The 288,358-nt window shown below is 33.1% G+C and overlaps 4 protein-coding genes, 1 long non-coding RNA gene and 1 pseudogene across 5 annotated transcripts; 2 read left to right on the forward strand and 4 right to left on the reverse strand.

Annotated features, from left to right (window-relative positions):
- Positions 1-7,337: 7,337 nt before the first annotated feature.
- LOC130903830 (endocuticle structural glycoprotein SgAbd-8-like) lies at positions 7,338-18,235 on the reverse strand. Its single transcript, XM_057816169.1, has 4 exons — positions 18,221-18,235; positions 17,201-17,445; positions 7,721-7,934; positions 7,338-7,577 (listed from the first exon to the last, which is right to left on the reverse strand). Exons 1-4 carry the CDS (start codon positions 18,233-18,235, stop codon positions 7,422-7,424), a joined length of 630 nt encoding a protein of 209 aa, XP_057672152.1. The 3' UTR covers positions 7,338-7,421.
- Positions 18,236-22,018: 3,783 nt separating this feature from the next.
- LOC130903099 (synaptic vesicular amine transporter) lies at positions 22,019-185,390 on the reverse strand. Its single transcript, XM_057815361.1, has 11 exons — positions 185,191-185,390; positions 113,003-113,168; positions 61,477-61,644; positions 60,768-60,918; positions 56,555-56,613; positions 43,261-43,527; positions 42,949-43,050; positions 40,930-41,156; positions 40,000-40,183; positions 33,012-33,145; positions 22,019-23,920 (listed from the first exon to the last, which is right to left on the reverse strand). The coding sequence occupies exons 2-11, from the start codon at positions 113,136-113,138 to the stop codon at positions 23,852-23,854; spliced, it is 1,497 nt and encodes a 498-aa protein (XP_057671344.1). The 5' UTR covers positions 113,139-113,168; positions 185,191-185,390; the 3' UTR covers positions 22,019-23,851.
- LOC130903845 (uncharacterized) lies at positions 154,675-162,416 on the forward strand (the record flags this gene model as incomplete). Its single annotated transcript, XM_057816190.1, has 4 exons — positions 154,675-154,740; positions 155,877-156,062; positions 161,881-161,976; positions 162,138-162,416. Coding segments are annotated over exons 1-4 (627 nt in total), but the record flags the coding sequence as incomplete, so codon positions are not given.
- On the forward strand, positions 170,082-170,969 carry LOC130903106 (uncharacterized). The gene is made up of 2 exons (XR_009060535.1): positions 170,082-170,344; positions 170,414-170,969. It is a non-coding gene; the product is annotated as an uncharacterized LOC130903106 (long non-coding RNA).
- A 70,821-nt stretch (positions 185,391-256,211) lies between the features above and the next one.
- Positions 256,212-256,930, reverse strand: LOC130903852 (40S ribosomal protein S2-like; annotated as a pseudogene).
- Positions 256,931-256,938: 8 nt separating this feature from the next.
- Positions 256,939-267,389, reverse strand: LOC130903854 (uncharacterized). Its single transcript, XM_057816202.1, has 4 exons — positions 267,322-267,389; positions 266,139-266,247; positions 260,923-261,107; positions 256,939-256,996 (listed from the first exon to the last, which is right to left on the reverse strand). The coding sequence occupies exons 1-4, from the start codon at positions 267,330-267,332 to the stop codon at positions 256,939-256,941; spliced, it is 363 nt and encodes a 120-aa protein (XP_057672185.1). The 5' UTR covers positions 267,333-267,389.
- Between the last annotated feature and the right edge of the window lie 20,969 nt (positions 267,390-288,358).

A 288,358-nucleotide genomic window follows, 5' to 3' on the forward strand; every position in this document is an offset into this window, starting at 1 on the left:
TATCTACGAATTAAGTCATGGCGACCGTTTATTGGAATATAGGCATTACGTTTCCCATTAAATATTTTTAAACGTTAAAAAAAATAATGACTAATAATATGACAATTTATTAGATAGATTCAATGGGGATTTCATATAAAATGCGCATTCGGTAAAAAAAGAGGTGGATAAAACTAATAATATAGAAGAAGAAGGTAGAAGGAGAAGAGGAAGGCCTAGATGATCAAAGTAGTTGAAGGAAGTAGAGGACGACTTCAATAGAAGAGAATCAAGCGATGGAAAGAAAATATTAAATATATAACGTATATTCGTTTTGAATTTGTTTCAGCTTGAAATTATACATGTATTTGTAATAGTCAAATTTCTGCAAGATTAAAACTTTCCCACCTTATATAAGGAATGCACTTGATCTATAGGTACTAATTTCTCCTATACGTCACATTACAATTTTATCAGTGTTGTGAATAGAATCGATTTTTATTTTAACCATAAAATATGTAGACAAATTTAGAAAGTTTATTTTGAACTAATACAAATTCCAAAAAACATTTTGTTATGCTCCAATTAACACGAATATATTTTGCAAATTTTAGTAATTCGTAAGACAATGTGTTTTGAGGTTAATTTATTATTATGTACAAGACGATATGCATGCAGGACACGAACAAGTGGAAATAATCTTAATTTTTTTTCTACGTCCGTTAACGTTTTTTTTTCATCCATTTGCATTCATAAAGAGTGTAAGCGGTTAAAAGGCGTGAAAAAAAGTACCGTAACGATTAGGTTAGGTGAGGTTCGGATTACTCGTGTTCTGACAAGCAAGACTTAAGTGTATAGTTATTTATAAAACAAATGCGCTAAACTACTTCACACACGAGTATCATACAATATTTTATCTACGACTACATTAAAAATTATATATCACGTATCGTCGGCTTAATTCTAGCAACTCACTACCCACAAATAGAAAATTTTACAGAAGAGCCAAAAAAATTATATAAAACTGATTCTGAAAAGGACATTATGTGAATAAAATAGTTGAACTGAAAGAGAAGAACGTAATTTGTTGAAAGCAGATTTATAAACATATATTTGGGACAAAATTCTACAACTGAAGTTATATAATCTAACATAAAAACTGATTTCAATTACTCAAATTAATATTTACAGTGAAATTTGAGTTTTTGTTTATGATCTCTTCAGGTTTTTTTTTCATTCACTTACATTCATGAAGAATGTAATTTCTGAATCGGTAAAATGCTTTTGCGTTACAAAAAGTGCTGTAATGTGTCATTTTTTAACGTAATTATAGAATTGTTTTATCAAAATAGTGGACTGTAAACTTTTTCTTTCATTCTCATGTCAATTCGTTTCTCCGATAAACTCTCACACTTTTTTGTGACTAATTAAAAGGAGTTATTAATGATTGAAACTAAAAGTGAAGAAAATTCAACCTTCAACCGCTACCTAGCATCTCATACCGCGAGTGTTGAATTTCCTGCCTTAATTTTTGAAATGAATTTTTGCTGACCTTAAGACTCTAAGGACCTTTTCAAGTTTACGTTGATGCGTACATTAGTAGCGTGCTGGCGGTCAGTGAAATAACACGTGTAAGTTAGGAGCGATTTTTTGAGACATACCGGGGCGTAACGTAAGTGCTGGAATTTTTGTTATTGTCTTTTTTATTTCCCGTTTGTTTAGGGCTTTTCTTTTATAAAAATGTCACAGAGTCGATGCATCCGGATGATCCAAAATTTTAGGAATGGTGCTTGAATCATCTAGAAGAAGACGAATAAATGAAAGTGAGCATGATATAGAATCGGTACAATCGGAAAATGAAGAAGAACATGAGGAAGTAAACAATAAACTCGGAAAAAATCTAAGAAGACAAGATTTTCTTTACGGGCGTGAGAAATGGTCAAAACAACCGCCTCCCGCTAATTCTAGAACATCTAGTCACAACTTAGTGAAGAGTTTACCTGGGTTACGAGGTCCAGCAAAAGCATTGGGAGAAAAGAGAAGTATGGGAACTACTATTTAGCGCAGATATGCTGCATGAAGTTGAGCATTAGACAAATCGTGACCTTTCTCAAATTCGGATATAGTACAAGAACCAAGACCATTCACCATTGAAAGATGTAGATGCTGCTGAGATGAGAACTTGTTTGGGGTTGCTTACATACACAGATGTTTTTAAGGCAGGAAGTGAGTTTAGAGGGTTTGTTTGCTACTGATGGCACTGGAAGAGATGTATTTAGGTGTACAATGTCAAGAAGAAGGCTTGAAATTATATTAGTCGCACTGAGATTTGATAATGACACGGATAGAGCATGTCCTTGGGGACATTTCTTTGCGTGGATGAGAGCCTAGTGGATTTTAAAGGCCGATGCGGATTCGTAATGTACATGCCAAAAAAAGAATACAAAATATGGCATAAAGATTATGTGCCTCACAGATGCCAGAAATAATTATTTGTATAATGCTTACATTTATTATGGAAAAGGTTCGGAGAGTCATGGATTATCAGCAAAAGAAAAAAATTGCAGGTTCCCACTCAGTCTTTGGTAAGGTTAGTAAAGTCCATAGAAAACCAATGGAAACGTGACAGCAGATAATTGGTTTAGCAGTTTACAACTTGTGACAGAATTACAAAACAGAGGACTAACATTTTTGGGTACATTAAAAAGGAACAAGCCGATGATTCTTGCCTCTTTTTTGCCAGAATAAAAAAAAGAAGTCTGCTTTCTCATGTTCCTAAGAAAAGAGAGCTGTAGCTATATTGCTAATATCTTCAATGCACCATTATCTAAAAGACGATAGGAAGATGTTGAATCGACAATTGCAGCGACTATGAATCTTCTCTCTGAGAAATCCTTCCTTCTTAACGTGCCGTATCAAGTCCCCTAGACGTTGGCAAAACTCTCTCTTTCTTGAGCTAATCTAAATAACTGTCCTGATTCTCTCATCCCAGTCCATTCTCTAGTATTCTTCAACCAAAAGACTTGTTTCCTCTCAATTCCTCTACGACCTTCAACTTTACCTATCATAATCAACTGGAGGATACCAAACCGGCTACCACGCATTATGTGTCCCAAATAAGCTTCTCTGTTAAATATTACGTTAAATATTGCATCGTTTGTTTGCATAGCTGTCCACTGTATCTTGAGCATACGTCTATTTAACCACATTTTAAAAGCCTCTAAGCGATTAATGGTAGATATTTCCAAAGTCTATGCTTCGACACCATATAAAAGAACTGACCATAAGTAAATTAGATCATCCGTTTCCAGAAATGAAATTTCAGATTATCGTTAGAGAAGAGTGATCTCATTTTAAAAAATGTTGTACGAGCTACATCAATTCTACATTTTATTTCTGATGTTATTATATCAAAACACGAAGTATTGTCTAACTTTTTAATGGAAAAAAGCTGGCAAAGGTGCCATGTATATTTTATATATGCAACGATCCGCCGACATTTTTTCTCAGAACTTAATATCTATGTTCCGCGCATGAGGAGGTCATTGTTGCGTGGCGCCATCTACAAACCACGGTCCACACCCAACCACCTCAGCCACTACAAAATAATCTTATTAATAGGATGGAATCTGTTTTTCTTGTAACAAGTTCCTTATCAGGATCCAGTTGTTCAGTAAGATATTTGAAACTGGACACTCTTTGAATCGTTTGTCCGTTTAGCTGTAGCTGCGTCTAATGATATGGCAAACGAATAACAGTTAATGTTTAGACCCATTGCTCTTCCCACTGGCATTGCAGTCCATTCAAGTCGTCACACAGTACAACTGTATCATCTGCATATCTGGTTGTATTTATAAGTTTACCGTTAATTTTTACTTCATATGATAAGTTATGTCTAGCTTGCTTAAAGATCTTATCTGAATACAACTTAAACAGAAGTGGTAAGAGTGTGCAACCTTGTCTGACTCCTCTCACGATTTTGCATTCTTCTGTCGATTTTCCGTTGATTCGAACGCCCGCTCTTTTCGTAATCGATAAAGACTGCAAATACATCTTTCCGTTGGGCCCGGCATTTTTGTAGTAATATATTCAGTGCAAAGAGTCCAATAAGTATTAATACAACTATAGAAGATGTTATTTCTTTAAACTCGTTAAATGTTGCCAATTAAAGTACCAACTTCTTCTTCACTTCAAATTAATAATGCTCACAGTTGTACTATTAATTATACTATTGCAAAATAAAAGTTTTGCCGAATTTTTTCAAGTCTATGTACGTAGAAAAAAATTTGTATGAAACTCGTGAGTAAAGTAACTTTTTTCCACTCGTAGGAATTGTCAAACCATCTTACTCGTGAAAAAAGTATTACTTTACTCACTTGTGCATAAATGTGGGTACTAATATCAATGGCGGCAATCTCCCAACTTGACAATTTTGAGAAATTATAGAAAAACTGTTGTGACTTTCTGGAATCATTATCTCAGATACTAAAAATACCATAGAATAGGTATTTCCATTACAAAAGCTCTCTTACAATAGATTTGCCTGAATATTTTGCAAAAAATTAAAATAAGTAGCATAAATTATGGAGATTTCCGTGTTTGTTTCTCATAGCTGGAGAATGATAGTTTTGTTACCAAAGCAGCATATAAAAACTAAAAGCCATTTGAAATGATGAATGGAACAAATTATAATTGAATTACAGTTGTTTTAAATCAGAAGGTATTCAGGGTAAATATTCTTATCAAAACAGTTATAGTTATAGTTAATCTGAAACAGAAGGTATTTCGGGTACATAATATTCACAAGAAGTCTCTGCTTGGTCTGCATCACCTTCTATGGGTTCTGGATCTGTTTCAGTGGAAATAGCTTCATTATAAAAACTCAAGTCACTTAAGGTTCTCCAATTTTTTCCGAAGTGTTTGCCTAGTAGCATGTCGACATTTTTCAGCTTCAGTTCGTTCACGACGTGACTTTTCTTGATTAGCTCCACACTAATCATTCAAGGAAGTTTCCCTTTTCTGTTATGCTTTTGAAACAGCCCTAATCAATCTTGTAATGCAGTTCCCCTCGCATTAGAATATTTCCAGAGCGACATCTCTTTAGAAAAAATCTTTTGGAATTGTTCAACTGAAAATGCCAAGATCCTGGCAGCTTAAGGACTTCTTTAATGGCACTTTTCCAATCAGATACTTCACAATCTTCACCCAAATGCAAAGTTGCTGCTTATTCTGAAATTAAGTCCAAGTACTCGTTTGGTTTAGTAATGGCTTCTAGTTTCTTGATTTTTTGTTCCAAGTGACCAAAAACCCTGTCGGCTGGGAGAAATGAATGCCCAACGACTGGAAATACTAGCTCCAAGCCTTCAACATTTTTTGGAGCATCCTCAGAGAGCCACCTACAACACATGCCAATGAAGGTGCCTTTTTTTTATTTTGTCCGCTGCATCCATCGGCCATCAATTGTACTGTTTTTGGGCTAGTACCGAAATCAGTTCTCTGAAGCTGGTGGTAGAAAGCCGAGGCAATTTCATTTGATCCCTTTCCATACTCATTTTCCAGCCAATAATAAGAGAATACATTATCTTTGGTCAATGTTGACTTAGAAGTTCCTTGAACGATAGTGAAATTGTATAAATATAACTGCCATGAGTAATACGCAGCTTGGTCAGGAACCTTTGGCAGCACTAAATTTTTTTGACAATCGAATGATAATAATATTGAATATTCACTTAAAAGGTCAAACAATGCACCTGCTCTGAGCTTATGTATTTTTTTCTCAGTTGCTAATTCATTTCTATCTTCTTCAGTAGATGCATTTTTTAGTTTCTCACCGATTTCTAAACAGGTGGAACAAACATCAGTACGAGGTGTCTTGAGGTTCAAGTTGGATTCGGTAGTAAAAACAAATCTAAAATAGGACCTCTTAACTTGTAACTCCTGATCTACTGCATTGTTGTACAATTTGTGCATTTTATTTATTGATAGATCAGATGGTAGATACATTCTCCTTGTGACTGAACGACAATAGTGAGATTCTATGCACTTGAAACGTTTTATGTAGCTCTCAATGGCATTTTGCTTTTCGAGAAACATAGGTGTCTTACGGTCGCCTCCCCTTTTCTCTACAGGTGTTTTTCCGGTCTTTGAAAAATGTTTTATAATATTGTAATGTAATATTGTGTAATATTGTTTAGTCTACAATACAAAGAATCACAAAGCAGTAACAGAAATTGGCTTTACAGATACATAAATAATTTGGTTTAAGCTTAGTCTCTTAGCCATATTACACTTCCATTTTTCTTTTCTCTACAGCATCTGGTGTGACGACAACTGGAGCTACTTCCATTGTAATCACTATTTTACATAACAATAAATGTATATATTGTATATTGAATTGGCCCTTTGTCCCTATTTAAGCTACTCTTACATCTAGCAATTTCAATGCTTTCAAATGCATCCAACAATTTATTATTGGATACATTTTTTAACAAATTTACATTCACAATTTCACAGCTATGTGCTCTTTAAACCGGGCAATAACGAATCTCTCAGTCTGCCCAATATACTTCCCGTCTTAATCACCACGGCTAATTTCACACTGCTAAATATTCCATACAATCTTTTTGTATAAAGAGTATTGAAAAGTATCAGAGCAAATTTTTCTTGTTTTCCATTTTGTGTTTGGAAAAATTGATTTATTTCACATAGAGATTTCTTGAAACTATGACGATTGATTAACCTATTTACAATCCTTTCATCATAACTATGATAGAATACTTGTTCATTTTAGGATAACCGTTGAATATCGCTAGACTCGTACAATCAACCATTAAATATTATAGGGTTTCCACGTTTTCTCTAGTATAGACAGAACCACCTCACTGATTGCTGAGGAGTCTTAGAACCCTAGAACATGTAATAAGATTCGCATTTTCCTTTCTTTCTGATGTGGAGAACATTAAAAATTATGATGGTTAGATTGCTCAAGCCCCATTTAATTTGCAAAGTATTGAATACAATAGTTTTCATGAAACTGATTTTTGAAAGAAGTTGTATTGTGGTATTGTGTAGTTGGTATCTTCAATCGTGAAGTTAATTGATGTGAATCAAAATATAAAAACATTTTTCTGAACCTAGATTTTTCTCCATAAACTGATCAATTGTCCCTGTGATCTACTTTCTGTTAAGACCTTCTATATGTCTGTAGTTCCATCTGTTAGTGCACTATTTGCCAATTTTCACTCATGATAATTCAATCGAGATTGTATGAACAGAACTGGATTCAAAATAGTGACGCACTTATTAAAAATAGGTAGAATTCTGGACAATTCGAATATATAAAAAACAATTTTCTTAAATAATGAAATTTAATCAAACATTCCCCACACAACAAACATTTTACAAGTAATTTTTTATGTATATACTATTGATTTTTATCTAGTCTATCCTCCAAATTCGAATATATAACCGCTTCCGAAACTGTGAGGTTTACCGGGTTCGTCAAAATATTCTTTTTCTTGCAACGCATCAGAACTTGGGGCCGATTTAGCTGATAATGGAACCGGATACGATGATCTGGTATATGGAGCTGAGTGAATCTGCAAACCAGTGCATTTCGTGAGTTGATCATAAATATGAAAAATAAAAATTACTCAGACATGAAGCTCGAATATATTTACGAAATTGTAGCAATACACAATATATTAGCTTCGTTCACACGATGTTATAATACTAAATTTACCTCTTGTTGAGGTCGTTCGTAAACTTCAGGTCTGTATTGACCATCATCTTCTGGTTGATTTACACTGTATTGAGGTTGATACGCAGGCTGTTGAATTGGTAAAGGTGCTATAGGTTGTGGGGCTTTTGGTAAATGGTCAGCTTCTAATATACGGAATCCTTCTTTGCCCGCTGTGTATTTTACCGATATCTTTTTCCCATTTGGATCAATATAACTACAAAATATAAATTGTATAAATTGTCGTGATGTCAAAATCGTGAGAAATGTATATCATTTAATTAATCACTAGAAAATGTCAAAATTCTTGAATCACACAAATACTGTGACTATTCAAAATGAATAAAAAAATTGAATAAAAAACATCCTCAAAGAACAAATTTAACCCCTTAAGTAGCCTAAACGTAATTAAAGTTTGTGTAACTTGCTTGAGCAAGAAAAAATCATAAAATATTTTATCCACGACTGCTATACAAGGTATCCATTGTACGTCTGCTAGCTCGACCTTAATAATACCCATTAATGACGGCATTGATTAATGAATCATTAATCACTGCTTGCAGATGATTTCTTCATTTCATATTATATTGTTTTGTTACAAAAAATCAGTTTTTATAGTTCTGTCATGTGTAACACTACTAAATATTTTCAATTTAGTTCTGTACACGTAAAAAAATTAGGAAATTAAATTTTCCTAAACCAGATTCGAAACCAGGACCTCCGTGAAGGCTTTCAGTTTCTTTAATTTTTTGATATTAATGTAAGAGTTTGAAAAAAAAATAAAACTGATAATTGATTTCATATAAAAGCATTTATCTAAAAGTTAGATTAATTAAGAAATAACTAAAAGCTTTTTCGGTGTTCAACGAAGAAATAAAGCAAAAGAAGCCTATTTTTGAAGATGTTCAAGTCGCTTTTCAAATATTAGAAGTTAGATATTTTGAGCTGGATGCATTGAATACTAAAATTTGTGAAGCTGTGGTAGGATTAACGGCTGAAAAAGAAGATCATGAGAAAATAATGGAAGATGAATATGAGGTAGCAGCTGAATATACAAGTAAATATTTACGTGCAAAAATTGAGGTTCTGCAATGATTCTGCAATGCATTGCAGAATCAGAAGACGACCTACAAAGAATGTTAAACGCCTTTAGCAAACGCGCAGAAAATTTAAATGTGAAAATTTTAACAAGCAAGACAAAATGCATGACCATAGCTAAGGAACCTCTGCGCTGCAAATTAACAATAGACAACACCACTATAGACCAAATCATGTATTTCGAATACTTAAGATGCAAAATAACAAGCACAGGATTCCTTGAAGACCTTGAAGATGAAGTGAGGAGACAAGTGAACAAAGCAGCTACAGTATCGGGACATCTTAAGCAACCAATTTGGAGAAATAAACACCTCAGTGTACCATGCAACTCCAGAATCTCCAAAACATGTGTGCGACCAATTATGGCATATGGGGCAGAAACAAGAGCAGAAACGTCGGTAACAAAGAGGATACTAAGAACAACAGAAATGAAAACGCTAAGAACTATAACGGGTTACACACTAAATGACAGACAAAGAAATATCGACATAAGGGAAAAATGCGAAAAAGACGACATTGTCAGATGGGTGAGAAAAAAAGAAGAGAATGGAACCAGCATGTCAACAGAATGACCACAGCTAGAATAGCAAAAATCGTACGTAACAACATCCCACACGGAAAAAGACCTGTTGGACGACCACCAAAACGATGGCGGGACAGTTGGCAATCAATCTCACAGGAGCTACTGCAGAGAAACCGGAACTGAACAGGCGCTACGTCTTCTACACGATGATGATGATGATGATGATGATGATGATGAATTGAGGTTATTGAATTAAATAAACAACAAAATCAAACGGAGCAACGACAACAAATTTTCCCAGAATGCTCCGACCTCTGATATTGTATCTAAAAAAAGATATAAGTTACCAAAAATTGGTGGTGATTTGAAAGACTTGTTGTAATTTTGGAGTCAATTTAAAAACATTCATGATGATAAGAGTAATACTAAAGAAGATAAGTTCCAGTGTTTGACTCAAGCAATGATTCCGAATTCAACAGCAGCTGATTTAGTAAACAGTTACCTACCAACAAATGATAATTATGATAAAGTTATTGATAGTTTAAAAAGTCAATAGTCAAAAAATTCAATAAACAAAATAACAAAAGACATTATTTTCTTCATTTTCAAATAGCGAGATTCTCGGCATCATCCTCCAACCTTTGAGTTAATTTTTAACTCAAAAAATTAATATTTCAATACAAACACAAGCAAAATAATTTTTTTTTGTTTGATAAACAGTTTCAGTTTATTGAATATTTTGACATTGATGTAAGACTTTTAAAAAAAATAAAACTGATAATTGATTTCATATAAAAGTATTTATCTAAAAGTTTGATTAATTAAGAAATAACTAATTATTAATATTTTTCAATCTATTCATAATAATACCCAATATTTGTCAATATCATACGTAGATTTTTGAGTTGATTATTATGGAGATATTATACAATTATCATAGTTTTCGATAACTATGTACTATGTTCAAATTAACTATTATATATTTCAAGTATTTGTTAGAATAAAATAATTTATTATTATGTACATTCTTACTAAATTTAGAAGTTCACAGGAATAAAGAACATCTATCAAAATATATTCAAATACAAAATTCTAATGCAAAAAAGGTAATTTCAAAATACTTTTTCAAATTACAAATATTTTTGTCTTCAAATTCTCCATATTTTTATTCCTCACACGTTTTAACAATACCTTTTATTCAAATACATCACTCATTTTCCTTCCTCATTAAGATTCCGCCGTATTAAAAACATTCTCATCCGCATTTCTCTTTCTTTCTGATGTGTGTCTGAGTTCTCCGTTTCTAATAAAGGTAATATTCCTTGCATTCAGGATGCCGGCATCCTGAATAGATCATATTATCATATAAGTCCTAAACACGACATAAGCATGATGCTCGAATTATCAACATAGCCATACACAACTGTCTGCAATAATTACTGTTAAATTCGCTATTTAAACGAAAGATTATAATCATTATGCTATAGAGAACGTAAGTATAAATGAAAGAAATAATTTAATTTAAGAGAAAAGAGAAAATAAGACTGAACAGATCATTTCAAATGAGGTAGAGAGGCGTTTAAAATCATTTTTTGTAATGCAATTACATTGTAACGATCATACCTTCGTATTAAAAATACTTGATACAAGTAGACATTTCCCAGAACATCTATCTGAATAAAACATCACTGGGTGCTTGATACCTGATCCAGGGAATTCCACGTAACCTTTTTTAAGAAATCCTTTCATTTATAACCTTCTTATTATCCTTATATCATGCAATTAACTTAATCCTGTCCTATATACGAAGTTCACGTTTTAGGAGAAATCAACACACCTGAATCCAGGCGAGAAGTTTTGAATCGAAGACGAGCTAATTCTGTCTCGGGTTAGCGCATGGAACAAGTCTCGAATGTCTAGATCCGCTGCTTTTATTATTGTGCTACCTCTTCGGAATTCTCGACACTAAGGCATTGGACAATAGTGTATTGGCCTTACTCTATACATCTTGGAATTTATGAATTGTACAAAGATTCACATATCAGCAACAAAAAGAGTTTTATATCACCATTCACGTATAACAGAGTTTTTTGTATATCGTTCTTCAAACCAAAGGAAGATCAATGTATCCTATGTGTTGAAGAAGTTAATTTTATTTAAAAATCAGAAGAATTTTTTTTACATAAAACTAAGTTAATGGAGATTAAGATTCAAACAAACATAGAGCAACATAGAGGTACTTCTCTCGCTAACTATGTGCATAAATTTTAGCAATTCATGAAGTAGGTCCTCTAAATAAATTATTTGTTATTCTTGGTACAACTTTATTGAAGTAAGGTTCGTTGGGGTAAATGCGCGATAGGGGTAACTGCGTCACCCAGTCCCCAAATTTTCAAAAAGGTGTTTTTAAAGTTGCATATGCCACAGGTTCTTAACTTCAATATGCACTGATTGATTTCAAGTGATATGGCAACCTTGTAATGTGCAAAAAAGTGATAGCTGATTTCTGAACCTAACCTAATCGTGTGGGTTGATAAGTATTTATTGAAAATCAATATTTTTATTTTTGTACGTCAATATTTGAACTTTTATGTGTTACTGTGAGATAATAATAGTTAAAACGAGTATATGAAACAAATAGAAGAATATCATGGCAACATTTGTAAAAATTAAAACTAGTGCCGCACTTACCCCAAATTTGTAGCCTCTAGGCTAAGCGCGTCATTCAAGTGACGCTCTTACCTAATTTTAGTTTCTGACGAACTAAGTAAAGCAAGCAACTACACCAAAGAAGACTTGCAGTCAGCACTAGAGGTCATCCAAAATGGAACAATCAATATTAAGCGAGTCAGTCAATTATATAAAATACCCTGATCAACTTTGAGCGATCATATTAACGGCATTCGAAAAAATAATGCTGTTAATATCGAAGCAAAATAAAAATACACAAGTTGCGTCTAAACCAAAGAACAAGTTGCAAGCGGTGCCGAAGTAACAACTAGAAACGAAGTAATCGAAAGGCTGCAAGGAATAGAAGAGAGAAACTCAAAGAAAATGAGAACTGAAAATAAAAAAGACAAGAAAACTGAAGACAATATCACAAAGAAAAAACCAAAGAAAAAATCCCAACAAAAGTTTTTGGCGGAGTCAGAGACTGATGAAGATGAAGCAATCGATAATATGTGTGAAGATGAATCTGATGCGTCTCTAAGTGGAATCATTGACGAAATGGAAAAAGAATCTGAGGAAGCTCGAGAAATAGATCGGCTAATGGCAGAAAGAGAAGGTGATTTGGTGCCGGTGAAATTTCTAGGAAAAAAAATCGTAAAGCATTATATTGGTCAGGTTTTGCCCAAAGATCTTGAGACTCAAGAGGACGAAACAAGAATAAAGTTTGCCAGAAAAAAAGTTTCTAGGCTAAGATCTGCTTTTATATTTCCATTAGTTAATGATATCGGCCATATCTTAAAAACCGACATTATTAAGCTACTTCCAGAACCTAAGATCTGTAGGCGTGGTGAAATAACCTTTTCAGGTTATGCTATTCAATAAGCTTTTTATTTAAAATATAAATGGGTTTGTAACTTTTTTAGAATAAATATTTTTCAATTTTGTAAGTAACGTTCTGAAGTTTTATTTAATATGAATAATGGTCTTACTCCAATATAAAGGTATTACAATATAATAGAAAATATTCACCTTGTGCCGCACTTTCCCCAACACCCCGGGCAAGTGCGGCATTTTGTCATAAAAAAAATTATGATGAGATTTAAAAAAATTATTTAATCGCTTTTGTTGCATATTTATGTATATCTTTCACAGTGGTGACAAATCATTAATTCGAATGAATATAAAAAATATGCGCCACGGTAAAGTTGAACTAGTCATTTTTGTGTAGCAGTTACGCCAACTTACCTTAGTTCAAAACTTTACCTGATAGTGTCACTCCTAAGCGACACAGATGACGTTAACAAATAAATTACAGTTCATCCTTTGTTCATAGGCAACCAGTTACCAACATGGGGCTGTTTTGATACATACTTCCATTGAAAGTACAAAAAAATTTTTCTGTGTATCGTCTTAATGATTGGGAAACATTAAACAAGATCCAAGAAAGGCATAAATAGAACGTTATACAGCATATGATAAACGGAACTTAGTAAATCTATACTACATAATACAATTCGGGATGAAGAGGAAGAGACATTTGAATGGTTAATGATCAAACAGTTACATACGAAAAATAGAAAAAAAAATATATGATGAAAAATACAAAATGTTTAATGTTTAAAGTAAAGTAAAGTAAAGTAAAATGATTGCACAGTAATATTCCAAATAAAAAAAATAGTTGGTACTGCAACAAAACAAGTGATAATTTCTTGACAGACAGGTGTCTCAAATTATCAGACAATGAGTACTAATGCAGACATATGAAGTTGAAACTAGTTTCTAATCTAGTATTTATTCAAGTATATCGTTTTTTTTTAAATTCTTAATCATAAAAATAATTTTAAACTAGCCTGACTCAAAATAATTAATTTTTAAATCAGAAGCAAATATTCCAATACTAATAACTCAAACGAAGGTTTCGTTTGAATATACTACACAATAAACGATTATTTGCTTAGTTGAAAATCGCCAGTGTCATTAAATGAGTGAAAAACCACGAATAATCGTTTTTTACTAATATTTTGTGCTATTCTCTTGTTGAAGGATTGATACGAAATATTGGAGAATATCACAATATTCAACAGAATTATTTTTGTATATTTTGCGACATACTTTGTCTAGTTACGTATCATTGAATTTACATAATATTGATATTTTGTAAAATTGAGTAATAAATTAATTATGACATTCACTCATTTCAAAAAATTTACCAAAAACCGCTTGGAAAATCAACACGTTAGCTGTGGTTTCATCCTTGGCAAAATAACAGTAATTCCTAGATCGTTTTTATTTATTTTTTTAAATGTAATTTATTTATTTGCTTCGTTATTTCTTTGGGTCAATATTTCAAATTCCTTTGAAACGTAAAACACTCAAAATGGTTGAATTTGTTGGCTCTTAATATATAATTTTAGTTAAAAAATCTCACTATAGCCACAATGATTAATTAAAATGTAAATAAATGACATTTTAACACAATTCCTTGTAGAAAATATTGAAAAAATTCAGGTAGTGTAGTATAAATATAAACTCTGCACTTTGAGTCGCTCGACAAAAAATTTTATAGGAATAAAATCGTGCCATCTAGGTGGCTATAACCTCTACGGTCTATCTATTGTCCAGAAAAATAAGCGCCATGGTGTTGAAAAAGTTGATATTCATGGGGGTTTAAATAATCTTCTAGTGTTTGTAATTATAAAAAACAATAAGGTCTTCCAGAAAGAAGTGCAGCTATATGGCTTCACGATGTGGTTGATCAGAATGCCTTCCCAAACATTTAACCGATTATTAAAATTTTCGAAATACTCTAAATGAATTGGATCATACGAGGGTTGTCTGAGGAGTTTTCAATTTATCAATATAAAAATTTTGGTCAGGTGATATAATCGAAAATGGTACTTAACGGCCGTCAGATTGAGGTTAGAAAGATAAGACCATAGGCATATCAAAAGAACACATTTGCCATGTAATAAATGGTAAATTATGCCAAAAGCGCTTTTAAATGAACATTTTTGGTTTGAATAAATCCTGCTACGAAGACGACAAAGGTTTCATTGGCCAAAAAAGTGACCAATTTTTTTTTATATTGTGATCTTTGACAGTGTTCAATGAGGTAAAACTATGACATAGAGTATGACGAAGATAAAAGGAAAAATCGCAAAAATTTGAGGGAAAACAACTGTTCTCCATCAGGAGAACGCATTTTCTCACACTATGATGAAGGACAAGGCTAAAATTGACAAATTTCAATACGAATTGGTTGATATGAATTTTTGAATAACTCTGTTATATCTCCAGCATTTATTGTGAATCTATTACATTTGAAATTTTTACTGTTTTTCGCCCAATTATTTGTTTATTTTTTTCTCTGATACTATTGATTTTGGAAAAAAAATTAAAAAAAAACAAGGATATCAAATTATAGTTTCATTTCATGAAATTTTATCTTGAAAAAAAGTTTTGATATGAAATAAAGTAAAGGCTGTAAATTTAACCCTCGTATAATGTAACAGGAATATTACTCCTTTGCAAATGCACGGAAATTACAGAATTTTAAGTTTCTAGCTTCACTGAAATTTTAGAAAAAAATTAGGCGGAGGAAATGTCCTAAATTTTGTCGTATGAATTTAGAAACATTTTTTGTTACATAGAAAACAAAAAAAAACAATTTAATTGAAAAAATCAGTTATTATTCTTCGAGGTTTTGATTGAAGAGATTGAAGAACTATGATATTATCTATGCTATGTAGAGATGAAAAATATTATCACTAATTTTTTCTGATCTCTCTAAATATGATCTCAATGTATAAGGGCAAGTTTCGCGTCATAATTTGTCAAAGAGTGTAGTCGAAATGTAAAAACATACGTACGTATATTAATTTTTATTCTCATTTTTGCTTTCATTTATCTCTTTTTTTCGTTCTAAAGCATAACATTCTAAGTGTGTCCATTAGTTTTACAGAGTTATTCTTTTTATTTTTCTATGTTTGTCTTTCTGCATCTTTATTTAATTCTAAATTGTTTGATTCTGTACTTGTTGATGGCAAGTTCCTCATAATTGATTATTTGTATGAGTCTTTCCATCAACATTTTGTGAGTTGGACAATCTTTTAGTTCTTTAGCACATTTCTTTTCTCGTCTGGTACAAGGTATACAGACTGGGTAAATCTGCTTTTTGACAATCTTTCCTGTCATGGCTTTCGCCACAGTGGCTGCAACTGTTTTCTGTCTTCGGAAAATGTTTGCTAACATGTCCAAGATCTTGACATTTCAAACACTTTGGTTTTTTCCGTAGGAATGGAGATACTTCCACCACAAAGTGGACCGTTTGTTTGCCTCTAGGGCCTGTTATGAATTTTATGTTTCAATGATTTCTAGTATTGATTTTCCTCTATTTCATTAATGAGGTTTTGTTTGTAAATAGAGTCTTTTACTTCTTCATCATTCATGTACCTCTAGAGGATTTCTTTTTTTGACAGTTCACAAATGAATTCCTTTTTGATTTTGTCATTGCAAATGATTTTTTCCATGTCTTCTTTTTGTGTCATTTTTATAATAAGTGCCTTTCTTCTTGTAGTCCAAGAGCCAGGGCCAAAAAAAGTCTCCGAATTTACAACGCCTAGAATTTTCATGGTGTGTTATAGTGTACACAAATATATTGCGGTCAGTCAAGTGAAACTGGGAACAGGTGTCTCATGTGCGCTATCGATAAATACCTTTACATTTTCGCATTTCGAGTTGCAGAGGCTTATGATCGGCGCTTCGGGTTATAGAGGCTATTAGGGCTAAATATTGAAAACTAAAGGACTTTGTTGGTCGATCAGACTTTGAGTTACTGAGGTTGTGATTTTACATTGATTGTTTTCGAGTTAGAGAGGATTTCACATTGGACAAAAATTGTTTTCGAGTTGGAGAGGTTTTCGAGTTTAGGAGGTTCGAGTTAGAGAGGTTTCACTGTATTGTATTCATGGCAAAAATCCCACAAATCCAATGAGTTTTGTTTTCAAGGGGTTTTTCTAGGCGTGAGAGGAATGAAAAAAAAGTTTCTAAATTGAATGACACAACGAAATTAAATTGAGTTGAATTTTCTGATAAAAGTATTGATATCTAATCAAATTTCTTAGATATCACTATATTGAACTAGAAATTAGGTAAAAATTAGACTAACAAAGAAAATTAAACTAAATTTTTACCTATATCCTCCGTTTCTGGATCCATCTGGAGATATGCTTTCACCTTGGGCTAATCCATTATCTGACGTAAATACATATTTGAAGTTTCCGTCATGGTTAAGAGCTTGTTTATGGGATAATATTTGAGGTGGAGGAGGAGTATTTTGGAGGTTGTATGCATTTTCTTGAGAATACTCCGGACTTTGTTGTTGATATTGTCGTTGACATTGACAACTAAGTATCAAACTAAGTGCCAAAACTATCACCTGCGTGTATACAAAAATGTTATAGAAACGTTTCCCAAAAATGTTATAAAATCAATTCAATACATCTCTCGTAAACAAATCAGTATCGCCGTAGCCAAAAAGAATACAGAAAAGTTAGCATGGAACGGTTCTAGGGATTGAGAGAGAGAGAGGTATGTCTTGGAGAAAACCAATGCAATACATCTCCCGTAAACAAATCAGTATAGCCGTAAAGCAGTAGCCGTTAATATCACGTAATCCTTAAAGAATCGCAACAAAACTCCGTTTCTAATATTACATCATTATTACAAATACTAGTATTGTGAATAACCAAAAACCAAAGTAATGTAGATTTTATCAGAGAACTAGATAAATACCATCTTGTTGTAAATAGAGCTTGTTTGTCAGCTACATTAACAAAATTTTGATTAAAATGCACCTACTCTGTAAATTTTTCAAAAATTTACTAAAAGATGATTGAAGAATTAATTAATGATTAATTCGTTTCGAACTCTTTCTCTTAATGCAATCACTAACTTTTTACTACTAGAATTCATATATTTTAAAAAATCTGCAAATAGAATGAGTCTGTATGGAGAGTTTTGGTAATGAAAGCAACTATTGAAATTAATAAATATTCTCCAGAACTAGAGAATCTCCTATTTCATCAATTTGTTCATAACGCAAATTGACTTTATTATTTATGAATATTATTTTTGAAGAAAATTTGATTTTTGAGTATTGGAAACTAATCCTCAAGAACAAAGAGAGCAAATTATTACTATATCCTACTTACCGGTGAATAGTTCATATTACACTATTATATCCTTTGAAGCACCACAATTCACAATGAGTATTCCCAATACACTGAGTATATTTAAAATACTGCACATTAATTTATAGACAGGTCAGTAAGTTTAGTGACCAATGTCCGTGTAATATATTTGTAAATATAAGAGTGAAAGTGTCTCAGTGTGCTACGAATTTTTCATACGTTTCGTATTATGTAAAACTAGATTTACTTTCTTGTGCATTTCGCGTATTCTGGCTCATATTGATAATGTCATAACTTAATACATTGTGATTGAATACTCGAAAAGGTTTTTTTTTATTGTCTGTCACAACCTGTTGATCAAGTTAAAAAAAATGTGTAATTATTGCTGAAAGCCGAAAGTAATCACGTAGAACCTGAAGTTGAATAATAATATGTAAAAAGAAAAATATTATATAAACTTCCATTAAGTAGCAGAATAAGCAAAATAAGAATCAGTTTCAAATATGTTGTATTATAGGTATAATCGAAGTGGTTTGAAAAGTTTCTGACCTAAAAAACTGACATACTTTTCTGTTATAATTTTTTTTCTACGTCCGTTATAATTTTCACGTTTTTTTTCATTTATTTGCATTTATAAAGAATGTAATTTTGAATCGGTGAAAAAAAGTACCGTAGCGCAGAAGTGTCAAATTCAATTTTGCAGAGAGTATGTATTAAATTTTGAATTCGTAGGTGGGGCAGATTGCAAATAAAAAAAATGAAGTGAACATTTTATTTATCAAATTATATAAGTATATAATATACGGTTGTTAAAAATCATATCAAAGTTATAAAAGATGGTAGATTATGTTGAACTCGAGGATCCAGATACCTGACATCTCTTATTTTTGACAAGCTCATTGATGTCAGGTATCATATTCGTTGTAGTTATTTTAGAAATTGATTGGAGATGTTCATTCGTAAGTCTTATTTATTTTCATGACATCTGCTTACTTAAATAGGTGCTAGGAAGCTTCAAAATTAAATGGATTGTTAAAAACTGGGAATTTCATTCCATTCATTTTGTGAAAGTCTTCAAAACGATTGTTGATTTCCGTAATAAAATTTTGCAGATGAAAATATTCATCCAATTTTTTTTGGTTCACTGTGCAAAATTATTTTGACTGAGGAAAATGGTCCAAAGTTTGATTTTTTTCCTGAATTTCCCACAGCCTCAACTTTGTTTCAAATGCTTGAATATATGAATACATTTGAGTGACAGATTTTTACCCTGTAACTTTATATTGAGATCAGTTGAGTGTTTATACATATAAACCAAAAAGGCACAATCAATCCACCAGTCATTGTCGTAATCAATTGGTTTGCCTTTTTCTAACATGAAAGCTTGAATAGGGTCACGTAATGCAAAAAATCTTGAAAATTATTTGAAATATCACATTTAATTGTCCAAATTTTTTAATGCAAACTATTATTGTTATCCTCCTAGATTCTAGGAAAGAAGAAGCGCAAAGAAGAAATTTGCAAGCTTTGAAAAGATGTTAGCATAGGTAGAATCAAAATATAGCATATTTAGATGGATTAATAGAAGCAGTTGAGGCTAGGAGTGTTGGCGGAGATAAACTAGCAAAAATAAGAGTATTTGTACCCCAGAAGATTACTTCTGAATTTTGAAACGTGGATAACTGGAAAACTATGAGAAATACGAAGAAAAGTACTGTGAGAAAAAATGTAGAGTATGAAAGTTTCTACAAAAAAGTATACTAGGTATTTATTCCTAACCTCGAAATTTTCACATTAAAATGGTTTATACACTCAGAATATTTTGATTCACGAATACCTAGAAAGCTACGAGTAATTTCGGAGAAAAGTATTAAAGCAAAAATCGTAATGTACAAAATTCTCTACAGATTGGTCAGTAAGCATTTTTACCTAACCTCAAAAGTTTCACCGGAAAAAGGGGTCTTGTACTAAAAAATATTTTGAATTGCGGTAACTCGAAAACTATAAGGATTCCGACACAAACTGCCGAGACAAAAAATGTGGAGCACAAAATTCTGTACAAAAAAGTTTCCAATTGTTTCCTAACATCAAAATTTTCATTATAAAATCAGTTTAAAACTCAAAAATATTTTGAATTGCGAATAACTCGAAAACTACGAGGAATTCGAAAAAAAAAATGCTTCAGCAAAAATCGTACAGCACAAAATTCTCTACAGATTGATCGGTAGGCATCTCTTCCTAACCTTAAAATTTTCACCAGAAAAGGGGTCATGTATTCAAAAACATTTTGAATTGCGGTAACTCGAAAACTACGAGTATTCCGACACAAACTAGCGGGACAAAAAATGGAGCACAGTATTCTTGACAAAAAAGATTTCAATTTGTTCCTAACTTCAAAACTTCCATTATAAAATGGGATTGACTGGTCACAAATATTTTGAATCACGAACGTTTGTAGAAATCGAAAAAAATTGCCGGAGTCAAAACTGTAGACCACATTTTTATAAAAGAGAAATTATAAAAAAGTCTGTGAATGTTGAAATAATAATGATTTCGTTTTTTAAAACTCAGTTCTTTCTAAACCAAGAAATACTTCATGTGTGTTATATACATGAAAATATCAATAATAACAGGAACGATACATCTCTTGTTCGATTTGCTTGTTTATATACTGGCGGGAATTCGGAGAGGATTATCCGGCTTTCGGCGTTAAGAGAGATTTACTCAGAAATAGTAGCTCCTATGAAAAAATGCCTGAATACCTTTTTTGAAGAAAATTTTGTACATTTTTTGTTGAAGCAGTTTTTCTCGAATTCTACATAGTTTTCGAGTTATTCGCGTTTCAATTTTTTTCTTAATTTCAAGTTATTTATTGAGAGTTATGATGTTTATTCAATAACCCAAAACATCTGAGAGTCTATAAAATCAGAAGCGCCCAATTTAATTTCGGGTTCAATCCTATTTTACCTGTACTATAATTATAGTAAGAAAGTAATAAAAAAAAATAAAAGTGAAGGACTTTGATTTATGCCGCAATGAGAATGAAGTTGCCATCAATTCTTTTAAAATGAAACAGAAACCGATGAAAATAATTGTATTTCCATTGCAGCATTGTATACAGAATTTTGGATATATGGAGCGATTATATTTAAAAACTGCTGTTAGTTAATTACCGAAATTCAGAGTTTAGCAAGTTTCTTAGAAGGTTAGATAAACCTCTCCTAATTAATTATGTTTTGAAAGGATGTATTTCACAAAAAGATTTTATAAGAATGAAATAAATCTAATTAAGCAAAAATAAATCGAATTAGTGGCGGATATACAGGAAAAAATCTGAAAAATTCGACTCGGACAAATGACAATAGATGTTTTGTACGAGGTAAAAGAAAAAGGGTAGTGAAAACACAAAATTTCGAAACGGTGGTAATCACCTCAATTGGACTACCAGTACATTCACCATCATTGTCTGTTTAAACTCAGAAACAAATAACACATGGTTCTTTTTCATGGAGCCGATTATGTTTCATTAAGAAGCAATGATAAATCAACACAATTGAATTTATTGATTTGATTATAATAAAAGTAGCTTCACTTGAATGGTTGTCACATAGTCTTTTGAAAGCTGGTACTTCATAATCGTCATATGGATTTGACGATGGCAGCGCAATCTGTGTATCAGTTAGTCAGTCACTTATTGAGTGATGTGATAAAATCAGAAAAAGAGTTAAAGCTTCACATTTTTGAAATGAATATTACGTTCTTCCAAGTGAAACAAGACTGATTTGAATTCGAAGTTATTGTTGGATAGAAAATAAAAACTTTTATATGGTTTTAAAAATTACTTTTTTTATTATTGCACCACATATTGTTTATAAACATCAAACACTTATAACATTTCAATACGTATTTCTCTAATAAACTATCTAACATGCAACAGCGAGCTATACGATCTAAACCAGGCACCATTAAATTCTGGTTTTGCGGTTTAGAACAAATAGTGACAAAAAGGCAGTCTCGCCTTTTGTTCGGACCCTCACCAGCTTCTAAACAAAAATTCTTTTGTTATATAGGTTGGTCAGAGATTATTGTCTATTAGCAATAATCTTTCTCTGAAGTTTACAATAGATTTTTAAATCGTTTCATACAATCAAACACAAATAGCCGAGTGGTTATAAGGTTACAAGCGACATACAATTCTTAGGTCCCCTTACTGCGTACTGGAAATTAGCCCAATATAGATTTTTGATTGGCTCAGCAATTCTCGTAGAATGATTGTTTATTTTCTCTACCGATATCATGTTTACTTCTCATTTTTTGGATTATACTGAATTAAGATATTTTTCAGAATTATTCTGAATATACACCTTTCAATTTAAGTTATCACTAGCACTAACCTTCGATTTTTAAGTGAAAACGTGGCCCAAATGAATGAATCATTTTGATTTTAAAATTATAAGAAAAACGTGAATAAATTTTTCTATAGTTTAGAATTTTGAAGTTAGAATAAGTTGAGGACTATTAATGAGTGTATTTGTGAATCATATTCCCTCTTATTCTCCGTGTCGTGGTGTTTTAAAATTAAAACATCAAGAAAATCCTGCAATGATAGAAGTCGAAATATAAGTCACCTCTTTTCGTATTGGTGGTCCCATACTGGAACCATTTTCAGGCTTGTACCTTTGAATCATATTCGTTTTAGCAGTTACGCTGTTTTTTTCTACTTAGAAATAATTAGATCAGCATATAAATGTGATTTATTTCGCTTAATTAATATTTGAAAATGGTCACGTTTGGTACCACTAGAAGTGTAATTTCAGAAGCGAAATTAGTAAACCTAAAATCAGAAAAACATTTGACACGTTATGATATTGGCGAATGACTCTTGAAGGTAAACTGAATTCGTAATCAAAGGTTACATACCTTATTTGATTTTAGAAGAATATCCATAATTCCTAACTCGGAACTTTTTTCTTAAACTTTTTCAATTCAAAATATTTTATAGACTAGAAACTATTCAAATTAGAATTGGAGAAATATATGTAATTTTTATTACATATAAATTAAAAAATCGAAGTTATTGCATGCGCTGGATAAATAGATACTACACTCTTTGAATAATTCGGGAAAATTCCTTAAGGATACACTACTTATTATTAATACACATTTGTCTTATATTCTTTGGCAATCATTATTCGGGCTAACGATAGGAGAACTGATCGGTATATAATTTTTATACTTTAGTCTAAAAGTGAAGGGTATCTTATTGCCCTATTTCCTCACTAACTAGGAAAGGATTACATGCAGCCATTCACATAATCCACAATAGGGACCCTTGCAAAATAGTTATGCAAAGAAAACGGTATAGTCTATCACCATTTTAAAATTTTCAAGTATACCATTTTCGTTTGCGCAGCTGCTAAAAATTTCGAAAAAATTGTGCGTTGCTCCTATCTTGTTGATAAAATAACATATAAATTCATATTTGAGACGACATTGCATCCCATTTTGTCTAAATATTCCATTAAATATTTCTATCCTCTAGAGTATTTTTGTACAATCAAATTCTAATGATATATTTTTTCTATAGTTATATCTTTTTTTTACAATACATATCTACTCTTCATAGAAATATTTTTTTCATTTATTTTGAAGCTATTCGTCATCTTCTTCATTCTGGTATGTGACATATCGCACTGAAGATTTCTCTTCCATCAATAATGACTGCGAATAAAAACAAAGTTTAAATTAATAAAAAATCATTTGAATTAATCTGTTTCAATCCAAAGGGGTTTATGCAGTACTTGTAGTATTTTCCTCTCAATGACTACATTAATAGACATGGAATATTATCGATCAAAATTTTTTGTTTTACTTATTTTCAAAGTACGTAGTGCGATCCATGAGTACTGGCCTCATATAGTGAATGAGTGCGTCTCTACAAACTTTACACTTAGTTTTAACAACTCGAACGACCGCTCAGTTAAATTGTTCTAAAAAAGTTTCAAACTCAGTTTGCGCTGTTTTTACTAAAGAAGTGTTAACACCAATACGAATAAAAAACGGAATAGAGGCTGTTAAAAAGCACTAGAAAAGTGATGGTTACAATATTTTGGGACTTCGATGTTATCTTTTTGATTGACTTCAATCTCACTTACTAAGGCAGTTGCGTGAAAAAATAGACGCGGAAAAATTATCCGAGGTATACGGTTTTTTCATTGCAATCCTCTAGGCCACATTACTTCGATTTCCAAAGCTACCGTATAGCCCTGATTGAGTACTGTTATCCTTTTTTTGGTCGCAAAGCTGAAAGCCGAGTTAATGGGTGGAAGATTTTTCCGCGACGATGAAATTGAACAGACGGTGTACAAATATTTCGAATTTAAAAATGCAAGTTACGTTAACGAATGTTGTTGATTAAGCTTTTCTGGAAAACGCCAACAAGGCACACTCCTTGAAATATTCTCAATCTACAAATAGTTACCTAGAAATCCCGTCTACCGTTAGTGAAATCAAAATTCAAAAATTAGAAACTGACCATTGGATTGTAATTACCGCAAACACAAACTGCAACAAAGCATTACAAACTTTCCTGTGAACAGAAGTTGTCTAGTAGAACTCAATAACGAATGTGACATTTTAATAGACAATTTTGATCTAAAAGCTTTCAAATCTCTAGTGCCCTGAATATAAGAACATTGATTTACCAAAATTGACTATTCCTACAAGAAATTTTACCTTACATAGTATTGAACGTGTGCATTTAGATACAATCAATCTTAACGAAATAAACAATGTCATGGGTGCTGTTCAAATAAAATAATCACAGTTTTTTTTCAATTTATGACCTTTTTTTATGTTAGGCTGAGAGCCCTGGACCGCACTACGTAATCTGAATGGCTTGAATAATTTTGCTCAAAATAATCGTTGGGTCACAAGTGAAATTATTCTTGCAAAATAGAAAGTGTCTTTATTAAATAATGTATACTAGAAGTTAGCTCAAATTATTTGTATAAATTACTACAGTAGGATATTTAACCAAGCACTCGAGGACAGTATTGCCTACTCATATCGGTTTTTAGACATTTTTTTAAAGTTAAAAGTCCCTCAATGTTTCTAATGCGTACGTGTAGAAATGTTTGAACTTAACAGGTAGCAAATATGTTAAAAATATCACCCCTTTCTTTTCAAACAATTGAATTCTCACTGATCATTAGAAACCACGTTATCCATTTAAGTTGAAATTACTGAAACTATTGGTGAAATTCATTGTGCACAAATTGCCTTGGTTAGAATACACCAACCCTCACAATTACATTGTCTGGTTGAAGGTTCACCTTCAGTCTGTAGATGATAACTTGATTATTGAAACGACCTTCAGATAGTTTAATTGTAGGTTTGGGTATACTAGTAACAATACGCCATCCGTTGCCAGACACTCTTCAAGACATGTTTCAATTCTAAAATAATCAAAAATCAGGTGACTAGAAAAAAGAGTTGGGAAACAACAGAAATGCGTTGTGAGATCTAAGATTCACTGATGAAAATGCACGTGTGATTCATTACCATTACCACTCTTTTCTTGAACTTTTCAGAGACATTTTTATAAAACGCTTAAGTGATAGTTTGTTCAAAACAAATTTTATGCGGATCGAAAAGTCGTGTAAAAATCAGCTCTCGTCGATTAATCATTTTACAAGTGTAAATATAGTTATTTAGTGAAAAACTACAACCATTATCGCAATCATCACCCCCATATATATCATCTCAAAGTAAGCAAATTTAAAATCTTCATAACGAATTTAACATTTGAATGCTAACAATCAAACACGATTGTTGTTAGTCAAGGTACAAAACCTGTTGCCGCTTATCAGCAAAACAACATTTAGAAACCAGTACCGGTTTAAGTACTAATATGTTAATTAGATTCAAAGAAGATGGATGAAAACAGCACAAACAATTTTACTTTTGCCCTACCTAATAACCCTCCACAATCTTATTCATCCATTACAAGCCAACAAAAAACAATTTTTCCAACGAAACAACAAGCAATAGTAATTAGCTCACTAAATGGAGTAAAATTAGAAGAATACCTGATAGCCGTAGGCACTATTATCAATCCCAGCAAAATTACATTTTCATCAAGAATAACCAATAATAGAATATGCATATATCTATCTAAAAAAGAAGACGTGGACGAATTTTTAACAAAATGCAATGGAAAAATCAAGTGAATAACGAAATTCTTTCTGTAAGTCGACTTATAACACCTAGTGAAAGATTACTACTATCGAACGTCTGTCCAACTATACCTCATCAAATTATCGAAAAGGAACTCAGACAATTGGGCCTCCATCTGTCGTCTTCCATAACATTCCTCAAAATCGGTACTTCTAACCCAAACTTTAAACACATTCTAAGCTTTCGCCGTATTGTTTACATATCTCCCACACAAATTACAATACCTACCTCGATGCTTATTAATTTTGAAGATACTACATACCGAATCTTCTTAACGCATGATAGCCATTTGTGTTCTTTATGCAACGGATCAGGACATAACTCTAATAATTGTCAGAACACATCAATAAGCACTACATCCGACAATACATCATTACCAATGGACACTAATACAACAAGATCAACAAACATTGTCAATCAAATCTACAACAAACCTTCAGTTTCGAACTCGACCACAACAAACCTAACAAATGTGAATAATCAAACAGAAGACATACCATCACATATAGCTCCTACCAACCTCAAACATACCACTCAATCCACAAGCGATAGCAGAAATTCTAAAAAACTAACCATATCAGCAGAAATACACATGGATACAGATACAACGAATACAAAACGCACCTTATCTGAGATCACAACTCCACCTTCACCTACACCACAAACAAAGGATACATTTAATAAACCAAACGAACAAACAATTAAGAAAGCGAAAAAGATAGCAAACAACAAATCAAATACACAAACAAGTACTTTCTACAAATTAATGGAGTCAGCACAACAAATATTTGAAGACGAAAGCCAAATTTTAACTTTCGCGGAAGCCGTTGATTTCTTCGAAAATGCAATAGGAACAAAAGATCCATTGAGTATATCAAAAATATATACAGAAGATATAAAAAGCTTCTTAAAACTACTCGCACACATGCATCCACATTTTACAATCAAAAAAATGAAAAGCATCAGTACAAGAATCAGGAAAAAAATCATGGGACAACTAAATTTACAGCCGTCAACTATCGCACAAGAAATAGAAGACTACTCTGAATCATCAATTGAATCATCGCAGGAATAATGACTAATAATAACTCAATTTTACAGTGGAATCTAAGAGGATTCTACAGAAGATTCGAAATGCTTAAAAACCTACTCTCCGAACTATCACCAAACATAATATGCTTACAAGAAACCAATTTTAAAAATCAAGATTATTACAACTTGAAAAACTACACCTGCTTCTACAAAAATAGAACGTACAATGGAAAAGCATCTGGAGGTGTAGCAATATACGTCCACAATAAATATAACACACAACAAATCATTTCCGTAGCAAACAATATTGAATTAATAACTGTAGCAGTTGATATACCACAAAGAATATATATATATATATATATATATATATATATATATATATATATATATATATATATCCTCTCTATACATACCCCCAGACCAAAATATCGATACATCAGAACTTGAACAAGTTCTAAAAACTATTCCAAGTCCTCTATTGATTTTAGGTGATTTTAACGCTCACAATACACTATGGGGATCAAACTATATCACAGCCCGAGGCAAAACAATTGACAACATGATAAATTCCCTAAATCTTAACATCTTAAATGACGGAAGACCAACAAGAGTTGACATACACACAGGAACATGCTCAGCCATTGATATTACCCTGTGTGAACCAGTCCTGACTCCCACATTAACTTGGGATGTAATACCATATTTATTTGGAAGCGACCATTATCCTATAAGGATTTCATATACATCAAAACTCTCTGAGAATAATAGCTTACCAAACCCAAAATGGAATCTAAAAAATGCTAATTGGGAAAAATTTAGCGAAACAGTTGAAACGAAGATTAACATTACAAAAGACCAGCCAATTTTAAATGTAGAAAATCTCGTAGAAACCTTCACATCTATAATCGTAGATGCTGCCAAAACACACATAGGATATACTAAAATATTATTAAACCATAAACCACTACCTTGGTGGAACAAAGACTGTCAAAACGCAATCAGAATTTATAAGTCCTCTTTTAACAAGTTTAAACGGAAGAATACTGTAGAAAATTTAGTTGAATATAAAAAACAAAGAGCCCGAGCGAGATATATTATGAAGAAGAGTAGACAGGAGTCATGGATTAAATTCGTATCTACAATAACATCCTCAACTCCACCATCCTTAGTTTGGCAAAATATTCGGAAGATGTCTGGAATAAAACAATCCCCAAGAATTCCATTTTTAGTTAAAAATAACACCCTGATCACAAATTCAAGTGAAATAGCGGAAGCATTAGCTTCACAATACGAATATAACTCTAATGATTCAAACTATGATGCAAAGTTCATAAAGAATATAAAAAATATCGAAGAAGAAATTTTGGAAGATTTTAGTGAAGAACAATCAAATCCTATTAACTGCGCGTTCAGCCAAATAGAACTTTATGAAGCTTTGAAATCACAAAAACATACTGCCCCTGGTCCAGATCAAATACCAGTAGTATTCCTACAAAAACTTTCAGATAGCACCAAAAACTACCTATTAAAACTGTATAACTACATTTGGACTAATAAAGTCTTCCCTTCAAGCTGGCGCGAAGCTGTGATAATCCCACTTTTGAAACCTGACAAAATAAGAACAAAACCAGAGTCTTACCGGCCAATATCCTTAACGAACGTCCTATGCAAGATTATGGTGAAAATGGTTAATCTTAGACTACTCTGGGTACTAGAACAAAATAATTTGTTGGCACCAGAACAAAGCGGATTTCGCCAAAATAGGTGCACAGCTGATAACCTAATAGACCTAGAATCCGAAATAAGTGAAGGTTTTGCCAATAAACAAGAATGTATAGCCGTATTTATGGATATCACCAAGGCATATGACATGGTTTGGAAACACAATATAACCTCAAAACTACAAAAGTGGGGTCTAGGAGGGAACATTCTACACTTCATAAAAAATTTCCTGACAGACAGATACTTCCAAGTGAGAGTAGACAGAAGCCTATCAGCTAAAAAACTACAGAAGAATGGGATCCCACAAGGGTCTACGATAAGTACCACTCTATTCCTGATTGCTATCACCGATATTCTTGACAAATGCTCTCCGCTAGTCAAAGGAAGATTATACGCCGATGATCTAGTACTATTTGCAAAAGGGAAAAATATAACCACTATCCAAATGCATTTACAAACCGTACTCGATAACCTAAGCAACTGGTCTAACACCAACGGATTGAAATTCTCGGAAACTAAAACAAAATGTATTCTCTTCTCCAGAAAGTACAAACAAGAAAAACCTATATTAATCTTGAATGGTCAAAATTTAGAGTTCATAGAATATATAACATTTTTGGGCATAACTTTTGATAAAAAACTCACCTGGAAACAACATATTGACTACCTTAAGAAAGTCTGTCAAAATGGTCTGAATCTATTGAAAACAATTGCCAGCCATAAATGGGGCGCGAATTCCACCTGTCTGATAAATCTATATAAGGCTCTTATAAGATCAAGGATCGACTATGGCTCCATAGTTTATGCATCATGCGAGAAAACACACCTCAAGCAACTTGACGTATTAGAAAACACTGCACTAAGAATCGCCACCGGCGCATTTCGAACAACACAGATAGAGAGTCTCCACTGTCTAACTGGAGAACCACCCCTTCGACTGCGAAGAATTCAACTTAGCATAACCTACGCAACATCAGTATTATCAAATAGAAATAACCCAGTTAATTACAACATCAAAACAGACCGCTTTAAAAATTTATTCGGAAACAAACAAACAACGATTCCCTTCTACGAAAGAATTCGCCAATACACAAACATCTTGACAATTGAACTACCAGTTTTCTTTCCAATCAATATAAAAACTCCTCCCCCTTGGATAATCCCTATTCCTACCATCAACGTTAATTTGAGTTACTACAAAAAAGAGGAAACAAACCACCCCCTGATAGTTCAATCATTTCACACCCTCGTTGAAGAAAACCTCAAAGAATACCATCTTATGTACACTGACGCATCCAAAACACCTATTGGCATAGGAGCAGCAGTTATACTAGCAAACGAAAATTTTACATTTAAGCTATCTCCTCACAATAGCGTCCACACTGGCGAACTTTATGCCATATTTCAGGCATTAACAATCGCCAGTAGATATGAATATAAAAAAATTGCAGTAATTACTGATTCTATGAGCTCCATCAACACCATTAAACAACTCTTTCCCAAACACCCACTAGGTTCCCTCATTAAAACCGAACTATAACTCCTCTACCAATCCAAAGCGTGCGTCCAATTATCTGGGTCCCATCGCACACCAATATCCCAGGAAATGAAAAAGCGGATCAATACGCCAGAGAAGCAGCAGAAAACAACAAAGCAACAATTGTGCGCGAAGTGATGGTCAGTGATTTCAAAGCGGTAATAAAAGCGAAAGCTCAGTGTAAGTGGCAAAGTGAGTGGAACAGATCGCAGTCAATATTGAAAACTATCAAACCATACGTTAAACCATGGAAAGGTAGCCCAAAAATAAAAATCGATCGCTTAAGGCTGGATCACACTAAAGCAACACACTCCCATCTATTTAATAGAGAAAACCCACCGATATGTGAAATTTGTAACGAGAACCTTAATGTTGAACATTTATTGTTAAACTGTCGAAAGTACAGAAATGAAAGAATACTTAACAATTTTCCAGACAATATAACCACCTTACTCAATGAAAATTGTAATAACGCAAACATAATTAAGTATTTGAAAGACACCAAATTATATCACAAACTATAATTGACATGTCGCTAATAACCTTTGTAGTTGATGCGACAATAAATTTATAAAAAAAAAAATTTTAAGCGATAACCTCAATGTAAAGAACTTAGGATGTCACTCGTCGTTTTGCCGTTTTGTCTTAAAAGTATACTCAAATAACTCGGGTCTATCACATGTGATTCATGTAGATCAACTGAAATTTTGCACCCACAACGATGGGATATAGGAAAATGCTTCTTTAGGAACAAATTCACAGAATAAGGAGAAATCTGTGTTTCCGAACTGGTATTTGACTATCAACAAAGACAAACTCTATATGAGCTTACTTACATTAGAAGGGACTAACTCCTCAGAAAGTCTGATGAGAATGGGGGCAAAAGAAACTTCCGTGGAGTTGGGGAAGAAGCTGCGGTTTGTTTGAAAGGTACTAGAAAGCCTCACTCTCTTAACCATGACATAAATCAGACACGGATCTAACCTTATGAAAGAATCTTAGAGATAGCAGCTCTGGTAGAGGGTTTAAAGTACCTAAAGATTTCAGTGCAAGGTAACCTTGTTTACTATTTATCTATCTAAACGAATGAAGAGAAATCTGTCTCTCCGAACTGGTATACGAGTCTCAACAAAGACAAACTCCAAATTAGCTCACTCACTTAGCAAGGGACTGACTCCTCAGAAATTCCGATGAGAATGGGTAGAAAAGAAACTTCCGTGGAGTTGAGGAAGACACTGCGGTTTGTTTAGAAGTTACTAGAAACCCTCACTATCTTAACCATGACATGAATTAGACACGGGTCTAACCCCCTGAAAACCCCCTGAAACAATCTTAGAGAGAGCAGCTCTGGTAGAGGGTTTAAAGTACCTAAAGATTTCAGTGCAAGGTAACCTTGTTTACTATCTATCTATCTAAACGAATGAAGAGAAATCTGTCTCTTCGAACTGGTTTACGAGTTTCAACAAAGACAAACTCCAAATTAGCTCACTCACTTAGCAAGGGACTGACTCCTCAGAAAGTCCGATGAGAATGGGTAGAAAAGAAACTTCCGTGGAGTTGAGGAAGATACTGCGGTTTATTTAGAAGGTACTAGAAACCCTCACTATCTTAACCATGACATGAATTAGACACGGATCTAACCCTCGGACACAATCTTAGAAAAAGCAGCTCTGGTGGAGGGTATAATGTACCTCAAGATTTCAGTGCAAGATAACCTTGTTTACTATCTATCTATCGGAACGAATGAAGAGCAATCTGCGGTTTGTTTGGAAGGTACCGAAAAGCCTCACTATCTTAACCATGATATGAATTTTTGAAAATGATTTCATCATTGATCCCCAATTACTATTAACCGAAATTTTCGTCTTAGATTATATTTTATACCTGAAATTCTTGAAAATTCCACTCATAGTATGGAATTACATTTTTGGACTGAGAAAATGTTCTAATACATTGAACAATTTATTATATTATAATTTTTGTCAGCTTGATATGTGCCAGGTCATTCTATATCTCGCTGACCTGGGGCTAGAATTAAAAAAAATGTCTGGTTACTGAGAAAACATCTAATAGCTACCCAATGTGTGAAAATTCAACTTTTCACGCTGATGTAGGTATGATTACAATTTATTGAGGTTCTTTGGTGTCTGACAAGAGATGGCTGTGACTATGTTTGTAATTTTATTTAATTTGATCTATGTAAGCAATGGAATAAATTAATTGTTTGATGTCATAGTTGAAGTCTCATAAAGCGATTTTATGTAATATTTACAGACTTACCCGTTTCTCTTCCTTTGTAGGAGGACTCTTCAGACAATAAAGTAAAGGAGCATACAAGAAATTCAGAATAGCTATTCCAAATAACATCCACTCAAATCCTATGTTCTTGACTAATGTACCACTCATTGCAGGTCCTTGAATTAAGATTTTTGTATAAATATACATATAGGGTGTTTCTACATTCGACTGACAACGCTGTTCCACAGACAGATCTCAGAAATGATTTATTTTGATACAGGAGGCCTAGTTGTTGAGGTATAGTGTTCAAAATTTTAAATCAAAATCAAAAATTTGCGATAAATCAAGAACGCCTTTGAATTTTTTTTTCAAATTTGGTAACCAATATGCTCCTTAATAAAGTAATATTTTGACATAAACAAACTTGGAAAAATTTGACCAGTGGCCCGCTGTCAGGGTTACTTGCACTTTTATTTTTCACGTCACTGGAGCAATTTTTTTTTAAATTTTGTTTTAAATTACTTGATTCATAGTTAGTGACACCTTGTGTATTTGACACGTAGATTAAATCATAGAATTCTAAAGAATTCTAAATTAGTTTTTACAATAATTTTGCTGTTATAAAATGAATTTTTCATTTGAAGAATTGATCGATTAGTTAATGATTTATAAGGAAGCTCGAACAAAATGGTAGAAAGGCAGCTCGTTTATTCCAACAAAGATTTCATAATCGACGAATTCCACATCATTCTACATTTACAAGACTGAGAGAAACCGGAAACTTGTTAATTAAAAGAAATGTTAAATGATATTTTGCAAGGTCATCGAACTGTAGGTCACGCTCTAAGATTGGATCATTCTATTGTATGGAAAGTTGTAAAAGACCAAGTGTTACATCCATACAAAATGACCAGTGTTCAAACATTAGAACCTATAGATTTTCAGGTGCGTTGGAATTCTCAAACTGGTATTTACAAAATTGTGAAAATCGAAAGATGATGAAAATCCGCACTTTGTTCGTGAAAGGAGATTTCAGTATAAATATTCGGTTAATGTGTAGGTGGGTATGGTTGGAGATTGTTCAATAAGGCCTTAAATTATACCAAATAAATTAAATGGAGCAATTTATACGCACTTTCTATAAGAAACGTTGGATGAATTGTTTCAGAGAAAAATGGATTGGTCGGAGTGGACCCAATTGTTGGCCTCCAAGATCACCTGACTCAAATCCTATCGATTTTTTCATATGGAGCTATATGAACTCCTAAGTGTACGAAACAATCATCGAATTTGAACAAGATCTAATAGCGAGAATTCAAGCTGCGGCAGGAATCATTCAATACAATCCAGGTTTAGTCTCAAAGACACGTTTTTCAATGACTAAACGGTGTAATGAATATATTGAAGTAAGTGGCCAAGAGTTTGAACAACTACTATAACTTCGTCAATTTTGTTATTGTTGAAATACAGTGTTGTTCAAATTCAATTTGTGCTATTAATGTTTTTATTTTCATTGTCGATTTTGTTATTATTGTAATATATTTTTGTTTCAAATTGAGATTATGAATAAATTTTATTTGTTTCAAACTACTCATGCTTAATTATTGTTCGAAATTGAATGAATAATTAATTTAATTTAAAACTACTTACGTGTTTGCAGACTTTTGTTTAGAGGCAAATTTCACCGTTCATGTTAGCTTAGCTAGTGTGTTCATGTCAAAATATTACTTATACTGTTCTTGATTTATGGGGAAATTTTGACTTAAAATTTTGAACACCCTATATCCGAGTAACTAGGTCTATATCAAAATAAATCATTCATTGAGATCTCTCTGTGAGAATCGCACATGTAAAATACAAGTGAACTATCTTAAATCTTCATAAACCTTTCGGCACACCTATTTTTTGTCTAAAAAACACCCTTCAGCATACAGACATGAAAATTATTTTATTCTTAGAATACATGATGCTGGAAATACGACCCACAAACTATAAATTATTATAAATTACTAGTGGCGAAAATGGTAAGAATTAGTGGATGTATGATGTGCTATAGCCATACTGGTGACGATCCTATGTTTGTAGTACTATTGACCATTATAAAGTCATCGTTATTTTAATTTGAAATGCTAAAAAGTTGATATTGATTCAGAGTACGAGTACAGTGTTTCAGATTTCGTATTTTATTTCTTAGTTTATATATTTTTGCTAAATACTAAACTGAACATTAAAATTGAGAGCTGGGTGAGTTTCCAATCATATTAGAAATTTAGTTAACTAGTTAATATTAATTTAAAACTGTTGCGATGAATTGAATATTGAATATATTTTGAAATTCAGAAATATTCCATGTTATCGGGTCATAAGAGGGTTTCTGTTTCGCTGGTTTTCTGAATTCAATAGTAGTCGCACTTCGCTACAAGATGAATTTCGTCCAAGATCGGTGTAAAAACATCGAAGCTGTTCGTAAATTGATATTGCAAGATCTTTATGTGACGTACCAAGACATTGAGGCATACTTGGGCATTAGTTCTATTCGCATACATTCAATATAAAATAAATATTTGGCTGTCAAAAAGATTTGTTATATACCATATAATTTGACAAACGCTCGTATGGATTGGCGCAAAGAAATGGTGGATAATTTAATCATGGTACGACAACAGACGACAGAAAAGAGTCCGAATGAAAATTTCCCTTACACGGTTTGAAGAAAATGAGTTGGATTTTCTTCGTAGATTCATAACTCTAGATGGAACCTCGATCCACCATTATAGTCTTGAAACGAGAAAGGCAAATATGGTTTCATCGGTCTAAAAAGTGTCACAAGTAACTGAGTACATGAACCAGGTAAGTATTCGTAAACATTAAAGAAAAAATAGTGTTTACTAAACCGGTACACTCTAATTTACATTCTAATACAATGATATAATGGTCTGCATGAAAATCGGCCCTAGCATTATTCTTGTTATTCTTGACGATTCCTACTGAATCCAAATATTATCTTAGTTTTCTTTCATCGCCATCTGTTTGTGGGAGACATCATCTACTTATTTTTCACATATTTGTTACATATTTCAACTTCTAGCCCTCAACCATACGAAAGCAGGTAACATTCCTCAGTTGTAATTAGATGATCTCGTCAGGGATTTGAAGTTATCTAATACTAAATCTCAACTTCTATTATCACCACTTCAGCATTGGAATCTCTTAGAAAAGGGCTTCAAAATATCTTCTTTCGGGACCAGACAATCGAACATAAAAGTTGCTGCTCTAGTCACGATCCTGCAATCAGGATTCACAAAATATTTCTTCTTCCTTTGTGAATGTGACAGCTGAGACCTAGACAAACATCACACCGAACGGAACTGGCCTCTACGAGAAAATTTTGCCCCTGGTCAGAAAGATGTCACTCAAGATCCTTTGGTTCCGATGACAATATTTACTTGCCACTTTTGTACATCAAATTTGCATTGAGCAAGCATTTTGTAACGCATCTTAATTTTAGAAACCTAAATTTCCTCGTCTTATCGAGGCTAAAATTAAGGAAGAAATTTCCTCAAATTAGACAACTATTCAAATATTTGACAATTTCTGAACACCTAAACTAAAAAAAAAACACTTGCACTTGGACTTTTTCCTTAAAAATTTAGAAGCAGTCTCCGATGAACACGGGGAATGGTTCCATCAAGACATTGCTAAAATAGAAAAGAGATTTTCAGGGAGTGGAAACATGTTGGCGAAGTACTGCTGGTTTTTGAGACGAGACGGATGTACCTTAGGGTATAAAAGGAAAGCAAGCACAAAATAATGTTACATATCTTTATCATTTATAATTTTTTCCAGCTGAAATTTCTTTTTCACACTTCTAAATTGAATAAATGTCTATAATAAATAATTACGAGTATTTTCGAAAGTGGTAAAAATAGAAGTGCAGTGCTCCCCGAAAATGGTGGGTCAAAGAAGAAAACGGCAGTTATATTTGGATCAAGGACATCATTTTACATACAAATCACTAAGTGCTGGAGCTTGATTTTTTTTGCAACCAGTGTTATAAAGACAAAAATTCCTAAATCAGTATGCGGTTTCATTATTATTTTGGCCTGATGTTTTTAGAAAGAAAACAAATTAGCGACTTTTTGTATTTAATTTATTGAATTTTCTGTTGAATAATGATATATTTATGAAGTTTTTTGACTATGTTGCAAAAGTTTCATTATTTCCTCCAGTCATCTGAGCAGAACTGAATAAAATCACATATGCATACGAATCCTTCCAAGGTAATTTTAATGGTATTATTTTTATTGTAATCATCTAGAGATTTTTTATTTCCTAGAAGTATAAGAGCTTCAAACTGGAATATATTTGAAAATTTATAGTAATTCGTGATAATTTGTCTTGATTTTATATGAAAATCAGCTTAACATAACTTATAAAATGAAATTAATAGTTTGAATACCACACTAGAAATTGAAAATACAAAAAGTATCAACTGGCAAATGATTTTACTAGCTAAGAGTAATGAACTTAGAGCTTATAGTCCAGTCAACATTTTCAGAAACGTGAAAAATAGTGATAAAGCTCCTAAAAATATGAGCGATAGCTAATTTTAATTTTACAGCACGCAAAAAATTCCAGTTGTTATTAACAAAAAGGCATTTTGTTTTCTGTTTACAACTCGAGAAATATTAAGAATTGAGAAATTTAAAAAAAAATCGTAATGAGGAGGAAATTTCCAATAAAAAGTTTCAGCTTCCGAAACTCTATCTCTATTATTACGGCATGAGCGCATCGCCGCTGAAGACAGTACACCGCAATAAATAATTTTTTATGCGTGAAATATAAATTTGAAATTCTGAAAAAACTATGCTGTCTCAAACACTGAAATTAAACTTTTATCGTCATTTTTCAGAAAGTTATGCTTAAAGTTCATTTTTTAGCTCTAGAAAATCGAAATATTATCCGATTTCGATGAATTTTTTTTTTAAATCTTCAATTTCACGGTGGACTTATGAAAAAAATATGGGAATAGAAAAAAGGAATTTTATGTTGGTTAGGCTAGGTTAAGTTAGGGGGGGTGTGCTAAGAATTAAGAGCAAATGTTCACATGTGGTCTGCTTTTCAAAGTTAACTTTTTATATTGTAAACTTGATTACAATAAGTGATTTTAAGAATGTTTTTGTTCGTATAACTCTAATGATTACTTGATAAAAACAATTATATGTGAAAAAAGATCAATTTCAAGAGAAATTTTTATTATTTTTAATAGTAAAAACATGATAAATCAACCTTTTTGTATACATTTTTTTTCAATTTGTTTCTTTTTTGTGTAGATTATGAAAAAGAATATGACAACTTCACTTGATTATTTGGAAAAAAGTTATCAACAATTATACGTGAATGAATACATTTTTATGACCATTTAAAGCCCCGAAACCAATATAAATTCTCATTTTTTTTATTCCCATATTTTTTTTATAAATCCGCCGTAAAAACGAAGATTTTGAAAATTTTTTGATTTTCTAGAGCCAAAAAACGAAGGGACCGCGAAAGTATGAAATTACCATTACTTATTCTCTACATAGTGAATAATGTGTTTTTTTTTGTATGAGTTTATATTTGTCACGCTCCAGCTCCACTTGGTAAATCAGATATGAAGACTGGAAATTAATAGACTACTATACGTCATTTAATTCAAAGGAATCGAGAGGCAAAATATTCAGATACAGAGATCTAAAAAAAGAAGATTGTTTTGAAAAAAAAACATTCTAGATCAGAATGGATTAGATTTAAAAGAGAACAATTTAGTGTGAAGAAGAATGATGTGATAGGTAGTAACACATGAGTTAATATCGGGTAATTTCAATAGAATTTATCATCTGTTTCATATCATTTTATGATTATTTTAAAGACGAAATAATAATAATTTACTTTTTAGGAATCATAAAACTATTTAAAATCTAGATAATAAGCTAATATGAATAATATTTCGAGCTTTTCATATTATTATATTGGGATTAATACATTTCTAATCATATTGATATTAGATATTCTGTATACTATCGAAAATTTTTTTCGTTAAATAATATTTTGAAGAAAGCCAAAGTTGAGCTGTACGTCAGAAAATTTCCATGAAAAAAATCAAATTTTTGTTTTAGTACCAACAACCGATTCTCTTGAGGATGTTCTTTGTACGTACCCAGCAAAAGCATTTAATCTTTCGGAAACTCTGATTTACTGAAATATGTACGTTTCAATATCAGTTGCCAAAAACTTGTGTCAATCAATTCTTGAGTTGGTGTTTATCCTTATCACGCATTAGAATCTGACCCGAGCTCCCTCATCTATGAAGGGACTTGAAAGAGCGAGCAGTTTTCGAGTTTTTGTTGTTAACCTCCCATAGCTTCCTTGCGAGTCTATGAGAATCAATGAAAGCAGTGGGTGTGTCAGATTTGTTATAAATTAATGAGAATCGTTGGGTGTGGTTTAAAATTTTTTCGAAACACGAAGGTTTTGGAGGAAAATTTCGATGACCATTTGGTTGAATACCATAAGCGCCGATGGCGAGGGTAATCAGAAAACTGCCCAGAATATTCCTCCATGGTCACGCGAAAGAGCTTTTTCGTTTAGATTTTGTTAGATAAGGTTAGGGTAGATAGGGTTGGAGTAGGTTAGGGTAGATAGGGCTGGAGTAGGTTAGGTTAGGTAAATGCGATTATCGTTCATTTGAGACTCTCATTTTAAAAACGTATTTTTTTAAATATACCCTCGAGCTCAGGGACGAGAATCCCCTTCTCCTGGTTACCAAATCAGTTCAGAGCATATTTGTCTCATTAGGGGGCGTTTATACAATCCCAAATTTCTCTAGCATTACTACCAACATAAGTTTAATCGAAATCTTATGTTGGTACTGATTTCCAGTCTTAGCAAAATCCAATTATATTTTGAACCAGAGTAAAAATTAAAATTACACATATCAAATAGTGAAGGAATCGGAAAATTGGAAACATAAGGATATAATGGCACTCACCAATAGCAAATCCTAAACAAAACGCTACATCTCCTATAGCATACACACTCCCATAAACGGCAGTATGTCGGATATCTACCAAGTACCCCAATTCTGGCATCATTGAGCTATCTACCATGCCAATAGCGAAACCAAGGCCAGCATTTGGGACTATTAGATGGTTGATATTTTTCGCTAAAGGTATCTGAAAATGGACAAAGCTTAATTAACACTAATCATTAATGATGTAAAAAATGGATTCCTGAAATTTGAGCATTTGATTATGCTATTTCGAATACATGGTAAGAATGTTCACAGTAGCAGTTACTCTGGATCATTTAAATCATACTGTTACATGTTGAGATGAAGAAAGAAGCTCAAAAAATGTTAGCATTTGTCTATAGTCAAATTGTTAAAACTCTGAAGATTTTACACAAATAACATGAGCTACCCTAAAGTGAAAAGGAATGATGGCTAGGACGAGTCGGGACGTTCTCCGAACTCAATAGGAGTGAAAATGTGTGAACAGTAGCTACAACCTGAAGAAAGATCCAACAGGTTTGTTTTTCATCATCATAAACTATCGTACCTCAATTGACAAGATATTGGTAACTAGGTCTTTCTGTCTGTCACCATCTGCCTCACTCTCAAATTAGCACCATCTCACTTATGTTTCTCTCCGAAAATAAAAAATGTGCTAAAAGGGAAAATTCCTGAGATTATTTCTGACATTAAAAAGCCCTATTTCGTCCCTCAAATATTCTCAAGTAAGCATTTAATATGGAATAAATGCTTTCCTAGCTAAATGTTTGTTCTAATATGATGTGACTTTTTATTTTTCTTTGGTAAATTAATTGACCTCATTTTGCAATCACCCGTCTCATATTAATATATCTAGGATATATCTCACTATTTATAACTGGTTATATTTGAGCTATTAATAAAACTTACCAACATCAAACATATACCAATAACGATTAAGCCCAATAAAGCTGCTAACCATCTACCCATTTTATGTCCTAACGGTCCAAATAAATTTGTGCCTATCAAATATGAAATACTTGCAGGTAAAAATGTCACTCCTTGTTTCCATCTCCCTGCACCCATGGTGTCCATCATCCATATTGGTAGGGAAGGTTCTAACATTGCTATACCCATGTTAGCAAAAGTTATAGCACCTACAAAAAATTACTAATCGTTATTCTCTTAACTATTCATAAGTACTCGAAAGCTCGGAAAATATATTAAAGTTAGTCTACTTTGGTGTTTGATTGCCACGTTCCTAATAAGAAACCGCTCATAATATAGCTGGCAAAGATTTATTTACAATTCATATACATTCATATATATTTTCCGAGCTTTCGAGTACTTATGAACTCATCATCTGGGGCTGAAATTACGGTCAAATACAATAGTTAAATAAATATGTATAAAATAATGAAATTTCTAGGGTTCTAGGTCTCAAAATTAAATATTCAAATTGACGTTGATAGAATTATTAATTGAAATATTGATTCCAGTTACTATAGGAATTTTTATCAATTTTTAATTGGTTAGATTATGAATGAGGCTAGATAAGGGTAAGTTTTAGTGAATGATGTTCAATATTGATTGGTTAATTTATGGATAACATTAAATTTCAGTAGGCTAGGTTGTTATGAATGTAGCTGAATATTTATTATATTTATTATATTATATATATTAATAATTTTTTATGTTTTCACAATTTCTCTCTGAAAATTGGCAATTTCATGTTTTTTGGCTTGAGGAATCATAATTTGCACTCTAATTTAACATTGCTAATAGAGCGCGCTAGTTATACTTGTTTGTGTTAATTAAATCAAAGTAAACTTTTATTTGGGCTAAGCTTACAACTGAAGTAATAAAAAAATAATAAGAAGTGTTAAATTCTACAAAAAAAAGTTACTCTTCTTCTACTGATTCGTGTAACGCAATCGGTTATCGAGTTTTTTGCTTCTAAAAAGTTCAATAAATTTTAATTTTTTCATAAAAAAATTTTATTATTCCTTAAATATGTAACAATAACCAATTTTTGTAAACAAAAATAAAAAACTTCAAAGCAACTGCTCAAAATGCCCACCATTTACTTCAATACACTTTATGATCCGCTTTCGTAAAGATCTCTTAATATCAAAATCACATTCGTGAATTAAGCCGTGGTTGGGATGGATCACAAACTATTACAATATATATAAACAATTCGTTAAGGAAGCTCAATAGTCAAAGAAATCGCCGCATATTTTTATTAAGAAAAATTCAACCCAGTTTTTCAGATTTTAGTGTGATTCATATTAATGCAACAGGTACGTACCTCGGAAAGAAATTTAACGATATTATTAACACAACTGAATTAAAAATTATAAATTTGAATATCACTGAACCTGTAGAACAAATAAAAAAAATGAGAACACGATTAGTCTTGAAATAGACAAATTGAAAAATAACATTCCAGCAAACTTATTGAATTAATTTTTAAACAAAAAAAAGCAAAAAAAGTATTAGTGTTTGGCAAAAATTTCGCTCTTCTATATAAAAATGAAACTCAAGTAGAAATGAGTATATAACCATTTTCTCAATAAATTACAAGAAAAAATGAACTTGTTAAGCAATCTCCAGTCATTAAACAATCAAAGTTATTCGAAATAGTATATTGATTAATATTATTTGCAATAGAGAATATACTTTTTGATATATGGTACTATTTTTTGTGGAGCTTATGGTATATTGTAAGTACTAAGATGAAAGACAATTGCAGCAGATCCATGTCTTCTTTAATTCCAATTCCCAATTTCTTGTTTATTTGTTTGTTTTTTTTTCTTTCACATCAACGTATAAGTAGTTTCCCGCAACATATTTTAAAAATGGATAATAAATAAGTTGTCTATAGAGTTTCAACTAATTGTATAATCTAACTCTCAACTAATAATCAGAATATTAACAATTATATACCTGCAGCAATTAGGATATATGGATCCGATATTAACGATTTCAATGATGGTGGGTCAGATTCTTGTCTTATTACAGAAGGTTGTAGCATCAAAAGTTGAAGTACTGAAAAAGAAATAACATGAAATAACAAAATCGAATTAAATCATAAAAATAGGTCTTCTCCATATGAATTCATTGAAATATTCCAATTATAACAAACAATGGTAGATTAGTCTGAAAATTTCATTTTTTTTTAATGATAAACCGTAAATATCTTGCTGTCATATTACTCAGTTTTACTCTTCCTATAAACTTCTAATTGATCACACTTACAGCCATCTCCTAATGCTAATGCTGAAAGGATGAGAAATGGAGCAGATTTTCCAACAAACTCATACATGACACCTCCAAAGGGCGGTCCAATTAACACTCCGAGTGCAAGTCCGCCCAAAGCGATGCCCATGGCATTACCTCGTTCTTTATCGTCCGGATATCTCTCTGCTAACATTCCCATACCAGATACGCTTGAGCAAGAAGAGCCGATACCCTGTAGAGCTCTAGCTATAAATAGGACACTATAGCTTCTACCAAATGCGAATACTGTAACACAGAAAATCAACATTTAATATATGTATTTCGTTTATTTCCATATCAGGATTGTAAATATAACACCCGATAATCACAAATTTTCTAAAATTGAGGTTTCACCAATATTATGTTCGTTTTTTACAGCGTTATTAACATTTACATTATTTTCTTTTTAATACCGATCTCCAAGCGATAATATACGGTATGAAAAACAGACAAAAGTAGACTTGCAAAATGTTCTATAAAGTGGAAGGATACAACCCCAGTTGCTGGAAACTGCGACAAATTAATTGATTTAGATCTTCTTCAATGTTTTCCTTTACAGCTTCTTCAGTACGAACTGTTCGACATCTCTCGGGATGCACAAATGTAAGGATAAACGTATTTGAAAACGATGTATGCCATATAATAACCAAAGTGTGTAAAAGAAAGAACCATTATTTTGATAGAAAATTCCAACAGTTTACAAGCATTATCTGATTAGGTTAGGTTAGGTCATTTTGTTCATACAAACCTTTACCTCGACCTCAAAAAATTATATAAGTTGAAGTTTTGTGTTTCATAACTACTAATTGTATCGTTGATATTTAGAAAAAAATTTACTCTATTATCGATAAATATTTATGTAATTCTCAATTTTATAAATAAAAAATAAATTCGGAATTTATTCTATCATCAAATAACTATTAGGATATGCTAATCATATAGTTAAGTGACAAAGTATTCCTTATTTACAACTACGCACTTGAACTCCATTGAGGTATGATCTCGGATTATTTAATTATTTTCTAATATTAATGTGATTTTGAACGACCATTAATGCACCTTATCTAATGGTTTTATAATTATTTATAGTTTTGGTAGATTGAACACTCTTAATGGGAACCAACCTAATAGTTAAGTAATTCCAAGAGTCCCTCATTTTATTAGACACTTAAACCACCATTTACGAATCGTCTCAAATTACTCACTTTCATTTTATATCGATATTATGTGATGAGATATCCATTTCATTAGTATTTATAGCTATTGTATACGATAAGTTTTTAAGGCAGCTTGTACACGGATATATGATAGTTTGACATTCGTCGCGAAGGCTAGACGGATTATTGAAACCAAATTTAATTCATTTTTTTATCAAATAATTAGTTTTTTCAAAGTAGTGAAATGAGTTATTCAACTGACGCAGTCAGACTGGAGTTCGACATCGTTAAAATTTATATTTGAAAAATTACTCAACTTCTAAACTTCGTGGTTATGCTGAACTGGTTATAAATATTCAAAAGTCACATCCTGGACATCACTTTAGGACACTTTTTCTAGAAATTTTGCTTAAATTGTATAACAAAGACGTATTACAATTTAGCTTTGAAAATCTTCTTGTAAGCTCTCAGAAGATCTGGAACAATAATGCTGTATGAAATGTGACTCTCTAAGCCAAGCATTAGAATATGTTATGGATAAAGATATTATTAAATATTTTCAAAACTTTCAAAATAACAATGTAAATAAGCAAAAACCAAATTATAACTTCAGCAATGGGAACGATTTCAATAATCGAGGTAATTTTAATAATAGAATTACTTTCTACATAATATACAAACTCCAAATAATGATAATTTTCCAACTAATAATTCCTTTTAAACGCAACACTCTTTCCCGATGAGTCCCGTAAATATTGAACCACGGCCCCCAAGAAACCAAAATTTTTCACCCAACTCTCAAATTTTCAATCAAAATAGAAATGTCAACGTTTTTAAATCTAGCCAAAATTTACCAGATCAAAAGGCAATGTCCGTTTCTACATGATACTGCTACCAGAAACGGTACAAATTTCGTAAACTATTTCAACCAAAATCAACCTCGAAGTAATTTTGTATCCAGAGAATTATCCAATGTAGAATGTCAGAATAATGATTTTTATCATCAAAATTCCAAATCAGATCCCTATAATACACAATTAGATAATTCTGGAAATGATCTAATCGATTTTAACGATCCCGAAATAAATTTTCAAGGCCTGCCTCTTAACAACCACATAGAACCACAAATAATATATCTTAATAATGTAAATGAAACTGAATTGTCCTATATATATATATATATATATATATATATATATATATATATATATATATATATATATATATATATATCTTCCTGAATACAAATTAAAGATGACCCATCGTAACAACTGCCCTTCAAGGATCTTATAGATTTCTTAAATTTCTTAGACCTTTTGATATGTTTATGTTTCTAAATCTTCTTGATTTTAGGTCTTTTCTATTACAAAATTAGGTTTTTTAATATGTTATTTAATAGTTGGAAAATATATGAGAATTTTTAGTGGTAGTTTATTAAACCAATTATTCATACAGTAGGTACAAGGTCTTATTCTTCTCCTTCCTCTTCCAATAGAACCAGGTTCTGTTCAATCCTGTACGTTTGACCCTCTTCCTGGATCTTCCTGAGAAACTGAACTACAGCTTTGGTGGCCTGCCTACATGTCTGCGAGTATTCGGTCTCTGAGTATTAGCTCACTTTGCCTGGACCCATCTCACCATATCCTGTACGCCCAATTCTTCTCTTGACCTTATTCGGTCCTTGAGGGTGACTCCCTTGATGGTTAGCAGTATTTTCATCAAATGGGGTTCATTATTTTTTTTTTGTTGTTAATGTCTCGACTCTGGTTTCTGAGGCATATGTGAGAATAGGTCTCACACACGGTTTATAGATTCTGGTCTTGCTCTGTGAGCTCATCGCTTTGTTTCTCAGGTTTCTTTCACCAGATATATTCACTCCCAGGTAATTGAATCTTGATACCTGCTGTATTATTCCGCTATCGACTGCCAATTTGCAACTAATAGAATTTTTTGATATTACCAATGATTGTGTCTTGTTGACTGAGATGCTAGTATCAAATTTTCATCTTATATAGTAGACGTTGTAAGTCGTCTTAATTTTTTGCTACGGCAATACCATCGTCTGCATAAAGCAATACCTTCAGGGGGCGGTGACCCATTCTGTATCCTGCATTGACTTTGTTGACTTCCTCGATAATTTGATCCATTATGATGTTGAATAGGGTTGGGCTAAAACTGTAGCTAAGACTGTAAACAGACCTTGTACTTATTAGGTACAAGGTCTGGCTATTAAGTAACGAGACTTCTCGCCTAGAGATCGCCCTAGACGGGTGGGGTGAAAAACGAATAGTGCGTTGGGTATCTAGATATCTTGTCTATGCACGTTTCATAACATGTTTCTGTTACTATTATAGTATTTGTGCAGTAGCGGTTTGAAACGAGCGTGTTTTTTCCTCACCATGTGTGACGAAAAACAGGAGCAATGTATCATCTTAAATGTCTCGTTAAATTGAAAAAAGCTCCAATTTAGCGCTATAAATTGTTGCAAGAGGCCTATGGGGACAATTCTCTATCTCTTGCGCGTCAAAACGTTGATCGTTTTCCCCGACATTAACGCTATCGTGATAACTGTCAACCAGACTTACCATTTGTCAGTTTTGGCAGTAAAAAACGGCCCGAGTTGTAAAAGAACAATTCGTGGATTTTCACCAGGACAACGCACCTTCCCATAACGCGCTATCTGTGAAGCAGTATTTGGCCAGTAAGCGCATCCATTGCTCGAATACCCGCCGTACATACCATATTTGGCACCGTGCAACTTTTTTTGTTTCTGAAGATAAAATCTACTTTGAAAGGGACTCGATTTGAGTCGATGGAAGCACTAAAGCAAAAACGGCAGAACTCTTAAAGGGCCTCACATATTATTAGTTTCGTAAAATCAAAATTATTCTAAACATATAAATTCAGAAAATAGTGGGTTTCCTAGATTACTGAATATTCCTTATTCATTATAAATTAAAAAGTTCAATAGATGGTTTACATCTAATTTAATGATATTTAATAAAAATCATTCAATCATGACTAGAAAATTTCAATATTAAGTTTTTACTGAAATATTATTTGTAAATTACCGATACAGTAAATAGCATTCTGAATTTCAATTAGACCAAAATAAGTAATTACAAAATTATTGAGTGATTATTAAACAAATTTTTATAAGTACCATTCACATAATTTATAAACGCAATATTACGATTAAACTGACTTACGGCAATGTTATTTCGATTACTGCTTTCATAGAATCTGTATTAGCCAGTTATCAAATTTCTTACCAATTAAAAGATAATAAAGAATAATAATTCAACAATTGAACTACTTCAATCAAGCAAATACTCCTAACTGTTCCCCACTAACTAATAAGTGAAGTCAATCAAAATTTGTCAGCTAGGTCTTGAAAATTTTGCTTTTGAAGTATTCTAACATAATTTAGTTCAAAGGGTTGCCACCAGGAGATATCGGTAGCCATTCGATAAGTCTCCTTCTACCTTTTCATCTACCTGGATATACAAGATCGTCTCACGAATAGTGATCTCTGTTCGAAAAATTTCATTTAACTTTTTTATCGTCACAGTAATCGATGAGTGATTTTGATAAAATGTTTACCAAAATGGCGGACATCTTGTATTATCAGCACCAATCGGATTAGTCATTTAGATTCACGAAAATTATAAGCAGTAAATTTCCTTCGGAATTCGTTGGGAAGAGGGGATTACTGCTACTCTAAATTCAAAAAGTAGCGGTACCAGACTTGTTGCTGCATCTGCCATCTTGATTTAAAGAGTTATTTTTTGTCTCTCGAATAGCTCGTTTACTTCCAATTTCACACGAAAAATAGTGATCACAAAAGTTGTTTAAAAATAAATTTCCTATAATTTTGGTTCCCATCAATTTTTTCCTGGATCAATTTTTATCTATTAATACCTGCGAAGAGGAGGATGTGAATTTTTGGTTATCGAATAACTAGTTTATTTTCAATTTTACGCGAAAAATTGTGATAAACAAAATTGTTTAGAATTAAATTTTCTACAACTTTGATTGTCATAAATTTTTCGTAGGATCGATATTTTTCGTTTTATACCTTCGAAGAGGAGAGGGAGAGAATTTTTGTTCATTGAATAACTGGTTAAATTTGTGGTTGTCGCAAAACTGGACTCAAATATTCCGTGTTATGCCACAACGGCAACGGAGAATCGTGCGAAAACGTTGTCTCAATTCGAGAGCTGCTGGGTAAAGACAATCTTGGTAAACCGCTCAGAACAATCACCCCCAACCCCCCGGAGTTTCCGGACGAATTCGTCGACAATTACGAGGTAGAATCGAACGACGAAAATGTGGCCGAGCCATCGGCTAAACGTTCCAAGCAGAAGTAATTGAAATTTCGAAAGACTTTTAAAAGTGTACTGAAAAGAAAATGAAATTCATGTTTTTAATTGTGAAAATTATATTGTTCGATAAACTGATTATTTACACTCCTCTTTTCCTTACTCCGAACGTTTGTCCCAAAAAATATAAACTTTAGAAAAAATCGTAATTATAATTGGGGCTATTACGAAATAAATAATACCAAACACTTTTGGAAATATAAAATTTGCTATAAAACTGTGTACCGAAGATTGCTAAGAAAATATATTTTAGTTTGTTGATTATTGATTTGAGCATGTTAATTTTAGCATTTTTAAATATTGGACTACATAATATTTCACAATAAAAAGTGTTTTATGTCATAATGTGAGTTGGGGTAAGTGCATGCACAAAAATGACTAGTTCCTCTTTAGCGTGGCGCATATTTTTTCTATTGAATCGAATTAATTATTTGTTACCACTGTGAAAGAAATACATAGATATGCTTACAGAAGCGAGTAAATAATTTTTTTAAATCTAAGCACAGTCTTAAAAATTTTTTTTGGATAACAAAATGCCGCACTTACCCGGGGTATTGGGGAAAGTGCGGCACAAAGTGAATATTTTCTATTATATTATAATATATTGGGGTGAGAGCAATATTCATATTGAATAAAACTAAAGAACGCTACTCACAAAATTAAAAAATATTTATTTTAAAAAAAGTTACAAACCCGTTTATCTTTAAAAAAATCGTATTGAATAGCATAATCTGAAAATGACACTGTAAAGGTTATTTCACCATGCTTACAGATCTTAGGTTTTGGAAATAGCTTAATGATGTCGGTTTTTAAGATATGGCCGATATAATTAACTAATGGAAACATAAAAACAGATCTGAGCCTAGAAACTTTTTTTATGGCAAACTTTATTCTTGTTTCTTTCTCTTGAGTCTCAAGATCTTTGGGCAAAACCTGACCAATATAATGCTTTACGTTTTTTTTTCCTGGAAATTTCACCAGCACCCAATTACCTTCTCTCGCGTCTGCCATTAGCCGATCTATTTCTCGAGCTTCCTCAGATTGTTTTTCCATTTTGTCAATGATTCCACTTAGAGACGTATCAGATTCACCTTCACACATATTATCGATTGATTTATCTTCATCAGTCTCTGACTTTATTTCCAGTTCTTATTTTCTTTGAGTTTCTCTTTTCTATTTCTTGCAGCCTTTCATTATTTCGTTTCTAGTTATCACTTCGGCATCGCTTGCATCTCGTTTCTTTGGTTTAGACGCATCTTATGTATTTTTATTTTGCTTCAATGTCAACAGCATTATTTCTTCGAATGAAGAAGCGAATAAAGAAATAATATTGGGGGTCGCGCTCTTGCAAGTAGATGGCAAGATATTTGCACTGCTGCTACTGGGTTCTGGTTCAGTACTCAAATTATCAATAGTGGGCTCAATGTGCATAGTACTGTTATTGTCAAAACTGGCCTCGGCCGTTACATGCGTTTCATTTTTTAAATGGTTTTCCTATCTCTGGAAAGCTAGGGGATCAAACTTTTCTTTGGGAACAACTGTGTTATCAAAGGGGTAGATCCCAACCTTCCTGAATCCGTTCTGAATCAAGATTGGGTTTATCCCCCCATACGTCTTTTATCATGACTGCAAACGATTTCCTTATAATTTTCTTTCCTGGAATTGGTTTTTGCCATTTTACCATCTTCAAATCCCAAGTAGCCTTTAGTGATTTGAAAACTGTGGATATGGCTTGAGTGGGGAGGCAGTTTCAGGATAATAAATCCTTCTGCTATCGCTTCTTTTATTAAATTGATTCCAATATGAGCAAAGTGACCATCGTAAATCAGCAAGATCGGTCTACGGTCTCCAAATTGTTTGACCAAATTCTTTTTGAAATAATCACAGAAAACTACACTCTCCATCCATCCATCCTCTTTTGGTTACATCATACGATATTATAGGGTGAGCTGGATCCTGTTCCTCGGCGGCCTATTCGTCGTACACATCCTTTCCGTTGAAGATAATTAAAGAAATTGCTTTTTCGCCTGCGGCACTGCATGCACATAACACCGTTGTATTATCACGACCTGGACAGCTCGTAGTGCGGGCTGAGGCAATTCCGATGCCTCCGACTACTTTTGTTTTTAAAGGATCTGCCCAAAAGCCGGTCTCATCAAGATTCCAGATGTGCTCGAGCTCTTCGATAAGACTCATCTCCAAGAGAGTAGCTTCAAGCAAATTAAAATATTCATGAATAATAATATTCTGGGGTTTCTTCAACGACAGCAGATGTCTTTGTTTAAAACTAAGGAGCCAGTCTTCACCTGGTGTTCCATTCTTGCACCGTGTTTTCAAACTATTCACATTAGCAAACTCTCCGACCTTCTCTAAAACTTCCCACCTTGAAAGGCCAAAACCTTATTTTTCTATGGCCCTTGTGGTGTTTGCAATTGCACCAAAGACTTCTTTGGTGTAGTTGCTTGCTTTACTTGTTTTTCTTCTGTAATTTCGGGACATTTTTAACTGAAATAAAAGTACGGCACCAGGTTTAATTTTTACAAATGTTGCCATAATGTTCTTCTAATTATTTTACATACTTGTTTTAACTATTATATTTTCCGAAACATCTTGATAACATGAAGGAACTTCAGAATTCTTGATTTCGTCGTACAGCTGAGTGTCTCCTTGAGGTTATTGTCAGTCTTGATATGCTTAATAGACACAAGAAATGACAACTTTGGTAGACTTTCTAACTATATTCAATAGCTGTGATTGATGAAGAGTCTTCTTATAGTCACAAATGCTCTTCTACTCCAAGATTCTTGGATGAGGTTTTTGAGGTTAGTTTTCAGATCATTGGCAAGCTCAACTAGGATTTCAGAAATATTGTTGGATGGTTCCTTGGTATGGTGATCTGCAGATCTAGTAATTCTAAGCCAAATGAGACACACTGTTATATCAAGAACAATGAGAGTTTGTTAGATGTCACGAATGTTTTCGCCCATGGAGTGGTAGGTGAATATGATTTTCATTGACTGTAGGGACGAAGGAAAGTCGGTATATATGGCGATATGTTTATGGGGAGTAGAGATTAATTTGAAAGCTTGAAGGATTGTAAACACTACACGTCGAAGGTGATCTGAAGGAACTTATGAATTCGTGGCTTGGAGTGTTTGCAATCACGTGAATGGTTGATGTCAATAGAATGCGATGATTGTTCAGCATTCTCTCTTTTTATAGTGAATTGTATAATAGGATTAAAACTATTAAAGTGAAATAGCAAATCATCAATTCCACTATAAGTTTATATCATCCGCATACTTTACAATGAAGAATACTCTGAAGGGGAAAGCAGATATAAATACAATCCATTATATGATTTGTTAGTAAAAGGGATACTAAAGAGCCCAATGATGTTCCAAAAATTTGTTAAATAAAATGTTAAATGAAAATGAATTTCAATACATTGAATAAAACATAATTCCGTGGTACTACCATATCAGGAAAAATTTCATTCATTTTAAAGTCTATGTTATAATCACCATTGTTTAAATTGTAGTATTTATTGGTTCTATATTTGCTCTAAATGATAATCTAGGTTTACGAATTGTTGGTAAACAATAGAAATTAGCAAAAATACATACTTTGTTCTCTTCAATTTCTTTGTCTTTGTTAAAACCTTTTCCAAGTTCTTTATATGATGTAATGTTGTCAATTAGTTCTCTGGATACATCTATATATTATTGTTTTTCATCGAATTTATATTAAAAAAGTTTTTATTTTATATAATACTCGTAGTTCTCTAAATACAGAAGATTGTATAAGTTCATGAATGTTGTTAGTTCAAATGTTAGTTGTTCATTCTTTAGCTTGTTTTTAACGTTAAATTTTTTAGCTTAGTACGAAACGGGACGCACTTTCAGATTCAGATTCAGCTATCATTGCCATAGCTTCTTACTGGTTTTTGATACCAACTTGCAAATTGGAAAATCTGAGTGCAACATAATTTTTGAATAAATCTACTATATTCTGCATGAGAATTATAGTTGATAATTATTCCGTGGCCGATGTTGCATCGAAAAACATTTGTATAAAACACTGTACAGTGCCGAGGGCTGCCACATAAATTTTAAAATAGTCAAAGACCTAGTTATAATTGGATATGACTTTTTTGTTTTTCGAGATATTCTTCATTAAAATCAATACACTTTTGCATGAGCTCAAAACAATTGCCGAAGCAGTGTTTCCATTCCGATTGAGATACATCCAAGACATGTGATTTCAACGCATCGACCGTTTCTTTGGATATAGAAAAACGTTGACCTCTCCATTTATTTTGGATATACGATAATTAAAAGAAATCTTTCAACTGTTCAAAAACTCTTTTGTTTGAACTGATGTGTAAAAGCTCGCATTGTCATGGTTGAGAATGATTCGTCTTCTGTGATTAGTTTCTATGATTTTTTTGAACCTTTTGGCAAAAAAATGCTAGTGTACTTTGCAGAATCAACCTTTTCACGTTGCTCTAATAGAAAGGCGATATGTCCTGTTATCCCGAAAAAACCATTTGCTTCTAATTGCTTTGTGCATTAACAACTTTCGTTAGATTTGGCTCATCTTGAAAGACCCTTACAGTCGATTGTTGTTTTTTTTTTGAGATTCACACGGTTAGATCCATGATAGTTTGGCTCTCACGATCTTAAGGACGTCGTTTGAAGCACTGTGTTTGAATTTTTTTAAGCAATCATTTCCAACGATTGTCAGATTATAGGGTATCCAACGCGAACAAATTTTTTTGACAGCCAAATGTTTATGCTATATTGAATGTATGGGAGTGGAGCTTATACCCAAGTATGCCTCTATCTCATGGTATGTTACATGACGATCTTGCAATATCAGCTTACGCACAGCGCCGATGTTTTCTGCCAGAACAACCGGCTTGGTCTAACTTCACGAAATTAATCCTGTAGCAAAGTGCGACCACGATTGAATTCAGAAAACCAAAAAAAAAACGTGTTTTGTTGGTTTTCCGTATTGAAGGGCGCACTGCTGGTGGTTTAATCCGGGTCGAAAATCATAGAAAATCATCGCACGAAACTGTTGAGGATTCAATTCTATTTTTTGGTCAAGATTCAAATATCTGTAAACAATTCAAATAACACTTCGTTTAACAACACGCTCTGAATACATTCACCATTAAAAATTTTAAACTTTCTGATTACATCTTAAAACTTGAGTAACCACCGTCGTAATCCGTAGATTGGTCAAACTATACTGTCAATATATTCTATAATATATCTATCATCTGTTGAAGTTTTCTTCGATTTCGTAAAAAAACTATTTTGTAGTTTGTAGTAAATTTTACCTTCATTTGGTGAACTTTGGAATTTCAACGCTGTACCACGTGGATAATCTTTTTCATAGTTTTTATGGATGATCAGAGAATATTTGCTCTCTTAAGAAAAGCATCTGTAGCTTTATAAACATTCTTTGAGTTCCGGAAGTTCACGGAAACTGCCACATTGTACTAAATTTAACGATTGCGAAAACAGTCCAAAACCTGTTATTAGTTTTAATTGGTGATCACATATCTGTCTTCAACTTTGAGGTTTAATTCAGGATTGTGGATGTGAGTGTTATTATATTTTCAATGCAATAACTGCAATTGTTTAAACTATTATATTGGGATTAATATTATCAAATCTTCAACTAAAACATTAACTTGTGTTTGCGACTTATCATATACTAGATGATATTAAACGTCTGCTTTTACGATATAAGAAGAAATCCATTTAGTTCATTCATTGGAAAAAATGGAAATAAAAAAGAAAGAGAATCAAATCAATGAAATATTTGACCCAGTGGCGTCTATAATCGAGTTAACACTGTACAGCGTAATATCTGAAGGCACTTTGTGATGAAACAGCGTGTAAGTGGCTCTAATTAAATCACTTTAAGGAGTAGTGCTAATCAGAACAGACTTTACAACTAATGGAAAGGAGATGTAACACTAGTAATTTCCTCTACCTATTCGATGTCTATCAGGACTTCGTAAAGTTGATAACCACAATAAAAACTTATTTATTCGATTTATAATCCACTATTCGCATTCTTGGCAAGTTGCAAGGTGTGATGAAGATCACAAGCTGCTTTATCATTGAATTATAACATTTCAATGTTATTATAAATAAATGGAAGTAGAGCCATCTTTATATTGAAGTCCAGAATCGTAAAATTAAATAGCACTGACGAATATTTGGAAATTTGTTGGAATCAAACAAATAATAAGTAAATGCAACACATGAAATTTAAATGGTGATATGTATCTGTATTTCTTAAGAATCATTTATTCGAGATATTAGAATATTTAACGCTAAACGAGCGAAGATCTCTAATTTTTATGAACGATGGAGCTCTACCGCACTTTGATAGAAGGTGTCGTAATTGGTTGAGTAGCCATTTTCCGAAACTATGTATTGGTAGAGGTGCAGAAGCTCCGATTCATTGGCCTTCTCGGTCATGCGATTTTAATCCTTTGGATAACACAGTTTGGTCGTATCTTGAGGAAAAAAATTGTGCTACACACGTAAATTCACCTCAAGAATTGAAAGACAGAATTTAACGTTATTTCAATGACCTCTTAGCTGACTTCCAACAGTTTAGATGACCAATGGATTCGTGAAAACGGAGGACATTTTGAACACCTACTGTAATTGAATTTTATTTTATGTTATTAACCTTTTTTTGAACTTTCATCTCGTGATGTTTTGTTTAATCAATACATTTATCATTATTTCATCCCAGCATCGGTTATTACTTCATAAGTTTCAAATCAAAATATTTCAAAAATGGTAGACAGTATAGAATTTTAACAAGAGGGTACCTTTTTGATTTAAAATTGAAGCAAGAACATTTCAATGAATGCGAAAATATATTGATATATAACATCTTTAGTTAGATGTTGGAAACTTTTCACACAAGTCTCTTATACTTTTTGCTATATCTTTATTTACTAACGCAGTTTTAAGTTTTTCATCGTATTGATTTTTTCTTAATTTATTATAAAAATATTCAAATGTATCTTTTATGTAAACAGCAGCGTCACAATCTCCACAATGATCCTTATATATGATTATATATATTTTAGAATAAATATTTTATTTTATATTTATTTTATTTTATGTACCTTCTGGTATATGTCTTTTATTTTATATTGAATATCTGCAATTACATATAGTTAGCTGATGAATTCCTACATTCTCTAGCGTATATACTATTTTTTTTTGTCGAACAATTATATATCTATATTATAATTATATATCTTTGGAATATTTTGATTTTTCGACAAAATTATTTTTTCAATATCTGTGCATAAAAATTAAGGATTTATTTATATATTTTTTTTCTTGAGGTTCATTCTATATATTGTATAGGAAATGGAAGTTATATTGAAGTGAAACAGATCACTTGGATCAAATCGATTTGTTCCAATTTTGGTACTCACAATATATATGTAATACGTCTAATGAACAGTTTCTAAAAGTGGTTCGACTAAGGAAGACAGAATGATAACATTTACACTATCCTCCGGGATTTCAGCTCCGTTCTGCGCATTCTCAAGCATGCACAGTATAGATGAAGTGTCTGCAACTAAAGAGAAAATGAATATTTTTTCCCGTACCAACTGTTCATATAGAAGTATTACATATATGAAATATTAATTGAAGAGAGAGAGAGAGTGAGACTACTTACTTATAGTTGACAAAAACATTATAACAAAGCCTGCGAACATGGGAATACTGTAGCCAATTCTGGAAAAAAAAATTTAAATAATATAATATATAATGTGCAGGGAAAAACGAGAATTGTAGGAAATATCTGCAAATTTGAAACTCAATACACATAAATCGAAATAACCAATCAAATTTATTCGAGCACAACTCTGCAGTATTATTCCATGGAGTTATCAAATTGCTTGATAAAAAATATTTGTTTTCGATGTGTAAGTACTTTTGGCTCTATCTTTTCAAAAAATGCTCAGTTACATTACAAAGTGATAATCCTATCTCTCAGAATCTTCTTCTCTCTAGAATTATTTCCCTGTTTACACTTTTGGCTCTATTTTTTCAAAATATGCTCAGCTACATTTAAAGTGTTGTTCCGATCCCTCATAATATTTTTTTCTCTATAATTATTCCTCTGTGTACACTTTGGGCTCCATCTTTTTAAAATATGCTCAGTTACATAAAAAGTGATAATCCCATCTTTTAGAATATTCTGTTCTCTAGAATTATCTCTCTGTGTACACTTTTAGCTCCATCTTGCCAAAATATACTCAGATACATTCAAAGTGATAATCCCATCTCTCAGAATCTTCTTTTCTCTAGAATTATCTCTCTGTGTACACTTTTCGCTCCATCTTTTGAAAATTTACTCAGTTACATCGAAAGTAATAATCTCATATTTCAGTATCTTCTTTTGTCTATAATTATTTATTTGTTTACACTTTTGGCTCCAACTTTTCAAAATATGCTCAGTTACATTCAAAGTGATAATCTCATCTCCAAGAATCTTCTTTTCTCTTGAATTATATCTCTGTGTACACTTTTGACTCCATTTTCTCAAAATATGCTCATCCACATCAAAAGTAATAAACCCTTATTTCAGAATCTTCTTTTCTCTAGAATAATTTCTCTGTTTACACTGTTGCCTCCATCTTTTCAAAATATGCTCAATTAATTAAAAGTGATAATCTCATCTTTCCCTATATTTTTTTCTCTAGAATTATTTCTCTGTTTACACTTTTGGCTCTATCATTTCAAAATATGCTCAGTTACATCAAAAATGATAATCCCATCTTTCAGAATCTTCTTTTCTCTAGAATTATTTCTCTGTGTACACTTTTGGCTCAATCGTCTCAAAATATCCTCAGTTCCACACAAAGTGATAATCCTAGCTCTCAGAATCTTCTCTTCTCTAGAATTATACCTCTGTGTACACTTTTGAGTCCATCTTCTCAAAATTTACTCAGTTACATCAAAAGTAATAATGCCATATTTCAGAATCTTCTTTTCTCTAGAATAATTCCTCTGTTTACACTTTTGGCTCCATCTTCTCAAAATATACTCAGCCACATAAAAAGTGATAGTCTCATCTATCAGAATCTTCTTTTTTCTATAATCACTTCTCTGTGTAGACTTTTGGCTCCATTTTTTCAATATATACTCAGTCACATCAAAAGTAATAATCCCATCTCCAGAATCTTCTTTTCTCTAGAATTATTTCTCTGTTTACACTTTTGGCTCTATCTATTCAAAATATGCTCAGTCACATTAAAAGCGATAATCCCATCTTTCAAAATCTGCTTTTTTCTAGATTTATTTCTCTGTGTACACTTTTGGCTTCATCTTGCCAAAATATACTCAGTTACATTCAAAGTGATAATCTCATCTCTCAGAATCTTCTCTCTCTAGAATTATTTCTCTATTTATACTTTTGGCTCCATCTTTCCAAAATATGCTCAGTTACATTAAAGACGATTATCCCATCTTTCAAAATCTGCTTTGTTCTAGAATTATTTCTCTGTGTACACTTTTGGCTTCATCTTTTTAAAATATACTCAGTTACATTCAAAGTGATAATCTCATCTCTCAGAATCTTCTCTCTCTAGAATTATTTCTCTATTTATACTTTTGGCCCCATCTTTCCAAAATATGCTCAGTTACATTAAAGACGATTATCCCATCTTTCAAAATCTGCTTTTTTCTAGAATTATTTCTCTGTGTACACTTTTGGCTTCATCTTGCCAAAATATACTCAGTTACATTCAAAGTGATAATCTCATCTCTCAGAATCTTCTCTCTCTAGAATTATTTCTCTATTTATACTTTTGGCTCCATCTTTCCAAATTATGCTCAGTTACATTAAAGACGATTATCCCATCTCTCAGAATCTTCTTTTCTTTAGAATTATTTCTCTTTGTACACTTTTTGCTCCATCTTCTCAAAATATGCTCGGTTACATTAAAAGTGATGATCCTATCTTTCGGAATCTCCTTTCCCCTGGAATTATTTTGGTGTGTACACTTTTGGCTCTATCTTTTCAAAATTTACTCTGTTACATTAAAAGTAATAATATCATCTTACAGAATCTTCTTTCCCGTCGAGTTATTTCGCTGTGTACACTTTTGTATACTACAGGAAAGGCTTCAAACCAGATTCTTATCTCCCATTACCCTTGATTCTCGAATGAGTGGGAACTAAAACTAAATGAATTCATTACTCTTGTCGAATTCATTGAATGTTTCACAGTACTCTTCGATCAGTTTATTGTCAAGAGTATAAAATGCCTCAAGTTTAAAGATATCAATGATCATTGTTAGCGATTTTGATAAAAGTAGAATTTTGATCTATAAAGATATAGCTTTCTAGCCTTGTTAACTGAAACAGTCGTGCGTGTGGAGACGGTAAAGGAACGCGCATAAGATCAACTGATCAACCAAAGAGTACTGCTGAGCATCAGAATAAGCGATTCATGCAATTAATTCCTCGAGATCACGTGTCAAATTAGTAAACAATTATTTGGAAGTAAATATGTTATTAAGCGTACCCTTAATTGAAATTCGGGCCATTGTACCTTCACGATTAATATCTCTGCACTGCAAACCACTGTCATCAGCGTTTAAGCTTGTGCAGAGAACGGTAGAAAAGTGGATTTATCGACGAATAGCTGATTAGGCTGTTCAGACGTCGTAGAAGGATAAGACATCACCATGGGCAACGACGTCATGTTGAGTTTACTGTTATGTTTCCTCGAGACCGTATGATTTCTGGGTATCCTAAAAACCACTCTACAGATTTATTCAAATGAGCATCTAGTAAATTGGCGTCCAAAAGACCTTTTTGAAGGAGATAACACACTTTCACATATTGCTGTAGAATTTTATCAAGAAACTGTCGTTAATAATATTTTGCCGTGATTAACCTGGTCACTCCACTTCAGTGTTTGTATATACATCCCCGAAATATTTTTCGCAGGTTTTTTATGAAATTGTTCCTAGTTGTACTGTTTCCTTCGTAAAACGATTCATTGCTTTTAAAAATGTCCAAATACCTTGTTGTGGTCCATACATATTCGCCTGTAGGTCAGTACTGAACGTTTTTAGCTTTTCATCAAATTTATCGATTTACTTGTTGGACTTTGTCGTTTTGCCTCTATTGCAGATTTTCTAACACCAATTTTTGGTTTATCCCATTACAAGCCAAGGAAAGTGTGTAGTATGTAGTCGCTTATGGTTAATTCTATTATCGTAGAAATTGGATTTATGTTGTTCTTAATAAGAAAAGTATATATTATTGATTTGCATTTCGTTATGTGCCAGTATTCCTTTTTATTTTATCGTCGCTATATGTTTGATTTATTATCCTCATTTCCTGCATCAAGTCTATTAGTAATATCATTTTTTCTTTAGAAAAGCACGACAAATTTGCATGTTTTTTTCTAAATGTTTTACCTACTGTTTCTCGGGGAACACTTGAACATTTTTCTAATCTCATCTATGAAAATGGAAAATTGATCAAACTCAGCCACAAACATTCATAGCGACTTCTAAACGATGTTTGTCAGACGTAATGGTCTAAAAAATTATCTTGTAGGTAAGGTCAAACTTTCTCCCCAATTCACTTCCAAATATCCCAGACTACTTGTAAACAGAATTAAGAGTGACTCCATTATCGCACATAGTTTTTGTACATTTCATGGAGTTTCCTTGGCATGGTTATTTCAATTTTAATTTTGGATCTTTCATTTAATCAACATATGGGTGTGTTTTTTAACAGATGTGAGCTCGCTGGATGTTCGACTTGTTTACCTCAATTTATTAAACATACTATACTAGTTATTTTGACCTATAGTATGAAATAAATGATTGAAACTTAATGGTAAAAGGAAGTATGTTTTATATTACCTGTGAGTTAGAGGTCCAACGAAAGGGTTAGCCAATAACTGCACGAATGCCTTCGAGGCAAACATTATTCCCACTTGAACAGTTTCTTGAACTAAATCTTTGTGTCTTAACCGTTTCTCCTCTTCTTCTGGGCTTAATGTGGAAAAGTTATCTGAAAATGCGAATAAAACATGTAATGTATATTTGATATTGGTATAGGGCTCGGTTTTGAGTTGAGTCTTGAAGAAGTGAATGGACATGAAGCAATTGAGATCATTTAGTTGATTTTCAGCGAACCAAATATTAAAGGCTATTCACGAAGTTCTATTGTTCATTCATCAGAATATGAAACTATTAGATACGTAGGACCTCAAATTTCCATAGCAGAACGAAGGGCAGGTGGATTTTAGAGATGTAATTTGAAGATGATTCAAGTGAAGGAAGTCTTAAAAGTGCGTCAAAACTAAAAAAGAAAGAATTCCATTATGTAAGATAGTCGATCAACTAAGATATACTTGTATTAGAGAATGGACTGGGATAAGAGGAACAGCACAGTTATTTAAACTAGCTCAAGATAGAGAGATCACCAATGTCAAGGGGACTTGATACGGCGTGCTAAGAAGAAGAAGAAGAAGCCGCTGATTTGGATAAATCAATTCACCTCGACAACAGCTTTTGGTTGCCCAGATCCAAAACCACGAAGAATTTTATAATTATGAATTCTACTTACAATTTTCAATATTTGATACTGTAGTCGATGAATGGCTTCCACTTTGATTATATATCTCGCAGGGACAAGGAGGATAAGTTGTAGTTGTCGTTGCTAAAGTTGCTCTCACTGGTCCAAGTGGTGCTTCAGGGTGGTTGATGTCGTATAAGAACTCGGGTATAATGGGAACTGCAAAAAATGTATATTCATTAGTCATATGTTATACTAATTGAGTTGAAAGTTTGTTAACAATGAACTTTTCATAGAGAAGTGATACAAAATATAAAATTTCAGAATAAAACTGTTTATCAAGCAGGATATTATAAAATACTGGAAAAACATGGGAAAACTTATTTTCATATCGTAAATAAATTGATTTTTTTGAATAAATCTGAAACTGTCGAAATATTTGGATAATAAAGCATAATAATATGTTCAGATCGACTACTACCAGGAAGTTTGTTTCAGTTTATTCCAACAATTGTTCAATTTTATTAAACCATTCAAAGAATAATTAAATTCCGTGGATACCTCTTCATTTCCCTCAAATCGCTGTCCCTTAAGCTATCTTTTGAGCTAAGTTTTGGAACAGAGAGTAATCAGGGGAGACTACATGGCAGATGAGGTAATACATTGAACGCAGCTCGGCTAACTTTCTGCAGCATGCGTTCGATTTCTCATGATGGAACCGAAGTCTGTTCTTCGACAAGAGTGATCTTTTTCTTGAATTTGGCATCAAAACCTGTCAGGAAATCAGTACAATATTGGCTTGATATCGTTCTCCTAAATCCCAAAATACTATGGTTTTGACCTTATTGGCGCAAAAAAGGTTTTTGATTCTCTGGGTAGACGTTGGATTAATGTTTTTACTGTGGTAGAATAGTGTACAGGTTCCTTCACAACGAGCTGACTCAATATTTATATCGAAAAGTACTGGGATCAGTGTTCTGAAAATTTGCTTGCATGGGTTTTCCGAAATGCTCGTTTCAGCTTAAATAATTTAAGTTCTCTGAAACTTGACTTCGTTATTTCAAACAGAATGCTCTGGTTTTTATTGAATTTTTAGAATCTACGCGGAATTTCAATATAACTTCATAAAAGGCATAGTATGCCTAAAGTCCACCATTTTTTAATTATTTCATATTTTCGGAATTTTTAGGCAAATGCAGACCTCCACTAAAAAAAGTTCTAAGTAAAATTTCTGCGAGTTTATGTGAGTCAGGTCTAATATTTTTGGGATTTGGACAAATAACAGCTTTCAAAATTTGTGAAAATTCACCAAACATTGCAATTTTGTATGAAACAATATAGGATGCCTCAGCTGCATTTTCATTAACAGTTTGCGATGCGTGGCGCATGAATATTTTTGATTTTAACAATTGTTCTCACTTTCGTTCAAAAAAATTCACCTTTTTGTCCTTGTATTCTGGATGCAAAGTTTGAAAATGGCGAAGCAGTTTGGCAGGATACATGGAGCTGTTCGGTAAAATTTTATTACATAGAACACATTGAGGGTGATTGTTGTCTACTTCCATGAAACCAAAAGCTATATGATTTTTATCATATCGACTTGTTTTGTGCGTTGTGCATGGCTCATTTGAATGGAGCTCTTTGATATATTTACTTTTATGGCTACCTGGCTTATCGACTTCAAATGACTTGGAGGGTTCAGGCGTTGGATCTATTGGTGCCTCCAAAGTCGTTGTACGCTGTTTTTGCATTTTCCTGTTTGTAACCAATGGTCCATTGCAGATAATTAAACTTTTACGAATAAGTAAGTAATATATATATATATATATATATATATATATATATATATATATATATATATATATATATAGTATGGGGTATGTAAGAAATATGATATTTCATAGACCATCTATATACGGACTATTGTGATTCAGGCTCGATGGCAGTGTTTCCAAGCACGTGGAGAGTTACCGTTTTTTTGCTGTTGTTTACAAAGTATTTTATACCAAAAATTGGATCAAAAACTTCAAATATTCCATTAGAAGCTATAGATAGTGTAACAACTTGAAGAAAATGTGATTAATTCCATTTATTCTGACATTGCTGGCATTGCAGATATCGAGCGATCGCATCAATCGGTGATAGACATTGCTGTGAAAACAGCTGGAAGGAGTATTAGCGGAAAATCATGATAACGGTCATTTCATTTCATGTCAATACTTGTTTCAATCCCGTAAATGAAGAAGGTTTCAAGGTTGGAAATCCATGTTCGAATAATATGTGCAGTTTTTGCACTAGAAACAGAAACATGGATATGGCAAGAAAAGCTGCTCATGATGGATTACAGCTATAGACAAAACGAATGAAAGTAATATCAGTGAGCACCCATCCAAAACCTAAAATCGGATCAACTCTAAGAATTCTCCTTCCAGACGTTGATTGAGGCAGAGAAGATGCTAGGTCAGTTTTAGCTGTGGTATTGAAAGCCACAGTTTTACCGCTTGAGAACAGAACAAGTAGTGATTTTAAAATACTGTAGGCGTTCAGAATTTAGTACGTGCCCTGCCAACATTTTGAAAATTTGAAAAAGTGTCCAAAGACATCGAAATCCCTCTTAGATCGGTGGCTACTGCTCAATCGACAGGACATGGGCAAGGTTTTAAAAAATGTATTTGTAAGGGTAAATGTCAATCAAAGAAATATGCTTGTCGAAAATGTTATATATTATGTAATTCTAAATGCCATAATAACTTAAGTTGTACAAGAAATAAAAAAAATTAAATGTGCTGATTTGTATATGTTTTATATACTAGTATAACTCATTTCTATAATAAATAAATAAAAAAATTGTGTTTGAATATCTTAGAAATATACATATGGCATAGGTGCAGCTGGGCCGTATATAAATAGACTATAGTCTATTTCAGAAAGGTATAGAGCAATAAAATGGGTAAATCCGTCCATTTCCGCTCAATTTCGGTGTCGGCCATAGGTGTAGGTCTTGAAATAGTATTGTTCGTAATATTAAAACCAAGTAATTGTGTAAGAGATTTAGGAATTAGGAAGTATGTTTTCTGGCCTGAAGTATCAATATCGAAATTTTTTGTAGGGATTACTTAGGTAGTAAATTATACAGTTAAGTTTTGGGTTTGACAGTTACCGTTACCGTTCTATTAGTGCCTCTGCCTAATTCCAACCCTCTTTCAGATTCGGCTTTCCTTTTTACGAGTATCCTACCGGCACGCCTTTGACACACTATTTTCGGTGTTTGTCAATTGATAACAATAGGCTAAACTCATAAATTGACCCCAACCCGGGTGGTACTACCTGCACTTGATAAAAAGAACGAATTCTATGAAAGTGGCTTAAATATTTGTTGGGTCACTCTGTGGTCCCTTTGCATACCAAATGAGATTTTATTACTCCATAGAGACAAGCTTTTTACACATATAGACTAATATCCTCAGTCCTTTTCTATACGAACTAGTCCTTTTATTTATGGTCTATTTTCCATGAACCGTCTGTAACATATAAACAGTCAAACCAAGGCAGACTAAGTGCTTTTATCTGCGACTGTTATTGGTTAATGTCATCGGACCATTGCCATTTCAAGATATACGCAAGGTAGATAGGCGAAGACGACAATCATTATGGTCATTATGCTTGCTGAATCAGCATTAAGGCGGGTTTACACGTTACGATAAATCGTAACAACTTGTCTGAACGATAAGTCGTTGCATGCAAGTCGGTGTGTGTAAACCGCAAGTCGTTACGACTTGTCTGAGTTGGAGCCAGGTTGGAAGGTTGATGCAAATTTCCACAAACTTCTCGGGTTTGCAACGACAAGTCGGAGGGCTTCATCGACAAGTCGGAACGTGTAAACGGTGACTCCGTCAAATCGGTCACCTCAGTTGTATTTTTGGAGCGAAGTACCTCAGTTCTGCCGTTGTGAAGCCATCTAGACAGTGTAGTAAATTTTGTATTTTCTGGTTTTGAGTGAAAGTTTTTGTTGTTAATCAGTTTTTATTATAAGTTTGCTTCGGTGAAATGTCGGACCTACGTCAAGCCTCTCGGGAGTTCCTGTTAGAGTTCATTGAATTGTACCGAAACTCTACATGCTTGTGGCAAACCAAAAGCAAGGATTATTCTGACAGAAACAAGAAGGACTTAGCCTACGCCGAGTTAGTGAAAAAATATCAAGAGATCGACCCAAAAGCAGACAGATCTACAGTTGTAAAAAAAATCAACTCATTTAGAACAGTATATAAAAGGGAACAAAACAAAATAAACAACTCCCTGAAATCCGGAGCAGGTAGTGATGAAGTTTATAAACCAAATCTGTGGTATTTCGATCATCTCCATTTCTTGAATGACGTCGAACCAGCAAGGATTTCCAAAAACACATTCGATGAAACCGAAGAAGGAAACATAAATGAGGTTAGTAAACCCATTATTTAATATTTAATACTTAAGTAAAGAAGTAATAAGGTTTACCCATTTGAACCAGGGTCTAGGGTCTTTTTTGTAAGTTTATTACAGGGAATGTTAACATGATTTAGGATGTAATATAAGGAAATAACAAAATATAATAGTAATTTCGTTATACATATAATGTGCAAAATGTATAATTTACTTTTAACAAAGTACTTGTTATTCTAGCAGTTTATAAATTAAAATCTAAGTGAAAAGTCAATATCTAAATACATTTATTATGCAATTTTGGTCCTTTGCAAGTCTGTTACACATCCAAAGCAAATTCGTCCTGCCATGGCACTGATCCCTCACCATTAAAATAGGTACAAAATTCATTTTGAACTTTTTTGGCTTCTTCCAAAGTTTTGCCCCCAGAACGTCGTTGTAAGTGATGCATCTTTTCTGCATCACATCGTAAACCTTTTACTGTAACACCCTCGCTGGTATTTTCTCGATCAAAAACATCAGGAGGCGCATATGTTGCAGACTGTTTACGTAAAAAGTTATGTAAAGCACAACACGCCAGAACGACCCATTCAATGTTATCCACATCCATATTAATTGCAGTATATAGAACACGGAATCGAGATGCTAAAATACCAAATGTATTTTCTATTACCCGGCGAGCTCTGGACAAGCGATAATTATAAATTCTTCTGTTATTAGTTAGTGTTGCTCGACTAAATGGCTTTAGTAAACGATTTGTCGTTCAATTTGTCGTAGGGTGTAAACCCGCCATTAAACTGCACAGGAAGGATCATTGCATTGCTATTGCGAATTTACCCATCAGTCATTTCGGTATAAGCTCACCGAATTGAAGTGCATATGATTTATTCAACACAGATATGAATCTAGAACTACAGTACAATACTGTAGAAATGGCAGGCATTGTTAGTAGCAATGTTCCACTACTAAATGATGAACAAAAAATTATTTACGACCGTATTATGCTGACAGTTTCGGCAGGACAAGGAGTATTTTTTTTTGGATGCACCAGGTGGAAATGTCAATACGTTCCTTATTTCGCTACTTTTTACCGCGATACGATCACAAAATGGCGTCGCATTGGCCGTTGCATCTTTTGGCATTGCAGCAACTTTATTATATGGAGGCAGATCAAATTATTCAGCATTTAAGCTGCCATTAGTCATTCAAAGAAATTCAGATGCAGTGTGCAACATAAAAAACAATCGTCTATGGCCACATTTGAAATTATTATCTGGGATAAATGCATTATGACTCACAAACATTCGCATGAGTCATTGGATAGGAAATTAAAGGACATAAAAAACAACGATAAACTATTTGGCGGCACTTTGTTACTCCTTTTAGGTGATTTTAGACAAACACTTCCCATTATTCCACGTTGAACGTATGCTGATTGCTTGAAATCATCGAGACTGTAGCGTAATGTTGAAAAAGCACAACTGACAGTGAACTTGCGCGTTCAAATGCTTCTGGATCCATCCGCCGAAACTTCCTCTAAACAACTGTTAGATATTGGCGATGGGAAAGTTGCTGTACATGAAAATACTGGTTGCACCAAATTACAGACGGACTTCTGCACAATTATCGACTCGCAAAATAATCTTATCGATAACATATTTCCCGATGTACACATACAATATTAAAGTGGCTGACAGAGAGAGCGATTTTGGCAGCACAAAATGTGAACGTCAATGGGTAAAATTTAAAGATAGAACAGTTGTTGCCTGGTGTCATACTAATCTATCGATACATTTTGCGATACCAACGAAAGTGTGAACTATCCAATTGATTTTTTGAATTCATTGGATTTTCCAGGTATGCCACCACACCATTTACAATTGAAGGTTGGATCTCCGATCATTCTGCTTCGTAACTTGAGCCCACCATGGCTGTGTAATGGCACATGATTAGTCATTAAAGAGATAATAAAAAACGTTATTGAACTCATAATTTTGAATGGAGAGTTTCAAGCCGAAAATGTGTTGTTGCTACGAATCCCTATGATTTCTACAGATGTGCCAATTAAATTCAAACGCATTCAATTTCCAATTAGATTGGCATTCGCTATGACGATCAATAAGGCACAAGGCCAGACATTGTCTGTATGTGGCTTAGATTTGGAAACACCATGCTTTTCCACGGACAATTATATGTGACATGTTCTCGCGTGGGAAAACCATTCAGTTTGTTTGTGTTGGCTAAAGACGGATTAATCAAGAATATTTTACATTTCATTGAGAGATTATTTTACCTTTCATTATCTACGACGCTTTCGATTACGAGTACATTCCTACTTACTTATATAGTAAGTTAGTTATTTGTATTGAACTAGAAAAATATTTCATAGATATAATTTATATGGTAACAAAGTTTGCCGGGTTAGCAAGAAGAAATTAAACTCTCATCAACAAATTATAAAAGTTTGATTTTCATGATTAGGAGTTTGTTCGGTTAATCATTTTGCATATACGAAGCGCACAAATACTTTGTTTATAATGGCCTTTTGGTATTTGCATCAAGAGAAAAAAAAGTGATTATCATAAAAAACTGAATTCGCTGCACTATATTTGGAATTCTCTCAAGAAAAATTAGTGCCAGGGTAATTTGTTACTTAGCCTCAATCCTTTGAACTTATTTATGAAGAGTTACTTGAGAAACAAAAACCAAACGGGCATTTGTTGATGAGTTGAAAGCACGAATAAGAGAAAAGTAAAAACTAATTTTATCTGAAGCTATTAGGAATGTGCAAATATAATTTCATTTGTTTAAAATACTGTTAGAGTATTTGTAATTTTTTGAAGCTACGGAGAAAAAATAAAATGGAAATATGAATTTGTTTATAACAAATTGTTTATAAAATAAACAACGAAAATTCAAGTGAAAAAATTTTTTTTTCATTATAATATTGAGAATTGTGAATGATGATTTAAAAAAAAATTATTCCTTAATAAATAATTTGAATGGTGGATAAATGATAAAAACAGTTATAAACAATTAAAATTTTTTGTTAAAAATCATAATTTCACTGAGACTATAAAATGAGAAAGAAAATATTTTTTTAAAAATATTTAACCCTACTATTTGTTTATAAAAAAATTTTAAACAATAAACGTTAAACTTTTTTTAGCTAAGCTACTATATTAATATAAAAACAGCCAAAATTACAAATTCAAGAAAAAAATTTTTTTATAACATTAGGCCGATTTTTCCATTTTTGATAAATTTAAAAAATCATTATGAACAAAAGAAAAAACTTTTGTAAACTTTTGCAACAGAATCAAGTTAATTAACAATTACATAACTTTAACAAAAATCGAACTGAAAACTTTTTTTTGTAGGACTAGATTCCTTTAAGTGGCGAGATGAAACTATAATTTATTCATATTTTCAAATTAATATTGAATTATTTTGTAATGCATGCTTTGCTTGGCAGCTGCCGCTAGGCACCGAAACGACCGCGCGGAGCACAATTTTCAACGTTAAATTGAAATGATAAATAATGGAGCTACAACTTCGGAAAACAAGACATTTTTACTAAAATTTCCTCCTCTTTTAGGATCTTTTTTCAAATTTCATTTATCTTTTATATTTTTGAGAATATAGCTAAAAAGCGGAGACTCTTCGTTTTTTGTTTATAACAAATGAAATTTTTAATGGTGGATAAATTCAAAAATTCCTCATTCTCAGAATCAAATTCTGAATCCAATTCACTAATCACCATATTTTTAAGAGACTCGTAACTATTTTTGACTGAAACCTCACTTCTCGACTAGACTATTGATAGAGATAACAGAATTAAATTAAATGATTACCTGGTTAGGTCTCAACTTAATCAATCAATGTATTTATATTTAAAAATTTAGAGCATGAACTTCTTTATTTCTTCTTATTCTTCTTTATTTTTCGTGTCCTTTTCACTTGGTTATAGTTTTTCGTTTGCTTTCATCTTCTTCCAACTTTAACTAAGTACTCAAGTAGTTTTTGTGACAGCTGACAACGTCGCGACGAACCCATTTTAAGAGGTGTTAAATGGGGATGGAAACGGGAAATTGAATATAGTGGATGCGTACTTGACCTTGGGCAGGTGCCCACCAACAACAACTCATTGTAGTACGTCTTCAGTCGTGAAGAGTCGTTTTCGCTTAATTCACGTACAGAGTTATTTTGATACCTGAATTGGGTGTGTGAATTGGCAGCCGTATTAAGAAAAGTGGAGGTCAAACAGTTTTTACACTCAATGAGGAAAAAGCATTTATAAGGACAGCAAAATGCTGTGAAGAGTGGACTTACGATACTTGGCAAAAAACTAATTAGGTCGTAATATCAGCAAGTTTAAATCAAATATACCTGGGATAGATGGGGCCCGTTCTTTGTTAGAAAGACATGAAGAAGAGATAAGTCAAAGAGTGTCTGTAACCTGTTTAACTATGATTAAACAAATATGCAAGACGACCTTGGCAAGCAAAAAATGTCGTGTCGAACCAAATATCCAGATCGGATATGCAACTTTACCAAAACATCAATATCAATTATGATGTGCGGTTCAGTACTATTGCCTCCTCACGTCATCTACAAGGCAGAGAAAAGGCAGCAATGGATAGAATTGGGTCCAAAAAGAGAGCTTTGTTGCCAGGATTGGTGTTGTAGTTCAGGTTCTCGTTATAATCGTACCCATGGTTGGATGGATACCCAGACTTTCACCGATTGGTTTGAGTCGATATTCTTACCTCACGCGAAACGTTTGCCAAATTACAAAGTGATGTTGGGTGATAACCTCTCGACCCATTTCACGGACACTGTCTTAAAACAATGCCAAGAAAATGACATTGCTTTTGTTTGCCTTCTAAAAAATTCGACACACCTCACCCAATCTCTTGATGGATTTTTCCGCCCAAGTCCAAAATGACTTGGAGGACGTTGTTATTGAATTGGAAGAAAACCCATTCACAACAAACTTCTATTGACACAAAAAATGTTCCCATTTACTGGCTTCCACACTTCATGAAATTGGAAAATGCTATAAAAAAAGATCTGATAGCTTCATTTAAAACGCCAGGAATTGTACTTTTTGATCCCGAACGAGTCTTACTGATGGCTCTGTGAATAACATTCTTGTGAATTACTTGCATCAGCAACGTTTTACAGCAGGATCATCAAAAAGGAATATTAAAAGACAACTGTGCAGCCTGGCAAAAACTTTACAGCAAGTACTGATACAGATTCTAGTGATTCAAATGTAGATGATCCATTAACCAATGACAACTCCGACAAAGAACCACTGAAAGATGAGAGTGGTGACGTGCGAGTAGAGTATTTCGAACCAGAAGACAATGAAGTTGCGGCAGGAATTTGTATTGTTTAAGATTTACGGGGAATCAGAAAAAAACTATCTATTGGTACAGAGCTATTATACAGCAGGTGAGATTGAATGAAGAAGGAAGAAAGGAAATTGACTTATTGGGGATGAAGTCTTTGGACACATTCAAAAATATTTTTGCAGTTGAAGAGGGTAACGAATTCATGTTAGATGTGTTAGCAATTTTACCAAATCCGAAAATAAAACAACTTCATAGTACTGACAAGTACTTCTTCAAAAATTAATTGACGTTTTATAGATGAATTAGCAATTTCCAATTAGATTTATAAGTTCAGTTTTCTTTCGAAATACAGGAGAAACAGTTTTTTATAAGTTTGTGTATTTTCATTTTTATAATGTAATAAAAGGTTTCATAACATTCATGAATCTTAATTTGGGGAACTGAACAATTTCCCCCCGACAGTATAAACAGCTATAACTTGACGTAGAGCAGTGTGGTTGGGATTGGTCATCTATGGTCTAGCCTGCTTGCATCCTGTGCAATATAGAGTGTGTGAACAATATCACCCCAAGACGTGTATGACATTTTTCACAACTTTTTATCTGTATCATTTTTATATTTCAATGTTCGTGATATTTTACAATTTTATTCCTATCAACATCTACTAGATTCCACATCTTCTGTAGCCTATTTTTTCTAATAACGAGCGCGAGCGCTGAATATAAAATACTAACTCATTTTTTATCAACTCCACCCCAAATGACGGTACAGTATAATCCCCAATGGTACGAAAATACAACGCTTCTGCTTTCGTTTTATTATTACTAACAAATACACTCATACATTTTTAAAATAGTAGTCACTATCGTTAGTGTGAGTCCATATATTTTCTAGATGTGTTTACTGCAATCTGTTGATTCAAGTTCATGTTTAATTCAATAAAACAGACCATTTAACACCACAGATAACAGTTCGAATTGGTTTGAATTTATTGGAATAAATGCATAATATAAATAATCCATTTAAGTATAAAAATATAAAAATGATCAGTGACTGAGAAAATATATGATTTTGTTAACGAACAAAAATACTTTCTTCAATAAGAAAATCGGAGAAAACAATTTGGGAATATTCATTAACTGCTACATTAACCCTCGGAAGACCAGCTATCTGTATAGATTGTATGAAGTAGTGAAATATTATGTATAAATAACAAAACGTCAAATGAAAAGTATTTATTGGGAGAGAAATACAATGAGAAAAAAATAATTTTTATTTCATTGATAAGTACATACTTCTAAACAAAGCAAAGAAAATTTCAATTACAATTTTTTATGAACTACTGTAGCAAGCCTCACACACGTAAGACTTTTTGGAATGAGTCCCACAAAAAAAAACGTTTACATTTGCTACAAATTATTGTAGTTTTTTAAATTTTTTTTGGCGATTTCGCAGCTTTTTACCAAGTATTAACTCCATTTCTAGTATTAAGTACATAGGAAATCCATTTATATTTTCTGATCTTTGCTCAACTGATGCTTTTACAAGACTAAGTCCTAGTTCTTGTAAGTAGATTAGCCTCCGATTTTTTTGTTGCTATTCCAAGTTGGTATTATTCTTTCAATAAATAAAGTGTAGGCATTTAATGTCTATATCAATTCAACATTAATTAGAGTGAAAAATACAGACATGTGGCATCTTCTTGTTGGTCTTTTTGTAGAGTGCCTTCTGACCACAATAAGCACCTTTTTTGGGTTTTTCACGAGGGATGTATGATACTAATGAATTCCGTATTTGCCTGATTTCTCTTTCATGAACACTTTGAACGGACATCGTCCTCGAAAAAGTGACAGCATCTCGTCTATATTTGCTCCCGTAACAATATAATCGAAAAGCAATGCGTTTAACTTTTTGTAAACATTACGAATTGGGTGGTTTTTCTGCGCTCTTCACATGTATCTTTATCATCAAATCTAACTGTTTTCATATGTTTAACAAATCGTTTACGGGACATTGTACTAAAATAGACTGACCTTCCAAACTTACTCGACCAAAGATCGTGATAGTCCATTTTGGTATCATCATTAGCGCACATCAGAATCAAAATTCCAATAAAAGCGTACATAATTTCGTTCGTAAAAAATTTTGAAATGATTCCAATATACTTTGTACTTTTCCGTTTTGTCGCAAACCTGGTTTTTCACGCAATATATTCTGTAGAGAAGGACGTGAAATTCGAGGTGCATCTCTTATATATACCCTATCATTTTTCGCAACAAATCGTGTCTTGTTAGAGTTGTCTGTCGATAAATCTGGACCCCCTTCTTCTTCACTAGAAGTAACATGATTACTAAAATGATCTTCCTCATCACTATCACTTGAGGATTTGTCGAAGTACATAACCTCAAAGTCCAAAATATTTTCCACTTCTTCTTCAAGTTCGCTCTGAGAGAGACATCGACTCTTAATTGCAATTGTTTGCAAGAATTGTATAAAAAACAAACTATTATTACTATTATTTGCAAATTTGCTACCCAAAAATGAGTCAGGCGTATTTCAAGTTGAAAACTAAACAGAACTTACGAAAACAAAAGAACCAGCTGACGACTTTGCAAGGGAACGTGTTGGACCAAGACATGGCACTTTTTAGCCAACCAATTTTGAAAACTTGAAGAAGATACAAGAAAAAATGTCTCAAGGTGGCACTAAGTGCCAAACCTTGGTCGTTCTAGGGTTAAACCAGTGAAATACTGTCAAAAAAATAACATTGCATGAAGTAATGATGTTTACTCGTTATCGCTATCAAATGTAAACAAAGATTATAGAAAAGATGTAAGCAGTAGTAGTTTAAGTGGATTTAATGAAATCATCGAATCTTGTTAGTTGCTATGCTCATTATAAAGCCTCCAAAGCATCCAACGTTGCACGCTGCTATGATAGAAGGCATCGTGTGGTGGTAGTAGGGATGTCATTCGACAAATGTTTTGCTTCCAACTTTGGCATTGGAACGTTGGCTAATCTGGTACTAAACGATGCGTCCAACGATTGCGCCAAAATTCGCGTTCCAGCGTACAGCTGAACGTTAAAAGGAAGGCCGAATGCAGTGTTGCAACTACACGATGCGTCCAATGGTTACGCCAACATTGTGGGTTCCAACGTACAGCTCAACATTGGAAGAAAAACTGGAACCTTACCTAAACTTATCCAAAGAAATGAGGCGTTTCTTAGAAAAACGATCATAGTCCTAAAATTCGGATTTCGCGATTTAAATTGATACTTATAAATCAGGGGCAACCTGTTTGACCGGGAAAGTCAGATTCAACAAGAAAAACCATACTTAGTACGAATTTACAGCCGCCAAAAGATCAAGTAGTTGTACAAAAACAGCCATAGTCAAACCGAATTCCTGCAACAAGTATTATTGTCTAGGTCTAATCGATTAGTAAGCATGGCGAGTGTTAACAAATCGGCAGAAAAAGAAGAAAGAATTTGTAAAGAAAGAAACAGTTATAAAGAAAAATAAAGTACGTGGTGTGGCATATATAATTTATGTGGAAAAACAAGTTCCGACTAGAGTTACTGACGCTGATTCTAGGTATGTCAGAAACTAAATATATTTCTAAGTATTCATGTTATTATTGAGTAGATATTTTGTTTAAGGTGTTCGCGTTTAAAGTGCTTCCAAAATATCAACGAGAATAATTGACAGACTTTGATAACTCTGTTTAATAACATGGCGTCAAAGAATTTTGTTGGCTTGATATCCATAACTGCTCCGCTTCGCAGTAGATCCAGACGTTTTTGAGCATATTTGGTGCCCCTAGAGAGAGAATACGAAGATTACAAAATAATCTTTTGCTTCAAGGTAAATCACCATACGATAGAAGAGGAAGGCATAAAAACAGGCACAAGAAAATACCAGAGCCTGTAGCGAATTTGATAATCACCCATATCCAGTAATTCAAAGCTCGGTAATCACGTTATTCAAGACGAAAAAATCCAAACAGACAATACCTACTAGTTTCATAACAATGTATCCTACAATACAAATTGGTCAGTTTTCACAATATCATTTGATATTAAGAGATCTGACACGTGTACCATTTGTGATAGATTTATATCAAACCTAAATTTATGCACTGACTTAGAAGAACGTGTTAATATCGAAGCAGAGAAAAATCTTCATCTATGTAAGGCAGACAAATTCTATGAGATAAAAAGGCAATGTAAACTTAAAGCAAAGCAAGGCCATACTAGGTGCTTATCGTTTGATTCCATGCCAAATTTTCCATTGTCCTACATTGGTGACATCAACTGGTGATGTTTTTTTTGCCAGCCAGTTCTGGTACTATGTTTCTGGAGTGCACGATATGGCAACCCATGATGCAACTATGTTAGTGTACGATGAAACTTTTGGCAAGAAAGGCCATAATGATGTTACTTCTTTGTTTGCATTATTTTAACAGGGTAGATATAAGCAATAAAGACTTAGTGTTGTTTAGTGATGGATGCTCGGGACAGAACAAAAATTATTTGATGGGTAGATTCCTTTACGCCTTAGGTCACATTTTCAAAATTTCCAAAACTATTCAATATTATTTTCCTATTCGAGAACAATCCCGATTGCTCAATGATCAAGATTTTAATTTTATTCATGCAAAAAATTAACACTGCAAAAGTACAGTCTGACCAGGATAAAATAACATCAGCAGCAAGAAAGAAGCCTTCTCCTTTTAAGATTGTGAAAGCAGAGTAAGAGTGATCAAAATAACTGCTGAAATAGACTATATACAAAATAAGCAATCTTACACATGTGCCTGAGAAACAATACATCTGGGAAACCGGTACTGAACTATTATTAAAGCTCCTCTATTAAGGTGAGATTCAAATCAAACACCAGAAGCTAGGTTTTCTACGAAATCTTGCTAAATGCCTGGAAGTTCCGAGAATGTTATTATTATCTCAATCTGCAATCAAACCTTGCTCAGCCCATCACCAGTACTAGTAATGGACCTGAAGTGGAAATAGACAACGAAAACAATAGCAGTGGCGCAGAAGATTAAACATTGATGCCGATGTTCTTTGTAGTTATTACAGCTAAACATTGTTTAAAAATAAACAATTCTTTTAACCTTTTGCATATTGAAATCCTCAGTTCCATAGAAATTCACGTAAAAACAACCATTGTCCGTAAAAAAAAGAGAAAAATCACGTTGTTATAATATAAATATATGAATTCTTTTAAAATGAACTGGATGATACCGGGAACGCGCGTTTCTATACAAAACACGTAGAATTGACGCGCAAGAGAACAAGAAGTGTGTGCAGTTGTAACATAAATGTTGGTTCCAGCTTCTTTCCAATGTTTGGTACTTCTGTGACACGGGTCAAAAAATCGACTTCCCATGGCCAACGTTGGAACCAAAACATTCGGCGAATGACATACGCACCACACCACCGTCCAATCTTACCATAATTCATCGTTGGAATCATTAGTAGCGACATATGGAAAGTCTGTTTTTTTTATTCACGTCAAGGTAGTACCCAGCATTAGAACGAAGATAGAACCAACACCAAAACCAAAGTTACCAGTATCATCCAGTTTATTTTGAAAGAATTTATATTTGTTGCATGCCATTTTTTCATTTCTTCAGGTACGGTTCCAGCCTTCGTCCAATGTCCAGTCTGCGTGAGAAGGTGTATGTTGGTACAAATGTTGGACGCATCATGTAGTTGAAGCATAACAGGGACAACTTAAATCAGAGTTGCGTGAAACTTGGAAAATATTTGGACACTTTATTTGTGATTAACAAACGTTGTTGTCATGAAATATTTGTTTGAGAAAGGCAATACGTCTTCACAAATGAAATTAGAGCTGGATACTGTGTAAGGACATTATGCCACATCATTCACAAATCGGTTTAGATCTTTAAGTCTTTATCAGAATAATTTGATAAAAACTTAAAGAAAAGTCGAAATGTCAAATATTTTCTACCAAAAATTATGAAAAAAAAACAGAAGAGACCTAAAATTAAGAATATTTAGATGCATTAATTGATCAATAATTCAACCCCTAGTTAATAACTTATTGAGGACAGAAGGGTCAGTTTGTTTTTACTTTAATAATAACGAAATGGAATATTTTGGATATATAAAATGAATTATTATAAATTTAAGTAATTTTTGTGCAAATTGTATGTAGTCTAGTATGTGTATACTAAGTTTGTTCCAGAAGACTACTTGGCCATCCACAATAAGAAAATTGCGATCCAATAGTATCATTCAAGTAATGAATAACAACTTCCACGTCGTTCCGGACTTGTTTAGTACTAGAGCAAAAATGTTTTGAATAAATTTTCAATCCGCGCATGTCAACAGATATTTTATATCGTGTATCGTTTGTAAAATAATGGAGATGAATAAAAACAAGATTTGTTGACACATAACCGCCACAGATGCAGATTTTCGTGAAATTCTGAGCAGCTGAAATCAACTGTGGCCGTATCAGCTTGACTGACAACAAACATAGGGGTGGCCGAAAACTTTGACAACCAGATATCATCGAAAAGATACACTAAATGGTACTTACCGGCTGTTGGATTAAGGCTAAAGATATAGAAGAGACTATCAGCATATTAGAAGAACGCATTGGCTTACGAATTATGCATCCACAAGCTGACCGAGAGTTGGGTGCCGCGTTTGCGGCATTTATTTTTTGAATGCTCGAAAAGTTGAACTATCGCTGAAGAAAGAACCTTGGCTTACAAGGAGACTATTATGAAATAAAAAGTCTTGTTTTATTCATCATCTAGAAAAATTTTTAGACAGATATGGATGAAAATATAAATAGTGCTCTATGAATAAACAATTATTTCAAATATTTTTCACTTTAAATAAAAGTATATTCAAATGGAATCATATATTTTTGTAATGATCCGTCACTGGAAAAAGAGGTGGTAAAAATAGGGATGAAGTTATCGCTTGGGTAACTTTTAAAAGCTCAACATCCGCTTTTCATGTTTAATGCAATTCTCTGCCTATGTCGATCGTGATGACGCCGAGTCCGAGCAATCAGCTAGAAGATTTCGTTCACAAATCTTTAGATCGGTAGACAACCCTCATTTACTCACTATATAGAGATTCATATGTTCAACGTCGTCTCATTATTTGGTTGCCTTTTTCATATCACTAAAATGGTTATAAAGTGGCGATGAATTAATCAATAACTCTAACCCTAGCTAATAACTTATTGAGGGTGGAAGTGTCAGTTTGTTTTAACCTCACTAATAAAAAAATGGCATATTTTGTATGTATAAAATTGAACTATTATAATTTTTAGTAGTTTTTGTGCAAATTGTATGTAGTCTAGTATGTGTATACTAAGTTTGTTCCATTAGACTACTTGGCCATTCGCAATAAAAAAAATGCGATCCAATAGTTCAAGTAATGAATAAAAATTTCCACGTTCCGAACTTGTTCAGTACTAGAGCAGAAATGTTTTGAATAAATTTTGAATCCACGTATGTCAATAGGTATTTTAGATCATGCTTTGTCAGTTTGTAAAATATTAGAGATGGAGATAAAAACAAGATTTGTTGATACATTGTTGCCATAGATTTATATTTTCGCTTTAAAACAAAAAGTACATAATGGTCTTGAAAAGCGTAACTGTTTTGATGGATGTTTCAAATCTTTAGGATACGTAGAAAATTGAAAAATAAGTGAGGTTTGCTTGGTAAAAAATTTTCTCAACGCCATTTTCATTCAAGATAAAAGGCGCTTATGAAAATACATTTATATGCATTTTTCACGATTCTATATCGTTCTGGTTGCTGATGGATCCCATTAATTTGTTTTTTTTTATCTGACTTTCATAGAGGACGCAAGTGACACGCTCGTACAAAGAAGTATTGAACATACCTTCAATTTTAAATTTGAACATCATGTCATTTTACAATCAAAGATGTACTCTTGGTAAAACTTGTCACATGTCAAAAGGGTATGGCATTCCCCACACTGATTTGAAATTGATGGTAGAACAACAACTTGAAGGTAACAAATCAGAGGTTATTACATTCTTCCTGAAAATTCAAATGATATGTACCTGAATTTTTCAAATATTAAGTGTTTCGAGATATAAGCAGTTTTAGTACTAAACGAAGATCTCTACTATGGAAATCATTTTACTCACATTATATAGTTGGCACGTGAAATAAAACAAACGGGATGGTAATGCATAGCATACCAACAAGGCCTCAAATATTAATTCTATGAAAATTATATCTTTGATACTAATGTGCAATAATCATCTTAGGAAATATAAAAGAAAAACTACTCAAATACTAAAATAGATGTACTTTGGAATACCACTTGAGATACACAATTAAATACGATAAGATCCTAAACAGTAATAACACTGTAAACTGTAAAATTGTGAAGACATTTTGATTCGCGTCCTTCTACAAGCTGCCGGTAAGACAATTTTACAATCAATGGAACTTGATTATGATGATGCAGGATTATCACAGAATTATCACCTATGTTTACAAGTTATATACTTTTTAGTAATGTTCAAATTTATGTTCAACAGTTTTACAACAAAAATTGAATAAACAGAAATTATAACATTTATTTTTAAAAAAACATATTTTTTAAAATCAAAAAATCACCAATGAATTTTTGGGTTCTTCAATATCCTATGTACCTACTAGAGTATTATGTAATGGATTGTATTACATTTTGGGCTTTGTTATATCCCTTTTCCCCTTCAAATTATTCTTTATCAAATAATATGCAGATCATATAATTTTATTCCTTCCATATGACGACATTTACCTCAAAAGTTTGGACCCTGGTATAGTGGTATACAATTTAATATAGAAAGAGAGAATGCTGGACAATCATTATTTTATCCATTACCAAAATAGAGTTGTTAACATTTCTGATCCAATATTCCATAGAAAGAACTTTACAGACTTTTTTATGAAAACTGATATCCTCCATATCTTTTGGAACGAATTCTATATAAGACATCTAATAGTGACGAAGCTTACTGTAACAAAGTAATTCTAACAATAAACTTCCCAGATAACTTAAATAACATAATATGAAGGTAGCTTGCAGACAAACCCTTACAATTCGTTCTGCCTTCAGTTAAATCAAACATAGAACACCAGCCAATAAATGTTTTAGCATAATTTATAGAATTTATGTGATAAAAAATACATTGGTGAGTCTAAAAGGTCACTCACTAATCTGATACCCTCTCACAAAAGTGACAAACCAATCTTACCCTGATAGATGCTCACTTACCGAACACGTTTCTTATAAAGGGCATTCTACGAATTATAAAGATGCCAAATATTAATAATAGGAACTTACTATGAAAAATACATTTTTTTATAAAAAACATATATTGCTCAAAATTATCAATATATTAATGAAAAAATTGATATAATATATATTTTAGATTTTGATGAAACATATCTTATAAAAAGTTTAACATCCCTGGTAACTAACTAACCTTACCTAACCTATAAATATTCAGCTTTTCAACTATTTATAACGACATAACCAAGCCAGGATAGTAAAATCAGTACTAACCCGATTTATATCATGCTATCCAAGTATATTTCTTTTCTAGTTTGAGAAACTAGCTCACTACCTTTGTTCCTAGCTTATTGACTTATTTCTCTGAATACACGAAGTCGGAGCTACTAAACTTGCTGGCCAAGTATCCTTGTTTCTTCAAGTTCTTCACTTTCACAATCTTATGTTTTCATCATATAGATGCACTATATAGAGGAATCAATCATTTTTATCTCTATTTTCAAAAAGTTTTATTATTAAATTGATCAGTGGGGTTCCTCGTAAATTAAAATCAATGAAAGATTCGTAAGTTTTGATAATCTATGTATTTAACTATATTTATTAGATGAAAAGAACCGTGTAGTAAATCTAAGACTGTTTTAAAATGGATGAGTAGCTCCCTATCTCTGATGAGAATTGTGGGTGGGTAGTGGTAAGAATGAGAAAATAAATAGAGGTCGGCCAAATCCATTCACTCAAGATGACATTTGCAATGGATACGCGGTCGTCTTTTCTATCATTCGTTTCATTCAGTGCTTTTTAGACTTTCATAAGTTAGGTAAGGTCATATGTACAAGGTGTCAATTTGAAAACGTACTTTATATACTTCTAAATATGCAAAACCATCTCCTACTTATTTTTTTCGCAGAATGCTTAAGCACATTCTCAAAAATACTACATAGTTATCATTTTTTAGCAGTTCGCTGGAAATCTGATGAACTGTGGTGAACAGTTTCGAATATTATATCTTAACTGCATTCTATATTTCTGATCATAATTAGTTGGATCAATTGTGATGAACATCTTCTGAGAAAAAGGTTTAATGCACACAATAACTAGTTTAATACGTCCATTCGTGGTATTCAGGTATGTTTTGATTACGTTTTTGTGTTAAAACATACATTGACTAATTTAGAGTTACGAATAAATATGTTGAGGGTTATTGATGAAAAATGTGAGAAAAGTATGTCTGTTATAGATAAGAAATTGAAACCACGGCCCAAATCCATTTATTTGGAGCCTTTCCTCATGAGCAACAATTTGTACATCTAGCTATAGTATTTCTAGATAGTTTTCAAAGGAGTTTCAAAATCTACCCATCTTCAGTCGAGAGTTCGTTAGACTCAGTGGAGTCAAAAATGCACAAAGGAACGATGAGAAAATCTTAATATCCTTTGGCGTCGTTCATTTTCTCCTGTGCTGATCCCCAAGACCTTTGGGTTGATATAACTATTGAATAGCTACAATAAAATATCTATGGACCAAATTCAGTTCTAGTACAAGAATAAATTTAGCAAACAACACCAAGGAATAGCTATGAGCAATTGCCTATCACTGCTTATGACTGAACTAATCATGAGTCATTTTGAAAGGCAAAAGAATTTCAGTATTTTCCCAGAGTATTGTACAAGTTTAGGGACGATATCATCTATCACAAATCAAAATGCCAATCTAAGAAATTTACTGAAATGTTAAATAATGCAGTTACCATTTTCAGATGTCTAGTAATCAAATTATCTCTCATGATTGTAACAAGAAGTATTATAGGCAGACAAGTAAGTATATTGTCCGGTCTAAAGAGAACACATTTAATACATAGACAGGTAAAAAAATCGGGTGCTGTCAAGCACGCTGTCAGTCAAAAGCTTGGAATTCCCAGCGACATCAAAAAAATTAATTGAACACGAAAACTATGTTCCCGAATAGGTTTTTAATGATTTGGAAAAAAGGAAATAATTAACTCTGTCGTTTCTTACAAATCTGACAACTAATCTTTTTGCATTGGTTAGCGTAGTTGCCTTATTTGAAGCAATTAAAACTTACTTTGAACTTCGGCAACAAATTAACACGTTATTAGTTAACCCTAAAACTTTACGTTCAAAAAGTCGGTGGTCATCATTACACTTTGGACTCGAAACTTTCTTGACTGTGATGATAACTGAGTTAATGCGTCTATGGTTATCGTGGTCCTTATTTTATTGTTGTGTGATTTGTTATACGAGTTAGCGGCACCTCGAGCTAATTCTGAAGTTTAGAGAAAATTTGCTTCACTACTCAAAAAAGAAATAATGCTTTTCGACGTGATAATTTTTGTTTTATCTACATGACTTTTAGGTACTTCTCATTCACGAAATGATTTTGACTCTAATATTTACTCGCGATGATGTATAAAAGAAGTGTATCCAAGTGGTCTGTGGACTCTTTTCATATCTCGAGAGCACGTACATTTTTACGTGGATAGTCATGTTAAACATGATTATGAATTCAGACCCGCGTATTATCAAACCAGTCACATACAAGTTTCCATGCAACCTGTTAGTTAGCTGTCGAAAATTAAATTGTTTTGATCACAAATTTAGCACGCACGTAAATCATGGAATTTGTTGATATTCAAAATTACACTATCATTATATGTGAGGTTGAAAAAAGTATCATAAGATTCAAGACAATTCACATAACTACCATTGAACTTTGGCAGGAAATTAGTAGGCAACTTAGCAAGACTCCACCCATAGTCATGCTTACTGGTAGCGGAGGTTGTCGTAGAAGGCACATATTGAGGAAACTTAAAGAATAGGGGGATTCAAACTCATCTCTCTCTATTGACTGATTATTAATGTTATCATTCTGATCTTCTAATTCAGTTTGTACAGCTCTACCGGAAGTCGACTGTAACTTTGTTATTTTTAATAGAACATCCTATTTTACATTTTTGAAATTTACGTGAAATTTTAGTATACTTTTGTTTGAAAACTTTTTTCGAAAAATGCATACTTTTTGAGTTACTGATTTTTTTGTAAAAAACTTAACCGTTGCAGACCCTTATAAAATATTTTTTTAGGTGGATACCCTTGAATGTATGGAAATGATGTCTGTTCGGTTGTTTCTAGCTAGGTTAGACGTATTTGAATCTATGCTAAAGAATTTTCCATTTTATATAGGGTATGTATAAAAAGTGTTAATATCTGGATAATGGTAAGGTTTAGGTATAGGAAAATATACATGAATTTGCCTTATTTTTCACCCCTAAGTGCATTAAAATGAAAAAAACGGGTGGTTCTATTAAAAAAAATAAAGAAATTCTATATTTATGAAGTTAAGCTTTTAACACTTTTTATACACATTTTGTATGAAATGAAAAATTGTCCTTGCTAAAAGCCACCAAACAGAAACAATTTTCATATCTTCAAGTATTTTTCCATTTGTTTCCAATTTCCAATTGTTAACTACTATTTAACTGTAATTATCTAATTTGTAAGCACGTTTCTCCAATTTTGGGAAAATCGTTGCCAGCTATCCACTTAGAGAAGCGGAGCACGACCTTTACCTACCTAAACCACCTTCAGAATTAGTTGAGGGCTCAATATTTTACAGTGCAAAAAAATGCACAATCACTTGCTAATTCAAATCAAATCGTTATCATCTTTTCCCGAATTTTGCAATAATTTGAGGACATATTCACTGAAAAGTGCCTTCTACTCTATAAATGATTTCTATTCTAATAATAATATTTAATTCTGGTTTCATTTTTGCTATGGACTCATAAACGACTTTTATACTGATTATCACTTATTACTTTTACCTATAATTTTGTTACTCATCGTGGTTTTCTTCTGTATATTGAAATTTTATTTTATTTGTCTTTTTATTCAGTTATTTTTACATTTGTTTTGCAGTTTTTACAAGCTTATGTCTACAAATTGTAACAATTTTTTGACAATTGAGCATTTTTCACTCTCTCTATCAACACAATGATCTTGTTATCAAAATTGCAACCTCTTAAATACTTCGGCTCGAAGGACCATGTAGTTACATCCTCGTATTTTTGAAAATAATTCCATGGAACACTTTTTGAATTAGGCGTTGGTTCAAAAAATGAAGCTTTTTATTGTTGATCACCATCAACAAATTTCATGATATCGATCCGATATTTCATTTAAACGAAATAAGTGAAATAATATTTGTAAATATTGGACAATTTCACTACTAAAGACGTACTCTGTATATATATATATATATATATATATATATATATATATATATATTTAACGAATATTATGCTTGAAAATCATTATCTCGACAACCACCTCGGGGCAAAGAAGGAAAACATCCGCTATAGCATCGTTATACATCCTCAACTATAAGCTGTATATTTAGAACTGAAATTGATTCTAAAGTAGATTATAAAGTCTAACGATGCAACTACAGCGTCATCTTCTTGCTTAGACTTAACTACTATTTAATTAACTGCAGATTTTCATTAGTTGACCGTTAATTAATCGGCGATCAGCATCGTGGAGCATCACGGAAAAGTTGAAGGATATAAAAGACAAAATATTATTTAGAACTAATCCAATCGCTAGAGAACATGTCCTGAACCCAACTTCAAGGCAAGTAAACAACTGTTTGATGTAGCGATTAAAAAATAAGTCAAATGAAGGAATTAGAAATGTAACAAACAAGGTAACTGATTATACGAGGCTTATTTAGAATTTGTGTGATAAACACTTCCAGAAATCATGGGATGTCACTTAATTTTTCATAAGTTTCGTGCAAGATGGGTGCTAATATTGTTCAGAAATGACCATAAAGGTGGAAAATAAGTACAGCTTTGATAATTTTTGACGATTCCTACTAATAGAGAGAATCAAAACTAAATTCATGGAAGTGAGAACCAAAATATTAATATTAACACTATTCCCACACTGAATGGAAAAAAATGGGTGCAAAGATACAGGTACTTGGGTTCAGTCATGAAAGATCAAATTCAGACGAAGAAATCAAGATCAGAATTGAAATAGCTCGCAAGGCATTTGCCAAGTACTCCTCAATGTTTGCAAACAGAAATCTAAGCCTCCACGTCAGAATAGGATTCATGGAATGTAATGTGTGGTCAGTACTGCTGCACGGAGTGAAAATCTCGACATTGAAAGCTCAAATGATCAAATTACTTGAGGTTTTTGAGATGTGTCTCTATAGACGCATCACGAAGATACCCTGGACTGACAGAATCACCAACGATGCAGTACTAAGACGCATTGGTCGTAAAAGAAAGCTTTTGACAATTATTAAACAGAAATCTAAACCTCCACGTCAGAATAGGATTCATAGAATGTTATGTGTGTTCAGTACTGCTGCACGTAGTGGAAATCTCGTCATTGAAAGCTCAAATAATGAAAAAACTTGTGGCTTTTGAGATGTGTGTCTATAGATGCACACTGAATATTCCCTGGACTGACAGGTTCACCAACGATGAAGTACTAAGGCGCATTGGTCGCAATAGAAAGTTATTGACCATTATTAAACAGAAATCTGAACCTCAACGTCAGAATACGTCAGAATTTGATGCTCAAATGATCAAAAAATAATTCACGGCAGAGTAGAGGGAAAGAAAAGCATCGGTAGGAAGGCGAACTCCGGGCTCCGTAAAATAAGAGATTGGACGAATCCTAGCGTTGGAAAATTGGTTCATGTTGCTAGGGACACAGACGCATTTAATAACTTGGTGGTCGAGCTTCAATGAGAAGACTGCATGAGAAGAAGAAGATCAAATAACAAATGCACAAATGATGCTATATTCTCACTCTTGAACAATGTGTAGTGCTTCAAGGCTCAGTACTAGGCCTTATTTTGTTGCTCTTAGAACAACCCTAATAACGTTTCATCATATAAAAATACATTGCTGCCTTTTTTATTGAATAACACCACCATTGACGTCGTTAAAACAGTAAAATTTTTAGGGCTTGTGAACAATTCCTTGAAATGGAAATTACATACTTCCACCTTTTCTAAAAAATTAAGTTCCTCCTGTTTGCGCTGAGATCATTTTCCAAAGAACTGAACTTAATAGTTTATTATGCCCTTGTTGAAAGGCATCTCTGATATGGGTACGTGTGATGCGACTCAATTGAAGCGAATCTTCAAACTACAAAAGAGAGCTGTTAGATATTTACTCGGATTTAACATCAGGGACTTCTTTAAAAGATTAAAAATTTTAACGCTTCCTTCCTTATTCTTCTTTGATTTCATTCGTCTAATTTGTATTCTCGCTTGTTCAGTTTGAGGAAGGTTCACTTCTGAATTAGTTAAGGGCTCAATGTTTTACAATGCAAAAAAATACACAATCAGTTGTTGCCAATTGAAATCAAATCGATATAATCTAATAATAATATTTAATTTCGGACATGCTCCATACTGGTTTTATTTTTACTATGGACTCATATACTAATTATTACCTATAATTTTGTTACTCATTGTGGTTTTTTTCTGTATATTGAAATTTGATTTGATTCGTATTTCACTTTCACTTTATAAGCTATGTCGCTGTTATTGCTCAATTTTTCGAATATAGTTAGTGAAAAAAATCGCATGACTAACCTTGTTTAAAATTCTTTGCTGGTTCAAATAGACTAATTGTTGATGTGTGGACTGTATTATTTTTAATAATATTAAAACATGTGTTAGTTGGGTTTTAAATGGCAATATATCAACAACACATTTCTTATTAATACAAAAAATAGAAAAAACTCTATGTTGGGCGGCGTTGCCACGTTTTCGACTTATTTTAACATAATTAAATATTATTTTAAAGATTAATTTTAACATAATAGCCCCCTCTTTGAAGGGATACCTTCAAAACAGCTTATTGTAGAAATTTACTTGATAATATATACCTATGTTTACAAAGTCTATCACACATTAAGATTGCAATAAATCGATTTAATTGTCTATGTCTTCTTGTCTTTGTAATGGACACAAATGTCTGATGGAACGAATAATTAGTCCCTTATTGGTTTGGACTTCAGCAACTCTTGTAATGCCGTCTCTTCCGGGAAATAATTTCCTAATTATTCCCATTGGCCATTGGCATAGTGGATATAGGATGTTTTTTAATAAGACTAAAGTGCCCACAGAAATAGTTGATGGGGCGTCTTTCCACTTGTACTGCTGATGTAGCTGAGAAATATATTGTCTTGAAAATCTTCGCCAAAATTTTTGGTAGAGTTTCTGGATGTGTTCTAATCGAGTCAAACGATACTTGTTGGTATTAGTAAAGTCAATGTTGGGAATGGAGGTCAGAACTCGACCTATTAAGAAATGGGATGGTGTAATGGGTGACAAGTCATTAGGGTCATTTGATTGCGCAAACAATGGTCGAGAGTTTAATATACCTTCGATTTGTATCACTAAAGTGCACATTTCTTCGTAAGTCACATTATTATTAATAAGAGCTCGCTTCAAATGAAATTTGCAACTTTTAACGGCTGCTTCCCACAATCCGCCATGATTTGGGGTGTACGGAGGAATAAACTTCCATTGTATATTATATTGACTGGTAGAATTGACAATAGAGGCCTGATTGTTAAATAAAAATTTACTAAGATCTTTCAATAAGTTGTTAGTGCCGTGAAATGTAGTTCCGTTATCGGAATATATTATTTTGGGAACACCTCGTCTAGATACAAAGCGTTTTAAGCATGCTAAGAAATTGTTGGAAGTTAAATCAGTTACTATTTCGCAATGTATTGCCTTAGTGCAAAAACAAACGAAAATAGCCAAATAACATTTATTAAGTTTAGCTCCTTTACCTGGTTTGTTCAAAATATAGAATGGGCCGGCATAATCAACTCCGGTCACTTCAAATGGAAGCGTAGGCCTAATTCATTCGGTAGGTTTGACATTGGACAGGAAAATGGAATAGGATTGAACTTTAAACAATTCACGCAATTTCTCACTGTTTGTTTGGCTAATATAGAACCACCAACAGGCCAGTAGAATTGTCGAACCGAACTTAATAGTAGTTGTGGTCCTGGGTGTAACAATTGACTATGTTTATGATTAAAAATTAGCTTGGTAAAATTGTGTTTACTTGAGAGTAAGATTGGATGTTTGATGTTAAATGGTAAGTAAGTATTTTTTAATCGTCCCCCAACTCTGATGATTCCTTTCTCATCAATAAAGAGCGCTAATGAGGCAAATTTATGTTTAGCATCTAATTGCTTGGTTTTACGAAGTAATTCTAGCTCCTCGGAAAATGATTCCATTTGAGATAATTTAATTAAAATAGTATTGGTGTTTTCCAATTCTTCAACTGATAATGGGCCAATAACTTTTCGTGCATTATTGATAAAACGCATACAATATGCTGTGACTCTTTTTAATCGTTGTAAACAAGAGAATTTTGTAAATAAATCACAAATTTTTGTATGTTGTGATATGACCAAAATAGTTTTAGATTTTCTTAGTTCTGGGAGATCGTGTTTAGAAATTGAAAAATTAGTAATTGGCCAATCTGATGATTGTAACAATAAAAATTGAGGTCCTTTCCACCAAATTGCACTTGACATCAGCATTTTAGGTATTATACCTCGAGATGCTAAATCTGCAGGGTTTTCCTTAGTACTAACATACCTCCAATTTTCAATGTTCGTGAGAGATTGTATTTTAGATACGCGATTAGCAACAAAGGTCTGTAATAAATTGGGTTCCGTGTTAATCCAACATAGGGCGACTTGAGAATCGGACCACAAACAATAATGAATAATTTTTTAAATTGAGGGCATTGACCACAGTATTTACTAGTTGTGCTCCTAGAAGACAAGCACACAATTCAAGTTTTGGAATTGTTATTGTCTTCAGTGGCGACACTTTGGTTTTGGCACATAGTAATTGAACGTTATAATTTCCGCTATCGTCAACACTACGTAAGTATATGCAACATGAATATGCATCTCTCGATGCATCGCAGAAGCAATGGACATCTGTAAGTACATAGTTTAAATAAATAGCATTTCTAGGAATATATAATTGATTTAAACTGCCAAGTTCATTCTGAAATCGATACCAAGTTTGTTCTATATCTTGTGGAATAGGCTCATCCCATCTAAAGTGTAGGGACCATAATTTCTGTATTATTAATTTTGCAATAACTATTGAAGGGCTCAATAACCCTAAAGGATCGTAAATTTGAGCAATAATTGAAAGAATGTGACGTTTAGTAATTGTGTTTCGATGGGTAAATTGTTTAATTGTATATTTTAAAATGTCATTTTTATTGTCCCATTGGATTCCCAAAGTTTTACAACTTTCTTTATCACCTATATCTAAAATTGCATTTGAGATATTGTTATCTTTGAAGCCACAAACTACTTGAAAATTATTAGAAATCCACTTTCTTAAAATGAAATTAGCGGATGATAAGACATCATATATGTCTTTGCATAATTTTTGTAATTCTATTAAATCGTTAGAACCGGTCAACAAATCGTCCACGTACATGTCCTTTAGTATTGTTTCACAGGCTTTGGAGTATTGATTCATATTGTGTTCCGCTAGCGTCTTAATACACTTGATAGCCAGATATGGAGCTGATCGAGTTCCATATGTAACTGTATTCAAGTGATAAGTGCAAAAGTTACTTTTGGGGTTATCACGCCATAGTATCTGTTGTATAGGTCTATGCTCTCGATCTATGAGAATTTGACGATACATTTTTGATATGTCAGCGGAAACCACGAATTTATATGTTCTGAATCGTAAAAGAATGTTTATAATGTCATTCTGAACTTTAGGGCCGATATATTGTAGATCGTTAAGCGACCACCCTGTAGACGTCTTACAGCTTCCATCAAAAACTACGCGTAAACGAGTTGTCGTACTCATTTCTTTTAAAATACCATGATGTGGTAAAAAGTATTTAATTCCATCGGGTTCAATAGTTAATTTAATCATATGACCTAAAGTTTCATATTCTTGAATAAAATCGGTGTATAATTGTTTAAATTGAACATCCGCGAACCGTTTTACTAATGTCTTAAATCTTCTAATTGCTTCGGGTTTAGACCTGCCCAATAGTTCTGGGGATTGTTTTAACGGGAATTTTACTACAAACTGACCGTTTTCTATGCGGAAAGTATTTTCGTTAAATAAAGACTCACACACAATATCGCCTTGAGATAAAAATTGATTACTACCTTTTATTTCTTCAATTTCCCAGAATTTCTTTAACTGGTCATCTTCAGGAATATGACTTGAAAGGTTACATATGATTGTTTTATTATTATCAATTGGAAGCGCACCTGTTACTATCCATCCAAATACAGTGTTAACTAACATATTATTTCCCAATTTTATTTTTTCGTTTAATAACAAATCCCAAAATATATTGGCGCCCAACAATAAATCGACTTCTTGTGGACATCCAAAACTGGGATCAGATAATTGAACATGTTCCGGTATCTTTAATGTACTAGGATTAAAATAAGCAAATGGAATATTACCAGTTATTACAGGGACGACTAAACATGAAATTGTATATTCATGATCATTAACGCAAGAATAAAGAGAAATAGAACATTTTTTATTTATATAAGATACAGATTTACCTATTCCAGAAATTGAGACATTGGTAGGTAACAATGGTATATTTAGTAAACTACATAGCCTTTCAGTTATTATATTGGATTGAGCTCCACAATCCAGCAGTGCTCTTATTTGATGAAAATTGCCTTGGTTGTCTTTAATTTGACATGAGACGGTAGATAACAGTGAATTGGCGAAAGTTTCCGCTTTTAAAATCGTATTTGAATTATTGTGGTTTACAACTACATTCATCGAAGTTGTTGGTTCATTAGAAGGATTATTTGCCGGGGGTACTACATTATATTGTTTGTGAAGCAGTGTATTGTGCTTCCTTTTGCATATTGTACATTTGCCGTGTTTACAATTTTGTTTATCATGACCTGCAAGTAAACAATTTTCGCATAAGTGCAAATTTTTAATTTTATGAATTCTTGTATCAACATTTAAAGCTAAAAACTGAGGACACTTATAAATTGTATGAGCTTGTTTACAATAATTACAGGACAATGATTTATTTGTTGATAAAAGCATATGTACTGGATTGTTCTTATTCTTACTTAAATTGCCTATGGATTTAGTTGATTGTTGAGACTCGTCCAAACATTGTAAAATGTCAGATTTGTCTTTCAAGAAATTCATAAATTCGTCCAAAGTTGGTAATTCAGAATGATATTTCATTTCTTTCCAGTCACGAATCGTATTTTTGTCCAATTTATTGGACACAATATAAATAATAAAGGAGTTGTATAAAATATCTTTAGTTAACTCTAAGCCTTCTAGCGATGTTAAATGTTTAGAAATTTCATCTAATAACTTACGGAATTGTATATAATTTTCTCTAACAATATTTTGCACACTTAGAATAGACTTGAAATGGCTATCGATTAAGAATTGTTTTTTATCAAATCTTTCACCTAAAAGGTTCCAAGCTCTTTCAAATGGTTTGTCTGTACTGTCTAAACCTTCAATAAATCGAGAAGCGTACCCTTCTAGAGACGCCTTTAAAAACTGAAATTTCTGATTCTCATTCAAATTTGTATTGTCACATAGTTTTAAAATTGGTTTTAAATTGAAGCCAATGATGAAACTCTCCATCAAAGCTAGGTAATTTTAACTTTGGTAATAAAACATTCTGAAGAGGATCAAAATTATTCGACGAAATGTTGTTAACTGAATTTGAATTTTGTTCAACGCTTGTATCTAGACGTGGTTGTAAAGTTTGTATAAATTGTTTCAAAAAATCAAAAGCAGCATAATATCTATCTTGAAATGTATCGCGTTCATTGAATTGTTCATCTAAGTCATCCTCTTTATATTCAGACTCTATAATCGATTGGATTTTGTCAAATTCATCTAATAAATTTAAGTGATTGTCGTATCGCATTTGTATTTCATTAAATCCTGGATCTGATTCGTTAATTTTATCTATGAATTTTTCTAATAATGTAAGTTTTTGTTTAATTGTACCTCTTTTACGGTATAAAATTGTGAGGTCAATATTCTCTATTGGGGGCATTATTGCAGTTTAAATTGTAATTTATTATCAAAAAATAACCTACGACAGAAAATTGCACCTTAATTGTGATGAAATAGCTACTTCAATTGCTTAACATTGATTGTACCTTCTTACTAGGCTTAAAATTGTAAGTAAAGTAGTAATTTGTATCTTTTAAAATAATTGCATGTGATTTTTATAAATCAAACTAATGAAATTGTGTTATAAATTGCCTAGACTGAATAGAAAATAAATTGTATTATTATAAACTGTTCAATTGAAAATTGTAAGAAAAATACGTCGCATATCTTGTTGCGATGTAAAATACCGCTAAAATTATCTTAACACATTTAAATTGTAATTTTTATTGAAATAATTGAATCAATTTTCAATAGTTTATTGAAGAATTTCGACCATTTTCTGATTAAATAGAACAAATGATCCTAAGGTAAAGGAAAAAATAGAATAAAATAGGAATTGTATGGAAAAAGTACCTGAATTGCAGTCGTTCAGTCAGTTAGTCACTATCGCTTGTTACTTCGCTCGATATTTTTCTTTGCCACTTCTCTGGGCCACTGGACACACTCGATTGTTGTTAAATTCCAGATAGTTTTTACACTGTTTAGATATTTTTCTATCTTATATTTATCTGGATCGAAGACCAAAATGTTTAAAATTCTTTGCTGGTTCAAATAGACTAATTGTTGATGTGTGGACTGTATTATTTTTAATATGTAATATTAAAACATGTGTTAGTTGGGTTTTAAATGGCGATATATCAACAACACATTTCTTATTAATACAAAAAATAGAAAAAACTTTATGTTGGGCGGCGTTGCCACGTTTTCGACTTATTTTAACATAATAAAATATTATTTTAAAGATTAATTTTAACAAACCTAAAAAATTGTTGTTATCATTTTTCTGACGACAATATCATTTTAACTTTTATTACAGTAGTAGTTTTTTCGGTAATTTCATACTTTCGCGGTCCCCTCGTTTTTTGGATCTAGAAAATCGAAAAATCAACTGATTTCGATGAGATTTTTCTCTTGATCTTCGTTTTTACGGCATATTTATGACAAAAAAATATGGGAAATATTTCACATGGAGATATCATATGGTTTTATAACTTTAAATGTGATCATAAACGCACTTAATCGCATATAATCGTTCACAACTTTTTTATAAAGTACCAAACGCAATTCACATATTTTTTTGTTAATTTACACAAAAAACGAATATTCTGGAAAGAAAAATTGAAAAATGTTTGTTTGTCCATTTTTTTATCTCACTTAAAGATTTCATATGGTTTTCTGACTTCAAATGTTATCATAGAAAATCGAAAAATCATCCGATTTCGATCATTTTTTTCTTAAAATCTTCGTTTTTGTGGCGAATTTATCCAAAAGAATATAGGAACTATCCCACCTGGAGATTTCATATACTTTTATGTCTTTCAATGCGATCATAAACGCACTTCATCGCATATAATCGTTCATAACTTTCTTACAAAGCCTCAAACGCAGTTCATATATTTTTTCTGTTAATCTACACAAAAAACTAACATTTTGGAAAGAAAAATTGAAAAATATTTGTTTATTCACTTTTATCTCACTTATATATCATATGGTTTTCTGACTTCAAGTCTTATCATAAATGCTCTAGAAAATCGAAAAATCATCAGATTTCGATGAATTTCTGTAAAAAAATATAGGAAAAAAGATTGAAGATTTTACGCGGTCTTATGACTTTAAATTCTCTTTAACAATAAACCGTAGTGAGATACCATTTTTTTAATGGTGAAAATTTTCAATTTTTCACAGTCAATGATATTTTTTGATATTTCACATTTGATCACATTTGATCACAATGAGTAATTTTAAGTTGTTTCTGTTCATATCTTTAATGATTACTTAATAAAAAAGATTAAATATGAGAAAAGATCAATTTTGAGAGAAAGTGCTATTATTTTTAATTATAAAAACATGATGTATCAACATTTTTGCATAATATTTTTTTCAATTTGTTCGATTTTTTTGTGTAGATTGTGAAAAAATGTATGAACTCCATTTGATTATTTGGAAAAATGTTATCAAAAATTATACGTGATTGAGTGCATTTTCATGAAGCCCTGAAACCAATATAACTTTCCATTTTTTTTATTCTCAAAATTTTTTTCGTAATCCGCCGTTAAAACGAAAAAGATTGAATTGCCGTTTTTTCCTAAGCAATTCACAGTCTTCATGTGTTTCCATTCCAGAAATGTAGTGGGACTCATTTTACTAGAAACGCAGGTTTATACCTACCTTATTTTTCAGTTAGTATATAGCAAATACATTCGTTTGATATGATGATAAACTCTTCTATCGCTCTGACCTAAATCCAACAGTCGCACACAAACATTTTGTGCACCTTTTCGATGATATAGCTGTCATAGTTTTGCGTCATCAATTTGCGTAAGGCGTATTGCCTTTCAAAAATGAATATTTAATGATAGTACTCACTTTTTAATTTTGAGAAAAATCTTTATGACTCATTTATGCGTTTCTCAGTAACTAAGTGTCCAATATTTTAGTGAGGATTTCAAACAACCCTCGTAATGAAGTGTCAAATGCTCATTTGTCACTGAATTTGTCTTATCAAAGTTTTATTGAAACACGACACAACCAGCCCAAAAATTGTTGTATTCATTGTAGGGTGGCGCATTTATTAAGTATAGGCTAAAAACATACATACATAAGGTAATCATCTAAATGACGCCCCTTTCGAAGAGGGCACTCCTCTAAACGCGAACGCAGAGATATGTAGACTTTATGTTTGAGGTGTCTTTACAAAAAAATCAGGAGGCGTCAATTCAGGGCTACGTGCGGGCCAAGGTATCTCACAGCCGCCATAGAGACATTCGATGTGTGACAGGCCACTCTTGATGTTTCATTTTTGGATTTTTTTCGGTCCAATAACGACAATTTTGTCGATTTACGAATCCATTTAAATGAAAATGAGCCTAATCTAAAAAAAAGATGTTGTCAAAAGTGGATAATCGACTAAACTTTTCTTCAGCAAATTCTAACCTTACTCCAAAGTCGGTATCTCGTAATTCCTGTGTTAACTGGAACTTTAATGATGCAGTTCCAACCAACTTCAAAATTCGCTGTAAACTTCGTCGCGACAAGTTTAAAGCTGCTGATCACTTCCGAGTAGACACATGCGTATTTTCTCGTACTCACCCCTTCACCCTATCAATATGGTCTGTGGTCCTAGACGGTCTTGGACGACCCTTTGCTGGTGTTTTAAACCGGTCTTTTCAAAAAGCTTAACCCATATTTTGATTTAACTTCACTCGGAGCTTCACTAATGTGTCTTAATCCTTATTTTGAACGTGCGAACACAAAAAGCGCGACGCTTTCCGTCAAAGTGACTCATGGCTATTAAAACTTCACGAGTGCAACTATCCAACCACGCTAGCCTCCCCCTGCCCACGCACCCTTTACCCCTCGAAAAAAGATGACGCAATAGGCACGTACAATCGGTTAAGTAGTTTAAAAAAATAACTGAAATTAAGTAATTCTATGTTAATATGTTGAGTCACGATTCTTGCTTGATTCTTCATGGCTGGAACAATAATGGATTGGTGCGTTGATTGTGCAAAATTTATCAATATTGACAATGTTGTCATAGTCAACTGAAAACCAAACTATGACAACAGTGTCAATTTTAACAAATTCTGTTAAATATCCTTTCGACGTTTTTTATCTGTGACTTATAATCTAAGAAAAAAAAAAGGAAATATAACTTGACATTATTCTACTAAAATAAAAAATTAAATATAAACATACAACAAACAATATGTTATGTATTGCTCAAACTTAACGACTTCTAAGACTTAGAAATGAGAAAAATATCTTTTTCTACGTTATTATCGGTATTCTCTTGAATTGATGCATATTTCCTGTTTCTAAGCGCTGAATTGAACGTTTCCATTGCAGTATTTTAAGTCATCGAACTCAAGCATGGTAAAGTTTATTTATAAGTGTTAATTGATAATTTTCTCTTGTGAGTGTTTCGTTAATCAAAATTGTGCTTTTTGTTTGACAGCCCTAAAAATATTGATAAAATGAATAAAACTTTCATTATTATTGTAGAATGATTTGAACTTTCGTTATTATTGTAGAATGATTTGTTAAAATCATTTGAAACAAGAAGTGGACACAACAGAAGGTAGTTATGAGGATGACCAAGACAACATGGTGAGATCACTTGGATATGAAGCAAAATTTGGAGAAGAACTTTATGAGGAAGAAAATGTTGAAGAAACAGAGTAAGAAGAATTGTCAACCTCATACTTTCTAGTGATTCTTCTTCTTCTAGTGAGTCTTCTGATTCGTGGGTACTTTAAATCATTTCCTCTTTGTCTAGGCTAGATCGGGATCAACTTTGTTATCTAATAATAATGAACACAATGCAATAAAATTTATAAAATTGAAAAATGTATTCAACAATAGATTTTTTTTAAAATAACATCATCTGAATGCCGCCCTCACGAAGTGCCCGCACTCCTCTAAATGCGAACGCAGATTTTTGAAAACTCTTGTCAATAAACAATAAAACGATGCGTTGTTTACATTTTTATCATTGAAAAAACTGTTGTAAAACATAATAATAGGACTTTTGGGAAACTATTATTGAGTTAACCCAGTGTTTCTCAACATAAGGCCGACGCCCCACAGAGGGGCTAATTTGTTTCTAGACTTCTGGCTGTAGTATTTCACAGCTTACAGTAGGTGTTAATTTGAAATAACTGTAGGTTAAAATAGTTGTAGAATCTCCTTTATTCGATAAAAATATACATTTTATGGATACGTATATATGTTCATAGCAATCAAACCAGTATGCAGCATGCTCGGAATTAAATATTATTATTAGAATAGAAGTCGTTTACAGGATAGAAGGCATTTTCCAGTAAATATACCCTCAAATTATTGTGGATTGCGGGAAAAGATGTTGTCGATTTGATTTCAATTGGCAAGTGATTGTGCATTTTTTTCCATCGTGACATATTCAGCCCTTAATTAATTCTGAACGTGGAGTAGGTAACGTGGAGCTGCTAAATGGATAGCCGTGCAATGATCTTTCTGAAATTGGAGAATCCTGCTTACGAATTAGGTAAACGGATTCAAAGATGAATAAGAAAGTCAGAATTTTCAATCTTTTAAAGAAGTGAGTCCTACTTTTTAGTCCAAATGAATATCCAATAGCTCTTTTTTGTAATTTGAAGATGCGCTCAAATTGAATCGCACCACACGTACCCCAGAAGGAAAGGGCTTAGATTAAGCTCAGTTCTTTGGAACGTGATCTCAGCGCAAAATAGGAGGACCCCCGTTTTTCCTAGAAACTATATATTATAAATACATTTTGGTGATGTACCAAAATTTAGTGCGAACTTTTTGATAACAATATTGTGAGATATGCAGCTTGGATTACAAGATTACCTGCAAACGGCTTCCTCTACACGGAAACACGTTTTGCTTTGCTAACTAAAGCTAGATGCAACATTTTAACCAATATGACTGAATTATTTATTCAATGAGAGCATCAGCTTGATAATTTAAAAATTCAAAAGTCTTGGGTGTGTTTAGATTTGGGATATCCGATTTTGATTGCTTCAACCTCAATAATTCATCAAAATAAGCATTATAATTCCACGTTAAGGGCTCAATTAGGAATTTTATTTCATACATAAGAAAACTGCAAGATTATTGGAGTTTGCCTAGTAAAGAAAATTCTAGATAAATAGCGTTGAAGAAAATTGTTGTTATTTTTAGAGGGTTTGGGTTCTTTATTGAGAAATGATGAAGAAATGATACTTGTTTTGATTAACAAAACTCTTGCTAACATTCGTCGGATTGTTGGCCAATACTTAAAAATTCTTAAAATTACAAATTGGAACACGTTTGCCTGTCACAATTTTTTTTTGTCACACTATCACTTCAACATATCTAAGAGTGCTTATCGTCTGCCAACTTGACTAAATTAAAAATTAATATGAACATGGTTACCAACTTTTACTCTATATAAAACAATATAGTATGAGGTAAGGATAGGGTTAAGGTTGGGATAAGTTGGGTCAGCTGTCAATTTGATTAATTCTCAATATAAATACATTCATATGCATTTTTTACGATTTTGCCAAAACTACTGGAAACATTTTGGTGGAATTTCATGAAAATGTGTCGCCCATCTCATGTTAAATGCCCATTATTATTTTTAAATTATCAAAATGGCAAATGTACTATTCAAAGAGTAAGCATTAACAAATTATCTTCTATGGGCAAGCACATTGTTATGTTTTTAAAATTAAAAAATCCCGAATTGTACACAGGACATTCGTTCCAAAGATCATCTGCAACCATTTGCGTTAGCGCAGGAGGTGACATTACAGCAGTAAAGCAGTTAGGGGGATGGAAATCAACCACAGTTGCCGAAGGTTGTATAGATGACAACATAACCAATAAAATGAAAAGAGGAAATTAGATTTCAAACGAAATTAACAAACATTATACTAGTTCTAATACAATGAAAAATCTTGTGCTCTAGTGCCAATCCAAGTCCCATGATTTTCAATCATACTCAGATGACTGACAAAGTTATCCCTGGCATGAATTTTAACAATTGTAATGTAACTATTAATAATTATTATGTAAGTAAATAAACATAAATTTATTGTGTATTGATAACGTTACCATTAATAAAAAATAATGTTCATTAGAAATATATTTGGATTATTATTATATAGTTGTGGATAAAGTATAGTATTCAACACGCGCATAATGGCTATTACTCACTCAGATGTTACAACATGAGCCGGAGGCTCATGTTGCAATTTCATCTTCATGATTAATAGCCATCATTATACGCTTGTTGAATAATATACTATTATTTCCCAGCACAGTCTTCTTCTAAGTTAATACACTTTTCCAGCAATTATTTAGCCTTTTTCACCCTTTCAGTCAATAGTTCTTGTCATCTTGAAAAAAAGAGGGTTGCATACGTTCTCTTCTAATCAATATCTCTCCCTGTAAGTTAAACTTTGGTTAATTAACTGGAAAAACTCATTGGGTACCAGATCTGGTAATATGGTGGGTGGTCAACTAGTTCGAGGTACGGTTCGTTAATTTGAGCCCTAGCGATCACTCAATTGTGAGAAGGTGCATGGTCCTAATGGAAAAGTCTTTCACAATCACCTTTCTTCACTGCTTCACATTTCAGGAGAGTACTGGTGAAGCTAGGTTTCATCTACAGCTCGACGCGAAACATTCGACTTATTTTACTCCAACTTTTCCAATGAGGGCTCGGAAATGTCCATTCGAATATTCCTTTCGTCCAAAGTCATGCGTCATGCGTGTAACTTAATACGATGATCGTCCAATACCATTTGATGAACTTTTTTCATGATATCGCTTGTTGTCGCATTTTTCGGAATTTTTCATACAATAATCGTAAACATCCACTGTGAAGTGAAAAAGTTATATTAATAGGTTCATTTATCTTTTGAAAATTCTTTGGCATGTACCATCCTCAAGATGATACAAGACTACGCTTCTTTAAGCTGTGGTTCATCTACGAACAAAGAGAATTTTATTTCTCAAAAAGTGATTTTTTTGTGAGCATGAAAGCATGATATGAAATTATTAAATTGCGAAATTGAAAAAAAAAACTAAAAAAATCGCTTGCATAGATATAGTTGATAACTTTTTAAGTCACATAGTGATAAGGTTTTTCAATAACAACTATTTTTCTATAATATTTTTAAAATAACGAGTAATATAAATTTGAAAGGGGGTGTGATTTTTATTACACTCAAATGACATAAATTAATTTTGATGGTGAACGAATTCCTAAAGTAAACCATAACCTCATTTACTGCCTTAGGTAATAAAATTAAGAGTAGAGAATTTTGCGTTTGAGTAATGCCTTTGGTCATTATATTTTATCTAAAACGTTTGATAGAGATTTCGTTTTAGGGTGGAATAAAATTCCTATAATTTTATGGCACTTTATATTTCTGAGATTCTGAGTGAATGATGCTATTATGTTTTCGAGGCACTTTAGGCGCTATTTTCTCTTTTGCTTGGATGCATTTTCAATTGAAAACCGAGCTCCTTCTCTCAAACAATAATTGACACAATGGTAAAAGCGCCAACATATAATTTCTGAATGTTTTGAACCTCTTGGAATTGTTCATGTGAATAAAAATTGTGACCACCCTAGTATTTGCACTTTTCATTTTCCATTTTATTTCAGTTATTTTGAATATCAAATTATTCACGTTTCAGCGACTGTCCATCCAATGATGATTATTGTAAATTTTTTTCAAACTTAAAATAGAAAAATAAAATATTTTAGCGTATTAGTCAAGTAAAGATTGAGGTAATGGTAGAGCAGTAAAATTCGCAACTGAAAGCTATAATTAATTAAAAATAGATAGCAGTAACTGTTTATCTAATGTATCTATTTTTGAGCGGTTTGATCATTTCCAAAATGACCGAAAGCACTTTATAGATTCCGATTCACATCCAGAACGGACTAGAATTTTCAGAAAATACGTAGTCGGATTCTATCTGACCATCGGTTAAATTATAACCTAAAAAATGTGCCAAATCGATGCCGAAAATTCTCACTATTTAGCAAAAATAAGGATAATAATATGGGAGGAATATTGGTTAGTTTTAAGAAAGAAAGCTAACAGAACAAGATTTACATCACTTTTTCAAATAATAAAAAGTTTGGGTGAATTGTTGTAGGGTTATAATAATATTTATCATTTTTTATCGTTATTTATATTCATTATAAACAAATGTAGGCTAAGTTCAACGATTTGCCGTTCATCCTATTATTACTAATTTCAAAAATAGCACTAAGAAGAAGGAAATTTTCAGTAAATACGTGAGCACTTATCAGTATAAATTGTGTAAATATTTGTACATGAGTTGAGAAGTCTCACGATAATTTTGGACATTTTGGATGCTTAGTTTCTGTTTGATAATCGCTTAACTGTGTGAAAATTTATCTGAAAATAAAAAAAAAATTAAGTATAAAACCATCACATAATATTTTATGAGAAACAATAACCTGCATTAAAGGCCGCATGACATGATGCTAATTTCTTGATCAAAGCATGCGCAGGTTAAGTTCATTTGATAGTTTCATACAAGATCTTGAAATTATCAGTTTCGTGTCGTTTTTATTGTATGCAAGTTGCAATCTAGTTACTTTTGGCTTAACAAAGCAGCTGATTTCCGTAAAACTAAGCTTCGTTATTTTCATTGTTAAACTATGTACAAAATATTAGTAAAAATTTGAGGTTAGGAATTTGTTTACTATTACTGTTTACAGAGACTTGCATGCAATTTCTTGTACGTTATATTGCATTATGTCAAGCGGCCTTTATGACTGTTAGTCTAGTCAACATTTCAAAAACGTGAAAAATAGTGATAAAGCTCCTAAAAATATGAGTGATAGCTCATTCGATCCAGAATGACAATATGGAAAAGGTGTTTTGAGAATTTTATAGCACACAAAAAATTCCAATTGTTATTAATAAATTAAGACGAAAAAACGGCATTTGGTTTCTTGTCTATAACTCTAGAAATATTAAGATGAGGAAATTTCGAATAAAAAAGTTTTGGCTCTCGGAACTCTATTTCTATTATAAATAATTTTAATTTAACGCTGAAAATAGGGCGTCCGTTAAGTTATCAGCTCATCGCCGCTAAAGACAGTACACCGCAATAAATAATTTTTAATCCAATAAATATAAATTTAAAAATCTAAAAAAATCATACTGTCTTCTAAACATTTTAAACAATAAGGTCTGTTTGGAATTAAACTTTTAACGTAATTTTTCAAGAAGTTATGCAACTTAAAATATTTTTTACATTTTTCATTTGCATAAATGACGGTCTAAAAATTTAAATAATTTTTCTTTAAATTTTTAAATAAATAAATCACGTGAAAAAAGTTTGAGAAAGTTCATTATTTTGTTTATAATAATTTCTTAAACTTAAAAATTTATGAATTATTACAAAAGTGATGTTGAAATTTTTTTTTTCATTAATTGACAAGTTATTGACGTTTTTACATTAAGTAATGGCATGAAACAACGCCAAGTGAAATTTTTTTACGCTATTTGTTCATAAATTTTTTATATACTAATTAACAAAAAAATGAAAACTTTTTTTAGACTCGAAATATTTTAAATGTTCATTGAATTTTTTTTGTTTTTGTCCTAACTCTACACTTCCATGTATGTCACGAGCGATCGAACAAATACTATATATCTAATAACTGGGTATATAAATAGCAATCCGTGTTTGAGTTTTCAGCGAGGAAATCTCTGTTGCTGACATGTCGAGAGTAGATCAGAGGCATCGGTGATGTGTGAAGTGATGCATTTTAATTCTTATTAAGGCTTACGCGTTATCAAGCAGAATGTAATCTAATCAAACACTATAGCAAATAACTTCTAAGACAACTTATAGTCAAAAAAATTTTTACAATAGTACAAGGTAACGTGGTTATAACTTTATCATAGCATCTAACTTGATATCCATTTTTCTGGACTGGTACTTAAGTTATGAGATATGGCAACACTGATGTGAATATGTCAAATCTGACATTGCTATAATGAAGTTTGACATTTTAAATGATAAACGTACTTAGAAAGTATTGTCTTTGAGTGCTATTTGAGTGATGAGTAAGTGAGATCAAGCACTATCGTGTTTCGCAGGTTTTCGGAATTTGTCGTGGTTGCACTTCGTTACAGGATGAATTTCATGAAGATCGTCCGAAATCGGCTGTTGTGGAATTGTAGTCGGTATAGTGAAGTAAGTGGTTGTTGTTGTCGCTTTAATCACGTCGTAGCAGCCTCGTGTCTTATCAAATTTGATTTATATTGAAATTTAGTCAAAAAGTTTGTCAGTCAGTGTTTTCTTCAATAGTTGCGATTAAATAGTTTCCGTTTCTTCTGTTAAGTTTGTATGTTTGCTTGTGGCTGGACCCGATTTCCCAAACATCGGCTGTTGTCCCAGAAAACATCGATCGATCAAAAATATTTGATCGCGATGTATACCGCATAATTTGACAATTTCTCAGGATAAGCTCGTGGCGATTGGTGCAATGAAATGCTGAAAAAATTCAATAGCGATGCTTCAAAATTATGTCAATCAGATCGTGATAAGCATATGAACCCAAAACTAAGAAACAATCGACTGTATGGGTCTTTCAAGATTAGCCAAATGCAGCAAAAGTTATTCTCACACGAAGCACTTTGAATCAGTTGGTCGCCAATTTTTCCGGAATAATCAGATTTGTCGTCAACGTTCCATTAGAATAAAATTGATATATCCCAGCATTTTGGAGCACACTGTAAAATATAATCTCCCAAATTTTTAATTGATACCTCAAAGGACAAAAGAGGCAATATTATATTATATTCCATTTCCACGAGTTCCATAACTTAAAACTCCATAACAGAAAAAAAAGATATAATCTCAACTAGTTCCGAAATAGATTGTACCAGTAAAGAAATATACAAGTAATCAAATTTATTGTCGAACAACGACGCTAAACAATCTATTTTAGATTAAAACTATAAGTTATCTGAGTGTTTGTTTCAATTTATTTTTGTATTACTTTATTTCATCAAGACTTCTTTACAAAAAGATGTAAGTATACAAAACTATACAAATACAAAAGTTATGTCGGAATCTTCATCTTAATGACTTCTATAAGAGATAAAGTTCTCGTATCTCCCACTCTGTATATCAAATTCATATATATATATATATATATATATATATATATATATATATATATATATATATATATATATATATATATATATATATATATATATATTTCTGACACCCACAATTATCTATTATAAATTAACGTTTCATCATGTAAGCGGCTGCCTATAGATAAGTCTTCGGTTCGTTAGGAGAGCAATGAACAATTCTTAGCTCCAACTAACCAAGATTTATCCAAGAATTATTTTCTCTTAAATCTTCTGAAAGTCAGCCAACTGTTTAAGCCTGTTATTTCCCAAAGAAAGATACGAACAATTACAATCGATAGTTAGCCAAAGACAGTTTCCATTCAATTGTTTCCCGTCTACGGTCATTATCATTAAGAAAGCCTAATTAGTCATATCTCTGTTACGTTACAATACTGTCGAGTTTCTTATCTTTTCCTGTATACTTCGGTTGGCTTATTCAAATTCCAGAAGGCCATTTTGACTTGCTTTATTCTTCTGCAAGAATGAATACCAATGACAATGTACAACTGCTCTAGTTATCTGATTATGACTGTGACGGATCGCGTTTAAATTTGTAATTGATTTAGAAATATCTTATAAGGACTTTATAGATAACTAAAATATGTCCTTTGTGCATCGACAGGATCTAGATGAAATAATAGTTATAATGAATAGTCTATAGTTTTATATTATCCAATTTTTCGTGAATATATATAAAAAAAAATTAGGGATAACATATTGGCCATCCCAAATCTCGTCGTCAGTCGAGGGAATACAGCCACATTTGAATTAAGCTGCCCACAGTACACAATGTGTAATTTTTTCATTTGCATAGATGTATTGACAGCTCAATATTCAATTTTCTACATTTTCAGAAACATTTTATCAATGAATTTATCAATATACTATAGTATGAAGTTTGTCCAAACGTAGATAACGAAAGTGGTGAGTTAATCAATTCGTCTCGATAAAAAATCACCAAGAAAAAAATTGTGTACACTCGACCGAACACAAGCAATATTTAGATTTTTCTCCAAGGTTTAATTCAAGTTGTGTAAGATGAATTTCCATGAGCTTCTCAACACTAACTTAATATAAATGTCCTGACATCTGACATCCGGTTAAGTTCGGAAATTCACTGTCAAAACTACTAATGTTTTCTCGTCTGATGTCAAAGTCAGTATCAGATGTGGTGTATTCAGAATATCTGAAGGATATGAGTATTCATGAAGGAGTTGGTGGAGTATTTCAAGGTTTTTTTATGAAATATTGGATTGGACATTTTAAGGACTCTATTTTTCATCTGTTTAACTTAATCTTAGTATTACATAAGTGATATGAATGATCACTAGTCGAAAGATTTCTATAACACAGGCGAGACTTTTATTTTTGAAATGGAAATACCCGCCCAATAATAGAAAAAATATTTACTAAGCCCTAACATGTACCACTTTTCAATAGCTTGATTATCCCTACTTATATTAATAGGTAGGTAATTTCATAGGTAAGGGGCGGTTAATATCAATAAATTTTATGGCCGAAAAAATCCCTGAAATGTATTATCCCGTATTAACAACATGAAAATTACATTAAAAATTATTATTATGTTGAGTTTCATAGTTAGTCGTTCTCTGTTCATGGTTCACAAAGTGATTATAAATACGAAAATGTCAAGTCAAACGCACCGCAGCTGCAAAACTCCTCAAAAATTTTGTTATATTTGTGAAGAATTTATGGTGAAATCGCAATTCATTTTCCGAAAATGTGAAAAAAACCTATTTCAAATATTTTGGTAATTTAATTGGAAATCAAGACAAGCAGTGCCCCCCCCCACGCGTGCTGTGTTAGTTGTAGCGTGTCATTGGTGCAGTGGATGAATGAGAAGACAAAAAACATGCCTTTTGCAATTCCAATGGTATGGCTAACCACTTCGACGACTACTATTTTTGTCTAACAAAGACTGAAGACAGGAAAGCATAAGATCGAGTATCCAAATTTGCCCTGGGTTGAATGATTTAGTACGTGATTTGGGGTTATGAGAGCAACAGTGTTATGTTAGTCAAAGTGTTAGCGAAAGAGACAAAAATTACGACCTTTATAAAAAGAAATGCTACATTTTCTGCATTCTACAGTATGAAAAATGTTGTTTATACCCCTTGTTAATCTCAAAAATGTCCTTCTGCCTCTCATTCACATTAGACTTGGGTTGATGGAAAACTTTGTAAAGGCTTTGGATAAAGAGAGTTATGGATTCAAATACCTTAGAAAAGTCTTTCCCCAGTTTAGTGATGCCAAATTAAGGGAAGATATTTTTATTGGGCCACAAATAAGAAAATTGCTGGACTATGACAATTTTGCAAAAAAGTTCCCCAGATACTACATGTAAGTGTAGTGAGGGGATTTTTGAGCAAAAATATGGATCCAAACTATCAACAGTTAGTTGTTTAACTTCTAGATGCCTACAGGTGCTTGAATGTGCTTAGAACAATGGAAATTTGGTATCAAGGACGATGAGATTCGGCCATGATGGTTGATTACTGTTGGTTTTTAACAAGAGAAAGTGCAGCCCCCATAAAAGGCAGCTGCAACTTTTTCTGGAGTTTTGGTTAGTATCCTAGTTTTTCCAGACTCACATTAGGGTTGTACGGATATAACCCTGTCTTCTTAAACCCGCTTAAAATGTTTGACTGACTGAAGGCTTGAGACATGATGCTCTTGTCGAAAGTAGGTATGATGTAAATCGTAACCTTTGTTCCAGGGTGACTTATCATCCAGTTGCTCATTTTTTCATTATATCGGGCCTTGAAAGGTGAATATATGGCGACGTCTAACGGTTGCATCTTGTTACGGCAATGGGGAGGAATGGTAAGCAACGTTACACCATTCGCTTTCGCATACTGGACGACCTTAATGCTAACATGGCTTTCGTGATTATCAAGAATAAACAAAACTGGGTTCCCTTTGGATGCTTTCGATATTTAACAATGAAACATGAATTTGGTGAAACATTTGGCAGTCATCCATCCGCTCGTATATGAATCTCCATCGGATCCTTCTGGAGCGTCAGTAAAAAAAGCATCATTGAATTTTACTCTTGGAAAAACGAAGATATAGTATTTCCTATCGCGTTGACGGCAAAACATGCAGTCACTAAAGTCCCTCTGTCTGCAGAAGTGATATGACCGTACTTTTCTGCTAGCCAATACCTTAGGGCACTCTTGAACTGTGGTACATCCGGTCTCGTCACAGTTCCAAATATTATGTGGCTCAAATTTGAACTTCTCTCTAGTCTCCTTCAGCTTCTCGAAAAAATCTAGGATATTCTTTTAATTAAAGCTTATTAATCTCGACAGGCTTGTGGCTTCCGGTTTTCCAACGGAAAATCCAATCTTTTCCAGCGGAATTGCTTTCTAACCATGATTTTGGGCAGCTCTTTGAATCAAAATTAGCATATTCAACTGCCAGCTTCATAGCTTGTTCCCGGTTCAACCCATAGTTCATTTTGCTACACTTTAATAAGTAAGAAACAAGCAATATTTCTTCCTCTGATGTGAATACTTGTGAAGATCTGAATTGGCTTCCAAGCTTTGTAAACTTCCCAAACTTGGATGGATCCCTGATGTAATTTCGCAAGGTATTCCTATTGATTTAATATTTTTTAGCCGTCGACCTAATTGTATGCCCATCATTTATCTCCTGTACAGCATTTTTCAGGGCCATTTAATAAATTCTGTGCTTTTTTCTGCTTGGGTTTTCTTTTCTTTGGTATAGGAATGGCATCTTGAACACTTTAATAAGTCTGAAAGGAACTTAAAATCAATGTTTGCATACCTACTTGATGTTATTTCGATCATCTATCGCAAAATCTATTTTTTGGATCGAAAAGACTTATAGTATTTCAAATAAGGACAATTTAAGCTGTAGTTTACATTAATAAAGGTTTTAGAATTGCTTCTACAACATAATGGTAGCCAAATTATTCAGAAGTCTAGTTTCCTCCCGCCAAATTCTCCCGGACTCCCCCTATTTGTGGATCAGTAATCTGGAATTTTTGGAAGCTGAAAAAGACCTATCCATAGTATGATTCCAATGAATTTTCTGATTTCCACAAGGTCAATATCTGATCATGGTTTTATCTTTGGCTTTGGTTTTATATTTTTCAAAGCGAGCCTATTCGTCTCTGTCACAAGACAATTACTTCGTCATCTCTGAAGTAATTGTAGAAATCAATTGGGTCTTCCCAGTAAGTTTTTTTGCGACATCGTCATCCACTTTGAGATTTTGAGCAGTTTTTGTAACCGTTTTTCTACTATCAGTAACAAAATCACTCGTTGACAAAATATTTGAAGGCAAAGCAAGTTCATTTTCTGAATCTGATATGTCTGATAAATTTGCAGACGCTTCAATACTTTCTGCAGAATTCGATGATGGTGATGTATGCCCTGTTGTATAATCCTTGTCACCAACTGAATCGTCAGAAAAACTTTCTTCATCCGAATCAAACAAATGGTCAATTTCGTGTTCAAGTTCACTTTTAGTAAAGCCCGTTTTGTCATTTTAATAATTTTTTTTTTCATATATATATATATATATATATATATATATATATATATATATATATATATATATATATATATATATATTACTTTTACAAATAAAACACTGGATTATGCACATCTATTTATGCCAGTGCACAAATATAACGTGTATAAACATGTTCGTCAATTTTAACTCGTCAAAGCTATAAAAACACCAAAACAATGACTCACCGCTGACTCATGCGGTCCACAAGAGTACCGGGTGACCACCCGTGGGCACTTTAATTGAAATTTACCTCAAACTATTGTACACTAAAAAATATTTAAAAAATAATATACGTAATTAACAATAAAAAAGCCGGTCCATATGTGAGAAAACGATTTTGCAATGCGGTTTTCAATGTGTTAAGTGAACACTACTAAAAAGTAGGGATGGGTATCGGTAAACAAAACATCGATGTTTGCCATCGATGTTTTTTCATTTAGTGAACATCGATGGTTGATAATCATCGGAAGAAAATCATCGATGCTTTCCTAATGGATCAAAAAAGGAATAAAAAACAATTCAGATCATATTTTTATGAAAATATGAACGAAACGTTGTAAATTAACTGATTTTGCGTTATAGCTAATAGGTAAATACAAGTTTTTGTTTCTCTAAATTCATTGGTCAATAAAATCCTGAAATTAATTTTTAAAGTCGAAAACGAAACCCAGTTATTTTTAATGTGTATTTAGCTGTATTACCTAATTAAAAATCATCTGTAATTTTGCACTTATTATTGCATAAAAATAATTAGGAGAAAAACAAGGTTATGAGTCTCGAAACTAACTTTATTAAAAAGAAATAAATTTTACAATTTAAGTTGTACTATTCATTAAAAACAAAATAGAACAATTGATCAATTGGTATTAAAAAAATAATAATTTTAAAATGAAAATATCAGGTATTAAATTTCCCAAAATTTGTCATCTTGTAGAAAAATAAGTTTCGCAGCCATATCCTTTGAAACGCGATTTCTGAAAGAGTTTAAAATCAGACCTGCTTGTGAGAATCGACGCTCAGATGGAACGGAAGTGGCCATTAGAGACACATATTTGAATACTAAGTACTTGAAAAATAATAGGGTAAGTGTCCTTCATCATTTTCCAGAAAGGCAGAGGGTTCTGGTGAATCTTCTCGTGTCGGGAATTTAAGTATAACGAAAGTTCTTTGGGCATTGATTTATCTATCGATTGTTCTTTTTTTTGCAAGACCCTCTGAATTCACTCAAAACGTACACCCGTGTTCCACAACATTCTTTATTCATGGGAGGGGATTCAAATAATGAAATAATTAGTCTTGGCTAATTTGACATTTCTTAATTGAAGTTGCTTTTCAACAACTAGGAATTATTGAAACTACCAAAACTTCGATGTTTATCTAAAACCATCGATAACTGCAAACATCGAAAGATAATCATCGATTAAAAAAACATCGAACATCGATACCCATCCCTACTAAAAAGTGATATTACATATTAACCTTAAAGGATATGAATCTGTGGTGATACCATATTATTAAAAGTTTCATTTTTTATAAAAAAGTTTTTGATATAATAATAATTGCGACAAATTTTTCAAAATTATCTAGACATTAAGAGTTTAAATTGCAGTACTTATTGATGCTACAATCGCACCAGCTGAAAATTGGTTTTAATGCGAGAAACGTCAGGCTTCATTCTTTACTAGTTAATACATGTGACTAATATCATACGAGTATATACATTATTTTTCGTTTTGGCTTGTTTTACTGTATTTTGAAGTGGTTTCCGGCGTAATTTTTGGATATAAATATTATTATTTGTATTTTTTCATTGAAAATATTTAGTGGAAAAGTGTGTGTGGTTTTCCGTAGAATGAGTAAAGATTTTTGGAGCCAGGAGAATTTGATAAGGTTAATTAACGTTTACGAAGGTAAACCATTATTATGAGACCCTAGTAATGATGATTGTAAAAACAAAATCAAAAGAAGAAATGCATAAGATGACATTGCAAAAGATTTAGGTGTAAATAATGTCGGCGATATTAAAAGAAAGATTGAAACTCTTCTAGTCCAATATAGACGAAAGAAAAATTTACTAGCAACAAATTGTAAGTCCGGGATGGGGGCCACAGAAAAAAAGAAGCCTTGATGGGGATTAACTTATTTTAATTTTTTGGCTGACAAATCAACACCCCGGGAAACGTTTTCCAGCGTTGTTTCAGTACAATTGGAAAATATCGACAGTCAAGTGGGATCGCCATCCATTAACACCGGTGTGGGATCGTCAGAAAAAAGCTCCACGAATTTTATACAATTAATTAATTATATTTATACGAGTATTGTATTAGCTAACGAAGACTAAAGTTGAACAAACATATCAAACTACTAGAAAATAAATACATCAAATCACCTACACTCAAGCATAGTCTTTTTGCCAAGGTACACTGCCAATATCAGAGGAGAAATAATTGGCATACTCCTCCCTCACAGATTGTGCAAATTCACTGGATTTGCGAGTAGTAGTACAAGGTCAATACTTGTTCGTGTTGTCTCCATTGTCCATAATTAACTGTTCCTTCAGGCGTAACAATGTCCAAGGAATTTTGAGGCGTGTAAATTTGTGGTGACGATTTACTAGCTCGCAAAAAGTTATGTAAATACACACAGGCGCAAACAACACTGATTGCTTTATCTGGATTCAAAAGCAAAAGCTTTCTTAGTACACGAAAAACAGAGCTTACAAAGCCAAACGCGTTTTCCGAGCATCTACGTGCCCGACATAGCCGGTAGTTAAATACTCTCTTCTCACTACCTTTCTTCGATTGTCCTGGAAATGATTTCAAAATATTTTTGTGAAAAGCAAAGACGGGACAGCAAACATTCTTCCAGGCAAAGTTTTGTCTGTAGGTGGACCTTCTTCGTATTTCAAGTTCTCCCACAAACACCCCATCATCCTCCCCTGACAACCTATGTTAATATACAGAAAGTTATACTTGGAGTCCACAAGTGCCATTAATACTATACTGTGATGACCTTTGTAATTAAAAAACTGTGACCCGCTGTTTTCTGGTGATTGTAATACAATATGCTTACCATCAAGGGCTCCTAGACATTGATCGAACTGCCATATGTTTTTGTAGCCCGCAGCAACGAACTCCCATTCTTTGTGTGTTGAAGGTGTCTTTATGTACTCTTTCAAACAGTTTACAATTGCGCTGCAAACCTCCGGAACAATTTTTGAAATGCTTTGTTTGGATACCTTAAATAAATACATCAACGAATGATAGGAATAAACAGAATCCAAAAACCTGAGTGTTATAACCAGACGATCTTGAACGCTGATTGTTTGGCGAAAAGTAGTATTTTGTTTACTTATCACTAGTCCTATCATCGATATTAACAATCAATTAACAAAAAAATCCCCATTCGACATTCTTGTAAAATTTGTAAACAAACACCTGGCTGTAAAATCATTTCGGAAATCATCACCACTACATTCACGAGAACGAGGTTCTTCCATTAAAATATAAGCTGCTGCAATGCAGTCCAGACGACGGCGGCGGTTCAAATCACCCATTCTTCGATAAAACATAACTGACTAATGTTTCATGCCGAATCGCAATTGTTTGGTGAAAATGTTTGTCAAACAATAGTTTGTTGAAATAAGACATGTTTGTTAAAACTGCACTTTAATCAATGCGTTTGACACACTTGTTTCCCCATTTTTTGTTCAATGGAGACGCACCTTAAATGTGAATCGTCAACTGAATTCTTTGTTTTGTTTCAACATTATGTGATTTACCCTATTTATAAGAATAAGAAATATTGTTTTCTATTGCTATCTGAAAACAGTTGAATATTCAATAATAATTCTTTGTTCAATCTAGTTTTTTAGAGTTTTGAGTTGTGACATTCACAATACTTAGAGAAATTTTTTTCAATGTCAACGGTATCATCAGATATTAAACTTACCGACGGTGGTGAGCAGCATGTTGTCCAAAAGGAGTGCAATAGCAACAATGACCAGAACGAGGCGGCGCGACTCCCGGCACCTTTGCACCCATCCGCCAAACTTTGTCCCCGATACCCATTCGTTCACTACTGTCATCTTAGTTGCTACCAGTGATACAACACTTTTCTGAAAAATAAAAAACATAAATCAATAACAATAAATCGATTACATAAGGAAAAAATAAGCAGTAAAATTAGAAGGATTTTTACTAGATTTATTGACCTTGACTTCATAGTAAAACCACGACCATGTTGAGAAAACAACACTCCAATTTTTTTTAAGAGACCTGCGTACAGAAACTGGATATTACAGATATTTTAATCATTGAGATATCATTTGCCTGTGTTGAATGCAGCGAAATGCTATGACATCAAAATTACCACAAGGTAAGGTGAACTGTACTATAATAACAATCATGAGTGTTGAGAAAGACGAGGTACACCAACTAGCTCTGCACCATTTTGGCACTATGCATCAAATTGCTAACAATTGGTTTGGAAGGGAAGATCCAACCCTCTCTCCTCCAAGATTGGTGATATCTATGTCTACTACTACTTTTAACATTTAAGAATGTCAACACTGGCGTCGTATAATATTCGGCGCAATTCTGTTTATGAATACATGATAACCGTGGAAGGAAAGACAACGTCATGGTCAGCGACGTGATATTGAGTTTGCTATTGATGTACAAATGCCTATGACTCTACCATCCTACATATACTCTGACCTAGTTAATCAACAGAGTATTTATTGGAGTTTGATCAGCTACGATATTGCCAAATATTTTTCTTAATAAATGTTGATAAAACATCTTACAAATGTGATCATTTTATTCTTATTAACGTGCTACCACTTAACAAATAATCTTCACATTTTGAATATGTTTGAATATTTTCACAATTGATGAAAAAATATTTTTTATTATACATACATCGCTACTAAAATATCATGAATATACAAAAACACTGCATATAAGTTTCAAATAGAAACGAATTTCATTGAAAAGTGTGGTTATGATTAATAAAGAATAATTAAATGGACGAACTATGATGCTTGGTCATTAAGCTTGGAATTTGTAGAGTAAAGAAAATTGTAAGTGTAGAGTTTTGAACCTGAAAGGGATATTCTATTTCACATCTAAATTAGTACAATTTGTAGTTCCGCGACGAGTTAAAACTATCTGTATATGACAAATATTTATAGTAAAATCATGAAAATTTCCACGTTTGGGTTTTCGGATACGATTTATTTAACTAAAATATGTCGACTGTGTCGTGTATATTTATACATTTTTGAAATCTACGTCGAAAATTAGTATACTTTTGTCTGAAAACTTTTTTCAACAAATGCATACTTTTTGAGTTATTAATTTTTTTGTAAAAAATTTTTGCGTTGCAGACCCTTATGAATTACTTTTTTACGAGGATACCTTTAAATATATGAAAATTATTTTTATTCGGTTGCTTCAAGCAAGGTCAGACGTATTTGAATCTATGTTGAAAACTTTTTCATTCTATACAGGGTGTGTATAAAGAGTGTTCAAAATTTAACTTAACATTAATATCAAATTTCTTCATTTTTTTAAACAGAGCCACCCGGTTTTATCTGTTTCAATGCATTCAGGGGTGAAAAATAAGGCAAATTCATGAATACTTTCCTATACCTAAACCTCACCGTTATCCAGATATTAAATGTTTTCTGTAAACCCGTTGATCAAGCACTAAGAAATAAAAACATATTTTTTTTATCTTGTCAAGGTCTGTAAAAAAATCAAATCAAATCAAATTGTATTTACTAATCCTATTCCAACTTTTAGTCTTTTTCGAGATATTTGAGGTTTCAAATTATTATCGTACTTTTCAACCAGTTTTAATTTTTTATGTATATTTGTGATAAATGACACTCATTCAACTGTCATTGTCAATTTTGATACTTTCAAAAATCGTTAAAATGACTCGTTCTCAATTTAATAAGGAAGATTTGATATTTGATATTTATGAAGTTAAAATTTTAACACTTTTTATACACACCCTGTATAGAATGAAAAATTTTTCCGCATAGAATTGAATACATCTGAGTTCCGACATTCTCGCACCTCTTCATACATTTTTATATCCATTTAAACCTTGAATTGTCTCACGTGTCAGTTGAGTATGCGCAAATTAAACTTCAAAGCCACACAACAAGCCGTGAGTGGGATAATTCGAGTGAAATCTGTCATTAAACTCACCCTCTTCATTCTTTCATAGAAGAAAAATAAGTCGACGTTAAATCTTCTGCAAGAATGAACCTAACTCTACTATACCTCTACTATAACTAAGATACTACAGGATCCTGCTCAGCTTAAGCTAAGTAAATTTTACATTAAATGTATACGTTTTGAGCGCTATATGTGATATTTTCTTATAATTTTGACACTATCTACGAGAATGCTACTCCCAAGGAGTGTTTTTGATACATACTAGTGAGGCATTGAAACTATCAAAATGTTTTTTCAGAAGAATTAGCGTGTCAATATGATTTCAGTATATTATGAATGTCTCAGAAACGTGGTATCGGTTCAAATATTGTTGAATATTCAAATCAGCACTTCCACGCTACCAGAATTTTCATATTATATATTTCTGCGTCTACATCAAATCGTAAAATCTTCGAATATTTTTTATTTCTTAGTGAAAACAGATAATTTCTATCCAAGACTTGAAACTTCATTCACATAAAATCCATTACGGGTCTGACAACATCAAGACCATTAATGGTATTCTAAGTGGAACCAGATAGGTGCGAACGAAATGGTACTTTGTTCCTTGATCGTCTGATAAACCTATTTCCAGTTTCCTCAGCCACTCCGATCACCGAATCTGATAATTATTTTGGACTCATGTCTACGGTATAGGTCATAGAATCATGATACAATACAATTACCGATATGATCTTGTTGAAAGTATATCCCATATAGAATTTAACGATGGGCCCAGTATAGGCTCAGACTTTGGCACAACTCTGGCTATAGCTTGGAAGCGGTTATTGGCCCAGACTTGGTGGAAGTCTGGGATGATAACAACTTCCCTCGCTTGGTTTGTGCAAGTCTAGACCAATCCTGGTTGTCTAGATAAACCCAAGAATGGTCTGCAACCCTAAACCAGACTGATTGTTTGTAATAATAGATTTTTAATATAGTGTTAATAAAATACATAAAGAAGTGATACTATTTTTTATTGTCTTTCATGTATAAAATAATTTTATTCATAAAAAATTATTACTTATAATGTCAAGCTATCTGTTATGGATAAGATATTAGAACAAAACTTTATGTAGTTATTCAGAGTTCTGCCGAACCTGGCTGACTATAGAATAGCCGAGGTCGGGTTACCCAGAGTTCAGCCAGACATGGGTGAATATGGGATAGCCAAGATAATGTTACATAGATTCGGCCTATATGGGATAGCTAATTTACCAAGACTTCAACCAATCTTGGACCATTATCGGTTTGCCAATACCGGATTTCCCAGCGTTGGCCCAATGAACCCTGTCGTTCAAGTCTGGCGGCTCCTACATGGGATGTTAACAAATTTTCTCTATCACGAATGAAACATTGGGATTTGGTTTTCTATAATCTGAGTTCTCTACAGTTTATAAGATATTGCAATCAAATTCTCCAACTTATATAAAAAATGCAATGTGGTATTTACTAGGTGGATTTCAGTTCACTTTAAAAGTTTAAATTGGCTATTACGACCCGTAGTAACCATCTGCGAAACCTGAAAATATTTTTCACCTTCTCCTTCTACCAACTTGACTGTGAAATTTTTTTGTGATTAAAAGTTTCTTGTATGTACAGTAGTCCGATAATCCGGCACTTTCGGGACCGGCTCGGTGCCGGACTACCAAAAATTCCGGTCTATCGGGTGGGTAAGATTAGGTTAATAATTAAAATACAAATACACTATGCAAATACATACAACAAAGTTTATTTTACATTTCATATAATATGTACTATAACACACATTTCACTTAGATTTAAAACAGTCACGAATGTCGACAGGCTCATTATCATCGATTAAAAGCCACTCCTCTACCTCATCTTCAGGTAGATTTTTCAAGGGATTGTCAGCACTTCTAACGACATCCAAAACTTTGGTTAGAGCGTCTTGATGGTTTTCTTCCTCATCAGTCTGTAGAGTTAGGACAGATGCAGGGTTTTCTCCAGCATTTTTGGATTGTTGTATTTTTTACCTGGTTCCAAGACAGTGCAATAATTCCAGAAACTAACTCATCTATTGGCGGGTGAGCTTTGCAATTGTCCAAAAGAAAGAAGGCTTTAATATCTTCTGGTAGACCAAGGCTTTTGAAGAATTCCTTGACCTCGGGCGCAAAGCGGTGAAAAAAACAGTCTTTAAAGAGGGCGGCAGTCATTCACGCATATGGTTGAGCATCGTATTGGACAGACAAGTGTGTAACACTCTTGGGTTTTATATTTACCTATCACAAACTTTGTTGTTTTTAAACCCTTAGCTGCTTTTTCTCCTCCCCCAGCTAGAGTAGATGTTGGTAAACATCGCCACAATAACATTGTAAATCTGTTCAGGTTTCAAATTATCAGCCACGGTTTTCTCAAACTCGTCTTTGTATTTTTCTGAGAAAGTTTTGGTTTACTGAAAGTGTTTCTCTAGTCTTCAAATTCTATGCCGAAACTTAGAGTTTCTGAGCCAACGATCAGAATAATTACATTCACTTTCAGCAACTTCTAAACCGTGACTGATTTTTTTTGCTTTTTCAACAACCATTGGCCTTGTTAGCGGCTTTCCTCCAGAACGTACTGCACTAAACCATTTGAACAATACGCTATTTAGCTGTTCCAGTTTTTTTAATGTTTGTCTAGAAGCCAATTTTTCAGTTGTTACCGATTGAGAAGCAAACTTAATTGGTTTATCTTTCTGTTTTCTAATGTTTTGAGAGTCAGTTTTACGTGTTTTCGTTTCTCTCCTTTTGAACTCGAAGCCTTAGGTTTTGAAAATATGGTCACAATACAGTTAAAACGAGAATCACTTTTTTTTATAAACAGTTTCAAAAGTTACATCCACTGCGATGTGAAAAGATACAAAACAAGAACGCACAAAAAAATGGCTAAGACGCTTCGAGATTGATTAACGGAGCTGTACTGCATCTGAATTTCTTGTGACAGCTAAGACTGGCCGGCTTTTAATTGTTTCCGAACAATACCGAGCGCTTCCGGATGAACCCGAGCTACCCCGAAAACTTCCGAATATCTCCGAATATCTTGCTTTAAAGACACACTTGAAGTAAATCAAATTTTATACCATTTTCCGGAGCGATACCGGATTATCGGGCATTCCGGACTGTTCGATGCCAGACTAATGGACTAGAAATCTATTCACGTCGATGATAAATAAGAGAAGAATGGTGGTTAAAATCTGTAAATTTGTACTATAAATAATTTCAACTTTATATATCCATATTGCAACTGCAATTAATAATTCATTAGTGACCTTAATCCTGAATATATTTTCAGAGGCTGCTCTCGTAATTGACTTTCGCGTAATTTTCTCAAATTCAAATTATTATCCATAATATAAATAATGAAATGGAGAGATAGAGATAAATTTCATAATGCTTTGTTTATTGAGAAAACCTGAATCGTCGTCTGACAAAAATTGATACCTACTTCAACATAGCACGTAGTTTCTTTGCTTTCGAATATAAAAATCAATTTCAACCGAGAGGGAAAATAATTGTCATGATTGTATCCAAAGTTATATGTATTATTATATAATATAATATAATATATTATATAAAATATTATTTAATAATATAATTATTATTGTATTATATCTTAAAAAATTCTTGGTTAACTAAAAGTTAATGAAACTAAACAAGTAGCTCTTCATGTAAGAAAAAATTACTGACGAGAAAATTGATGTCACTGTTCTTAAACATGCATTTTGATTAGTAGTTTTATTTCAAAATGCAGAATTCGTTACGAAAAAACACCCTACGTTTTTTGAGCAGTGACATTTACTTTTTTTAACAGACTTCTTATTCTTATATTTATTTTCCAATTTAGCTATCCATAATTTTTTGTTTTAAAATTCTGACTAATTATTAGTTTGTTTTCCATTGTTTTAACTATAATTTTTGTGCATATATGACAAAAATATCAGTTTTTATGATTAATTTTGCGATCTTATCCTTTCATGTACTGGTTTGACTGAATTCTACCTTCGTTATCTCTAAACCTTACCTATTTTATGAGATTCAACAAAATAAAAAATTACAACACATATTCAACGTGGATCATTTTTTAAACAATTTTAACTCACTCAACTATGACTCACTCATGGTTCGTTAATGCAGTCTATTTTCTAAATACTGAGATGTCTGCCCTATGTAGACATCTTCAATTTTAGTACATTTCTAATAATGGGCTTAGAAGATTTGCAGCATTCAAAGACCTTGGTGTTACATTTGACAGACAATTAAACTCTCCGAAGCACATTAATATTATCCTTGATAGAGCGTCTACACCTTGATTTCTAACTTCATAAATTACTTTTGAATGCAATCCATTTTCTAAAATTATAGTATGTCTCTCTTAAATGGACTCTAGGTATACATATGAATAAGCAAAATAAATATTCACAGGAATTATCTAAAAATATATGTTTTCCACATCCTCCAATATTTATCCACCCCAAGAAACAACTCAAAACACATTTTTACAACATTTTATCATAGTAAACAACTACATGCTTGTGTTCTTTGATGTTCATAGATAATTGTGATGAAAAAAATTGATGTCAACGAAAGGTAGGTTATTCAAGAATACAAGTTCGGTCAATTAGTTACTATATGTCCAGTTACTATATGTCCAGTTACTATATGTCCAGTTACTATATGTCCAGTTACTAGAACTAATGTATTCTAGTTCTTACCTCTATATAAAAGCAGCTAATATCAATGTCAGAAGTCTTTGAATATTTTTGCGGCACTATATTTAATATATAAAAGAATTTTTTTTAATGTTGTCTCATCCATTGATTTACTCTTGGGCGTGTGGAGTTCTGTAGGATAACTGAATATGATAAAATATATAAGCAAAACATAATTAGACAGTCCAATACTCTTCCAACCAATATAACTCTATTTTTGGCGAGTCCTCAAGCTTTGTATCATTATGGAACCTCTATCAAAAGAGACATTGAGTGCAACGTTAAATTTTTCACCCTGTTTTTCTCTACACTCACTGGGTTTTATCTCAAGCTTCTTTCAGTTATAGTTTTGTCGCTTATTCCATCAAATGAATCAACACAAAGTTTCTTCAATCTGTGGGATTTTTCTCAAGTCATGGTGTGTGGCTACCTCTTCTTCTATAAACTTCTACTTTGACTCCATCAAGCCTCATAGTGATTAATACATTTCATCCATACTAGTATGTTGGTTATTAACTCCACAGAACCATCTATAATCTTACTCATCCCCATAAAATATACATAACTTCGAAGAAAAACAAGATATTTTTGTTCTGTCTTTTGCATGTATAATTCAACTAATAAAGTTTCTGGACCCAACACAAGTCTAGAAAATGTGGAGCGAATATGGCAAAGATTCCAGCACAATCCGAAAACTTCAATTTGTCAGGCTTTAAGGCAACTCCAAATGCCTATCACCACAATCCATAGGGGTCTTCATAAATATTTGCGTCTGTATGTCTATAAGGTGTAGTTGCTGCAGACACTGTTACCAACAGAGCGTCCAAAATGTGGAATTTGCCGTAGACACGTTACAACGTATTGAGCATGATGAAGATTTCTTGAAAATGGCGTGTTGCAGTGTTGAGGCCACGTTCTATGTGTCTGAGTGCACCTGGATATGCTTCAAAACTTTGCTCTTGCTCAGTTCAAAGAATTACAGCCGATTGTTTACTTTCAACAGAATGGTGCACCACTACCCTGGTTGACAGCAGTTCGGGAACATCTCAACGAAACTTTTCTCAACCGATGGATTGGACGGGATTGCCCAATTCCATGGCCACCAAGGTCTCCGGACATAACACTCCTCGACTTTTTCTTATGTTATTTGAAGGACATTGTTTACCTGACACCGGTTAATGAGATTGATGACTTGAAACGCCGCATTACACAAGCAAAAATCACATGCGACATGTTACAGCGTACCTGGCTTGAAATTGATTACAGACTGGAAGTGCTTAGGGCCACTAATGGTGCGTATGTTAAAGTGTACTAAAAAAATCTTTATTAGTTGCACTAATACATTCAAATGACAGAATATAAATATCTTGTTTATTTTCGAAGTTATGAAGTTTTGAAGTTGTAAAGATCATTTTGGAACACCCTGTATATCTAGCAAGCAACCTGTCAAACTCATTCTCCTTAACTGATTATTTAGCCAAAAGATTATTGTGTAATGAACAGGGCAGCCGTTATGCTGAAAGAAATAATTCTGTTGAATATTTGAAAGAAGTTTAGCAATAAATCCCTGCAGAATTTATAAGTAAGCTTCTTTAACGTTCCTGAAAAATTCCATGTTCCCTAATTCATATGACATGGCACACTAAGCAACAACTTTTTTCGAAATGCTGCCTTCTATCTTCAATTTCGTTCCAATATCGACAGCCTTGGAAAAATGAACACCATTTGGGATAGTAGTACTTCCATCAAAAAAATTATCAATTTATAAAAATTTTTGTTTTATAAAACTAGGTTCCCCAAAGATGATAAAAATTGCCATTGTCCAGCTTCGTCATCTTATTCGAAAGTTTGTCAAATTTCAACTTTGAAAGGATAAATACTGTTTGCTTCATAAATTTTCTGTATATGTGCTTTAATTTTGTTTGTGGTTACGCATCGATTTATAAATGAATTTTTGGGATATAGATCTGTTGAATATGAAGTAACTAACCTCCCCATCAGTTTCATCATGAGCTTTCGTATATTCCTTCTAATAATAGATGCTTCCATTCTGTTAGCAATCTCAAGCAAAATCAAAACTTGAAACGAGAATGTTTGATCTTTTACAAAAGTCTATTGACCAACCCGGGGGTACAGTATAAGATGAAGATGAGATTTCAAATCGCTCAATAAATATATCCGTAATAAATATTTTGAAATAGTTTCATATGAAGTGATAATTCTTTAAACGATATTATTTAAAAATTACTCGCACTGAAAACGCATTCATTTTCTTTTCATATTAATTGAAGTTCGTGACTTATCAAATGCTTTTCAAACTGACGTGTTTCTTTGATCTCAGATATTTTTATAATAGCGCGAAATGGATTTTATGCTCAGACGTTTGAACCTTTAATTTCCTGCGCGTCTCACTACCATTGTCACTGCCACTACTTCTAGGGGAAATCAAAAGTAATTCCAACATGAATTCCACAATAAGGTACAAAATTGTCGAGAAGTGTGGGTATCATTATTGGAAAACATTTATTGAAATACTCGTATATTTTGATCGGCAATATTTGTTTAGATAATAGGTACTGTGATATTAATATCAAAGCTCCAGCAAATTTATAATCTTATTTGGTTTTTAATAGTTTCAGAGACCCATTTCACCAACGATACTTTTATGTTTCAACGTATGCATTTACGTAGATTCCATATATTAAGGGATCACTTGAGTACTTCCCAATTTTGGTCTTGTTTCTATGATTTGTTTTTGTGACAATTTTGTTGTCTTTAGGTTTGTTATGTGATTTAATTGTGAATTGTGAATTAATTAGTATTCACAAAACAAGATCATCATCAAAGAATGTGATTCTGATGTAGTTAATTTCAAAGAAAAAATCAAAAGTATAAAAATTCCTAACGAATATGTATTTATTTCTTTAGATGTGGTTTCTTTATATACAAATATTTCTATTACATTGTGAAAAATATATTAATGAAAAAATGGGACAAAATTAAAGAATGTACCTCGAAACGAATTTATAAAAGCTATAAAATTCACACAAACAACAAACAAATTGATGGTTGTGCTGTGGGGGCTTCCTATTCAAGTGTTATAGCACAATTGGTAATGGAAGATTTTAAGGAAACTGTCCTCAGCAAACTTGAAATAAATATTCCATTCTTTTTTCTATAAGTAGATGATTGCCGCGCCAAATTAAAAACATAAATAAAAAATTCAATTCTTATCATAAAAAACTTCAATTCAAAATCGAAATTGGAGCACAGAATGGTATACGAAACAAACTTACTCATCAAGATATTTGAACTTTAATTCATGTCATCCTATGTCACAAAAAAAATCAGTGATAATGAGTTTGGCTGATAAACCTATCCAACCAACAGATCCTGAATTTAGATGCTTAGCTATTCAAATAGCAAAAACTGCATTGAAAGAAAATAATTAACAGATACTGCAATCAATTAAAAAACAATACAGTAACAAAACAAAAAAATTTTATTTAAAATATGTACAAGGACTTTCCTAACAATTATCGAATTATTTCAATAAATATGATATTAGTTCAAATCATAAAGGACATAATACGTTATCCAAATATTTCACTAAATTGAAATATAAAACACCAAAAAACAAAAGCAGTAATATTATATATCAAGGCCTTGCATTAATAGTGACGCTGTTTACATAGGGCAGACCTCTCAATATTTAGAAAATAGGAGGTCATCAATACGATAAAAAATATAAAACTGCGTTAACGAACCATGAAATATCAAAAAACATAGATTCAATTATCATAGATTTAAAAATGGGGAAAAAAAAGAAAAGAAAATGCACGAAAAAGAGAATTTGTAGAAATGGTTAACATTTATAAAAACGAAAAACCTATAAATGATAAAAAAGACCTGAATAATTTAAGTGAAATTGATAGCTCTATTTTGTAAATTCTATTAAAACTACAAATAGTTTGATTGATCAAGTACTACTACATATTTATAATGTAAGGACTAAGAATAAATTAAATTTTTTTATTAGAAAATTTTCTATTTCAAATTTAAAAAGTCGATACATCGAATTTTATCTTCCAAAAATCATCAAAAAACTGATTTTAGAACAAACTTTCGGTTTTTGAATAATAATTCTCCTGGTCAATGGATTGGGAAGAGGATCTGTGGAGTGATCCGATTGAAACTTCTATGATTGGAATCGAACGTAAATTTGCAGTACAACATAAACCTCTAGACCAGAGGTGTCGAACTCAATTTTTCAGAGCGCAATACATTAAATTTTGAATTCTTAAGTGGGCCAGATTGAAAATAAAAAAAAAATTAACTAAAATATTAAAATATTTTATCCATTGAATCCTATAAGTATAATTTTAAAATCACATTGAATTTTTATTTCAAAATACTCTCAACTCCAATTGCAAATAGAATGGTACCTGTGGAGCTTCAAAATTGAATGGATTGTTGAGAATTGGAAATTCCATTTCCATTAGATTGGAGCCCTCACTATCCAATTTACGTTTTTGTGACATCATGCCAAAATCGTAACAATTATGGAACTGGACACAACAATTATGGATGTCGCACGACTCAACTGACTCACGTCGCGCCGACGCACCCGTTTTATGTGGTTAAGTTTTAGTCTAGACTCGAAGCGCATGGAAGATTCTATCGTTCTCAACAAAAATAATAGGTTATTTTCGTTTGCTGCTAAGAGATGGCGATACTTTCTTGTCTTGTCTCGCTTGTCTAGACACGCGCTGCCCTTGAAATTACTTATAAACATCCGTAGACTTGAGAGTACGAGTATTTAAAACACCTGTAGAGGAATCGAATGAAGTCTGAAAGCTCTAAAAAACATGATTTTTTTTTCTGTGACATATTGCTCAGATACTCAGATATGCTCAGGGAAATACATTATACTATAACAGTAAAACATGGGATAATTCAAATTTTACCTTCTTGTTTTCATAAATTAAATCCGAAATGATAGAAAAAGTAGATAGATTGTTAAAAAAAGACTTTCTTGTTTTTTACAGTTTCCGAAAAAGTAACAATTTGGGGAGAAGGTACCGTAGTAAAATGTGTTTCTTTGAAATTAAAGTCTACCTATTTCGCTGCTTTTTTAGAAACTTATCAAGCGGTTATTTTAGTTAATTTCATTTAAATATTCTACTACATTCAATAATACTACAAAAACTAAAAAAAAACAAGAATTTTGAAGATTTGAAAAATAGTATTACAAGGAATTTCTTTTGTTTTTATATAGAAAAGAAGTATGAAACTAATAAATGCTTGATATATTGGAACCATCATTTTAGTTTTAAATAAATTAAAATTGTTCATATCCATCTTCGTAAATTGAATCCAAACAAGCGTTCAATCAAAATGATCCATCTATTTACACAATAGAACCTGATTTGTGACCATGTAAGTGAAATCCTTAAGTCTGAAATGTTATTATCCTCAATAACTGCCGCATGGAAATCGTAAAGCGTTCAAAGATGTAGTTCCGAGTCCCTATGTTCTCGGAAGGCAGGATTACATTCATTTTATTTTGAATCGCATTATTGGATTTAGCTCCATGAATACGAAACAGATGTCTTCTTAATGTTCCTATACAAGGAAATTTCATAGATGTCGCTATATACTCCAAACCCAATATAAATCAATTACTTCTCTATTCGAATATCTTACAAAAACTAATTGATATTAGCTTTCATTTATTCTAATTTCATTTCAGATCTTAACAGCTACTTGTTAACTTCTCTAATATGAGTACTTAGTGTGAGTGATTTTGAATTAGAGTTGATTCGTAGTAAATCAACGCTTAAATTTAATTAGAGCAGTGGTAGGACATGATTAAAACTTTCTCAGAATAGATCAGTCAATCTATTTCATTATTCTGATAACTATAATTTCATTTATAGGAAGTAGTGAGGAAGCTTAAAACAAATCGACAATACTCTTTCTTAGAAATGCTACTTTCAATATAGGATTAGAATCTCAGGCATTCCTCCGTATCACCTTTAAGTGTGTGATGATTATCAATGAATCTTTAAATAATTAAGCTTTAAGATATTGCAAAACTGATATGAATATACAAAAATAATCGGAGTTATTTTTTAAATGCTATATGTTTGTCATCAATCGACATGTCACCATTTTTAAATCGAGAAAACCACTCATACACTTGAGTTTTCCCCATAGCATCATCCTTGTAAGCAGTTTTCAACATTAAAACAGTTTCAGCAGCGTTTTTTACCGAGTAGAAAACAAAATTTCACTGCGGCAGAAATCAGTACTAAAAAAGCTCCACCAATGGCAATGCTATTCCGTTTACTTTTGGGTACCGCTTCGTATGTCAAACTAAACATTTCCATCATTAAATTTGACATTTTTAATGGTGAAAGTGCTTAGAACGTCTTGTCACACGATTTTTACTTGAGTTGTTTACTGATACTTGAACATTCATTTTGTTAAGAAATGAAATTAAATAGCGAACATTTTCTATGACTTTAGGAGTGCATTGAACAAAACAGCAAAGAGCCAATCAATTATCTTCGATTTTTGGTGATGAATCACCTCATCTAACCTCCATGTTTAGCTGGTTTTCCGAATTCAATTCTAGTTGCATTTCGCTACAGGATAAATTTCGTGGAGATTATCCAAAATAGGTGTCAAATTATCGAAGCTGTGCGTAAACTAAAATTGAAAGATAGTCATGTGACATCCCATGAGATTGTGGTATATTTGGGCATAAGTTCTTCTAGCATACATTCAACAATGCATTAACATTTGGCTGTCAAAAGATTTGGATAACGTATAATTTGATAATCGTCCAAAAAAAAAGCTTGTGGTGATTGGTGCAGAGAAGTGCGGAAAGAATTCAATCGCAATGCTTCAAAAGACGGCCCGATGTACCTTTTCCTAGTAGTTGTAACTTTTATATTATAGTCGCCCCAATCACTGACGTGCCTACTGAATGATTATCCCCATTTTTTAATGCGGCAGTGCATAGAGCTTCTGTTAGTTTATATGTTTTCCATATCTCTTTGAATTCATAATGCTGGTAATTTCACGAACGATTGCTTGTATTGAATTACGACACATTTTTTTTTATATGGGTGGTCGTGAAGGGCCAAAATTTTTGTTGAATAAGACAATAATAACTGTTGGGCTCTATATGTAAATGGCATTTCTCCGAGAAGGTTGTCTTTGGGGATTATTGGAAACGCACCTATTATTATACTCAGAGTCTTATTTGTAATTATTTCCACGGTTTTTATCCAACTTTTTGCGGTGTAGAAATACATAGAGTCGTATCATATTTTGGATCTAATAGTACTTTTGTAGATTTTACACATTTAGTTTTTTGGCGAGATACATTGAAACCAGATTTGTTTTGCTATTTCTCAATATTGTTTAATCTATTTTGAATTAGTGAGTTTATGGTTTTTATATTTTCACTCTTTCCATATGCTACAATATCGTCATGATATATGAGGTGAAATCTTTCACCTCCACGAGAAATAATGTTGCGTTTTGGAAACCATTAAATTTCCAATTATGTACCAATCCATCTATTCTGTGCTTCCAAGTTAGATAGTAAACATTTTCTAGGTCAATAAATACACTTAATACTTTTGACTATTTGAAAATGCATCGTGTATATCAAATTCTAGGTTTAGAATGCTATCGTTTTTTCAATTCTTCTTTTTAAATCCATTTTGGATGGGCTGATTTTCTAAGTAACATATTTAGTGACTGAAGATAAACTAAAATACAAAGACTTGACTTACCTGTTTTATACTAAATTTTCCCATCAATAAACCTTCTCCCGCGAAAATTAATTCCAGCGGGAAAAAACTCCTTCGCGGGAAACTTCACATTCATTCCTTGACTACTAAACTGTAGAGTGGGCTGTAAGGAATTGGCCCTTTGTCCCTATTCAAGGTACTCTTACATCTATCAATTTCAAATGCATCCAATAATATATTATTGGATACACTTTTCAACAAATTCACATTCACAATTTCACAGCTATTTACTATCTAAACCGGACAATAACGGATCTGCCCAATATACTTCCCGTCATAATCACTCAGCTTATTTCATATATACTTCAATTTTTCCAAATTTGGTATTTCATCTTTAGGATTGCTTAACAATTGTTTTAAAGTATTTATATACCAATTTAAGACCTACTCTGTTAAATTCCTATTTGTATAAAGGGCATTGAAAAATCTCAGAGCAAATTTTTCCTGTTTTTCATTTTGGGTTTGCAAAAAAGTGGTTTTACATAGAAATTTCTTGAGCTCGAAACGACTGATTAACATTTACAATTTTTTTATCATAACCGCGTAGTAAGGACGATGAGAGTTCTAGCCACCCAGTTTATGGCGCATCAGGTGAAGAAATGGAGAAGCTTCTGGAGACAATCACAAAAATCAGGGACGTTACAGAAAAATGACGCGGCGTATCGTGATTTATAAAAAAAATGTTGGCCAGTGCATGATTCGACCAACGATCTACGTAGTAAAACCCAATCTTCGAAATTATTACATCACGATACACCGCGCCATTTTTCTGTGACATCACTACTTCTTATGATTTTCTCCAGAAGCTTCATCACTTCTTCAACGAATGAGACCATAAACTGGATGGCTACTGTCCATCTGTTCTAGAACTCTCATTGTCCTCACTACTATACAGCTACATCCTCAATGAAGGTCTTTTCCTTATTGTATCTCTCGATGGTAAGTCGAAAGTGGATGTACCAGGAAATGGAGATTGGCCAACTTACGTTGGATACAATGGAAAGAATCAGTCAAGATATATCTGCACGTAGCGATGTTTTTCCAAAATACATCAAATTCTAACCTATTACTTTCTATTTCATAGGTGAACTTCATGGTTGGATATTTTGAGTTGAGTTCCAAAATGAATTCTACGTTTGCCTTCTTCATATTGAATATTGCGAAAATATCATGCACATAACTCTACCATACCCTGGGAAAATACTGAAACTATTGACTGATTTACTTTTCAAAATGACTGATGAACAGTTCAGTCATAAACGGTGATAGGTAGTTGCCAATTGCTGTTACTTCGTCTTGCTTGTAGAATTCGTTGTTGTACTGGAAATAGTTTCGTTCCATATATATTTTGATTAACTGTAAATATTCTTCTATAACATCAGCTCTTAAATTATTAGATCTCAGAAAGTCCTCAAGAACTGCGGGATTGGCACGCTGGGAAATAATGAACTTAAATCAAAGGAGATTAAAATTTCCTCATCTTCAATTTCTGTAGTATTCACTTTGTTGCTAAATACTATCGAATTCTTTACTGAAAAACTTTTCGGTTTCATGGGTAGGTTTTCAAAATCATTCGTGGAAATATCATAACAAGGTGTACAAATTATGAAAAATTCGTTAGAGTAGTAGGAGTAGGTTTCAAATTGGATTATAAATCCAACAATACATTGAAACAATTGCTGGGCAATCCTAAATTAGCTGTGGTGATTGTGAGTATATTGGGCAGACTAAGAGATTCATTATTGTCCGGTTCAAAGAGCACATATATTAATATGCTCTACAGGCCATGTAGGCTTAGGGCAAGAATGGCAATATTACGTAGTTTTATATATTATATATCAACGTCCTCTGTTTTGCATTTTCCACACAATATTTTTCCATTCCTTCCTGTTCACAGCTTTTTCTTTCTAATTCTGAACATTATTATCTTTTAGGTCTTCCATTACACAGTCCTACCATCTCTTTCTGGGTCGCTCCCTTCTCTTTTTCCCTATTGGTCTTCTTTGCAGTACTATGCAGTCTCTCAACATGTCCCAATCATCTCACTTTCTCTCCCTTAATAAACGAGCTTATTGTAGCTTTTCCAGAAAGTTCCTCTTTATTAGTTCTTTTCCTCCAGCCCTCTTCTGTGTGTACTCCTCCGTACATTCCTCTTAGTATCTTCCTCTCCCATCTTTCCAATATGGCTTCATCTGCCTTTTTTAAAATCCATGTCTTACTACCATTTTATATTATCTTATTTTTGTTTTTCTTGACATGTATTTTGACTTTATCAGTGATCTAATACTTCCGAAGTTTTGTATTCCTTTAGTTATTCTGGCTTTAAGTTCTAATTCTTCTACTCCCTTGTCTCCTATTGCTATTCCTTGATACACAAAGCTGGAAACTCTTTGTGTCTTCAGACTTACACCCTTTCCACATCACTTCATTTTTTGTTTTATCTAACGTTAGTCTAACTAATCTGATTATTTTTACCGGTACACCTAATTTGCTTAGTGCTGCGTACGTGTTGTTCCTATTTATTCTGTCATATGCCTGATTAGAATCTATAATCAAGGATTAAAGTTGTATCTTGTATTCATAGCAGGTGGTTTGTAATTCTTTTAGGGAGAAAATCTGGTCCGTTGTTGACCTATTAGCTCTAGACTGCTATTAGACTGCTTGATATTCCTCTAGTATTTTCTCCGCATACTCTTCTAGTCTGTTCTTTATTATCTAACAATGCAATTCCCCTATAGTTTCCGTAAAATAGTTAATCACCTTTTTTTGATTCGAACCTATTGGTGCTTTCCTCCATTCTTGGAGCATGCTCTATTCTTCCCATATTATTTCGTATATCTCTCTCTGCAACTTTTCTCCTCCGTATTATAACATTTCAGCTGTAATTTCCCTTTCCCCTGGTTTCTTGTTATTTTTTGTTTTGCTATTATGAATTTTACTTCTTCTTCACTTGGTACTTCTACTTTAATGCCGTCTTCCTCTAGATCACTTTGTTCTATTTCCCTTGCTTATTCTGCTTCATTACCGTTTAGTAATTTTTGAAAGTGCTCTTTCCATTCCTGCATTACTTCTTGTGGTTCACACACCATTGTCCCTTCTTCTGTTTAAGGTAGCACATAGCTCATTTGAAATAAGCACAATCATGACGTAAATATCGATAATGTAAAATTGTTAAAAAATGTATCCAAATTATTGGATGCATTTGAGAGCAAATAGGCATAAGGCAAATTTTTAACAGTCCACTCTATAGTTTAGTAGTCAAAAATTAATGTAAATCAATTTTCGTGGGAGAAGGTTTATTGGTGAGGAAATTCAGTATGAAAAAGGTATGTCAAATCATTAGGTTTCAGTTTAATTTCAATCCCCGAAGTTGATAACTTGGTTATTGCAACGTGCGTCAGTCAGTGTAATTGTGATTGTTGGTTTAAACAGTGTATTCAGTCTGAATATCGCCAAAGGTTCCAGAAATTCCAACTTAATCAAGTACCATATTAAACAAACTTTACTCATTATACATGCTAGACATATTCGTCTGTAGAAGGTTATTAAGTTCTTCGGTTTGTGTGGTATTGGTACTATACATATATACTGGTATTATAATCGCTTTTGACCATTATAATGGATGTTGTAAATATATTTTATTGTAAATCTGTAACTGGTATGTTTTACTAGATGTTTTCAGGGTTGCTAGGAATATGTAATGTATTTTATCTCTTCCTAAGCTGCATTTACCATTGCACTGTTTAAAAACATCTAATTCTTTTCTGTTTTTTGGTTTGAACATTCAATGAGTAGTTTTCTCCTAAAGTATGGTTCAATTTTGTTTTTTGCTTTCCGATACGTTTATATTCTCTGAATTCTGAATTTTTATCCCTTGATATTTTAAAGAATTCTTTCACGAAACTTTATCCTATTAGTGAGTCAATGGACATTATTTTCGTATTATTTTTGGTTTGTTGAAATGGAAACATACAGTTTTTAATTTTCTTGAAGTTTCTTAATGTACTCTTTAGTGACCCAATAGTTTTTTATTGTTCTTTGTGTTGTACACTTATCGTTTGTATCATTTATAAAACTGGTGAATTCCCCAAAAATATTTATTCTTTTTTTTGTAAGTTCTTTTTTAGCACAAATTTTCCACTGTTCTACATCTAAGTGTGTTTTCTTTATTATTTGTTTGGTGTTTTGAAATATAATTTTCTTTACTTCTAAATTCAAATTGTGATCAGAAATATCACTGTCTTCCATTTTCATGCTGCATACCAAATTCTTGTTAGTTGAGACATGATCCAGAATTGATGCTGAGTGCTTGGTAGGTCTGCTTGTATTTTGTTGAGAAATAATGTAGGTGAAATCCATTTACTTATATTGTGTTTTTAAATGATTTCATGGCTTGTGAGTCTTTCAGCAGATCCTAATTCATATCACCAATCATAATGGTAGGGTTCTTTTGCTGCTCTAGCAGTTTATCTAACTCTGTTGTAAAAGTTTCTTGATTATTTCTGGGTGCTCTGTATGCTGATGGCACAGGTTTTGTTTGGGTAGGTAAACAGAAATTATGTTGCAGTCGTCAATATTTGGTATGTGTTATTTGTTTTGAATGTAGCTCAACCCATTTCTTACGTAAATACTTGTAACTCCTCCTTGAGTCTTTCTGTAATCGGGCACTGCATTGTATGATTGTATATTGAAATTATCTTGCTTGTTTGGGTACATCCATGTTTCTGTAAGCACAATTAAATGGATGGTTTTGTTACTTGCTAATAATATATCATGTAAGTCACCTTGAACTTCTAATATTTATGTACAAAATGTTTAGTTTTTGAAACACAGCCATATCAGGAATTTGAGTTTTTGGTTTTATTTAATATCGTAGTTAACAAGGTAAATATGAATCATACTACCAAGTCTTCTTCACACCTGATCCTAGTTGGTCGATCGATGTCTTTCTTCTTCAGATATATCTTGCCATTCATTACGTATATTGCACACAGTTCATGATCTTTTTCACATTCTCGGGCTTTCTCAAAGAGAAGTTGATTTTTCTGCGTTAGATCCCCATTGAAAAAAATATTCTCACTTCCTCCTGACAGTCCGCATTCGTTTACTTTTATTCCCTTAAGAATTTTCACCTGCTTCAATATTGCTTGTTTTACTGTTTGATTTTTCAACTTAATAAGTATTGGTGAATCATCCTTTTTGGTTATTGGGTAGACTTCTCGTATATAATCATCCTGCAGTTTCATTTTCATTACACCTTTTACACACTAAGACTTTTTCGACATTTTGTTTTGGTTTTTCTTGTTATTTCAGGATTCCTACAACAATTAAATTATGTGCTTTTTCCAGTTGTTCTATTGTGTCTAACCTTTCCTCAAGCATATTCACTCGATCCTTCAACTCTCTGTTTTCTTTTTTTAAACTCTTCACCTCATTTATAAGGTCACTTATGACATCTTTATGATCATCGAAGTTGTCTGACACAAACTGGACTGCCTGTTTTAATTCGCCGATCTCTGTGCGAAGAGACTGCTGGAAAGGGGTGAGAGATTCCTTGAACATGGTCTGTATAAGTGTTTTCATCTTTTTCTCGTTCAATGTTTCGGTTTTTGAGTGCAGCTTGCAGCTCTAATTCCACTTTCTTCACGCGAGTAATATTTTAAAAGTAAGAATTTACTTTTTAAAAAAAACTTTATTAACTCGATGACTATAACAATAGGTGATAGAATGAAGACTAACTGTATTAATGAATTAACAAACATTAAATAAAATGGAAAAATGCTGAATACAGTAAAGTGTAACAAAATGATTGTTATTATAATTACAGGATGTCTACATATGTCTGCTGATAACATTAAAAATATTCTCAGGTTTAATGAGAAAACTAGAAATGCTGAATACAATTAAATATAAAAGAAATAGTAGATATTTGTTAACAGGATGTTTTACACATGTTTGCTGATAACGTTAGAAAATTATGATCAAGTTTCGTTATAAGAAAATAAGGTGTATGAACAGCACTGTTATCACTCAATTATATTGTCTTATGTAATTGTCTCTATATAACTCGCGCTTGACAACAAGTGACGATAATGTCGCTAGTTACCACTTCTACTTGCTTCCCACAACTTGGGTGAAAGCTTACATAATCAAGTGAAAATGCTACTTTCTTTTTGCAATATCTACACCTTTTTACTAAATTTTGATAATCGACTTTGTTCACATAACCTCATTATTAAGTTGCACTGACCATTCTTATAATTTCTTGAGTGAAATTCTACATTAACGTTCCATTTTGAGAAACTTTCATATTCTAATACTTGAATTTTAATCGGGGGATTTTAATTATCAGTTATTTTTAATAAGCTGTTTTGTATTTAGTCTGGACACCTTAAAATTCAGATCAATGACATCCTTTAAAATATTTTTTAAATGCCGAAGGTATTTCGTTCGTCTACGACAAGGAAAATGTTGGTATCCTTGTTAGAGTTTTTTATTTTACGAGCTTTCGTAAAGAACTTCGTAATATAATTTTTATATCTCAATTATAAGCGGATTTATTCTCCTTGTGGAGGAGTAATACTCTCTGACAATATTATTACCAATTCTTTCGTTCCTGTTACATTCTAATGAATTGAATCATTAGGAGATGGCATTGGGGTTCAAGGGGAGATTACAGAAATATAACGAGTACATCTATCCAATCGAAGCAGACATTTAAGTTAAAAAAATTTGTTCACAGTTTAAAATTAGTTGGAATTTCTAGAAACGTTGGTCATATTCATACAGAGCACTATCGCTATGATTACATTCACAATTGGACTGTCTGACGCGTGTTTCGGTAATCAACGTATCGTCTTCAGAGACTGAAGGTAAATAGTTCATCAAAATAGTTTGAAGCGGCTACAGTGTTATGGTATGTAGAACCATCTTGTTGAGGCAATATATTTTAAGGTCTTTCAAGCGTGGTACTCTAATAAAATCGTTGTATAATTCTTCTTCTAAAACTTTTAAGTAACTAAAACTTTTAATTTGTACTTAATTGGTAGGTCAATATATCCCATCGTTCGATAAGAGATGAAGCAATTAGGTTGACCTGTTTTCGATAAGTGGCACTAAGTCTTCATCTTAAAACATATGGTATCAAATAACATAAACAGAATTATTTTGTATCTTCACTTCAAAAAATCAAGATGATGTATATGCAAAATTAATGTTTTTGATGAGATGTCTGGTATCAATTTTAATACGATGATGTATTGGCCTGTCAACTCACCAACCTGTTACACAAGGTGAAGTAGAATGATTGAACAAGAAAATAACTTCATTTTCTATCAAATACATGAACAAAATATAATTGGAAACGCTTCCGTTTGAAAATGGACTGAATTTTAACAACCTACAAAGATTACGAGAATGTATTGATATCTATGTAGCCTAAACCAGTTCCATGCATAAACAAAATATTGCGTTACCATAACAACGAACAATAACTCATTGTGGATTGTCAGCGTAAAGTTTGACGTCAAAAAAGTAAACCAAAGTTACGTAATAAATTAAACGAAAAAAGATGTCCACCGAAATTGTAAAAATTGAAAAATTGCAGTATATAAGTAAGTATATTTACGAAGATATGCTTAATACCCTTGGTAATCAATGTCCTTCGTGTGCGACTGTGAAAATTAGACTGCAAGCTTCAATAGAGGTCAATTCCCATTGAAGATGATGACCAATCGGAAAGGCCAGTTTTTGTGTCAGTCCCCGAAAATATTGATGCAGTTTATGACATGATTGTTTCAAACCGTCGAATTGGGCTGGAACGGATATCTGATGCAATGATTATTTCATTCGAACGCGTTCATCATATAGTTCACATCAATTTGGCCAGGAGAGAAATTGCTGCAAAATGGATCCCCAAATGTTTGAATGTTGACCAAAAGAGTACAAGGGTAGAAGTATCGCGTTCGATCTGTGCTCTATTTGAAAACGATGTAGACTTCTTAAACTGAATTGTTACTATGCATGAGACTTGAATACACTTCTTCGAGCCAGAAACAAAGCAACAATCGATGGAATGGCGAAACTCTGGTTCTCCAAGACCTAAGAAGTTTAGTGTCCAAAAACCTGCTGGAAAAGCTCTTGCTTCAGTGTTTGGGGACTGCCATGAAGTGAACATGATTGATTTTTTGGATAAGGGTATACAATAACTGGAGATTAATATTCGACATCACTGACCACTCTACAGAAAAAAAATTAAAGAGAAAAGACGCAGAAAGCTATTCAAAAGTGTTTTATTTTTGTAGGCCAACGCCTCTGCATACAAATGTTGCCAAGCAAAAAATTCGTGATTTGGGCTTTGAATTACTAGAACACCCCCCTTATTCACCAAATTTGGCTCCGTACGACTATCATCTCTTCCCTTAACTGAAAAAAAGTTTGAAAGGTCGTAAATTTTCTTCCAACGAGAAGGCAATAGAAAACTGAGGAGATTTGGTTTGTAGAGCAAGAAGAAACATTTTTTTAAAGGTCTAGAAACGTTGCAGGTTTGCTGTAATAAATGTATCCAATTAAGAGGAGAATATGTTGAGTAATAAAATATTTTGGCATTGAAACTTTGTTTGGTTCTGTTGTAAGTTGAGAATTTTTCAATATATCCTCCTATATATGAATTATTTCCAAAAGCTACGGACAATAATAAGATATAATTTTAGAGCAGGGGTGCACAGACTTATCTAGAACAGGGGCCACTTGAGAGATTAAGATCCAAAGGCGGGCCGCTACAAATAAAAATCATCTTCATTCGCCCTCAACTTTCCGCACCTGATATGTATAACAAATTTGGTATAGAGATTGACAACATGTGTATGTGTGTGTTCTCTTTTCGTATTGTTTTTCTTCTAGAATCACATTGGCTTGTAGCTGTAATGATCCCAGAATTATCTTTCTTTTTTTTGTATTAATAGAAATAATAATATTGCTGTCATGGGGTGTATAGTGATAATAACAGCTGGATAATATTTAATTTCAGATAATATAATTCCAAAACTAACTGAATATAAATTATATAAAAAATGAAATATAACTATATAATATCAAAAAAAACTCAATTAAACATTGTAATTAAACTTTTAGAACTAAACTTAATTGTTATGTAACTAAAAGTTCACTTTGATGGATGACACTGCATAGATTTCACGATTCTTTTAATATCTGGCTCCAAATTAGATGTCGCCACACGTAAAATTGCTTCCAAACTCTCATTGGCTAGGCGGTCCCTATTTTCCGTTGAGATTGTTGAGATTCATGAGAGAAAACGTTTGTTCACATATATAAATTGAACCAAATAGGCTGCTGCATTTTGGTGCGTTTCTTCGCAATTCTTTGTAATTGTTTTTATCAAGGCAACTGTAGAACTTGAGTAAAATTTCTTCATTAAATTTGTTTTTCAAATTCTCATCATTTTGAATGTCTATTAATTCCAGCTACATTGACTCGGATACATTCTCATGGGAAATGTTAAAAGGGTTGCTGAAAATGTCTAAAAGTGATTCAAATTTTGCAAACTTCTTGGCCATTTCCGGACACATTTTATTTGCAGCGATATCTAAACAATCTTCAATAAATTCGCCATCTTTAAAAGGCCGGCAACTTTTCGCTAATAATCGAGAAATTGCAAAGCTCACTTTAGTAGCAGTCTCAGAATCTTAAACGGGTTTCGTAAACATAGCTTACTGACTAATTAGTTCACGTTTCAATAAAGAAATTTTTTGCATCCGTAACTCGCCTGTTAAGTTAGCAAAAGCAGTATGTTGTGTCTCATAGTGTCGTTTCACGTTATATTTCTTTAAAATAGAAACCGAATTCTTGCATATTAAACAAACAATGTTGTTATGGGATATAACAAAAAAGTATTTCTACGTCCAAATGTCTTGAAACTGTCGATTTTCATCTTTAACCTTGCGTTTTATACTAGGTCCTGGCTTTTCCATATCGAATTTGATATAATACTCTGGTACAACGGGTGAGCTACGTTGTATACCTGAACAAAAAAAACAGTAGGTACTTGATACGTTATTAATTTCATACTAATAATGACAAACCTAGAATAAAAAGTGATACATATTGATATTTACCACTATTTAGATTTTACTCAGGATACTATGAACAGTTTTTAGTAATGTTTATGAAAACTACGTAATCACATTGCACACACTTTAGCAAATTTAATTATGCACTACTCCAACACCCGCGTTACTTGTTCACGACAGACACAAAACTTACACAAAACACAACTGAGACCTGAGAGGCGCGCGCGCAAGTCGCTGCCTCGTCTACCTCACCTCGACTACACCCCTTTTGCCCGAATTCACTCCAGTACTAACCTAACAGTTCCGAACGCAGTGCACTACCTGGCACCTTATGTAAAGGGAAAAAAACTAGTGGGTAGCTTATCTTCGGCTGAAAGAGGAACATTAACCATTGCAGAAATTTGCTGTATTCCTCCTCTATTGATATTTCCACGAGTAAGGAAATGTCTTGAGCAAGGGCTGTCCCCAGAATCTATTGTTGAATATCATCTATCAGGATGGATGCAAAGGAGTATATCTGCTGATGTTTGGTTTCATCATTTCCTAAAGTATGTTGAGCCAACGAAGGAAGATCATGTACCACTGATCTTTGCTATTAATGGCTTTAAAGTCACTGGAATTCATCCCTATAACCCCGATATTTTTCAGGAAAGTTTATTTAAACCGGCAGAAGTTACAGAAAAACCACCAACTGAAGAACGTTCAGAAACTTCTCAAGAGATTAATACCATTCAAAATACGGTAGAATTAGTAAGTCGATCACCACAACCCAATACCTCCACAGCTAGAACTCCATCTTCACAACCAGAAACTTCTCAAGTTTCACCTTTGCTTGAGAACGCGAAATTATACTTTTCCCCCGAGGATATAGTACCTTTACCAAAAATTAGTGCACCAAAAGCTCCAAGACGAAATATAGAAAGGAGGAAAACCTTGACACCGAATTATGAGGATCTCAAACAAGTCACAACAATGAAGATACCTAAAAAGAGAAACAAATCGTAAAAAGAAATTTATCAATGTCAAAAAAGATCAAAAAGGAATTAAAAACCTATTCGGATTTATCATCAGACACTTCAACCGAAGTTGAGCTAGCAGATTCTAGTGACTCTGGTAGTGATTTCGAATATTATCCCAAAACAACATATTTTAATGTAGAAAAAATTGATATGGAACATCTTAATGTCAATGATTTTATACTGACACCGCTGACATCTAACAAGATGACAACAAAGCAATTTGTTGCTAAGGTAACAAATATCGAAAAAAGCTCGAATTAAAAAGTGTTCGATTCATTTTTGAGGCAATACCGCCAGTCGAAACATATTTCAGTCAGCATTTTGTATTTTACATGTTCATTTCTTTATTAGGAAGCTCATAGGTTAAGTTCTTATAAAAATTTTGCGTGTTTTGCGTATTGAATTTGTCGTTTACTCTGCCCCAGTTTGTGCCACTTTGCCTCCACTATTATACCGCTTTGCCCCATATATGAGGTAAAGTGGATAATTAAGTTAAAATATTTTTTATCTCTATTTTCGAATTGTTTACCTAGCAAAGTCAAAATATATGTCAAAACTGTTGCTTGTTCTTCAATTAAGCATTATGTGCAACTGAATTGAATTTTTTTTGTTTAGACATGATTTGCAGCAGATTTCTGTTATGGTGGCGGAGTGCCCCAACTTTTCCTATCTATACCAAACTTTCTTATATCTGCCTTCACCTACTTTATCCATTTTATCTTGGGTCTTCCTTTTCTCTCACTCTTCTCACCTTTTATGGTATTTTATAATTATTCATTCGGAAGACGTGTCTTAGGTATCTGGATCTTTGTGCTCTCAATACCTAAATAATTTATCCCTCAACTAACCATCATTATAACTTTATTTGTTTTTTTTCCTTTAAACCCTCCCATTAAGTTCTATTTGAAAGTCCTCACAGTATTTTCCATTACTACATTTCCAGTTCCAACATTCATAGCTCCACCTTCAGTGAAAAAAAAACTCGGCTGACGGAATTCTCAATAAACTTAAGGGAGAAATATTGCAGTGCGCGTTCAAAAACGAGCGGCAACGGATCTTTCATATTGAAAAGAACCAATTCGACGAGAAGCTTGTCGTTCATATTACAAAAATTAGGTACACACAGAAAATATTGAAAAGTAAACAGAGCAAACTCTTTTTGGATCGACCTCAACTGTTACATAAACTCTACAATCCTTTTATAGCTCCTGCTGCCTTCTCCCCCTTTCCAATTATTTTTTCCAGATATCTGCATACTGTTAATTCATAACTCTGAAGATACGCCACTGATTACCACACTATTTTGTCTTTATTTTGCTGAGGCCGGGTTTATTTACTTCCTAATAAAGTCCATACTATTACTATTATTTACCGAATAATCAAAAATTCGGTGTCTTCATCTTCTAATAAAGTAAACCTCCCTCCAAGTAAATTGAGTTATTTACCAAATAAATTATTAGGCAGTCGCAAGTCTCAATTAAAGAGTTTAATTGATTTTTGGAAATATTCTTCATAAAAATAATTAAATATTTAATATGGATGCTTTTCCAAATTTAGAAGATTTGTTTGATGAAGATTTGATTGAGGAAATACAGGAAATTTCAGAAGCTTATTCCGTTCGTCATAAAATTCATCATTACAATTTTTTGTCCGATGATGAAATTTTTTGACCGTTTTCTTTTTCCTTTCCTATCAATTATTTTCAATATAAACTATAATTTTCAGACAACATATCTTACTCCAACTAGCGACTATTTCAATATTAACCTTAACAAAGCACGTGCAAATATAATTACGCACAGATCGTTGTCACAAATACAAATCATAGATAACCGTCAATAGAAAAACGTTTTTTCGCTTATTTCTTTCCTTATTCAATACATGAACAATTGCTACATAGCTTTCATAGCGTTAACAACAGTATTTGTTAAATACATAATAAAGTGACAAAGTTACTAGAATAATACAAGGTTTGTGACATGCGCATGTTTTTGTAAACAAACGATCAGCTGCTAGAACACCAGCTACGTCATAATGTTTACATTATTGTTTTGTTTATATTGTATGTCAAACAGAACCTCACTAACATTATGTTCGAGTTTAGAGAATGTATGTTATTTTTTGCTGATCTAACTAACGAATTTATTGAGCTATAAAGAACCGGTGACGTCACTTGTCTACTGCGCATCTTGTTATTGTCACAAACCTTCTGTTATTCTAGTAATCTTGGTGACAAATATTTATTAGATAGTCCGGATTTAAATCAACTAGGGTGAAGAAACGGTAAACATTTATTCGACAATTAAAAGTTCCTACTAAAGTTATGTGGCTACTAATTATTTGGAACTTTGTTAGAACGTGAAGAAACCGGCCCTAAGTTACAATAATTATATCTGTCTGTTTATCTTTAAACTAAACTTGCCATTAATTTAATCAATCCATACATCAGTTGAAGTTAGCTACTTGAATGATTTACCCCTCCAACAAGTTAACTTCTATCATAGGAGATATCACTAGAAAATATTTTCAAAATATCTCGATTTTTATGAGTATATTTTTGAGAACATTCAATAATCCTACAGAGTAGAATTGAAGGAATTTGATGTATTTCATAAAGAACAGCAACAAATTATTCAAAACTCAGACGTTTTTGTTAATTTAATCTTTGCCTTGAGGACAATTTGACTTCTCAAAGATTTTACTCTTACTAAGTGGCTACAATTCATGTTTCTTCCTTCCCGACATTTCAACAATTCCTCTAGGGAAATATAGTAGTAGCGTTATAATTTATCCTCGAGAATCAATCACCGACTAGGATTAACAAATATAATTTTTATCATCAGAAAAGTATTTTCCAAAAAAGCTATCTTAGTAAAAAGGACGTCTGATTATTCGTTTAATATATAGAAATGAGTTCTTCGCATAATAAAAAAAAGTGAAAACTGGAAATCATTTCTCAATACATTCTCCCAAATGCTCCGAACTAAAACTTCTATGCCCCAATAAAAATATGATACATCTTTAGAGTCAAAATGTACCCCTCTTGTTTAATTCAATCATTGCTGTTAAATCTTTCACTTCCCAACTTGGTATTCAGCTTTTCGTACAAAAAATAGTCGAGCAAGGTCAGATCAGATCTATATGGTGGGTGTTCAATCAATGTAGCCGTGGTAAGCGAAGTAGTGTAGAGGGTTGTCATGAAGCAAGTGAACACCTCGATTGATTTTGCTGTGTCTTTTGTCAATAATCAACAGCCTTAATAAGTCATAGTAATAAGTCGTGTTCACGATTATAATCCTGGTATTTTCAGAATATTGGTGTTTTTCATGACCTTTTCACCATGAAAAAACTTGAACCAATTTTTAATTGTTGAAAATAATGGGCACAAGTAATCGCAAACAGCATTCGTTATGTTTTTATGTTTTAAAATTTGACTCAGTAGTCGTTCGAACTCCAATATAATAAAATGGATCGAAGGAGCAAGTTGAAACATTGATCAAAGACTAAGACTAGTTAATTATGCGTATATAAGATTTTTGCGATTGTATAAGATTTTTACGAACGCACTCTATTTTCTGTATGAGGCCAATAACTCACGGAGTCACAATTCCATAACGTTTTTGTTGAGGGGTTTGTGGCAATCAAACACCAAAGTGTACTCTTTTGAAAATACATTCCAAGCTTTCAAATACTCATGTATTCATCATCAGTGAATTAATACACAGAAAATTGTGTAATAAAATTCATAGGATTTATAAATCAATATTCAAATTGATATTCGACATAAGTATTTTGTCTACGAGGTCTGGCTATTAAATAACAAGACTGGTTATGAAAGAAGATATTTTTCAAATAGAAATTCTATAGATTCAATACCATCAGTAACTGATTCATCTTACCTAATTTATAAAATTAGTAAATATTCGCAGCCAGAATCAAAAGACTCCATATTTATGTCATGTGCTAAACCTCTTAAAAAAGTGGCAGCAAATTATATCCAGACACCGGCATCACACATTTTCTGTGGAAGTAATTCTATGAGTTATGAATCTGTCTACGCTTTGATGGGAATAACTACAAAAATTTATTTATAATTTAATATTTCAAAATTGGGGTGTATTGAATTATATTATTTCTTTTTTCTAAACATAAATTCATTGGTTAGATTCATAATCTAATTGCTAAGGTCCAAATTTGGTAAAAACGGTGGTTGATCAACACAATTCGTGAATTTTAGCCATAGCAATCACCGAACTCGTTATTTTTTTTTAATAGATTCCTTGGGCACAATTCTATGAATATTTGATGAAACCTTTCACCTTTTGTAACCTATTATCTTTTCACCTTTTGTAATCTATTATCTTGACTGTTTCTTCGTGTCAAGAGATTAATGGTGGAACCAGTTTTCATTCAAATTTATGAATCTTTGCACCAAATGCAATTCATTTTACTCAAACGTCATCGCTGCGCTAAATTTAAGGTCATAAATTAAGGTTCAGAGTCTCCGTATACAGTGTCTAGGTCTTTTATCTGCATAGGTATTTTGCGTTTCAAAAACAAATGAATGAAATGCTCAAGCTCGTACCAAAACATTTAGATAGAGTATGCAACAAAGTTCTAACTAATTTGAAGTGCATTTCTATTAAATCAGAAACACGATGCCAATGATTCGATGAAGCTTGATATTTTGTATAAAAACAGTAGAAAATTTAAATAAATATTCGAAAAACTTAGTAGATCAAAAAACTATCTGCACGCACAAATATCTGTATCGTGTGAATTCACCATTAGTATTTGTAGTAACTGAAGTTTGTAGTGATACTTATATTTTTGTATTGAAGTATCAAAATATAATATGAAAAATTGTTGTAATACACATATTTCAAAAACACGGTGTTAAATTTGTGACAATATCTTTCAAGCGTGAAATTGATCAAATTAATCAGTTTTCTGAGGTACAGTCTAGTAGCAAGCCTCATTTAAATACAAACCCGTGGTCGAAAACCCAATTTTCATACGCCTAACTACACCGCTGATACTTGTGAAAAAATACGAGTTGATTTGAATCTAATATATCTGCGAATTGTTTAATTGAGTGCGTATCTGTGAAATTAAGAAGTTTTTTGGCATAATCCTCCTGAATTTTATTCCATATAAACGAAATGAGTAGTATTCTTGGATATAGCAATATTATAAAGTTCCACAAAATAATTCTTTGAAACCTGATTTATATGACAGCGAATAAAAACATTCCCGGCACGTATCTCTATTATTTCAATAATCTCTAAAGGATGTTCTCCTATTTTTCCATTCATAAGTATTAAATCTGAAAATAAATTGTTATTACTACGTATTCCACTTCACACACTGCCAATCTTTATATATATATATATATATATATATATATATATATATATATATATATATATATGCAATATGAATTGCAAGGAAATCTTTGCCAACTATATTATGAGTGTTTTCTTATTAGAAAGTGGTATTGAAACACCAAAGCTTTCAAATACTTATATCTATGAACGTCATTTTAATATTGAATTGTGAATCCTATGAATTTAAAATTTTTACAAGAATTTATACAACTAAAAGCCACCACAAATCTCAATTAATTATAGGGTGTTCAAAATTTTAAATCAAAATCAAAAATTGCCAGAAATCAAGAATGCCCCTGATTTTTTTCCAAATTTGATGACCAATATGCTCTGTAATAAAGTAATATTTTGACATGAACAAACTTTGAAAAAATTTAACGAGTCCCGCGCTGTCAGGGTTAGTTGTCACTGTTATCCTCCAATTTTTCACGCCACTGGAACAAATTTTCTCTCTAATTTTGTTTCAAATTGTCAGATTATTTTTAGTTGAAAAACTAATAACCTTTTATGGTTACTCATTTAATTTCGAATGATGACTAAGCATAAGTAGTTCAAATCAAATGAGAAAAACGTGTCTTTGAGAATGAATCTATATGGGATTGAATTATTTCTGCCGCAGCTTAAATTCTGGTTATTAGGTGTAGAGATTAGATGATTGTTTCGTACAGTGAGGCCTTCATATATCTTCATATGAGAAAATCAATAGGATTTAAGTCAGGTGATCTTGGCCAACAATTGAGTCTATCCCGACAAATCCATTTATCTCTAAAACGTCTGTTTAAGTAGTTTCTTGCCGTTGCAGCAAAATGAACAGATGCCCCATCGTGTTGAAACCACATGTGTTGTCTAATATTTAATGATACATTCTTCAACAATTCATCCAGGATTTTTCCTTGAAAGCGCGTATAAATTGCTCCATTTGATTCATTTGCTAAAATGTAATGCCCGATTAAGCAATCTCTATCCATACCCATCCACACATTAACCGAATATTTAAGCTGAAATCCCCTTTCACTAACAAAGTGTGGATTTTCTTAAAAGTGACTATTTCTAGAGTTGAAAATTCCTTCCTCTCGTCTCGCAAATTCATTTTATAACAGCAAAATTAATGTAAAAATTAATTTAAAATTCTATGATTTGATCTACCAAGATCGTGTGAAATATACTAAGTGTTACGAGCTATGAAAAATATGACACGTGCCTACTAGATCATAATTTAGAAATATTGGGTGGTATTTACTTACCTGCAGACTTTTGTTTAGAGACAAATTTCTACAACACCGTTCATTTTAGCTCCATAAAATGTTATTAGTTTTCTAACTAAAAATAATCAGGCAATTTGCTCCAGTGGCGGAAAAAATAGGGGTATAAAAGTGACAACTAACCCCGACAGCGCACAGGTTAAATTTTTTTCAATGTTTGTTTAGGTCAAAATGTTACTCTATATTGGACAACAAATTTGAAAAAAAAAACACTAAAGGAGTTCTTGATTTAAAGCAAATTTTTTATTTTGATTCCCTATATCTCGGCAACTGGGCCTCGCAAGGGTTCGTATTTCTATATCAAAGTGAATAATTTATTGAGATCTCTCTGTGATAGAGCGTTGTCGGAAAATAGTGTATGTATACACCCCGTATGTAACGGCTATGTAACAATCCTCGTTGGATGAGAGAATCCCATAAGTAATATCCACAACAGATTAATGGATAAACTGGAATAAAAGGTAACACAATAATTGGTCTCTTCTCCATTAAAGGACCTATTCGAATTTATTGGTAAATACTATTTTATTAGTCTTATACGAGGGTATCTATTTTTGAGAGACGAATACAAACAAATATTTATAATTTATTTATATAATATATTTTCCGACTGATGTATTTCCAAAACATGTGATTTGCATGCATCAACCGGTGTAGAGAAACGTTGACTTCGCAATTTATTCTTGATCTGCGAGAATAAGAGAAAATCATTGGGTGCTAAAAAAGGATTATACGGCAGATGATTTATCAATTGGACGTTTTGACTATTCAAATATTTTCTGGTTTAAACTGACGTGCGAGAGCTCGCAATGTCGTGGTGAAGAATGATTTTCCTGATTTTTTGAACTGTTCTAGCGAATAAATGCTGATCCTCCATGACATTTCTACGTTTATCTATTGAAATGGTGGAGACATGTCCAGTTATTCAGAAAAAACAGGCGATCATTTGGTCGAATTACTTCGTGCGCAAAAAACTTTTTTTAGATTTGGCTCGTCTTGAAAGGCCTATACAGTCGATTGTTATTTAGTTTTGAATTTATATACCTAAATCCATGATTCGCCGCCTGTAAAGTTATTAAAGACGTCTTTTGAAGCACCGCGTTGAATTCTTTCGGCACTTCTCTGCACCAATCACCACAAGTTTTTTTTGAACGATTATCAAATTATGCGTTATCCAAATCTTTTTGACGGGAAAATGTTCATGCAATGTTGAATGTTCATTTTAGATCCATGAAAGGTTATCAGTTTTTCAACTAAAGATAATCAAGCAATTTAAAACAAAATTAGAAAAAAAATTTGCTCCAGTGGCGTAAAAATAAAAGTGAAGTAACCTTGACAGCGCGCCACTGGTTAAATGTTTATGTCAAAATGTTACTTTATTAAGGAGCATATTGGTCACAAAATTTGAAAAAAAAATTCGAAGACGTTCTTGATTTATGGCAAATTTTTTATTTTGCACCCTATAACTCAGCAACTAGGCCCCGGAAGATTTCGTATCCCTGTATCAAAATGAATCATTTATTGAAATCTCTTTGTGGTGGAGCATTGTCGGTCGAATATGGAAACACCCTGTATATATACTGCCGTGATGATTCGTTTCTCAATATTAATTTCAAAGAAGTTCCAAACTCTTAGAACCAAATATAAAAGTAATTGAAACAAACATTTTTCTAAAGATATAATTGATAAAGATGAACAAATTAGACTAATTAAATTACATTGATAATAGAGAACTTTGGGTACTTATTCGTTATACCACCACCACGGAAATTGCGAAGTATGAATAATAAAAGTGGCTGGATGGGGTGAAATACTATTTTAGATAAAAAAATGGCGAGGTTAGGTTACGTTAGGTTAGGTAAGGTTAGGTTGGGAGAGGCGGAGGAGCGAAAAAAAAATTTTTTAGAAATTTTTTTTGAAAAAAAGGTATTGTATTAGACGGTATTATTGGCATATGTATTTCATAAATTAATTTCATGATTTCCACGTTTTTTGGGATTATGTATGTAGAGTATTTTGAGAATATGAATTTTTTTTGCGTTTTCCGCCTTAATTTTAATAGCTTTCCTTCGAAAACACTGTATTTCTTCGTTATTATAATTATTATTATTATTATGCGAAAGACTTATTATTATTTACCTATCCCGGATACAAGTATCAAAAGGATTAGGCTCGGTTTATATAATGAACTTGCGCACTGTGTGGCAAGTATTACAGCCTTTTGGATATCGGCGAAGGTGTTTTTTTTGTAATCCTAGTTAACTGGGATATTATATAATAATACTACTATACTACTACTACTACGATACTATACTATACTACTACTACTACTACGATACTATAATACTACTACTACGATACTATACAACTACTACTACTATAATAATAATAATAATAACTGGGACTATTTCCACATTATCGCTGTGCCACATCTGTTTAATCCGCGTATTTGGCCAGTTTCTCCTGGTGTTTGTTGAGAACGTTATGAGTGTTCGGTATAGCTACATCGACAAGAAGAACTGAATTGACTCTTCTATTAACCACCACGATGTCAGGTCTGTTATTCGTCACCTGTCTATCGGTGATAATGGACCTATCGTAGAAGAGTCTGAAATTGTCATTCTCGAGCACCTTCTGCGACTGGTACTTGTAATACATGGTATACGTATTGGTGAAGACCGAACTTGTTGGCCAGTTTCTGGTGGATTATGTTGCACACTTGGTTATGACGGTGTAGATAGTCGGTATTAGCTAACACACTACAAGCAGATGTTATATGTTGGATGGTCTCTGATGTTTGTTGGCACTTTCTGCATGTGTCAGATTGAGTGTTCGGATCCTTAATAATATTTTTCTTGTAGTTACTGGTTTTAATAACTTGATCCTGAATAGCCATCATGAAGCCTTAAGTCTCTGGAAAGAGATTGCTATCTGTTTGAAGCCTCCTTTTCAACATGCGGTTGGTTGAAATCATGATGATGTCTACCATGTAGTGCCTTTCGTGACCACTGTTCCAGCTTCTCGGGGTCCAATACTATATTTAAGTCAGATTCTGGCGATGCGAGGTTGAGAGGTGAATAATTCTTATCCGCTTTGGATATAATCAGGCGCAGAGTTGAGACTTCCGATTTAATACGAAAGAATTCACGTAGTTTCATTGGTAGTGCAGGTTAGGAAGGTTAATCAAGCCTCTTCCACCCTCATTTCGGGGTAATGTTGTTCTAATAGTGGATGACTTCGGGTGGTGGTTGTTGTTCTTCGTCATCATTGTTCGTGTCAACCTCTGAATACCCCCTAGCTCTGTTTTCGTCCACCTCAGGATTCCAAAAGTGTACGTTAAAACAGGTATGGCATAGTTGTTGATTGGCTGGACTAAGTTGCCTGCATTTAATTCGGATTGCATAAGTGACTTCGCTGTTTTGGTGTATTGATCCTGGATTCTAGCTTTTACCTGCTGTGGTGCAGCAGCTTAGCCTGTTGAAATCCTAAGTATTGTACGATATCTCCGTTGGGAAGTTGCACATCTCCGTTCATGATAATACCTTTCTCGATATGTAGAGTCTTGCACTTAGACAGTCCAAACTCCATGTGTTATATCAAGAAGGTGATTGATGTGATGCTTATTTGCTGCATATAGCTTGATATCGTCCATATAGAGATCGTACATTTGGTGTCTCTGTTCGCTTTAATGTTGAATCCGTACTTTGTATCATTGAGCATGGTAGATAGGGGATTCATTACAAGGCAGAACCACAACGGACTCAGTGAGTCACCCTGGTATATTCCCCTACAAATGGGTATTTCATCAGTTCTGAGGGAATTTGGACCGATTTCAAGTTGTAGGTTCGTTCCCCTTTTCCTCATCGTTGTTGGAAGGAAGCTTAAAATAGTTCTGTGTACTTTGTAAATCCGCAAATCATCCACAAGCCAGGAGTATTCTATCAAACGCTTTCTTATAGTCCACGAAAGCAGTGTGTATATTCCGGTGATCTTTCTGTGCTTGCCGAAGTATCACAGAGTCCATGATAAGCTGTTCTTTGCATCCTTGATGATCTCTTCTGCAACCTTTCTGTTCCTCTGCTAGGATGTTATTTTCCTCGACGTGCCTATAAATTCTGTTAGTGATTCAAGCTGTAAGTATTTTATATAAAGTGGGTAGGTACTGAGTGGGGTCATCCGTCTGAGTGCTAGAAACGTTGGAATACCTTCTGGGTTATGTAGCAGGTGAGAAAATTGCTTCGCTAATTCCCTGTGTACGCTCGGGAAGTTCTTATACCAGAAATTTTGGATATTATCAACTCCTGATGCTTTCCGGTTGTTAGTATTTTGGATTACGTCAGTGATTTCTTTCAGTGTGAAATCATCAAACTGCATAGGAGCAATATTTAATCGCATCGATCAAATGATTATTATTATGCGAAAAACTTATGCACTACTCAACTTAGAGCCGGTATTATTTACCTAGCCCGGATACAAAGTATCAAAACGATTAGGCTGGTGGTATAACAAAGAAGACCCGAACTTTTTCTCACCCCAAAATATGATATAAGTACTCGAATAATTCCATTTTCTGTTCTGCTTATTTCTAAAAGACTATTCGAAAATATTCACTATAGAAAATAAACAATTTTTAACAACAATCGATTTATTTTCTAGATATCTCCAAGCTTACGAAACTAGCAATTCAAATTCTATCATTATATTCAATGAATTACTATTCTCACTATATTCACCATAATTACCCTTCACAAATAACTTTAAGGAATTCATGTCACTTCTACACATAAAAATTGAATATACACCCCCCCAATCTCTTACCGGTAATTCTTTAATAGAAACAGCACACTCAACCCTAGCCGAAAAATTAAGAATTCTAAGAATAAATCAAAAGAAACTATTACTAACTGAATTATACCATTTTTGGCGATATTTATCAAAAATAAATAATAAAGAGAACCGAACAACTAAATAAAACAAATCTCGAACAAAAATATGAAATACCGAAAACAGATGTAATTTATTTAGATACTGAACCACGAAATAAAATTAAACTAAAATATAAGAAAGTAATAGTGGACAGAAAAAAATCAAACGAGTTAGTTTATCAAAAATGTGGAAAGACAAACATAAAAATACTAAATTTTTCCAGGTTATTCACGAAGACTTCAAGTTTAACACGTTCACTGCAAACTACGAGATAACTCGTAGATTGCTTTCTATTCTAGGACGCCAACTACGATAATCCAGTCAAATAAGACTTTGAAGGTTACAAAAATTCCCCTAGTGCAAAAAATTTTATTATTGGTGAAAGTTTGCAAAAATAGGTTTTTTGCGTTTTCCAGCTAAATGGTGAGTTTTACAGCATAAATAGTTCAAACAGAAATTGTAGATTATCCGATTCTCTACAAAAAATGTATTCACATTTTTTTCCATAAGTATTGTCATTTCCGTGATATCGTGTTTGAAAGAATTGAAAAAAAGAGTTGGAGAAGAAAAAAGCACTGCAGACCGACGTAAGATTTTTAGTCACTGCCGAAGCTAAATATCATAACGATTGCTACAATTTTTTTTTTAAAAGGACCACTGGAGTAAGGTCGGTTGTCCTCAAAATGAAGCTACAAATATTGCGTCGAGAGAAATATTTAAGTATATTAAAAATAACGATGATTGTCAATTCACATTAGACGAAATGAAAAGTATTTGTAAAAAATCAACTATAGATAACAGAACCATTAAAATGCGACTGAAGTTGGAGTATGGTGATAAAATTATTATTACACGAGAATCAGGATCATTAACAATTCGTATGTTTTATTGATAGTCACTATGATATTTTAAATCAAGCTTGGTACGAAAAAAAAAAACAAAATAATTGTTCCAAATTATTTTTTCATTTATATATTATGTAATTTACACAGCTTTCATCATTTTCAATACTGAATTTGAATTCAATAGGATCACAATAGGTCGTGGAAAAGGCCTACCGGGAAACCACGTTAAAAAGAAGCGCCAAGCACACCACCTTATAAATGGTGTGGAAACGTGTGCATTATGCAATATTTTATTCGTAATATTATTGCGAATAAAATATTTTTTTTCAAATCTTTCAATAGCTGCATCACGGTAATGGCAATATTTATGAAAAAAAGTGTGAATACATTTTTTGTAGAGAATCGAATGATCTACAATTTTTGTTTGAACTATTTTTGCTTTAAAACTCATCGTTTAACTGAAAAACACGAAGAGCCTATTTTTCACCATCAATAACATTTTATGTACAAGGGTGATTGATGGGGACTTTTCACAATTCATTTATAATAGTATTCTGAACATTCATACCAATTTTTAGCTCTATGAGAATTTTTGTAACCTTACTTCTATTTTAAGGACTAATTTGACTGGACTCTGAGTTATTTCGTCCGGTGTTTACTTGCCACAAAAATGTTATCAAAAAAGGTACAAATAATATAATTATAAAAATCAGTTCAAATTTACGAAATAAAATATTTTGTTTCTGGAACTTCTTGAAACAATCCACACAAAGGTTTTTTTCGGTTGGTGGTAAACTCTTTAAATAATGAAGCTCTTGCAATTTCATTTTTTTCAAAACTGGTTGAATCTCTTCTCCAATCAACGCGACGATGAATTTTTCTTTGAACTTGATCAGTTTTATTTTAGAAGTTACTTTTTAAAAAATTTTGTGAGCATATATATATATATATATATATATATATATATATATATATATATATATATATATATATATATATATATATATATATATATATATATATATATAATATGTAAGGAAACCTTTTTAGGCCATCTAATGGCCTAAAATGGAGAATGGTACAGCTTCAATTTTGATGCCCTTATCACAGTTTTCCAGTGCCTCTATAAATATTTGCTCTGAGTACAAGTTGGACACCAACGACTAACTTCCCTATCAATACCTATGTCTAATTTGGTTCTTATTCTGGAATGAATAATTCTTGAGAATACTTTCTGGAGTTTGCTTTTTTGGGTTGTAAATGTAGATATTAATCAGTCGGATGGTTTAACATGATATTCAGATTGTTCTCATTGACAACTTTTATAAATTCAACCGGTATTTCTTCGCATCCTGTTGCTTTTCCATCCTTTGTTCGTTCTAGGGCTTTTATTACCATTATCTCGGATCCATCCAGATCAAGAGTGTTCATTATATGACGATCATCAGTAAACAAATTTTTGATGTACCATATACCCAACTGTTCTTCCTTGCCTATAATGATCTTGTTGTTTTCGTCGACCAACTTTCCAACCAGTCTTTTCCTGTCAGTATAGGTAAACTCTTTGACTGTTTTATTTACGTCGAAGCTGCTATGTCTCCGTTCCAGCTCTTCTATCTCCTAACATTTTTCTCTTAACAATTTTTCTTTAGCCTCTTCTATCTTTCTGTTGGCTGTTCTATCTATCTCTTTACAACGCTCGGGGCTGTTCTCATTTTCTCTTCTTTCCTCGAATAGATGTAATATTTCGTCTGTCATCCAGTCATTCTTTTTCTTCTGTTCGAAGTGGCAAATTTCTCCTTTTTGATCTATTCCGTATAGAGTTACGTAAATAAATCCAATCCTTTTCAATATCACTGGTGGTAGATGTTACTGCCAGACTATTATCAGTGTTTTACATAAGTTAAGCTTTTATTTTAGAGTTTCTGAGCTGACCCTTATCTAATTTTATTTTTTATTTTAGTCGGAGCCGTAGCTCAGCTAGGACGTGATCAAACTTTATATCAGCTCCTGGATATATTATAGCCGCTATTATTGCATCACGGAATCGATTGTTTATTTTTATAAAGTCTATCTGGTTGTATTCCGTTCTGTCATGTAGTGCCTTCCAAATGTATAACCTTCTCTATGGTAGCTGAAACCAGTCAAACTTTCCAACTTTAATTTGTTTTGCTCTGCTTTGCCTCTTCCTATTTTGGCATCGAAGTCTCCCATTATAATAGTTACGTCTTGTTTTTTCGAATTTTTTGTTATGTCGTCTAATTGTTCATAAAAATCTTCAACTTCTTCATCAGTGTCCTCAGCATATACCTGAATGATATTCAAATCCAAAGAGCGCGAATTTATTTGAATCAACATGCATCGTTCTGAGTACGGTATGAGTTTTCTGATTTTATTACTTATTTGGACAGCTACTCCATGTTCCCCAGCAATTCTATTTTGAGTCTCTTCATTTTGTTGATAGCGTTGTTTAGTTTTCCAGACTGATAAAGTGTTCTAGCGTTCGATCTAGCCATATTGATGGTATTTCTTTCAATGTTCATTTCCAGCCGCATATTTTCGGCAAAAGGCCTGGTATCCACCGTTGCGTGGCCGGTCGCTGATTTAAAATCGTCTAGCCCGGGAACTCGACGACGCCGGTCGCTAGCTGCTAGATAGTTTTACTAGGGATGCCTACTCAGGTCTTTAGCACGGTGGTTTCCTGTTGCTTTCCGTGTCCTTATGCTGTTGAGTGCTATCGGTTCGTCCACCTTTGGGCACGATTTCTCGATCTCAGGAGAAGAAAGTGCCTTTACCTCCCCGCAGCCGTCCATTTTGGTTCAGACGCTGCTAGTTGTGGACTATCTTAGCTTCACATCTATCTCTTCGATGTTGATTTACTTTCAGAAAATATTAATAATGTTTGCCCGACCAAATAAAGTAATTAAATAAGGTTTAGTAAATGGCCTCGCTACAGTAATGAAATATATTTCAGGAAATCTTGATCAAAACGACTTAAACAATGTTGAAAAAACATTTGAAAAGGTTAATTTAAACGAAAATAAATTAATGACTGAAATTTCGAAGTTACATAAGTTTGCAAGACAGAACATTTTATTGAGACCAATATCATTTACTAATCAAGAAATTTTCAATTATTCACATAGTTACTATCCATTCTTATAATGAAATCGCCTTACTAGAAAAACTTTAGACATTAGTCTTAAAGTACCTATATTAGCCGATAAATTACTTCATATTTCCATTATCATCCCTATTCCTAGTAGAAGAAATAATATCCTTCTACCCCCGTACACATTCACATTAATTTCCAAGGGATCAAGGAAATGGACAAACGAAAAAGAAAACCTATTCGTTCTGATTTCGCGGAAAAGAACCCCACGAAGGCACCTGTAATTTAGAAGACCTTTCACTGCAACTACGCTCAAGTAAAAAACGATTTTTCACTTGTCACCTAACTAACTAATGGAAATACTATAATTTGTTCGAAGAAAATAAAAAACATTAATGAAGATTGCAAACTTAAATTTCAAAATGCAACATCAACGATTGCATTTACTCATTTCAAAAACATACCTGGAGAGGATCAAATAAAACATTCACTCAAGAATGGCCCAGTCTCAAAGAAACCATAGAAATCCATCATAAAATTGATATCAAGAATCTACACTTAGTAGATCCAACCCCAGTTTCAAGTTTCAAAATCTTAATCAAAATTGTTACCCATAAAAGTTCATCAAAGTCATTCAGGAATAATTTTTTTATTATATAAATTTTAATAATTTTACTGTGTTTATATTTTTATAGGAAATATTTAGGTAAAACCGAAAATTCGAAAAAGCTACAGGGTGAATCAATAAAACTACCCCAATCCATATTGAAGCTGAAGCTACGAGGTCGTACCTTCAACGAAGAGCCTTTCCTCTTCGTTGAAAGCGATGACGTAATCATGAAATATTATTATTAGTAGTGCTAACAAAACAGATCTCATTTTTCTATGTTATCAGCAGACATTGTAGATATCGTAAGTCAATAGATAAGTTGGGATTTTAGCTAATATCCCAGGATAATAGGCAGTTGGCTGATGGCGCGCCACGCATGCCTATTCTCTCGGAATATTAGCTAAATGCCGGACAATAGATTATTCGTCGAAAAATGACAAAGCGTTCATCTATTTTCCTGGGACTTAAGGTAAAATTCAGATAAAAGAATATATATTGAAAAAGGCCAAACATTTATCTGCTGTCCTATACTTCTAGCGAAAAGGCCAATACCGAAGCCAATTTCAATGTTTGTTTTTATTTTTGAGTTCATACTGAGGTTCGCACTGGCACTTCCTTGACCTTCAGTATTTTCCTCTTTCTCTCTCTCTTTCTCATTGTCTGCAGATTCATCAATCGTGCTGTCGCTTATGTCGAACATACAGTGTCTTATCCAGTTCTGTATATTATTAGTCAGTTTAGTCGATACGTGAACTTGAGAAGTCTTTAGAATAGAGATCATTGTTGATCGTGAAAATTTTGAAAAGGAACTGAAAGAATTGTTTAATAGTCAGAAAGATAATCGCGGTATATGGGATAAAGAACAATTAGACAAAGTAATGCAAATTTTACTCGCTGGTCCTCCAGACAGAGAAGATGGACCCAAAACTTACAATACTTACTATCATTATGTGAATAGGTATGAAATATTGCAAATCGAAAATGAATGTCACGTAATCGTAAAAAGAAACAAACAGTTGTTATTTATTGTTTACCTGTAGAAGATTATTATGAGTAAATTTTAGAAGCTCATACTCAGACTGGTCATGGAGGACGAGATAAGATCATTTAGAATCTAAATATAGAATATCGATTGCCGCACTCAAAATTTTTCCTGGTTATTATGAAATTTGTAGTAGAAAGTCAACGTTAAGGAAAGGTATAGTGGTTCAGCCGATTTCGTCGCAGGGATTCAACAGTCAAGGACAAGTCGACCTCATAGATTTTCAGTCCAGTGATGATGACCACGATCATGCGACAAAATTTTTGCAGTTGAGGCCACTCAAGTCGAATCATGCAGTTAATGTCGCTGAAGAGTTATAAAAAAATTTTTTCACGTTGGGAGCGCCTGCTATACATGCTTAATAAGTATATGAGACCCATGATAGGTGCCCCACCAGGCAAGTCTTATTATGTGTTGCAGCCCTTCATAGCCTTCAAATAAAATATTCTTCTGAAAGGAACGTAACCTAAATTTACTCGCATTGGACATTAGCATTATGTGTTGTGATGCATTATAATTTGTTTTATATTGTTGACCTTTCTAAACTTGAAGCTCTTGTGCTAATAGAGGGTACCATTTATTCATGGACAATTATTACAATAACGTAAAACTTGCAAATAGACTTCTGCAAAACCAAACTCATGTGACTGGAACATTGCGCTCTAATATAAGAGGCAATCCAACATTGATCGTAAGAAAGAAATTGGGTCGGGGAGAGAACATTTAGAAGCGCGATGTAATTGTTCTCACAACGAGTCATCACCCAGTATTTGTTGAATATAACAAATTTATGTCAGGAATAGATGGATCCGACTAAATGATTTCATATTATTCGTCTCCTCGAAAATCGATATTCTGGTACAAGAAGGTAATTTTTCACTTTTTGGACATATCAGTTTGAAGCAGCTATTTCATTTTCAAGAGACTAACTAATAATAATAAGTTGCAGTTTATAACTTTCAGAGAATCATTAATAAAATCTTTGTTAGAAATTGATAACAATCTCAAAGATGCTCGTCATTTAGTAAAGTTTACACCAGTTCATGACAGAGCAACAGATCATTGGCGGCCCCCTAATGTACAGCTTGACACTCAACATTACCTGGAACATATACCACGACCAGATAATTATAAACGAAAGTCCTATTTTCTGCACTGCAAAGAGACGAATCCAAGATGCAAGATATGCCAAAGTAAACCTGCTCTGTGTAGTTCCATGTTTCGAAAATTGGCATCTAAGTATAAATAACTAATTACAAAATTGTTGGAAGTATTATAATCAATAAAGGAATTTTAATCGTTTAGTCCGTTCGTTTTTATCTATAACTGCAATAACCGCTGCGTCCCACCCCAAACAAAAGGCTTGTTCCGGGGGACAAGACGGCAAAAACAGTCTACATATCTTTTTAATTCTTTTTATTTGTGCAAGCAATATGTTATGCCTCAAAACATGTAGTAAAAATACTTTAAAACGTAAGTGATAAGATGGGGCCGGTTTACAGAATACGAGTGTCCATCAAGATGTTAAAAAATTCTTGAAACAAACCATTCTTTGTAATCACCAACTGTTCAGTATCATTTAGGTTGAAATAAAATCTTTTGAAAAAGTAAATCCTGACTTTTGAAATTTAACTCGCGTAAACTTAAATATCGTCTAATTTCATGCTACATACGATGGTGTGTCGGAAATTTTAAACCGGAAAAAATACTGTTAGAAGCATCTATAACCGGTTAGCATTTGTTTCAAATTCAAATCAGTTCAATTCGGCATGTGTTCTTATTATCCATAAATTTATGTTAGGTATCCACCCTTTAGAGCATTTATATTTATCTTGTTTGCCACGCATTCATGGTTCGTTCCCTCTCTGCCTTTAAATGTCGTTATTTCCCTCTACACCGAGGTCTTTCATGAGCCTGCAGGACAAAAGGTACTATGCATGCCAATACATTAACAGTTTCAGTTGATACAGTCCTAAACGTACTGCACACACGAATTGCCATCGCTCTTTGTATTTTAAGGTACATATTTAAGAATTTCTGCACTAATTAGTCTTCGTATATTTGATGAAGAACCTCCTGATTTGACATAAGTCGGTGTAGAGCTATAGCTGATGTCTTAGCTCTATTGCTTATTTCTATTACGTGTTTTCTCATTTTCTATCAGCGAGGAGTATGCCTTAAGTTGTTTTTTCATAAGCCATCTAGCAATCCTTTGTATGGTAATATTTATTGGTACCACCAACATTATCTCTGATCTCTCCATAGTAACCACCACAATATAATCTGCATATCCCACGAGGTAAACAATCTTTTTGGCATATTTATACGGAAAATGTAGTCATGATATACATTTCAAAGTGTAGGCACAAGCACGGATCCCTGAGGAAACCCACACGTAACATCCATAATCTGTTGATCTCCAATTATAAGCTTCCTATCTGATAAATAGTTTGACAGCATCCGAATTAGATAATAGGGTATTTTTCGTACTGCCAGGGTGCAGATTTGAGCGCACTCTTGATGTCCAGTATGTTTAGTAGACATAGTTTTCTTTCTCTTTCTCCACGCGAAATTTTTTGCTGTTTTGACCACCTCCACTACCTTCGCACAATATGCTTTTCAGAAGTTGCTCCAGGAACTTTTTCTGTATATCCTCTTTTCTTTTTTCTAGAAGCACTAGTCTGCCTTTCTTTTAAATGCTCGGAAACTCTTCTACTTGTATCTATCTCTATCATTACTACTAGATATACTTCGGGTGTGGTTTTCCTAACAAACTGAATTATTCCTGCGGAGATCAAGTCTGATCCTAGGCTAAAAAACCAAACAAAATTTCAATGTCAAAATATTTTATTACTCAACATATTATCCTATTGATTGGATACATTTATTACAGCGAACCTGCAACGTCTCTAGACCTTTAAAAAAAATGTTTTTTCTTGCTCTGCAAACCAGACCTCCACAGCTTTTATTACCTTCTGGTTGGAAGAAAATTTACGACCTTTTAAACTTTTTTTCAATTGAGGAAAGAGATGATATTCGGACGGAGCCAAACCTGGTGAATAAGTGGGTGTTCTAGTAAATCACGAATTTTTGCACGGCAACATGAGATTTGTGTGCAAGGGCGTTGTCCTGTAAAAACAAAACACATTTGGATAGCTTTCCGCATCTTTTCTCTTTAATTTTTTCTCGTAGAGTGGTCAGTAATTTCGAATAATAATTTCCAGTTATTGTTCTACCCTTATCCAAAAAATCAATCATGATTACTCCATGGCAATGGAGTAATCATGCAGCAGATTTTTGGACAAAGAAACTTCTTAGGTCTTGGTGAACCAGAGTGTCGCCATTCCATCGATTGTTGCTTTGTTTCTGAATCGAAGAAATGTACTCAAGTCTAATACATAGTAACAATTCGGTTCGGTTCGTATGAAATATTTAGTGCTTCAGATATCCGTTTTAGCCTAATTCGACGGTCTGATAAAATCATGTCATGAACTGCATCGAAATTTTTTGGGGCTGGCACAGAAACTGGCCTCCCCGATCGGTCATCATCTTCAATGGAAAATTCACTTCTTTTGAAGCTTGCAGTCCAATTTTTCACGGTTGCATACGAAGGACATTAATCACCAAGGGTATTAAGCATACCTTCGTAAATCTGCTTACCTCTTAACCCTTTTAAATACAGGTACTTGATGATGGCTCGATAATCCAATTTTTCGATTTTCACAATTTGCGTAACTCTCGTTTACTTTTTTGACGTTAAACTTTACACTGACACTTCTAATAAGTTATTGTTCGTTGCTATGGTAACGCAATATTTTGTTTATGCATGGAACCAGATGTACGCTAACTAATAACTTGGCAGCCTCTCTCATCACAGTTTCCTGTGGTATTGACTTCGTTGGTTTCAAGTGGAAAGCTTTAGTTTCTTTTCTATATCGTCTTCCCCAAATATCTGCCACAACGTATTCTAGAGCCTCCTTCTAATTTTGCTTTTTGTTTTTTTTATTAAGTAAATTCCTCTTTTATTTGTATCCACTTTTCATCAGTTCTTTATTCCTTGCTGTTCTGCTTCTATTTATGCGGTTCATAGTCCAATTTTCCATCAAACACTTCAGCAATATGAGTATTTTACCAGTACACCGACGTCCTATTAGTGCAAATTTATATTTAAAAGCTTTACCTCATGTATTATTGACAATTTTAATAAAGGTTTTTGCTGTTAAATCATTAATACTTAAACCATATAGTTTTTCCTTCATTTTTCTATGAAATTCAATGGTTGTTCCACTTTCATCCTATCTGTGCAATATTTGTTTTAGTTTTATTGATTATTTTATAAAGTTGTGATTAGATAAATTCTCTTCTCCTGACACTCTTCAGTTCAGCACCTTCTTGCGATTCAAGTGGCTGTCAGAGTTAAATCAATATATGAGGCAGCTTTATGTAGTATTTTCGTTATTAAGGACAATGAGTTCTAGTTCGGTAGTCCATTGGAATAACATTTCTTCCCTCTTATCACCTTAAGAAGGTCCCCAGGCAGCACTTTTAATATTAAAATTTCTTCCTATTAGACATTTTTGAAAGTGGAAGCATTTTTTTTTCTACAGAGATATATTATACGAATCTAGTGATGTTACATAGCAACCAAACACCACCAATTCCTGCAGCTATTGCAACATCCACGTTACTGTCTATATACCAACCAATATCTTTAGCAACACTTCTAGTTGGTTCAGTTACCAGGAACACGTCTGTACTATGTGCCATTCTAGCTTGTATTAGTAGATCATGCGCGGTACGTCTACGACTAAGATTTATTTGTAGAAACTTGATGTATTTTTGGCCTAAAATTTTGCTTTTGGTTATATCTGCTAGGGATCACTCAGGGACCAAAAAAATCAATCCACACAAACTGCTCAAGAGACAGAAAAGACCAAAGAGTCAAAAGAGAGATTGTTTTACCAACTTCCTGCTATTAAGAATTTTCCATAAATTTCCCTCTACTAACTTTCTCATATGTCAAGTGAACCATGGATATTTACAAAATCACAAATTTCACAAATACAGTCACAAAACCAGTCCCCATATCCAGTTTAACTATAAAGTTACACACTAAATTCTGTATTTATGTATATGTATAGATAACACACCAAAATTATAAAAAGGGGTGAAAATGCCTTAGAGTCCAGTCATGTGAAGAAAATGGACTTTGACTCTAATTTACAGGTGATCAGAGGGGAGGTATTTGCTAGTATGAAAGAAAAAAAGCTTGCCTTTGTTAATGTAATATGGACTTAATCTGGTTATAATTTTATTGTAGTGTAGGAACAGAATGGTGACATAAAAGAAGCCACCTGCACTTATCCCAGGGGTATAAAATTGCGGCGTTGGCACTTTTTGGGCAATACAATATATCTGTAACAGATAAAGCGTGGGCATGGAAGGCACTACCTAAACCGAAGGTTGGGCCAGTGAAATCTGCAGAAGAGCTTCACCCACCAAAGCCCTATATACCTCTTGAAGGTGGGGTACCAGAGCATCAATCAACAGATTGAAGGAAGGGCTGCGCAGCTTTGGAAATACTGTTGGTTTTACCTGGCTAATGAACGAGGAATCAATAAATTTGCTGGAAAATGGATTTTCGGTAATTGAAGAAATAATTTCTTCCAAGGACTTTTTGGAGGCCACAGATAAACAGACTGTTCAAAGAAAAATGCGCTGTTGATGATCAGCTATTAAAGTAAATATCTGTCACCCCTACTGGCCAGGTGTCAAATGAAAAATGGTACCTTGCAAGAAAATTTAGATTAACTGCTAGCAGCTTCGGTGCTATTATTGCAGCATGCAGGAGAAACAGATTCTCAGTGAGTTTGTCCAATACACTCTTAGGTGAGTAATAAATCAAATTTATTACTTGTTTAGTCATAGATATTATCAATAATTTGCTTATTGAGCCTGTAAGATTGATTTTTCAAAAAGTAGTCTTTTCAAAAAAGGTATGTTATGTAGCATTTCTTTACTTTAGTTTAATTTGACCTACATTTTTTATTATAATCAATTCATAATTTATCCAGGTGAATACAATTTGGATGGTATCAAAGCAATCCAGTGGGATAGAACTCATGAAATAGATGCTCTAGATAATTTGAAGCAGATGTATAATTTAAATGTTCAGCCAACTGGAGTACGGCTTACAAATTCAGGACTTCTTGGTGCTAGCCCTGATGGAATAATTGATGAAGAAGCCATTGTAGAAGTGAAATGCCCATATTCTTTCAGAAATGATAAGTTGTCTGAAAAATTGAGGAATTTTAATAAATATATAGATTTTTTTTATTTTTTTATGACGATGAGGGTAACTTGATCTTAAGTACAAGTAACAATTATCACCAAATTCAAGGAGTTTTATATATTTTGAAAAAGAAAAAATGTTACTTATGTATTTATACCTTGAAGGAAACAGTTCTAAATATATTTCTATATAGAAATTTCTATATACAACAATACTTACCAAAGTTGTTAGACAATTAAATAAAAATTTTTGACATGTAATTTTAGGTTATTCTACAGTGTTGGCAGATAGAGTATACAGTTGGAAAAATCTTTACTATTAATTTTATACCTAAAAGCCACTCTATACAAATTTTTGTTCAGGAAATTATGTTTTTTAATATAAATGTACAATGCCATTTTGTCAATAAAGATTTTTTAAACAAATTGTATTTGTTTACTTCATGAAAATTGTGGTTGGATTCACAGGCTTTTATTAAATTAGAAAATCAGTATTATTATTACTTTTAACAATAATTGTATTATATCAAGTCATTTATAAATTAAGTAAAATCTAAATATACATTTTTTAAATAAAAATTTCTAAACTTTTTACAAAAAAAGTTGATGAAGGAAATATATTGCTACAATAAAAAATATTTAAAATTCAAAAATATAATGTCTTACTTTGGCTCAAATTCGTATGGTTAATCAATTTCGTTCACATTAAACAGCATAACCTACAGTATAGATTCTACTAATAATACTCCTCAACTTCTCTAATTGGGGGATATTGTGTTTGTGAGGGCTGTACACAGTTGAAAGATAATTGAAATTTGTGATCATCATCAATCAACCACCTGCTGCATCAAAAAGTAATTCTCAGCATCTTGAAATGAAGATGGACTCAGGAGTGTAGCATCAAGTTTAATCTGAGTCACTTCATGATCTCGTTTTGAAAACCCTGGCAGTAGTTTAATTGAAGATCCTAGTAGTGTCTCACTTGAAGGACTTGGTAGTAGGTCGGTCACAAGGTTTTTTACAGTTCGCTTTCTAAAAAAAGTGGTTTATTAGACTAATGGACTTTCTGCAACAAAATGCATACCTTTTTTCTGGTGATTTTATATTAAACTTCTTCTGAATATTGAAATTAAATAGTTGGCCCATTCTTTTTTTCTTTATTTAAAAAGTGACAATCGCACACTTGCAAATTCACTTGGATCTCTATATTTTCTTCTGCAAATAAATAAATTTAAAACATAAATCTTTGAAGAGTGAATGTTATAATTCTTTGATCTTATGAGAGAAATCCATCTGTTCCTCTCGGTCTTGTGTTTTGGGAACCGAAAAAGTCTGGAACAAAGCACATACCCTTTCCTAGATATTATAAACCTAAAAATTAATTTATTTATACTCGAAAACTCATGACTATTAGTAGATGACAGAGATTAACAACAAAAATAAAATAGACATAACCTCAACAAGTTTTAAAGCAGAATTAATATGTTAAATTAACTCACCTGGTGAAAAACTAATGAAAACATCTTAAATAGTACGTTTCTTCAACAATATATTCAACTGAAAAGTCTTATTTTATCACATAAACCATGAAAACACTAAAAGAAAAATTGCTTATGGGCACATACCATTATCAACGAAATTGTTTGGAGTCGCTATAAGCTCCGCCCATCTCTGTGACGTCGAGACTTAGGCTGTCTATTGAAATTTAATGTTATCCATAAATTAACCAATCAATATAAAAAATCATTCACTATTTATTATTTTCTAACCTATAAAAATTCGACGTGATTCATTATCTAATCAATTAAAAATTAATAAAAATCCCTTTAGTAACCAGAATTAATATTTCAATTAATCAATATTTCTAACGTCAATTTGAATATTGAATTGTGAAACCTATGAATTTAAAATTCTTACAAAAATTAATACAATTCAAAACCACCGAAAATCCTAATTAATTATTGTAAGTGAAAGTTTTATTATTTTTATACATTTATACATATTTCTTATATTGTAATTGATCATAATTTCAGTCCCAGACGATGAATATATAAGTATTCGAAAGCTCTCTTATAAATTATTAAAAAAAAACTAGCTCTAAAACAGAAGAGACCCAAAATCAAGAACATTTAGGAACGTGGCAATGAAACACCAATATATTTGCTTAGCTTTCGAAATACTTATGCATTCATCGTCTGGAAAATAATTAATTGAGATTTGTGGAGTATAAACTCTTGTAAAGATTTTTAAATTCATAGGATTCAAAACTCAATAATCAAAGTGTTGTTGATAGAAATATTGATTAATTGAGATATTCCAATAACAAAACCATGCATTAAACAAGCACAACACAAAACAAAAGACATTGGCAGCTTTGATTGGGTCTAGGCCCTAATGTTTGATGGTAATCAGTCCGGTAAGAAAAAGCAGTGAACTCAACTATTCAACTGCGAGAAAATGCATTAGATCTACACCAAACCATATCTCTTTGTATGCATATATAACCATATTATTTTCTAAGTTTTGGGAACTTATTTATTTCTATTATCAAGACTAGTACCTAAATGAAATATGTCACAGAGTCGCATTCAAATTAATAACATACATATTTTATAATATTTAGAATTAACATTGAAATTACACAATGTGTTTTATATTACTACAAAGAATGATAAATATCTATTGGTATTTGAATTCAAAGAATATCTATAACACGTACTGTTGAGAGGAATAATGTGAAATGAGAACAATTAAAAAGTGAATACAAACAAGACAATAGAAGACTTGTATTTTGAATTGGAGGATGCTTGAAAATTATTTGTACATACCCACACGCAAATATGCTGAATAATTCCTTTTTTCGGATGATTGAAATGTAAACATAGAGATGTCTTTGGGGAAATTTTGTAAAAACTTTCATTGAACAAGTTATGTCAGGCTAATGAATTGAAGATACAAATTACTTAATACACATATATACTGGGTAAATGATTCATATTCATAAAATTAAAGCCGTAAACTTGATCCTAAATTATTTTATGAACAATAATTAATTTTTCAGATAAAAATTCTTGTTTTTGATGTTTAATCAGGTTTAATAAAATTAACAACAAAAATTCACAAGAATCTAGGAGAAAGTTTCTCTTTACATCGAAACAAATTTTACAACTCTCTGCCCTCTATTGGAGTTTTACTATACTACCTGCATCAATATTACTTATTTTTTTTAAAAGAGTTTTACAAAAGTGGAAAATTAATAAGATTTGAAAAAGCAGACAACACGCTTTCATAGCATGCAAAACTAAAAAGCGAGAAAACAATATACTTAAATTAAATAAAAAAAAGCTTTTGAAGCACATCAAACTTAAAAATTGAAAATATTCTTTGAAATAAGCTTAAAAGAAAGACGAATAAAAATACTAGTAATATTATTATAAAAATTAACTATTTATTTTTCGCTTTCCAGTTTTTTTCCACTTTTCAGCTCGTTTATTATCAAAAATAATTTTTTTTCAAGTTCTAGCTATTACTATTGTAAATTTCCAACTGAGGATGCAGTGATGTAAAACTCTCCTTAAAAAACATAATAAAATTCAATGTTGAATACTAAAATAATACTGATGCAGGAAGTATAGTGAATTTCCAACAGAGGGACGATAGTTGCAAAAATTTGTTTCGATGTAAAGAGAAACTTTGCAGTTATAATTTCTAAAAAAAAAATCTGCCGAAATTTTTTTTACAGCGTTAACGGGATTTGACTCACAAATGGCGAATTCTGGAGGTTGATGACTTAGCCCCGTTCAGTTAACGGACGTAGTCAAAGTGTTATGATATATTAAAAGTAATAAGCCATGAAAAAGAGTTGCAAATAAATTCTTTAGAAAACAAACCCACATACAGGTGGCGCTAACACTTGCCAACAAGATTTTTGTAACACATGCGAGACCTTCATTTTTGAAATGGAAATACCCGTCCAATAATAGAAAAAATATTTGTTAAGCCCTAACACGTACCACTTATCAATAACTTAACCCGGCATTAGACAGGTCAAAAATAGTTACGAGTTGTGACACGTGGGGTGTAGCAAACCCCAAATTGATTCGGTTAGCGATGCTTTCTTGATAACATTGCCCTCTTAGTGGGTAATATCAGAATTTTTGTATTAAAATTTCATTTTTTGTTTTTATTCGATATTTCACGAAAGTGGATTCTTTTAGAGTCATTTTTCATGAGATACTTTTCTTATTTATTTGCTGAACAAATCGAAACAGAGTGTTATGATTAAAACTACAGGCTTCCAAACAAAAAAGCCGAATATAATTCTTGCTAGTAACAAAAAAGTTATTGTGTATTCACTTAGTACAATTTTTGCAATAGATGTCATTTGAACGTGGGCATTCAGAGCATCTTCCCTGTTGATTTGGCCTAGCCTTGTTTAAGGTGGCTTCGGATTTTCACCCAAAATTTTTCTGATATTGCCGTGTAAATCGAGAGCAAGCCTGGGGTTAGATTCCTTACACCATGTCATTCCATTTTTTCCATAAAAATTATGGATTTCAACCGGGTCTACGACGTTTTGTTGGCCGTCGACCGTCTGCACTTCTAAGTCAGGGTAATCACTACACACACTGACATTGTCTATTTCGTCGTCTTCTTCGGAATTATCCTCATCAATAAAGTCTTTGGAGACGTCTGTGCTCTTCTTCGTAATCTCCCATCAATACACGAGCTAATACAAGCGATAATTCACAAATAATAACCATAGTTCATAAAAATAAAGAACCTATGTAGAAACGATGTCACGAAAACAAAAACAAATCTGCTCAAAAAAAGTTTTAACTTTAGACAGGTCCTATTCGCACTGTGTCTATGCTGGAACTATGTTTTCAATAATCACGTGTGGAGGAATACTATTAGTTTGAAGGTACTGAGGCGCTAGCGTTGTTTGGCGGTCAATTTGAATATTTTTCCTATATTTTTCGAGCGCTGGGGTTTGCCATACACCACCTGTCTAATGACGGGTTAATAATCCCTGTTAATATTAGCATGTAGGTAATTTTATAAAAGGGCGGTTGATATCGATGAATTTTATGACCTGAAAAAATACCTGAACTGTATCATACAGAAAAATAAACATGAAAAATTAATATTCTGTTGAGTTTTATAGTAAGTGGTTCTCCGTTCATAGTCCAATAAGTGATTGTAAAGATGAAAATATCGAGAAAACGCGCCGCAGTTGCAAAGCTTCCCACAAACTTTACTATTTTTGTGGAGAATTAATGGTGATATCGCAAGCCAGGTCATTTTACGAAAATTTGAAAAAAACCTATTTCAAATATTTTGGTACTTTAATTGGAGACCAAGGCAATTAGTGAGCCCCCACTCGTGATATGTTAGTTGTAGCGTGTCATTGGTACAGTGGATGAATGGGAAGATGCTTTTTGAAATTCTAATGTTATGGCGGACACCTACTAACCATTTTGACGAATGCTATTTTTTTTGTCTAACAAAGACTGAAGGTTATTCTAAGAAAGGAAAGCACAAGATCAAGTATCCTAATTTGCTGTCTGCTTTACGACCTGTTTCCCATAACGAAGATTTACCAGTACAGATTGCGCCTTTAGATTCGCAACATATTGTTTTAGAAGATACTGGAGACAATGTATCATCAGGAAACTATCACCACTCAGAATTTGAGGACGAATAGTATTTTGTCAGTGTTTATGAAACTATTTAGAAAATAATGCGTTTTATCTTCATGATAATGTAAAATTTGAAATTTCAGATGTAAAATCTTTGCTACGTTTTGCGATCTGTGAAATTACACCAAAAACCACATATGAGAATTAAATTTTTCGTCGAATACAGTTCAGGAACTGGTAGTTATCTTAAAAGAAATATCAGCTCATTAAGAATGTGATATTATTAAGTGATATTTTCAATAACAGCTACAAATGATGTCGCGTGGAATAAAAATTTTATTCAACTGGATGTAAAATATTTCATGTCACAAAATTCACTACTACGATATCAATTTTTATCTTATTCAAAGTACGTTTATGAGTTTCTATCTACTGTTTTTTAAATATTGACGCACTGATTGCGCGATGTTGATTTCTTTGGAAATATTACGGGGATTTGAGTAAAAATAAATGGTTAAATTGAAACAAGCTAAAGCGTATCATTAAATTCCCTCTGGTGTGAATAAGACATGATTGCACACTCCTCATAATATTGCATAGTAAAAATGCTACAATTCAATTGAATTTGAATGGAAGATGTCAAAGAAATATTCCAAATACACTTCTTCTATAAAGGTTGTACATAATTCTCATGAAGATATTCCAAAATATTGTTTAAAGCGACACAGAAATGTTATTGAAGGGTAACTTGTATTTCGTAGTCGAAAGTTAAAGCTGTATGGAGAATAAACTTAAAAAAATATCAACGATAAAGAAAAGTTTTTTAACATATTGTCGAATAAAATTATTGATATGAGAAATAACTGATCGTATCCGTTAAAGTGTGTAATATATTATTAATTTCAAATTCAAATAAAAAGAATTTTTGAAGGAAGGCAAAAATACACGTATATTAAGTTGCGGCAGCTTTTTTAGGGGGGAGCGCCTGGACTGATACCATAATTTTTTACTATTTAATTGCTAATTTATTACCCAAAAAGCGATTTTATTGCTCAAGCGGTTCACGAGAAACGCGACTCCCCCCTACCTTAATATTAAGCTACGGCAGCCATATGCATTATCTCGGCAACGGTGAAAGCTATCGAAACGAGCTTAGCGCGATAATTTATTGCTGATTAGTTGCTGGAAGATGGCATGGGTCCCTGATCCCCAAAACCACCCCCCAAGACTCGACAACCCCTCGGCGGTCTTGAGCTACGGCAGCCCGGAAACGCTATCTCGGCGACGAAAATAGTTACGGACGCGCGCTCTTCGGGGTAATTTATTGCTAATTAATTGCTGAAAGATGGCATGGGTCCCGGATCCCGAAAACCACCACCAAGACTCCAACGTGACAACCCCTCGGCGGTCTTAAGCTACGGCAGCCCGGAAACGCTATCTCGGCGACGCAAATAGTTACGGACGCGCGCTCTTCGGGGTAATTAATTGCTGAAAGATGGCATGGGTCCTGGATCCCGAAAACCACCCCCATGATTCGATCTCGACAACCCCTTGGCGGTATGAAAATAGGCCCTCTAGTCGTTGAATTAACGCATTAACGTTTTGTTTACTCTAAAAAGATAGCTTGAGTTAAAAAATGTTTTTTTTCTAAATATTATCGAATTATCGAAGTTACGAAAAACTAATGCAATCAAAATAATTATTTACCTGTTTGCAAATATTCGTAGTCATTACACTCATACTTACTATACTTCACAGTTTGCTAGCATAGAAATTCCATTTTTGAAATTTGTTCTGGACTTTTTAGATAATGGTTTGAGCACTCGATCATATACATTAAGAGCACAAGTTCTCAGTGACATAATACCTCCAGAACCGTCGAAAATGAATAGTAAGACCCACTTGAATATTATAAAATGTCAAAGAGAAATTGGGTGGAGGGCCAGGCAACTGTTTAAAACTAATGACCAAGAAGACTGTCTTAGTGAAGATGAAGGGAGTACTAAAGAAAGTAATAATGACGAAGAAAGTAGAAATGATAGAAGTGTCGACGAAGACATCAACAGAAATAAACATGATGAAAACAAACCTTCATTTCTTGGTAGCATTTTGGAAAAAAACAAGTGCTTGAATAACAAATGTTCATACAAGAAAACTAATAGAATGATAACTTATTAAATAAAAGATGATGATTTGAAAAATTCTCATGAAAATACATTTATATTAGATTTCTGCGAGATTTCGTCCAGTAAATGTCCAAATTGTTTTGGAAAAACTGAAATCTGCATAGATAAAATAGGTAAATAATTATTTATATTTTTGAGGCTTCCCGGCATAACGGCAAAAAATTGTAATTATTTGATTGTAGGTGAGATAATGATGTTTAGCATTTTTAACGAAGAGGAGCAAAACATTCAATTCCGATTGAAGGATTTTCACAAGAAAATCGAAAATCCTTTGAACGAGACTGAGCCGCTATATCTCACTGGAGTGGTCGGATACATTGGTCCATCGGGTCCTCCACGAGTATTAAGAAAATCAAATGATGCACTCCTTGATAATGGTGAGGATGAACCACTTGGACATTACATTAGTTACTCCTATCGCCGAGAGATGGATGTTGGATGGCAGCCGATGATAATGAGAAAAATCAGAAGACAAAATATTGAAATGATTCCCACAAAGTAGTACCAAGATTGATTAAGTATGCTAAACGAAGAGATGAAGTAAAATAAAGTTGTCGATGTTCTGTTGTTGACTAATGTAAAAGTGCTTTATTTTCAGAAAATTTTTAATTCATTTCGCTTGTCCCTATTATCGTAATTAATGATGAAATTTGTGGTTACAATATTACCAAAGCCTCGTTCAAACGATAAATTCCAATATTTACAAATTGATCGTAATTACAACTTTTGCTTTATAAATGTGATATTTCCTTGCGCTATATACCTAACGCCCATTCGATAACAGCACCACTTAAAATATAAAAATCGACAAGGAGGTATCCCGACGTAGATTGATGAAAAGTCTTTAGTTTGATGAAGTGGCTTAGCTGCTGTAGGTATTTTTGCTCACGGCCTTCAACCCGCAGACCATCTAGCCAGCACATACCGTTTATACCGAAATGAAAATTTTTTCCGACTTTGCGGTTACAATAGCGCAGTGATTTTTAATCGTACGCTCGTAAAAAATAGAAAAACAACAAGTTGAAAGAAATTTAATTGTATTTTTCACAAACATCAATTTTTTAAATGAAAAATTATTATTTACCGCGTATATTAATAAACTAAAAATTGCAATAATTTTTTTGAACTGTTTTCATGTTTCGAAATGATCTTCCCATGCTTTAGAATAAGGTTACAATCGATTTAGATGTTTTCATAAATGGATGATTTTTATCAAGGTTCAGAGTGACCGGAAAGACAGCAACACGTCGGCAACACTGTGACACTGCAACACGTCGAGAGCAGCAAACAGATTGCAGACATTTTCACAAAAGCACTCAACAGAAAAGTTTTTGAGACACTTCGCTGTAAATTGATCAAGGAGGAGTGTTGAGAATTGATCAATTGACAGCTGACCCGAACCCAACCTAACCTTGACCCTATCCAACTTCACACTATACTTTTGTTTTATATAGAGTCAAAGTGGGTAATTATGTATTCTAATATATTCTGATTTTATTAAAAATTAGTAGGAGATAAGCACCTTTTGACAGTTTCATGTAATAGTGACACAAGCGAAAAGAAAGGCGAAAGAAAAACGTGCTCCGAAATTGTTATTCCGTTATTATTGTTATTTGAACGCACTTTGAAATCCTGTTCAATAAATCGAACATTGATCAAGATTGGACTCAATTTATTTGCAACTACAAACCCAAAATCCACTGTAAATTAACAACAGGTTATGGGCCCAGGGCAGCTGTAAAAGGGTTGTGTTGTAAATAAAGCCAGGAAAGCGATGGCGAAGTCCAGAAAGCAGTTTAAAACGTCAGAATCGGCACGCAGTCAGACACGCAGCCAGGCGACCACATCCGGCTCGCACAGCAAGTCAACGTTGAACAACGCACACGCAAGTCGTTTTAAGTCAGAAAATCGCCACGAAAGATTGTAAATTCATTTTGTTTATTTAAAAATTGTCAGAAGTCAGTCAAATTGTAGAATTTAAATGCAAAATGGATACTGTAAAATCTCAGTTGGAGATGTTAAGTGAAGATAGTCAGGGGAATGTCAATTTTATTTCTTGGCGATTTAAATTAAACCTAGTACTTAAGAACAAAGACCTGTTTGAGATTGTATCAGGCACGAAAGTCAGACCAGCAGGTGCTGCGTCAGATGCAACTGTTTCAGCTTGGACAAAGAAAGATGTCGAAGCTCAAACACTGATAGGTTTAAATGTAAACGGTAAGATAGCTAACAAAATTGCTAATTGTAAAACTTCCAAAGACATGATAGACAAATTAGTTAGTTTATATGGTACAAAGACTGATGTAACTTTAGAAACGTCCCGAATCAAATTCTTTACCTTTGAGTATGATGAGAGCAAGTCAGCAATAGAGAACTGTATGGAGATCATGGACTTGGCAGAGGAATTGTCAACTGAAAATGATCCAATGAGGGAAAGTTGGGTCATGACGAGGATTTTGAGTGTCTTTCCGCCAAAACTGGCACATTTCAGAACTGCGTGGAACAACGTGACGGGACATGCAAAGAACTTGGACACACTCATCGAACGTCTGAGACTTGAGGACGAGCAGCTTAGAGAACCGACGACAAACGCAGAGGGCAGTACCAGCAACGCTCTCATGGCAAAACGTGGAAAACAAGGCAGTGGTCGAGCAAGCAGGACAAGTCACAGTTCACATGTTACAAATGTGGGAAGCCAGGTCACGTGATCAAGGAGTGCAGAGGAAAGGCATGTCAGAAGTACATTGAGTATTGCAAGAAGAAATACTCATGTAACAATTGTAAGCAGAAAGGCCACTTCGCAAAGGATTGTCCATCCCGAGAAGAAGGAAATAAGTCAGCAAATGGAAAACCCAAGAAGGCATTTTTGACCACAGCTCTCTCGACAGTGGACAACGACATCTCGCAGGACAGGGCAACTTCATGGTATCAAGACAGTGGAGCCAGTCAACACATGACGTCTCATCGAGAATGGTTTGTACAGCTTGTCGAGCTGGACGAGCCAATCCCAATTGTGATCGGAGATTCAACTAGGCTAGATGGCGTTGCAGTCGGGAACATTGAGATGGAGGCTTTTGATGGTCAAAAGTGGTATCCAGTGGTACTTGAAGATCTGATCTATGTATCAAATCTCAACTTTAATCTTTTCTCAGTCAGTCATATGTTAGACAAGGGACATGTACAGAAGGCAGATGAAAACGAGTCGACATTCCATTGTAAGAAAAGCAACGAGGTTGTGGCTGTAGCAAGGCGCAAAGGAAATTTATACAAAATGATGCTCAGAAGAGAAGGACAGGAAGAAGAGGCAAGTTTGATGGTTCAGTCGATCAAAGTATGGCATGAAAGACTCGCCCATCAAAACGTGAAGTATGTGAGGGACATACTGAAAAGGAAAGGGATTAAGTATGTTGATGACTGGAATAATTATGTGTGCACAGGGTGCGCATATGGCAAGCAACATCGATCCGCACATCCGAACAATCCCAAGACAGCCCAGCAGCCGTTAGATCTTGTTCATGTCGACACTGGAGAGATGAACATCCCATCCCTGGGAGGAGCAAAGTATTGGCTCATGTTGAAGGACGACTTCACTCACTACCGAAGCTGTTATTTCATGAAGACGAAAAGTGAGGCCCCTGAGAAGATTGCAAGCTACCTGAGACTTGTAGAAAATCAACTAGGAAGGAGAGTGAAGAGCCTGAGATCGGACAACGGCACGGAACTGAAGAATGCAAAAACGAAAGAACTCATGGACAAGTTGGGAATCTTTCACACCTTTACGAATGTACACACGCCAGAGCAAAATGGAAGGGTTGAAAGAGAAATGAGAACTATTGTCGAAGCAGCCAGGGCAGCGATACATGAAGATGGATTGAACGAGAAATTATGGGCAGAGGCAATGAACCACGTGATCTTCACGATCAACCAGACAGGAACCAGCAACGTACCAGGAAAGAGTCCAGCAGAATTGTGGTTTGGAAGGAAAATGAAGATTGAGAAACTGCGACCTTTTGGCTGTGAATGTTATGTGCTGACCCAAGCACAAAAGAGAGGCAAAATAAATAGAAAATCAGAAAAGGGAATTCTGGTTGGCTATGACATTGATTCGCCCTGTTACAGGATTTACATGAAAGAGAAAAGAGAGGTCATTACTTCAGACAATGTAATCTTCGACGAGGAGAGGATACGACAGAGGCAAGGCACTGAAGTTGAGACATCGGCAACAGAGGGTACACCTGAGAAGAAAGATGAAAGCAGCAGTGAGTCAGACGAAGAAGAAGACAACTGGACGACTGGAGAAAGTGCTGAAGAGGAAAGTGAGAACGATAGTGGGACACAACCGCCAGAAGAAGAGCCAGGAAGGAGAAGTTTGCGAGATCGTCGAACTTTGCAACCACCACCGAGACTGAAAGACTATGTACTTAATAACAGACATGGAGGAATGAGCGCAAAAGTAGCCATGATTGGTGAAGCTGAAGACATTCCGGTGAGTCAGGCACTTAAAGATGAAAAGTGGAGAAAAGCAATGCAGGAGGAGTACAACTCGCTAATGGAAATGAAAACTTGGGAACTGGTGGACTGTCCTGAAGGAGTGAAACCTATCACATGTCGGTGGGTACTTCGAGAGAAAGCAGATGGAAGATACAAGGCCAGACTCGTAGCCAGAGGATTTGAACAGAAGGAAGGAGTGGACTACAAGGAAACATTGAGCCCAGTAGCCCGCCATGCATCGATTCGACTACTACTAAGTCACGCAGCGTCAGAGAAAATGAAGTTGGTACCGTTCGATGTGAAAACGGCATTCTTGTATGGAAATCTGGAACAAGTCATCTACATGAATCAGCCTGAAGGATTCGACGATGGATCAGGTAAAGTTTGCAGGTTGGATAAGAGTCTTTACGGACTCAAGCAAGCCCCAATGATGTGGAACGAGAGAGTCACTACACACTTTGTAAAGAAAGTTGGCCTGATCAACGCAGATGACGACCCGTGTATTTTCTACACCAAGGACAAGAGCATTATGCTCTCACTCTTCGTGGATGATGGACTGATAATTGGGAAAGATGAAAAGAGAATATACAGACTTTTGAAGGAGATAAGCAAGGAGTTTCAGATTACTTACAGTGAGAAAGTTCAGGACAAGTTGACGTACTTGGGCATGGAAATCAAGGTCGACAAAGATGGAATCTTCGTGAATCAGCCTCGGTACACGGAGAAGATCTTGAGGAGGATGAAACTCGAACAGTGCAACCCAGCATCCACACCGATTGAGCAAGGAATGATCACCAAGAAAACAGATTTCAAAAACGACGAGGCACTACCGGCGAAGAACAGCTATCGCGAGGCGATAGGGAGTTTGTTGTACCTTGCTACAATATCTCGACCAGACATCAGTTTCGCCGTGAACTACCTCAGTCGATTCTGCAACAATCCCATGAAAAGCTATCAGGCGATGGTGAAACGTGTATTCCAGTACTTGAGAGGGACAGTGACAGCAGGAATCTACTTCGGAGGAGGCAAAGAACTCGTAGCATACACCGATTCAGACTTCGGAGGAGACCCTGAGAAAGGAAAGTCGACAAGTGGAGTATTGGTGATGAGAGGAGGACCAGTAGTCTGGTACTCACAGAAGCAGCGTTTGGTAGCGACTTCAACCGCAGAAGCCGAGTACCGAGCCGCAGTGTCTGTGATTGGAGATTTGTGCTGGATCAAGAGACTCGCACTGGAACTTGGTATCCTGGAAAGTGATCAGCCGATCACTCTGAAAATCGACAACATGTCAGCGATTCACATGTTACAGAATGCACACGAAGGAAAGACAACCAGAGGCAAGAGACACATTGAGATACCACGAAAACACATTCAGCAACACGTCGGCAACACTGTGACACTGCAACACGTCGAGAGCAGCAAACAGATTGCAGACATTTTCACAAAAGCACTCAACAGAAAAGTTTTTGAGACACTTCGCTGTAAATTGATCAAGGAGGAGTGTTGAGAATTGATCAATTGACAGCTGACCCGAACCCAACCTAACCTTGACCCTATCCAACTTCACACTATACTTTTGTTTTATATAGAGTCAAAGTGGGTAATTATGTATTCTAATGTATTCTGATTTTATTAAAAATTAGTAGGCAATAAGCACCTTTTGACAGTTTCATGTAATAGTGACACAAGCGAAAAGAAAGGCGAAAGAAAAACGTGCTCCGAAATTGTTATTCCGTTATTATTGTTATTTGAACGCACTTTGAAATCCTGTTCAATAAATCGAACATTGATCAAGATTGGACTCAATTTATTTGCAACTACAAACCCAAAACCCACTGTAAATTAACAACAATATGGCTGCCATAGCTTAATATTAAGGTAGAGGGGAGTCGCGTTTCTCGTGAACCGCTTGAGCAATAAAATCGCTTTTTGGGTAATAAATTAGCAATTAAATAGTAAAAAATTATGGTACCAGTCCGGGCGCTCCCCCCTAAAAAAGCTGCCGCAACTTAATATACGTCAAAAATACCAAAACTAAAACAACATTCTGTTATTAAGGCTATGTTTGGATGCGCAGCTAGAGTTTGACTGTCAACAACTGCCATTTCAGAGGAGAAGGAACTTATTTCGTTGATAGACAAAGATCAATTGCAAAATATTTTGACTCCAATGATGGTTTCTTCTCAAACTGATAATGAAAAAGTAGTTAAACAAAGAGTTTTAAATTGAAAGTACGATGAAGTTGAGCAAAACTCTGCAAATTATGTTATAACGAATTTAATGTTCAAAGAGAAAAGTCTAAAAAATGTTTAGAAATTCAAGCAAAAAATATGAAATTCTAGTATTCCAGTGTCTGAAGTTGATAGAGAATAGATGATGCCAAATCTAGTTTAGCTGACATCATGAAAATAACCGAAGAAGTATTTTTCCAATTGGGCACAAAAAACGGCCGCATAAAACGATGAATTCCCAATCCCAGTTCAATTAATTAAAATCAAAGAAGTACTGGATGTAGAAATATCGCTTCGGTCGGTTGCTATATTTCAAAGTTTAGGTACTGGTCAGAGATTTAAGAAATGTTCGTGTAAGACCCAGTGTGTTAACAAAAAATTTTTTGTTCTAGAAATAATGTTCTTTGTAATTCCCAGTGTCATTTTGGTAATCCTTGTTGTAACAAATGATTTTATGGTACGATTCCATCAATACAATTTATACACTGCATAAATTAGATGATTTGCTTCTTTTTCATTCTTATTGTCTATCATTCATTTATTTATAGAATACCTAGTTATTTCATTTTAGATAAATTGTTTATTTTACACTTTAACTGTGTCTCGGACACGATCAGTTATTTCATGGAATAACTGGGTATTCAATGAAATAACTGCAATATACACTTTAACGGTAACATAATAACGAAATAGATCGAAAGTAATTCTCTTTAACCGGATACAAAGAAACCCGGAATATTTTTTACAGTAGGACTAATAGTGCAGACATTAAAGCTCAAAATAGTGTCAAACCTCCGAATTCTTTAATGCAGCTCCGATTTTCCTGAAAATTTAGAATTAACCTCATCTTAACCTCCATATCAAGATCTACATGGTCGCAAGGTGTGCAAATTGTTTTTAAGGGGTGAAAACCAACCCTTATCAAAAAATATCAATATTATAGTTTTTCCTACTTTTTTCAATTCAAAGGTTTTTCGTTTTGCACTATAAATAACATTGTCTGATAGAAAATTTATATATTTTGAAGTATCAACCTTTAAAAATCTTTAAAAACTACCTTTCTGATGAAAATAATATGGGAAAAAATCTTAACGATTTAAAACATTGCAATCTCATTTTTACTGTGAAAAATTCATAGCATTTTAATAAAATTTATTTGGTTATCGATTTTTATTATTCAACCCTTAAAAACTTGCAGAGAATGAAATAAAAATAAAGCTAATAACTGCCAACTTTTAGATTTTGTATTCTTTTTGGTATTAAAGTTTCTTGTCTCTACTTGATTTAATTTTTAATTGTCTATACCTACAGGCAACTTAGCATGAATAGAAAAAATCCGTGCGCCAAAAACTTTTTCATATCCTATAATTTACAAAAAAATTTCAAATTTTTATTTTTTATGTGATTCCATCAATTTTGAAACTATCACATTCTACAAAAAAATATTTTAGAGGTAATTTTCAGGGCTACAAGCTTGAGACCTTCCACATTTTAATTATAAAAGGTCAAAGGGCTGTGGATGAGCAATCCTCGTACTATATAGACGACTAATTTCGTTAAAACTGCGTCAATTTTTATGTTACAATAAAAATAAAAAAAATAATCGTCATAAAAAATGCTTCACTTTGATTGTTTATTCGTTTTTGTATCTCATATAGTTATGGAGAAGATATTACTAAAAATTTTTTTGGGAAAATAAAAAAAAAGTATTATTTAATGCTCATTTTATTCAAAATTATGCATTTCTAATCAGCCAAACTTTCAGATGCCGTGAATAACATCCAAATAAAGTATTTGGTAGAAGAAATAAGTTTAATTTTGATTTTCAATGAAGTGGCATTATTTTTAGTGCTATTTTTTATCTTTAACTATTTTACACCATATTTCACTGAAATTCCAGTCGAAATGACTTTTATCTTTTATCATTTAAAAGGTCTTTTCAAGCTGTTTAAAAAGTATTCCATCACTTTTTGTTGAAAAATGTACCCTTTTCCCGTTATTTAAGGTGCTTATGCTTAATTACTTGAAACAAAAGCTATTAAAGTATTTATAACTTGCTTTAAGTAGAACATAAAGATCTTAAAATATAGCTTAATTTCTTTGTTTTTTTTATTAGCTTTATTTTTGTTCATCGCAGTTTTTTCAATAAAATGCATCATTACGGAGTTATACGTAAAAAACTATTGAAAAATGTTTTTTTTTGACGAAAAATCGTACTTTTCAATTGCGAAAACTCAAAAACTATTGATCTAGCGATAAAACTTAAATTTGCCGATCTTGATGAAAAATGTTCCACCCTCGAAAAGGGGGTTAGGTTAGGTTAGGCTTATGAGTAGTGCTAACAGAAACCCGAAGAAAAGCATATTCACTATCAAGTAATTTCGAAATTTGTACGTTTTTATATCAAACAGTATAGTTGAGGTGATAATTTTCAAGCTTAGATAGATTAGGTGATGCTATTTACTTGTAGCACATCTATTTTTTCAGTTTAAACTCAAGCATGTGGAAATTGATTGGATACTGCAACTATTAGGGAAACAAAAACTCCTTAATAACAAACACCACAAGCTGCACAGGTTATCTAGAAAGGTGAAAAGCAGAAAATGAAATATTTTTGACAGTGAAAAGTTTGTTTGATTTTTTTGTATATTATAAACTGCTAATTATAACAAAGTTGAGACATTCCTTGGCTCAAATAAGATCTTGGTTTTATTATATTTTCCATTTCAAGACTTGTAATTTTCAACAATTTTAACTCGTGTTTTTATCAGTATTTTGTGCTTAATGAAATTTACTACCATCGATATCAATTACTTCTGGATGTGATCAAACTCTTGTGTCTCAAAATAACCATATAATTTTCCAAATCAACGCGGTTTCCACAAATTTCGATATTTCTTATATCATGGTATAAACTCTTGCAAAACACAATCAATGCAACGGTTTTACTTAGAAAAAACTCATATGGGATTCGTTTATTCCAGTATAAAGCCAAAGTTTAGTTAATATAATGCCACAAAAAATTCGGCTGCATTCATTTTATTATAAATAGGATTGAGGTAAATAATAAATTAATAAATTGTAGTTAATTCGCTTACGAAATTAATTATGTTCATTCAACTTTGTAGAAATATTGTAATTTTAAGTTTAATAAATTTTCGGAAGTCGAAAATATAACTGGCGACGTAACTCAACAGTAGACGTTAATATGTAATTATTTTTGCGTTTCTTTATTTTACTTCACAAGTTTCAGTGTTTTTTGAATATTTTGTTGATATTAAACGGCATTGAATGTTAGTTAATCAATTGCGAACATTTTAACTAACAATGAATGAAATGGGAAGGGACTCATAATAAAAATTTTATTGTTAGAATACAAGATTTGATTTCAATTATAAAATAAAATTCAAAGATGAAAGTGTAAAAAATTTTATTCGTCACGAATTGAAATAAGATTGACGAGATTCAAAGTTATTTCTTCCTCTGAAAAAGCAAATGTGGGTTATGTGAAGAAAAATCCAGGACATTCTAAAAATTATAACGCAAATAGATCAAATTACGTAAATAACTATCAGATTTTTATTAGTATAAATATGAATAATGAATCTAGTTCATTCAATGAATCTTGTTAATTAAATAATTAAATAACTCAATTCACCAACTTGCTTTTTAAAAACAGTTTATTTAGCAAACTGAGGATTTAATAATTTAAAGTTATAATTGGTTACACTAATCTGACGGAGTACTAGACGAATATCAAATTGAATGAAGGAAGTATTAGTTTTACAGGCTTCTTTATATATTAGTTCTTATAAAATAATAATTATAAAATTATATAAATATATTTATGATTCATTATATTCACATTAATAATAATTAAATAATAGATAATTGAAGACGATACCTGAAGTTGAAACTATAAAACTGACAGAAATACTGAATACAGACAATTTGTAGCAACGAAAACTTAATGAGGTTAGAGTTCATAATAAGAAATAAGTAATTGATGATGATGCACTGCGGTGAAAAGGGTTGTTTCGAATTACTCAACTCAAACGTGAAGTGAATTAAGTTCATTCGCTTGAAAAATTGTGAATTGTATTTTTTGTAACAGTAAAGTTTTAAATAATAGATTTTCAAAAGTAAAATCTTCAACTTCAGTTTTAATACTTTGATTTCCAGAAATATTGGGTTTATCAATAGAAAACCTTTTATATAATAATAAATATAAATATAAAAGTTTTACAAGGGTTATCTGAAAAGACAGATGACATTTTTTCCCTAATCATTTTTATTTTTCGTAATAATCTTCTTTTAAATCTATACACTTTAACCAGCGATAGTTTGATATTTTTAACCCTTTTAAATAAGGTACGCGATAACGTCCACGTGTGATGAGAATCTCTCTCCTGCAAATTGAATTTCAAGGTTAGGAAACAGTTCAAAGTCGCTGGGGGCCAAATGTAGTGAATACGGTGGATGGTCAATTAATTGGAAGTACATTTCGTGGATTTTATGAGTTATGACGATCACCAAAATGAGATACGTGCATTGTCTTATTGGGACAACACTTTACATACATTATTTATTACAGTATAAATTCCATGTTGTGATAAGTATATGTATAGTATTGAACTTAGGTACATACTTCGATAAAAGAACAAAAAGCCGATAAAGATTGAACTTGTTCCTACTTTGATTTTATTACCTATGTAGTTTATTTAATTATTGGGGAGTTTTGATATCAAAATATTTTTTAAAAGTTCACAGATATATCATAAATAAAGTACTAATGTTATATCACATTAAAATAATATCAGTCGATTCCATAAACTCTCTCATGGATCTTAGCAATTTATTGCTTTTGTATAAGGTACGTATATATATATATATATATATATATATATATATATGGTCTCTTTTGTTTCAAATTTATTTTAATTTTAATAATAATTCTTTAAAAGAAACATAAATATTGACGCTTCGACTAATTCTAAGTCTTTACCAGTTTTTAACCTCCAAATTTTTGGAAATGGAATCAGACACTATAGCTGAAAAGTTTCCTAGCACCTCTAAAAAGGATCAAAAAATAATGTCAACTTGAAACCAAATTTCACAGTATTTTTTATTGACCTATTTATAGTGTACACCAATGCAAAATATTGTTAATATATACTTTTATTTGTTTATGTTTCTAAATGTTCTTGATGTTAGGTCTTTTCTGTTTCAAAATTAGTTCATTTTTTTATAATAATTTTTTAAAAGAAAGATAAATATTGACGTTTCTACTTTTCTTCAAGTTTTTATCAAAAGATGATACTGACACTGACAATTTGCGTTTTTATATTAATCAATAGATTGCCCACATCATGAACATCGAAATAAGAATAAAATCAAAATAGAAATTTGTTCTAAAATTCTATCTCAAATATGCAGTAGTAATCAATTGAATTATTTGTAGTTTTATTAGAATTTACAAAATAGAGCTATAAATTTTACTTGAATTATTTAGGTCCTTTTTATCATTTATAGCTTTTGTTCTTATGAATGTGAACCATTTTGAAAAATTCTCTTTTGCGAGTATTAGATTCCGTTTCAAGAATTTTTGAGTCTTTTTGATATTTCATGGTTTTTTAATGCAGTTCTATTTTTTTTATCATATTGATGATCTCTTAGTCTATTTTCTAGATACTGAGATGTCTGCCTTATATAGACAGCGTCGCAATTAGTACAAGACATTTGATACATAATATTACTGCTTTTGTGTTTTCGTGTCTTATATTTTAATTCACTGAAATAATCGGATTTTTGTCGTTTATGACTTATACTAATATCATATTTATTTAAATAAATCAATAATCAATTGTTGGGAAAGTCCTTGTACATATGGTAAGGAGAAATGTTTTGGGTTTTGATATTTTGCTTCTGTATTGTTTTTAAACCGATTGCAGTATCTGTTTATCCTTTTCTTGAATATGTTATTTATAATTTTTTCCAGATAATTATTTTCTTTCAATGTAGTTTTTGCTTTTTGAATAGTTAAGCATCTTAATTCAGGATCTGACAGTTGGACAGATCTATCAGCCAAACGTATTATCACTGATCTTTTTTGTGACATAGGATGACATGAATTGAAGTTCAAATATCCTGAGGACTAAGATGCAAAGCAGTTGTACTTAACAAAATCCACCTGCTGTAGTAAAAGTAGACTTAATTTTTATTTAAAGAATAAAATTACTGATGAAAAAATTAATGTTCCTATTCTAAACGCCTGGAGTGCTTTATCCATTTTTTAACTAACACCATTTCAAATAAAGCTGGTAAGAAGTTATATCTTGAGTTTCCCAATGATATGCATTTAATTTATACTTTTCTTATATCAAGAGTGTGAAAGTGTATTTTTCATTTTTTTTAACTGTACCTTGAATTGAAGTTGTTTATTATAAGAATTGTATTTTTTATTTATGTTTTCATTTTGATTCTTTGGTACGGCAGTAATGCAATCATCTACATATCAAAAAAAGAATATCAAGAATATTCATATCAAGTTTGCTTAAGAACGTTTCCTCAAGATCTTCCATTACTAATTATGCTGTAACACTTGAAATGGGTCCCCAAAGCAAAACCATCAATTTGTTTATATATTTTATTTCCATGTTTGAAATATTTTGTGTGAATTTTATAGTTTTTATAAATTCGTTTAGAAGTATTTCTGTATATTCTTCAATTTTGACCTATCTTTTACTTAGATATTTTTCACAATAATAATACGAATATTTGTATATAGAGAAACCACATCTAACGACATAAATACATATTTGTTCGAAGGGTCTTGTTTAAATTTTTTGTAAGAGATCTTATCGTTTAATAATTTCATCATTTTATTATTATAATCTTCTCATCTCATGATAACAGTTTCATTAGATTTATCTGCTTTCAAAATTTTGAGATTTCTATTTTTATTTATGAATTATTGGTTTTTAGTTATATTTTGAAGTTTGATATTGCTCTGTTGCTGTTTGTTTTTCAATTTATTTTTGAAATTATTGATAATATTACAAGTATCTTACAAGATTACAAGACCTAAATAATTTAAGTAAAATTTATAGCTCTATTTTGTAAATTCTAATAAAACTACAAATAATTTAATTGATTACTGCTATATATTTGAGATGTAAGGAGCGAAGAAAAATAAATTTTTTTCTTATTAGAACACATTTCTATTTTAATTTTATTCCTATTTTGATATTCATGATGAAGGTGATCTATTAATTAAAATAAAAACGCGAATTGTCTGTGTCAATATCATATTTTGATTAAGACTCAAAATTAGTCGAAACGTCAACATTTACCGTTTTTTTAAATTATTATAAAAAAATGAACTTATTTTGAAACAGATGAGACCTAAAATCAAGAACATTTAGAAACATAAACAAATAAAAATATATATTAACAATATTTTGCATTGGTGTATAGTATCAATAGGTCAATAAAAAATACTGTGAAATTTGGTTTCAAGTTGCTGTCGGAATCGATGTACGTTATTTCTGATTTGGTGGTGTTAAAAACTGGTGAAGAAGTAGATTATTGCAAGTAAACTAATAGAATATAATCCTAATTTATATCATTTAATAGCTGCGAGAGGGATACTAGCAGTGACAATTTTGATGGTAAACTTCAAAATGTGAAAATTAGAAAAACTACTGAATTGAGATTTTTTATAAACATTTCGATAATGTTTTTTAGAAACCCAATTTTGTAACCTATATTATCCACAAAAATATATTTTGTGATGATAAATATAATTGAAAAATTTTTAACTTCGTGCATTTTGAAGTCTTTAATGAGATATTCCATCAAACTTCCAATACCGGTTACCAAAGTTATAATCACGTCTTTTCTTTGGAATACAATATTTTTATAGCATTGAACAAAGGGTCATTTCAAACATTAAATACTTACAAGAAAATTTGGAACTGAAATAATTATTATTTTTCAATTATTCTAAGAGTATCCAGCATTCACAATGATAAAAATTTAAAAATTGAGATTCATATGGAATGAAGTAATTTAAATAATATTCAGTATCAAACATTTAATTTTGCTGATATTTTAAATTTGCATAAAAGCTTTTTGAAATATTCCGCGCCAAAATCTTTAAAACTTTTAGGTTAGGGTGAACTCGCTCACGAAAACTTTGTAACATAAGTCCATGCAACAAATAGTATTTTACTTACATGGAATATAAGCAGAAGCCCCTTCGCTGGAGTGTTTGTGCACTACTGCAAGCCCATCGCTGGCGGCCAGGCGTCGGCCGCCTCGTCGTGACCGTTGCCTCTGACTCTGACGATACTCACGTTTTCTCTTCGTAGAAGGCCGCGATTGCGCAAGGCTTCGCTTACCACGCGCTGACTGGCATCACCAGGACTTTGTCGACGATATCATCCCCGCCGTCCCACACAAATATCTGCTATTGGTTGACGCACGCATGTCATTTTTCACTTCAAAGCCACTTGTTGAGAAAATTCCTGGCGTCTACCAAATTTATTCATTAAATCGAGCTAACTTTGGACCCACTGCCTTCAAATACCAAATCCTATCCAAGCTTGAATGTTTATTCTTTTTACTACATCAACATATACCCCACGTTTTCAGGATCCAATTGGATATAGTGAATTGGATTAATGACATATTAGAATATTCAATTCGTGTAATAAATTTGAAGTTTTTTTGTTGTACTAGTATTGTTTGAGATTACTACTCCAGGGAGCACGTAGACGAAATCTTTATTATAACATCATATCAATTGTAACATACATAAGTTTAATTCAGATGCAATGAAAAATTTTCGGATACAAAATAAAAAAGTTCACTATCTACCCCGACTCTAATTAATTTAAAGTCTTTCTATAAATAATAGAGTTTCTCCTGATCTCCGAGCTTCTGCTGAGAATTGATGATTTTATTTAGTTTGTTCTTGCAGCTATTATTCTATAGATAAACACTGGCGGCCAAAAATTGAGGTCACCTTGAAATTTTCATGTTCTTGAGGCGAAATTCAACATTTTGTTGTTAGTGAAGATATGGAACGAACAAAATGATAAAACTTGACACCAATAACGTGTATTCCCTTCTTTTGCATTGATGACTACTTGAAGTCGGCGCGGCATACTTTGAATTAAGTTGCAACAGCAATATTCTCAGCTCCTGAGCAGTTCTTGGTGCTGGTGTGTGTCTGCGGATCAGTCGTCCCAACTCGTCCCAGACATGTTCTATAGGATTTATGTCTTGCCTGCGGGCGGGCCAGTCGAACCGCCTAATTTCTACCTCATTCAGATACTCCCTGAAAATTATGGCTGTATGTGGTCTCGCATTATCTTGCATAAAAATGCCACGTTCCCCCATAGTCATCACAAAAGCCATAACATGGTCTTCTAGTATCTCCGTAATGTACCTGTAAGATATTAGGGAGCCATTTTCTATGATGACCCACTCTGTACGAGTTTGTGCAGTGATTCTCGCCCAAACCATAACTGACCCACCGCCAAATGGAAGACGCTCGTCAATACAAACTTCAACATATCTTTCACAAGGTCTTCTCCACAAACAGCTCCAGTCATCATCATTCCAACGCGATCTCTGGCAAATGTCAATCTTGCAGTCCGGTGCTGACGTTGCAACGGGGGACCTGTAGCCATTCTTCTGCACGACAGTCCAGCAGCATGAAGTCTTCTTCTAACGGTCCATTCACTAACGTTGACATTTCTCCCTCCTTCCAACTGATTTCGTAGTGAAACCGCAGTAGCTGTTTTATTCCGCAAACTTCATCATCTCGTTGAGTGGTAACTCTTTTTCGCACAGACCCTGGTCTTCTAGTGATCAGGCCAGTCTCCAGAACTACACACTTTGCACACCACAAAGACTAGCACCAACAATTCTTACAGTTTCACGTTGCCCCCGACCATTTTGTAACAGCGCAACAATTCTTGCCACAACAATCGGATCTAAAGACATTATGGACCTGTTAAATCACTACACTTTACAATCGTTAGGTTTTATACAAAGAATCAACAGTAAATTGGAAAATAAACAAGGGAAATGTTAATGTTCAAGTAGCGCAAAGGAAAAAAATTTGCTATAACGCCTACTGATTCTTATCAATATTGACGCAAAAAATTATTTGCAATTTCTAAAGAGACCTCAATTTTTTGCTCGTCAGTGTAGTAGCTGTGACTGTGACTAAGACATTCTACAGAGCGTTCACGTAATTATATCTATTTAACGGCTGGACATTCAAACAAAGAAAACGAAATAACTATAAGGAGAATGTTTTGAATAAAAAAAATATTTGTATGGTTTGTAAAATTTTCCACATCATTTTCTATTGTATAGACTTTTTTTTAAATAAAAAAGTGAAGTTTTTCTAAAACTTTATTTATTACATGGAAGCCTGTACTTTAATCTACTTTTGAACTAATTTCCACTGCAATGGACATTGAACTGCCTGTTATAATTGCAAGATAATTTCCTGTTTCAATGTGCATGGTACCTTACTTCAGATGTCAGCATATTGATAGGAAATGTAAGTTAATATGTAAGCAATTTTGGTTGGTTCGATCCATCCGGGTCGACGGCTTATTATTATTATTATAACTATGATCGTTGTCCAGTACAGACATGTAACGTTATCAATATACGTGTGAGAGATTTTTGAACTTCCATTATTCTAGCGAATAGCTAGATCATGTCCCCCTTTTTACCCTAACGGACACATTCTTCACATGGCGATCCTGCCAGCCCAAAATAAATTAAAATGTTGAGTGGAAAGTGGCTAAATGTGCAAGTAAAGTGATAGCAGAAATGGGATCATCACAATCAAAAGAAGAGGTAATTATAGCACAAAGCGGTAATAGCGGAGGCAGTACCACCAGTTGGAGCCAGAAGTTTTCCATATCTGAAGTTTTGGGATTGATTGCTTTTGTACATTTTTGTTCCTTATCATATGGCGACTTACTCGTCGTTGCAAGAAAAGTTTGGAGAAGAAGATCAGAGAAGAGATCCAAAACAGCAGAGAAAGTGTTGTGTAGTGCAGTGTAAACTGTGATGTGTCGCAATCGCAAGGAGTTCAAAATTCAAGACGTTGTGTCCAAGCGTCTCGGAAATTTCAAAATTGAAGAATAAAAGATAAGTGTTAATTTTAGTCAATTATTATCCATGAGCGATCTTGAGGATATTAAAAATTTGTATGAGGAATTTAGGGTATTTTTAAGAAATTTAGGTAAAGACAATCAGCAGCGTAGAAACGATATAATTTTAATTAAGAGTAAACTCAGTAAATTAGATAGGTTAAAAGAAGAATATGAACTTGCAAAGCAGAATTTTAATAAAAGCACTCATAGCGAAGATGTGACAAAGAAAGCTAAGAATTATGTTCAAATAAATGACAAAAATATTGCAGAAATTAAACAAATTTTAGAAACTAGATCAATTAATATTACCTCTAATAGTAATTTAGTCGAAACAGCAGAAATGGCTGAAGAATTTAGTTTAAGAACAGCAGCAAACTTATTGCCTTCTGTGGACGATACAGAGAATACTACTAAACAATTAATTGATGCTGTAGAATTGTATGACGGTTTGTTAAATGTCGCAGGAAAAAATTTGTTAACTACTTTTGTGTTAAAAACGAAACTTAGTCAAAGTGCGAAACTAAGGTTAGAATCAAATTACAATTCTAATGCCGATTTAATTAAAGATATTAAAGCTAATTTATTAACAAAAAAATCTGCTGCAGCGTTGTCAAACGAATTACATAGCGCGAGACAATTAGAAAAATCAATAGATGAGTTTGGAAAATCATTGGAAGATTTACTGGTCAATCTCACATTAGCACAAGCAGATGGAGATGGTGGCGCAGTCAAAATTTTAAGAGTGGCTAATGAAAAAATTGCAATTAATGCGTTTGCTAATGGTCTACGTAACCATGAACTGCGAACAGTTATTAAGGCGCGAAATTATGCAAAATTGAAAGACGCGATTAGTGGCGCGAAAGATGAGGAAATTTCAAAGAAAGCTTCATCTTCAGCACAAGTTTTTCATACGCGTAACAAGAGTGATTCGAGACAAAATAACGCGTATAGGGGTAATTCGCGTTCAAACGGAAACAACAGGGGAAGTTATAGAAATAATAGCAATCACACTAACAGAAATAATAATTATAATTCCCGGAATAGCAATTACAATAACCAAAACAATCGTTAGCGTGATAATAATAACTTTAGAGGACGAAATAACGGTCGTTATAATAACAGAAATCAAAGATCAGGTAATAATAGATACAATCAAAATAATAATAATCAAAGATGTAACGTGATAGGAAGTGGTGAAAACAGAGAAAACGGTAGTACCAGTAGGAATAGTAACAATAATGAATCGAATGAAGTAAATACGTTTTTTCGATCCTAAAATTGAACAGGAAGATAGTATTTTAAGTTTATGTATAAATGGATTAAGTTATGTACCTATTAAGTATAGGATGAATGGGTTAAACTTATTATTAGATTCAGGAGCTACAGTAAGTATTATTTTTGCATCTCATTTGAGTGACAACCAGTATATTGATTCCTCAGAAAAAATTAAAATCAACGGTATAGCTGGTTCAACATATGCAAAAGGAAAAACAAATATTACATTTTTATTAGGAAATACTAAAGTTAGTCATGATTTTCATGTTGTAGATGAATGTGGTAGCGATATGCATGGAGTTTTAGGAGCTGATTTTCTTTTGAAACATGCAGCTATTATTGATTACGAAAAATACTTATTTTTATTTTGGAATAAGGGTGAGAAAATTTCAATACCTCTTGATTCAAAATTCAATTATTGTACAACAATACCACCAAGGTGTGAAATAATAAAGCATTTTTTGGTAGATAACAATGACGATAGTGTAATCGTATCCCAAGAAATTTGTAAAGGTGTATATGCAGCGGGACTAATTGTTAGACCTGTTAAAAATATGATTCCGGTTAGATTATTAAATAGTACCGATAGAGAGATTAAGCTGAAAAATTTTAAACCTAGAATTGAGAAATTATCGAACTTTGATATTTGTAACTTTGAAAAAACTAAATTTTCAGTAGACCGTATTGATAAATTATTGAATAAAATAAATGTAGAAGGGTTAAGTAACGAGGAAAAAACGTCAATTCATAAAATATGTGCAAAATATGACGATGTGTTTCACCTGGACAATGACACACTTACAGTAACTAATGTTTATAAACAAAAGATCCAGTTACAAGACGGAGCAACGCCCGTTTACGTGAAACCGTATCGGTTGCCGCACGCACAGAAAGCAGAGATTCATAAGCAAATTGACAAAATGTTAGCGGACGGTATTGTAGAAAAAAGTAAATCAAGTTGGAATAGTGCTCTTTTATTAGTTCCGAAAAAAGCAGACAGTAATGGTAATAAAAGTTGGAGAGTGGTGTATGATTATCGCTTATTAAATAAACAAATCAAAGACGATAAATTTCCATTACCATGTATAGATGAAATTTTAGATTCATTAGGTGGAGCTATGTATTTTTCACATTTAGATTTGGCACAAGGATATCATCAAATCGAATTAGACTCTGAATCCAGACAGTATACAGCATTTACGACAGACAGAGGACAGTATCAGTTAACTAGATTACCAATGGGATTAAAAATTAGCCCTAGTGCGTTTGCTAGAGCAATGACGATTGCCATGTCAGGCTTAAATTATGAGAGTTGTTTTGTTTATTTAGATGACTTAATTGTTTTTGGTAGTACACTAGAAAATCACAATCAAAATTTAGTTAAAGTTTTGAATCGTCTCAGACAAGTTAATTTAAAAGTAAATCCTAATAAATGTCAATTTCTGAAAAAACAAGTTTTATATTTAGGTCATGTGATATCAGCAAATGGTATTTCACCAGATCCGGAAAAAATCCGCGTTATGCAACAGTATCCTGTCCCTAAAGATGCGAACGAAACAAAGCGTTTTGTATCATTTGCTAATTATTATCGAAAATTTATTAAAAACTTTGCTGAAATTGCAGCACCTTTGAATCATTTATCAAAGAAAAGAGTAAAATTTTCATGGAACGACGAATGTCAAAAAGCTTTTGAAACATTGAAAAATGTCTTAATTAATCCGCCAATCTTGCAGTACCCAGATTTTTCAGAAAATAATCATTTTATCCTAAGAACTGATGCTTCAGGTAAAGCCTGTTGCTTATGCTAGTAGAACTCTTAATAAATCAGAGAAAAATTATTGTACTGTTGAGTTAGAGCTTCTTTCTATTGTATGGTCGGTCAAAAAGTTCAGACCATATCTGTTTGGTAAAAAGTTTCATATACTAACAGATCATAGACCCATAATTTATTTGTTCGGAATGACTAATCCATCAAGTAGATGAACAAAATTTAGATTAATTTTAGAAGAGTATGATTTCTCTATTTCATACGTTAGAGGTAAAGATAATGTCACAGCAGACGCTTTGTCCAGAATTCAAATTGAGTCAAAAGAACTAAAAGAACTGAGTCATACTTCTATTGCCAGTTTGTATGCCGTGACTAGAGCACAAAACCGAAAAATGGTCGTATAGGAAGTTCCGACAGTATTTTGCTTGACAAAAGGACTGATCACCCTGGAGTCGTGGAACTGTTGAAACCGCCTGTAGATGCAGTTGAATTAAAACCCATATCAGAAAGTGAATTTAATAAACTAATTACAATGCAAAATTATTATAATAAAGGAAAATTTGTCTATGACATTGAGTCGAATATTATATTCGTTAAACAGGAAACTCGATCAACGTCAGCACTACGTGCGTCGCTGAGAGACCTGAGACACATTTGTGTAAAATATAAAATTCCGGAATTAATAATAATAAATAACGATAAATGCGCAGTACTAGTACAAGAAATAAAAAATAATGTTAAAGAATTCAAAGAAAAAGATATAAAATTGTCAATTATCAAAAAATGTCAAAAAATTTGTAGCAGAGAAATGCAACAATTAATATTAAACGATTTCCACATGTTACCTACGGGAGGTCATGCAGGTATAAACCGCATGTACAATAACGTGAAAAAGTACTACTTTTGGTCTAAAATGAAAAGAGACATTGAAGATTTTGTAAAAAAGTGCGACGATTGCCAAAGGTACAAGTATTCGATACAGCGTACGGAACCAATGACAGTAACCACAACTGCGACGTCAGCATTCCAAAAAGTTTTTCTAGATTTGGTTGGTCCATTAGAGCAAGATATAGAAAATAATAGGTATATTTTAACGCTCCGGTGTGAGTTAACTAAATTTGTAGAAGCCTATCCAATCGAAAATAAAGAATCTGTTACCGTATCGAAATCTTTTGTGAATAATTTTATTTTGCGTTACGGGATTCCTAAAGAAGTCGTAACCGATCAGGGTACAGAATTTATGTCGTCGGTATTCAAAAATTCATGTGAATTACTTAAAATCAAGCATTTAAACGCAACAGCTTATCATCATCAAACATTAGGTGCGCTCGAAAATTCTCATAAACATCTAGGTGCATATTTGCGAATCCACGCGGGAAAGCATCCAAATACGTGGAGCACGTGGGTACCATACTGGTGCTTTTCGTATAATAATACTGTTCACACAGAAACGAAATACACACCATACGAGTTAGTTTTTGGGAAAAGTTGCCACCAACCGTCAAATCTGTCTAATGGAATTGATCCAATTTACAATTTTGATGATTATCCAAATGAATTAAAATTTCGATTACAAACTGCTTGCGAAGATGCGAGAAAAAATTTAATAAAGTCAAAAATTAAACGAAAACAAAATTACGATAAGGGTTGTAATTCTTTTGATTACAAAATAGGAGATAGGATTTTATTACGCAATTCAGCTGGTTCTAAAACTGAGCCAATATTTAAAGGTCCATATGTAGTGGTAGATATCAAAGATCCAAATATTGTAGTTAAGATAGATAACAAAATTGTAGAAGTTCATAAAAATAGGGTTAAGTTGTATTATTGTTAAAAAAAAAATTTTTTTTTTTCATTAATTATTAATTTTTATGTATGTATTCAGTAACAAAAAAATTTTTTTTTCTCTTACCGAAGAGGTGCAATGGACATTGAACTGCCTGTTATAATTGCAAGATAATTTCCTGTTTCAATGTGCATGGTACCTTACTTCAGATGTGAACTGTGAAGTTAATATGTAAGCAATTTTGGTTGGTTCGATCCATCCGGGTCGACGGCTTATTATTATTATTATAACTATGATCGTTGTCCAGTACAGACATGTAACGTTATCAATATACGTGTGAGAGATTTTTGAACTTCCATTATTCTAGCGAATAGCTAGATCATGTCCCCCTTTTTACCCTAACGGACACATTCTTCACACCACTATATCAAGCCGCTTTTTGTATCATTCAATTATCTTGACAATCACTCGGTTTTCATGAACTTTGTCCAATGTATTTCTTCAAATGAAAGAAAGTGTTGTAGCCAGTGAACGCTGCCTACAAGGATCATTGAATTTAAATTGAAGGAAGGAGCAATAAAAAAAAGTTTGTTGGACCATGATGGATGTTGCATATAGTTTTACCATAGGCGTAGTATATAAAAATTATTTCATAACTAATGAAATGACACGTAAACTGTCATGGGATATCAACCTCATTTCCCATTTTGCTAACAAAATTAAGGGGGTCATCCCATGTGACGGCCTGTTTTTAGGGATTTTTAGGATTTTTTTTTTCTACGACCAGTATATAGATAGAGCTTTAAGTTTATTATCATTTATTAACATATATTTCGACAGTATAAATATAAATTTTAAGCTGAAAATATTGTGTTGAACGGAATTGACTATTATCAAATTAATATACAAAAAATTGGTAGACTTTTGGTAGACATTTGAAATAAAAGTTGCGAATTTTGGGTTTTTTTATTTTTTGCAAAAAAAATTGAAATTTTGGAAATTTACGATTGATAACAGTTCATTCCATGCGTGTTGTGTATGACCTATAAATTTCAAGTCATTCGGTCAAGCCGTTTTTGATGGAGGAAAGTTTGAAAAACACAATTTTGAGGAAAACGCGTTTAAAGTTTCAAGTCTATTTAAAACTATGAAAATATCAATTTACCCTCAAACGGCGATGCTTGTACCCTAGGGTATTTCTTCCTCTTCCTATTAAAACTCTTTTAAAGCAGATCGTTCAGCTCTCGAGTCAATCCTGGCTTGTTTAACGACATCACGTCCTGCCGCTCAGAACTTGAGATTCGCTTTTCATCACGTTTCTTAACATACGTATGAGCTTCGCGGCCAATGGGAAATCCCATAACCGATTTTACTTTTAAAACACCTTCAAAACCTTCATTAAAGATGATAACTAATAAGTAGTTTCAACAATTTCAACTATCTTGGGGCCAGAATGCTTAGGAGCAAAAGTCCAAATCAACAAATTCAAAGATTCGTTATTATTTTGTGTCTCTGCTCCTAAATAAAGAATTAATAATTCGTCTTTCGATAAATCTTCGAAAACCGGTTTGATAGCTACTTGTAATATAGGTGGTTTATCGTGATGAAATTAGTCGGGCTCATTCTTAGCTTCTGCCTTACGCCATTTACACCAACTGTCTTCGCCTTCTGGACAAAATTGATGTTGGGGGTTTTTATCTCAAGAGCATTTGTGATAATACGTTGCCCAAACTTCATTTTTTATATCTTCAAGCGAATCTGGATGACGTGGAATAGATAATCACATTCTTTTTCTGTTTCTACAGTATCTCCATACGGTTTAGCATCTAGAAACCCTTTGTAAGTTTCACTGTCACCATCACCGATGTATGTACGATACTTTACGCCATATTTTTTCATAGACCTCACAAACATTTTCGTGATGGCACTTATTTCCATTTTACCGGAACTTCTGGAATGGTTTATGGTGCATTCATCTACATGCACCACAAAAACTACTCATAACCATAATATCTAAAACTTTCCCATCAATACTCTCCAATCAATATAGAAAGTCCAAATAGAGATGAAAAGCCTCTTTTCTTCTAAGTACCGTCACCTGACACAATCAATTCATCTTGTGGTTCTCCTGTTTCTTCATTCATAGTTTTTTCTTGCTTCACAGCGAATGATAATAAAGTATCCCACAGTCAAGATGTGGCAATATGAATGTTTTTCAGTGGTGCAGTATAAGTTGAAATACCAATACCGGAACATGTATCCATGAAGCTGAAAAAAAGATTTATTCCTTCGTGACCAAATCCTAATAATTGCATCACAAATACAAACCGGAGATTAACTTCAAATGCATTCTCGATCTTGAATTTATAACTGTCTGTTTTTCACACTCACACGATAAAATAATTTTAAAACCTAAGCTACGGAAACTTTATACCATTTTACAATTTTTTTTCTTCTTCCACTGCCTGCTTCATTGTAATGAAGGCTGGCAATCATCCTTTGAAATTTCTCACGATCTTCAGTCATACGTGTTAGATTTACGGCATCACGTATGGGAACCTCCATGTTCATGCTATTTTGAAGTTTTTTCGCCGTTTCATTTTGGGTGGTAAAACGGTTCTCACTAATCTTTCTTTTTTTACTACGACCAGGATGAAAATTTCCACTCGTACTTTCTTTCCGTCCACTCATTATGAAAAAAAAATAAAATGTAGTTGTTGCACTCTTCGAAGTTCAACCAAGACTATAATAATTTCGGTAAAATATTTAATAACTATAGAAATTTCTGTGTAAGCCTGTAGAAACTTGTCTAAATTTGTATAAATGTATAAAAGGTGGGACAGGTATAAAGTCGACGGTACAAAATAGGCCCAGACCCCAACTGCCAACTCAACGCTCCGAACAGCTCTTTCTTCTACCTGCTGTATCTTTAAAACGATTTCGAATTTTCAAAAATCGTATTCTAGACATGTTAAGAAAGCAATTTATGAAAAAAAATCGATTTTTCGAGCCCATCACATGGAATGACCCCCTTAAATTCAATACGGTCATGGGGGATGTTATCCGACATATCAAAAAATATTTCAAACCGCGCCTGATGCGACATTTCAGTGCAAGTGATATGAGATATTATTGACTATGTTTTAGGCAATACGCGGGTATATTTGGTTTTGGAATTAGATGTCATATATTTTTAAATGGAAAAATAATAGATCCATAATTAATTTATTTTTGAAAGCACATTTTTTTCGAATGAATGCAAAATCAAAATCAAAGAAACATTTCAAAAATTAGCTTTGTTGATATCCAATAGAACATATTAGGTTATGAAGACTTGCGAAGCTAAACTATAATATATAAATTATTTTTCCTTTTCTGGAACTTCAAAGTTGAAAAACTATGTGATGGGATGATTTCAGCGCCCTACAAATATACATCAATTTTTTAGCACAATTTTCTCTATAACATACTAAAATGTTAACGAAATCGGAGGGGTGTAACCTAATCTAGATAATTACCGAACATTTAATTAGATCAAGTCTGCTCAACCTTTTGAAGAGTCGGGCCACACGGTGGATTCAGTCGTTAACGACGGGCCACTTACATTTCCTGTTTCAGTTATTCTCAGATTATTAGGAACAAATTGTATCTTATTCTAAATAAAGAAACAAAATTGAAAATTGAAATCTAGGGTAATTTGTTTATACAATCAATGTGATTTCTGCCATTGTTTGTCTTTTAATAATTTACTTATATTTGGCAACAAATCCAACGTTAACAGTAACAAGAGGTCACAAATGTGTTGCTCAGTTAAGGATGTGCGATATTTATTTTTTACATAATTAAGATCTGAAAAAACTTTTTTGCATACATATGTTGATCCAAACTACTTATAAACTGTAATATCAGTTATTGCTTGAAATCTGCAAAATTTTCTAAAGATTTTTGTGATTTCGAAGACAATTTGTTAGCAAAAAGGTTTTTTAACGTATCATGATTTTGCAGTTCAGCAAGCTTTAATTGAATATCGGCAGGATAAGTAACTATTTCAGCCAAACTTATTATGAAAGGACTTATAAAAATTTGTACATTTTATTTTTTACTCTCGAAATCTTGAAATCTCCTCTCAAATGACTGTGATAAGCATTCGATTTTAGATTGGTATTTAGAGTAATTAACAGAAACAATATTGAGCTCCTCTTTCAAATGTTTAAGTGTGGGGTAGAAATCAATATTTTCTGTGACCAAATTAATTAAAAAGACTCTTCAACCTGTAATTTGAGATTCAAAATGTTGAGGTAATTCGTAATGTCAACAAGAAATGCAAGATCACTAAACCAGGATGTATTCTTCAATAAATCAACTTGGAATGGTGAATCCCCTTTCTGCTCTAAAAATTGCAACACCTGTTCTCGCAAGTTGAAGAAATATTTCAACATGCTGCCCCTTGAAAGCCATTTCACAGCACAATACAGTTGTAACTATCCATATTCTCTGATTTCTTCTTCAAATAATAGCCTGAATTGACGTCTGTTTAGAGCTTTTGCACGTATGTAATTTATGCAGCGTACTACTGGATCCATAATGTGCGCCGCGGGATTTTTGAATTTGGTGCGTATTTGTAAACCACACTTGCGCGGGCCACTTAAAATTGCACAGTGTGTCGCGCGGGCCTAGGGTTAAGCAGCCTGGATTTAGAATATGCAATGTGATATATTTGAAACACAAGTATTTTTGACATAAATTACAGCGAAATTTGGTCTTTGGAGCTCTATTTTTTGCGACTTGACGACTAGATTCTACTGAAATTTCATCAAAACATCCGCTTCATGATCTTTTCTTCTCGCAGTCTTCCAGGATGTGTCCAGGCACCTGTTCTTCTTCATACTAGAGGATTTCTTGATAACTTCTTGGAAGAAGAAACGGGCACATATGGAAATTATTAAAGAAGGAACGAGTGGGTAGAACAGATTTGAATAAAAAGGATCTGATAATAAAAACTGAATTTGTATTTTTTTGATATATAACCAAATAAGAATCTGTTCTATTCTATTCATTCTGTTTCTCAAACAAACAGAAAATACGAATTTCCACGAAAAACACAAAATTTTCTTAGATTAAAAGGAAACTAATAGAGATAACTGGAATTTTTTTGAGCACTTTATAAAAAGTAACGTTAGACAACTGTAAAGAAATTCACCAGCGAATATAAAGATGAATATCAAGCCAAATTTTATTAAATACGACAAGATCTGGAAATTACATCCCTTATCGAATTCATTGAACAAAGACAGTTGAGTTGGTGGAGTTATTTACAAAGAATGGAAAAGTCAGGACCAGTGAAGAGATTGTGCTGAAGCGACATGGGACAAAGTAATATACTTGAGAAAAAAGGCCCAACATGGAAATAGGCAAACATAACAGCATTTAACAAAGAAGACTAGAAATTCTATTGTATATAGAATATAACTGTAAACGTAGACCACCCACCACCATGTGGTATATGGTTACTTTATGAATGAAATTATTAAAAATTACACAAACTGTCATCGGACACGATTCTACAAATTAATATTTATTTATGTGAACAATAAAAGAAGTTATTTCAGCAATAAATAAATTTATTAAAAAAATAAATTCGGATCAACTGCGTATCCTATATTAAAGATAAGACTAGGACATATTTATTAAAAGCCGGGATGGTTCCAGCACTCAAAATAGTTCCCAGTTGTTGGAGAAATATAATGAGATGGTGGTGGACCGGTGTAATACTTTACATTATACTATCATCATCTAGAAATATATTGAAAAGTAATAGACTCAATCCTCCAATTTGTCTTACTCGATTTGTTATGAGAAAAGCCTCAGAAATTAGGTTTTTACTGATAACATGGTTCACGTTTTTTTCATATAATCTCATGATTCCATTTCGTAAGTCAACATCTTTTTTTATCTTTCTAAGCTTTTTCATATTTTCATCCTCGGCACTCTACCGAAAGCTATCTCCATATCAATAAATATAAAATAAATAATTTGTTCAATGGTAAAGACGTGATCTTGTACACTTCTACCTTTGCGAAATCCACTTTGTGCATCTTTTAGTGTATTTTCTACGTTTGCTCCCAATTTGTTATCTAGGATTTTTACGTACACAGTAATGTTATTTCTTGTTATATCCTGACTTATAAATGGGTAATATCAATGCTGTTTCCCTGTCTTTTGGTATCTGTGCCTTATTCCAAGCTATGTTAAATAATTTTGTAAATAGGTCTGTACCACTCTCTCTCTCTCCTATAGCTTTCAGCATTTCAGGTATTATTTTGTCACATACTGCAACTTTTCCATGTTTTAGCCTTTGATCGCTTCTATAACTTCTTCCTTTGTTATCTTTTCGTTATTTACATCGTGCTCCTATTTTTTACTGATTTTATCAGTTTCTTTATTTAGTTCATTACTATTTTCTGTTCCTATCAGAAGTTGCATCGATCTCTCCATTATTTTTGCTTCTTCTGTTAAAATTCTACTATTTTCATCCTTTATTTTTATTCAAATTTTCGTCATAAAAATGTACCACAAGCATACTGTCATTATTTATCTCAGCAAAAATATTGAAGTTCCAGTATCCTTGAAACTGTCCTCGAATAAAGGGAGTTACGCCGGTTAAATATTCCATTCTTCTGAATTGTATACTCATCTGTTCAAATTAAGTTTTGTGAAAAATTTTCTTTTCCCTGAGCTTTAATTAATATAAATTCACAAAAAGCAATTCTTCTTTGTTCGTCACCTGGCTTGAAATTTTGTACCAACGAGATTGAATACGGATGGAACTTGTTTTTTTTAAGAATCCTGTGAATACTTATCTCTGATAATCCCAAATCTCTTTCGGCATCGGTTAATGAATTTTCAGGATACGCTCTGAAGTATCCCAAGACTATAATTTCATTGGCTTCATTGTCTACGACAGGTTTCAATTTGCTGCACGGTGCAACAAACTGACCGTGGGTTTTACTATTATTAATGAGCCGCGTAAGAGTATCAAGCATGGGTCGTGATCTATACGGATATCGCAAACGGAAAGTATCGCAGGCTCGTTTAATATCCCTATCACATTCCCCGTATATTATCAATTGAAATAATGTCCATAAATAAATACTTAACGGGACATGCTGAACATTTTTGCAAAGCTTAAACGTCAAGCTGTTTTCATTGTTTGTTTATTTTTTGATATGTTAGCTTTTTTGGTCGCTCCAGACAACCGACAATTAAAAACTATGAAAATTTCAGTTTTCTTAAGTTTCTACAAAAACCGTTAATTTGAGATATATAAATTTACTAGCTAAGTTCCCTTAATTTGAAGCGTAGAATCCAATGGTAAAGAGAAAAATGGGGGTTGCTATTTGAAAAAATTAAGCTTTCGAAGTTTTTAGATAGCGAAATTCGGCACCATTTTCTAAACACCCTATATAAATTTTTGTCAAGGTTTTCACAGATTTTGAAAGCTGTAAGTGTTATTTGTCCAAATCCCAAAAATATTAGACCTAAGTAACTCAAACTTAAAAATATAATTAGAAATATAATAGTGGAGAGCTACATGTGTCCAAAAATTTTGAAATTTTGAGTAATTAAAAAATTGTGGACTCGAAGCATACGATACTTCATATAAGGTTATATCGAAATTTTGCGCAGATTCCAAAAATTTAAAAAAAACCGTAGCATTCTGTTTGAAATAACGAAGTTTGGGTCCACTTCCGGTATAATCGGAAGTTACAGAAAACTGAAATTATTCTAGCTGATACGAACATTTCGGAAAATCCATGCCAGCAAATTTTCAGAACACTAGTCGCAGAACTTTCCCATGTACATATCGATTCAGCTCGTCTTGAAGGACACTGTATACTCCAATCCATTATCAGAATTTGAGTAATGCACAACATTCATAGAACGTACAAAGTTAATCATTTAGGAAAAAGACGAGAAAATTAATAAAAAATGATATTAACGTTATATTATTAGAATGTCTAAGACGATGGTAGACCTAAATTACAAATTTCTGGAACATCTGCGATTCATTTCAAGTCTAGATGTATAGATATCTAGTTAGCCTAGACCAGTTCCATGCATAAACAAAATATTGCGTCACCATAGTAACTAACAATAACTTATTAGTAGTGTCAGTGTAAAGTTTGACGTCAAAAAAGTAAACCAGAGTACGCAATAAATTAGAGGAAAAAATATGTCCACCGAAATTGTGAAAATCGAAAAATTGGAGCCATCATCAAGTACTACCTGTATTGAAAAGGGTTAAGAGGTAAGCAGATTTACGAAGATATGCTCAATATCCTTGGTGCTCAATGTCCTTCGTATGCGACCGTGAAAAATTGGACGGCAAGCTAAAAAGAGGTAAATTTTCCATTGAAGATGATGACCGATCGGGAAGGCCAGTTTCTGGGTCGGTCGCCGAAAATATCGATGCATTCCATGACTTGATTTTATCAGACCGTCGAATTGGGCTAAAACGGATATCTGAAGCATTGAATATTTCATACGAACGCGTTCATCATATAGTTCACGTCAATTTGGACATGAGAAAAATTGCTGCAAAATGGATCCCCAAATGTTTGAATGTTGACCAAAAGAGTGCAAGGGTAGAAGCATCGCATTCGATCGCATGGTTACTATGGATGAGACTTGGGTACATTTATACGATCCAGAAACAAAACAACAATCGATGAAATGGCGACACTCTGGTTCTCCAAGACCTAAGAAGTTTCATATCCAAAAATCTACTGGAAAAGTTCTCGCTTCAGTTTTTTGGGATTGCCATGGAGTAATCATGATTGATTTTTTGGATAAGGGTAGAACAATAATTGGAGATTACTATTCGACATTACTAACCACTCTACGGGAAACAATTAAAGAGAAAAGACGCAGAAAGCTATCCAAGGTGTTTTGTTTTTGTAGGACAACGCCCCTGTACACAAATCTCATGTTGCCATGAAAAAAATTCGTGATTTAGGGTTTGATTTACTAGAACACTCTCCTTATTCACCAGATTTGGCTCCGTCTGACTATCATCTCTTTTCTCAACTGAAAAGGTTTTTTCCAACGAGGAGGTAATAAATGCTGTGAAGGTCTGGTTTACAGAACAAGAAGAAACACTTTTTAGAAACATTGAAATTTTGTATGGTTCTATAGTAGGCTAAGGTATTGTGCATTTGTTTGTGACGTGTGTCGTGCGATATCCATAATTATTGTGTCGAGTTCCATAATTGTTACGATTTTGGTATAATATCACAAATACCTAAAGTTTATAGTGAGTGCAGAGTTTTTTAGACTAATTGGGAAATTGCATATTTTTTTATAGAATGGATAAATAAACCACTGTGTTGGATTTGTAATCGAACAGTTGCTGTTTGTAAGAGGTTTAATTCGAAGGGACACGAATCGTAAGTCAAAATTCGATTGTTACCCCAAACAAATATGAATCGACTAGTTGTCATCTTCAAAATCAAGGTCAACAATCGATGTTTACTGAAGCTAATACAGAGATCAAAGATATTCTGAAATCAAATTTTATTTTAGCATCAGAAATCGTGAAAAGATCAAAACCTTTCACTGATAGTGATTTTATTGAAGGCTATGTTCCAATTCCATCTCAAAAGTCAATAATTCAAATTGTTTCTCTCTCAAGAAACACTGTTGCTTCAAGAATAAATGATTTATCTCAAAAACTGAACTGAAGGAGAACATTAAGGAATTCGCAAACTTTTCACTGGCTGTTGACGAGAGCACTGATACTGTTGATACAGCTGTTTTTATAAGAGGCATTAACAGTAACTTTGAAATAACTGAAGAATTATTAAAGTGCGTCAGATATCTGGATCCCCATAATTACCTACCATCTTTTATAACTTTGATATAATTTCTAACCGTATATCACACACTTGTATAATTTAATGAATAAAATGTAATAATAACTCAGATTTTTTTTTGTTTATTTTCAGTCTGGCCCATCTACGAATTGAAAATTCAATATATGGCTCTCTGCAAAATTGAGTTTGACACCTCTGGTATAGAACTTCCTTTTGGCATTCTATGAGCTGGATCAATAACCTCGTAATAATAATTTTTTTAATAAAAAAGCTAAAAAGAGGTAAATTTTCCATTGAAGATGATGACCGATCGGAAAGGCCAGTTTCTGGGTCGGTCGCCGAAAATATCGATGCATTCCATGACTTGATTTTATCAGACCGTCGAATTGGGCTAAAATGGATATCTGAAGCATTGAATATTTCATACGAACGCGTTCATCATATAGTTCACGTCAATTTGGACATGAGAAAAATTGCTGCAAAATGGATCCCCAAATGTTTGAATGTTGACCAAAAGAGTGCAAGGGTAGAAGCATCGCATTCGATCGCATGGTTACTATGGATGAGACTTGGGTACATTTATACGATCCAGAAACAAAACAACAATCGATGAAATGGCGACACTCTGGTTCTCCAAGACCTAAGAAGTTTCATATCCAAAAATCTACTGGAAAAGTTCTCGCTTCAGTTTTTTGGGATTGCCATGGAGTAATCATGATTGATTTTTTGGATAAGGGTAGAACAATAATTGGAGATTACTATTCGACATTACTAACCACTCTACGGGAAACAATTAAAGAGAAAAGACGCAGAAAGCTATCCAAGGTGTTTTGTTTTTGTAGGACAACGCCCCTGTACACAAATCTCATGTTGCCATGAAAAAAATTCGTGATTTAGGGTTTGATTTACTAGAACACTCTCCTTATTCACCAGATTTGGCTCCGTCTGACTATCATCTCTTTTCTCAACTGAAAAGGTTTTTTCCAACGAGGAGGTAATAAATGCTGTGAAGGTCTGGTTTACAGAACAAGAAGAAACACTTTTTAGAAACATTGAAATTTTGTTTGGTTCTATAGTAGGCTAAGAATTTTTTAATATATCCTCGTATTTGAATCCGGAAATGCCTTAAAAATGTTCCAAAAATTGGCCAGCTGTTAATTCCTCAAAAGAAATAAGTAACAATAAATCTTCCAGTGACGATTCCTACCTAAACAATTTTCGCAAAGCACTGGATGTGTTTTATTCGAATTTTCACGAGCCCCGCAGCAGTATAAGTTGATTTGCTGAACCACTTCAACAAAACGGTATCTCGTCTGAAAATACTATTATTATTTAGATTTGGATTTTCAACAAAATGCCTCATGAAGATTTCACAAAATTCTAAACGTGTGTTTACATGAAAGTTTATGATTAAGTTGAAATTTGTATGGGTGTTTCACTACAAACGCTGACATTTTATTGTAAGGCAATTTCTGTTGTAGCTATTCGAGGTTTGTCTTCTAATGACAGAAAAATATCTAACTATGCATTGTCGCTTAGTCCTGGTCTTCCAGATTGGGAAGCATCTTTTCGTTAAATAAAACACATACTTTTTCATGTCTTCGAAGTCCTGGAATTTCTATTCTTGCTTTATCAATTAAAGGAGCCATCATAATAAAATTATTAATAAAAATGTTAATTGTAAGACTTACACTGAAAAGCATTTGTTTTGTGAAAACAATTAAAAAAAATGACAATTCTTTAATTTATGTAGCTTTTTCAATAAGTATGAATTAAAGTTTTCTTTCTTTTCATTAATTCTCTCATTCTCTCTGTGATGTATTTTTGCATTTTGTTGAAAAACGACGGAACGACGAACTTCATTATAACTCGTATGCATATTTAATCAGAATCATTTTTGAGAAAAATTCTTTATTTTATAAATATAAAATCAAGTATTCAAACTTCCATAATAAAGCTTAATTTAAAACACAAGTGTTGAATAATCCATTAACAGAGAATTGATAGTTGGGAAGTATACGTACAGGTGTGTAAGAAATGACGGCATTTAATTGAAACGTTCTACTTCGTTGGCGGCGACATCGAAGACATACCTGCCAATAGCGCTTCCGTCGCAGTCATTTGTAGTCCACAAATGCTTATTGCTAGAAGAAATATTCGAAGAATGTCCAGACTGGAGGCGCCTCGATTCAATAAAGGCTCATTTCCTGACGCTTAAGTCGCTGGAATATACCCATGGAAAAACCGACCCTTCCTCCTCTCCCTCTTCACCTATCTTGAAAACGCGAAAGTATTCCAGTAATATCCTAAATTCATATTATCAGCGCCGTATTTTTAAATATAGTTTTTTTTCTATAATTATCTTTCCCCGCTTTCGTATATTTATCACATAATCAGTACATTACATCGTGTAATTAAAAACAATAAATTGCTACAAAAATGTGTATGAATTTAGATTTAAAATAAAATGTATTATTTTAAACTATATATTTCACTTTACAATTCAATAGTTCCAAAAAAATAACCCATTTGTCAAAACAGTATCCTTGAACTCGTCTTCAGAGCTCGTCGAAAATATCCTTTTTTTGAATAATGAAACCATACAAATTGATCACTAGATATAATTATTATTATCCCCAATAAGGCTCGCGATCGCAATATATCACAGAAAGAAGAATCATGTTTTTTAGAGCTTTTAGACTTCATTCGACTTCTCTACGGATGTTTTAAATAGTCGAACTCTCAAGTCTAAGGATGTTTATAAGTAATTTCAAGGTCAGCGCGTGTCTAGACAAGCTAAAAAGTAGCAAGCGTAAATATCCTGTAATTTTTGTCGAGAACGATACAATCTTCCACGCGCTTCTAGTCTACACTAGAACCTTCCTTAACCATATAAAACGAGTGCGTCGGCGAGGCATGAATCAGTTGAGTCGAGTAATCGAAGCGATACGGTTGGAGAAGGATTTTAATTGCACTGTGAAGTAGTGATTGTGAAGGTATTGTGCATTTGTTTGTGACGTGTGTCGTGCGATATCCATAATTATTGTGTCGAGTTCCATAATTGTTACGATTTTGGTATAATATCACAAATACCTAAAGTTTATAGTGAGTGCAGAGTTTTTTAGACTAATTGGGAAATTGCATATTTTTTTATAGAATGGATAAATAAACCACTGTGTTGGATTTGTAATCGAACAGTTGCTGTTTGTAAGAGGTTTAATTCGAAGGGACACGAATCGTAAGTCAAAATTCGATTGTTACCCCAAACAAATATGAATCGACTAGTTGTCATCTTCAAAATCAAGGTCAACAATCGATGTTTACTGAAGCTAATACAGAGATCAAAGATATTCTGAAATCAAATTTTATTTTAGCATCAGAAATCGTGAAAAGATCAAAACCTTTCACTGATAGTGATTTTATTGAAGGCTATGTTCCAATTCCATCTCAAAAGTCAATAATTCAAATTGTTTCTCTCTCAAGAAACACTGTTGCTTCAAGAATAAATGATTTATCTCAAAAACTGAACTGAAGGAGAACATTAAGGAATTCGCAAACTTTTCACTGGCTGTTGACGAGAGCACTGATACTGTTGATACAGCTGTTTTTATAAGAGGCATTAACAGTAACTTTGAAATAACTGAAGAATTATTAAAGTGCGTCAGATATCTGGATCCCCATAATTACCTACCATCTTTTATAACTTTGATATAATTTCTAACCGTATATCACACACTTGTATAATTTAATGAATAAAATGTAATAATAACTCAGATTTTTTTTTGTTTATTTTCAGTCTGGCCCATCTACGAATTGAAAATTCAATATATGGCTCTCTGCAAAATTGAGTTTGACACCTCTGGTATAGAACTTCCTTTTGGCATTCTATGAGCTGGATCAATAACCTCGTAATAATAATTTTTTTAATAAAATTCGAATTACAATTATATCACAAAATGGTATACGGCGACCAGGATCATCATCGTTTATATTCTTTATTCTTTCCACAATTATTTTTATATATCAATATATTTTCCTCCTAAATCTATACAGTTAATCCGGGTATGCTGTAATCTTTCCAACCCTCCAATATATATATATATATATATATATATATATATATATATATATATATATATATATATATATATACATATATATATCAGTACAATATACTGTCCACCTAAGGGCAATGGCGTAGGTGACACCTCCCCCTTTAGAAGGAAGCTTCTCCTGGAAGCTGGATCCCATCTTCTGTTGCCTGCGGGTAATTCTTACTCGTCCTTCCTGAATGTTTCCTCTTATACATAATCCACAAGAAGGCCAATATCAATGCTATATAAAGAAGAATAGTCCAAATACTGGGAATGTGAAAATTATTGTTTTCCGTGAATATTGGCGTTACCAGTTGATTTGAAATATCCTTTATTTTCAAACTTCATAAATCAATCTTCATTGGAGAAAAGTGTAATTGATTTAATTTCAAATTTAATTCATTTATAACAAAAGGTTGTCCAAACGTTTTTTGTTGAAATATTAACTCTTGGTTCCTAAATATAATTTTACATGCTGAATTTTTTATTAAATAAATGCCTTTAAGAGTTCTCACTTCAGTTTCTTGCTTACATTTTATGATTAATTTTTCTTCTACCATTTTCTTCTACCTATTGCCAAAAATTGATTTATCTCCGTATTAATTTCAATGTGATTCTTAATTATTTCAATTTTTGTATATTGACAATATGTAGAATTTCCTGCTAGCAATATGTTTTCTTCGCATCCATAATTATTATTGTCTTGCAAATGTTTAGGACATTGAAAAATATTGCCGCGAGTGCAAATGTCATTTAGAGGTTTAATGACATTATTTGATTTAAGTAAAAATTTTGAATAGGTATTAATGTTACGTATTCTGATTCAATTTCTGTAGGTATAGGTAACATATAAAAAAGATTAATTAAAATATCATAATTAATAGGTATTGATAAAAAATATTGTATTTGATTATTTTCTATTTTACAAACTACGTCTATAACGGCTTAAAATTCCAAAATATTTTTATGTTTTAATTTGAAGGGTAATTCCGCTTGGTAGTAATAATGCACTTTTTGCAGCTCTACAAATAAATCGTGAGATTTTATAATACTTGGATGTAATGTTCTAAGTTTACAGAAGGTCAAGGAATTTTCAACCGTTTCTAAAATGTCTCTTTCAAATAAATAATATTTTCCGCATTTGCTTGAAAATCTAAAATATCTCTTATCTCAAATATTTTCGTTTTCAATATTTTCTCATTATACTGAATGTCTTTAATTGTCTTATTAAAATTATCAATTATTTGATGAATAACAGAATATTGCATTCTAATTTGATTTTGCAAGTTTTCTTGGTTTTGTTTTAAATGTTCCATAATAGAGTCAATTCTTTCTCCATCTTCAGAGTCCAAGTTTCCTGTAATTGTTTTTACTATTGATCCAAGACCGTTAATTAACCCTCTCTTTGGTCTATCTAAGGTAGATTGAATATTAATGTTATCAAATTTTTTTTCTATACTATTCCTAGTGTACTCTATTATATTTACAATATTTTATGTTTCAGATAGAAAAAATGTATTACTAGACATATTATATTGAACGTGATTATATTGTTATTAACTTATTATATTCTACGAGTAGTGGACTTAAATTATAAAAATGAACCAAAGTATGACTGGATTCCTGCAGCTTGGCGTATCCAAGATTTATGGGAAGTATTACCAAGTTATGGGTAACATCTTTTATTTTGACTGTTGCGTCTCCGGCAGTGACGAACCTAAATAAATTTATACGGAGTCTTTTTAGGACGTTTTATGTTTGAAAGATGAATATTTTCTGAAGTATTTTACCTTGTGCCTTTTTCTTACGTACGTACACTTTAGTGGGTATTGTATCTAGTAATTCTTCACGGCTTTTATTTGCTTTAGAGATTACTTTTGATTTGTTTTCCTGTAATTTTTAATTCAAATTCGAGTATAAAATTTTCATTTTATCTTTATGATTTTGTATATAATTATTAACTACTTGTTGATCAATTTCTATATCGAAAGGTGTGTTACTGTTTATGTGTCCCGTAATTATTTCATTTGGTTTCAATTTTGTTGCAGAATGAACGCTATTATTATAGGCTAATAATGCGTAAAGTATTTTATTATCAATAGTTATATTTTCGTCGTCATTCTCATCATTATTACTTTCATTATCTGTTTCAACTATTAGTGATACATTATCATTATCATCGAGTTGATGAGAGTTTTTTTATTAAATTTGTCCATATAAACTAATAAATTTTTAGAACATTGAAGTACTTGTTATTCAGTTTCATTGATATTTCTTTGAATTCGGGATAAACAATCGCTATTGGTATTTAAAGCACCCTTTTTGTATACGATATCTTAATCATATTCCTCAAGTTTTAAGCGCCATCTAACAAGCTTTGAACTTGGATCTTTAAGTGAGAATAACCATTGGAGTGGTTTATGATCGGTAACTATTGTAAATTTTCTGCCAAAAAGATAGGGGCGGAAGTATTTGGCTGCCCAAACTGTGGCAAGAAGTTCTTTTTCGATTATAGAATAGTTGCATTCTGAATCATTTAGGGCTCTGCTGGCGTAAGCCACAGGTAAATCAGAGCCTATTTTGCCTTGACTTAGAACAGCACCTAAAGCATAATTGCTGGCGTCTGTCGTAAGATTAAAGGGTTTTGTAAAATCCGGGTATTGAAGTATTGGTTCATTCATCAACAGATTTTCACACATTTCAAAGCATTTGACATAATCTGAATCATTTACATTGATAATTGCATCTTTTTTCAATCTAATAGTTAACGGTTTAGTCAATTTTGAAAAATCTTTTATAAATTTTCGGTAATACCCTAGGAGTCTAAGGAAACATTTTAATTGTTTTGAATTTTTTGGTATTGGAAATTTTTGAATTGCTAAAATTTTATCTGGGTTCGGTTTTACACCTTCTGGCGTGACAATATGTCAGATATGCTACTTTTTTTCGCAAGAATTCGCATTTATCAATTTGTAATTTAAAATTAGAATCCATTAATCTATTGAATACTTTTTTTAAATTTGTGATGTATTCTTGTAAGCTGGTACTGAACAAAATTATATCATCAAGGTACACCAAACATTTCTCGTTCTGTATACCTATTAGGATATTGTCCATGACCCTTTGAAAGGTTGCAGGAGCTCCTTTCATACCCATGGGCATGCGTACATATTCATAGTGCCCATTTTCTTAATACAGATTGTTTCTCTTCGGAATTCATATGTTCAGTTTTAACTTTCGAAACATCAAATTTAACATTTTCACAATAAATTCTATTAAAATTTGGGTTGAGGGTTTGTTCGTATTCATCGAATGTCTCAACACTAATAGAAGGGCTTAAATCTACTCGAAAGTTACATTCTGAATGATTTAAAATTGTACATAAATCTATATTATTTTCAACTTTTGTGAAACATTCCGGGATTCCTAATTTCCCAATTCGTGTATATGGTATAATTACATTACCATTTTTTACATTTTCAATATTTAATTTAATTACTTGTTCACAACGTGGAGGCACTACTATACAATTCGTGGATCCAGTTTTAATGTCAAAGTAATTCAATTTAATTTAACTATAAGGAGTCGTAAGCAAATTATTATTTCAATCAATAATTGCATTAAGTATTTTTAAATTATCTAATCCTAACAAGCAATCAAAATGATCGTGAAATTTGAAAACGCAATATTCTAAATTAAGCGGTTGCCTATAATTAAACATTTTAGAGATTGGAATGAGTGTGCAGAAATTTTGTTGACTGCTACCAAAAGCAGATTTTACATGGAAATGTTTTTTGACATAAGATTTTTTTAAATATTTTTCAGCTACTGCTGGTATCACAAAGGATCTTATGCTACCAGTATCAATTAAAACTTTAAGATTTGGTTCTGAAAAAATTATATACGGCAACACACTTTCTGAATTATTTAACAAATTGATAATGTTTGGTTTGGTTCCGAGGCTGGTGTCTCTAAAACATTATCGGATTCATCATTAGTGCAATCAGAATCGTCTTTATTATGGAGTTCTTCTGAGATAAAATTTCTAGGTTGATTAGGATTGTGTTGGAACCTATTTTGATAATTTTAAGGTGGGGTCTAGATGTACTTCTTGTAGACATACTTATTTGAGTTGGATTTGGAAATATTTGGTTCTGATTGGTTTAAAGACGTTTTGACCATTATTAGGAAAGTTTGTATTATTATATTATATAATAATATTTTGCGTATTCAAAGATGCAAAAACATTTTTCGGATGATTATTCTGGGTCATATAAACTTGAAAATCATTTGTAAGAACATTTAAAGCAATATTCAAATTTTCTGGATTTTTCGTACACATTAATGTGCCTAAAGGTTCTTTTAAACCGCGTAGCAATACTCTGAGTACCAAATTTCTAAAGTAATTACCCAAAATTAAATGTTCATTAACATTAGAATGTGTCATGAGATAAGAAATTTGAAGATTTAATAAACGTTGGATTCTATTATAAAATTCGAAAGGCGTTTCATTGTTTCATTTCTGAAAGTTCTATATTTAAAGTGTAAATATCTGTTTTGTTAGCGTAAGTATTAAGAAGTGCATCTTTTAGATTTTCATAAGTTCTTATCGTACAAGAAGAAATGTTTATGGCTGCTTCACCTTTTATTTTTGCTAAGATGCTGAACATCAAATATTCGTTTTGAAAATCCATCAAATTCGGGTATAATATCAAAATACTCTTTTTTTAAAATAGGCAATTGTGGAGTAGCCATTTTATCAAAATTATTCGTAGAAAAAAGTTTTGGTGATGCTAAGTTAAATTTTATTTTAGTATTAACAGAGTTTGAGCCTGAATTTCAATTATTTGAATCAGTCAGAATCGTCAGATGTATCAGTTGAATAATTAATATTTCCTCTATATGACATAAAAACACTTACAATAGAATGAAGATCCTTTCCATTGGCTCGGACTGCACAGGAACAACCAATATCCTCTTGATTCTTCCGGTTTCTGGCACAACACAGATCTTCTAGTTGAGCTACTCAGTTCGCCCAACTAAGAGTTCCAATAATTAAAATTCACTTGTTCGAATAGTCAACAAATCATAGAAACGAGCCGAATGTTATATGCTTTAACTTCCGATTGACTATCCTACTGACTGCGCCACTTAACTTTTAATTAACTAAAACCGTGTTTTTAAAACTAACTTTATTTCTAACATAAACTCTATCAACAATTTCAAATACAAGACTGATGTTTTTATTACAATCATGAATTAAATAAACTTCTAATAATGACCGTGGTATTCCATTGTCGGCTGCTAGGAGTACAATATCAGGACTGTTATAAATATCTTTAAGATCCTGTCGCTCCTGGGATGCCAATTGCTGAACAATCCCAATCATACGTCATAAACTCTCGTCATTTCATCGACCTACACTCACAAGTTTCGATGTTTCTTCCACAGATAGCCTTGTCGCTCATCACACATTGGTTATCCAACAATTTCCTCCTGCCGTCTCCGACCAAGTTGTTGGCTACGATATGTTAATGACACTTTTGTCATTTGGCACACGATTTCTTTCACTCCGACTATCGCAAACCCACTCATACCAATCGTTTCTTTAACTCATCTATGGCTAGACGAAGAGATATAAAATTAAATTTGATGAAACTGAATCAGTTCATATGAACTAACAAAAGGATAGATCATACTCCAGTCAAAATAACCTGATTCCACACTCAAATTCGGTAAAAAACATAGTAGTACCTTATTACCCTAAACTTCGATGAAAAATTGATGTTAAAAAGAAAATATAGAAAAACCTACTGGCTAATTGGAAGTAACTCCACTGTCTATACATAATAAGTTTATGCTTTATAGGCAGATACTTAAACCTTTATGGACTAATGTAATCCAGCAATGGGGATGTACCAAAGCAAGACACTGAGGAACTTAGTAGATACGACTTGTTAGATTCTCAATGGAACCTGTTGACCAGATCATCAGGAAATCAGCCAAGAGCCAAGAAAAGGATCCATCATCATGTCAATGTCGAGGCTATCCAGCTTCTTGATAATACTAGCTTGAAAAAAAGACTTAAGAGGGTCAAGCTCTTTGAGTTAGTTCAGTGTTTTCAGTATAAATCAGAGTTGTGTGTGTACTTTAGCTCAATCTATTCTACAGAACCTAAGGAACGCTGATGAGTTTATTTTATTTTGAAATTCCAAACTCTATTAGATTAAGTTCGAACTGAATTACTAATTGATCACTGTTGGCCAAATTGTAATATTCTCAATGCCTTTATTTAAGGGTGTTTAATAAAAAATATAAAATGAACTTGATATTATGGAAAATGATTTTCATATCGCGCATAATCAAGTAGTTACAAACAGTAGCTACACGTATAACATGACAAATTATTTTTTAGACGACGGAATCTGAAAGTTGTTCTTTTTGTATTCATTTACATACCGAAAGTTGCGTTTTAAGTGTTCCATGTAGTGAAAGTGACAGTTCCGTACTTCAAAACACTTTAGGAACGATCTGGAGTACACAACTTTAACTTCCTTAAATGTCACTCTAGTCATTTCAACGTTGACATCTGACAGTTTCACTTCGATGATTTTGCATAACCTTAAATTTTAAATTTTCTGAAATTATTTGTTTTATCCGAAGTTTTGTCTAAATTAGTGAATAACAATGAATGATGATGAAAGAGAAAACATCAGCGATGAAAAGTTATTCGAATCCACGCCACCTGATCTCACCGAATAAAGCGTTCTTAATTCGTTGCCGGATAAATCTCGTGCAAGGTACGAAAAACAGTACGAGCTCTTTATGTAAGAGGTGTCAACAGAAAAGGCGAAAAACTCAACGGAAAACGTATATTGACATTGCAAAAGTACATTATATTATTAAATAAATAAAATGTTTATAATTCTTTATTATTTATTTTGTTTCTTCAGTGAAATTGAATAAGTTTTGCGTCGTCTGAAAAATGTTGTAGTCTTGATATGTGTATTTGGAAAACAGAGATCAAACTTACAAATGTTGTTAATCTAAACACATGAATACAAAATGAGTGTAGATTAATTTCACCCAAAGGTATCAGAAATTTTCGGAACGAAATGCAATAATCTATAAAATATTCCCAAATAGATGATATAACCAAATAGAAGATTGAGTTCTCATCTATGTTTTCATTAAATTTCCAAAATAATTACTAAATTATTCAATTATTGGTAGCTCATTGAATTGTATTCCTAAACAATGAATGAAATTAAATCAATGATTTAAAATAGAATTGAATTGCTCGAAAATTGAGTTGAGGTCATCCGTAGATACATATTTATCAAGCTAATAAAATGAATATGCGAACTATTAAATTTATTTTAATTCACAGACTCTCTATTTAAACTATATTATCAAAATATAAATATTAAATTATTACAGCCGATAGAAGAATTTGTAGTAAATAATAAAACTCGATCTGCATTTATCTATCGAATAAAAAGTTTTTTGTCGAACAAATGAAATTCCAATTTCATTGGCTCATTTTTGTTTTAAGCACGACCATCGTTATCTTGGCAACGTTTTCCTTATATACTGTCTCGATTCTATCTCTATTAGACTTTTCCTTTTTCTAACACGTTCTTTCAAATTCCAGCTTTTAATTTCAGGAATGATACCTCCTACTTAGTTGCAACAGCTATAAAAAAATATAACACCATTTTCTTCATAATTTGTAAAGAGTTAAGTAGATATGTAATGTCACATGATAGAGTCACTCATACAGAGTCTTCTATAAAAGTTATCGAACTGTCAGAGAAGCCCAACAAGAAATAATTTTCCTTATAATATAGAGATTCGCCAACCAGGAAAACGACCAGATAATTAACAACTTACCAGCCAATCAGCCTATTTCAAATAGTAAGAAAAATTTTTGAAAGATATTTCGAAGATCTACCGAAACATCAGTCTCATCGCTGTATTCTTGACCATTTTCCAAGCGGTCTACAAAGTCTATAAATTCAAAACCGTCCTATCCAATAACTATTTTCTTCTAGATCCTACGTATCAAATAGATACTTTTGTGTAAAATTCAATGACCAACAGTGAAACCTTTGTCTCATTAACTCCGGTACTCCACAAGGTGAAGGTTTTGGGCTTCTGCTTTTTCTACTCCACACAGTTGATTTACCCGAAACTAATAACACAACTAGTGCCTCGTTTTCTAATGACTTTGTAAACAAGATTTTACACATGCAACATCGTCTTTATATACTAAATGATTGGTTCACACGACAGGGAACAAAAGTAAACAAGATAAAATCAATGAACTATTTAGAGTTAAACGTTTTTAAAATAGATATAAATTAGTTACAATTTGAATTTATAATATGCACCTTTGGGTCGAGGCAAAAAATTCTTTGTTCGTTGAAATAAAAAATCCAAATAAATAATATCCTAAAATAATCGTATTCATATTTCTTCTGCTATAATTTTCAGTTTTTTCTTTTTGAAAATTCAGTTTTGAATTTTCAAATTCACACCAATTTGAAAGAGAGAGAGAAATGCTTTATTATCAAAAAATTGTTACAATACCTAACCTAAAAAGAACTATAAAAATAACCAAATAAAGATACAAATAAAATAAAATTTCAATATACAGGTATATAGTATACATAGGGCAGACATCTCAGTATTTAGAAAATAGACTAAAAGTTCATCAATACGCTACAAAAAATAGAGCTGCGTTAATATAACATGAAATATCAAAAAAACATAAATTCAATTATAAAGTTTTCGTAACATATGATTAGAAGGAACAAAATATTTTTATTAATTTTTCTGTGCTATTGAAAATGGGGTTCTGTGCAGCCGTTTACACTCAATCACGTTACCGGGAGAAAGATTATAACTAAAAAAAAGTATATATAAATTATTGAGGTCCTTATTCAGAAAACATCATATATCAAGATTTTTGATAAATTCATCTCATTCAAAAACAGCACAATCCCGCAAATCAATTACAAAAAGATGTGGCTTTAGTTTCTGTGGAATGTCAGGCTTGTGCAGCTTTGGTAAACCATATATTTTAGGCAGTAAGGCATTGTGAATTTTCAATTTTCTTGCATCAGTTCGCGAAATAAGAAAGTTGTTCTTCCTAAGATCGATTTAGATCATTATTTTGTTTTTGATAAAAATTCGTAAGGTTTTGTTTACATTTTTTGAAAGTTGTTTCATTGTTTAATAATTTCATCATTTTATTATTATTATCTTCTGATTTCAAAATAACAGTGTTATTGGATTTATCTGCTCTCAAAATTTTGAAATCTCTGTTTTGATTGATAAATTCTTTGGGTTTAGTTATATTTTGGGGTTTGTTATTGCTCTGTTGTTGTTTGTTTTTCAATTTATTTTTGAATTAGTGATAATATTACATGTTTCAGATCTTATTTTATTTTGAATTTCGTTATTCGGATGATTGGTATTGGATTCAATAATACATGAGATATTTGTCACAGGTTTTCCATTTTGATTTCATTTCATTTGTATTTTTAGCACTAGGTTGTTGTTTTAATATTAGGTTATCAATTTACTTAATATTTTTCTCTTTCTTATAATGCAGGAAGATAAGCTTTATCGAATTATGTATAAACGCTTAACTTCTTATGAGAAAAATATAGAAGACATCATAACTGGAAAATTTGACATTCTATTTTTCGACTTATGTTGAAAGACGCGAATTCAAATGAACTGTGCACTGTTTTTTCTATTTTTATTTTATTCTTATTTTGATGTTCATGATGTAAATGATCTAATGATTAATAAAAATACGCAAATTGTCAGTGTCGATATCATATTCTGATAAAGACTTATAGAAAGTCGAAACTTCAAAATTTATCTATCTATCTATCAGAAATTATTAAAAAAACTAATTTTAAAACAGATGAGACCTAAAATCAAGAACATTTAGATGCATTAATAAATGAAAAGGTCTAAGAAATTAGAGAAATATATAAAGAAATTAGTTTATAGTATATGATATACTAGTGAGAAATTAGCATTCCATGCGAGGTATAAGCTACACTTTTCTTACGGCTCCAATAAATATTAGCGAAATGATGTAACAAATAACATGAACTTCAAACTTCGCAATATGTCACATCTTACGGAACAAGTGGTAAAAATTAAAATGCAAATTGTGTTGCAGGAAAAGTGTTAAAAGTGACTCTGAGGTTGGTAGAATGGTAAACATAAATGTTGAGATAAGTTGTTTCTAGGTTGAATTTCGAATGTCTTTTTGGCAAATAAATACAAACATAAACAAGGTAAGAACAGAAAAATATTTTGGCTTTAGTCTATTTGTAATGAGTTTGTGTTATAACCAATACTGGTGCAGAAAAGAGATGTCTGCCTCAAGGTATGGTGATAATTTCAATAGATTTCTATGTATCGATTTTTCAGCAAATGTGAGGTGGCATTCAACTTCAAAGTGCTATAAAATATAGTGAATGCTGGATCAGTAGATAACGATAACTGGGTATCTTCATCACAGATTATTAGTTTTAATTATGACAAAGATAAATGAAAAAAGCAATTGAAGTAGCCACGACAGTCAAAATTTCTAAAGTTTCCGGAATGATACTTTTCGGACAAATCTAAATAAAAAACTCCTATCCAGAATATTTCACCTCCTTCCATACTCTCCTAAAATGAAGAGAAAATGTATTAGATTTGCCCTTAGGTAGTAGGTATTTTCCGGCAACAAGTTATTTAAATCTCAACGATCGACCATGACAACACTGTCTGGAAGCTTTTCATAGACCACATTCTTAGATAGCTACAGAAGTATCTTGTAGCTAATTCAACCAAAAGTCGGAAGTTTTTGGGTGGTTTAAAAAGATTGCAAAGTAATTTAGGCAAAATTTGTGTGCAATAATCCAATGCCATCTAATCAAATGGAGTGCGTTTAAAAAGAGATAATTCACCTAGATTTAGGGCGTGTGAATTGCTTATCATGGATCCAGATGCTTTAAGATAAAAACCCAGGTAATAAATGCCTCAATATCAAAAAATGTAAAGGATATAGAAAATCATTCAATCTCTATTAAGTAATCTATCCCGCAAGACAAACTTTTGTTAATACATTAGATGAGGAACTAGAAAAGAGAAAGAAAAAACTACTAGAAATTAACAAGAGAATGTGAATTGTGCGATTGAGAAACCTCAAAAAAGTTCGTTTAGCAATATATGCAAGGAAAAGCGTGAAGATATGATAAAATATCAAGTGTTTGCAATTGATGCAAGAAAAGTTCGCATTCGCATAAAAGAAATCTGTAATGAATGTAATTATTTATAAATCCCAATATAACCAAGAAAAATAATGGTTAATTTAAATGTTCTTGCTATATGACGAACTGACATCTGATTCAATATGAAATAACAATTTTAGTTAGAACGATGCGTTTTTGTCTGTTTGGAATTACTAAAGTTTCATTATTAGTCACTTGTTCGATTAGAGTTTCTTGGGGTTCACATCACTAACAAAACAGTTTGTAGGAGAGCGGCCATTTCCTTAGTACAATTGTCTTTTAAATACATTACCGCTCATAGAGCCAAGGTTGTGCCTCTAAAAATAAAGAACTCAAAAAGAAAACGCTATGGAAATAAAAGAAAAATGTGAAGAATATATGACAAACAAAACACCACCCTCATATGGGAACTATAAGAGGATTCCCAAAAAGACGCATAAGCTAGTCAGAATGACTAAAAATAACCATTGGTAACGCTTCTCAAAAGATCTAGAACATGACTTCTACGAATTACAAAATGAAATGTGGAGATTTATAAAATGGCAGAGGCAAGAAATGAGAGAAATAGTAGAAGTAAAACATATAGGAAAAAAAACTGGATAGACTACCTAAAAAGATTGTACTCACAAAATCAACTCACAACAGAAGAACCGGAAACACCAGAAATCACAACTGATGAAGAGACCAGAATAAGTAAAAAGGAAACTCAGAGAAAACTAGAAGACCGAAAGGCTACGGGCAGTAAGGGAATAGCAAATGAACTTTTAAAAAATTGTGGAAAAGCATTGACCGAGCAGTTGGCACTGTTCATTAATATTAAATATTAAATATTAAATCACAAAAAAGTACCTGAAGAATGGAAAACAAGTATACTAATTCCACTGTGTAAAAAAGGTGACAGAAAAGAACCGGAAAACTATAGAGGAATCAATCTTTTAAACGCTACTCTAAAAATAACGACCAAAATTTTAACCCAACTAATAAATCAAAGAATATCTTTTGAGGACGAACAACAAGGTTTTGGAAATGGGAGATCATGAACAGACGCAGTATTTGTAATTAGACAAATCACGGAGAAAGCTCTAGAATATAATCGACCGGCGTTCATTTGCTTAATGCTTGACAAAAGCCTTTGACAGAGTTAGATTAAAAGACGTGGTTCACCTTTCATACAATAGATAAATACCATTAGACATCATCAAAACAATCGAAGACATATGTAAGGACAACAAAATACAGGCTAAAATAGACGGACAACTTACAGAGGAAATAAACATATGCACGAGTATAAGACGGGGAGATTTCTTAAGCCCCCTACTTTTTAATCACATAATGGATGAAATGATAAAGGCAGTGAAAAGGAGATGGGAAATAGAGAAGTAAAAATTCTCTGCTATGCAGATGATGCTATCCTCGTAGCAGAAAGTGAAGACGACCTACAAAGATAGGTCCACAAGTTTAACATAGTAGCAAAGAAGCTAAACGTGTAGTAGCGACTACATTAGAGCAACATGTAATGTGGAGATGATCAACGAGTGAATAGAAAAATATAACGGAACAACCATATAAATAGAATGGCAGATGATAGGGTAGTAAAGATCGCAAGAGACAAATCGGCAGGAGAAGTGTCGGTGGACCCCGGAAAAGATGGAGCGATAATATAACTTAAACGCACAACAAAAGAATTGCCTATAGAAAAGATAGAAGAAAAATCAACTTTTCTGAATCTGAATTTTTTGTTACAATAATATTTGTCCTCTAATAATGGGCTTTCTTCTTTTATTAAAATAGCTTCTTCTGGAGTCCTGGCCAAGTAGGGTTGGACTACATATTTTTTTATTTTCGATAACAGGATATAAATGGAAAAATTCAGTGGTCTGGAATTTTAATATAGGTACATGGGTAGCAAAGATTATTTATATATAAAATTTATTGACTCGAAATTACTGAACTATGAATTGTATTTAATTTGGAAAATGTAATTTTGCATTCTCAATATTATCAAATAATGTAATTAGATTTGCGAAATTGTACGATAAAATGTAATGAAATTACATTTTATATATTTTCTATTTTTATGTGAAATTTCTCTAAAGTATTCTGAAGTTTTTGTTGGTTAAGTCATAGACTTGTTATTAATTTATTATTATAATCAATTTTCATGTGAAGATATTTGAATATTTACTTACCTTGATTATTTGTTTTGAAATAAAATATTTATTTCATTATCGTATCTTTCTTCATCGTCTGAATTGTTGAAGTTCTAAAAGTCATTTATCTTTTTTTCCTACTGCATTTATTAATCGTATGTGTGGATAAATATATTTTGATTTTTTATTATATTAAAATTTTGGTTTTTACCATTATTTGTTCAGTAAGGTTTTGGTATGAAATGGGATTTGTTAGATTTTCCTCTATTAAACTATTTTTTAAATTATAAAAATATTTTTTCAAATTTTCTATTTGCTTATTAATTTCTCTTAAATCGATAACCTTAAAAAGGGAAAGTACAACTCCTTAAAAAAGGAAAAAGTAGAGCTAATTGATATTTAAAGTGATTTTTTTCAAGTTTTTGTTTTCAATAGATGTCAGGCATGTTCATTATTATATTATTTTTAAATGAATATTATAATTTCTCAGAATTAATTTTATGTTTTCTGATTTCTGTTTCTAAGAGTATGTCAAAATCTTTTATAATTTCGGCTTTTCCAAATTAAGGTAATTTTTTATCTCTAAATTAAAGGTATAAAGGTAGATCCTATTTTCATTCCTTTTATTAGTCATTTTCTCTTCAACATCAGCATTTTTGTCTATAGTTTTATCATATATTCATAACAATTCTGAAGCTTCTGTGATTCTGGATATAATGAGATGTCACCAATTGATCATTTAAATCAAAAGGATCTTGATTATTTATATATCCTTTAATTATTTCAAAAGTTATAAAAAGTAACGAGAAGAATTGAGTTATTATTTGATTGAATTAAATATTTCATGAGTTAATCGGTTGTTAAGACATAGAAAATGTTCGATTAAACTGGAATGGAATCTTTCAACAAGTAAATTAGAATTACTAGAATTTTTTGCACTAATATAATGCATTTCAATTTTATGTAATTTACAAAAATCTTGCAGGTGATTATTTTTAAATTATGAACAACAATCAGCTGTTACTTTATACGGTAAACCATGCTTTACATTACTAAGATGTTACCAAATGATCATCTAAATCAAAAGGATCTGGATTATTTATATGTTCTTTAATTATTTCAAAAGTTATAAATAGAGTAACGAGATGAATTCAGTTATTATATGATTGAATTGAATATTTTATGAGTTGATCGGGTGTTAAATCAATTAGTTTCACTAGGACATCGAAAATATTCAATTAAACTGGAATAAAATCATTCAACAGGTGAAAATTAGAATTACTAGAATTTTTTGCAGTGATATAATTAATTTCAATTTTATGTTATTTACAAAAACCTTGCAGGTCTTCATTTTTAAATTCTGAACAACAATCAGCTGTTATTTTATACGGTAAACCATGATTTGCATTACTAAGATGTTACTAATTGATCTAAATCAAAAGGATTTGATTATTTCAAAAGTTATAAAAGGGTTACGAGATGAATTGAGTTATTATATGATTCAATTGAATATTTCATGAGTTGATCGGGTGTTAAATCTTTTTTAGTTTCACTAAGACATCGAAAATGTTCGATTAAACTGGAATGAAATTTTTCAAAAAGTGAATTAGAATTACTAGAAAGTTTTGTAGTGATATAATGCATTCCAATTTAATGTAATTTACAAAAATCTTGCAGGTGATTATTTTTAAATTCTGACAACGATCAGCTGTTATTTTATACGGTAAACCATGATTTGCATTACTAAGATGTTACTAATTGATCATCTAAGTCAAAAAGATCTGGATTATTTATGTCCTTTAATCATTTCAAAAGTTATAAATAGGGTAATGAGATGAATTGAGTTATTATTCGATTGAATTGAATATTTCATGAGATGATCGGGAGTTACATCTTCATTAGTTTCACTAAGACATCGAAAATGTTAAATTAAACTGGAATGGAATCTTTCAACAGGTGAATTAGAATTACTATAATTTTTTGCACTGATATAATGGATTTCAATTTTATTTAATACAAAAAAATCTTGCAGGTTTTTATTTTTAAATTCTGAACAACAATCAGCTGTTAGTTTATACGGTAAACCACGATGTAATGTTATTTAGAACAGAAACACCATTTATACTTGAAATAAGATAAGCTAATATGTATATTATTAAATAGTTGAATGGCTGTTGGGTTTAAGTTATTTCTATCAATTTTTTCTTTTGACAAACTTCACAATTATTAACAAATTTTTCTATGTCTTCCGACATTTTTGACCAATAATCTTAGGCACTTTTTTTAAATTCCTCAATTCCTCTCAAATACATACTCCATTTTCTCTTTTTGCTTTTCATTAATTAGAATATGAAATTTATACAATGGATAAATTTAAATGATGCATTTTTGAAATACTGTTGTATAAAAGCGATAAATTCTTCCGGCTTTAAAGATTCTCTAAAATATAATTCGTATGATTGTTTATGATCAATAAATTCTTTTATGAGTTGAATTATGTTTTGTTTGGATTAATTTACTTATATATGTTTTTATATTTTCTATTTATATTGCGCAAATTATAGGTTTCATTCGTATTACTTTGACTATAATTTTTATGTTGTTTTCTTCTCTTTTCTTTCTTACTTCAATCAAATAAACAAAATTATGAATTTCATTATCAAATTTCTTATATATTAATGCATCTAAATGTTCTTGATTTTAGGTCACTTCTGTTTTTAATTAGTTTAGTTAGGTTAGGTTAGGTTTTTATTTGGAAGATAAAAATGATAAAAAAAACCTAAATAATTGAAGTGAAATTCATAGCTCTATTTTGTAAATTCTTATAAAACTACAAATAATTTGATTGATTATTGCTGCTATATATTTTAAATGTAAGGACCAAGGAAAAACTAATTTTTCTTATCAGAAAATTTTCTATTTTGATTTCATTCTTATTTTGATATTCATGACGACGGTGATCTATTGATCAATATAAATACGCAAATTGTCAGCGTCAATATCATATGTTGATAAAGACTCAAAGAAAATTCGAAACGTCAAATTTTATCATTTTTCCAAATTATTAGAAAAAAAAACTAATTCTAAAACAGAATAGACCTAAAATCAAAAATATTTAGATGCATTTATGAATCAAAAGGTCTAAGAAATGAGAAATTAAAGAAATTTAATGTATTTTACATATTTCAATTCGTATTGATCATATATATTATCTATTCTCTAAGGTATTATTATTAAAATCCATTTTATAATTTCGTGAATTGCATACCACTTCAAAATATGATAATATCTGTGTTTCCAAAATAGTTCCTCAAATCTCTTCTCATTTAGTTTCGTATTCAATATTCTATTCATATATTTTACACTTCTCTTATTATTAATTTCAATTGTTTCGTAATTAACTTCAATTTTCTCATTTTCATTTTTCATTTCTCTTTTTATTAATCAAATTATTCTGATCCTGTATATTCGATATGTTTGTATTCAATTCAAGTTTATTAATAGAACATTCGTTATCTATTCATTATCAATTTTTATTACTTTATTCACATGCTTTTCTTCCATTGTTATAACAAAATTTATTTCAATTATTTATTTGTATTTAATTCAATTATATTTTCTCTCACTCCAATCGTGTATACTATAATTTCACTTACCTTTTTTTCTAATAATTCTATTTCAAATTTTCCTTTTCTCTCCTTCTCTCCTTTGCATTAGAATTCTTTTCGATTACATTCAATTTATCTTCTTCTTCTCCAAATAATCTACTGAGATCTTCTAGTTTTACGTTTCTTTCTTTAGAATAATATCATTCAGATTTGTGAATGAATTTTTCAAACTTTTATAATAGAACATTCGTTCTCTACTATTTCAGTATCAATTTTTATTACTTTATCCACATGCTTTTCTTCCATTGTTATATCATTATTTATTTCAATTATTTATTTGTATTTAATTGAATTGCATTTTCTTTCGCTCCAATTTCAGTATGTTTTCCATTTCTCTCCAATTCATCTAATCCTGTATATTATAATTTATATATATATATATATATATATATATATATATATATATTTATTTATTTATATATAAGTATTTTGTTTGGGAAAAAATTTTTCTCGGACTAAACACTTGTGCTTTGGTCGGATAAGAGTTTATTTTTAATTTTTTGACTAGAACTAGATTGTTTCAATTATTATTTTTTGGATAGTTAAAATGATTTCTATTATAATTATTCCAGTTATGAGTGTTCGGTAAAAAGGACTGAATTGACTCCAACCACCACGATGTCAGGTCTGTTATTCGTCATCTGTCAAGCGGTGGTAATGGACCTATCGTAGTAGAGTCTAAAATTATCATTTTCAAGCACCTTCTGCGGCTGGTACTTGTAATACGGTGTATACGTATTGGTAAGACGAACTTGTTGGTCAGTTTCTGGTGGATGATGTTGCACACTTGGTTATGCCGGCATAGATAGTCAGTATTAGCTAACACACTACAAGCAGATGTAATATGATGGATGGTCTCTGATGTTTGTGGCACTTTCTGCATTTGTCAGATTGAGTGTTCGGATTTTTAATTATATTTTTCTTGTAGTTATTCGTGTTAATAACTTGATCCTGGGATAACCATCATGGAGCCTTCAGTCTCTGGAAAGAGATTATCGCTGGTAGGCCATCTGTTTGAAGCCTCCTTGTCAACATGCGGTTGATTGAGGTCATGATGATGTCTACCGTGTAGTGCCTTTCGTAACCACTGTTCCAGCTTCTCGGTGTCTAATACTATATTTAAGTCAGCTTCTGGCGATGCGAGGTTGAGAGGTGAATAATTCTTATCTGCTTTGGATATAATGCGGTGCAGAGTTGAGACTTCCGATTTAATATGAAAGAATTCACGTAGTTTCATTGGTGGTGCAGGTTAAGAAGGTTAATCAAGCCTCTTCCACCCTCATTTCGGGGTAATGTTGTTCTAATAGTGGATGACTTCGGGTGGTAGTTGTTCTTCGTCATCATTGTTCGAGTCAACCTCTGAATACCCTCTGTTTTCATCCACTTCAGAATTCCAAAAGAGAACGTTAATACAGGTATAGCATAGGTGTTGATTGCCTGGACCAAGTTGAGTACATTTAATTCGGATTGCATAGATGACTTCACTCTTTCAGTGTATTGATCCTGGATTATAGTTTTTGCCTGCTTGCGGTCCAGCAACTTAGCCTGTTGAAATCCTAGGTATTTGTAGGTTTCTCCTTTTTCCACAGCCGTGCACGATATCTCCGTTGGGAAGTTGCACATCTCCGTTCATGATAATACCTTTCTCGATATGTAGAGTCTTGCACTTAGACAGTCCATACTCCATATCTACATCGGTGGAGAATCGATGTGTTATATCGAGAAGGTTGATTGATTTGATGCTTATTTGCTACGTATAGCTTGATATCATCCATATAGAGAAGATGGGAGATGGTACAGTTAGTTTGGTGTCTCTGTATCTTCTTCAAAATTTAATTTATTGAATATATTCAATGAATTTTCTAATTCGTTAAAAATGTTTGAAAATTAACAAATCATCTCTTCCCTACTCTAGTAAAGGATAAGAACATAGTTCAAAGAAAAAAAAACGAAGAAGTTGACACTTACAGAGATTTGAAGGTTGAATCTTACTTTTTGTTCCTCGTAGATCGTAGGTTTCCGCACTATGTATTGAAATACGAAGTCGAGTTTTTTATTGCCACTTTATGTAAAAAATACACGACCTCACGAATCCTACTGTGACTTCGCCAATTATAAGTTTCAGTTTCAAAAATTAATGTTCGAAATTAACAGAAAACGCGTTACAATTTTACAAATGTGTGAGTGAATTACATTAATTTCAAACGATTGAATTAATAAAACTCGTGAAAATCTTTTTCCGTTTTAATTTTTAAAGTCGTTTCGTTTTTTCTGGTGTGATTTCAAATATACCATACTTCTACATCATCAAAGGCTATAAAAACGCAATCAATTCAAATAATAATGTAATTTCGTGTTTTTCATTGTCATCTTAAAGGCGGGGACAGCATTTTTAGTGGTTTTTCATGTTACTGACATTGATATCATCCCCTGATCTAGGCACTCCATCATGTGTGCGCCCTTTCGCTGTATTTCACGTATCCGGCATACAGGAGGATTGTCGCAATCCACAACTAGAAATTATGTTGCCATTTGAAATGATTTTTCTGTACAATGCCATTTTATTATTAGATCGTTAGTCTGATACTCAAAAGATTTCGTTGGTTAAATACGAAATAAGAGAGATCATTATTTCAATTTTTGACATTTCATTTAATCTTTATAGTTATTCAAATGAAGTATCGAATTTGATATTAATTAGGGAAGTGTAAAGCGATTGTGCTCGTACCAAGAATATTTTTAGTGCTTTAAGATTATGTCCAAAGATTATTGTGAATGAAAAACGGGAATTCAAACAAGTAAGAAACCTTTAAACATAAGCCATTGAGTGTCATTTTACCACCAGAGTGTAGACAGAATGACACACCATTGTAGGCAAAATGGCATACAAACTATTAGTCATATTTCTTGGTGATTAATGAAAAAAATCAAAAAACAAAACGTTTCGACAAATATATTACAAAAATCTTATAATAAACTTCATTTTTATAATAAAATTATAATAATATTTTTTTTTGATAAAATACAAAAAACCAGTGAAACAAGAAAAAATAACCAAAAATACTCTAATTAGACTTGAAAACTTTAGTTTATTACGTGCTAAAACTAGTCTTCGCATGCGTCACAAATAAACTGCTTCGTTTTCTTAGACTCATCCGCAAATCAGTGTGAGTTCACATTTTACAAGACTGGCATTTTGTCCATTGCTGTTTGGACCTGGATTTTCTGAGAAGTTCATTGCCTTATATGCATGCTACATCGACCTGGTCATTAGAGTCATCACCAAAAGGTTCAAGTTCGTCAACTGAATCCCTGAACAGTTGCTTCTTCACTCGAGTTCTGTTACTTTTCTTAGCTTCTTTCTCTCTTAAAACTTTCTTAGAAATGGGCTTGGGGTGTATTTCCTCCAGAATATTCTTTAAAACCTTAGTTACCATATTCAATAGTTGAAGAGGTACCAGGTTGGCAGGGACAGTCAGAGATTTTAGTTTTTTACTTGTGTCTATGGGATTATTCTCTTGGTCTATGGTTTCTTCTGCTGTCACAAGACTGAGCGCGAAGAGGTGTTTAGGAAATATACCTGCAGACTTGAATCCACAGACAGCATTTCCAACTGTTGGAATAGTATATGCTTTTTCAAATACACCGTTATTCCTAGATTGGCCTTCAACCAGTTGATTACCTTTTGATCATAGTACGTACTTGATGTTACAAAAAAGACACATCTATATATGAGTACAATGAGCTGGCAAACAGAAGATGTCGATATAATTTTTCTTTGCAAACTGTAAGGCACTGAAATCTTTGTGACTTGTATGTCCATCCAAGATCAGGAGAACCTTGTTTTCGGAAGACGATCTAATGTATTGTACGAAGTAATCATCCACTTAAAAAATGATGGTTTTATCATGTACGCAGGTTTATTGTACAGCTTAAGCATTCCTGGAGGTGCACCATAGTACTTCATTATTTTATTAGTAAGGAAAATAAGAGCTAGAGGAACCAGTACTGCAGACACATACCTAAACTGTAGTATAGAGCCCTCTTTCACCACTTGTTGCTACTCCCATCCTCTTCTTACCTTTTTGAGAAACAATTTTTTGCAGTTTTTGGACATTCGAAATTCCAGTCTAATCCATTTTGTTAGTCATAGTTGGGTTTATATTTGCCGTCTGAATTGTTTGATTCAACTTTTAGAAATACTTTGTTCTTCATCTTTGTTCAAAGTTCGTGCTCCCACCGCAGATGTTGCCTCTGATACTCGTAGTATATTAAGATACGGAGTCGAGTTTTTTATGCCACTTACCTAAAAAATACACAACCGCACGAATCCTACTGTGCCAACGCCTATAAGTTCCACTTTCAAAAATTAGTAGAAAACATGTTAGAATTTTATAAATATTGAGTGAATTACATTAATTTCAAACGATAGTATTAATAAAACTCATTAAAATCTTTTTCCGTTTTAATTTTTAAAGTCATCACGATTCCAAATATACCATACTTCTACATCATCAAAGGTTATAAAAACGCAATCAATGTAAATAATAAGGTAATTTTGTGTTTTTCATTGTCATCTTAAAGGCGGGCACAACATTTTGAGTGGTTTTTCATGTTACTGACATACTCGTAGTTAGATTTCTTGATATAAAGGCACGAAATCATCCTCTGCAAGCCATCTATTTTTTCTTCGCTAAATTGATGAGGCATACTACGTTCAGCAAATTCATAGGCAATGGTACGAACTTCAAATTGCGTCAAACCAAAAACTTTGGACTCTAAATTAAGAATTGGCTTTTTCATTTAGTCACTCAGAAACCTTTTAAATCTTCCTAGGTCCTTTTTACCTTGACTAGAGTGTAAGTTCTTATTTTGGGCAAAACGACTTAGTATATTGTTTTGTCTTAGACAGAGGTATGTCATTTTTCCTATTGGTACCAATTTGTGAGATTTTATATAAAAAGAAACCAAATTCTTTAGCAATTTCACCTTAGAATAGTAAACTAAACATCTCAATAGTTACAAAATTGCATTTAAATGTAAATCTATTATTTCATAAATGACCATAAAACACACAGAATTAATCAAATATCTTGATATCGACAGGTGGAGACAATATTTTTATCTTATGAGCACTAGTTCACCCTTAAATGGCTTCAATATCACTGAGGGTATTAGTAAGTGTGGGCAAAATAATCGATTAATCGAAAAATAATCGATTAATCGGGTGATCGATTAATAGCTTCATTTCCGATTTACGAATAATCGAAAATTGATTCTTTTTGATTAATAGATATTTCCGATTTATCGATTATTTTGGATTGATCGATTATTTTCGATAAATCGATTATTTTTGATTATTATAGATTAATCGATTAATCGAAAATAATCGATTATTTTATATAATCGATTATATTTTTTGATAATTGCCCAGCCCTAGGTATTAGCGCATGTGGAAACTTAAATACTATGCGTACAACGTTGACAGATTTACTTAAATTTACCTAAAACGGGATTCTATGTCATTTTGCTTACTATGTAGTTTTGCCTTACATTCCCCTAGTCCAGCGGTAGGTGAACCGGGGTAAATTACCCCAATTGGAGAAAAAATGAAATTTTTGGGGGTGAAAATGAAACTTTTGTGAATAAAAAGTATATATTTTTAATTTGCTATTTTATAAACTATAAATTATATATTTGCACAGTAAAGCCCCGGCTACCTGCTCAGTTCGTGCATGCCGTCAAGATACAAATACATTGACGAGTCAGAGAGCGAGGTTTTACTAGTTAGTTGCTGACAAGACCACCATCATCATTGATCATCGATATATCGATCATGGTAAGCCGCAATTTTAAAATCTAATTTAAGTATTTTACAATTATTATTTTCTGTCTCCCTTCAGATGGCAGCAAATAGAAAAAGAACATACCAAGACGAATTTTTTCAATTACGGTTTCACACAAATAGAAGACAATGGTACAATGAAACCACAGTGTGTTGTATGTATGAAGGTACTGACTTCAGAATCTTTTAAAAAAATCAATTAAAGAAACATTTAGATAATTTGCATTCACACCTGTCTTCTAAACTATGAGAATACTTTGCAAATTTAGAAATATCTTTTAGAAGATCAAAAGCTAGCTTTGAATAGTCCCAGACAGGGGCGGATCTACTTAACGGCTTTTTGGGCTGTAGCCCAGGGCCCCGCGAATACAGAGGGCCCCCAACAGAGCTGAAACCAATAGAAGATATTTTCAATAATAAAAATTATCTAGAATTTAGTAAAATCCGATCATAAGGTTCGCAACACTACGATCAATCAACCCGTGTGCGCATCCATCAAACGGAACGGGGAATTCCCTGTCGCTTGTTCTCGGTCGGTGTATTCCGTGTATTGTCTATTACTGGGGACTTCCCTCCACTTATCGCCCGACGCAATTTTCATAAGTGAAAGTGAAATTTTCACGAGTGAAACCTTGTGGAACGTGAAATCGGACTCTCAACTAGTAGTAGTGTAATAGTGCCAGAAGTTTTGTAGGTCGGGAAACCCTCGCAAGAAGCGACCTAAAGTGCCGGAAAATTTATCTAAAAAACCTCACGTGGTACACGTGTCAAACTGACAAACTGACTCTCTCTCTCTCTCTTCGAGGTCAGATGGTAAGGCCCATGTGAAAAATTTTGACCTACTCGGGTAAAAATTTTTAGGGTGGGTCGTACAGCGATTGTCATTCTCTATCTGTGAAAGGCTACGGCAATTAAAAGTTTTCGCTCATAGACTTAGTTTCTTTGCGAATCAATAATGCATTTTTTGTTCTAATCACAACATTATGAATTTGCTATCTAGGAAATTTTATTTAAATTTATATTGTCTATACAGCTCAAATCGAATCCCTTTATTATTATATTGCGTGCAAAAAATGTCGTAATGAATTAAAAATGAAAAGGGCGCGTTAAATGAGCGAACACGTCAACAGATTTCTGAGAAGCGAGCATCATCTTACCCCAACGTTCTTCAAAGTTTCTTGGGGCACCATGAGCAGATAAACATTACTGAAGGACTTTTCGCAAAGATATAACTGTTCCCAGACATTTTAAAAAAAAGTTCATGAAAATCGCTGTAAATGAATTTACAAAAAAAAAAGTTAGAAGCCCATTTTCGCGGCAGCGCGAAACGGCCGAAAATGAGTAAGCGGTATGAAATCATGCGCGCAGAAAAAAAAGATTGTATTTCAGCGAGGTTTCATCGTTTCCTAATGATTTTTTTTAATTTTGGGTAGCGCAAACAGATAGTTTCAATGAAGCCAACAAAAATAATTTTCATTTGAACCGAAAGCGGAAAGTTTTCATTTTCACAAGTACGTCAATTTTACTTTTTTTCGGATATTTTCCGACCTGTAAAACTTCTGTCGCTATTACACTGCTACTAGTTGAGAGTCCGGCCTCACGTTCCACAAGGTTTTACTTGTGTACCATGTCGGGTTTTTCGTGCGAATTTTGCGGCAATTTCGGTCACTTCTGGCGAGGCTTTTCAGACTCTTTTTTTCGCCCGGGAAAACCGGGGGGTATTTTCATATCCGACCTGTATAGAGTGCCAGAAATGCCGTTTGGTGATTACGGGCCTTCCATTTCCAAGCTCAAACGTCGTGTACCTTATCGATGCTGTTTTATGTAGCTCCCCGACTAGAAGTAGCCTGGTTGATTGTTTGAAATAAGAAACCACACACTATTGGTGAAGATTTGGTTAAACCAGCTGTTGTAAAAATGGCAGAGATTATGTGTGGTCAAAAAGAAGCTAAGAAATAGAATTCAGTGCCCTTTTCTGCGAGAACTGTAAAATAACGAATCTCTATATTAGCAGAAAATGTGAAGGAACAGGTTATTTTTGCATTAAAACAGGCTAAATATTTTGCTATTTAGCTTGATGAGACAACTGATTTTAGTAGCAATTCACAGCTAATGGTATATGTTCGCTACAAAGGTGCAGATAATTTTGAAGAGGAATTGCTGTTTTGTTCTCCTCTCGAGTTGACATCTCGTGGAATTGATGTCTACAATAAAGTAAATGAATACTTTAATAGTCAAAGTTTGAAATGGGAAAACTGTATTTCTGTATCTTTGGATGGAGCTACAGCTATACTGGGTCATATTAATGTTTTTCGGCTTTCGTAAAAAAACAACCCAAATATTGAAGTTACTCACTGTATGATCCATCGCCAGGCCCTTATGGTCAAATATTTAGAACCTACACTGGAAGCCGTCATACATGTTGTCATCAAGATTGTAAATTTTATCAAGTAAACACGCGGCTATTTCGTGAATTATGTGGTGAAGCTGAATATACGGACCTACTTCATTATACAGAAGTAAGGTGGCACTCTCGCGGAAATGTACTAAATCGAGTATGGACTCTCAAAACTGAAGTCGAAATTTCTATAGTTGTTAAAAAAATATTATCGCAGATAAGTTTAAAAACTCTTCCTGAGTTGCATATCTCGCATATTTAGCGGACATTTATGAGAGTATAAATATATTAAACAAAGGAATTGCAAGGAAAGCATATTAATATCATTTCAGCGACAGAAATAGTGTCAGCGTTTGGAGACAGAAAGTAGAACAGAACAAAATAGCTTCTTTTTCAAGGTTAGCTTTGTTTTTGGAAGATTGCGAAAATATTACTTTTGGATACAATTATAAGACCATTATAAGATAAGAGATCAATCTCAGTACACGTACTGTCAGTTGGATTGTAGATCCTTTTAATTGTGAAATTACTATGATACATTTATCAATGTATCCACCTAGTAATACATAACGGTAATATATATATATATATATATATATATATATATATATATATATATATATATATATATATATTATTATATACTATTATATACTATTATTACCGTTACGTATTACTAGGTGGGTACATTGATAAATTGAATAAATGATGTTTAAATCAAATTTTCCGTTATTTTTTTCTTTTAAAAATTATCATGGGGGGCTATAATATGAAAGATGCTAAAAAGAGGCGATTTCATTTTTTTGCTCTTTGCTATGGGGTAATATCAACTTACACAAAATATTTTCGGGTAATGGTTAAAAAAGTTTACCCTAGTCCAAAATAAAATCATACCCTAGATCCTTTCCAGAAATCTTTTCTTCATATTCTATTGATATATATACCTCGTATATATCAATATTTATTTCATATCCTCATCAACTACGGTTAGAATTAAATTGACAAATGGTTCGAAGTTGAAAGTGAGGATGACGCCACTTAGCGTTCGCTGGGAAATGTTTAACTACATGAACCAAATAGCAGCACTATCTAATGTTGTCTTCAATTCAGAGTAACTTCTTCCAACGACAGGTTGTTATATCACCAATTTGAGTGATGAAAACGTCGAAACTAGTCAGCGACAACAATCTCCTTGCAGTTGCGAGCTATTAGAGATTTAGATATCAAAAAAAAGATCGATGGATATCATCTTCTTCATAGAGGATGTAATTCAATATTCGACGTGGTCTGAACCAGGAAAGTATTGAATTTGAATTTTTGATTGAGTTTTTTTACATTTTTGTGAAGATGAAACACTCAACTCTAAGAATATAATACGTTTTTTCGTAAATTATTCCATAAATTATTTCATTAGTCATTTGACTTGAAGCAGTCAAATTTATCCACGTGTCTTATGAAGGTTAGTACTAACTGAGAATCATATGATTCAATACTAGTAGCGCAATATTTCTGTCGGCCTACAAACTTTTCAGCTCACTTAATATTTCATTGTCTTGGATCTTCTTATGCAAAAGACATTTGTGGAACGATCTTTCAAATCTATCCACCTATGAACTAATTCTGTTGAATTTTGTCTTTGGAATAAAGAGACTGCGTATTAAAACATACTACCAGTCCAATCCAATCACAAATGCTCTAAGAAAAATGGTTAATAACAATGTTAATTCTTCAACATACCTTTATATGAAATCATTACTGTTGGATCTCGTGATGTTTATCGTCTTTGATAAATGTTGCTGGTTCAATTTATTCTATCTTGAATGAAACTATTGGTTGAATTTTAACTAATTTATTTGCACTTATTACATGTTAATGCTTTCTACTGTTGTAAGGTACTTGCCACATGCGACCATTGTATAACAGATAAAATAAAAACATTTATATGGTTATAAAGTAGTAATAGGAAATAATAAAAGAATAATAGAAAAATAAAGTAGTGATATTCTACATAATTGTCGGCCTTGAAAGGTCATACCTTTCAAAACATGATTATATTACATTATTATGGTTCCCTTTCAATAGGTAATACACTTATTCTAGACACTGATCGTTTCATGTACTTTGTACCAGTTTTAACTGTCACTACCCTAACGTCTCCATCTTGTCCTGGGTGAACTTCGCTGATTCTACCAATCTTCCATTGAAGGTGGGGTAGGTTATCCTCTTCTAAAAGCACCAACTGTCCAATCTTGAAAATATCAGTCGGATGCTGCCACTTGTATCTTTGTTATAAAGTGTGTAAATAATCTCGTGACCAGTTTACCCAAAACTGTTGAAACATCTATTTGTATCGTTTGGTAAGAGTGCACCTAGCTTCATCAGCTGGAGCTTCAGGAAAGATAGCAACGAGCTACCAATTAGGAAATGTCCAGGAGTCAGTATATCAAAATCTTCTGGATTCTCGATGAGAGGAACAAGAGGTCGAGAATTGATTACAGCTTCTACCTGAGCTAACACGGTATAGAAATCTTCGTTTGTAAGTAAAGTGTTTTTCAATATTCTTTTCAAGTGAAATTTTGTGAGTCGCACTGCCGACTCCCACAAGCCACCGACATGAGGCGATCTGGGGGGAATGAATTGCCAAACAATTTTATTTTCTAAGAGAAAATTTTTTGCGCCTAAAAAGTTAGAAGCGTTACCAGAATAAATGTTGCTACAGAGACCTCGTCTGGAGACGAATCTTTTTAATGTATTTAAAAATCCGTCGGTAGTTAAATCGCTCACCAATTCAAGATGCCTAGCCTTCGACGTAAAACAAATATGCATAAATATACCTTGAGTGATTTTGTATTCCTTAAGTAGCTATTTTTATGAGATACGGTCCTGCATAGTCAACTCCACATGTGGAAAATGTGCGTAAACATACAATACACTTTCTTAGCAAACCTCTTATTCTGCGTCGAGCACTTAGTGGCCAAAATATTTGACGTATTATAGACAGTAGGGTTTGAGGACACACATGCAAATTTTTGAAATGTTCATGACGAACGAGAATGTTTGTAAAATGATGTTTCGAAGGTATTATCATGGGATATTTGTTTTCGTAGTCTAGGTCCGCATTTTTTAAGCGTCCTCCTACTCGCAAAATATTAAATTCGTCTAAAAATGGATCTAGAGATATCAATTGGCTCTTTCGAGGTATTGCGTTTGACCTCTTCAGAGAATTAATTTCTTGTGAAAATGCCTCGCGTTGCACAATCTTAACGATAGTGTGAATCGCGTTATCTAATTCGCTCAGCAAAAGATTACCAGTAATTCTCAACTCCCTTGACCTTTGACAGTTTACTTTGAACCGAAGCAGATAGACAACTACGTGAATAAGTTTGTTGAATGAGCAATATTTCGTTATTATTTGATGTTGAACGGTAGTATTAGTTAATGTGACAGTACTCGCTCTGCTTTTAGGTAAATCGTTTTCGGATGGCAATGATTTCAAAAGAGGCCAGTCTTCTTCATTATGATATAAAGAATCTGGTCCATTGAACCACATGGTAAGTAGCTTCATTTAATTGGGATTAACTCCGTGAGAAACGAAATCTGCGGGATTCAAATTGGTAGGAACATATCGCCACTGAGATGGATCAGATAGATTCTGTATTTTGGCCACACGGTTAGCAACAAATGTTTTGAGACAACTAGGTTCCGAACGAATCCAAGCCAGTGATATGGTTGAGTCGTACCAAAAATATAACATATGGTTACCCTTGATAGAATCTGTGGTGGCCTTAGCTAGCTGAGCGGCTAAAAGAGCACCACATAGTTCTAAACGTAGAAGAGATATGACCTTTAGCGGTGCTACACGGGATTTTGAACTGACTATTTTGATCATAATTTGATCTAAGGAATTTATCGATCGGAAATAGACGCATTAGAAAAGACATGAATTTCGATTTGGGCTGCCTGTTTTATGAAGACATACCTGGAAAATTGTACGTCATTTAGCGCATTCAGTTGATTGTAGAATTGCATCCAAGAAGTTAGAAAATCATTGGGACTTGTATCGTCCTAACTTATTTTCAATTGCCATAGGCGTTGCATAAACAGTTTACACTTGGTAATTATAGGGCTAATTAATCCGAAAGGGTCAAATATTTGACTTATAATCGATAGTACTACACTTTTAGTAAATGTCACATGTTTGTTATTTGTCACGTATTGTAACATGTCTCTTGAAGAATTCCACCTGGTACCCGGTGTTTTGGAATTATGATTGTCCTTTATTTCGTATTCTTTGTTCGTTTGATTATTCTTATCTTGAAGACCGTCTAAAATTCTCTAATCATTAGACGACCATTGTCTTAGATGAAACCCTGCCGAACTCAAGATTTCCTTGACATTTTTTACTAGCAAGGTGGCTGACCGAATATCGTTTGTGCCAGTTAGCCAATCGTCCATATAGAAATCTTGCATAATGGATTGAGAAGCTTCCGGAAATGGCAAAATGTTATCGAGAGCTAACTGTTTAAGACATCTTGTAGTTAGAAATGAAGGACTAGTTCCATATGTGACCGTATGTAGCTTATAGAAAAGTAGAGGATCAGACGGTTTTGAACGCCACACTATCTGTTGATAGATTTGATCCTTTTCATGAATTTTCACGCAGCGATACATCTTTGCAATGTCCGCTGTAAAGATTATTTCGTGTGTTCGGAAACGCAAAAGAATAGAAAATATTGATTCTTGAATACACGGACCGGTTTTGAGCACGTCATTTAGTGAGAGATTTGTGGTTGTTTTTGCACTAGCGTCAAATACAACATTGGAAAGAAAAAAACATTTTTCACGCAAAATTAATGTACTGACTGTTTCTTGATGATGTTTGTATGTTGTATAAAAAAACAGGGAAACTACTGATTGTTTATCAAATTCTAATTAAAGTCTATTTATCGAAAAAAAAAATAGTTAACCAAAATAATGATCAGCACGTGACTATCGCGGACTAACACGGCGCCGCATCGACAACCAACTATATGTAGATTTATCAATATACATATAGTTGGTTGTCAAATGTTATAGTTGCGTTCAGAAATTTAATTTCTGATAAAACATCAAATAAAAACAAAGTTGTTTTTATTCAATTCCGATCATTTTCATATTCATTCACCTTGTAATTTAGTTGTGGCAGAAGACTCTTTGATAACACAATGGTATGGAAGAAAGTAGTTTCAAGTTTGTTTTGATACTTCTGAGTGAAAAATTTCTGACATATGTCCCATTCGTAGGTATTCTTCCATAAAGAGAGTATATTTTTGATATAAAACAGGATTCTTAGAGAGTTTGGTTTCTAGTGATAAGAACCGCCGAGATCCTATTTGCATGGATTCGCCTAACTCCGTATGATTGTTTTGAAAGGATAATTGTACTACAAAGGTGCCTGATTCATCGTGCTGACACGTATTTCGAAAATGTTCTTCAACTTGAATCTCTTCGCGTGAATAAATTGCATCCTTGGAGTGACACTCCTCGAGAAGCCAAAGCCTTTCAATTTGATTCTCGATAATTGAAGTTTTTGATAGATTGCAAAAAATACTGTGTTATGCTAAAGAAATATTATACAGACCTGCGACTATCAAACCTAATTGGCTGTTTTGCAGAATTGGTTTATTCTCACCGTACCCTATTTGATCGGCTGACAATAGATTATAGAAGACATCTGCTCCTAAGAAGATGTCGATTTCATTTGATATGTTGAACTTGGGATCTGCCAATTTTTAAGTGAGAAAAATCTAAGCTAACCTGAGGTGTGTTACCAGTGATTTGATCAGTGATCCAGAAATTGAGACTGCCTGATAATTTGACGTGAGAAATTTGATTTTAGCCTTTGTCAGCAAGGGAATGTTGAATGATTGTCGACTAATACCTATAACGTGTGTGTTGACTTTGAACGACGTAAGATCTAGTCTTTTAAATAAATTGCTAGTTATGAGGTTTGACTGAGAACCTCCATCCAACAAAGCTCTACAGACAATAGGTTTGTTCTCTTTATTGATAATTTTAACAAGAGCCGTTGAAAGGATCACGAATGTGTTGTCATAACCTTATGTACTCGAAGCGCTATTCATATTTTGAGAGCAAGAAATTATAATAGTATTTAGATTAGTTGTGCCTGAATTTTCAGTTGTTTCGTTTACAGTATACTGTGTTTAAACGAATTGCCTGTTGGCGATCCTCAACGGAGTCATTACTCGATGAAGGAATATTTGGATTTACTTGATCATTGATCTTGAAAGTTTGTTTGCCTAAATGCAATAGAGAATTGTGTTTATTTTTGCAGATACGACACGTTTATACAGTTTATACAAGTATTTAGCTTCCGTATTTCTTGTATCCTTGAAGATACTGACAAATTTTGAAACGTTTCACAAAAATATATAAGATGATCATTGTCCTTGCAAAATATACAAATTTTATTTAGTGCAATATTCGATTGTACTGTGTTTACAACGAATTTGCGATTGTTAGCCGGTAGATGCGTCTGAATGTTAGATTTATTACTTATTGATTCCAGAACTTGACATCTTTCTGTTAAAAAGTTGATAAATATTTCAATTTGTGGAGACATGATGTCTTTTGTTTCAATTTCCCATTCCCGTTTAGTATTAATATCTAATTTAGAAAGCAGCAAATGTAATAAAATCGCACTCCATGATTCCACGGGTTCGTTCAAGTTTTTAAGAGCTCGACAATGTTTTTGAAAATTATCAAAAAATGACCTTTAACAATTGAAAGAGTCTTTGTTCACGATATGTAGCTCAAAAATTTGCTTTGTTTGATTTTTAATGAGTTTTTTGTTTTGATAACGATCTCGAAGTAAACTCCACGCTACGGTGTAATTCGAATCGGTAATTTCCAATGATTCGATAACATTGGACGCTTCTTTTTTTAGAGAAGCCTGTAAATGATAATTAGTTTTTGAACATTTGTTAAACTAGAGTTACTGTGAATTAAGGCTGTAAGAGTCATAAAACGTTCCCTATTTATCGTAAAAGCCGTCAAATTCCGGTAAACTCATAGGACGAAGTTGAACATTGAAGGTTTGCCTGATGCGGGCTGTGCACCTAAATTTGTATTTTGTTGTAGGTAATTTTGACTTTTATAACGATTAGCCTCATTTATAATTTGTTTTGCGTTTGAAACATTTTCATAAAATTCGTTTTCAAACGAGATTCCCTGTTCGCTATATGTTTCTTTATTATAAATTTCTAATTCGTACTGTACCGAATTAAATTCGTCAAATGTGAGTTCTATTTTTTGAAGTCGCGTTGTTATTTCTTGGAGTTTTGAGGCATTCATTGGTTCGTTAATGAAATTTTTAAAACGTGTCAATTGTGCCTTTAATTATCCACGACGTGCAATCAATCTCCTGATAGTTTCCTGCTCGTCGCCGTTATTGGCCATTGTAATTGATTTAAACTTAAGTGTATAACCAATATTATTGATAAGAAATATTCCCTGAATGTATTTTTATGCTAAGAAATGAAACATATCATATATAAAAATTTGAAACCTTGAGAATATAAATTATTTCAAACAATAAATATCTGTCGGTTCGTCTAAGCAAAGAAAGGTAAAGTGGTTATGAGAGAGAGTCATGGGTCGACAAAAAATGTAAACATCGCTTGTTGTTGACGCCTTGTGAAACTTCTATGTTGCCGGCTTTAATAAATTTTTATAATATTTTCAATTCAAATTTGTTGAATTCAATTCATTGCAAACGATATTTTAGTTGTACTTAATAGTGAATTTGTGAATTAAAAGTTGAATTTGTTATTACCGTAGATCTTGACAATTTTATTTATTATGTTGAAAATTCAAATGAAAAGCTGTAAATAAATTGTAAATTGGAACAAATGAATTGAGGATAAATTGGAATGGACCGAGCTTCCACAACTTCGTCGTTCTATGTTAACTGCCACAACTGTGCTGATTGATTTAATGCGGATGCGAAGGACCAAATGTTGGATCTTGTGATGTTTATGGTCTTTGATAAACTCCTTCACTTGATAAATGTTGCTGGTTCAATTTATTTTGTATTAAATGAAACTATTGGTTGAAATTTAACCAATTTACTTGCACTTATTACATGTTTATGCCTTCTACCATTGTAAGGTACTGAACGCTTTGTCTCCCTAATCATGCCTATCGCCAGATTAGACGGAATATATTTTACAACGTTGCCACATGCGGCCAATGTATAACAGATAAAATAAAAACATTTATATGGTTATAAAGTAGTAATAGGAAATAATAAAATAATAATAGAAAAATAAAGTAGTGAGATTCTACAATTACTATCAGACCTTCTGTTACAACGAATGGCCAAAGTGATTCAATTCACCAAGTTTTCTTGGTATAAATAAATTTGGATCACGTTATATGACTTTAAACCTGAATCAAAAATTCAGAACGAGCTCTCAATGAAAAACGATTAATCCATTTAGCTCAAAAAGGCCCGTCAATAAAAGTGTAATATAAAGCTCATTCTTCGATAGTAAAGGTATGGTACTATCAAATTTCAAGAGCAACAGCACTGTAAACATTTGTGAAACTATAGGGGAAAACCCTTTAAATAGGCTAACGGCTTACATCTTCATTACCATGCCCTGCCAAAAATCGGTTTTGATTGAGAATTTGTGGTCGCTTAAAGTTAACGTCCTCACCTGATTTATTATAGTGTATATTCCGAAAATGTACTGAAATGGAAAATTCCTCACCTTTAGAAAGCCATTTTAAAGCAAATGAAAACCATTCCGAAAGCAGCCTTTTGGAGTGTTTCCATTCGTAAGTTATTTACTAGCCAAACAGTTAAGAATTGAAAATAGGTCAACAAAAAGCCTTGCTGATAATATTAAAACAATTTGACGATTTTATTCGACATATTTTTTGTAAATTTCGTGTCTACAATATCACTTATAAAACTTATAGCATCCATAATACTAAATGAGCAAGTTGTTGAATATTTTATGCAGCCGTTTCTTCTACCATCTTTTTCAGCTCTTAGGTAATCTTCCAGTTTATGTTCAAGTTTTGAACTAGACGGCCTGAAAAACAACAAAAATAAAGAAGGAGGTGCCAAACAGTAATATAGTATAGTTTAATACATAATATCATAATCAGATAATTATTCGATGTCTACCCTAAATACTATAAAATAACTGGCGTGACGCTCATTCGGCCAAATACTTGAATTGCAAAGAATATTTACAAATAATTGTTCCTTCTAATTTGTATAACTCAAATAGCAAATTATGGTAAAAAAATCCATTATGTGATAACAAACGGTTTCGTAAATAAGACCAACTCCAGAAAAAAGTCTGTCGCTGTAAAATCTGCTGTGCTAAAGGCACATTCGGCAACCAAATAATCGAATGTTGGCTGAATGGCCGGTATTTGTTTCATTCCTAGTTTCAACCTCAGCCTCCATTATTCAATAAAAGTTGATTTTAACATAATTGTAGTTTTGACAATGTTACTTAATTGAAAGCGTAGAAAATAATTAAAAGCTACCCTAAAAATATCTCAAAAACATTGAAAGACGTGAAACCAAGTTTTAACCAAAAAATGTAGGAATAAAAATAGTTTGTATAGAAACGACTTATATCAACGATGATGTATTTGCAACACATCATGCGAGGGTGGTCTGAAAAATCTAATAAAGAAACAAGACATTTTGTTTCCATGACCATTTTGTTTTTCAACTAAAGGTACCTGCGGTATATGAAGCCCTGGGGATTAAAACGCTCGCATTTGAAAATTCGCGCAAATCCGTTCAAATTGAACACCCACATGCATGAGAGAAGTTGGTGATTCGCAATCTTGCCAATTAAGAACGATCTGTAACAGACTACACTACATTGTGACAAAGAATTGCGAGTATTTCGATTTAATTGTTACTAAGCTGCAAGTAGAGTAATTTTATCAAACTTAACACCTAATAGCACGCATTTTATATGCTTTCGATCAAAAATGAGATTTAATATTGTTCTAAATTGATAATTTTCTATAATAATACTAAGCGGCTACTAAGGTCCGCCGGAATTGATCATGAGCCTTATTAACCCACCTTTTCTATACCTTTTACCAGGGAGTAGTGACTCCGGGTTTCATCTTAATTGATAAATAGACCAAATTCGATTCATTTTACTTGAACCGCGTCAATGAGGCCTCACTACTTAAAATTGGATTTATTGACAACAGGAAAACTTTTATCAATTAGTTAAGTTCTTATATATATAACATAGAAGAGCAATTTAAGGGTTGGTATCTGAATCCAGATATTGTTTTGTGAAATATATTCGTTTTCGGCCTGTAAGAGCTTTGATAATGTTTATTGGTTGTTAAAAAAAAATGAAAAATACTAATACTAAGAAGCGAGGTAGCAAATTTACTTTCAAAGAGAGAAATTTACTGTTAAAACATGCTAACAATCAGAATAATAGGAGAGAAAATATAAAAACTTGAAAATTCGAAAAAGTATTAATAATATACAAGTTAAATCTGAGGTATGATTCAATTTTTTTAGGGGAATCGAATATTCAAGCAGCTGAAGATGAGATATGATATGTTCGCCAGTCTTTTATCGATTTACCTCCTTCGTTTGTCACTCCCAGGTATTCGAACTCCTGGATTATTAAACATATTCTTCACTTTCAATTTGTTACAGCTATTCAGATCCCTTCCCATCTCCATATATTTGGTCTTTTGTTCATTACTGCGCAGTCCTTTTGCTTTCTTTTCAAAGAGCAACATTTTTTCTAGATCCTTTTTCGTGCATGTGTTGCAAATAAAAACTACCGTAGAAGTACAGGTTGACGAGAACATATCTTACCCCTTCAACGAAGAAGGAAAATAACTATTTGAAACAATTTCCATGGGTGAACATACATTTAAAATCCTTTTGATTTGAACGATGTCCAAGGTAGTCTAATCATTCTAAATAACTTACAAATCATCAACACTTTACTTTAATATCTACAGTAATCATAAGTATACCTATTTTAATCTCAATTATGATTAGTTCTTTTTTCATAGTCTGGAACATTTAAGTAGCAGAGGATGAAATATGAAAGTTCCAAAAACATTTGAAAAAACATGTGTTGTAAATAAAAACACCATAGAAGTACTGGTTGACGAGAACATATCTCACCCCTTCAGCCACGAAATCAAGAAGGAAAATAACTATTTGAAACAATTTCCATAAGTCAAGATGGATTAAAAACTCTTTTCAATGAGACAATAATCAAGGTAAAGTCTATTGTTACTAATCGAATGACATTAAAACGTGGTCAAAATTATATGTAAAATTTTTATTGTTAAAAACTGATTCAGTTTTTAGTTACGAGGATGTATTGATATCTAGTTAGCCCAGACCAGTTCCATGCATAAACAAAATACTGCGTAAGTCGTACCTGAGTCACTTGTTTATATAATGGATGTAATGAAGTACGAGGTGCTATCAAAAAATAAATTGAATCTAATATACAAAATCATTCTTTCTGTATACCTCGTTAGGTTCAGATCGTTAAGTTAAATCCCAACAATAATAAATTCTTCGCTTTTTGTTATAATTAGAATGTGATACCACAAATTGTTGAAGCAGCGTTTTTATCATAGAATTTGGCAAATATACTTTAAAATTATTTACCTATCCGGATATCAATAGGCCACTGAGACACAGACTGTTTGGTTTTTCTCGAGCTGAGATTTATTTATATATTTGATCCGTTTTTCTTATTTTTTTTTTTTTCAACTATTGACTGTGATTTTGGAAACCAAGATCACAGCAATATGTCTAACCTTCCCTCACTACCAAAAACCAATCCAAATATTAACTCTCCAACTTTATCATATGCCGCAGCTACCTCAGCAAAATCCCCACCTCCCTCTATGCCCTCACGAAATCAGGCCATCATTATGCCTTCTATCCCCAACACTGAACTATTTGACTACATTAAATCAATAGGTAGCATCGTCTCTCCTAAAAATGTCATTTTCGCATCCAGAATATCACACGGACGCCTATGCATTTATTTATCATCGACGACTCAAGTTGACGAACTTCTAAAAACCAACCAAAGTATCCTAGTTAATGATTCGGTCAATCTGATCCCCACCTCCTGTGCTGACCCTACTGCCACTACTAATACTTCGGTTATTCCCGTAGTATCCTCGGAGGACACCCTTTTTCATTTTCTCTCTCTAATTTCCTTATCAAAAACTAGCAAAAAACGTCCCCGTTCAAATGACAGCAGCCTTGACTCACCACAGTCTACATCTCCTACTGATCTTCATCCAAATCCAATGTCTCCCTCCGAATTTTCAACATCCAGCTCCAGAAACCCTGCGAAAAAAAAGACCAAAAAAACTCCTCCCGAAATGTCTATTACTGATGATGGGAATACCACTGACTCCTCGACATTATCTCAGCAAATACTCTCTCCCTTCTTCCCAAACAAGTACATTCTCCCTGATACAGTGGAACTGAGATGGATTTTATCCTCGACTAGAAAGAATTCAGAAAATCATTTCCTCCCATATACCAGACTTACTTTGTCTCTAAGAAACCAACTTGATCATAAACGCAATTTGAGAAACTTTGAAGGATATCATTACATCCGTACCAATTGCATAAGAGCCATTGTTCTCTTGCAAACAAATATCTCCTCTGCATTAAATAACCATCAGGACGTCATTGCAACTATTCTCGACATTGAAGGCGCTTTTGACTCTATATCCAGAAGTTCAATACTGAATAAACTCACTCAATACAATCTACATGGTAACATATTATCATTCATCCATAATTTCCTAACTGATAGAATTTTCAGGGCTTGCGCAAATGGTAAGCTCTCCTTTTCTCATCCACAAAATACTGGCATCCCTCAAGGTTCAGTATTAAGCTCTACTTTATTTATTCTCATAATAAATGAGCTTTGTGACAACTTCCCATCTCCCGTAAAATATGTCCAATACGCTGATGATCTAATCATTTATTGCCATAGCAAATACGTTAAATACGATAAAATTCTCTCGAAGAGCATTTATTCACTCACCCCAAATTTTCCTTGATAACTCCCCTCTACCTATTGTGAATCAGTGCAAAATCCTTGGTATGACTTTTGATTCTCGACTCAACTGGAATCACTACATTCATGATGTAAAAGGCAATTGCCTAAAGAGGCTGAATATAATCAAAACTCTTAGCCACCTTCAATGGGGCTCCAATGAAACTATACTGCTAAGGAGTTTACAGAACTCTCATACGCTCAAAGCTTGACTATCTATCTATATGTACGCTTCCAAGTCTAAAACTGACTTATTGAACTCTGTACACAACACCGCTCTTCGCCTTTGTCTTGGTGCCTTTCGCTCAAGCCCCGCCGCTAGTGCCAATGTTGAAGCTAATGAACCACCATTATTCTTAAGACGACAATCTCTTCTCCTGTCATATGCTGCTAAAGTATCTTCCCCTTCTTCTAATCCTGTCCATTCGCTACTTACCACCACTTCCCTACCTAACAACTCATGAACAACTGTAAATTCATTTCCTCAATTGCTCACAACTCTACTCCAAAATACCAACCTCTCGTTGACCTTTCCACTTTCTTTGCCTTCTTCTCCCCCTTGGATAAAAAATATTCCCATAGTAGATACCTCACTAACCATCTACAATAAACACGATTTCCCTAGCGTCCTTGTAGAGAAAGCATTCTTTCCGCTTACCCTCAACGTGTAGTGTTTACACTGGCGAACTATACAGTATCCTTCAAGCTTTCAAATATGTTTCTCCTCCCCATAAACATATCGCCATATGTACTGACTCTCTTTCATCCATACATTCAATCACAATCATATTCACCGACCATCCAATAGTCCAAAACATTCATGACATCTACCAAACTCTCATTGCTCTTGATATAACAGTCTCTCTTATCTGGCTTCCATCGCACACTGGAATTGCTGGAAAAGAATGTGCCGATCGCCATGCCAAAGAAGCCACAAAAAACATCTTGAAATCCCAGTACAGCTGGCCAATGATCTGAAGATTAACTTGTAACACCTCATTAAAAAATCTTGGCACGATACATGGAGCAAGAGTTACTACATCACATCCACCCATCTACTTCTCACATTTCCCTAAACTTTTTGAATTGGAAAGAAGCTGTGACAATAAGACTTCGATGACTTCGGATCAACCACACGAAACTTACTCACGGCTATTTGATGTCGTCAGAAAGTCGTCCTGTCTGCCGAAGTTGTCAAGTTCCTGTGACTGTTAAGCACATCCTCACCGACTGCAGAGAATATTCTACCACATATCAACAGTTTGATATGAAAACCAACCTCAAGGACACTTAACTGCCCGACGGAAATAAGGAAAATCGTGCAGTTTCTTAAAGCCACCAAGCTGTATAAGAAAATATAAATAATTTAATATATGCATTTTGTAATAGTCCTGTATTTAACTTATGATTGTTTTTGTGTGCCAATGACCAGCGCTGTCGAGGCACGTTAAACTGAAATAAAAAAATATATATACAAAATTCTCGCGTCGCGTTGTAAATTTTTATTTAATTTTTAGATAAAATTTGTTTTAATTTTTTCATGATACAGCATTAAATAACACGTACAACCCCAAATTTTCAACCTTCTACGATCAACCCCTAATTTTTATTTGTTAATTATAAACTTAATTTTTATTTGTTTTTTGTCATGACTTGCTCTCATGGTAATTTTACTCTCATCATAAATGTATCATAAGTTCCAGTGCAATAATTATTTATTAATAACTGGATGGACAGTTTTTACTCTCATGTAAATAAACACGTTTTGTGAGCTTCCGCTAACAACGGCCATTATCGTACCTGTACATATTGTACTTAAAATTTTTTGAGAATAATTGAATTAAATATTAAACAAACGAATACAATATAAAGCCACTGTTTTTCACAAATAAGTATTTTAACTTATATAAGTATTTATATATTACATGTACAGTCAGGAATGCCAGCAAGACCTGAAGGAGCCAATTTGAGTCGTCGAACAATCAAATCTCATGCATATAAGAGCACGAAGATCAGGCGAACAAAACAATGCAGATGTGCGTGTGAGCACGGCGCAATTATGTCAATCACAGTTACAAAAGGCACGAGATGAACGAAATTAACAGAGACAAGTAGAACAAAGAGAAATTTGCAGATTCATAGTAAACAGACGTAGAGGAATTGACCAACAAGTTCTTCGAGCATTTACATCAAATTTATTTCTTCGACTAGGATTACAGTATGAGCCTGATGTAGAATATTATGCTCATTTCAAAGTAGTTATTGGACAACTATGTGTGGCATATTCTCGCTCAATTGATAGTAAAAATATGAATAATTATTTATGATGTCCAGACAGCTATCAAGAATTTTAATTTAAAATATATTCGTTGCTTTAATAAAGAATAATTTATTAACCTAAATAAAGCTCTTGATTATAAGTAGGGGAAGTACGTACAAAATGACAGACGCATCATATTTCAATAACTACATCACATGACTCTAGCTGGTAATACTAGTCTGTTAAAATGTGAACTCGCGCATCTTTCGTTTGGGTGTCATGGCTGACGTTAAACATTGGTAAGTTACGAATTTTTTTAACTGCAGGGAGTTTTGTGTATTAATATTATGTTTTTTCATAATATTATCCTGTGTTTACATTTGTTACATCCATTGAATACTTATTGTTGCTTTCTGTAAATAATAATCATTTTGCATTTATTGTTGAATTTTGATTTTTTATAACGCTTTATGGATAAAATGACATACATATGTAACGGACAATGTCGTTTTGTCCATAAGAATTCAATGAGTTAATTGTAGGTACCCAATACCTGTCTCTCGTTGATTAGCTGTTAATTTATTTACAGATATTAACAGCTTATACCAAAATGCCACGTAGTTATAAGTGTACGACGGATCTTCAATCCTGGAGTGAGGAATCAATGCGTAAAACTATAGAAGCAGTTCGCAGTAATAAAATGAGCTGGCTTTTGGCGTCGACGACATTTGAAGTCCCACAAGCAACATTAAGAAGCGTGCTCCGAATAGTAACAAAACTTTGGGGTCATCTGCAAAGGGTCTAGGACCGCCATACTCAAAGTGTGTTCCGCGGAACACTAGGGTTCCGCGAAACCCCTGTAGGGGTTCCGAAAGAATTTAGAACTCAGTCGCCACCTAGCACAGTAAAGTAATTTCATTCTAATTTGAAACAGTGCATTTTACGAGGAGAGTTTAACATCACGCCGCTCTTCAATAAAACTTTATGGCAAACCTATTGCAAGTTCTTTACTTACACCGATCCCTGTACAAAATACGAGAGTCAGAAGAATAAAAAAATATATCTCTAAAGTAGCCCAAATATTTATTCTGGACGGCACGCGCCTAGATAAAAAGAATAGACTTAATATTTAAGTTTAAGGTGATTTATTTATGCTTTATGTATCACCGATGAGATCCGCAAGCCGCTTTAGCCTTTGTCTTGATGAAAACCGACCGCCGACCGCCGACAAGTCGAGATTGTTTTTTGTATTTCTATTTTTATTTCGGCTTTTTATTTATCAAAGGCGCCGACTCGAGTATTTTTAAGAATGTTCGAGATCGAGGCTAGGACTATAAAAGCGACGACCGCGCTTCGACACTCGAGTCAGTCGGCGATTAGCGTTCGGAGCGATAAGTACCTATTTGCTAGAAACGAAGTTTTTTTTGTTCTACTGCTGTATTCTGATTGTATCAGTTTTGTACATCTTCTTTGGACTAAACTCTTCTACTCAGTAACGATCGTGCGTTAATATGACCCCGCCACCCTGACAAGTAATTATTAATAAAGAAGAATGAAACGTTGGCTTAAAGGCGTTAAACGTGTTTCAACAACATCTTCTAACGAAGCCGAATGTTCAAAAGCAGTACGCGCGGAGTGTACAGCAATTATCGATCATAATGATGCAACGACGTCAAGTTCCACGGTTTCAAAGGCGAAAAAAAAGGAAGTATGATGAATCATATATCAGTTTCGGATTTGTTGATTCCAACGGCTCACCTCTCTGCATGTTATGTAGTAAACTGCTTCCTAATAGTTCCATGGCAACTGCCAAGTTGCGCCGACATTTAGAAACTGTACACCCCGAGTCTAAAGACAAGAATAGAGAATTTTTTGTACGTAAAAAAGAACAGTTATTGGAAAGTCAAAAAACTATGATGCAAGTAACCCAAACTATCAAACAAGGTCACAAAGGCATCATATTTAGTTAGCTATCGCATTGCACAAGAAGGTGAAGCGCACACTATCGCTGAGATTTTAATAAAACCATGTGTGTTAGACATAACAAAATGTATGCTCGATGAAAAATCTGCAAAGCATCTTTCTACTGTGCCACTATCAAACGATACTGTTTCACGTCGAATTCATGATCTGGCAAGCTACGTCAAACAAGAGCTAGTTACACGTCTACAAAAAACACGATTCGTCTTGCAAATGGATGAGTCTACTGATGTCGCTGGTCTGACTATCTTGCTGGTTATCGTGAGATATCCATATGAAAGTTCTTTTAAAGAAGACATGCTTATGTGCTCACCGTTGCCCACAAACACTACCGGAGAAGAAATTTTTACTAAAATAAATATATTTTTTGAAGAAAATAATCTCAGTTGGAACGATTGCATTGACATTTGTACAGATGGGGCCAAGGCGATGACGGGTAAAACAGCTGGAGTCGTGTCACGAATACAAAAAAAAAGCACCTAATTGTGGTTCCAGTCATTGTCTCCTGCATAGACAAACACTAGCAATGAAGCAAATGCCGTCAAACCTAAAATTAGTAATGGATGAAGCGGTAAAAATTATTAATTTTATCAAATCACGACCACTACAATCCCGAATGTTCTCATTATTGTGTGAAGATTATGGTAACAAACATAAAACACTGCTGCTTCATACAGAAGTGCGATGGGTGTCTCGGGGTAAAACTTTAACAAGGCTATTAGAACTTAAAGCCGAGTTACAAATGTTTCTTTCAGATACTTCTTTTAATTTGAAAGACCGTTTGTATTATAAAACTTGGTTGTTCCGACTGTCTTTTATGGCGGATATCTTTCAAAAACTGAACGAATTAAATTTATCATTGCAAGGTCTAGGATGTTGGAAAGCTACTTTTACACCTGATGTGGAAAAAAAATTGTTGAGCATTTGAAATTACTTGAATCTTGTTTGTTTGGAGTGATGCGAACGTCTGTTCAAAAATTAGCTTTTGAGTTGGCTGAAAAAACGGTTTTGCTCAAATTTAACCCACTCAAGCGAAAAGCTAGTCAAGAATGCTTAGAAGGGTTTTTAGACGTAATAAAGATATTTCTTTACGCAAACCGAAGCTACTCCAGCTACCCGTGCTCAGGCTTTCAATCGACCTCAAGTCAAAAAGTTATTTCAGATTCACGGACTGGATCTGGAATCTGAGAAAATTGGGCCACACAGAATTTATAATACTGACGAATCAAGCCTGTATACTGTACAAAAACTCCAAAAGATATTGGCTACTAATGGTAGGAAGCAAGTTGGCGTAATAACTAGCGCAGAACGTGGAACTAACACCACTGTTGTTTGTTGTGTTGATGCTATTGGTACCTTTGTTCCTCCGATAATGATATTTTATAGGAAAAATATGAAAAAGGAATTGATCGATGAAGCACCTCTTGGCACTTTAGATGTAGCTCAACCATCAGGATGGATGACAACGGATGTATTTTTGAAATGGTTCAAACACTCAAACCCAAAATTTTGTTAAATCATATATTGACGATAAATTTATCGTGTCGAAAGGCATTTGAGCCACAAATGGCTTAAAAATTTAGAATATGCGAAACAAAATTTGTATGTCTCATTTTTCACGCCTTTGAAGACATATTTCAAGCAAGAAACATCCAAAACAACCGACTCTACTGAACCATCTGACAATACTTTAGCAATGGCTATTGAAGTTTTATCTCCTGTCCCAAAAGGACTTTACGTAAGTGTTCAAGACAAACGTAAGCCAAAGAAACACCAAACCTCTTCCACTCCAAATATGAACGAAATTAAGACAAAAAGTGAGCCTAAAACTCCTCCAGAAAAGAAAAGACGGAAGGTTACCAAGACCATATTCCATGAAGACAGCGAAGAAGAAAATTGGCCAAATTACACTCAAGATGAAAAGAGGATTGCGCATACATATAGTGCAACGATCTTTAATCACGATCAAAACCTGGAGAAGACTAGTTGCGGTATTTAAAATGTTCGCATTGGGCCCACGCTTCTTGAGCGAACGTTTCTAAGCGAACCAAGCGCTTCAAATGCGAACTTTGCTATTAATTTTTTTTTGCCGTTTATATCATTTAGTCTGTATGTGGTATGCCATCTTGTCCATAGCATGAATAACAATGAATGATGATGAAAAAGAATCCACGCACCTGATCTCATCGAAGAAAGCGATGCGGCCATTCTTAACTCGTTGCCGTATAAATCTCGTGCAAGGTACGAAAAACGGTACGAATTCTTTATGAAGTGGTGTCACCAGAAAAAGGCGAAAAACCCAACGGCAAACGTAGTGCTCGCTTATTTTTTAGAAAAATCTAAAATCTGGAAAAGTTCTATTTTATAGTTTACATATAGATGATTAAAAGTACTCCCGCAATAAAACAAGATGTTCACATCAACAAATATCCAAAACTCATCAATTTTCTGAAGGAACAAAACAAAAGGTACACTGGAAAAAAATCAAAAACTTTAACCAAAGAAAATATACACCCCACAAAAATTATCACATCATCAGAAGACAGAAAGTTTGATTTACCAAAACATAAAAAATATCAAAAAAATTGTACAAAGCATCTATACAAAAAAATGCACGGTACTCAAACTAAAACCAGCCAATAAATTTCTAATAGCATGTGTTGCCACCCCTCGTCATTCTAGATGGTCCCAGACATGCTCTATTGGGTTATAAGGTCCGGGCTACGTGCAGGAATTCAGGGTGGGTATCTCGACCTTTTCTAAGTACTGCCGAACCACTCTAGCAGCGTGTGGACGAGCATTATCGTGCATTAGCACAGGGTTGTCACCGGTATGAGGCATATAGGGCACTACATGGGGTTCTGGGATATTGGTTATATACCTGTCAGCATTTAGTCTTCCATCATTCACTGGAACTAACTCCGTGCGACCCTCTAAAGAAATTCCTCCTCAAGCCATGATAGAGCCACCACACCAAAGCTTTCAGATTGACAAAAATTAACCTGATCATGTCGTTCACCACTTCGCCTATATACTGGGACACGCCTATCTGATGAATACAGACAAAATCTTGATTCATCCGTGAATAAAATATAGGACCAATCTTGATAATTCCAATTTGCGTGTTCTCGAGCAAATCTTACTACTCGATGTTCTTTGGTAAAACGTGGACCTTTAGCTAACACTCTGGCTCGTATACCTGCTTTTTTCAACCTATTTCGAACTGTTTGTAGGCTTATTCGGACATTACGAGCAAGCAACAGATCTGTTTGCAGCCTTCGAGCGGTGGTATGCCTAATTCTTAACGCCGTTAACCTCAAATAACGATCATCTACTACCGAAGTTACCCTTCTGCGGCCTTGTCCGGGTCTTCTGGTTAGCTGCCAAATTAACAAACAAAATAACAATAGCAACAATAACAAAATAAATGAAAATTTTCACTATACAATAACAAAATTTGCTTAGAAAGTTCCCGATCTCAATGCATTCTCCAAGACAGAAATGATTTACTCCAACATTTTTGCTTCCAAATTATTTTGTAAGAAATTGAGATATTTTTTTGCCCATGATAATAAACTAGAAATATCTATCAAGTTGATTCATATACAGATTGTCCCATAAACAAAAATTAAATATTAAAAATATCCTAAAATATCAGTGATGCGATAATTTTTGTGGTCTAAATATAATAGAATTCTTGTTACATTCTTATGCGTCGTCTGAAAAATGTTGTGTACGCCGCTGCTGAAATACTACTTTGTTGGACTCGTCTGTCGCTCGTCTCGCAATTTTCAGACTCGTCCAACAAAGTAGTACTTTCAGTCCTTGGCATACAAATAATCCTTCTTCTTCTCATTCATTTTTGGCGCTACATATGACTCGACATAAGAAACGGACAAAAGTACAAATAAAATACTTACGTTAGAAGAAGATGTGTGATGTCTCCTAATAGGCTTGTGTTAGCACTAGTAATTTCAGCTGTTTCACAAATTGCTCGTAAAAGACAATCTTTTCCCGAAAAACCAAATCTACAAAAAGTGATTCAATCATTGGCTTTGCTATTGGATAAATCGTTCAAAGTAAATCCTATAATATTTCCAAATAGAAATTATTGAAACCAATATCGGTTTCATATTCCTCTGATATCAACTATAAAATTTTTTTTTCAATTTTGGTGACCAATATTCTCCTTGATAAAGTAATGTTTTGACTTAAGCAAACATTGGAAATATTTAACAAGTGGCGCGCTGTCGGGGTTAGTTGTCACTTTTATTTAGCCTAGAACTCGCGCTTTAAGATTGGACCATTTTATTGTAAGGAAAGTTTTAAAAGAACAAGTGTTACATCTATACAAATTGGTCAGTGTTAGAACCTAGAGATTTTCAGGTGCGTATGGAATTTTTAAACTGGTATTCACAAAAGTGTCGTGAAAATCGAAATTTTCCAAAATATGTTTTTTATACCGACGAGGCTAGATTTACTAGGAAAGGTATTTTCAACTCTAGAAATAGTCACGTTTGAGATGGAGAAAATACGTACTTTCTTTGTGAAAGGGGATTTCAGCATAAATATTCGGTTAATGAATGAATTCGGTGGGTTTGGTTGGAAATTGCTTAATTGGGCATTACATTTTACCAAATAAATTAAATGGAACAATTTATATGCTCTTTCTAGAAGAAACGTTGAATGAATTACTGGAGAAGGTACTGTTGAATTCAAGAAAATACATGTGGTTTCAACACGATAGGGCATCTGTTCATTTTTCTACATCAGCAAGGCGTATATGAGGCATATATGAGGCTATATGAAGTCTTTAATACGAACAAATCATCGAATCTGAACGAGATCTAATAGCTAGAATTCAAGCTGCGCTAAAAATCATTCAATCCAATCCAGATATCTCAAAAAATGTGATTTTTTTGTAAAAAATACCAATTTTTGTTGCCAAAAAGTGTTGTCTTGTGTTATGATCATTTTGCCTATAATTTTTCAATATCAATGAAAAGTGGTTTTTTTGCTTTTTGAGTTGTAACAGTCTTGAGATCAGCTTATGAATTCTGCTCAACAACTACCTAATGCAGTTTAAGTTGTGAGAAAATTCCTAATTTTCTTTCTTACTCTAATAATCATTATGAAGTGTTATCTCAGTTATAGGACGGGCTTGCGTCTCTTTATTTTGTTCCCTCTTCCAGATTATCTGTTACAGACATGATGAATCTTGTTTTTCCTCCCACTTGACCCCTAAGAGAATCTCTTAGCAGAAGACATGAGCAGGGACTGCCAACATGACCATCATGGAAATTATATTTCCATTCATTTATTTACTTTTTTTAGTTAGTCACTAATTTTATTTTAGATCGATAATAATATTTGAAAATTCAGTTATTTTGACATTTTTAATGAGCTTAGAAACTAGACTATCTATTACTTATTATTTCTAGAAAAATTATATATAAATTATTTCTCAATTAATGTATTTGTCTCCAGCCCCACTCATGACATTACCGAAATAGCTTGGTCGAAAGGGCGCTCTAGAGAGGTAGAAAACGAGTAATGCGTTGGGTATCTAAATATCTTGTCTATGCATGCATCAGAAGTCGTTTCCGTCACTATTATAGTGTTTGTGCAGTGCTATAAATTGTTGCAAGAGGCAAGAGGATAATTCTCTATCTCGTACGCCAGGTTTTGAGTGGTGTTAGTACTTTAGTGAGGGCTGAAAGAGCACTGACGATGATCAGCACCCAAGTCGCACTGTGACTGTTTTAACTACGGAAACACACACCAAAATCAACAAAATTGCGCTTGCTGATCGTCGAATGAGCATCCGGATGATTGCCGAGACAGTAAACGCCGATAAAGAAACGGTTAGAAAAACAGTCTGCTTTGAAAGGGATCCGATTTGAGTCGATGGAAGCGGTAAAGCAAAAAACGGCAGAGCTCCTGAAGATCCTCACCAAAGAAGACTTCCAGTACTGCTTCGATCAATGGAAAAAACGTATGGAAAGGTGTGTAGCGAGGGGAGGGAAGTATATTGAAGGGGAGCATACGAATGTAGAAAAAATTCTATAATAAAACCTTTTTTCGTAACCAGTTTCGTCATTTTATAGCCAGATCTCGTACTATGATATCTAAGATAGGAAAGTAAATTACGATTCATGTTTAACGAACCATAGCTTCTAATGGTAGTTTATCAAATGGAACAGAAAATTTTTTTACACAAAAGCTGACCACTAGAAACTCCAAATGACTCCACAGAAATATGAGGTTTTTCGAGATATCGTAGTCTTTTTACAAACCGACACGACGATATAATGTAATTAAACTTCCATATAAAAGAAAACACAGAAATAGAAACTGATTGCAAGACTCAACATGCCTACTTAAAACGTAAATCAGTTGAATCAGCACTGTATGAAGTATGAGTGTGATCAAAAACTCTTCGGGGGTAAAAGAATTTCTTTTAAGAGCGTTCCTAAATTATTTTTTTATTTAAAAACCTACATCACAATTGTGCAATCTTAAGCACTCTCCGTACGTGAAGGTTCAGTAACAATGATTCTTCGACAAATAGTCAACAAATTCTTGATAAGCAGCTTTAGCCGAATGCATTTCTTTCCACAAATCAGGTGTCAAGTATGCACATGCTTTAGCTATGGGTGCATAAGTAGCTTTAATCAAATTACTCAATGTACCAGCTGAAGTATAACGCTCCTCAATACCAGCTATATGAATAAGTTTTTTTAGGTACAGGAGCAGCATTCCAGTACCACGGAGAGCTGGAATTAACCTCACAGTAACAGATCCACACCAGTTACCTCACAAGGTACTGTGTGAGGTTGACCAGTAACCCCTAAGGACAGGAACTACAGATAACTTCACACCCAAACCGATATGACCTTTACTGTCTTTAATAGCAACAAAAACCTTGAATCGAGTACTTTGACCGGTACGAGTTTGTTTCTCTACTGGAATGATTCTAAATACCTCATCATTTAGGTCGGGCCCGATAAAATGATCAATAATTTCAAATGGTCAATGGGCAATGAAAACAAGTAGATTTCTTCGAGTGATCGAATTTTTCCATCTTTCACCAAACGTCCTAACTTAGTGACTGGTCTCAGTCTTTTTGGTCTTCCTTTCCACGGCCACGTACACGATCTCTATTGCAAACTCTTCCACCTACTAGGCTACCACTGCGCCCACTACCACCAAAACCACCCACGGAATCCACCACGTCTACCGGTTGAAGCTGCGACCGCCATTGTTCAGTTCATTCTTCTTCAACGTCAGCTAAAGAAAGAGCCTTAAATCTAGAAAGTCGAGTCGATCTAGGAGTGAACAGTATAGTTACAAACTGGATTATAGTAATTCTTAAAAGCAGAAAAATCAGTTCGGAAGATTAGGAGAAGAACTACTAGAGGAATGCTACAAGAAGGAGTGATATCCCCCTTATTATGGTAAATAAGATTGTAAAAACCCAATAAGGAAGGAAAATCAAAACAATAGAATATATTGACTATGTAGCTGTATTGACTTGTCTCACAAATAATCAGTGACATCATTAGAAGATATCACCTTCTGGGCGAAAAATAACGGACTAGGAGTCAAACCGAAAAAGGCCTAATTAATTTTATTCACAAGAAATCGAAGTTCACGGCATCAAAATGGAAGGGACGTAAACTTAACCTATCAAAGGAACCTAAATACTTAGGTCATAATAGACCCCAAAATTTACTAAAGAATGAATGTTGATGAAAGAATAAAAAAAGAAATCAATGCTTTCTACTGTAGGACTATAATTAATGAAAAATTGGGACTATAACCAAAGGTTGTATACAGCAATCATAAGATTTATCATAATATATGGCTCAGTACTTTAGTGGGAATCGATGAAACAAGAACCAAGGAAAAAGTGCGGAGAATAGCTGCACTGGAAATCATCGGACTCATAAGACGTAGTACACAAGCAGTACTAGAAACAATCATGAGTCTGCGTCCTATAGAATTGTTCATAAAAGTTACTGCCTCAGATGACACTGCACTAGAGTGAGAATAACCTCTAGAGGCATTAAAATTATGGATATATGTCTATAACTTAATTCGTGCGGTTTGATAAGAGATGGCGTAACTTGTATAATATTACATCGTTCCAATATTCCGAACCTGCATTGGAAAGCTACTGTATATGTCATTAATATGAAGCGTTAACAACAATTTTTTTTCACTCAAATATGTCGAACTTTGTTCCTGAAACAGTATTTTTGCTGAAGAAAAAAGAAAAGAAGAAGAACAAGAAGAAGAAGAATAAGATTAAGAAGAATGCTGCCGAAAGTCATCGTATTTTGGTGGTAGCTTATGGTGAACATTATGGGCAGCCAAAAAAGTTTGAAGATGAAGAACTAGAAGCATTAATCGATAGAGATTGTTGGCAAATACAAAAAGAGCTCGCAGAATCTTTGGGTGTCACTCAAGCAGCCATTACAAAACACCTGAATATATTCAAAAACAAGAAAATTGGGTTCCACATAAATTCAAGCCGAGAGACGTCGAAAGTCGGTTTTTCATGTTCGAAATGCTCCTGGAACGCCACAGAAGGGAGTCATTTTTGCATCGAATTGTTACTGATGATGAAAAATGGATCCATTACGACAACCCCAAGCGCAAAAAATCATATGTCAAATCCGGCCAATTCAACGGCAAAGTCGAATATCCATGGCGCGAAGGTAAAGCTCTCTATTTGGTGGGATCAGAAGGGTGTGCTGTATTATGAGCTGCTAAATCCGGGTGAAACCATCAATGGAGAACGCTACCGAACACAATTAATCCGTTTGAAGAGAGCAGTAGTCCAAAAACGCCCGGAATATGCTACCAGACAGGAGGCAATAATTTTTCATCATGATAACGCTCGGTCCCACGTTGCTATTCTAGTTAAGAACTATTTGGAAAACATTTGTTTCGGTCGATGCCAAGTTTTTCGGGGTGGGATCTACAAATTACCAGAAAGATGAGAAAAGGTCGTAGCTTCAGATGGGCAATACTTTGAATAATACTATTGTATATGTTATTCTTAAATAAACGTTCAAATTTTGAAAAAAAAACGCACGAATTAAGTTATAGACAACTACAGTAAATGAGTAAAATAGCATGAAAAAAATGTGATAAGAACAAAATTAAAGAAAAGATAAAAATAGATATTCCTACAACAAAATATAAAGAAATCTCAATCTTTACAGATGGCTCGGTAACATAAAATAAAACAGTATCCGGTGCGTTGTCAAATGAACTGAAGATACAAAAGTCATATAGATTAAAAACTGGATGTAATATCCAAGTGGAAATTTAATTAATAGAAAAGGCTGCCAGATTCTTGAATAAAAGTGATGAATAAAGTAGAAACATAACAATCTACACAGATGACAATGAATCTTTAAAAACCATAACATCAAAGATGACAAAACTAAAAGCGGTAATGAACTGTGGCGTGTCACAGGGTACATGGACACTATAAAGTGGGAGACAGATGGTTTTGCTGAAAATGGAATCAAGGGAATTGTCAAAAGATGTTTTTAACACAAGAATCAGCGTCAAATATGAAGATATGTGGTCAAATAAAAATCAATACGATCAATAGGATAACTACCCTCAACCTTTACCTTCTGAATACCAAAAAATCTATTTGACCTCCAGTCTGTCCACGCCTAAAGGAGCAGATAGGCCGTTTTTTTACGTGCGAAAGCTTGCTGATTATAATTTGACTATATATAATTTGGGGAACGCAGAAGTCAATCGTTACACCTGGGACGAAACTGAGGGAAAGAGGGGTAGTATTGACCTGAAGAATTTCATTTTTTCTTGCATGTGTCTATATCTGTTACAATTACACAGTGAATGATGGAGAATAAATGCTGACAGGTGCATAACCAATATCCTAGAACCCATGTAGTGCCCTATATGCCTCATACCGGTGACAACCCTGTGCTAATGCACGATAATGCTCGTCCACACGCTGCTAGAGTGGTTCGGCAGTACTTAGAAGAGGTCGAGATACCCACCCTGAATTCCTGCACGTAGCCCGGACCTTATAACCCAATAGAGCATGTCTGGGACCATCTAGGATGGCAAATTCGGCAACATCCGGCACCAATAAGAACATTAGATGATCTTCAAAATGTTCTTTTCAAATTCTGGGAAAACATGCCGCATGGATACGTCCAAAACCTGTTTAGAAGCCTTCAAAGACGAATGGAAGCTGTAATTAGAGCGAGAGGCGGTAACACATGCTATTAGAAATTCATTGGCTGGTTTTAGGTTAAGCACCGTTCATTTTTTTTTTGTATAGATATTTTGAACAATTTCCTATGTTTTGGTCAATCAAACTTTTTGTCCTCTGTAAATTAAACTGATACAAACAAAAAGGTTGTAAAATGCGTATCTATAGGTATTTTAATTACTAATAATAATAAATTTCGAAAAACAGGCAACATATTTTAAATATAAAAAAAAATATTGAGTGATGGGATAATTTTTATGGGGTGTTCAATAAAACGTTTTTCTTTCATCTTTTCATTAATTACTATTAATTTTTATAGCAATTTTGTATCCTAGATGAATGTAAAATATAGAAAATGAACGCCATGAAACTTCATTGCAAACTATCGAATATTCTCTAAAATTTCATATTCGATACTCTATCTTCAATTCAGTGACTTTCGACCAAAAATGTCCATTTTGGTAAAATGGCGAATATTTTTTAACAATTATTATTGATAATTTTACAAATAATTGAAATTAAAATGATACCTTCTAACGATAGTTTTACACTTAAAGATATCTAAAAAATTTAAAAATTGAAAATAACCAAACGCGTCAGGTGGGAAAAAATTATATTCAGTATTATGGTTATCCTGAAAAGTGCCAATTTTCACATTCGTAATTTTAGCATGGTGCCGACTATATGTATGAAGATGGGTATTACAGAGTTACGACCAAAATCATGTGCTGGTTTGTGACGTGAATTGAGATGAGGTGTAGCTTAGCATAATTATGAGATTCTCTTTTTAAACAAACAAACTCTTACCAAGGATGGTGTAAAGTGAAAAAACACAGAAGTATCAGGCAGGATTTTGCCCATGAATTGATCCTCCTTTCAACTTTATTAGAAACAAAAATAAAAATTAGAAGTCAAATGAAAGTTCCGAAAATGAAATATTTACTAAGATATTCTATATTAATAATCATTAACTATTAAACTTACTTCTCAAGTTTCCTCTTGATAATATCATATATAAATGTTCTTTCTTCTGAACTTGCAGGATATTCTGGGGGGTATTCAAACGAAGTTTCATTAGTAGGTAAAACATAATTACCTTCAAGGATAACGGACAAAATAACATCACCTGGAGTACCAGCTTCTACAGGAATAGCAATAGTAACAATTGTCTATAAAAAATATAATAAATAGAATAAATATAATAACTGTGTAAATACACAGATATGAAAATTATTATAAAAAGTCTGGTAATGAGAAGAAACTTTTAAAACTATTTGTTGATGATGGATATTCATACGGAACCCACTACTACCTATACCATAATGACACTGTCTGTTGCGCGTTTCGATAACCAAGTTATCGTCTTCAGAGACTTTCATAAGATTTCATTGATCGTAATGTCGTTCATCAAAGTTCGTTTAAATTGGTTATTCATAAAGAAGACAAAACAACATTCAATTGTCGTTATCTATTACAATCTGTTTTTATTAAAACTAAAGCTACTTCTATAGCAAATTATTTTCTAAAAGAAAACTACTGCTTCATTTTAATAGCCCATTTTATTGGAAAAATGGTGTGTGTTTATTTACTTTTTAAAGGAATTATTTATCATGAACTCTATCAAACCAGTCAAACTATTAGTGAAATGTATAGTGCATACTTGTGAAACAGAAGAAGAAGAATAATCGGAAATTTGTAGTCACGATAACGCATAACCGTATATCACAATAAAACTACATTAATTAGTATCGAGCTGGTATTTCTTGAACCGTTAATTATATTCAAACTCTCTGTTTACGCTAACCTTACATCAGTTATGTCAGAGATACAGCTAGCGGGTCGCTTCCGGCCCCTGGGCCGTATTAATAAGGCCCGCGATTGCAATGTGCTACAGAAAGAAGAATCATGTTTTTTAGAGCTTTTAAACTTCATTCGATTCCTCTACGGATGTTTATGTGTAATTTCAAGGGTAGCGCGTGCCTAGACAAGCGAGAGAGAAAAATAGTATCGCCATCTCTTAGCACCAAGCGGAAATATCCTATTATTTTTGTCGAGAATTATAGAATATTCCACGCGCTTCGAGTCTAGACTAGAACCTTCATTAACCATATAAAACGAGTGCGTTGGCATGACGTGAGTCAGTTGAGTCGAGTAATCGAAGAGATACGGTTGGAGAAGGATTTTAATTGCACTGCGAAGTAGTGATTGTTTAGGAATTGTGCATTTGTTTGTGTCATACGGGCGCGGTATCTATAATTGTTGTGTCGAATTCCATAATTGTTACGATTTTGGCATAATGTCACAAAAACGTAAAGTTGATAGTGAGTCAGAGTTTTTCAGTCTAAATGGGAAATTGCATACTTTTATGGAATATAATTAACAGCACAACTACGGATGGCGCTCCTGCCATGGCTGGTGAACATTCGAGCGTTGTCACTAAATTAAAACAAAAAACATCATGGAATTTTGTGGGATTTCACTGTATAATTCATCAGGAATCATCCAAATATTCAAAAATGGACTATGTCATGCAACCTACAATTAAAATTGTAAATTTCATAAGGAGTAGAGGACCGACAGTTCTGGCAATTTTTACAAGATTTAGACGAAAAGTTTTCTGATGTTCCTTATTTCATCATTGGCTCAGTCGAGGAGTAGTTTGAGAAAGATTTTTCACATCACGTGACCCTATTTAAGCTTTCTTGTTAAAAAAAGGCAAACCAATTGATTACGATAATGATTGGTGGATAGATAGATAGAATAAACACTTGACTGCTCCGAATATAAAGTTACAGGTAAAAATCTGATTGTCTCTTAAATGTATTCATATATTCAAGCCTTTGAAACAAAGTTAAGGTTGTGGGAAAATCAGGTAAGAAAATTAAACTTTGGACTATTTCCCTCATTTAAAATCATTTGGTAAAATGAACCAAAGAAAATTGGATGAATATTCTCAACTTGCAATTATAAAATTCGAAAATATGTCTTAACATAGTGACTCAAAAAGATAATTTATTTTAAAACTAAAATTTATTAATAATTATGTGAGATCTCTGGTTTCCAAAAAAACATTTTATTATTATGAAAAGATTCCAGTAATAAGTGGAAAACGATATGGACATATAAAAGGAAAATAAAAACAAACTCAAAGCGTGTTTCTTCGTTTTTTTTGCTTTTTCCACTGCGAACCGCAGCCACAATACTGGCCCTGAATTCAAACACAATTGTATGCGATACAGATGATGTCTGGGCAGCGATTGGTGGCGCATATGGCTTCTTCAGTTTATCGCGAAATAGAGGGGGCGCACTACCACTTGAGTGGCCTTTGGTACGCTAAGTGTGGTTGTGTTTACAGGCGAATACGTTCATTTGATATTCCGTTTTTTTTATCACAAAATAAGTGTTTTCAAAGTCTTTTGCGTGCAGAAGTTTTTTCCAACCATCAGTGTTGTTACAAAATATGGATTTCACACAGAAACCAAAGTAACTTTTTTGAAATATTTGTATTTTAGTTTTTAAGGTTATGTATTTCTGTGTGTCGATAAAAAGAAACGTTGACGCAAGCTGAATTGGAAGAGTTAGCAAATATGTCAAATTTGTCCGATTTGTCTGGTTAGCATTCCAAGCTCTTCAAAAACAAAATTATCCCAGACCTCCGATAATTCCGATAATGAGTCTACTGACACAGAAGAAGATTCCAAAATATTTCCTTTGGCGCCAGACGAGACTATCAACATAGATATTCCGGAGAATGCTTTGGCTTTACAATATTTCCAGCTGTTTTTTGATGACTCTCCCATTGACATAATTGAAACAAACAGACAAGGCATTGAATTTTTTGATAAACAGCCACCATCTACCCGGAAGAAAAAGATGGCAGGATACCTGTGTTGAAGAAATAAAAAGGCTTATGCTGCCTTAGTGGTAATATCCGCTTTCCTACATTGGAAAAATAGTGGAGTAAGGATCCGTTGTATTTTCATCCTGTTTTCAGGCAAACTATGTCTCGGAATAGATTTTCAGATATCCTAAGAATGTTGAGGTTTATTGATCATTCTACTGTTAACACCGAAGATCATCTCCTCAAAATAAGATCGATTTTGGAAACAATAAAGAAATTTCAAAGCCACAGATATACAGTCACACTACTATTTGGCTGAGAATGTTGGAGAGAGAATATGAGATGTATTGATATCTAGTTAGCCTAGACCAGTTCAATGCATAAACAAAATATTGCGTTACCATAGCAACGAACAATAACTTATTAGAAGTGTCAGTGTAAAGTTTAACGTCAAAAAAGTGAACCAGAGTGACGCAATAAATTAAAAGAAAAAAGATGACCACCGAAATTGTGAAAATCGAAAATTGGAGTATCGAGTCATCATCTAGTACCTGTATTTGGAAGGGTTTAGAGAGAAGCAGATTTACGATGATATGCTTAATACTCTTGGTGATCAATGTCCTTCGTATGCGACCGTGAAAAATTGGACGGCAAGCTAAAAAGAGGTAAATTTTCCATTGAAGATGATGACCGATCGGGAAGACCAGTTTCTGTGTCATTTCCCGAAAATATCGATGCAGTTCATAGCATGATTTATCAGACCGTTGAATTAGGCTAAAACGAATAATATCTGAAGCACTGAATATTTCATACGAACGCATTCATCATGTAGTTCACCCCCAAATGTTTGAATGTTGACCAAAAGCGTGCAAGGGTAGAAGCGTCGCATTCGATCTGTGCTTTATTTGAAAACGATTTATACTTCTTAATCCGAATTATTACTATGGATGAGACTTTGGTACATTTCTACGATCCAAAAACAAAGCAACAATCTTTGAAATGGCGACACTCTGTTTCTCCAAGACCTAAGAAGTTTCGTGTTCAAAAATCTGCTGGAAAAGTTCTTGCTTCAGTTTTTTGAGATTGCCATGGAGTAATCATTATTAATTTTTTGAATAACAATAGATCAATAACTAGAGATTACTATTCCACATTACGACCACTCCACGGGAAAAAATTAAAGAAAAAAGACGCGGAAAACAATTCAAAGGTGTTTTGTTTTTGCAGGACAACGCCCCTGCACACAAATATCATGTTGCCATCCAAAAAATTCTTGATTTAGGGTTTGAATTACAAGAACACCCCCCTTATTCACCTGATTTGGCTCCGTCCGACTATCATCTCTTTCTTCAACTGAAAAAAGTTTAAGAGGTAAATTTTCTTCCTACAAGGAGGTAATATAAGCTGTGGAGTTTGCAGAGCAGGAAGAAACATTTTTTTTAAAGATCTATAGACGTTGCTGGTTCGTTGTAATAACTGTATCCAACTAAGAGAAGAATATGTTGAGTAATTAAATATTTTGATATTGAAATTTTGTTTGGTTCTATAGTAGGCTAAGAATTTTTCAATATATCCTCGTACTATGAAAAGATGCAGGTGGTGCTCCAAAAGAAATATAAAAAGAGGTCAAAGTATTACTGCCCGCAATGTGAAAACCAACCTGGATCATGTTTAATGCTATATTTTGCGCAATGGCACTTTCATTCATCCTAGAATTAATGTTTTATTATTTACAACTCAAGTTCAATTCAATAAATAATTATTAATATTAATTCAGTTTAATTTTCTTGAGACCACTATAATAGTCGTCGGCGTCGGTATGCTTAAGGATTTATGACTACTCGTAAAACTCGTAGAAGATCAAAATGAGTACTTGAATCACCAAAAAACTCCTACTACTTATCGTAGTTGGTTTAAGAGTAACTGACAGCAAAATCTAGGCGGTAGTGAACGTGTTAATGAGAGTAATTTGTGTACGAGCAATGATGCTGTTTGCTGGTAACCACTGGGAAGTAGTGGAGAAAATATACAGTATGTAGAATCAATTATAAAATTTGCTATATAAAAATTAAAAAATTAGATTAAAATAATTAATCCATGTTATTAATGATTATAATAAAAATAGTTTGTAATTTTTCATATTTAAATAACAGTAATTTTCGTTAATAAATATAAGAAAATTATTGAATAAATATAGTTAATTTATATTTAATATAAAGCCGAAACTTAGAAAGAAAAAGAGTCTCTCATACCACCGACGTAAATCAATTAATAATCAAGAAAATTCCTATACAAGGTTTATTCGAAATTTATTGTTTTATTATTAATTATTACAATATCATTTATTAATTATACTTACGCCCATAAAAGGATCCGATCCTCCAGTGAAGTGAAAATATGGATTATAAATAGTTACGGAAGAAGAAACACCACATTCCATCACTAGTAATAGTGGTATAAAAACAATTCTAAAAACAAAGTAATGACGAGAAATAAATTTTGCAGTGGTTGAAAATACTTTTTTTACATGTATTGTATTGTTAATTTTAGTCATGTTATCTGTCAAACATTTTTTCACAAATCTTATTTGATAACTTATTAGAAGTGCCCATCCAACTAAGAGAAGAATATGTTTGGTAATATAATATATTGACATTTTGAAATTTTGTTTGGTTCCATAGTATGCTAAGAATTTTTCAATATATCCTCGTATACTGATATTAACTCTAATAATAATGGAACTTTGTTGGGTTAATTTGAAGAAAAAAGATTTAGAGTGTTAATTACATTTCTTGGACAAATAAAGAAAGCTAGGAAATAATCATCATACATAAAGGAAAATACTTTTCTAATTTTTAGTGCTTGTATCAACGAGTCAAAATAAAATTTAGACCAGACCTGTATCTCTAAAAATTTACAGAAAACATTTAATATATGGATAACGGTGAGGTTTAGGTATAGGAAAGGGAACATAAATTTGCCTTATTTTTTACCCCTGAATACAGTGAAATAGAAAAAACTGGGTGGTTCTATTTAAAAAAAAATTAAGTAATTTTATATTTATGAAGTTAAACTTTGACCACTTTTTATACACTCTGTATGAAATAAAAAAATTTCCAAAATATATTCAAACACGTCTGACCTTGCTTAAAGAAACTGAACAGAAACCATTTCCATATATTTAATGGTATCCTCGTAAAAAAATAATTTATAAGACTTCAAAAAGGTATTAATATCCAGGTTGTTCTATTGAAAATAACAAAGTTATAGTCGTTTTCCTGTAGAACCGGAAGTCAGTCATCTTTGAAAATATTTCAGCTGAAAAGATCGTATCCGAAAACCCAAACGTAGAAATTTTCGTGATTTTACTATAAGTATTTTGCTATATACAAATAGTTTTAACTCTTCGTGGGACACCCTTTATACCATATAACTAGATCTTAGAAAAACGTGTTCTAAATGTAATTCTAACTGAACTGAAGAAATATAAAGCATTATACGTCTTACCACGCACTAAGCTACTAATAATTGAAGGTACTTACTTCAACCACATAATTAAAACAACTTACAATTATTCAAAGCACTGCATGTTTTCTACTTAGAAGCTAACGGCAGCTTACTTCTAATATTTAAAATAAACTGAAGAGAAGAATAACATGTTACAAAAAGTACTAATTAGTTCCGTGGTCTAATGATAAAACGGTATTTTCGGTGCTAATCAATTAAGAAAATTGATGAGATACAGCAGTATCACGCATTATCAAATACTACGAGGTGTGCTAAAAACCAAAAGTTAGGTTAGATTAAGTCAGATTAGGTTAGGTTAGGATAGGATAGTATAGGATAGGTTAGGTTAGGTTAGGTTATGTTAGGTTAGGTTAGGTTAGGTTAGGTTAGGTTAGGTTAGGTTAGGTTAGGTTAAGTCTGGGATACCTGGCGACCTCCCAGAGTATCCAGCCTTAGCGGGGTAAGTGTGCACTGGCCCTTCGGACATCCACACGTCCCCACTCGTGGGATTTATATGGAATCTATAACAAACAAAAAACTGAAGGAAGCGGAGAAGAGGAACAAAGTGGAGAAAGAAATGAGTAGGAAGGAGGAAGAGGCAGAAGAGAGGAGAAAATTTGAATGGGAATTGATTGAAAGACAAAGAAAGAGCAAAAAAATTAACAGGAGTACGGAAAAAATTGTCCTGTCGACAATAATAGAGGAAGAGGAGGAGGAAAAGTCAATGGAGGAAGAAAGCAGTGAGGGAACTTTTTAAAAAAAAATAATATTCGGTGAATCGGGGAAAAAAGGGAAAAGAGAGGAAAGTAGAGTAGAAACCGAAAAAGAAAAAAAAAGAGGGAGAAACGATAATAACGGGGGAGGAGGAAAGGGAAATAGACAGTAAAATAATAGAAATAAAGAACATGCTGGGAGGGGACGAAAAACTAATAAAAATATAGAGGAGTTAAGGGAGATATTTAATAAAAACTTGAAAAATAAAGGGAAGAAATGTAGGAAGTGTATAGAGGAGAAAGAAAAACATAGGAAAAAGGAGAGAACAAAAAGAATTATGGAGGAACTAAATATAGGGGGTGAATACGAGGTATTGGATAAATTAGCGGGGGAAGAATGGAAGGAAGAAGTCTACAAAAAAACAAGGTGGGAAATAGAAAGGATCGAGAATGCATTAAGGGAAAGGGAAAATAATGCTGTGATAATAGGAAAAGAATTGGGAGCGATAACAATAAAAACAATAAAAAAAATAAAGGAGGAAATGTGGGGAGTGTTAGAAGAAATGGGATCGGGCGAAATAGAAAAAATAGAAAATAACATCAAAACAAACAATAACGAAAAAAAAATGGTTAAATTAGGGAACGAAGGGGAAGAATTTAAAGTAATACAGGAACTATTAAAGATGGCGGAAGAGAAAGGGGAGAAATATTAAAGTAATCATCGGGGATGGGGTAGATAAAAGGAAAATAAGAAAATAATAGAATTCGTGGGAAGTAGGGAGAAAACAGAATGGGGAATAATAACAAAAGGGGAAGAGAAGGTGGTGGTACGGAACGGGGCGGAGGGGAATAAAAATAACGTAAACGTGGATGAGCTCGGCATAAGAGTCGAGTCAGTCCGCAAAATAGGTGAGGGGGACCTTTTAGTGAAGGTCAAAGGACAAGGGGCTGCCGAACGACTGAAAAAAGAAATAGATAATAAAGTAGTAGACAACACGGTGAGCATGACGGTGAAGAGAAAAGAGACGGTCTTCACCGTAATTGAGGTGGACCCGTCCATATCCCCCCTCCCGAACTGAGAGACGCAATAGCAAAGTGGACGGGTCACAAAGAGAAAGAAATAGATGTAAGAGGAATGAGGGAAAGCAGAGAGGGGACAAACAGCAACGATAGCTGTTAGGGAAGATATGGCAGCGGCCCTAAGGTCAGTGGAGAGGATTAAAATCCACTGGCATTATTGCAGGGTAAGGGAGAGGTTCACTCCCCTGCGTTGCTACCGATGCCTGGAGTTTGGACACAGCACCTACTAGTGCAAAGGCAAAGATAGTGGTAGGTGCTATTTTAACTGTATAAAGGAGGGACACCGGGCACAGGAGTGCCCAAACGAGGTGTGGTGTCTCTCCTGTAAAGAGGGAGGGCATCGGACGGGCACCATGGGATGTCCTAAGTAAAAGGAAGCCGTGTTTGGGAAACCGCAATGATTAACCTCCGAACCTGAACGTACAAAAAAAACGGTTTCTAGGTAAATAAAAAAAATGGCCTCTAGCAAGACCGGCATCAGAGTTTTGCAGATTAATGTGGGAGGGCCAAACTATCTCATGACCTGACCCACGTTAAAGCTGCTCAACTCGAAGCGGATCTTCTTATCGTTTCAGAACCTAATAAAAAACTGACTGAGGGGGTGGTTGGGTACAAGAAAAAAAAAGGACGTGGCGGTATTCTTCAGAAATAGGGATATTGGTGTGAGGAACATACAAAGAGGGGCGGGCTAAGTCGTGGTCGAGCTTGATTGCGAGATCACGATGGTGGCCTGCTACATTTCCCCTAATATCCCCATGATAGACTATAGAAAAATGGTAAAGAAAATGATGAATACCGTCACCGGTAAAAAGAACTTCTTGATCATCGGGGACATTAATGCGAAATCGTCTCAGTGGGAATCGCCTTTCAATGAGGAGAGGGGTGACCTCTGGGACGACTAGATGGCCAAAATAAATATAATAGCAATGAATAATAAAAAACCCACATTTGTAAGGGGCACTAGCAGGAGTCACATTGATGTGACTCTTGCTAGTGAGGGGTCATCCAGAAAAATCGTAAATTGGGATGTCCTCAATGATCAGATATTTACCCACCACAGGTTCATCACCTTTGAAATCAAAAATAAAACACCGAAAATAAACAGAAACAAAAATAATAAAAATATAAATAAAACAAAAATAATAGAAAAAATTAAAAACATAGAAGCAGAAAAGTTGGTGAACTATGAGACTCTTTAGTTATTATTAAAAGATATAAAAGAAAATAAAAATAAAAAAAATTATAACAGGCAAATGCCATATTGGTGGAACGATGAGATAGAGAAACTCTGAGAGGATTGCCTCCTTGCCCGTAGAACCTACACAAGAAGCGGGGGCGAAGAAAGTTACAAAGAAATCTACAAACAAAAGAAAAAAGCTCTGGGCAAGCTGATAAAAAACGAAAAGAAGAAAAGATGTCAGGCCATATGTGAAGATTTGGAGAATGAAATATGGGGCGACGCATATAAAATAGCCATGAAATCGCTAAAGGTAGTCGCTCCATATAACCTGAATGAGGAACAGAGGCTAGAGGCTGCGTCACTGCTCTTCCCCGAAAAAACGGAAGAGAATTTTCACAAGGAAGGTGACGCGGCTATACCAACATTCACGATAGAAGAAATCCTAGCCGCTGCAGAAGATATTAGACTGGGTAAAGCCCCCGGCCCTGATGGCCTGCCACCAGAGGCATGAGGCAACGAGGCCTGAAATTATTACATCCGTCTTTAACGAACTACTGTGTAAGCAAGAGTTCTCCCAGAGAATTAAAAATAGCAAACTTGGTATTGTTATTAAAGCCTGGGAAACCCCCCGATTCGCCGGCCTCATATAGGCCGGTATGCTTGTTAGACTGTTTGGGAAAATATTACGGAATCCTAATTTAAAAAAGATCAGAAAAATTCCTGGACAGCAGAGCAGCTCTATCGGATCAGCAGTAAGGGCTAAAGAAAAGAAAGAAAGAAAACGTGACGAGTAGTACTGTTATTTTAACGTGTGTGTGTTGTCTTAATTTATTTTTATCTATACAATATTTTAAATTATTTTATTTTCACGTTTTACGTTAGGTTTTCAATTTTTTCATCTTATTTTATCTATATACCTTTTTAAACATTTTATTTATACAACTTTTTAAGCTAGGTTAGGTTTTACCTATACAAATTTTTAACGTAATGTTAGACTTATATATTATTTATACAATAAATTTTAAATTTTCATCTGTACAATAATTTTAAGAATTTTATTTATACACAATTTTATTTTATTCTATTTATAAAACCTTTTTTATACAATTTTATTTATACAATAGATGTAAGTTATTTATTTACTTTCTCATTTATTTATTTATGTAGATTGTATAGAAATAAGGAATACGGTGCTGGAAAGAGGAGGAACGAGCAAAGCCGGCGCATGTGAGATGATGTTCACTAAGAACGGTTCCACATGCGTCGGTGGAGAAAAGGGTGGGTTTTAGCTGGTAGGCGGCCAGCACACCTGGGTCTACTTTCCAGAAGTCTTTGGAAGATTTTCCCACCCACAAAAAAAGGTTAGATTAGGTTAGGATAGGTTAAGTTAGATTAGGTTATGTTAGGTTAAGTTAGGTATCAACGGTTTCGGTAATGAAGGATTTGCAAGAAACAATAAAAAACGCTAAACACAAATGGGGTATAATTGTGGCGACCGACATTAAGAACGCAAAGAATTGTCAAGGCACTAAAAGAACGTAGAATAGCAAATACTTGATAAAATATATATAGAACTACTTGAGCGGCAGGAGACATCGGCATCATCTCTCAAAGTGTTCAATAGATGTCCCACAGGGCAAGGTTCTTGGACCAGTCCTGTGGAACATAATATATAAAGGGATCCTAAAGTTGAATTACGGGCCAAAAGTAGCAACCATAGACTACACGGACGACCTCATATATTATGTTGAGGTAAACAAGGAAATTGAGGTTAGGAATCGAGCAGAAAATACTGAAGTTCTAGCAGTCCAATGGATTAGGAGAAATGGCCTCAAAATAGCTCCGCAAAAAAAGGAAATTCCAGGAGTAGAAAATTGAACTGCCCTTTTAGGATGGTGGTCGAAGGATAAAGAATCGAGGCCAAACAAAAAATGAAATATCTAGGAGTCATAATAACAGAAAATTTCAACTTTTCGGAACATATCAAATACACGGTCGAAAAAGCAAACAAAAAGATATGGAAACTCCCGAGACTGATGCCAAATGTAGGAGGGCCTGGGTATTGCAAACGCAGGTGACGTACAGCGTGCTACTGTATGCGGCACTATTCTGGTGTGAAGCCATGAAAGAGAAACTATACAATGGAAGACTAGTTACAGCGCAAAGGAGAGGTTTGCTAAGGGTTACCACTGCCTGTATCGCTGCCTGAGGCAGCCCAGGTTATAACAGGTTTTCCTCCCATTGATCTTATGGTAGCCGAGAGATGCTTCCTATATAAAATAGGAGGCAGGCTAGCCGCTAACAGAAGAATGGCAAGAGAAAGAACGTACAGAAGGTAGCAGAAGAGGTGGGATAGATTAGATAAAAAGGTCCAGTGGACAAAAACTGTGATCAGAAGACATCAGAAGCTAGGATACTTGTAACCACAGAACTACTTCTTACTACGTCACGCAAGTTATTAAGGGACATGGTTTATATTCGGTACATTCACTGAAAAAATCCAGAAAAAAAATGTGTTCGATGAAGTGAAGAAAGGACGAAACTCGAAGAACAGGTTTGGTTTGGTTAGGTTTGGTTAGGTTTGGTTAGGTTTGGTTAGGTTTGGTTAGGTTTGGTTAGGTTTGGTTAGGTTTGGTTAGGTTTGGTTAGGTTTGGTTAGGTTTGGTTAGGTTTGGTTAGGTTTGGTTAGGTTTGGTTAGGTTTGGTTAGGTTTGGTTAGGTTTGGTTAGGTTTGGTTAGGTTTGGTTAGGTTTGGTTAGGTTTGGTTAGGTTTGGTTAGGTTTGGTTAGGTTTGGTTAGGTTTGGTTAGGTTTGGTTAGGTTTGGTTAGGTTTGGTTAGGTTTGGTTAGGTTTGGTTAGGTTTGGTTAGGTTTGGTTAGGTTTGGTTAGGTTTGGTTAGGTTTGGTTAGGTTTGGTTAGGTTTGGTTAGGTTTGGTTAGGTTTGGTTAGGTTTGGTTAGGTTTGGTTAGGTTTGGTTAGGTTTGGTTAGGTTTGGTTAGGTTTGGTTAGGTTTGGTTAGGTTTGGTTAGGTTTGGTTAGGTTTGGTTAGGTTTGGTTAGGTTTGGTTAGGTTTGGTTAGGTTTGGTTAGGTTTGGTTAGGTTTGGTTAGGTTTGGTTAGGTTTGGTTAGGTTTGGTTAGGTTTGGTTAGGTTTGGTTAGGTTTGGTTAGGTTTGGTTAGGTTTGGTTAGGTTTGGTTAGGTTTGGTTAGGTTTGGTTAGGTTTGGTTAGGTTTGGTTAGGTTTGGTTAGGTTTGGTTAGGTTTGGTTAGGTTTGGTTAGGTTTGGTTAGGTTTGGTTAGGTTTGGTTAGGTTTGGTTAGGTTTGGTTAGGTTTGGTTAGGTTTGGTTAGGTTTGGTTAGGTTTGGTTAGGTTTGGTTAGGTTTGGTTAGGTTTGGTTAGGTTTGGTTAGGTTTGGTTAGGTTTGGTTAGGTTTGGTTAGGTTTGGTTAGGTTTGGTTAGGTTTGGTTAGGTTTGGTTAGGTTTGGTTAGGTTTGGTTAGGTTTGGTTAGGTTTGGTTAGGTTTGGTTAGGTTTGGTTAGGTTTGGTTAGGTTTGGTTAGGTTTGGTTAGGTTTGGTTAGGTTTGGTTAGGTTTGGTTAGGTTTGGTTAGGTTTGGTTAGGTTTGGTTAGGTTTGGTTAGGTTTGGTTAGGTTTGGTTAGGTTTGGTTAGGTTTGGTTAGGTTTGGTTAGGTTTGGTTAGGTTTGGTTAGGTTTGGTTAGGTTTGGTTAGGTTTGGTTAGGTTTGGTTAGGTTTGGTTAGGTTTGGTTAGGTTTGGTTAGGTTTGGTTAGGTTTGGTTAGGTTTGGTTAGGTTTGGTTAGGTTTGGTTAGGTTTGGTTAGGTTTGGTTAGGTTTGGTTAGGTTTGGTTAGGTTTGGTTAGGTTTGGTTAGGTTTGGTTAGGTTTGGTTAGGTTTGGTTAGGTTTGGTTAGGTTTGGTTAGGTTTGGTTAGGTTTGGTTAGGTTTGGTTAGGTTTGGTTAGGTTTGGTTAGGTTTGGTTAGGTTTGGTTAGGTTTGGTTAGGTTTGGTTAGGTTTGGTTAGGTTTGGTTAGGTTTGGTTAGGTTTGGTTAGGTTTGGTTAGGTTTGGTTAGGTTTGGTTAGGTTTGGTTAGGTTTGGTTAGGTTTGGTTAGGTTTGGTTAGGTTTGGTTAGGTTTGGTTAGGTTTGGTTAGGTTTGGTTAGGTTTGGTTAGGTTTGGTTAGGTTTGGTTAGGTTTGGTTAGGTTTGGTTAGGTTTGGTTAGGTTTGGTTAGGTTTGGTTAGGTTAGGTTTAGATTATGTTTAGATTAGGTTTAGATAATGTTTAGATTAGGTTTAGAGGTTAGGTTATACTCAAGAACACTATTTATATAACATCTTTCCGTACCCTTTCAATACCCTACCCCCCGCCACAACCCTTGAATAAATTGAAGAGCTTAGTATATGAACAAGTGACATTTTTGAGGAAATGTTGTCCCTTTTCGTAAACCCTTCCAATAAAGCTATTTCTAGTATATGAACTTGTTATGGGCATAGGTCGATGCCGTGTTAGTGAAAGAACGTCCTATGGGTACAAGACATCTTCTTCCATTTCAAAAGTTACGACTTTGAGTATCATAACATGTTCGTAAACTACCGAACATGAGATTTTAGTTACATGGATAACCTTTAGGTAGTTGATAAACATCTTCTCCAACGTGTAACGTATGTCTAAATCATTTCTCTTTAAAAAAATAATATTTGGAAAATAGTTTAAATAACTGCATTGGAATCAAGAGGAAAGCGTATGGTTGGGGAAGCTCTTAAAAAATCGAAAAGTGATTCTTGTGACAATAGGAACTCAAGCAGTAAGTGCAAACAAATTAAATTCAATAAATTATTGTAATAGGTTATACTTTGTGTTTATTAGTTGATAATTTGACCTATTCCGGCAATTCCTACGAAAGAAAAAAAGTTACTTTACTCACCAATTTCATACAAAAATTCTTCTTCGTCTACTGAAGCTGAAAATAAATCAAGATAGTGGGTTGCAAAGATCTAGTTGTTTTAAAAAAGATAACAATGACAGAAGAGTATTGGGTATCATCATAATCAGAAATTTCACTTTAAATTAATTGACCTCTCAACGAATTCACCAGAATTTCTTTGTCACAACCTTGAAGTTTCACTTGCGGGCCTCTTTTAAGAGAGGCGGCAATTCAATTATTTGGAAGGGTTACAAAGATTAAGACATCGCTAAAAAAATTTAAATACTTGAAATGAAACTACGTTGATAGATAATAGTTACTTATGCAACATGCGAGTGAAGTAATACTTTTCACGAGTAGGACAATTCCTACGAGTAAAAAAAATTACTTTACTCATGAGTTTCATGTAAAAATTTTTCTACGTCCGTAGACTTAACCAACCAAATTACTTAACCAACGTTCATATATGTATATATGCATTTGAATGAAGGTAAGTATGTGTATTGCTCGGAGGGGCCAACAACGAAAAAACCAGGTGATCTGCACGTGTTTAATGTAATATTTTAACTAGACGTCAAATTTCAACACTTTTTTTAATAAAAAAAATGTAAGTATATGAAAAAACTGTTTTTTTATTAGTTTATATTGAAATTGTACCATAAAATTATATTATTGAAAAATCTAATGGAAATATACTCTACCAGCAATTAGTAAACACCGTTCGTATTTTTCAAAGAGCATAATAGCAGCAGTTGATCCACTCTGCATCTTATATCAGGAAGTTTTATGATTTTTTTGAACTTAGGGGTTGTTTACAAGGGTTGTAAGGTTTTCAAGGGGTTGAAAATAATTTTATTATGAGGTCATTGTGCTAGAAAACACTTTTCAATTTTACCCCTCAATATTAAACACGTTTTCCAGCGATAAAATAGCTCACTGTCAATTTTTCTATGAAGGGGTTGTTTACACCCCTTAATAATATTAGGCGAAGCTTAAATATTTTTCAGTTTTGAAGTTAAAGGCAGGATGGTCCTAATTCGAAAATTTCATGCAAATCGCTTCACAGTAAAAAAATTAGGAGGTAAGACCGTATTTTTCGCTTCAATGACTGCAATATAATAAATACTGAAGACAGCTTAGATTCCGAATTGGATCAGAATAATTTTCTGATTAAATTTTTGGTCTATGTATTGAATGTGGTTGTGCTGATTTTTTGATGACTAGATTTCATTATTTTATGTAGGAAGTCGACTTTCATTTATAAAAAATATGTAATTCTGCAATCAAGGGAATGTTTTTTCAAAGTCATCTTTGTTGCAAAATGAAATCTCGAGCGGATACGTCTTTTTTTCATAACTTTTTGCTACACAGATTGAAAGTGCATGAAATAGCTTTTATTTAAAAAAGAAAATTTGAGTTTCGTTGAAAAACTACGGAGATACAGACCGAAAAAGTGAAAACTTAACTGTACAACAAATTAGCGAGTTGAAGAAAAAAAATACTCCATAATTTTTTATTCACAGTACTATCATTACATGATAAATCACGTATCTTGTGGAAATCCCTCCTTGAAAAAAAATTTATGAAAGACAGCGGAGCGCTCGATTTTCCATGATCAGGCGCGACGGCGTGGTAGGGATAGCTGATTCGAGCGCGGTAACAAGTTGTTTCTAGCGTTCAAATTCGACCACGCATGTTTACCCGTTCTTTTCTCGGGGGCTAAATGCGATAAAAGGATTATTTTTTTTAATTTGATATCTCGCCACGAGAAGAATCGATTTGCATAGCCTAAAGCTACCTTATTCCAATTTTGCTAAGAGTAAATGAGTCCAACAAATTTCATTGCAATTTTCATTTATTTTTACTGAATGTAAAAATAAAAATAGGATTATATGTTACATTTGTTAATACAATTATATCTTACAAAGATTATTTTTATTAATAAAATTACAGTTAATAACAGCAAATAACAATTCATGCTTTTCATTATACATATCTCGATACATATTAATTAAACTTATTTATGTATTTTCGCTAATAAATAAAATCAAGTTGTACTTGTATACACGAGGATCTTCGGGAGATGAAGCATATGCTAATTTGAATTACGCTTATAAACATATATCATACATTTTCAACTATATTCGGCCTAATATTACCTTTATCACAAAATTCCATTTTTGTTTTAAATGAACGTCAACTTCCTACATAAAATAATGAAATCTACTCATCAAAAAATCAGCACAACCACACATCAATACATAAAAAAAATTTTTCGATAGTTCAGAAGATTTTGGCACAATTACAAGACTCATTGACAATAAATAAACTCCTTTATGATTTTTTATCTAGAAACAACAATAATCATTATTATTTCCGTTTCTCTTGAACTAATTGATATTTTCCAACGTACAACGTCTACTTTTGTAGGTCTTTTAATAACAAGAAAAAAAGGATTCAACTTGTGTCATGTAAAGTCACCAGCTATAAGTAAAAAATGAGAAATTACCTTACAACTCGACATAAATAGGAATTTTTAACAATGACAAGAAATTATTTCAGACCACGGATAAAGATATGTCATTGTATGATGATTTTTGGGCTATCTCGCCTGGACAATAACGCTCATAATATATGAGTGTGATTTTAATTTAGTTTAGAGGACACTAGAATTAATATCGTGGCATTAATTTCATTAAAATTGACTTTATTGTTCTTCTTTTTTGTTTACAGTGATGAAGACGGTTTTAATATATATAACCAAATTTCCGATGTTTGCTATTTTTTCATTATTTCCATTTTCGATTTGTATCCGATGTCCAGATCCTCAAGATTTAGTGTTCACTATAAGGACGATATTATATTTTTTAAGAGAATCATATCTAATATCTCTATAGTGGATCGCCATAACTACCACCCCCTTAAAAAAAATACGAATTTCCAGGTTAGAAATACCAACTATGTATCGAATGCGACCATGTTCCAAAAAATCCATTTTTTTAAGTCGACTTTATTAAACATGGAAGCATGTCAAGTCGGCTTTAATGAAATTGCCATTACTCAATCAATTTGAAGAATTGTGTAGGGGGATATTCAAAAATTAGCGTTCAATGTACAAACATTTTTATAAAAACATATTTCAGGTAAAAGATTACTATGAGTTCTTTAGCATTTCTTTTTGCTTATGATAATGGTTTATCAATTTTACTTCTGGGTAACAAATTAGTGAAACTCACAACAAACTGATAAATAAACAGAATGAAAAAAACGACGCCGAATCAAGTTCTAGAATCAACCAAGAAGTTCGAGTGAAATTAAACTACAAAATTCGTTGAAACTTTAAACGTATGTACATTGTACAAACAATTTTATGAAAACATATTTCCTTTATATCTTTTGAAAAGATTTTTATGTAATACTTTAGCATTGAATAATAACCTTTCTATTTATACATCTTTACCATTTGAAATATCAGTTACTCTTAAATTTTCCGAAACCTTTAAACCTCACAAACTGCATCAATTTGCTGATTTCCGGTTCTACCTACTGTAACTTTGTTTTAATTTTAAATAGAACACCCTGTATATTAATACATTTTTTAAATCTACGTAAAATTATAGTATACTTTTGTGGAAAAAAGTTTTCCGGAAAATGCATACTTTTTGAGTTATTAATTTTTTGTAAGAAATTTGACCGTTGCAGACCCTAATAAATTATTTTTTTACGAGGATATGAAAATGATTTCTGTTCGGTTGCTTCAGGCAAGGTGAGGCGTATTTGAATATATTTTGAAAGATTTTTCATTTTATGTGTATAAAAAGTGTTCAAATTTCTTTATTTTTTTTAAATAGAACCACCCGGTTTTTTCTATTTTAATGCACTCAGGGGTAAAAAATAAGGCAAATTCATGTATACTTTCCTATACTTAAACCTTACCGTAATATAAATATTAAATGTTTTCTGTAAATTTTTAGAGATGCAGATGTGGTCTAAATTTTATTTCGACCCGTTGATACAAGCACTAAGAAATAAAAAAGTATTTTTCTTTATCTTGTCAAGGTCTGTAAAAAAAAGTCAATTTAAATTGTATTTACTAATCATATTCCAACTTTTAGTCGTTTCCGAGATATTTGAGGCTTCAAATTATTATTGTATTTTTGAACAAGTTTTAAGTTTTTATGTATTTTTTAAGTAGGCTTTGTAATAAATGACACTTATTTATCTGTCATTAGTCTATTGTTGATACTTTCGGAAATTGTTAAAATTGATCGTTCTCAAGTTAATAACGAAGATTATGCAAATTTATATAAATTATACTAAAATTTTACGTAGATTTCAAAAATGTATCAATATACAGTGTGTTCTATTCAAAATAACAAAGTCGACTTCCACTAGAACTGGAAGTGAAAATATTTTAGTTAAAAAGATCGTGTCCGAAAACCTAAACGTAGAAATTTTCATGATTTTACTATAAGTATTTTGCCATATACAGATAGTTTTAATTCGTCGTATGACACCTTATATAATTATTTTATGTTAAATCGCACTATTCGAAATACGAGATCAAGCGTTTGAGAAAAATAATATTTGAACTAACCAATTTATTCCAAATAATAGACTTTATATAGTTTATGTAGGTACATATCGAGCCCACCACTGTTTATTTTCCAATTTGTATTGCAGGCACTTGTGGCAAATTGCTGTAGATAAATTCTGTTGTTGTATACCGCCGTTGCCGCAATGAAGAGCCACTCGAATGTCAGGTGGTTGTGTCTGCTCTTATCTGACACGTCTAAATTGCACCAATTTGAACTACCAATTCCATTGGAACTACAATCATTTCGCGCGATAAACGAATCGATGAAAAATTTTAACGGAAGCATCTTCTATCTCGCTCTTTTGCGTTTTTTTTTTCAATTTCGAAGACGATCGAACTTCTCGATCATGCTTAATTAACTCTTTTGTCGGGATCAACAAACAGATCCTTACCGACCGAAGCGACTAGGGATAAGTACTGGATGTACCGTTGAAAAAGTTGTAAAAAGCCGAAAGCTGTTTTTAAAAAACTACTTGTACACTACTTGACATGCTTTCATTTTGATAAAGTCGACTTAAAAAAAAGAGCTGGTATTTCTAACCTGGCAATTCGTCTTTTTTTTGAAGGAGGTGATAGTTATGGCGGTTCACTATAGAGATATAAGATACGATTTTTTTAGAAAACATAATATCGTCCTTATAGTGAAAACTAAATCTTAAGGATTTGAAAATCGGTTACAAATCGAAAATGGAAATAATGAAAAAATCACTGTAAACACATGAGTCATATATGCACCTAGCTATCCATTAAAAAAAAAGAAGGACCATATAGTCGATTTAATAAAATTAATGCCATAATATTAATTCTAGTGCCTAAAATCACATTTCATAAACTCATTTACTCTCTTTACACTCTACAAAAATTATCGCATTATTATTTGAAATGTTATGCCTGTTTTTCGAATTTTATTATTATTACGAATTAAAACATCAATAGATACGCCTTTTGCAACATTTATTTTATATCAGTTTAATCCACATAGGACAAAAAGTTTGATTTACGAAAACATAGCAAATATCAAAAAAATTCTACAAAGCATCTATACAAAAAAATGAACGGTGCTCAAACTAAAACCAGCCAATGAATTTCTAATAGCGTGTGTTGCCGCCCCTCGCTCTAATTACAGCTTCCATTCGTCTTTGAAGACTTCTAAACAGGTTCTGGACGTATCCATGCGGCATGTTTTCCCAGAAGTTGAAAAGAACATTTTGAAGATCATCTAGTGTTCTTATTGGTGCCGGATGTTGCTGAATTTGCCATCCTAGATGGTCTCAGACATGTCTTGGGTTAAGTTCCAGGCTACGTGCAGGACCTCTTCTAAGTACTGCAGAACCACTCTAGTATCGTGTGTTCGAGCCTTATCGTGCATTAGCACAGAGTTGTCACCGATATGAGATATATGAGACACCTGTCAGCATTTAGTCTTCCATCATTCACTCGAACTAACTCCGTGCAACCCTCGAAAGAAATTCCTCCTCAAGCCATGATAGAACCACCTCCAAAGCTTTCAGATTGACAAAAATTAACCTGATCATGTCGTTCACCACTTCGCCTATATATTGGTACACGCCTATCTGAATACAGACAAAATCTTGATTCATCCGTAAATAAAATATTGGACCAATATTGAATATTCCAATCTTACTACTCGTGGACCTTTAGCTGGCACTCTGGCTCGTATACCTGCTTTTTTCAACCTATTTCGAACTGTTTGTAGGCTTATTCGAACATTACGAGCAGCCAACAGATCTGTTTGCAGCCTTCGAGCGGTGGTATGCCTAATTCTTAACTCCGTTAACCTCAAATAACGATCATCTACTACCGCAGTTACCCTTCCGCGGCCTTGTCCGGGTCTTCTGGTTAGCTGCCCTGTTTCTTGGTAGCGATTACATCTCTGGATATGGAGCTTTGTTGAACTCCAATTACCCTTCGTCACATGTCTAGTCAAACGTTGAGGCACATCCACTATTAACAAAATAATTTAATTAATAAATTTTCACTATACAATAACACAATTTGCTTAGAAAGTTCTCGATCTCAATGCATTCAAGACTGAAATGATTCACTCGAGCAGATGAACTCTAAAGAAAAATTTTCTGATCCAATTCTTGGTCTATGTATTGAATATGGTTGTGCTGATTTTTTGATGAGTAGATTTCATTGTTTTATGTAGAAAGTCGACTTTCATTTATAAAAAAAATGTAATTTTGCAATCAAGGGAATGTTTTTTCAAAGTCACCTTAGTTGCAAAATGAAATCTCGTATGGATACGTCTTTTTTTCATAACTTTTTGCTACAGATCGAAAGTGCATAAAATAGCTTTCATTTAAAAAAGAAAATTTGAGTTTCGTTGAAAAACCACGGAGATACAGACCGGAAAAGTGAAAAATTGACTGTACAAATTTAGCGAGTTGAAGAAAAAAAAATACCCCATAATTTTTTATTTACAGTACTATCATTAGATAAAAAATCACGTATCTTGTGGAAATTCCTCCCTGAAAAAAAAATTAATGAAAGACAGCGGAGCGATCGATTTTCCTTGATCAGGCGCGACGGCGTGGTGGGGGTAGCTGATTCGAGCGCGGTAACAAGTTGTGTCGAGCGTTCAATTCGACCGGCGCATGTTTAGCCTTCTTTTCTGCGATAAAAGGATGATTTTTTCAACTTGATATCTCGCCACGAGAAGAATCGATTTGCATAGCCAAAAAATATCTTATTTCAATTTTGCTAAGAGTAAATGAGTGCAATAAATTTCATTGCCCAATCAAGGGAATTTTAGGCCGAAAATAGTTGAAAATGTATATATGATTAAGCCTCGATGACACTGGGCTAGTTTACAAGCTGCTAGACGGCGAGTTCAAAAGCTAGCGAGTAAGCGAGTGTCGATGACACACCACGTGTTGTTTTGTGTGACCTTGTGGCGTGCTGTCTGCATTTTTCGTTCAAATTTTAAGCTGAAAAATGAAGTGGAACACTCGTGATATAATAGACTTTCTCATCATCTACGAGCAGTACCCAATTTTATAAATATAAAAAACAAAGACTATTGTAACACAAAAGTAAAGGATGAAAGTTTCAAAAATCTCTTAGTTAAACTTAACGAAAATCAATTAACTGAGGGTATGGATGTGAAGCAATTAAAGGCAAAAATAAATTCAATTAAAGACGTATACAGTCAAGAAATAAATAAAATTGAAAAATCTAAGAAAAGTGGATGTTGTACTGAGGAAGTATACACGCCAAAGTTGGTATGGTTCAATGAAGCGAAAGTTTTGGCAAGGGTTGTGGCCACACGAAGGAGCAAATCAAACCACGTGAGTATTTTAATTGTTATATTAAAAAAATATATATTAGACCGTTATTCCAGCTTTCTCCCACTGCCACGACAGGGGATTTTCATCTGTAAAATGGGTAAATGATTAATAGGCTGTATATTATTAGCATTTTCCCTTCAAATTCCAGGTATGATATTTCCGGTATTCAAGTCCTCTCCATCTACTGCTTGTTGTGGCATGGACTTACCAGGATCAGTCTTTCTTAGCCAGTTATGAAGACAACAAGCAGTCCAAATGACTTTATCTATAGTTTCCGGCGCCAAAGCAATCGGTCTCGAAAATATTCTAAATCGCCATACTAGTATGCCAAAGGCATTTTCTACGACTCGTCTGGCACGGGAAAGACGATAATTAAATATTTTTTCGTCAGCACCAAGACCTATTTTACTGTACGGTTTCATGAGATTTGTCCTCAAAGGGAAAGCATCATCTCCAATAATAACGCCGTATTCAGGCAAGCCAAGAGTCTTGTTTCCCATAGCAATGTTCAACCTACTATCAAGGAACATCAAGGAAAATTCCAATGCTGAAGAAATTCATTTTCGATTTCTTTCCATTCATCAGCTTGTTTTGGGAACTTGAGAATAAATAAAAGTCAAATTTTAATGCTTTTTCTAGGAACTGTCACAAAGTAGTCCAGACACAGCACGAGATGAAGACAATAAAAGTGTCGATTCTGAAAGCGACAACGATGTCTTCTCAGAAAAACGTCCTAAGAAGTCGCCTGAAAAAATGGGAGCATCCTGGATGTCAAACAATAGGTCTAAAAAACGATCAGCATCCGAAACACCTACTGAAATATCGAAAACTATTAAAAAATTGGATGAAATTGCTAAGGAGTCATCAGATGAGAAGCCTTATGACCTGTTCGGAAAATTTATTGCATCTGAGCTCCGTCTTCTGCCACAGCGACAAGCCATCTTGCTACAACAGGAAATTCAAAACTGCATCATTTGTTTTAAGCTCTCATCTTTAGATCAGCAGGCCCCATATTCTGTCGAGAGTGGAAACTCGCAATTTCCTTGTACTAAGACTAGTGCCTCATCATTGAACGATGAAAATGGCGATGGAGATGTTTTGCAGTAGGCCATTATTAATGCATTTGGAGGAAACGTATAAATTGTCGTCAAATAGATTGTCTAATAAAACTGGTGTAGTAATTTTATTTTCACTCACCTGAATAAACGGTCGAAGGGCATGAGAAATTGCTGTTAGCATTTCCGGTAAAAACTTGTTGATCCCGGAACTCTGAACAGGTATTCTAAAGACTTCAAAGAATCGCCCGTGGCTCATTGTCGTATCATTTTTTTCAGCATTCCGTGTACCATCTGCAGTAAGTCATCAAATTTAGAACTGTTCAGTCTCAACATATTGCTATACGTTAAAGGATATTGGTCTTTCAACTCTCTTAATAAACCACTGGAAGCACCATATTCATCGCATTTTTCTATCCACGATTTTACCCGTTTTCTTTTCTGTTTACATTTTTTCTTCAGTTTTCGTTGTAATTCCTTCTTCATAAGTTTTGCTAAAATACCTACTCCCGCGCGAACTACATCCTTTGACATACCTAGCTTGAACTGCCAAAAGTCCAAAATACAAAGATGCTCGCAACTAATTCACTAGCAGCGACGATGACACACAGCTAGTTTACTAGCTTACAGGCCAATACGCCAGCGAATGGCTAGTAAATTAGCCCGGCTTTCTATTTTTTTACAATCGGATACTTAAAAGCAGATTGTAAAAAGCTAAATGACACAGAGCAAGTTTACAAGCTACTCGCGAACTCGCCGACTAGCAGCTTGTAAACTAGACTAGAGTCATCGAGGCTATTAGTGAAAATAGATAACTTAGTTGAATTAATAGGTATCCAGATATTTATAATGAAAAGCATGAATTGTTATTTGCTGTTAATAACTGTAATTTTATTAATAAAAATAATCTTTGTAAGATATAATTGTATTAACAAATGTATGGATATAAGTTATAAACATATTTCCTTTCTCATATATTGCTATTTTTATTTTTATATCCAGTAAAAATAAATGAAAATCGCAATGAAATTTGTTGAACTCATTTCCTCTTAGCAAAATTGAAATAAGGTAGTTTTTGGCTATGCAAATCGATTCTTCTCGTGGTAAGATATCAAATTAAAAAAAATCATTCTTTTATCGCATTTAGCCTCCGAGAAAAGAACGGCTAAACATTCGCGGTCGAATTTGAACGCTCGAAACAACTTATTACCGCGTTCTAATCAATTATCCTCACCACGCCGCCGCTCCTGATCAAGGAAAATCGAGCTCTCCGCTGTCTTTCATAAATTTTTTTTCAGGGAGGGATTTCCACAATATACGTGATTTTTCATGTAATGATAGTAATGTAGGAAAAAAATTATGGGGTATTTTTTTTCTTCAACTACAGTTAATTTTTCATTTTTCCGGTTTGTATCTCCGTGGTTTTTCAACGAAACTCAAATTTTCTTTTTTAAATAAAAGCTATTTTTATGCACTTTCGATCTACGTAACAAAAAGTTATGAAAAAAATAGTTATTTTCCTAACAAGTGCGGAAAGTGATACTTTCCCGCACGCGACTGCAGTTGTCCCGAAAAACGCGGAGCGGAGTTCGGGCAAGCGGTCAAGTGCGGGAAAGACACTTTACGCATGAGTTAGGAACATTATTTTTTCTACGACCGTATATACAAAAAAAGTATACCAACCCATTTTTCTAAAATTATTTTATTCCAACAAACATAATAATATACAAAACTTTAACTAAAAACTAATAATTATTATAAATATTAATATTGAAAACACAATTTGTTGTATTCTGCAGACTAGTAAGAATTGCCGGTCCAGTGGAGTTATTTGGTTTCAACTGGAAGGTAGATGACATCGATGAGGATGGCATCGGTTGCAGATCGCATAAAGATGACGATGACGGTGACGGCAACGGTTTTAGGTCCTTTGACAGGTAACAGCTCGGAATTAGTTTCATTTGCAGCCTTCAAAATGGCTTCGGGAAGTTCTTCGTCGGATGAATCCATTAATATTATTGTATCGGATTCGGTTTAATGTGGTTTAATTTAGAAGAAGATTGCACTTATTCGGTCACTTCCAAGACGTTTTGAACAGCTTTGACGTTTTAGTAACAATTACATGGTTACATAAAAAAAAATTGTGTGTGTCAGCTCCGACGCACGACTGGAGTTTACTCCTTAAGTTCGATAGTCTAACCAGACGCAAAAAGAGTTTATTTAACTTAAAAAAGATTGATACTGTATAAAAGGGTAAATTTGTTAATTAATGAAAATAATATACATATATTAATATATATTTATTCAATTTATTCATTTTATATACATTTATTATAACTAATCGACGAAATATTTTACATTAAACTTTTTACAATAGTCAATAATCTCGATAATTCATATTGGGTTGATTATCTAATTTTATATGTTGTTTTCAAATATATATTTATATGAACTACATCGATAATTATTAAAATATTTAATAAATACAAATTGCACATGCTCATACATATAATACATGAATTATAACGTACCTTGCAACCACGTGTTTGTAAGATGTTCCGGCAATATCATCTACACCTCTTTCTGCCATAGTTATTTGAAAATACTTTCAGTTCACTTTAGCGGAACACATTGATAAAAATTAAAACTTCACAATAACAATATTAATTATTGATATTTATAATAAAAACAGCAAGTATGTCGACACTGACAAATTAGAAAGTTGCGCATCATAGGGTGCGCACCAAAAACGTAACGAGGTCATTCATCGATAGATTTTACTCCTCACATTTTTCTCATACCGGGCCCCTTATATATGCAAATCGATTCTTAAGGAGTAAACTCCAATATCTGTATTATTTTATATTTTCAAAAAATTAAAACTGCTACAAAAAGCTAGAAAAGGTTTACATTTTATTTGATGGACTATTTCGTAAATATTTATTTACTTGTAGTAACAATAGTTATAATCTCAGAAGTAAAAAACTATCTAATAAGGTCAAAATTTGCATAATTTTACTTTCCCGCACTAGTGCAGGAAAGTGACACTTTCAAAACTAATATGCGTGCGGGAAAGTGGGTTAAAACGCACGGTCGTAGAAAAGACGTATCCGCACGAGATTTCATTTTGCAACTAAGATGACTTTGAAAAAACATTCCCTTGATTATTGATACCAACAGATCCCCAACCGTCTACTTCAAAGTCAGATAATCATAATGAATGTTTTCAAGAAGCTTAAACTTCATCGAATTAACGGAAAACGCCAACAGTCTAACGAAGGAAAATAATTTTAACTTTGAAAATCGTACAATTAATATTAACCCGTTCGGTATTACTTGACTAACGTTTAATATGACATGCAATATATAATAATTTTAAATAAGTACATGAATAAACTAGTTTTTGTTTAGAATTAGGTTATTGTTTGTTATGTTGTTGTTGTATACATGGACAAAAATTATTACAATCAACAAAGTCTTTTGAACAGTTGAAGTCTTATTTACCATGCAAATCAAAGAAACATTTTTATTTAGAATTTCATGAAAACCATACATATAATTTGAATTGTATGTATTTATGTGATGTTATAGAATATACGATGTTAGGAATATTTCGTGGTAACTTAGGATTTAACACACGGTCCATAAGCGACAATGTGTTGGAAAGAAACAAATGTACATTCGGTGTATAGTCTAGTATCCTTATTTTAACTGTAATAATCTACGCTGACTTTAGATTGTCTATCTCATTATGTCTCTAACACATTGGTAATGCTGTGTAACCTTTGCATTTTCCGTTGAGAGTGAAACGATTATTGTTTTACGTTAAAATCAAATGACGAACGATTTTTGTTATCATAAAAAGGAATATTGTATGGGAACATACACTTTCAACATGTAGATTGAAAATGAAGAGGAAGGATAGATAAAAATAGACTCTAGACCAAATCGTTTTATTATATATTATAACATTTCCCTTTCCGTACTTCGAGATGGTCTTTGTAAGTCTTTAAGGGGTATAGATAAAATTTGTACAATGACAGAGAGCACAATTAAAACTGAAAGCAATTCATCAGTTACCTATAATGATATAAAACTACATATAATGATAAAACTTATTCGAAAAATAAATATTTCCAATATACTAATTACCATCATTTTTAGAACACACCAAAGACCAGTATCACTATT

Source organism: Diorhabda carinulata, chromosome 2, assembly GCF_026250575.1.
Source record: "Diorhabda carinulata isolate Delta chromosome 2, icDioCari1.1, whole genome shotgun sequence".
Lineage (NCBI taxonomy): Eukaryota > Metazoa > Arthropoda > Insecta > Coleoptera > Chrysomelidae > Diorhabda > Diorhabda carinulata.

Excerpts from the sequence above, each read along its gene's own strand:
- LOC130903854 (XM_057816202.1), bottom strand. Across the intron at positions 261,108-266,138 it reads GATCGGATCCTTTTATGGGC|ACAATTGTTACTATTGCTAT; the intron begins GTAAGTATAATT and ends TATTTTTTATAG. Across the intron at positions 256,997-260,922 it reads ATCAAGAGGAAACTTGAGAA|ATCGACTCGACTTTCTAGAT; the intron begins GTAAGTTTAATA and ends GTTCACTCCTAG.
- LOC130903099 (XM_057815361.1), bottom strand. The coding sequence starts at position 113,138 with ATGACAGTAGTGAACGAATGGGTATCGGGGACAAAGTTTGGCGGATGG. Across the intron at positions 61,645-113,002 it reads CATGCTGCTCACCACCGTCG|TTCCCATTATACCCGAGTTC; the intron begins GTAAGTTTAATA and ends CATTTTTTGCAG. Across the intron at positions 43,528-56,554 it reads AATGTTTTTGTCAACTATAA|TATTCGCATTTGGTAGAAGC; the intron begins GTAAGTAGTCTC and ends TCTGTGTTACAG.
- LOC130903830 (XM_057816169.1), bottom strand. Across the intron at positions 7,935-17,200 it reads TCCAGAAACGGAGGATATAG|TTATATTGATCCAAATGGGA; the intron begins GTAAAAATTTAG and ends TATATTTTGTAG. Across the intron at positions 7,578-7,720 it reads ACGAACGACCTCAACAAGAG|ATTCACTCAGCTCCATATAC; the intron begins GTAAATTTAGTA and ends ACTGGTTTGCAG.